Source organism: Carassius gibelio, chromosome B24 (genome assembly GCF_023724105.1).
Source record: "Carassius gibelio isolate Cgi1373 ecotype wild population from Czech Republic chromosome B24, carGib1.2-hapl.c, whole genome shotgun sequence".
Taxonomy (NCBI): domain Eukaryota; kingdom Metazoa; phylum Chordata; class Actinopteri; order Cypriniformes; family Cyprinidae; genus Carassius; species Carassius gibelio.
Genome location: NC_068419.1, coordinates 13,301,738 through 13,590,095, shown reverse-complemented (window position 1 = coordinate 13,590,095; position 288,358 = coordinate 13,301,738). Strand labels below are relative to the sequence as shown.

At 36.9% G+C, this 288,358-nt stretch overlaps 9 protein-coding genes and 1 long non-coding RNA gene across 23 annotated transcripts; 6 read left to right on the top strand and 4 right to left on the bottom strand.

Moving 5' to 3' along the window:
• Positions 1-58,100: 58,100 nt before the first annotated feature.
• Positions 58,101-64,184, bottom strand: LOC128013431 (XK-related protein 9). Of its 2 annotated transcripts, none has more exons than XM_052596418.1 (4): positions 63,975-64,184; positions 62,636-63,043; positions 61,797-61,984; positions 58,101-60,694 (listed from the first exon to the last, which is right to left on the bottom strand). In XM_052596418.1, the coding sequence occupies exons 2-4, from the start codon at positions 62,926-62,928 to the stop codon at positions 60,051-60,053; spliced, it is 1,125 nt and encodes a 374-aa protein (XP_052452378.1). In that variant the 5' UTR covers positions 62,929-63,043; positions 63,975-64,184; the 3' UTR covers positions 58,101-60,050. The 2 variants fall into 2 exon arrangements, with proteins under 2 accessions (XP_052452378.1, XP_052452379.1); XM_052596419.1 differs by lacking the exon at positions 63,975-64,184 and adding an exon at positions 63,759-63,968.
• Positions 64,185-65,189: 1,005 nt separating this feature from the next.
• LOC128013432 (translocating chain-associated membrane protein 1-like 1) lies at positions 65,190-75,270 on the top strand. Its single transcript, XM_052596420.1, has 11 exons — positions 65,190-65,418; positions 66,588-66,651; positions 66,971-67,092; positions 67,242-67,358; positions 67,454-67,512; positions 67,920-68,004; positions 68,245-68,315; positions 68,951-69,055; positions 69,183-69,326; positions 69,888-70,033; positions 74,109-75,270. Exons 1-11 carry the CDS (start codon positions 65,296-65,298, stop codon positions 74,180-74,182), a joined length of 1,110 nt encoding a protein of 369 aa, XP_052452380.1. The 5' UTR covers positions 65,190-65,295; the 3' UTR covers positions 74,183-75,270.
• Positions 75,271-75,761: 491 nt separating this feature from the next.
• ncoa2 (nuclear receptor coactivator 2) lies at positions 75,762-168,286 on the top strand. 4 transcript variants are annotated; one of them, XM_052596415.1, is made up of 22 exons: positions 75,762-76,174; positions 100,772-100,858; positions 119,732-119,836; positions 120,295-120,467; positions 125,295-125,398; positions 131,160-131,337; positions 132,765-132,947; positions 135,951-136,052; positions 137,539-137,679; positions 138,222-138,369; positions 142,083-143,346; positions 150,662-150,857; positions 151,859-152,059; positions 154,632-154,871; positions 154,972-155,101; positions 155,284-155,446; positions 156,413-156,709; positions 157,787-157,864; positions 157,938-158,406; positions 160,398-160,575; positions 161,980-162,163; positions 164,951-168,286. In XM_052596415.1, exons 3-22 carry the CDS (start codon positions 119,748-119,750, stop codon positions 164,960-164,962), a joined length of 4,530 nt encoding a protein of 1,509 aa, XP_052452375.1. In that variant the 5' UTR covers positions 75,762-76,174; positions 100,772-100,858; positions 119,732-119,747; the 3' UTR covers positions 164,963-168,286. The 4 variants fall into 4 exon arrangements, with proteins under 4 accessions (XP_052452375.1, XP_052452373.1, XP_052452377.1 ...); XM_052596413.1 differs by having other exon boundaries at positions 75,763-76,174; positions 164,948-168,286; XM_052596417.1 differs by having other exon boundaries at positions 75,768-76,174; positions 157,938-158,196; positions 164,948-168,286.
• A 1,275-nt stretch (positions 168,287-169,561) lies between these two features.
• prdm14 (PR domain containing 14) lies at positions 169,562-174,966 on the top strand. Of its 2 annotated transcripts, XM_052596382.1 has the most exons (9): positions 169,564-169,757; positions 170,520-171,100; positions 171,314-171,364; positions 171,509-171,669; positions 171,825-172,092; positions 172,227-172,429; positions 173,096-173,197; positions 173,934-174,153; positions 174,347-174,964. In XM_052596382.1, exons 2-9 carry the CDS (start codon positions 170,578-170,580, stop codon positions 174,496-174,498), a joined length of 1,680 nt encoding a protein of 559 aa, XP_052452342.1. In that variant the 5' UTR covers positions 169,564-169,757; positions 170,520-170,577; the 3' UTR covers positions 174,499-174,964. The 2 variants fall into 2 exon arrangements, with proteins under 2 accessions (XP_052452343.1, XP_052452342.1); XM_052596383.1 differs by lacking the exon at positions 173,096-173,197 and having other exon boundaries at positions 169,562-169,757; positions 174,347-174,966.
• Positions 174,967-203,673: 28,707 nt separating this feature from the next.
• Positions 203,674-204,241, top strand: LOC128012810 (uncharacterized). Its single transcript, XR_008183187.1, has 3 exons — positions 203,674-203,760; positions 203,830-203,882; positions 204,171-204,241. It is a non-coding gene; the product is annotated as an uncharacterized LOC128012810 (long non-coding RNA).
• A 2,295-nt stretch (positions 204,242-206,536) lies between these two features.
• On the bottom strand, positions 206,537-214,270 carry pabpn1 (poly(A) binding protein, nuclear 1). 3 transcript variants are annotated; one of them, XM_052596089.1, is made up of 7 exons: positions 213,782-214,270; positions 212,218-212,326; positions 211,875-211,942; positions 211,621-211,727; positions 210,863-210,950; positions 210,481-210,632; positions 206,537-208,129 (listed from the first exon to the last, which is right to left on the bottom strand). In XM_052596089.1, the coding sequence occupies exons 1-7, from the start codon at positions 213,914-213,916 to the stop codon at positions 208,090-208,092; spliced, it is 699 nt and encodes a 232-aa protein (XP_052452049.1). In that variant the 5' UTR covers positions 213,917-214,270; the 3' UTR covers positions 206,537-208,089. The 3 variants fall into 3 exon arrangements, with proteins under 3 accessions (XP_052452049.1, XP_052452048.1, XP_052452050.1); XM_052596088.1 differs by having other exon boundaries at positions 206,537-207,201; positions 213,782-214,263; XM_052596090.1 differs by lacking the exon at positions 213,782-214,270 and adding an exon at positions 213,374-213,530 and having other exon boundaries at positions 206,537-207,201.
• A 1,018-nt stretch (positions 214,271-215,288) lies between these two features.
• zfhx2 (zinc finger homeobox 2) lies at positions 215,289-226,953 on the bottom strand. Of its 4 annotated transcripts, XM_052595892.1 has the most exons (6): positions 226,803-226,899; positions 224,284-224,339; positions 223,997-224,155; positions 223,785-223,845; positions 218,938-222,989; positions 215,289-217,770 (listed from the first exon to the last, which is right to left on the bottom strand). In XM_052595892.1, the coding sequence occupies exons 3-6, from the start codon at positions 224,108-224,110 to the stop codon at positions 217,396-217,398; spliced, it is 4,602 nt and encodes a 1,533-aa protein (XP_052451852.1). In that variant the 5' UTR covers positions 224,111-224,155; positions 224,284-224,339; positions 226,803-226,899; the 3' UTR covers positions 215,289-217,395. The 4 variants fall into 4 exon arrangements, with proteins under 4 accessions (XP_052451852.1, XP_052451851.1, XP_052451853.1 ...); XM_052595891.1 differs by lacking the exon at positions 224,284-224,339 and having other exon boundaries at positions 226,803-226,953; XM_052595893.1 differs by lacking the exons at positions 224,284-224,339; positions 226,803-226,899 and adding an exon at positions 225,945-226,602.
• Positions 226,954-227,705: 752 nt separating this feature from the next.
• thtpa (thiamine triphosphatase) lies at positions 227,706-230,120 on the top strand. The gene is made up of 4 exons (XM_052595889.1): positions 227,706-227,797; positions 228,175-228,250; positions 228,775-229,314; positions 229,487-230,120. Exons 2-4 carry the CDS (start codon positions 228,181-228,183, stop codon positions 229,585-229,587), a joined length of 711 nt encoding a protein of 236 aa, XP_052451849.1. The 5' UTR covers positions 227,706-227,797; positions 228,175-228,180; the 3' UTR covers positions 229,588-230,120.
• Positions 230,121-236,937: 6,817 nt separating this feature from the next.
• Positions 236,938-277,691, bottom strand: jph1a (junctophilin 1a). Its single transcript, XM_052596232.1, has 6 exons — positions 277,050-277,691; positions 274,616-275,378; positions 251,342-251,460; positions 240,888-241,570; positions 240,710-240,806; positions 236,938-239,029 (listed from the first exon to the last, which is right to left on the bottom strand). The coding sequence occupies exons 1-5, from the start codon at positions 277,426-277,428 to the stop codon at positions 240,726-240,728; spliced, it is 2,025 nt and encodes a 674-aa protein (XP_052452192.1). The 5' UTR covers positions 277,429-277,691; the 3' UTR covers positions 236,938-239,029; positions 240,710-240,725.
• LOC128013324 (ganglioside-induced differentiation-associated protein 1-like) lies at positions 277,238-287,408 on the top strand. 4 transcript variants are annotated; one of them, XM_052596234.1, is made up of 7 exons: positions 277,238-277,386; positions 277,676-277,796; positions 282,287-282,479; positions 284,610-284,783; positions 285,776-285,870; positions 286,026-286,140; positions 286,675-287,408. In XM_052596234.1, exons 1-7 carry the CDS (start codon positions 277,346-277,348, stop codon positions 287,025-287,027), a joined length of 1,092 nt encoding a protein of 363 aa, XP_052452194.1. In that variant the 5' UTR covers positions 277,238-277,345; the 3' UTR covers positions 287,028-287,408. The 4 variants fall into 4 exon arrangements, with proteins under 4 accessions (XP_052452194.1, XP_052452196.1, XP_052452193.1 ...); XM_052596236.1 differs by lacking the exon at positions 277,676-277,796 and having other exon boundaries at positions 277,259-277,386; XM_052596233.1 differs by lacking the exons at positions 277,238-277,386; positions 277,676-277,796 and adding an exon at positions 281,157-281,955.
• Positions 287,409-288,358: the final 950 nt, after the last annotated feature.

Below are 288,358 nucleotides of genomic sequence, written 5' to 3'. Positions count from 1 at the left end.
CAGCGTATCTGTTTATTTTACCAAAAGGCCTATGTAGGATTGTTTAGGAAACTTGTTTGAAAACAGTCAGGAGAAAAGCATTTCGACTAGCTCAGCATAGCAACAGCTCAACCAATGGTGTGTGTTTGAGGTGGGGTTATGTATTTGTTTAACCAATGGTGTGCAGGGGAGGGGTTCTGGAAGCCTGTTTGAAAACAGTCTGGAGGAAATATAGTAGTGAGGAACTGTGCCTGCTGATAGCCTCGTTTGTATGCTGAATGTCTTGAAAGGAATTATGTAAATCAGTTAACTATAATTCATCATCACACACATGGCTTTAAAAAATTTAATTCTGTTTACTATTTATAATTATGGTAATTGAGTCAGACAAAAAGCACAAGGTCACACCATGTCATATATAACTTACATATAAATTTACTATTTATATAATTTATTTAAAAAGCAGTGGTAATGCCACTGACTGTTAGCTTGTGAGTGATTAAACTCATGATTAGGGACTAAAAAGAAGGTTTTGTTCTAATTTAATGAATCCAGCCCTCAGTATTTTTGCTTTATTTTACCCAAAAAAAAAACATGCATATACCTTTAAATACAATTGAAGAGGGTTTAGTGTACATTATGAGGCTGTCTGTGGCTATGTTGATGTCTCTGTTCCTCTGATTAAGGCTTTTTAATGGTTCCTGTCACACTGGGGTTTTAGAGTACAAACGTGCCTCCCTCAGACGGCAGTGGCAGCTGTTGCAAAGCTGAATAATTTGATTTGGTGTTTTATGCCGGAAAAGAGCCTTTCTTCACGAGTCACATTTGTGCTGGGCTTTGGCCATGAGTCTGCCTCCACTGAAAGACTTTACATGACATTAACACGTTTTCAGAGAGCATTACCATTCTCAGGGAGATTTGTCTAGACAAAGACATGGTTTATTTGGAGTTAAAGCTTCATTTCCTGTCTGGACCTTCACTTTCTCTCTTCCTCCATCCTTTATCCACCCATGCTCAAACACTCCTCCACACCGCCTGGCTGCCTGTCAGGTAAGAGGATTTCAATTAGTTTACGCTGTGAATATGCACACAAACGTGATAAATGAGAGCAATTAGTCTCTGTCATGTCTTCCCTCTCCGCTCAGTAAATCACCAGTCCGCCCCTCTTGCCGATGTTAAGAGCACATTACATCACCTTCAGCACTTCATATGGCTTTATGAGATTTCAGGCTCTTTAGAAAAGAGAGGTGAGGAAGAGAGACCAGAAACCCACTTTACTCTAAAACTGATTGGAAAGTTAGAGCCCCTCCATTACGTGTCAAAAGCCATAACTTGGATTACAAGGTAAAAATGTGATATTTCCAGGTCACGGAGGAGCCACGCTTTTTCATATAATTACTGGATGTGGTTTGGGGTGTTTTTAATATAGACGTGTTTGATTCGTTGCCAGGGTGTAAAACACTATGTTTGTTATTAGACTTTTAAAACAGTGGGGTACCAAACCATGTGGCGTGATTATTCCGACTCTGATAGAGAGCGTTAAATACAACCTACGCCAAACGTAGGTTTATATTCTCATGCGTTATATTGTACCCTGTGTTTTGAACCGACTGGAGATTTATAGGAACATTAGTCTAACTGGCGATACACGCTCTTATACAAAAGTACGTCTATAAATGTCAAGAAAATGAACAACAAAAGGAGCAATTTTCCCCAAACAACAGACGGATAGCTTTTGGACTTGCCAGAAGGTAATATTTGGGTGTAATTCCCCTTGAAATGTTCAAATAAAGCATAGTTTACGTATCCGCTGATATTGTTTGGCTCACTGTAAGGAAGATGGAACACTGCCAAACATAATCAAGCTCCAATATTACAGAGGGAACCCCTGCTGTAGCAAAATAATGCTCTTTAAACAACTCCTCCAAGTTCTCAACCTCTTCTCAGCCTTTTATAGCAAATATGGATCGCTAAATGCTTTTCAGATGATGTATCATCATTTCATATCTTGTTTATTGAGTGAATCAGTCATTTCACAGTTTGCTACTTAATTCTGTGAAAGAGATTGCACATCCAGTCAATACAATTACTCAAACCTCAAAGAATGTCTGATGTAAGAGTAAATCCATGAGTTCATGGTTAAATAAAAGCTGACTGCAAAAATGCTTGCAAAAACCTGTCAGAAGCCATGAGAGAATAAAGTGAGTTTAACGACTCCTGACAGTGATGTTTTAAAATACTTATTTTGTCAGCATTTTGTATTTTTCCATCTATCATTTATTTATTCCTTTATTTATCAAGAAAGGAATAAGTCATTCCCTGTACTCATTGTCGACTCTGGCCAAAACTATTAAAGGATTAGATTACACACACACACACACACACACACAAAACAATGCTGTCATTTACTTACTCATATGGATCCAAACCCATATGACTTTCTTCCATGACACACAAAAAGACACATTTTCAAGATTGAGATGGTCATTGACAATGTCAGTGAATGGAGACTGAAGTGTTCAAGCTCCAAAAAGCTTCAAGCTTCACCATAAAATCGTCATAAAAGGGGTTCATAAGATTCATGGACACTATTCCAACAATTTCGACACCATATTATAGCTTGGTAAATACCATATTTATCTGGTAAACATCCAATTAAGTCCAATGTAGTTCACATGATTCTGTAATCAAATCACTAGTTAAGAGCTTACTGGAGGGAAAATTATAGAGTTAGTGAGGAAGTACCTATGTTTTATTTGTTGTTCTGAGATTAATCTTTTCAATAAATAAATTGATCAGAACCTAAAAACGATTGTAAGACTTGGTATATAGTGGACAAGTGGTGATTTATGATAATTTAAGGAGTTTTGCATCTTAAAAAAAAAAAAAAAAAACATTGTAATTTTAAGAAAACCCGCAACCAGTATCCCTTACGAAAAATTATTTTATTCAAGTTCGCTATTAGCATACTTCTTTTAAACTAAAAAAAAAAAATAGGAATGTATACTTTCAGTCTACTTTTTATGTACTTCTCAGAAATGTGCTTTATATACTTCTCAGAAATGTGCTTTATGTACTTCTCTGAAATGTGCTTTATGTACTTCTCTGAAATGTGCTTTATGTACTTCTCTGAAATATACTTGAAATGACATTTAAGTATACTTGACTGACTTGATTTAAATTTGAGCTATCCTTGTGCTCCGGGAATCTATGTTTTCAGTTTTAAATGGTAGGGGCTGCTATTACACATCTTCTGTGCAAAATATCCAAAACACAAGTGAAGAAGAAACCCAAACAACAGATGCTCCCACATGTAATCCATCACGATCAGACATAAAACAGCATCAAAACTGTGTATCATAAAACTGTGACAGCATATTCTCACGTGATCCTATTTCTTCATTTCCTCTTTCTCTCCCTCGCTCACTTTTTCTCTCTTCTTCTCATTGCTTGTCAGCTTGTCAGATGGAAGATACCAATTTGACAGGCTCATTCCATGTGGAAATGGCTTGATTGGACGTTTTCGGCATTCCATTGTGTCTTTGTGCTGCAGAATGAGAGACACCGTCATCTGACAACAACAACAACAACAACAATAAATCTGAAAATCCCCATACTGATGTATGTGAGAGACCATGAGAGAGGGGGGAAAAGAATGTGGGGAACATACTGTATGGAGGGAGAGAAGGGGGGCTGACAAAAAAGAGTAAGGAGAGTCCAGACTTAATGTGCCAGAACTTGTGCGCTGCTCTGGTCCTCACTTCCTGAGAGAGAGTAAATGGAAGATCACTTGTCAAGCTGTCATGTAGCAGGAGAGCCTCACCTGAGGCTGCCGAGCCAGCGTCTCTCTCTCTGCTAAGAGCAGGCCATTCACATAACCCTGAAACAATCAAGTCAGGGCTTGAAACTGGAGAAATGCTGTGTGTGACGTGGGGAAATCAAGGACTGTAGGGAAAAGAAATGTCTCTCGCTCTCCTCTCCCTCGCTCTTTCTCTCTTGTTTTTGTCATCGGGCCAGTACCTAAGTGTTCAAAGCTCTGACAAGCTAACACTTTGATATTTTTCCCAGGCTTCAAAAGAGCACGGCAACAATGGACTTGTGACTGCAGGCTATGCAAAGGTAGCCAAGACAATATTAGTTGTCTCATCTTCTTTATGTTTTTGGCACCAGACTACGACTATTTTACTGGGTGGAGGTAGAGGTTTCGGAAGGAAGGTCGACCTGTTAGTGGTATCTCAGGCGGGTTGTTTAAGGCCCGAGGAAGTGCTCTGGTTTACATGGGTTTTGCTCTTTTGATACAGGTAAAGGTGAGGCCAGCGCTGAGTCATCTGTACAGGTGGTCTGCACTGAGACGAGCGAGCCGTGAGTCATGTAATGAAGTGTGCCAGAACAAAGTAAAAAGAAGTATGCATCACTTTGATCAATGTGTTTTTTTTTTTTTTTTTATGTGGTATAAATTCACTCATAATAAGTGTAGTATCTTTTCATTAATATTGTTTTTGGTAACGCCTGCTTTAATGACTCTCTATTTACAGTACTGTTTGGAATAATTATGATTTTTTTTTTTTTATGTTTATGAAACATGCATTTATTTGATAAAAACAGTAATATTGTGAAACATTACAATTCAGAAGAACTATGCGGTTTTCTGTTTTAAAGGGATAGTTCACCTAAAAGCTACTAATGTTAAACAAATAGGTTATACTAAAACAACATTTAATAATAAAAATAAACTACTGTGTCATATGGGATATCATTTTCAGAGATCGTGCAGGCACGAGAGAATAATGCGTGTTCATTTCTTCACTTGGTGAAACATAACTCTAACCAACACAGTGTACACAGCTGCAGCCCTGCTACATCTAATAGGCGCAGTCCTGATCTAATTTTGCAGGCTGTAGTTTTTTCTCACTGTAACATGTATTGTTTGAGGCAATGTTAGCCAGCGGCAGATTAGCACCTCCTTAACAAGGCAAATATGATCTGTGCGCACCTCCACAAAGGAAACACTGAGGTTCTCTATTTATAGATGCGGAAAGAAATGGACACTCTGTTGGAACCGATGAGTTATATAGAGCAGGTGAGTGAAGAAGAGTCTTCAGGTTTTCTTTTTAAGACAACACAGTGTCAGATGTGCATTCTGGGCTTTTTTCCCCCCAAAGGGCCTGTGACAGCTAATTAGGACACTTCGGAGGTAAATTTAGGCATTGGTTTACTCAATTTGAACAAAGGTTGATGTAAGTTTTCACAGTGGAAAATTACCCCTACAAAGCCTGAATAATGTATATTATTTTTCATTGAATTTTCAATTTCACTATGCCTACGAGACAACTGACCTGGTATTAAAAAATCTTCTAAAGTTACAGTTCAAACTTTTGATCAATATTAGTCCTTTTAATGTGTTTAAAAAAAAAAAATGTTTTATGACGATTTCAGGATCAACTTAGAAACAGTACATAGCCATTGCTCAAAGAAAAATATTTGTCTAACTGAACTCTTTCTAAAAACCTCAAAGTTCCTGAGCAACTAGCTCCGGTCTTTCCTATAGCAGTCGCTGCTCTATGTCAGTTTGGCTAAAACGCAACAAAACATCCATTCCTCTCAGCAGTACCACTGTAGGGTCAAAACAGTTTGAGGCAGCTGTCATTTATAATATACGCAAAGTAAAAAAATGTAGAATGGGAGTCGATGAAAGCCTTTAAAAACTTCCCATTAACACATGGGTCCACCTATAAAGACTTAACTGGGGTTGAGCTGCACAGGTTATCTTTGTTCCTGTCTTGAGCGCATTACATGAATCCAGCCCCCGACTGGCTGAATTCTTTAAGGCTCAGCTATAATTGTGCTAGATTTCCTCCATCGTCCTTCAGATTCCCGAGCCGCAGGAGAAACGATCTAACAATCTGGTATTTTTAATTTTGGAGCTGAAACAAGACATTTACTCTGAAGAAAATCGCACCTTCCTTTGGGAGGGCTCGGCCTTTGGCAGCCGACTTTAAAGCTCGACGGCGAGCGTGCGGTAGCTGAGTTCGGTCTCTCAACAGATGGAAATGATGGTGCTGTGATTATGGCTACAGACTGAAGTCAGACACAATTAGCCACCAACAGATGGAAGTCTTCATGCTAGAAACCTCCCTTGCCCCCCCACAAGCCCCCAAGAGAGTGTCTGGAGGGAAAAAAGGGCAAACATTGGCATGCAGAAGTCAAGTAGGCCATACATACTCTGTAATTTTTATGTAGTTTGGAAACATACACAACTGTAAATGTAGCCCTCTGATTTAAAGCGTGTTCAAGGCTGCTGAATGAAAAGAATGTAAATCATGTATGATTTAGGTTTCTGAGTCACATCATCCTGCATACAGCTCAACTAAACAGTGTAGTAATTAAAGGGATGATTCAAAAACAAAAATTCTGGCATCAGGCATTTACCTTCATCCCAATGCCACAAGACTTTGTAAGCTGTATTGGTTGCTTATGTTCATGCATTTACAATAGGCAGATATTTTTAAGTTGATCAGATTCAGTCTAAATGATTAATTTACACATCAAACTGATCCAGTTCTTTAGGTCAACTCACCGATTCATTTATCCAATCATTGTGATTAAAAGTTCACCGATCTGTTTGAAATGTCACCTAAATTTGTATTTATTTTATATATACTTATTATTTTATTATATATTATTCATGAGCCAGGGTAAAATTCATTTTATGAATTGCAATCCAGTAAAATTCCCATCCTGTGATTAAAATTCAACTTCCTTTGGTACATGGCCAATCCGAGTAAAGGCCCAGCTTATGAATCCAGAGAGACAATTTTGCTCAATACTGTAGCAAAGTCTTCAAAACAAAAAAAAAACTATTTTTTCTTTGCATGTGCAACACAAAAGGAGACATCCTTTTGTGATGCACATGCAAAGAAAATTTGTTTTTTTTTTTGTTTTGTTTACTTTTTTTGGGAGAAGTATTTTATGATGCATGGGAATATTGCATGAATCTGTGATTTCTACAACAACAAACTACAATTTCGAAACATTTTTCAGCATTTAGTTGGTTTTGCACTTGAACTGAACCGAAGCGCAAAGATATATTTTGGCAGATGATGAATTCACTGATTAAATATCAAATCCACTCCGCTCTCAAAACACAGTGAGCTAGTGTTTACACAACAGTCGGCATCTGAGATTCATTAGCATAAAATCAGAAGTACAGGAACAGGAAACAAAATCTTTCAGTACACCCCCCCCCCCCCACACACACACACACATACTGTCAAAACACATTACCCTTTCGTCCAAGGGGAGGTCCACTTATTTTTATGCATAGCCACTCATAGAAAGGAAACTGAAATGTTTTTGTTTTGTATTTGTTGTTTTTCGTTCTCAGCCATTCTCCCTTGTTTCTCTGTCTAGGCCGTGACTCTCTCATACACTCTCATATTTCAAAAACAAGGGGCCCGGTCTCACTCGGTAGTGATGAGAAACTCCTACGCGCTCGCCGTTTGCCTTTGATAAGCAATCAGAGCCTGTAACACACATTATGGGCTGAGACGTTGCTTCATAGTAGATTCACTCCCAAATCTGAAATGATGTTTTAAAATTGTCGCTGGAGGCTATGTAATGCTGGGAGAGTGTGCCAGACTCCTCACACTGTCTTTATCCTTCTTCTATTCTTCGCCATTCTGGCAAGAAAGCAGAGGCCAGAAGCCCAGACTGTGTGTGTGTGTGTGTGGCAGCACTGAAACATGTGCAGTCTGCTCCCCGTGCAGCCAGAGGTGACACGCGGGTCCGTGCCATATGCTGTCATTCCTCAGTGTCCCTCAGCCTTGACGCTGAATTAATTTATTAGAAGTTTTTTTCTCTGTGCCACTGCTACCTAAAAAGCCTTCTCCTCTTCACCGGAGGCTTGTCACACAGATGCTGATGTATTTTCCCTCTCCCGTTGCCAGGTTTTATGATGGAAACCGATACAACAGTGTGATAGAGTTTCGGGATAAATTATTCACGCTTTAAACGCACTCTGCCTGGCTTTCTTGGAGGACATCCATTTTACAAAAGCTTCTTCCCTCCACCCCCAACAAAACCGGTCCACAGTCCTTTTAATTGATCTACTCCTCCGATGACTCGCGTGCATGGGACTGCACAGGGACTTTTATTTTTGATGTATATCTGCATTTGGTCCAAGTTTAGAATTTAGAATGCAATTTAAGTTTCAAATAAACTCCTGAATTTGAATATTGAATTTGAAATGAGGAAGCAAACAAATGAACAAACTTTAAATGGCTTCAACAAACTTGTTTGAATGTTTTTATAATTTAAAAAGCTGAAAAAGTTTGACAGACAGATCTAGTTGATAGCAGACAGGATGCAATTCATTGGAATGTACTTACGTACAAATGTTTAATTTTGGGCAAACTTTGAATAGCTTGATAAAACCTTGTTTGAAAGTTGTGTGAAATGTAAAAAGCCTAAAAAGTTTAATTCAATATGCTCACTGCAGTTTAAAAGTTTGGGATGAGTAAGAATGTTACAGTCTCTTATGCTCATCAAGGCTACATTTATTTAATAATAATAAAAAAAAGAGACTGTAATAATGTGAAATATTGCAATTTAAAATAACAGGTTTATATATATACTTTATAATATATAATATACTTTAAAATATAATTTGCTCCTTTCATGCAAAGCTGGATTTTTATCAGCCATTACTGCAATCTTTCGTGTCACATGATACTTCAGAAATAATCCTAATATGCTTTGATACTCTGTTATTATCAATGTTGGAGACTACGGAGACCCGCACATGTCATGCAGGAAGAAATAGTAGGCTAAATCGTGTGCACAATTTATTAATTCATTCCCTCAATGTACTAAAACGTGCACACAATTACTATTGCATTACCTCGATTTACTATTTTGTTCACTCGATTTATAAATTGTGTGCACAATTTACTTATTTGTTCCCTCGATTTGCTAAATCATCGCATGATTTAGCAAATCGAGGGAACGCAATAGTAATCATGTGCACGTTTTAGTACATTGAGGGAACGAATTTGTAAATCGTGCGCACAATCTACTTATTTTTTCTTGCATTTCATGTGTGGGGCTCCATAGGAAACAGTTGCGGAATCTGTGGTATTTTTTAAGGATTCCTTGGTGATTAAAAGTTTATTTATTCAAAATAGAAGTCTTTTCTGACTTTACTTTACTTTAAAGTTACAGGTTATAGGACCTGCCACTAGAGGGCGCAATATTCAAATAATAACAATCGCGTGGTTTGATGACGCTAAGAAAGAGCGTGGAATGATGGGATTTAGTATCTTCTACCCAACCGCTGACGGCCATCAATCAGACGGAAAGATAAATCATGGATTTAACGCGAGTTCAACGATTTGCACGAGTAAATTACATACAAAGTCAATGCAAAGACGCAATCAGACTGGATCAGGTGCATCCTCGCATGGGTCTAGAGATGTGATGCCCCGCATTTGGAGTGTATGCCATATAATACTAATCTTGTTGATAGTTATAAAAGCATATGTTTTATGTAAAGATACATATAAAAACAACTCACCAGTCGAGTAAAACACAAGCGAGATCGGCATCTCTTTCTAGTTGAAATTTGTTGCGAAGCTACTTCCGCATTTGTCTACGACACTGTTGTCATGTGATTTCTACGTCAGTAAAGGTGGTAACAGAGGGTAACTAACGTCATTTACAGGTGACTGCACTGCCTCGTGTCACTGTTTAGAATTTTCTCATGATTTACAAGTAATTGAAAACATTAGAGATTTTGTTAGTAATCAGCTGGACAAAATATATAACACTAGCCTAGTGGTTTTGGATATTTTACTGCAAATATCTTACAAATTGTACCTTTAACACATACAAGTATTAATTTATTTAAAAAAATGTACTGACCTCAGATTGTTTGAACATTTATGTATTGATACAAAGGATTTATTTTCTGAATATATATATATATATATATATATATATATATATATATATATATATATATATATATATATATATATATATATATAGCAACAAAAAAAATGTTTTCAACATTGATAAATCACCCTATTAGAATGATTTAGGAAGGATCATGTGACTCTGAAGACTGAGGTAATGATGCTGAAAATTCAGCTTTGATCAAAAATAAAAATTCAGCTTTGATTGATTTTGAACAATCAATGTATTTAAAGTACAGTACATATGTACATACATACATAAGAGCTGAAAGGGAGCAAATTGTTCAATTCTGAATTTTGTAGACAGAACCCTGTCCTGGAGACACTACTCTACAGCACCATCTACTCAATGACATATTCTCTGAATGAATAAAGAAAGAAAGTACTGTTTATTGATAGTCTGGGACATTTTTCATCCTCAACTCTAATCCCAATACCATCTGCCTGGATGAATCCTTAATTGTAAAAAAATTTGGCCTTAGTAGTTGGACTTGCTCACGCTCCTTAGGACACTGAAAAAAAGCTTTTTATTCTTCTTAATACCTGTTGAAGCCATAAAGAAAAGCATGAGGTATAGTGAAATCATGGACTTAGCTATGGCGAGTGGGTGAGCGGCTTTCATATTACATCGAACATCTGCAAAGATGGTTTGCAGCAAGGAGGCCGATTGGATTTAATGTTATTGCCAGTCTGTTATTAGCTGTCCGGCCGGGAGCGTAAGGTGGCAGTTCATACAGCATTTTTTCTTGTCAGATGGCTTGGACGTAAAAGAGGAATTTGTACATTACTGTCAGTCGCGCCCCTCATTATATCCTTGCCCCAGAGTAAGAGATTTCTTTAAACAAACACTGGGGGAAAAGGTAAAGCAGACATTTTGGAGTCAAGGGAAGATAAGTGATGCGTCTACCAGTATGCAAGGAGAAATAACAGAGGGCTTTTTTAATGTGGTTACGCAGTAGGGAGAGCCAACCCTCATCCGCCAGAGATCTGTGTGAACCGCACATAAAAGAACATCAGATGGGAGTTTTTATGACTTAAATAAATCAGGAATTTGATTGTTGATGAATTTGGAGTAATGGCTCAACCTTGTGCATATTTTTGTCTGTTATTTGGTTCATGTGACCTCTTTCGGTGACGATGAAGTGAGAAGTTGATTGATTCTGTGAAGGAATATTGCCAAGAAGAAACCTGATTTCCGTGCAAGTAGGCAATATTAGTTTTGTATCATCATGGCGTTTAACAGTAGTACCAGTAACACTGACTTGGCTCTAGGTTTTTATTATTATTATTATTATCATTATGTGTTAGAGCTGGCAAACGCAAGCATGCAAACTACTCACAATTATTTTTAGCCAGCCACGTGGAGATGATTGTCTGGTTTCTGAGATGTCGTATTTGCTGCTGAACATTGTGACATTTTGACTTAGGTGGGCTCCTGTATTAATTTTGTGCTTTATATAATTTCTATTATTATTCTAATAATGTAGTATAATGCATTTATGAACATACAATCATTAGTTCTTCTTACACCAAGAAACTACATTTCAAACAATTTCTTGCTGTATTAGCTTTCTCTGCAATTCTATTTTGTCTATGAGTTCTGTTTCTGTGCATTATTTTTTAAAGTATAATTAAAGTATTTAAAGTTTTCCCCAAAAGAGTTCACAATTCAGCATTGACTCCTGTTCTATATATCAGCTGGTTCTTGATTTAATTGATCACAACCACACAGGAAGTTTAATCAGAATGACAGGAAACAGGGAAAATGGTCTGTAAAAACCATAAAATTAAAGACCTTTAAAAACTTTTTTTTTTTTTTGATTTTAAGGGCTTTCATGTTAACATTCAAAGTTTGTTTTGTCATACTTTCTCTTTTTATTATTTATTTATTTATTTTGTTCAAATGTACACTTAATGGAGTTACATTAATTTATTTGAACTCAAATTGTTTTGTTTTTTTTATGCATTGTTAATTTAAATCTAAATTCTAGTTTCTCTTGGCTACCTTAATTAAAATTCAGAAATCAAAAATAAATACAAATAAACTGTCTTAATGACATAATTATACTTTCAGCATGTGAATCTGTCAATGACAAATTGAACTCTTCTCTTTTTTTATCACTTTATCTTATGTTTTGTTATGTTTTCCAGTAGGGGATGGTCTTAAAATGTCATGATTTTGATGATTTTCATGGTAGATGTCTGTTCCGCGTTGCAAATGGCAGACGTGTTGAGAGCGGCCGGGGCCCCCTGCTGCAGAGTTGTATGTTTTGGCATGTTTTGGGTCTCATATGCATTGTTGCTGCACACACAGTTTGAAGGGGATCTGAAACCCCACATTTCCAATATACAGAATTTGAGGGATGGAAAATCCCTCTCTCTTCCTTTCTTTCTCTCAACCCTGTGGCAGGGTCTTCACACCACGGCTTCAGTAATAAGGCCACAAGAAATGATGCGGTTTAGCGGTAGACAAGAGGGGCCAGGCGAGATGCAGGAATCCCGGGGCACATTCATCACCATTCCTGCTCCAGTCCAAAATGCTCTGGCCTCACATCAAAGCCATAACTGGTTCAATTCAACTCACAAGCTGCGGATAAAAGCCACTCTTCATGTTGTCTGTCTCCGGATCTTAACATGACTGAACAAATAACCGTTACTTTTTTGGGGGGGGGGGGCAGCATAGATTTGTCTTGTGCAGATATCTGGACATTTTTGTTTTGTTTTACTGCGCTCAGTTTAATTTCGTACTAAGTTTTTACAGGAAGAGTTTATTGCTCATGGTTTGCAGTATCTGTGCGAGTGACTGAGTTGTGTACAATTTGTACTGCCATTACAAACTTGGAGAGGACATTTTCTTGAGTCATGGGCAGAGTGGTTATGAACAAAAATAAATACTCATCAATGTTAATGCACCACACGTTCAGGAAGGCATTTGCAAACATAGTTTATGGCACTTTCCAAGAATAAGGTCTGAAAGTCTGTTTAAAAAAAACTGAAATTTTTTTCTTGTTCAACGAATGTTTAGTGAAAGGGGGTAACCTTAATGTTTTATTTCCTATTAATTTTGTATGACGTTTAGAAAAAAAAAATACTAAAACTCACTAAATAAAGATGTTAAATACAGCATAAAATAATTATTGCCTCAAAGAAACAACAATGAAACAATTTCCAGAAATAGAGCATAGATGTCCTTTTGGAGAAAACCACAGGTCAGTATGTTACCAGTCAGTGATCTAATGACATTTCTTCATAATACTGAAATGTTCATGATGTTGCTATGGTACTAGCAGCCATGGATATGATGATTATTTTGAAACCCTTTCCAGCAGTGACTGTATGATTTTAAGATCCCACGCTGAGGACAACTGAGGGACTCCAACACAACTATTAAAAAAGGTTCAAACATTCACTGATGCTCCAGAAGGAAACACGATGCATTACAAGCCGGGGGGGGGGGGGGGGCTTGGGGGGGGTTTGAAAACTTTTGAACAGGATGTCAGATGTCAGAATTTTTTCTTATTTTGTAGAAATATTTAGATTTTCCCTTCGGAAGCAACAGAAGATGCTTGCATGTTTCCCGGAAGACAAATTGAGTACAATTTACCTTGATCTTCAAATTCCAAAAGTTTTCACCCCCAGCTCTTAATGCATCGTGTTTCCTTCTGGAGCATCAGTGAATGTTTGAACATTTTTAATAGTTGTGTTTGAGTCCCTCAGTTGTCCTCAGCATTAAAAGATGGACCTCAAAATCATACAGTCACTGAATAATGTTCAAATATGCAAAAGGTGCTGGAAAACTGCAGGATATGGAGGATTTGTCTGAAGAACGGTGCTCAGTTAACTGTTCAGAACAAACAAAGGACTCATGAATAACCATAAAATAAAAAAAATAAAATAAAAAACAGTCGTAGATCATCCAGGTAACCACACACAGCATTAAGAACCAAGGATTCCCAAACCATCAAAAATCAAAAGCTAATTTGTTGTCTTGTGGACTATATGTAAACATCTTTTATGTACAATATCTTACTCAGGACAGTGCTAAATAATAATAATAATAAAAATAACATGCATTTTGTATGATCTCTCTTATTTTGTAAAAAATATTCACATTTTCACAGATTCTGCAAGGGGTTCCCAAACTTACATATGCCACTGAATATAACATAGATGAAATCACCCCATAGATCTATACAGGTGGAGCTGGGGGAGGAGGAGGGTTTATGAAGAATGCTGCAACTGCTACAGCAAGAACCAGCCAAGTATTTGAATGTTGAGCAGCAAGCTCATTAACTGCTGGTGTGAAAACCTGAAAATCAGCTGCGCCATGTGAGTAATGGTGTGATTATATCAGATTGAGTTAGAACCCCACTATCAGCCCACATTATCTAGTCTAGTTTCATGACAGAACATTTTGATATTTCTTACATTTAATGTTGAAAAGAACAAAAAGCAGAATGTCTCAAATAATGACTGTATTCAAACAGGTTTCCCATTATTTTCAATCGTCAGCCAAAAACAGACAGCCCCCGCCTTATTCTTACACTATTGGTTGAGCCACTGTTGCTATGTGTGGCTGGCCAGAACTCTCAAACAAACAGAGGAGTGTTTTGATAACACCACAGAGTCGAATTCTACAACATATTCTTAAGTATAACTGACTTTTCCACACAGGCTCCGAACATGAGGCAGTAATGCCACTCTCACACCCTCCAGTACTTAAACCTCATTCCAACAGCCCACGTTCATAAGCCACTACACAGGCATGATAGACAGGATGGTGTATATGCAGAAAGAGGAGGGGGGCGGTAGGGGATAATGCTTAATCTGCAGTCTCTTGTGCCCCCAGCTCCAGCTGGCACTGCGCAGGGCTGGCATGACAGAATGTGACAGAAGATCCGGAGGTGAGGGACTGGGGGAATCCCGTAACAATAATGCGGATGGTGAGGCTAAGGCCCAGATTAAATCAGAGCCATCGCCCACCTGCCAATAGAAAATTACAGGGCATAGCCACAAACTCTCGCTCTCTTTTTCCATCTGGGCTTAAGTCCATGTGTTGCTAAACCCAGCTACGCTGCAACTTCCAGTCATAGGTGTTTAGTGCCTCTGGACTTGCCATCGGACAGCGTTCGAGTTTTTTGAGTTTGTTCATTCCTTGGGTGCCTATAAAGACGCTAAAAAGCAGCTGTTGTAGTGTCAGCCCAGGGGGCAAGAAAAGTACAATGCAGTTAGCATTGAAATATAACTGCCATTTGTTGAAAACAGTCGTACAAAAACCAGTTTCCCAGCAGCGTTTCACAGCCGCGAGCGTTTCAATTACACGCAATCAGCCCGTGATCAGAGATGTATTAACTATCTGATTTATTTTTCTGCGAACAAAGCTCTTGCCAAAGGGAATCTAGCATTTGTTTTCCTGCAGTGCTATGCTAACTCCAGAGGCATGCTGCAGTCTCTCTACATGATCTCTGATTTGCCTAAATGAGGTTTGTTGAGATTTACTGTGGGTGATTATAATGATGGTTTGTGTCATATTGCAGCAATCAGAAGGGGGAAGCTTGGCCTGGGAGTCGACGGTGTCAGAACAGGGCAGTGGATACGGCCTGATTTTAGCCAGAGCTCGAATGCACCAAGCGAGGCCCCTCTGCTAACTATGCACAATCAAAGAACGGGTTCCTTAAGCCAATCACCCTCCCCATGAGGCTGACGAGCAGGGTCGCTTTGTTTAGATAGAGACCGGCTATGTGAGAAGCTCAAATTAACATTTTATATCAAATCACTGGAGGCCCAGCCGTTTCCACACAATTGCTAAAATTCACATGTTCCAATCCGGCATCATGAACTGTGGGCAGGTTCTGATTCAATTTACACTGTCATTGCATTATGTTACATCATTTTTTGGTGAGTTTGTGAGGAGAAATTGAGATTTTTCATGTTTTAAGTAGCGCATATTTCTGCTTTCTATAGGTTGATGCTAAAGCCCTCCTGTTTTTCTCTGTTCCTGATGTTTGAAACATCAGTCTATGTCAATACACGCTGACGACTGGAATATTTACATGTTTATGCTCAGAATTTCCATCTGTTGTTTCTGGAACAATCTGAATCGCTCAGAGAGACAGAGGGAATTGCTGCAACTCGTGCTCAGCTTGGGTTTTGGTGATTGGAGACTGGTCTTGATTATCCGCAGCATATATACCAATGTTTTGGTTTTCTTCAAGGCCTTGTTGCTGTTGCGTTGGGCCCACTGGATCTGTGGTACCCTTCAAAGTGCCTGTTTTCCACTTTCTGTGGTCTGTTTTCACTGAGGTTCACGCAGCCTGGGCATATTAGCACAGTGAGGTCTACCCCATCCAACCCAACACAAAGATCCAGCAAGCCTGGCTGTAATAGTCATTTTTTAGGAGATGTTGCTAAAATGTTTCTGTTAACCTCTGTGAAGCTGCTTTGACACAATCTGTATTGTATACAGCTCTATAGAAATAAAAGTGATTTGACTTTTACATTTTTACCAAAGAGGCAACAGTATCAGTGAAATCTTGAGATAAAATTCTAGATGTAGAATACTATATATCAATAACAGAGCATTTTTAAAAGCTCATTTCCACCGCAGAGTTCTATAAAACACAATACATAATTTGAGATATAGTGCAAATTATCTTTATTTAAAAAAAAATGGCAGTTCTCCAGTGAAAAATGTGTTTTAAGAGAAGTCCGCAGGGCCAAAAGTAGCAATTATATACCACAGGACGCCCAAAGCTGCTTCTTTTGTCATCAATGAAAATGTCAAAGGCAAAAATATTTGCCACAAAAATCCCTCGAATTGCTTCCAGATAGATGAGGTGTCGTGAACATTACCTCAAGGTGTTACATAGTTCAAAAAAACACAGACGTTTTGGCGCACGTTCGCAGCTTGCAATGTATGTACCTTCAGGCAAGATACACTATATTATATGCAAGTGTTCCCAAAAAAATAACAAATGGACCCTGTCCCATTTAAGAACGGAATCAAAACATTAGTTTTTTTTTTTTCTTTGGTGGAAAGTAAAGAGTTGTCTCTGGGGGTCTGAATGGCTGCAGTAAGAGAGGTGATATTGATGGCTAAGAGGGGAGAGAGGCCAGATGAAAGTGCTGCCACGTTCCCTTAAGATGGAGCTTGAGACATGGACTGGAGCGGTCGGTTTTGTTGCGGCTTAGGTTTCCCTCTGTGCCGGAAGTAGTGCTTTTCCCCTGGCGAGAAGCTTTTCCTGCAAAATAAAGAAATCATTACTTAGATGACAGCTCCTCGACCAACCCAGACCTCTGGGGAAAACAGCTCCGAGAACTGCCACTACTGATTAGGTAGCTTTGCTTTGGGCCAACATCACATCTAGCCGAAAATAAACACCATAGTATGTCACTCACTCTATTTTTCCTCATTCTCCTCCTTGCGTTTTCCTCAAGCCCACCACACCACCATATCCAGGTGGGATATTGGAATGGATGACCTTACTTGGATTGACATCTGAACCCCAAATAATTAGGCAAAGGATCCGGGCTCAATGGCGTTGACCCTCTGCGATCATGGCGTGTGGCGTCCTACAGTCCTGCTGGGTCAGTTCCGACTGATTTCAGGCCAGCGTCACTCTCCAACATCTCCGTCCCAAATCATCTCCACTGTCTGCCAGACGACCACCGCCAAAGAGCCTGTGGACTTTAGAGAGCTTTGCGTCTCCTTTCTGAAAAACCATAAGAGTTTGGCCCGAGATCACAAGTTGACCCGAGAGTAATGATTACCATGGAGAATAGACAGTCTGAATCTGATCCCGGACTCCAGTCTGGGTTTAAAGGCTCCTGGAGAGATGAATTGTTGATGCCCTTCAAGACAATAATGTCATCCTTATATTTTTACCGTCTAAGAAGTGGATTCTCCTCAATCAAAAGGGCACATTGTTACAGATTGCTCTCTGATATCCTAGAAAAGGAGTTGCATATTTTTGGAATATTGGTGACTTTGGTTACTGAAGCAGTGTATCACTAAATTTTTACGATAATTTAAATGCTTACAGTCTACTGATTCTACAGACACACACACACACGCACACCCAGACATGTTGGTATATGCGTCAGATGTCAGAATTGTGAGACATAAATTCACATGTCTGAGTAAAAAAATCTGAATTGTGAGATACAAAGGATTTTCAATTACCATTTATTTATTATGTATGTGTTTATTTTTATTCATTGCAGAAACAAGCTTCCATAAAAATTATATTCAGGAGGTATGCACTTGAAGTCTAGAATTTTTTATTTTATTTTTTCATTCAGAAATTGCTAGTAAAACTCACAAACATTTCAAAAGAAATGCCAAGCAACACTGAATTAAACATGAAAGGTTGAAGTAGAAAGATTGATAGTAATAGTATTTTCTTGGGAAACATACTCCAGTAATCTTTGTTTTACTAACAACTTTGAAAAAGCCTTTTTTACATTTTATGCAAACACAGCCTCTGAAGTCATTGCTTGATGGAGGCAAACAGGCAACTGCCTAAGCTTTTAGACACAGACGATATATATAGGTGGAGAGAAAGAAAGAGCAACCCCAGAGGAACAGCCCCAGGTGTCACAGTCACGTCCAGGTGCAGGGACTCTGTTGTCATGTGATTAGCGTGAGCAGAAATTCCCACCTGCTGCTGCTGCTGCTTACTCACAGAGATTAATGTGCCAAACACAAATGAGCCATCAGAGGCCAGGCTGCTGTCCTCTCTAATGGACACTGATAAAAGACAGACTGCATCTTTCTCTCTCTCACACACACATGCACACACACACTCATCCAGCAGCCAGCAGGTCTCTAACGGTTTAAATGGCTCCATGTGCAGATGCATTTACACGTCTACTTCAATTAATGGTTCCTATCTCTACACAACCGCTAATGCTGATTTTTTTCTTATATATATATATATATATATATATATATATATATATATATATATATAGATTGTGTCACATGATTTGTCAGAAATCATACTAATATGTGACCATGGACCACAAAACCAGTCATTATTCAAATTAAAGCTGAATAAGCTTTCCATTGATGTATGGTTTGTTAGGATATGACAATATGTGGCTGAGATATATTTGAAAATCTGGAATCTGAGGGTGCAAAAAAAATAAATCACCTTTAAAGTTGTCTAAATTAAGTTCTTAGTAATGCATATTATAGGCAAAAGTTGTCATATATTTAGAGTATGAAATTTGCAAAAAATCTTCCTGGAACACAATCTTTACTTAATATCCCAATGATTTTTGGCATAAAAGAAAAATCTGTCATTATGACCCATACAGTGTATTGTTGGCTATTGCTACAAAAATACCTGTGCTACTTATTATTATCAGTGTTATAGTGTTTAACTTAATGTATTTATTGATTTATTTATTGAGATCATTATACACTACTATTTAAAAGTCTAGGATAAGCACATGCAGAAAAATAATCTACTTTTAATTCTGATTTAAAATGATCAAAAGTGATGGAAAATAAATTTATAAAGCTGCAAAAGATTTCCAATTCAGATAAATGTTGTTCTTCTGATTTTTCTATTCATCAAAGACTCCTGTTTTCAACATTGATAATAATAACCAGTAATAAAAATAGAGCACCCATAATAACAGATAATAACTGAGCTCCAAATAAGCATGTCAAAATGATTTCTGAAGGATCATGTGACACTAAATGCCTGCTGAAAATTAAGCTTTGCCATCACAAGAACAAATTAAAGTACATTTTAAAATATATTAAAATAGAAAGCTGTTTTTGTTGTTGTTGTTGTAAGTTTTTTACATTGCAATAATATTTCACAATATTTTTTTTTCACAATATCCAACCTTGGTGGGCATATAAAATACTTTTTTCAAAAACTTTCAAAAGTCATAGATGAATAGCTAAATATATAGAGACCATAACATTTACATTGTACTTTAAGATACTTTAGCCACGATAGTGCTAAAAACATGGTACAGTATTACCTTCCCATCATACCCAAATGACTAAATGAATAGGGGAAAGAATAGTGACCTCATGTTCTTAAGATAAATAATAAGGTGCATGTTCTCCCATTACTGGATCACTTAGACCCAAATACTCACATACACTCACTCAGACACATTTTTTCTTGAATAGACCCTCTTCTGATTTCTTGTGCCGCCCTGTATTGTTTAGTGGATGTTGAGAGTAACTGTCAGTAGATTGAGGTTACAGAGTTAGCATGTGCTCACATAAACTCATGTGTACGTCTGCGTTTGTGTCTTCACATCTTCTGCCCTACAAACCCTCCTAATTAAGGAGCAAAACCCAGTCAAGTTTGTTTGGCGTCGTGCACAACATTTAAATAGCTTAAAACAACACCGTCTGTTTGCTCACTCAACACATTTCCATGTTCATGCCATCGCTCTTGTTCCATTTTTCTGTGGATTTGACTGATTTACAAAAACACAAATGAGATTGTCATCTGTTGGTTCAGCGAGATTGCCCACAGCACTGTAGTCTGGTTTGATTCTTGTATATGGATGCGTTTTGGACTGTCTTGCATAACTTTGTAATGGATAACACATTGTTGCAGTGCATTAACTTGCCTGGATCCTAATTTTGAACTGTTGTACCAATTGCAGACGTCATCTTGCAAGTAACTCAAATGCTGTCGGATCTGATCAGCGATGAGCGAGGGAGGATTTACCACAAGACATCCAGAAACACAAACGGTTCACATGCCCCTCTGCCTTTCCATAAACAACCTCAGTTAAAAAGACACAATAAGTTAATTTGGTTATTAATTACTCACCCTCATATCGTTACAAATCTGCAGGACTTTCTGTAGGACAAAGGATGATAGTTTTATTTTTTTTATTTATTTATTTTTTTTTTTTTTCTCTCTTTTTCGTCAACAGTTGGGTCCAATGTTGTTGTTTTGGGCCCCATTGACTTTCATTGAATGAAAAAAACAAGTCTTTAATATCTTCATATTATATGTTGTCATAAAGTTTGGAACACAATTATTTAGTTCACGTAAAAATTGTCATAATTTACTCATTTACAATAATTATTTAAATGTCATATTTAATTCATTAAGTTTCTTTTTCTTTATAATTCCAAGGAAATTATTTGTGAAATTTGTAAAAAAAAAAAAAAAAAAAAAAAAAAAAGTAACAATTATTTGTAAAAAAAAAATATATATATATTGTAAATCCTATACTTTTTATTTTCTGTATACAATTTTAATAATCATGAAGTAAAACTTGTACAGGTATGCTAGCATGCTGATGTAATGTTCTAACACACACATCTGGTCCTAATCATCTCGATGCTGTTTATTTTGCCTGTTAGAGACTAAATCGTAATCTCCCCTCATTTTTCCAATAGCAACTGATATGCACTATTAGATGGTACCCACTGTGTAGTTTATGCTTACATACAAGCACGTCAGTGTTTACAGGACTTTAAGTGATTGGACTTCAGAGGCAGAATGTCATCACCGACCTCGCCTGAGCCAGTTGTGGATAAACCGTTTTAAGGAAAATGCATCAAGGAGACACTAAAACGCAGGCCAAAAAGAATCCATCTAAACCAGAGCTTAGCCAGCAACCCAGGCCTCCGAGCAATATCCACTTTATGAGCATTTTTACGTAAAGCGATGACCGATTTCATCTCATGTTGCTTAGAAATAATTGATATAGTCCAATTAGTGTCCAAAGAGCCTGAGATTAAGCAACATTTCAAGGGAGTCTTGATTGGAAAAGACCAATATTTCACCCTTCCAACATTATAATCAAAATCATGATGGCGCCCTTTTTTTTTTTTTTTTTTTTTTGAAGCGACAACTTTTTCATCATTCCTCTGTTCTTAACTATTCAAATGCATTCAAACAGAATGACAGTAATAATAATAAGATGACTTGTGATGACATTTTCCCTTGATTTCAAAAGGTCGTCACATGTTAACCATAGTTCAAGTGCAACATTTACTAATACAGTCAAAATGGACGATCTGTTTGTAATTATCCCACTGCTCCGAAACGTAATCCGAAATGTCTGTATTGTGAGCATTGTCACGCGAACGCGCTGCCACACAATGCCATCACTCGCTGTCCTTCATCATCCGCTTGTCCTCCGGGCTGCACACTTCTGCACATAATCGGCGACTCTCCAAAATATTTGCAATTGATCAGCGTGTCACCTATACGGGTGCGAAGGAAAGCTTGTAACAATGACGAGGGGTGTATGGGCGTCCGGAGGGCATGGGTCACATTGTGTTGAAGCATGGTGTGAAAAGGCTTGCTCTGGGAAAGGGCCCCCAGGTGAAAGGTGGAGATGCACTGTGGAACAATGGAGTGTCGGTGTCACCCACCTGAGGAGTAACCTCTGTGCTATCAGTGTCAGAGCTGCTCCAGGCATCAAGCAGCTGGGACCTCAACAAGCCCTCAGTGTTTATGAGGGTGACTGTGACCTTTCAACACACGTGTTGTTGTTATATAAGAAAGCCATTAGACATACCTCTGGCTGTCTGCTAGTGTTTGGGATAAGCTATAGAACTGACGGAATATCCATACGTTGTGCCTAAATATAAAGTGCATTTAAAACCTATTCATGTTACTTGCTTAAGATTAGCGTTACCTTAAAAGTCAGATGTGAAAATCCTGATATTTTACTAAATTATGCCTAATTACAAATAATGCATAAAATGGTGTTAGTTTTGGGGTGAGTAAATCCCAAACTAGTGCTGTCAATAATCGCGATTAATCGCATCCAAAAAAAAAACAGTTTTTTATCACATAGTATATGTGTGTGTACTGGGTATATTTGATATGTATGTATAAACACACACCCATGCATGTATATATTTAAGAACTATATGTTACGTTTATATATTAAATATATTTATATATAATATAAAGTGTATGAATATAAATATATACATGTAAATGCATGTAAATATTTTTTTAAATATATACTGTGTGTATTTATATATACATGTATAAATATACACCTTACACACAGATATATAATGTAAATAAAGACTTTTATTTTGGATGTGATTAATCATGATTAATCGTTTGACAGCCCTATCTATCTATCTATCTATCTATCTATCTATCTATCTATCTATCTATCTATCTATCTATCTATCTATCTATATATATATAATTTAAATTTGAATAGTAACATTAAACATATATATATATATATATATATATATATATATATATATATATATATATATATATATATATATATATATTTGTTTAATGTTACTATTCAAATTTAAATGAGCTGCAGATGCAAATGAGCTATCCTATATTTATGGACATTAAATTTCTTAAAACTGTTCCCTTCAAACCATACTTAAAGAGTTACAGGTATATTTTCCCCCAAGCACACTCCAAAAAAAGGAGAATAATTCATTAAGAAGGTTTATCTTATTTCACCCTTATTTTTATGGCATTTCCAATATGGACAGTCTCTGTAATCATGTGTGGTTCTGTAATCTGCATTTTCGTTCTTTCTCTATTCTGTTTGTAGTCGAATTACACACGGCTCCTTCTCTAGCCCAACTCTAGCATGCACTCACTCCAGCCTGACAGAAGAAACAACCATGAGTAATTGATTCATGTAATGGCAATATTCCTTAATGAGAGTAGGCCTAATTGAGAACCGCATTACTCCAGGACTTCAGAACCGATTAGGTCTGTAAGGAGTGAAGAAAGCGGGGGATATGCTTTCCATATGCTGAGAGAGTCTGCCATCTGCTATGATTCACAGGTTGAAGAATGTATGCATTCTAAAAACAGCCATCTTCCTTCTTGTCATTTCATATTTAGCTGCGCTACCATGAGCACTCGGCCGGCTGATATTACTTTCAAAGTTCTGCATCTACACGAGGAACAAATACAAATATTTATTTCATGTTATTGCATTTGCATGACCATCTACGATGCAAAAGTCAGGCATGTCACACTGCTGATGAATTTTCGGATACCCATACTGTCCAATGATTCTGTTTCCATTTCCCTTTCTTACATTATACTCCCTCTAATCACATAAAGTGTTGACCGGCGCTCAGGTCTGACGGTCTTCTGCACAGCCGAAAGGAACTGATTGACAGCTGACCTGACCTATAATCAGAGCAGGAAGGTCTCGTTATAAAAGTAGTGGAAATTTCTGCGGTCAACTATAATTAGGCCCAGCATCCCAGGTACGAAGAAACAGAGCCAGGAGCAAAGCATTATGGGGCAGCTTGTGGCTGTCACTCAGTATGAGTTGTTACTGTATGTGTCTGCACTTACTAACACAAATGCACACACACACACACACACACACTGTCCCAATCCCTCAGGCTGCTAAAATTGAATCTCAAGTTGTGTCCTATTTTAGTCGAAGAACAGGTGATCCGCTTGGCAAACACGCTTTCTCCTGCTTTCCTTCCCTCCTGTGGCAGTTCATGAATGTAGCGACAACATAGCTTTCCAAGAAAAGGAACGAGGGCTTGTGGCACAGATGGGAGAGCTACTTGATTAGCATTGTTTTTGCGGCGCACGTCTGGGTTAAATGAGAACGACGTGTTTTCCTCCTTTATTCAAGACATTTGTATTTGCTATTGTTTGCTGGCTTACTTCATCTGATCTGGCACGGATGCAGAGAGCTGGGGTAATTACGAGCGAGTTTTTGTTTACGGCCGCTCTGCGTATAGCCGAATGAATGCAAAGCTGTCCGTCTTGGGTGATTGGTATTGTTGAAAAACGCTTGGATGGTTCGAAATATCCACTCAAATTAGGCAAATCCTTTCACCTCTCTCGCTTGACTTGTTTGAAATGAGGGAAGCACGGAAAACTAAATAAAAATTAAATATAAGAGCTTTAAAATATTTAAAAACGGACACCGTGCGATAAACGTACACACAGACTCACAAAACAAACACAAATGCGTGTATTTTGCCTTAGTGCACGTGAACTGGGCACCTGTGAGTTTTTCTGTTGTGCATGAAGGGACATTTACATGGCCGTCTATTACTACGCAAATCAGTCTGGACTCGTATAGGCACGTAAAAAACTCTGAAAATCCCACAATGTGTTCTTTGTTTGTTCCTTCATTTGTTTATGTTCTTAATGGGGCCAATGAAGACTGTGTGTGGACAACACCGGTGATGTTACAAATGATACTCATATCATTAAAGCTCCAGTTTTCGTGCTTGAGTTACTTGCTTGTTTGACTAGAAACATTTATTATGTGTGTTGCCGTACTTTTGACGCAACGCCGCAAGTATTATTGTTGACCACAAACAAAATACTTTCCTTTCCAGTCATAAGAAAGCCGAGTTCCTGACTGACAACGTTATTATTGTCTTGGAAAAAGTCCTAAGTAAATACCTTCCAGCAATTTGTAAATTATTTCTATAATTGCATGGAGGCGGTCGATGTGTATGGACAAATTTCAGAGGCACTTATCATTAAATAAGAACATGTTTTACTATAAAGCCAAACTCTGGAAGAGAGTAATTACTTTTGGAAGAAAGCAGAGAGGAAGAGCAACACTATGCCAGTCCTTCAATTACAGCTCATAATCACAGCCGTCCCAGGGCCGTCAGACCAGCACTGGACAGCTGCTCAAGTGAAAGGGGAACACACACACGCACACTTCCTGCTAACGTTCCCATAACCCCTCGCTGACTGGCATTCCACTATTGACACTTATGATCAGTAAGGATAGATACAGCTGACATTTAAAAATAATGCTTTAATGTTCAAGTTAAAATACACTTGCCAAGAATTCTTACAAATTCTTACAAATGTACGCCTTGTCATGTTACTGTCATTTTAAAGTTTACATTTTTGTAATTTTTTAATATGACATTAAATATAAAAAAGTTACTATTTCAGTAATTATTAAATAATTATAACAATTAATAAATTACAAAAATATTTTAATAATGAATATGTATTATTAATTATTTCATTATGATTATTTAAATAATAGTAATAATTCACATTTTAACAACTAAATAAAAAAAATAATTAAATGATAGTAAATACATTTATAAAATACATTAATATATTTTTATTAAGATTATTATTAATAAAAACAATATACTTATACACATTATTATATACATTTGTATTATTTTCCTTAAAAATACTAATACCTTAATACTAAACATTACTCATTTTTTATTTTCTTTAAAAAAATATTTTTTTATAATTAATTAGTATGATTATTAAAATAGTTGTTCAAATAATTCACATTTTAAAATACTAAATTAAAATAAATTAATTAAATGAAAAGAAAAGAAAAGCATTTATGAAATATAATATATATACCTTCATACTAAACACTACTTAAGTTTTTCTTCAAATAATTGAATTGGTTTAATGAGGCTTTTTTATGCCTGATAATATCAAAAAATATTTTGAATTTTCAAAAAAAACTGTCATTATAGAAGAGTTATGTATATTCAAATTATTGTGACTAAGAATTGCATTTTTCTTTATATATTTTTTCTTCTTAATTTTCTTCTTTTTTTCATCACCACTGTTTTGCTGGTCATGTGTTAAAATACACATTTTCTGTATAATATAATATAAAATCTATATATATAAATTAAAGGTAAAACGTCTTGCCATAGAGGCGTACAATGCCCGAACGCCCTTTTACGCCATTTGAATAAGTGGCCACTCCAAGAGTCAGGGAAATTTCTCCGAGGCACTTGTGCATCCAGCGGACCAGAGTTGGTGGGCAAGGTGGAATCCATGCATGCAGCCCGCAACAAAGCTCTCTCTTACCTCCTCTCTCTCCAGCCCAGCGATTCCCGCAACGCTCCACAGATGTTATTGACCTCTGGGTTAACTCATGTCAGGTAAGCCTGGGAGATAATGGACAAAGAGCATTTTCTTTTACAGGTGGAATGACACGCCATATCCGCGGCCGGCCGCTCCCCCGCATTGACAGATTTTCTAATTCACTGCAGATTCTCATAAAACTGGGTGGCCAACCCCGGCCCAGGCCAACAGAGGGGCCATTCATACTGGGTGGGAAGGAGGCCTGGCCAAATTAACCTGGATTAATTTAAGAGAGCAAAAGGCTCTTCACATTCAAATAAAATGAAGACCAATAAATTCAATGTTAGAGGTCAGGATGTCAAGTTGCCTGGCGATGAGCGACCGCCGTGTGGAAAGATTTTCTCCAAGGGAAGAAAGGGGCTGTTAAATAGCTTTGTTCCACAAAAACTTCCATTCCTCTCTTTTTACATGCACGAGTTGCTTTCCTATAAACACGGCCTTGCCAGCGAAGAATGCTTATTACTTTTCTAATTTACGGGATTGGGTTCTTCAGAGCGCTCTCGCCATAATTACTGCCCAACTCTGTTTGTTTCTCCACTTCCAGAATTATTATCGCGAATGTTTGACATCTCTCTTTTTGTCTCGCTGGACTTTCCATTAGTACTAATGTCGATAGCCACACGAACAGATTATAGAGCTTTCTGAAGGCGTACGTTTTGTGCACGCTTCTCCTGGATCCCACGATAATAATAAACGCAGCGCAAACCTAAGAAATGATTCATGATTAGAAATGCAGGTGACGGTTCCAACTCAATCATTTAAGTGTTCTAGAGGCAAGTTCTGGTTCAGGAAAGCTTCCTATTTGGATATCGCCAAGTGACGCCATCCAAGCCTAAAACCTGAACCACTTCATGTGTCATTATGTGATCAATTATCCAGTAGAAGGGTTCTGAGGAGGCCTAGGTGCCATTAATAGCATTAATTCCTAAGCAGCAGCCTGAGATGACATATGGCACAATGGAAAGGGCCCTGAAAATGTCTGATGGGCTGTGGCACTAAAGTTGTTGCCTGTCATTGAAATAAAATGTTCTTATTCTTAAAAATTCTTAGATACACATCAAAAAAGTCATGTGGCTTAACAGTTCTCTCAGGTGATTGGCTACGATTACCTTCCAGAACTGTCTGACATGGCCACATATTGCTGACTGCTGGCAAACAAGAACTTTGCCAGAGCAGTTTGTCTGCTATAGCTCTAAACCTTTATTTAAATCTATTTTATTTTAGATAATTTTAATTTAGATAATTTTAATATGGAAACTACTTTAATTAAATATTTATTTTAGTTAAAGACAGTGACTGCTATTTCTGATAAACACAGCAATAATATACTACAATTTTTATTTATTTTTATAGTAAAAAATTATAATGCATATTTGCATATAATGCAATCATTTTTGTTATATATTTTCATATTACTGATTTTATAAAAAAAAAAGTTAACTATTTACCTATAGTTATTATTTTTTAATTATTTAATTAAATTATTTTAAACAATTAAATATATATATATAAGTTTAATTTTATAGTATAGAATAAGTATACATTAGTTATAAATATGCAAACAGAATACGATGAACATAAAAATTGCCATAGGACACTCTTAATCTGACACACAGGAAATGCCTACAGTCTTTAAATCATCTAATAGTTTCATTGACAGTGAGTAGAATAACATCTAACCCAGAGTGTTGCGGGGAAGCACGGGTAAAAAAGTGAGCCAGGCAGGAAGGACAAGCATCTAACTCCCCGCCAACCCTCACGTTGACACTGTTAATATCTCTCTTTCGGTTGTTTTCGCATGGCTTAGGAGTTCATCTCAGGTATGAGGTGCCCACAGGAAGCTACTGGTCTCAGGAAACTGCCCCTTTGACTCTTGGCCCTCTTTCAAGAATGAAAAACCCACTCTCTCTCACTGATACTCTGTCCTGTCTCTTAACACCCCCCTCCTTCTATCCAGTACGCACCGACAGGAGGCAACCAGGGAGCATTTACCGCAGTCTCGAGAGCCTACAGCTGGTGAGGCAGAGCAACATCTAACGTCAGCGACTAACAGCCAGGTGATCATGTGCTCTGGCCAGCTGGAGCTGCTATCCCCCACAGAAAGAGACTTGAGGACAAAAGGCAAAGATGCTCGCCACCTGTCTGTTAACAATACACACACTCATGTACGCAAACAGCCAGCTTGTCTCAGGCACAGACCTTCAACACACTCAGCAGAAATCCAAGTAATGACTCTCTATCTGGGTCAATAAAGTGATGCTACTTTTTATCAAATCTATTTATTCAGAAAATACATTAAATACGATATTCTTTCATACATTGACTTGAACACACATTTTGTCTGATAAGCAATTTTTTTATTTATTTCTGTATTATATATATATGTGTATCATATATTTTAACAGATCTGATTAATACTATTTATATTTAAAACAAGAAATGATGAGGACCCCTGCAGACATTTGTGACTGGATGTCAAGGTTAATAATACTCTAAATAATACAGAAAATTTTACACTTTTTCTGATTTGGACAGGTTAGATCAGACTGTAAAATGTAACGTTGAGCTCAAAAGTGTTCTATTATTGTGTATTATTTTAATTAGTAATGTTTCTATCTTTGTTTAAAAAAACATTTACATTGAAAATGTTTAAAACTCTATTTTTTTATTTGTCTTTTTTTATAAATAATTAACAAATACTCTTTCATATTCAAGGTATAAGGAAAAGGGCGTGTATTTTCACTCTACTGTCAAACCACATTAGACATAAAATGTAAACTTTTCTTGAAAATGGTTCAAATGTTTTTCAAAGCCATAAAAAAAACTAAACGAATACCAAAAGAATTTGAACTTGTTTATAAACTAAATCTTTCCTTCTATTTAACATATTTTTCCCATATAGTTCACTGACCCATCTGCCTTCCAATCAGACTTCTGGGTTCTGAGTTCTGACTGTTTGTATTTATCAGTAAAAGAATATTGGAGGATAATCGAATAGTTACTTGTGCTCAGTAACTCGGCAGACCTGGCCATGTGTCTTTGAAACCGTGTGTTTCGCTCAGTGAGAAGGATAAAGAGAGAATAACAGGTTTGTTGTGCTGGGCTTTGGATTGGTCTATTAGCTCTACTTTGTTTCTTCCCCATCTACCAGGAGCTAGACTGGCTTCCAGTGGGATTGGGCAACGGCAGCCAGTAGGACAATGAGTCTTTTTATCTCTCCAGCCTTGTCTGAGAGTTCAGCTTTCACAGGCTTATCAAGATCCTCAGCAAGTGTGCTGAAAAGTCAATCACAAATGTAAAAAAACACCCCTGGGATTCAACAACCCCCTCTCCTATTCTCTTTACATATAGAGCTCTCTCTTTGTCCATTAAGAGACATGCACTCTGCTGCCTCCAATGGAATTTCGATGTCGTTTCCCAGCAAAGAGGAAACAGTCTGTCGAAAAGGGTGTGAAACGGCTCCACTGACCAACGGTCAGTTCAGCTAACTGAAATGGTCACAAGCCCAGAAGCTTTTCCTGCGGATGACAATGCATGTCACGCTGCAAGTGATATCTATGAATTGCTTTTCTACTGTGACAACAGGAGCAGGTTGCTCCGACAAAATACAGCGTCTATTTAAAGGCCATAACAGCTAATGTAAACATTGTCACACTCCTATGGAATGACAATTGTCAGTGTAGACAATAGACTAATGCCGCAGTGAGCTGTGGCACATTCTCCTTAGATTCCCATCACTGGGTAGGGTTAAGAAGATGGTTCGGGGGTAAATCACTTGTGGAAAGGTGAAATGTGGCCAGCACGAGTCAACATAATCCACTCCAGACACATGTGTAACACAAGAGAAACAGGTGCAAACAATTGAAACAGCTGTCAATAAGCTAGAGTGATCTCTTTTGATATCTTAATTGTTTGGCAATCCCGGGCACAATTTTGGCTACATTGCTGTTGGCCCGGCTGAGTTGTCTCCATCTGTCAGAGGGTAGATACAGTGTGTGTTTTCAGTCATAATGGAAAAGGGTGTCTCTGGGATGTGTCCAGCCTTCAGCTTCGTGCTTTGAGGAAAATGGGGCCTGATTGCTGCCATTTCCACCTTCTCTCTTGGCATGGTCAGGGGTGACAGTAATACTCCTAATTGTAGTGGTCGGAAACTTCTACAAGGTGTCAAACTCTCCATGTGATTGTGAGAATTACTCCTTTTCGATGCATTACCTTTGCCAGCTGTGCTCAGTTTCTTTATAGCATACCAATTCAAGTGTAAGTTTTCATTCTGTTTCATATTTTTGTCTAATTAGACAGTAGTTTTTGGTGAGAGACAAGCAATAGGAACGAGATTGGGAAAGAACCTTAAGGTCCTATATAGTCCATATACATACATTATAAATCTTTTGAAAATTTGACAAATTTAAATGAACTATATTTCGTGCTATATTACCTTGGCATTAAATTACAGAAAACTAGTTAACACTGTGTGAGTGTTTCTAAAAGAATGCCCAAGGGAGGGACAGCAAATTCAAAATCTCTCAATATTCCTCAAAAGAATTCTTCTTCTTCTCATCTTACACTTCTGAAAACTGCAATATTGTATTTCACACTCCAGTCCAGTAGGTGGCAGAATGCACCTGTTATGTTGGTGCACAATAAATGACTGGTACTTTTTACCAAGGGGCAAGGAACTCGACCGGAAGTTGAAGTAGGGTGGGGGCTGCCATCTTTTAGCAGAACTTCACTTGCGTTAGCATTCCCATTGACTCCCATTCATTTTGGCGTCACTTTGACAGCGAATAACTTTACATCTGAGGCGTTTAAAGACTCTGTTATTTATTTCTAAAGATACACGACAATGTATAAAGGGCTCCATTACCTTCTATGTTACATTATGGCCCCGTATAAACAGTTTTTGTAAAAAATAGGCTAACGATTGCGTCATAACCACTCGGCTCTCTGACGCATTACCGTACAGACAGGAGGAAAAGCTCGCAGGCAATTCACTTAATATGGCGTACTGGCGTTACATTTTAAAATACTATACAAAATAATTAATCAGAATACTTACTCCTGCTCACTCACGACAAAGAACTCCCCGCTCAAGCTCGCCGTCTCTGCAAGATTAACGATGGCAGTTTGCACGCACAGCTACTAGAAGATTTACATCTGGCAGATAGGTTGCTAACGTCGTCAAGCTTCGTTTGAGTCTGCGCGTCAGAAACGGAAGTGCTAAAAAACGCTAAAAATGGGCTTCATTTGTCTCAATTGAGTTCCAATGGGGTCGCTGTGTCCATTTCTTTTACTGTCTATGCTTTTTACCAATTCTCTTGGGTAGTGTTGAGGAAGGTTACTCACTGCCTAAAAAAGTAACAAATTCTGTTACTTTTATGGAAAGTAATGCATTATGTTACATTTGCGTTACTTTTTAAATCTGGGCTGGGCTTGCTTGTTTGTCTGTTTTTTTTTTTTCAGAAAAAAAAAAGTTCTATTTTGGCAAGCGTAAAAGCCCTTTTACACCAAAAGGGAAATTAATAAGCCTCATGCTGAAGGAAATGTAAATTCACGTCTGTACAGTAGTGAACGCAGGTCAAACCATTTTAGATTAAATGCTTACACAGAATACACCTCTGTACTTACAATTTCTCTCAACATTGGGGACAGGAAAGCTGTCAGTCAATAAATAGGAAAACAAAGTGACTGGAGTTATTTGTACAAAAAGGTTCATCAGATATTTTCTTGTAAATTATAATGTATTACTTGACTAGTTATTTGAAAAAAGTCATCTGATTACATAAGTTAACACAGCTCTTGGGTGCTTGATTAAACATTTACAAAAATGAAAATTAGGCCATAAAGTCTCACCTGGAAGTCATCCTAGCCGTATATGACTTCTTCTTTCAGACGAATCCAGTCAGAGTTATTAAAAAAAAAAAAAAAATGTCTTTGATCCTTCAAGCTGTTTGATGCCACTACGTGTTACACTACGTCAGTCCAAAAGAGGTTTGATAAAAAGTGCATCTGTTAAAAAAAGTGACGGCTCCGGGAGGTGAACAAAGGCTTTCTGTAGCGAATCGATTCATTTTTGTAAGAAAAACATCCATATTCAAAATGTGATAATCACTTTAATATAGCTTGGGCTCACTGTTGTTAAATGAAAGCAGTTCCCGTATGGGGTCAGTATGGCGCATGTGCCGGTGAGTCTTGTAAAAACCAACGTTTGTTACTAGGAGTAAAGGAAGCAAAGTTTCCTTACTTTAGCAAAGGAAAACCAGTCTCCTCTTGGCTTTTAACAAAATCATCCAACATTCTTCTTTACAAATCCTCATTTTATACTTCTTATTAGTCACCGTTGTTTTGTTTTGATCTCTCTGCTGCATTTCCGCGTCCGTCACATCTGAGCAGCGCATGAGCAAAGCTGACCTCATACGTAATACCCCCAGAACTGCTTTGTTTACAGCTGTGAGCGCAAGCTATATTAAAATTATCCTTTTTTTTTTATTTACAAAAACACATTGATTCACTACAGGAAACCTTTGTTCACACCCCGGAGCTGTGTGAGACACTTTTTTTCTAATGGATACACTTTTTATTATAATTCTCAAGGACTGATGCAACGCAACACCCACTGAGTGGCATACTGTACAGAAGACAATTTTTTAAATAACTCCAACTGGATTCGTCTGAAATAAGAAGGTCATATACACCTAGGGTGACTTCAGGGTGATTAATTAATTGCTTAATTTTAATTTTGGGGTAAATTAACCCTTTAAAGTAAGTCACAATTTATTGCATTTGTACTGAATTTATCTTAAACTGTATATTCATAAAATTATCTCATTTTGTGTTCAAAGTCTTGGAAATTTTGGAACATTTCATGGGTGAGTAAATAATGACAGAATTTTCACTCCTTGGGGAACTTTTTCTTTACCTTGTCTACCTGGTCACATTTCTCCAAAAGCTAGCATAACCAGTACACCCCTACTGGGTTAGAAACAACCAGTGCTTAGCCTAAAGAAACAGCCAGTAGGCATCACAAGAGCCATTATTTACGATCGATAGACAGTGATGACCCTTAATAATAGAGTTTCTACATGAGGTTGATGTGCCGTCCTGTGGAACCCTCTTACCTTTTGATTTATTTGGGCCTGTGAGTTGATGCTATTTGAGGGCGGGGTGAGGAATGAAAGTGTTAATGCTGGGTGTTGGTGAGGTGAGGGCAAGAGGGGCCTGAGTGGGCCAGAGTTATGAGTTTTCTCAGCTGAGTGCTTTGCTTGGGTTACTGCCTCTTGTTTTGATCTGGCAGCAGAGAGGGAGAGGCTGCAAGCCTGCAGGCTTGAACCCCACAGCTGAACCACTGACCCCAACATCCATCAGACCCAGGCTGCCCTGACAGGGGAGCCAGTCGCAGACACCCGGGGGCGGAGCCTAAAAGTTGAGTGACAGATGAGAGGGATCCCACGCTTGTTCAGTGGAGTTCACTTCAATAATCTGTTTTGAAGTTAGATGAACTCAGGTTAGTAGATGGTTTAACACATTCTTAGGGCAATTTGTAGGTATTTACATTTGGCGAAATGTTGGTGGCTGATTCGTACAAACTCATTTATAGGTCTTCATACGATCTGCTAATGCTCCACTGACAATTTAGGGGTGGACCTTCAAGGTACTTCTTTTTTCCCCCATAAAAAAATAAATTATGTGTTTACCTCCAAATTACACTGTATACATTTTGACGAAATAGCAACTTTGTAAAATAGTTCAGTTTTATCATGAAATAGATTTGAATGGTTAGATGGTATAACGTTAGCATTAAAGTATGGCTATTCTACCAAGTTTATGTGAGCAAATTCTGGTCATCTATATAGAAATCCATGCAATTGGGAATATTGTGTGAGGGATGGATTTTCACATGCAGATATTATCGTGATTCAAGTCAGCCGAATCCTCTATGTTGACCAACAGAAAGCTGTGTGGTGTGAGCTGTGCTTCATACATCGCTACACTATTGACGACAGACAATGGAGCCAGCAATATTTCACAGATATTTTGTTAATATGTCTGCACCTTTAGCATGTAAAATCTTCCTCAGCTGTTCAGAAGGCCTCAGTTTAAATTAGAACACATACAGTACTGCTAGTTATTTTGTCCTGCGCTATCACTGCAAAAAAAAAAAAGTGGCACACAGCCAGATGGAGTTATCTAGGTTTCTTCATGTCTCATGCTCCACTGAGTCTTAGTGCTTAAAGTGAATTGGACAAACAAATATTCTATTGTGCTCTTACAATCTAGTGTGGCCTGAAATTCCATTAGCCGGAGAGCTTATTCACAAAGCTGGGAAAGAGACCTGTAGGAGGCCACAAAAGTGGTTAAAGGGGTGACAGTATTTGTCTCTTTGACACACTGTAAAAGGGGGTCGCAGCTTTACACAGCATTGGGGGATGGCGCTTCAGACTTAGAAAGAGAGTGCTAGAGAGAAAGAGAAAGAGAAAGAGAACAACAGCAGCAAATCCATGAGCAAGCGAAACCACTGTTTTTAAATAGCAGGTATCTGGTGTCAGCCAACTGAGGCCCGCTCCATCAGTATGTTACTTTGCCCTTGTCTGCTCCTGATATCTTTATCTTGTCAGGTCCTCTCCTGTATTTTCCACCTCAGTAGCTTCCGTCTGGGTTCACTAGATGTTGCACAGATGGGGAAGTTCTGGTTCTGGTGGAGACCTGCAAAGCCAGAGAGCCATATCAAACCAAGCGCTCTGTCAATCTCCGTTTCTCTAGGGCTTCATTATAAAGCCATCCCTTTTTTCTATGCACTTTTTTTTTTTTTGAGTAATTATGACCACTAGTTTGGTCAAAACAGTGAAACAGTTTTCTGAAGAGTATATATTTTCCTTACCTTTCATTTACTTTGAATGAGACTCAAGGTGTAAATTTGCCAACACAGCATTTATTTTTGCTCCACAAGCAAATTCAAGAGGCGGTTTGATGCTTGTTAGTGATGTCATCGAGAACCGAAAGAAACGTAACACTTAAAGCTGTTTGATCAACATTATGGCAAAGTTTTTAGTGCCTCAACTTAAGTAAAAAGCACAAGTGAGAGTAATTACAGTGGCATCTGGATATGTTTCTACAAGCGCCAAATGTTACACAGATGTTATGAAAAAGCCCATTTCACTTCAGCTTGTAACATTTTACTATATAATATTATAAAATATGTATATATTGTTAATAAAATATGATCATTTTATTTGTGTATATTGGAAAAATTGCCACACAAAGTTACATATTTCTAGTAAATGACACAAGGACAGAAAACAAGAACAGGGTTGTTAAAATCCTCTCTTTTTTGTTTAAAATAAACAGTGAACCAGCATGGGAAAGACTTTGTGTAATTGAACTTGACATGGGAAGCTTCCCCTCTTTCCTGTAATTTCAAGCTCTACACATGATGAAAATAGGACTCGGAGTTAGCATTGTGCAAATGACAGACGTGGCTTAGACGGAGCCGTTGATGGGGTCACGAGTCATCGTGAGGTCATCCTTACCGTTTGATGATTGGGAATTTTTTAAGGGCCACAACTTCTGCCACAGACACCTGTCAATCTCCATCACGCCTCTCTTTTTTTCGTCAGGCCTGTCTTTTGTGCGGTTGAGGTGCCTGCACTGACTAAATCCTTTTCTCCTCCCTTCCATGTCCAGTTCTTCTTTTAATCATGAGTGTGACTGGTGTAGTCACGAAGCAGACTGAGGTTTTAATAGCTGTCAGTTACCTGCCCGCACTCGATATCCCTCCAGCCTGCCTGAGCAGATGGCTATCCCTTTCCAGTTGTGAAAATCAAGCTTATACAAACACAAGGACTGGGACGCATTGCCTTTAATATCCTTTTTGATTGATTTGGTTTGTGGTGGAAGTGAGGGCAGATTTTTAAGCCAGCTGTCATGCTCCAGGAGTTCTGTTAAAATCATTAAATATGAGCATTAGTCCGTCTCTTCTGGGATGTGTGGCAGGTGAGAGCTCCTCCTGCACCTCAACAAGAGTTCACAAAAAAAAAAAAAAAAAAAAAAAAAAATTTAATACTGAAGCATTTAGTCAGATTTGTAGATTGGGTTAAAATTATTGTTAGCAAAAAATCTAGACTGTATAAACAGGGATTAGTGTGTAAAGGAGACTATGGAAGTGTTCTAACATCATTAGCTGATCTAAAATCACTATAATAAATGACCACCAACTTTCTGAGAAAAACAATAGATTTATATTTGTTTATATAAGGTATAGATTAATATAAAGAATGTATAATGTAAAACAAAAATAATAATTAATTCATTGTTTTTATTTGTTTAATGACAAAGTTTTTCCCATGTGTAAATCGTGTTGTGCTTTTTTTTTTCTTTTCTTTTTTTCTTTTTTTAAACAATGTGTTTTTTCTTTTGTGGTGTTGAAAATTAGCACGTGCTACAAAACTTTAAACAATGCATCTGGTTTGTCCAATGTTATTACTATGTCCATGTTAAATAAATAAATAAAATAAAATATTTAACATTCACTTAAGTGTTTCATTTTTACATGATTAAAAAAAGATTTTAAAATGCTATTGCTTTCTCGTGTTAAAACTGGTATTAGAGTAAACTACAACTCTCTATGTACTTGACATTGATTTACGCAGTTTGAAGATAAATTTTAGATGTCTAAACAACTTGTAACACTCTCTTGAACACTCTTCACAGAACGAAATGATGAGCAATTATGTTCTTATTACTAAAACAAATTGACAGGTAATTTAACATAAATAATAAAATAGGCCTAGTTTTATTTATTTTTTTATTTTATTTTTTTACTCCCGTTTGTTTAGAAATGCACATTTATATTAGTAAATTTTTTGCATATTTAGCCTATTTGCTTTAGTTTGGGTTGAAGTGTGTTTTCATTCAACATTTACTTATTTTATTTCTAGGATGTTTTTACATTCTCTTTTCGGGGGAAATTTAAACTAAGCTCAATCATGTTTATAGAAATTCAATATTCTCTTTACAGACGCAGATACTCTCGCGCTGTCTCTTCTGGATTTGCAACAGAGTTGTGCCACATGCGGCGCGCGCACAGTGTGTGTGGCGGTGACATGACGAGCCGCGCGGCCTCTAGACCACAAAGAACCACTTCCCTGTCATATAACCCCTATATTTCTGTTCCGACAGGGAAAGAGAAACACGACGATGCAGCGTTTATTAGGCGACACGTGTCGGACACGGAAATGTGATTTCAAGCGCAGTGATGGCACTATACAGTTATTTAGAATAGCTACATCTGAACATTAATAAAAAGAAAAAAAGAAAATAAAAGAAACCAAAATATAGCTACAACAAAATTAAATGCTAAATAAAATAAATACTAATCAAATAATTTAATGTATCAAATCATATTAAATACAAATCAGAATACGCTATTTATAGAATAGGCTATGTGTTGCCGGTGGTTGCGCTGAATTTAATAATATCCACAGAAACACCTAATTTCTTATTATAGTGGAATTAAAACATTGGCTATATTTTGTAAATGCGTGTGTATTTCCTGCAGGGTATTTAATTGTTCTGATGCACAGATGCGCATAGTTCAAAATGTGAAATGTAAAATGTTACATATAGGTTATACGCTTTCCTAATATTCATTCGTCTCACAGACAATAAGTTAAGGAATAGTTCAATACTAGGCTACATAAATAGCTACTGCAGATAATTCGAATGAAAGTGTATGTAGCTTAATATTTACATCACACATTAATGCTGACAATATAAACGAATTACTATTAGGCCTATTAAAACGAAATTCAACTTATTTTATTAACACTGCTTGTATAAGAACATATATTACAAATATGCTAAAAGAGCCGTGTGTGTTATTTAGGACAATGGTGGAACTCTGAAATCACAATTAAATTAAAGTGTATATTATATTATATACGTTCATAATTATGCCAATGATTTTACAACGCTTATTTTTCTGTACTAATGTTGTTGTAATCCCAAATATTACAGCAGCCATTCAAATACTTATTGTAAATTATTTATTTTACGTAGCAACTTTTTTTTTTTCATGTCACGTGTTTATTGATTAAAAGTAGATTCTAAAGAACTTCTGGCGTCGACAAAGCAGTAGGCCTAATTACTGCAGAGAAGTTATTATGATAATGAAGTCGGATCGTATTGCACTGTCTTTAAAAAACAAAGATGGCCTTAAATTTAGGGTATAGCTTCCATGAAGATTCACTGACATCTTCTGGATAAGAGTGGGAAATACCTGCATCTCGGATGTGTGTCAAAACCTGCTAAGCTGCCTATTTAAACACCATTTGGGGGCACATTCAGTTTCAGTTAAGAACATAGAAAGAGAAAATTTTGGGTGCAGTATTTTTTGAGAAATATGTTGCTATGCCCGAAAAACATGTCTTTGTAGACAGCTTACTAGGCTTTACTACACAGTGAGACATCTCGGTTTATCCCTGCTAATGTTAGGCCTACTGATGTTTTTTTTTTTTTTTTTTTTTTTTTTTTTTTTTATTACATTTAACTTTTTGTAATTATTATAAGAATATATTAATATTGTTTGACCAGGGAGTCACAAAAGCACTTTCTTGTAATGCTGAGATTATGTTTCACCGCATAACAAGCTTACACTGATACATTCTTTAAAAACCATTCCGGTGAAATCCATGCCTCAAAGGTGTCGCTGATCTGGGACCAGTTCTACTTTTGCTCTCTGGCTGGCTAAGATTAAGTATGACTGAGAACGCTGGTCCTCGAGTGGCAAAAGATTTAAAATTCTACCTTTGGCCTCAATCTACCCACAGGGCTGAAGTAATGTGACAGGGTCCTGTAAGCCACATAAATAACCACTAGGCTGTATACAGGTGCTATGGGACTGTCATTAATGACCCGGCAGGCAGGAAAGGGTCCAGTTACTGCGTTGGCCCTGAGGTCTCAGTCTCTAATATCGGGGAGCTAGGTCTTCATCGGGCCCAGAGTGGACCCAGGGGTGGTATTAGTGATGTTGTTCCTTCAGCAGGTCCATAAATGATAAATAATCACCATCAGTCATAGCTCAGTTGTGCTGTGGATGTCACATGGCAAGTTAATTTGTTAATGCTGGGGCCATAGAGAACCAGTTGGATACCCCTGAGTGCTATCAATAACAAGCTCTCCATCACTGTGTAGTATACCACAATTTTAACATTAAGTGTCAAACTTGATCAAGAAATAATTAAAGGTTTAGGTTTAGTACCAAAAAATGATTATTCACTCACCATCATGTTGTTTCTAATCAGAATAATTGTCTTTTGTCTATGGAAAACAAGGAATGTTTTAGGAATATACTGACTTTTTTCAATATAATGAAAGTGAAGTCTATCAAGCTCCAAAATGACAAAAAAACTTTTTTATTTTTATTTTTTATCTTTATGGATCCCTTGATCCTGTTCACAAAATGAATTAATGAATCAGAATCTGATTTCTTCAATCCAAATAGTCTTGGTTGGTTAACAGTTCACTAGAAGTGAATTAGTTTAATTGCATTATAAAAGAAAACATTTTGATTCTTAAAAATGCAAACAAATTGAGAATTCCTTGTCAGACCTTTTCAATGAAATACATGACCCCTTTTTACAACATTGATTCATTAATAGATCATAATCTGACTCTTCAGTTCAGATAGATCAGGGGTGCGTTTCCCAAAACCATAGTTGCTAACCTGTTAGCAACTTAGTTGGTTGGCAATGGGAAATTGCATTGCAACCAACAAAGTTGCCAACTTAGTTATGGTTTTGGGAAATGCACCCCTGATCAGTTAACAGCTTACTTTTGCAGTAATTTTATGGAATCAGATTCTTCTGGAAGTGAATCAGTGAATAGGAAAATCATATGGAGTAACTTTATGATACTTTTATGATGCCTTTTGGTGTTTCAAAGCTCCAGTGCTCATTGATTTTAAGTGCATGAAAAAGATTAAATGAAAACTATATTTATTTATTTTATTTAAATGCTAAACTATTTCTTTAAGTTCTGAAATTATGAGAGCGCAGAATAATGTCAAATGACTTTTCAGACACACTTCTGAATGCATTTGAATGTGCCCACCGATATTCTCTGCACACACGTTTCGTTTCAGTCATGTCCTGTTAGACACCATCAGCGTTGAGTGTAGCAATCCAAACATGAGAAACTCCACCATTCAGACTCCACAGAGTTTTCACCGTACTTTCCCCATGTTTCGTGGCTTTGTCCAGCATTAAACCATTTTTTCATTCAAATTATAGCTTGAGTCTTTTTGGCGAGTCCTGCACATGAGCAAAACCATTTAATTGAGGTGCTCCAACCGTCATTCTCTTTACTGGTATTTTACTTGGCTGCTGTTTGCCGGTGGTCTGAGCCCAATTGCCTGCTGTAGGAGACAGAAAACATTATTCACAATGCTTAGTACAGAATATATGCTAATAAGGGAACTGTTTGGATTTTTGAGGCTGGAGTGATGTCATGGTTGTGTTTTGTCTCACCATGGATCCATGCCACTACATTTCCTGGCAAATTCAGGGGGAAAAGACTTTAAGCCCAGTCTAAGTCTGAGTCGTGTGTGGACTGTTTGGGATGATTATGAGGGTTCTTTTGTTGTATTGCATTCCTGAATAGCAATGCCTTGAAGAAGTCCCACTGAGACCAGTCACTTACAACATCATCCGGTCCAAAGGTAGAGTGCATTCTGAGGTTTAAGAATGTGTTGGTATAAGAGAGAGCTTGCTGAAGAAAATGCAAGGACTAACTTTTATTGCAAAAAAGTTTGCTTTAGCTCTACTCCAAATAGACTAAAGATTTTTAATAGGCTTGAATTAAATCTGTACAAACTAAGCATCAACGTGATCTTCAGAACTTTACATTAACAGTTCTACGTTTATCTTTCAATTGTGAATTGCATTACATCTACTCATTTATTTATTCATTAGTGCTGTCAAAATTATTAATCGAGAATAATCGCATCTGAAATAAAAGTTTGTTTACATGTATATACGAAACACATACGTTTATTATTAACGTCAAACGATTAATTGCATCCAAAATAAAAGTTTTTGTGTACAGTATGTATATCACGTTTGTATATATATATATATATATATATATATATATATATATATATATATATATATATATATATATATATATATATATATAAACACAAACATATATATTTATATTAATTAAATGTATGTTATATAGAAATATATTTAATATATAAACATAACATTTTCTTAAATATATACATGCATATGTGTGTATTTATATATAGATAATAAACATACACAGTACACACACATATTATGTAAACAAAAACCTTTATTTTGGATGTGATAAATCATTTGACAGCACTAGTATTTATACATACATAAAAATTTAAACAGTACACACATTATCTAAACACAAACTTTTATTTTGTATACGATTAATCACAATTAATCGGTTTGACAGCACTATTATTTATTCATTTATTTCGCAGTACTCTCCCCATTGACTACTGGTTTGACAAAAATGATAGGCCCACCCCCAAACCTACACCATTGGCTGGAGTTGATGACTTTTGTGTAAAATAAAATTATTGTTGAGATGCTTCTTATGCCGAATTTCAAAATGTGTTTAAAATTATGTGATAAAATATACTTTAGTGTTTTATCACACAGTCAAGACAATCAAGAAAATCAAGGCTCATTTATTAGTTTGAACCAAGCAACACCATCTAGGTCATCACTATAAAGCAGAGTGAGAAGAAAGTGCATTCATTTGTTTCCTGACGCAGGACATTACAGCGAACTCGCTCCTCCTCCTTTTCACTGTGTTGTGAGTGTTCTTTTTTTTTAAGGGGATGTCCACTCCCTGGTGAGACAACAAGGGTTTATTTTTATTACTCGTGTGACGAGCTAATGGTCACGGTGCAGTCTGCTGTCTCATGCGTTTGCATGACTCCGGACAAGAGAGAATAACACATCCCATTTCTCACATCGCCCGGTTCCACGGCCCCGAGCGCATTTTATGTAGCTCTCCCCTCTAGTGCAGATGGGTTAAATATTACATCAAAGAGCCTTTAATGTTTCACAGTGCCTCTCGAGTTTCGCCCCTGTATCGAGTTCAAAACTAGTGCACGGTGCATTTTAACAGTAGACTTAATGGATCGCAGTCCATAATCAGATTATCACCGGCTTAATGTAGAACAAATCTCACTACACCCAGCATCAAAGAGGAGTCACACACTAGAAGTCAACACTGCATCTTTTTTTATAATTTAGTGTTCAGACCTGATCTAGACACAGAGAAAGAGAGACGGAGGAGGTATGACATGAGCTTGATAGAAGGCAGATACACAATGGACTTGTAAAGAATGAAAGACAACATCACTCACTAAACTAGTTGCATATGCGCTTTATGTCTTCTTCCAAATGTTTTTTTTATGTTTTACGTTTATGGCTCCTTCACTGTCAAAGTCATTTCCTTTCACTGTCATTCCTCAGGGTCATCCGCATTTCAACACGTCTGCACTCAAAATCTTCCCAAATGTTACAACAAATGAAGACAAATATGTGTTCCGGCTGTGTTCAGTGAAATGGTTTGTTTTATTAAACCCCAACAATGAGCACTCGTTTAACTCGGGACCACCTTTAAGCCTGAGTATCAATTCAGTTTTATACTTTTTTTACTTATTAAAAATCCTCGATTCTGATGGTCAATTGTGGCATTTCATGGTCAGATATTTCCTAACAGAGTGGTGCAGGTATGACGGCAGAACCCAGAAGTCTAAAGATTTGCCAAATGGGTTTTACAACTGCACACACAACCTTTTAAAAATGTATGTATCTTTATAAGTAGCTAGGTAAGGCAATTTGCAGTGCATTTGTGTTCAGTTTACGTTATAGAACAAAACCCCAAATAAGTTTCATCAAGTTATGTTTACCACATGCTATGTTTAACACAGGCTTTATTTCAAGATGAAAAACCCCATTACAAAATCTTGAAGAAACCAGCGGTGATTGAGTCTTCCAGGTTCTGACGTCATACCTGCACCATAGAGTGCATGAGTGTCCGCCCACTTTTTCAGCATTGTTGGTCCCAGAAGTATTTTTTCCGTTCATTTTTCCCATCGGGATTTCTTAGTTAAAACATAATAAGCCTTAAACCAAACAGCTATGAGGTGAATCCAAAAAAAAAGCAGAAGAAAAAAGGGAAATTAGACAAATTACCAAAAGTTCCAAGATTGTGTACTTAAAGACTTTTATGTGGAAAAGAACTACAGTCCCATGCAAATTACATTTCCAGGGGGAAAAAACATGACGGATTAGTATGATTTAAAGGTGATGAGGTTGAATATGCATATAAACAATACAGTTTATGTAATGTTATTGCAAAATATATGTATGTACAAATATTTCTATATTTTAACATCATAGCGAGACTCAGTGACATCATTTGCTGTGCTTTTATGGGAGTGGGTGTTTCCTCCAAGTTTTTTGTTGTTTGATTTGTTAGCTGCAGCGTTCTGATTGGTGGAATGTTCTGCACAGTATCATGTAATAAAGTTTTACCACAAATTCTATATTAATAACCTCAGTATTAACAACCACAAACTCACAGTAGGTCTGTCTTAAAGTTATTGTTGCAAATAAATTTTCCTATGGAGAAAATGAATGGAGTTGTCACTTCTGGAATGTGATTTTTGCACAACTTCCAAAATAAAGACAGACCTACTGTGAGCTATGAGGTTGTTATATACATTACCCATGGTTCTGCAAAGAAATCCCCACCAATAAGAGAAGCAAAGCAAGCAAATTGCTCCTAAAGAACTCTTTAACAACCACCCACTCCAAGGAAGCACTGCAAATTAATCTACCTACAATCTCAAGTATTTATATCAGCATTTTTAAGTCTATAGTTTTATATTAATGCGTCATTTTTTAATTATTTTATGATTCGCTATACGTTGTTTTCACATTAAAGCTATATGGGTGACTTTCTGTCTGATTTTCAAAAACTATGGTTTATATCTATTGAACAAAGACTTTTTAGAAGTTCCTATATGAAAAATGTATAGAAAAAAATACTTCTGGAACCAAAGCTGCTGAAAAAGTTAGCAGGCGCTGAAACTATTGACTGTTTTCATTTCTCTTGCATCTTGTGTCTTAGTTATGGCAGTAGTGAAAATGACCTCAGAGAACTTCAATATTAATATTAATGTATGTCTTGTTGTTAGGCCAATTGTGTTGTTTATTGTAATGTACTTTTTTATTATAGGAGCTTTGAGATAATACACAGGTTAAATCAATTCAACAATACTTAATCAATATTTAAAGCAATATTTAATGTAAACATTTATTGGTTGCACTTTATTTTACAGTACGTATACTTCCATGTACTTATAGTGTACTTACAGTGTATTTATCTAAGAAAGTTCTGGTAACACAAGGTAACTACATGGGTTAGGGGTAGGTTTAGGGTTAGTACCGATTTATTACTATGTATAATAAGTACATAGTATGTACATGGGGAACAGGACTGTAAAATAAAGTGCTACCCATTTATCTGCTGAGTAGCAGTCACTTCAAAATGATTTCATTCGTACTGTCCTTGACAACCTTTTTGGCTTCAGAGCCCGTCCTTGGACCTCGGTACAGTGCAGTAGTGAATGTTGGGAGTCACAGTTCTTGAAAGCTTAGAACAGAGAAATGGACCCCTGCTCTATTTTTAGATGAAAACGGACACTTACCACCCCAAGTCAGATCATCAGTCTTGCACTGGCTGTTTTAGACTTTCTTTGCACAAAGAGAAATATATTCCCTTTGCTCTCTCAATTCAGCATCGTTACACCCCGTAAATGGTCAGACTATGATATTAAGCATTCATCAACCCATGCTGGCCAGAAATCAAGTACAGGACTACAGCGCAAATTCAAAACAGAAAGCTTGCGATTGATGGCTTCCGTGGCCAGGCCGTTTTGAGTTGAGCTATGATGTAATAGAATAAACAAGACAGCCTGATGTAGTCATCCTAATCAAGACTAGATTCCTTTTCCGTATAGGCGCGCAATTCTGCTCTGCACTGGGCAATTTCTCTCTCCAGTTCATTCCTCGTTCCTAATTTGTAATCTTGTTTAGATGTTGATTGTATAGACGGACCAAATCAGAGGTCCTTGTGCATACAGCAACTCTTCCTCATGCCTTCAGACTACACAAATAAACAGGCACGACTATAACATCCATCTTGCTTATGTGCCGCAGGAGCCTGCTCAACAAAAACACGGCTTCTGTTTTCTATCTGTGCGCGAGGTGACTGGGACAGGGCCAGGAGACACAGGCCTCTGCCGTATGTTGCCCAGGCTGGCATCACTCTTGAAACACTAAACCAACATCACCTAAATTAGGATTATACCAATTGGCTTTCCTCTGACTCATTTCTTCCTCTTTTATGGTCAGTTTTTGAGTGCCTGCGGTGCAGCGCGCTTTATGATGTGTAGCGGCCAGGTAATTGCTCCAAAACCACCATGTTGCTTTCTGACAGTGCAACATGTTAAAGTTAATGTTGTGGATCATGACAACATCTTCCAGTGCTCGGTTCATCAAACTCACCATTTCCAAAACATAATTGACACTGTACTTAAGAGTTCCAGCACTGGACCTACTGTGATGCAATCATGCAGATCTAATTTACTTTACAGAAAATGTCAAGTTACTATATTTTGGAGTTTAATAAAAAAAAAAAAAAACATTTAAATTACTTTTTGTTTTGTTTTTTGCTGCAAAATATATACTAATATTGTTCAGCTCTTTATGTAAATGTGTATATAAATTAAATTAATGCATTAATCAGATGCTTTTATCCAAAGCAACTTACATTGCAATCAATTACAATTACAAATTATCATTACTTACCTATAAGGCCCTAAATGGTTTAGCTCCAGCGTACCTAACTAGCCTTCTACCACGTTACAACCCATCACGCACCCTAAGGTCACAAAACTTTTGGTCGTTCCTAGGATAGCAAAGTCCACTAAAGGAGGTAGAGCTTTCTCACATTTGGCTCCCAAACTCTGGAATAGCCTTCCTGATAATGTTCGGGGTTCAGACACACTCTCTCTGTTTAAATCTAGATTAAAAACACATCTCTTTCGCCAAGCATTCGAATAATGTATCTTTTTAATTGTGAGTGTAGTTGCATCTGTTCAAAGGTGCATTTTTATTCATTAGCTTGGGTTAAACTAATTTTACTTTGTTGGATCAGCAGCTATGCTAATGATGTCTGTATTTTGTTTCTATGTTTCGCCACGGGATTTACATCCCGTGGTAACTAGGATTTAAACAAGGATCCAGAACACCTGAGAAGAGATGATGCTGACCCTCAGAGGACCTCAGATGATGCTAACCTTGAATCAACAAACAGAACTAACAATTATTGCTTAATGTGTGACTGAATCATATAATAACTTAATTAATAATATTGATAGTTCATCGTCTAGCTGATTACGTCTTGTATTATTATTATTATTTTTATTTTTTCTAAAATCCTGTCAAATGTGCACAAACTACTAGCTACTACTAAATATTGTAGAAACATAATTTTCTGTAAAGTTGCTTTGTAACGATTTATTTTGTAAAAAGCGCTATACAAATAAACTTGAATTGAATCAGGCTAACAATTTTCTCCTAATGTGTTCCTTGGGATTCAAACCCCCAACCTTATGCTTGCCAACACAATGCTCTACCACTTGAGCTACAGGGTGATATATATTATATACATGTCTCAAATGTTTGATTGCTTGTATTGTCACAAAATAAACTATATTATTGCCCAGCTCTAAATGCGATAACACTCTTAAAAATAAAGGTTCCAAAAGTGGGTTTTCACAGCGATGCAATAGAAGAACCAGGTTTGGTTCCCCAAAGAACCTTTCAGTGAACAGTTCTTAAAAGAACCATTTTGTCTTAGTGGGAAGAACATTTTAATAATCTAACGGACCTTTTTCCACTATAAAGAACCTTTTTGTGGAGTTTAAAAATAAAGGTTCTTTGAAGAACCATTGATGCCAATATATAACCTTTATTTTTAAATGTATAAGGCATGAAGAGTTTAAAGGGATAGTTCACCCAGAAATGAAATTCTGTCATTAATTATTCACCCCCTTAATGTCATTCCAGACCCATGAAACTCATTCATCTTCGGGGGAGTTTAATCATAATGTTACATAGCCATGAGAATACTTTTTGTGTTCAAAGAAAACAAAAGTAACAACTTTGCTCAACAATTTCTTCTCTTTCTAAGTCTTCGATATGCATTCACAACAGTACCACAATGCATGTGCACGTCTTCTTCTGCTTGTAAACAAGTAAAGTTGGCCTTCAGCTTGTCAGTAGCGTTGATCTCTCTACAGGGTCAGAAAGCTCTTGGATTTCACTAACAATATCTTAATTTGCATACTGAAGATTAACATTGTGATTTTTTAGTAAAGATAATACTCAAAATGTGTACTTTGAAAATCGCTAAACAGCTAATCGGATTTAAGGAAGAACTGTTGTATAAAGAATGTTTTTGGACATCGGTGTGGACAGCAATAAGTCATAGTGAATGGGCTTTACCTATTTTAAATTCTATTAACTTCATAATCGTTTGAAACTCTATGAAACTAGTTGTTACTGTGGGGTAACATACCCTGTTCCAAAAAGACCAAGCCACATGTCAAATATTTAATTCACTCTGTTTCATTATTATAATTTTTTTTCTTACATTCATTTTAAACCGTATGTTGAAAGCCAGCTGATTTATAAGCTGAACAGTTTTTTGGAACGTCCCTGTTCTCTTTTTAAAAGCTGATCTCTGCCAACAGAATTAACCTGCAATAATACATGCATAGTTTAATTTGGCTCATGAAGCAAAAACACCAAAGTAATCATCAATTAATGCTGGTTCTAATGTAAACACACTCTATTGGCAACATTGTTCATTACCAAGAGCAAATAAACCTATTTAGAGGAATGTACATTTTTATTTTTCATTTACCATTTACGCAGCCAAGGGCAGACATTTGTTTTCATTTATTCCTTAATGAAAGGATCCTTTTGCCATTATACATAAAAGGCCCCCAAATGTTTTTCTTTTCAAAATGATTTTCAATTAATGAATGATCCCGATTTTCTTAGATCAAATCCAAATGTGATTGACAGAGCTGATGTAGTCATCTAGCACAAACATATTCCCTCATAATTCTCTCTAAAACTAGCTGCATGGTGTAGGAGCGCATGTGCTAGTTTACACGTGCACGTATATGTGCAACCCTGCCTGTGTGTGTTCCCGTTCCTACATGTATGTGATCTTTAACATCGGTGAATGAGTTCCAGGTGTGTGTATGTGTGGTGTGTGACACAGCCCACCTCGGCGCTCCATCTTGAACGCTGGGCTCTTTTGCCGTGCTTCTCCGGCGTATGAAAACAGGCAGTGTCAGGTCTCTGGTAATGACTGACCTCACCATAGCTACAATGCAGATTGCTTTTCCTCTCTCAACGGTCCCCTCACTGAACGCATGCCAAATGCAGCCCTGCTTTACAAAAAACTCCCCTTGCCAAATCCCAGAAGCCATTGGCGCAACAAACTATTGTTTAATGGTGAATTTTGAAAAACAGCACCAACACATGTGGACTTTATTTAAAGAACCTCCCGGAGAACTGTAGTGCCACTCTGTGATCAGAAAGCAAGGGATTGGACTTAATTAAACGTTCCTCTTTTGCCAATCTGTCACTGCCTGGCCTAATTTGTTAGCATGTGCGCCGTGATTAAAGGATCTGTGCCCTTTTGTACCACACTGATCGCTCCAGCCGTCCCATTCAAGTGAATTCTCCAGCTATGAGGCAAAACCTCCAGTGTCAGAATCCAGCCTGTGTCGACATTTACAGATTACTGTTGCTGCTAATGTATCTGTGCTTGCTGCCACAAGTCAAGTCATAATAATTAAAGACACGCTGCATCTCAAGCGCACATTAATCATGCTTTATATGGACTTTGAAGCTATAATGGGAAACAGCCATCCATACGACTGCCTCTCCACTTTTATTGTGCTTGGACAAATTGTGGTGAGTGTATGCTGTATGGTCCTTTTCTGACTGGCTTTTACAGGAAATGGCGATAAGTAAAGCAAAAATAAACTGGAGTGAATCAGGCAGACAGTCGGCGGTTATGTTGTCTTGATTGACTCCCCAGACAAAACAAAGCCTGATCTGTGTGAGTGCACCATAGCACTGCTATCTATGTAGATGAGAGATTTATTGTCAAGATATTACATTTAAATTAAGTTAATCCATTATATCGTCAGCTAAATTTAATTTGTTCACTAGGTTCCTTATAACTAGCCAATTATATGAAATTATCAAGTTAAAATACATTTAAGTCAGTTCAATTTTAATTGTTCACTGGGTAAGCTGATTTGCTTTATTACCAAGGTTTTGTGAAGCATATTAACAAATATGTGACAAATTATGTTTATTGGAAACACTGATGAACTATAAAAATGAGTTGAAAAGGCAATAAGTGTATTCATTCAAAAAGATGTGAATTTATAACAAAACATAATTTTTATAAATGTAAATTTTTTAAGCGAGGTAAAACCATTTAATATATGGTTTTACCTCGCTTATTAGAAAAACTGATAAACTATAAACATGAGCTCAACCTTCCTGAAATGTTTTCATTTAAGAACATTCAAATGTATAATAAAAAGAAATTAGTGAAAATTGTATAAAACAATGTTATTAAAAAAAATTATAATTATTGGGCTAATTATTGGGCTATAAATAAGACAAGCTTTAAGCATAGGTAACTTACAAACTGAAATGAATACTTGAATTTGTAAATCACAATTACATTTGTAAACTCACACCAGCGTGTGACACATGTCTACAATATCAAGACTTCTGCAGGTATGTGATTGTCTTCAGAAAGAAGAGACCATGACAGATGACAAAAGAGTCACCAACAAGTAAGATTTTTAATAACTAGTTTCTAATGTGCCACAGTCTGCTGGGCAGGACAGCAAACAATGCCCAACGGCATAACTCTGCGCATTACACATCTTGGCCACCGGGAAAATTTGGGATAAGCTGTCAGTTCACCCCAGGGGAAACAACTCAGGGAAACACTTGGAGTTAGGACTATGGTGTGTCCTGTAAGGTTGGGGTGGGTGGGAAGAAAAGAAAATCCCAATCAATTTGATAAAAATATGAATTTTAAATTAACTAAAGAAATTTTACAGAATTAGTTTCAAACAACAATAAAGAAATAAAAAATTAGTAAATAAATAATAAAATTGGTCTTTTTTGTCAGACTGGCTAGCTCTGGTGCAGAACTCTTGGCCGGACAGATCAGCTATATACCCATAGTTCAGTCTGTTATAGTCTGCATCCAGGAAACCTGTAAGCACATTTGTAATTGGGAAGAGGCCACCCTTACAGGGCAGGGAAGCTCAAGGCTGTCAGTTCACCCCACGGAAAACACTTGGAGTCAGGACTAAGATGTGTAAGGTCCTGTAAGGTCGTGGTGGGTCAGACATAGGGCACAGCCTAGGCTGCCCTCTAGACCCTGCTCTATCTGCCTCGCCCTCGCTCCTGCTTGGCCAGCTCTCCTTCAGGAGTACCCCTGGACATCCATGGCAAGACACCTGCCCATGCATCATGTGAACCTGGGCCTCCCACTGTTAAACCTGGGTTACTGGTTTAACCAATCGCAGCTTCCAGAGAACCATGCCACCGGTCCCCCAGAGCAATCCCTGTATTCACTTTTGTCGGCCTAGCCTCAGATTCCAGGGTCCACTGGGGGCCCTTCCACCCTTCCTCACCCACCTCAACCTGACAGGGCCACCTCTCCTCCACGGGCCCCAGTCCTCTCACCCTGTATCGAACCTTGACCCAGAATCAGGTAATCTGTAAGTCATTTAGCACCTGGTTATCCAAAAAATTTAAATCTAAATTGAAAAAGAAATGGGTCAATATCACCACAGAGTGCCTTTCAATACTCAAATTTAGTTTTTTCTTTAGATTTACCATTCACTTTATGTCATATCAAAAAATAGTAGACACTCAAGTACTATAGAAAAATATTAGCTGAGCTCCCACACATTTTTTTACATAATGATGGGCCATTATTCGAAGCATAAACCATACGATACAGTATGTCAACCCTTTCATGGACATATATTACTGTTAAATACGTTTTCGTTGGAAAAATAAAAAGGCAAATTATATTTTCCATTTCAAAACAGTGTCATAAAAAATATAATAATAATAATAATAAATAATATAATCAATTACATCCTCAATCACATTTTAGTTTTTAGCAATATTAACTACAAATGAATGCTATGTCCAACCTGTCGACAATGTTTATGTCCACTCTATTGAGGCTAAGTGGTCAACAGGGTGGACATTTTGAACTTCAATTAGCATATTAGCTTACAACAAACTGTGACTAGCTTTCTATTTACCTCAGCAGTGCCACAGGCTGATTTGCCTCCATGCCACGCCGCACTGAAGCAGTCATTTCTGCAAAAGGATTCCCGACCAAGTATTGAGTGCATAACTGAACATAATTATTAAGGTTGACTTTTTTTGTATTAAAAACACTTTTATTTTATTTGTCGGATGAAATATGCTAATTTTTTGAGATAGGAATTTTGGGTTTTCGTGAGCTGTATGGCAAAATCATCAGTATTAAAACAATAAAAGACCTGAAATATTTCAGTTGGTGTGCAATGAATCTAAAATATATTAAAGTTTATTTTTTATCATTACATTATGGAAAATAATGAACTTTTTCACAATATGCACATTTTTTGAGAAGGACCTGTATTATTTGCAGCTTGGACTGAATTTCATGCTGACTTTAAGTAGCTTCTGTATCCTAATAGCTGATCAGATATCTCAATATTTAAAAGAGTTTTACAAATAACCTGAAAATTAATAGCAAAGATAGCTACAAGCAGCAATCACAAATAGCTTGTGTGGACAACACAGTTCCCTTTCAGTCAGTCACTCTCAGCATCACGTCGCTTAGAGATATCAATCTACCTCGAGTGTAAACTAATGCCGCGTTCCAGGCAACCCGTTACCGGTGTTTTTCCAACCTTCTTCCCGTGGCAGTGCACTGGAACAGCATTCAAACCAGTGACTTCCCACACTTGAACTCGTACTAGATCGATGTACTCCCAGTTCCGAACTCTGACATCACATAGCCCGTGAAACAACAAGAGCAGCCCCTACAGATAATATTGTCTATGGATGCAGTGTTTATGCAAGTGGTACACATTGAAAAAACAATTTTAGGACAATATAATATTGCAATAACATTTATAATCTAGCTACAATTCCTTGTGCTCAGGAAATTTGGCATTACTTGCCTTGAACGGTACAAAGTCGTGAGTCGTGGTTTGAAGTCGTAACTTACGGGCTCAAAAACCTGCCTGGAACACAGCATAAACAAGCCAATGCACATTGGCATGCGATTATTGCATCCAGCAGCTGCTGATCACAGCATGAGTATAAGTAGGCAGCAGGTGCTGTGCATAAACTGGTTTTCGCTTCGGAGACTGGACGAGTTCAGCAAACTTTTTTAGATCTCTTCATGTTGACGGTACAGTGCTTCAGTGGTGATGGTTTCTGGCATCACAGACACAGTGCTAGATCAGGGAAGCAAAGGACCAGGCCTTGCTCGTGGAGCATTACTGGCCCACTCGGACTTGGTTCATGGAACTGAACCTTGTGACAGCCCCTCCTTGGCAGGTACCTCTGAGGAAGGATCTACTGACTCAGAGACGGGGCACCCTGATGCACCCATGTCCAGACCTCTAGAAACTTCATGTCTGTTCCCTGGACAGGACATGGAGGTTCTAGGTGACCTACCCCAAGAGGTAGTTGACACCATCACTTTGGTGAGAGCACCATCTACGAGACATGCTTACGCCTTGAAGGGGAACCTGTTCATCGTGTGATGTTCTTCTTACAGAGAAGACCCCCGGTAATGTCCAATCAGAGTCATGCTGTCCTTTCTACAGCAGAGGTTGGGGCGAAGGCTGTCTTCCTCCACCATTAAAGTCTATGGGGCTGTGATTGCTGCCAACCATGACCCCAGGGAAGGAAAGTCGGTGGGTAAGCATTACCTGATCATCAGGTTCCTTAGGGGGGCGAGAAGGCTATATCCTCAACTGCCTCCATCTATACTCTCTTGGGACCTGTCTCTGGCGCTCAAAGCACCAAGACAGGACTCATTTTAGTCTTTGCAGACAGTCGAGATGAAGTTTATGAGATGAAGTTCAATGAAAATTCTGCTCCTCCTTGCATTGGCCTCCATCAAGAGGGTAGGGGACCTGCACACATTTTAGGTAGACGATTTGTGTATAGAGTTCCGGCCGGCTGATGTGTCCAAGGTTCCCCCTACTCTCTTCAAGGATCAAGTGTTCAGCCTGCAAGTGCTGCCCCCAGTGGAGGCAGACCCAGCCCTAGCTTTGCTTTGTCCCGTACAGGCATTGAGATGCTACGCAGACAGGATGCAAATCTTTAGGACCTCAGCCCAGATTTTGTCTGTCACAGAAGCCAGCAGGAGACGAATGCCGTCTCTAAGCAGAGGATGGCCCACTGGATTATGGATGCTATCACCCTGGCTTATCAGGCACAGGGTGTGTCTTGCCCATTCACGTTGTGAGCTCACTCTACTAGAAGTGTTGCACCATCCTGGGCACTAACCCTCATTCCCTGAAGGAGTGAACAGAGAAGTCCCATCGCCACAGCTTCTGTACCACTGCTGAGTGGCCAGGTCACCAGCTTGGCTCCTCAGTGAAAACCTTAATATGCGCTGCACAGGCTACCTACTAGATGCTAGATGCAATAATCACATGCTCGTTTTGTTTACACCCAAAGTAGATTGGTCTCTCTAAATGAGATGCCAATTCGTTGGTCATCTGACATGACTTTTCAATTCCCTCTTTCAGGAAATGAGGGTTACATATGTTACCGAGAAATTTCTTTTTACAAATATAAATAAAAGTGTTTATAAGTCTTTGTAAGTTTTGTTTTATGAACTAGGCTACTATATTTCAAGCGACAAATAATAGTGTCTTCCTTTTATTAATTGCAATTAAGTCATGAAAACTTGACAAATGTTTTATTTTGGAGATCACAGATTTCTTTGCAAACTGATTTCATATAGATTAGACTTTATTAAACTTTGTTAAACTATAATGAATTGTATGCATTTTTACTACAAATCAGTCTATTAAAATGCATTACAATTTTATTTAATTACTTCTTTTAAAACTATGAGATCTAAAAGGATTTGTGACAAAAGTGTCTATATTGTCTATTTAAATCTACTCATTCAGTATCAATGATTACATTTACAACTTGCATGTGCAAGATAAATAAATCAATATAAAATGTAGTTGTTATCCTGCTTTTTACATATAGCTTAATATCATAACAACAATATTGGTCTTGTAAAATATCTAGACAAATGCCTATGGACGTAAACACTGATTTTAGTCAATTTTTCATTACCTGAAAAGAAAAGAACCTTCGGGTTTTCGATTTTTGCCACCTACTGGACTAATGTGAATCTTTCTCTCTTGCATGCTAAAAGGAACCCAACATAAATAAATAAATAAATAAATAATGTTAAAATGTTTTTTTTCATTTGCTCACCCTGAGGCCCTTCAAGATCTTCTTTCTTCAGTAACAAAGTAAATATAATTTTAACTGAAACCATGATGGTCTTGGTCTGTGTAAAAATTATCATTATTAGCCTGCCTGTAATCCATAGCCTCAGGCAAATGGTCCTGCGCACTCACGCTACTTTTTTATTTAATTATTTCTGTTTTTAATTGCAGAAAGTGAAAGAAAATGTAAAAATGTCTCAAGAACTTGCTATAATTTTCAAGTTTCACTGCCAGATTTCAAACGTGCGGTATGTAAGTTTTTGACTTTAAGTTAAAATATCTGAAAAACAGGACAACAGTCAGTTATTCTCTTTGAAAATGTGTGTTCCGGGCTGGAATGTCCCTCTCGGTTTTGGGCTGTGTCTGAAAGCCTAGGCAGCTGACTTGCTGCCTTGCTGCATTATGAAGCAATGACTTTGTAGGCAGCGTTTTTGCACGAAGACACCTCAATAAACGCACAGGCTTCTGAGGCAGCATAAAAGTTGAATAATCGACAGCGAATAGAATGAATTTTGGTGATAACTAATCAAATATTTAATTATATTTAATTACAATAATACTAATTTCTGGCTAGAAATAACATTTAAAAGTGAAAAGAAGTGAAAAGTTAGTCAGAAATATACATTTACACACAACTGACCTCCAAATGCAACTTCCAGACACCATCTTTATTTTTTAGCTCATCAGTCACGGAATGGAACGCACAGGATTGTGGGATATCAAAGGCAATGATACATCTATGCTGCCTGCAAAATTTTATCAGAAGAAGGTACCTCTGGAGACAGGAAGTAAAGCAGAATTTGGACCCTGTCGAGTCCACGAGGGAGCATTGAGAGAAATATCTGGGAAAGACTCGATTGTCACGCCAGAAATAACGGTCTGGTCTGGTTGCTTTTGCTTATGGCACCTGGGCATTAGACAATATTTACATGCTTATTTAAAATGTATACAGTTGTAATAATAAAGAATGTTCCATTTGAACTAAGATTACAATTTTAACACATAATAAAAATTTGCGTGAGTTTCAGATGAATTTACAGGTTTAAATATAAATACTAGGTTTACATATGACTCAGTAAAGCCCTGACGTTAAGCACTATTTATTTAATGAATCATAATGCGATCGTATTATTCAACAACTGGTCGATGACCATAATGCTTGTATAAACTGTAGGTAACAACTGGTAAAATGTGCACCTAGGTCATAAAAACCGTAATAATAGCTACACTTAAATATTTTCTTCTCAGACATGTCATCAATTGCTCTTGAGCGAAATGTCCTCCCATCCGTTGTCTGATTGGCATTTTGAAAGGATTCCTGGTTAAAGTGTACAGAGCCTGCATCTATGCGAGCTTTGTGGAAGGCCGCTTCAAGGGTACAAAGTGGGCACTGCTGAGCACACTTCATAGCATTAAAATGCTGAATGGGACGACCTATGGACTCAGTGAAAAAGTACCGCACCGAAAGTCCACATGAAGTGCGGCATTTGGGACAGGGCCTTGGATTCGGACGTGCCTTGATGCCTTTCTTTACCCAACTGAATTTCATACTGTAGCCAGTTGGCGGAAAACACAGTGTGTTTAATTTCATTCATCATCAAGTGAACCCGTTCCTGTTGGTGTCGTCAATCTGGCAACCTGCCTGCACATCTAGTGTGAGGAGGAGGGTTCGGGTGGAGAGAACGCTCTTCAATATTTTGAATTTGGAGTGCATTACCTAATTCAACCACTTGGTGTCAATCCTACATACAGCACCTTTCAACGATTGGTCGCAGATTTGTCAGTTCTGAAACTTTAGAATTAGCCAACATCAGTAATCATTATTGTTAAGATTTAAATAATATAAAAATAAAGACTAAAATAAAGGATTTTAATAATTTTAATAGACTAATGGGCTAAGATCATTTACATTATAAAACAGAACTTTATCACTGATTTCTTGCATGAGTATAAGCTCTCCCAGAAAGCTGCAGTTATAATCATAGAAGCTACTTACATTGTATAATAAATGGAACTCTTACTTCTCAGTCAGAATTCACAAGGCGTGTGCACTAAACCAAACTCTGATTGGCTAATTTCATTCATAAGCGCAACAGAATCATGAGTAATTGGCTATGATGTGCAACGCTGTACAAGCGCATGAAAAGAAATATGCCACATTTAATAAATGCTTGATAGACACTTTTCAGTTAATTTTCATTTGATTTGCGATAGATTTTAAAGTGAATTAAATCAGTTTATTTATACAAGGGCAAAACTTATGCTACAGAACACAATGTCCTTTTTTTTATGTTAGGCCTATAGCACCACCCAGTGTCCGGTGCACGTGAGGATGCCTGAGTAGTAGGGGTTTTAGAAACCATCACACCAATTTTGAGGTCTCTATAACTTTTAAATGACTTTTTAGACACTTTAAGAGCAAAACACGAGTCCCGTAAATGGCAGGACAGTACAAATACAATTAAATGTTTTATGTATGAATTACATTGGTTAAAACTAGAAGAAAGATAAGAATCAATGGTGAGAAAACGTCAAGCATCATTTGTTTGCAGATGCCAGTTATTGTCTTTTTATTTTTTTATTTTTTTGCCACTGTGTAAATTAAACGTCCGAAAAATGTCCAAATACCTGTCAGGGCCACTGTATGTGTGTATGTATACATGAGAAAATGAAAGAAGGCCTGTAGCCTGCAGAGCAGTACTCATGTTTGTTTGAAAGGCTACTACCGTTGAATAAATCTGCAGTCTGCATGGTGAGCTCACCGCCTCAGCACAGATGTCCGCTGAACAGCACACTGAGGAAATGCTGTGACCGCTTCTCTATCTGCCTCCTCTCTCTCTTTATATTAGCTCTTTTTTCTTCTTCTTTCAATCTCGCCTCACTCCACCAGCTTGCACAATATTTTGCTGGTATTCAAAACACAATTGGATTGGTTTATTATCTTTCAATTAGCTCTGAAACAGACAATCTGCATGATCTCTCAGCCTTTCTCGGTCCCTGTAGAGATTATGAGGGTCACAGTTCACATATCTTTATGCTTTAGTCAGACATACATATTAATGTGAAGGACATTTATAAACTAATGTTGCAATAAATTGCCAGTGTTAATTACAATCCCAGTATATGTAAAATGTATGCACAATTCAATGTTTTTGTTCCCAGCTGTTTTGTTTTTACCTGGTATCATAGAAGGCTGCCAAATAAAAAAGTAATTATTTTATTGCAAAAAAAATACACTTGTTAACTATTAACTATGTAATTTCTCTCAATAAATTCTTAATTTTCTGCTTATTAATAGTTAGTAAGGTAGTTGTTAGGTTTAGGTATTAGGTAAGATTAGAGATTTAGAATAAGGTCAAGTAGAATAAAGGCATTCATTTGTTCTTAATTAGCACTAATACATGGCTAATATTCTTGTAATATGCATGCTAATAAGCAACTAATAAGTGTTACCTATTCTAAAGTGTCAAAGTTTTAAATCTCAGCTCATGATTTAACAAGTCTCCATGAAGCAGATAAAATCTCCTGTTGGATAAGGCAGTAGTTACTTAATTCAAAAGATTTTTGTAGAACAACAGTGCCATCTCGTGTTATTTTTGTGCTAGTGATTGAACTACTAATAGAAAACTGACCAGAAGCAAGGATTTTTGTTTTGTAAGGAATTATTCTACCATTTAAAAGTTGTGGTTCAGTAAGATCCACAAAAACTATTATTTTCAACAATGATAATAATAAGAAGAAATGCTTCTTAAGCACAAATCAGCAAACTAGAATGATTTTTGAAAAATCATGTGGTACTGAAGACTGGAGTAATGATGCTTTGCAAGCACATTAATATAGTAGTTTAAAGTCCATAAAAACAACCAAAAATTTTTTTTTTTAATTAAATTGTATAAACATTTCACAAATTACTAATTTTACTATATTTGATATTTTTGATCGGATGATTGTGAGCAGCATGTATTAATTTTTATACTTAAAAAAGATTTCAAATCTTGTGACCCAAACAATTCATGTTCATTTACACATAAAAAAAAAACTTTCGGTAACCACAAACTTAAAGTAAGAGTGCATATTATAACTTAAAGCTAAACAATAGTGAACAGCTGCATTGACTTGAGGAGTTAACAAACATACTCCATTCGGGCCCTTTTGACAAAAATCACAAGTTCTGTAATTATTCGTCACTTTAGGACTGTAAACTGGACAGCTCTATTGGCAGTAGAAAGCTTATTTGTCATTTTTACAGATTCAATGAAACCTCAACATTTCATAAATCAGATATAACACCTTCCTTAGCAGCTTTCAGACATGTTATTACATTTAAACATACTGTAGTTTCTTCACACTTTATCAATTCCAACATAAATCTCTCTCTCTCACTCTCTCTCTCTCTCTCTCTCTCTCTCTCTCTCTCTCTCTCTCTATTTATATATATGTGTGTGTATGTGTGTGTGTGTGTGCACCTTTTTCTTAATCAAGTTCATTAGTTAATGAGCAAGACTATATTTGCAAAAAATTCTGTAAACGTGTTGTTTTTGTCTCATTTTTCATTCCATCTGTTTCGTCCATTCCTTCTGCTCTTTTTCCCTCTTTGCCAGGTTCACGGGGGTGCAGGAGGCTGTAATAGAGTCCCAGAAAACCCAGGCCCATTAAATTTGACACTAATATAAAAAATAAAATTGGCAGGAAGTAGTCGGTCCGTTCAGATTCTGGTTTGAGCAGAAACAACACAATAGGCGCCGAAAGGTTGTGACACACGCTGAAAGTGTAATACAGTGTCATGTGAACTCTGGTGTTCTGTCCTTTAATGTTAAAAAAGGTGAAAATGAGGATAACTCCAACAACGGCTCGATAAAGATGTTCAAGGGCTCGTGAAGTGCAGAAGCTGGTCTGCTCCAGGAATGCCCAGAGGGTTCCCAACAGCCAGATGCAGGCCATTGGTACAGTACTGAAGGGGGAGAGCATGATGAAGAGCGTGAGGCTGAGGATTCGAGGGGTTATGGTAAAGATTTTGTAGGACAGATATACGATTGTTGGGACTCCAGAAGGCATTTGCTTGAGGTAAGTAAGAGATTGCCGTAAACAGCGACGATAGTCTACCGTGGCCCAGGCTATGGAGAGAAAAGACAGGGCCATGCTGATGTCTAAATAAGAGAGAGAGAGAGAGAGAGAGAGAGAGAGAGATTTTTAAAATGACAAAATCAGTCTGATTATTGGTCAAACAATTAGTCTTTTACAATCTTGTTTACAAACTTATTTCATAAGACTTTTTTTACAGTACACTTTTACAGCATTTTTACAGTACACTTTAAAGCAATATATATATATATATATATATATATATATATGATTTTTTAATATGTTTTTCAAAGATGTCTCTGATGCTCACCAAGGCTGTTTATTTGTTTAGCAACAGATATGTTGTGAAATATATATACATTTTAAAATGTAAGTTATTCTGATAATAAGTTTAAAGTTGCGGTAGGGAACTTTTGACGCTCTAGCGGTTGATAAACAGAACTGCTTGCGTGTTGCGGAAGGACATTGTAGCCGGAACTACTTCTCTCTGTTTACGTCTATGAAGAATCACAAAGGTACTGGGTTACTCCGCCGCGGTGCCCCCGAAGAAGTCTAAAATAGTCCGAATATAAACACTTATTATAGGTGCACCCTAGTGATTCAGGACAAGCTAAAAACACGGTTTGGAAAATGGATTTATGGTGTACTCGCTTATTATATACATTTTGTAAATCTTGAACACAAAAAAAAAAGTTAGGGACCGCAGCTCTGATTGGTTGTTTTTTACCCGGAGCGGATGAATTCCTGCAAATGGCAATAGGACCACTGGGAGGAGATTATGTGATTTTTTCACAGATTATCTGTCTCATATTCTACTGTCAGGACATAATGACAGGTTTAACAAATATGTAAAAAAAAATACATTTTTACAAAAGTTACCTATTGCAGCATTAATGTTTTTGTGGAAAGCCTGATACTTTGTCAGCATTCTTTGATGAATTTGAATGTAGAAAATATTTTAAATTCTGATAAATGCCTTCAATGTCAGTTTTGCTCATTTTTAAGCTGAATACAACTATTAGTTTCTTTAAAAATAAAAAAAGTCGTTGTAACCCCAGACTTTTAAATGGAGGTGGTGTATTTGTCAAAATTGGTATTTTTCTGCTGAATCATGACTAGGTTTACGTGCAGGTGTGCATGTAGTGATCGTATCTGTGCAGGACTCACATTGCAGATTAGAGCGATGGTTGTGCTCCAGTATGATATAAGCCTGCAGAATGAGTTGAGGAATGCTCTCCAGGAATGTCTCAAACATGCGGAGCATGCTAAGATCGGCAGCAAGACCGAAAATCTGTAACTGCTCCTCCTGTCCCGAACGCAGGGCTTTAAAACTCTTCTTCAGGAGATGGATATACCTTAGAATAACAGATAGAAAAATAAATAAATACTAATAATGCCTTAATGAGTAGCCGAACCAAATGTGTGAATGTCATATTTGCATTGCTTCCTTCCTTATTTGAAAGCAGGGGTCTCAATGTCCACTTTCTGGTCAAATTTAACTTCAACCCTATTCGAACACACATGAGCAAGCTAATGGTCTTCAGGATCACTAGAAAGTTACAGGCAGGTGAGTTTGATCAAGACTGGAGCTAAACTCTGCAGGAGACTGGACCTCAAGGGCCTGAGTTGGGTATGCCTGTCTGCTTATAACACACATTTCTCACTTTGCAGTGTTTTTTTTTTTTTTTTTTTTCTCTAAACTTTGCCTCTTTTGTTCCAAACCGATGTGACTTTTTTTTCTGTGATAAACAAAAGCAGACAAAAATGCATCAGTTTTTTTTTTTTTATTTTTTTTTTTCATACAATACAAGTCAAATGTTTTGGACCTGGCTTTCATTATATTTTTTCCCCCCACAGAAAAAAGAAAGTCACACAGGTTTGAAATGACACAAGGGTGAGTTAATGATGACAGAATTTTTATTTTGGATGGACTATCATTTTAGCATTTGAAGTATTAGGTTCACTCATTTCAAATTGATTCAAATGATAAATTAGCATGACGTTACCTTGTAAAAATGCCTATCTGCAGTACATGTATCCCGATCAGATGGCAAGTGGACAGACCCTCGTCGTCTTTATAATTTTTCTTATCATCTTTGAACCATGCATAGCTGAATGCCTGTATGCATACAGATCCAGCCAGAACAAACACAAGAGTCAGTGTGGCCCAGATGAGATGTCCACTTCTGAAGTACTGCACAGATAACATGAAGTCTGATCCAGTGTCTCCTAAATGAAAAATGATTCCAAAAACTGTGGATAGCCACCGAAACCAGGTAAATTTCTCTCCAGACTTCATGATTATGATTTATGAACACTTCCGGCAGTATTGTCTTGTTAATGCTGAATAAGTACAGACATTTGGTTCCTTGAGAACAGCTGGTTTACTTGTTCTCCTCATGTCTTTATCCAACCTGTATTGAATGATAGAACATTTTCATTGATACATTTCTTTGTGTTCATTATCTTTTATGTTATCTGAATGTATTTCTACTATATATTAACGTTCTGGACCTTGTCCAGTACAATTCACTGCACAATTAATTATTAATGAATACGTAATGTGTACAAACTGTGTGTGTTTGTGTGTACTTGTTTATGTTATATTGTGGGGATCAAATGTCCCCACAAGGATAGTAAAACCTGACATTGTGCATGATTAAAAATAGTAAATGATGTTTATCTGAAAGTGTAACAATGCAAACAGGTTTTCTGTAAGGGGTGGGTTTAGGGTTAGGGGATAGAAAATATTGTTTGGTCAGTATAAAAGTAATAGAAGTCTTTGGAAATAAATTCACAGAAACGAACGTGTGTGTGACCCTGGACCACAAAACCAGCCATGAGGGTTCATTTTTCATGCTAAATAAATAACCTTTCCATCAATTTATGTTTGTTATGATAGAACAATATTTGGCTGAGACACAATTAATTGCTACAAATATACCTGTGCTACTTATGACTATTTTATTTTTATTATTTTTTTTGCTTAAGACACTGTCTTAACATAGAGGCTAAGTTTAGCCTATGCAAATGCCCCAGGTTTATGTGCAATTTACATAAAAAATGCAAAATGTTGTTATGTACTATTTTAACAAAAACATCCTCAAAGTACATAAATCAAGTACTTACTGTTTTCATGCTGTAAAGTAAATTTGACATCAGGACAAAATTAATTTGCTAACTTTCATTATCCAGCAGTGAGCGACGATCATACGGTATACTGTTGTTTTGAGATAAGCCCTAAACTTTCACTTTACAATGCTGCGAGTGTAATATTAACTTGCATTTACTCTCAGTTACAGTCAGGAAATGTTCAAATTGTGAGAAGTGCCATTCGTGACTTACCAGGGTTTCCTGTCTTCTGCTTGCTCATATCAGCAGTGACCACGAGTCTCTGGTTCAGACCATATGATTTCACATCATTCATATGACTGAACAAACCACTCCCTTTCTGTTAATGTGTGATATAATACACACCCAAATATTTCTTTAGACACTGTAAATGCAAGGGGTGGACCAATGAGTAAATAAAGCAATCATTCATTCCCTGACACTCTGAATACAGAAGAAATGTCTTACATTCTCACAGCTTTAATACTCACATTTTAATCTTCTCAGCTTTCCTAGGAAACAACTGCACATTCTGGTCATTGCTGAGATCCTAATCTGAAACTACCAATTTACTATCGTGTAACCACATCCTGGCAATGGCCTGTGTTTAAATGTGTTTGGCTGTTGTTAGTGTGAAAAAAAAAAATGAAACACAAGAAATGCCTGTTTTGGTATGCTGCTTTACGTGTTTTACAGAGTTTCACGCTACAAAGTGTTTGGGGTCATTGCAACTCCTTTCGTTGATTACATTTTCTTTTTAGCTTGTCATCAGTTTTCTAAATTTTTACTCATTTAAGCGACTTGTTTAAACACTTGATTCAGAGCACATTGCACAACACCATCTTCCATTAGCAGGGCATCCACAATTATTGTGTGATCTCAATTTGTGCACTCATTTTTATGAAAAGAATGAATAAAATATAGTCAGCCTATACAAATGCTTTCTGCGGGATCATAATAACTGCTGAACATTCAGCTTTTCATCACAGGAATACATTTTTTTTTTAATATATTAAAATAGAAAACAGTTTTTATTGTAATATTATTTGACAATACTACTGTTTATAATAATAATAATAATAATAATAATAATAATAATAATAATAATAATAATAATAATAATAATAAAATAAAATGCAGCATTGGTGAACAAAACCAAATTATTTAAAATAAAGTCTTAGCATAATAAATAAAATACATCATATATTCATATTATATAATATTATATTAGATAAAAGTGTGTGTAAATATTGTTTACTTTAACAAAAGCTAAAGTTAAGCAGCTCCATCTTACAAAATTATATTTATTAAATTAGTCATTACCATTTGTACACAAAATTATCCACTCACTAAGAAGGGCTCTTGACCTCAAAATGAATGAAACGTCTCCTTTCCTCCAGTCCAACGGATGGCGCTACTGCATCTGAAAAAAAGGGGGTGGAAGAAGAAAGACAGAAGTAGGCGTTAAGACTGACGTGCCTGCCAGATAACAATAGTGAAGACGTGTTCCTCACGCGTTCACGCTCACCAAAAGTTCTTTCAACAATCCACCAAGATGGGAATCCGAAAGAAGAACAACAAGAACCCTCCGGTGCTCAGCCACGAGTTTGTGATCCAGAACCACGCGGATATTGTGTCCTGCGTTGCTATGGTGTTTCTGCTGGGTCTTATGTTTGAGGTAAGAATCCACTTTTTAAATGAATGAATTCGCTCTTACAGATGTAAGACCAGTCTGGAGTCAAAGGTGACAAAATCAGCCTGATCGGTGTTTATATTTTGGCTTTTTTTCTTCTATGAGAAATCTAACGGATCTTTCGTGTTCTGTCATACAGTACCCTTTCACTTCCTTTAACTGCAGATAGAACTGTTACTTTTTGGTTTAACCTTTTAAAGTGCAGCATTTTTTTAATCCTCTTGTATATTTATGATTCATATAAATTAAACTTTTAGAGTAACGTTAGGTTTTACTGTCAGGCTTTGCATTCAAATAGCTGGGACTTTAGATTCACACAGACATGATGCGTGAGCGCGAGAGAGGAATTCCCTGTGAAGCGATTAAGGGAACTTTTAAACCCGCGAGCTAAAAATAAATAAAAATCACCCGCGCAAATTTATTATATTTAAATGAGTGTTGAACGGAAAATCTGAGTTGATTTGTAAAGATGATTACGTAACATTGTAGCTGCACTGATACTTTGACGCGCAAATGAAGTGTTACGTGGCAATCGGAGAAAGACCGCGCGCTGTCACCGGTGCACAGCGGCAGCACGGTCACGATTCTTGTTACTAAAACGATTTTACTGATAGTAACCTAATGATTTTACACTCTCAGCACTCGTTAGGAATGCGAGTATGCACAACCGTTAGATTTGAACGATAGTTTGCTACAATCAGCGCCAGTGCTGGTGCATCATGGGAAATGACGTTTACACTACTAGAACAGATTTTTTTGTACTTAAAGAGCATTTCTAAAGTAAATTATTGTATACTATACATTAGAATATCTTAGAAAATGTGTTTGATGAGAAACTGATTGTAATTAGTGTGTGTATATATATATATATATATATATATATATATATATATATATATATATATATATCTCTCATTCCCTTAGGGAAAATTGTACACAAAAATATAACTCATGTATTTACCCTCATGTTGCTTACAATCTGCATGACTTATTTTTTTAACACCATTCATTTGCATTGGAAACCTTATTTTACATACAATTGAAGTGAATGATGACAGTCTGGCTGCCGTTCTCTATTGACAGCGTTTTCATTTTGAGATTAACTATTACTTTATTTGTGTATTGACTGCATTTTTATATTTCCCTCCATGTAGATTACGTCAAAGGTAGCGGTTTTGTTCATAACTGTGCAATACAATGTAACAATTCCAGCAAATGGTAAGTATGCTCAAGAAGTTACCATACTTGGTGTGCAATCATGCAATTTAGCATTTAATAAGACTGCATTATGATAATTTTTACGCTTGTATTTTTTTTGATTGCAACACATGATTATTGCTGTTAAAAGTGTTCATCATCTGATTGATTACATCATCTGAATTTTAACTTGCCATATGTAACCTCAATTTGACAATCACCATTGATAAGCTACTACTCAATATATTATAGAAATGTAATTTTCCTTAAAGCTGCTTTGCAATGATTTATCGTGAATCGCGCTATAAAATAAACTTGAATTTTGTTTCATGGATTTTAGGAGGTCCAGAGGAAACAGCAGTGAATTACTTCCATTACGGTCTGAAAGATGTGGCCACTGTCTTCTTCTACATGCTGGTTGCCATCATTATGCACGCCATTATTCAGGAATATGTGCTAGATGTAAGTATCCTGTATAAACTGAATAACCTTGCGATGTTTTATCTGAAACAACTAACGTTTGTCCATAAATGTTCACGTGAATCTTAATAGCTAGTACTAATACATGTTTTGATTTGTGTGGCCATTTATTTGAATCCACGACTCTTCAGAAAATCAACAGGAAGATGCACTTCTCCAAAACCAAGCACAGCAAGTTCAATGAGTCGGGTCAGCTGAGTGCCTTCTACCTCTTCTCCTGCCTGTGGGGAGCCAGCATTCTTGTTTCTGTAAGAGCCTCACTACTCTGCTACATATAAATATGAGCTTGGTGTTTATAACGGTGTCTGGAAGATTCATCTGACTTGATCTGCTTCCTCTGAAGGAGAACCTCTTGTCCAATCCGGTCAGCCTTTGGGACGGTTACCCACACACTCTTATGGCGTAAGTACAGCTGTCTGTGTGGCTGGGAAGTGCAGATGAATTTAAATGCATAGCATGTTGAAATTGAAAATAATGGAATATGTTGATTAACAAAAGGGTGTTTCAATGTGGGCCATGGAATGGTGGAGGTTCATATTCTATCTAGCTTCACATCTGCTGCATGAGCACTCATAAAATACATCTTCTTTAGTAAACTGATCTCCCAGGCTGGTTCGAATCGAGAAGACAGTTTAAAAGATTTCTCAAGACTCCTGATCAAATTACCTTGCATTAGTCTACCTCTAATTCTCTCTTCTGATTTTTGTAGACCTACTGTATGGAACACACCGCTTGCAAATGCAGTTATCATTGATGTTTGACTTCCAGGAGTCGTGGAGATGTTAAAGTTGTTGCTTGTCTTGTTTCAGGTTCCAGCTGAAGTTCTACTACATCTGTCAGCTTGGTTACTGGCTTCATGCTATCCCTGAGCTCTACTTCCAGAAGACCAAGAAAGTAAGCAAGCAAAGGGTTTGAGGATGCGCAAACATGTATTGAAAACCATATCCATGCATCCTGCTATTGTGAACGGATTGATTTCTTTTTCCAGTGCCTTTGTGTTTACCAAACATTTACTTTATGGAAATTTAGTGAAGACATGACAATAGACCAACACTGTGGACATTTTCAGATGTGCATACAAGGAGTTAATTTATTTGGATGTTTTAGTAAATGTTGCTTTGTTTTATTTTTCAGGAGGACATTCCTCGTCAGCTTGTTTATATCAGTCTTTACCTGGTCCACATCACTGGGGCATATGTTCTGAAGTAAGCAATGTTTATTAATCATCATTAACGGTTGTCAGGGCACACGTTTTTTTTGCTACTTTTTTTTACTACAACATAAATTACCTGTTCACTTGAACATTAAATCTAATTGATCCAGAATCCTGCTCTAAATACTCGACCTCTCATAAAATGTAGAGAATAAGTCTCATGGTTTCCATAAAAAAATTAAGCAGCTCAGCTGTTTTCAACATTGATAACCAAATCAGCATATTAGAATGATTCTGAAGGACCATGTGACACTGAAGACTGGAGTAATGAAGCCGAGAAATCACCTTTGCCATCACAGTAATAAATAGTGTTTTAAAATTACATTAAAATCGTTTTAAATTGTAATGATATTTCAAAATATTACAGCTTTTACTGCATTTCTGATCAAATAAATGCAGCCTTTTTGAGCACCCCCCCCCCCCCCCCTCCCAAATATATATATATAACTTACTGACTGACTGACTGCAAACTTTTAGAAATCAGATATTTTTGATTGGCTGTTGTTGCACCTGATTATGACATGGTTTAAAATGAATTCCAAGGTCACAGGAAATTACACTTTTTAAAGACTCTTTAAAGTACAGCATTTTCACTTATGTTTAAACCATTAATGATGTGTTTTCCAGTCTGAACCGGTTGGGCCTGGTTTTGCTGGTTCTGCATTACTTTGTTGAGTTCCTCTTCCATGTATCCCGACTCATTTACTTCAGCAATGAAGACAGACAGACCGGGTCAGTGCTGTTCATTACAGACCAAGTCCAGTTAATAAACACCTCTACTGATTTTTACTGTGCACATTTCTGTGTTTGAAACTCAGGAAAGGATGGCCAATATGAAGCATGTTGTGTATGTTCACAGGTTTACAGTGTGGGCTGTTCTGTTTGTGCTGGGCCGGTTGTTGACTCTTTCCCTGTCTGTTCTCACTGTGGGCTTTGGGCTGGCCGGAGCAGAGAAACAGGGTCTGAACCTCGCAGAGGGAAACTTTAATATCCTGGTTGTTCGGTGAGCTGGGTGGTATTCATCTTGTTGTATTCCTTCATCTTTGCAAAGGAAAGGAAGGAAAATAATTAAGATCAATCATGCAAATGTCTTAAGGCATTTTGGATTGCTCTTCAGAAATTTTTCAAGAAGCAATTTTTAGCAACTTATTATAAAGCAAGTGCCTTGTTTTCTGTAGAGCTTTAAAGGAAGAAAATCTGTGTTAAAATCAAATGGTCTGTACCATGCCGGTTTTGTGGCATGTGCAAGGCTGTCCAAATCTGATTTGCACAGTTTTGTTTTGAAGTGTTTGGTTTTCAGTATAAAAGTGTAGAGTGAGAGTGCCAAAAAAAAACCTCTTGGCATCAAATATAAAAATTTGCTCTAGTGGCCCAAAATTTCCAGTCTGCCCTCAAAATAGTCTCAACTCATAATATGCATAATATATAATCAGATTATAAAAGCTTTTCTACTTAAAGTGAGAGCCTTTTGGATGGATATGATTCATTTAAATGCCAGATGATGGAAAAGCAATGACGACCTTTTGCCTTATTGTTGTTTGTAATGGCACTCTGTTGCTCTCAGGTTGACTGTCCTGGCTGCAATATGCACCTCTCAGGCTTTTATGATGTGGAAATTTATCAACTTCCAGCTGCGACGATGGAGAGAACACGCACAGACCCAGACCTTAAAGAAGAAATCATCCTCTTCTAAGAGCAAATCAAAGAAAGGTCAGTATTGCCAACTTAAGATCAGTTTACACGTTTATTAAAATACTACACACTATTCTAATGTTCCAGTTAGGGGCGGGTGATATGACTGATGATATGAGTCATTTTAGAGGATGCTGCCACTTTATTTTACCAATATACAGACATGCATCTGATTTCCTCCCAACGGTTTGCATTCACTAAAGACATAAACGTTTACATGAATACTTGCCGAAATGGCACTTTGACAATTTTGTGCGTATCTGACCACTGACATGCAGAAAGCAATAAAGAAAACTAGGTTTTGAGTTGTATGCTGTCTGAGAGATGTGCATGTTTTGGGTGTAAGCCAACGCAAGTACTGTACCGAGGTATATTTTGCGCCTTATTGCACAAAAATGAAAATTCTGTTTAGTTCATTACTCACCCTCATGTTGTTCCAAACCTGTAAGACTTTCGTTCATTTGTCACATAGACTATTTTAACAGTCCTTCCTACATTTTGTTACTGTTTTTGGAGGGTCAGAAAGCTCTCATATTTCATCAGAAATACCTTACAGGTTTGGAACGATATGACGGTTAGTAATCAATGACAGAATTATTTTTTTTGTGTGTTAACTATACCTTTAACATTCTTTAACAAAGAAGGGTTAGAATCTACATTTTAAGCTATAACGTACTTCAGACTGTACTGTTTTGTGAATATAGAGTTGTTTTAAAGCGTATTGCTCTTATTAAAGGGATAGTTCACCCAAAAAAAAAAAATTTTTTTTTTATCTGCTTACCCCCAGGGCATGCAAGATGTAAGTGATTTTGTTTCTTCAGTAGAACACAGAGATTTTTAGCTCAAACTGTTTTAGTCTATCAGTCTTATAATGTAAGTGGATGGTAATCACAAAAAAAAACATACACAGATAAAACCAAATTAAACCCTGTGGCTAGTCATGATACATTGATGTATAAAGACACAAAACGATACGCCTGTGCAAGAAACTGAACAGTATTTGTCTTGGACCATTGCCTCTATTTTCAATCTCAATTAGGAGTGTATGCAGAAGAATTTGTCCTCAACTTTGTGCGGTACACGTGCATACTGAACCGAAAGACCCGAACCAAAAATGTTTGGTAAAATTGTCATTTACTCATGCTCACAAGTTCTTCCAAGCCTGTACGAATTACTTTCAGCTATTTTGTTAACCAAACAGTTAATAGTAGCTGTTGACTTCCATGGTATGGGGAAAAAAATACTATGAAAATGGCAATCCTTCAAATCACCTATTACATTTGAACAATTTATTAGAGCTGCACGATAAATCAGATGTGATATTTAATGCACATCTTGTCAATAAAGCCGGTTCTGTTATCAGCGGTAAATCTCCATTATCTGGGCGATTTCACATGGAGCAGCATTAACTACACAGAGCCGTTGTTCACTGACAAGCTGGGCAAAACATGCCCAAAATATGATTGTGTTTTTGTGCAGCTTGTCAGTGAACAGCGGCTCTGTGTAGTTAATGATGCTTCATGTAAAAGTACGTAAGTGATGGAGATTTAGTGCTGATTACAGAACCGGCTTTACTGACAAGATGTGCATTAAATATTGGGTGTGATTTTTATCGTGCAGCCCTACCATTTATTATTGTCTCATCGTTAGTATATATATAAATAGTCATACTAAAGCCTGTTTTTCACTTAATTCTATTTGTATTACTCATTTGTCAAAATAATCAGTAGATAACATGATTTACCAAAACAATTATTAGTTGCAGTCCTAGAATAGTTAAAATATTTCAAAATACAATTGTATTGTTTTGATTTCTGTGATTTTTAAAAGACAAATATATTGTAATTTAATTTTTTTATTATTAAAATGTATTTAAACCTAGTGAACCAAGTATCTGCATACCTCGTGAGCTCATGAAGTGTATTTTCACACACCCTAGTTATCTAATTTCCCAAGTGTATGATACAGATTTCATTCTTCAGGTCAGTCATATTTATAAAAAAAAAAAAATCAGTTTGAAAAAGGAAAGCTACAACTTTGCCATAATATCCTTTCAAATGTTAAAGTTGCCACAGCCATTGCGTGGTCATATTTGTGCCATTTAGTTTATTTGAATTTGAAATATAATAACACAATATTTTGATAATTTCAATTTCGAACAAAATATTTCAATATATATATTTTTTTTTTTTAGTCCATGAAAACCAAAAAGTAGTGCTTAAAAATTCCTGTCCTGGAATTTAATTTTGCAGTTTCTGTACGAACCCTGTTGAAATATTTCCATGGCTTTCTAACATTTACAGATGGAGAATATATCTGTGAAATGTAAGTTATGCATTCAGGAACACAGCACATCTCGAACACATTAAACAGTGCGAGTAGCCTAGTGTCTCTGTCAGCAGCACAAGCTGACTTTCTGTCCGAGCATCTGACTGGCCGAGCCGCTTAAACTAATATAACAGCAAACTATAAACTGTCTTACCGTTTTTTTAAAGGCCTTAATATGAAGCTTGCCACACGATTAGAACAAATTGGATTATGCACTTTCTCCGCAGCAGCTCCGACAGTGTCCTTGGCAATATTCTCAGATGCGCTCATATCAAACTACTGTATATCGATATAAACTGTATTGGCTCATATTGAATCGCTTATAAAGAAAATAACAATATATCGTACAAACTCGATATACCGCCTAGCCCTACGATGTGCGCATCCGCAAAGTCACATCATGGGATGCGTGTATTTAGTAGGTCTATGCTGATCGTTATATTCATACTGATAGTTTTCTTTGAACACCCCGGATGTGAAAAGCAACTGTTTCTAATCATTTGAACAGTCTGTCATAAATAAAACGCGGGAGCAGTTTGCTGTCTGGGATTTGAGGTCACATTACATCTAGTGTGTATTCAGCATCACTGATTATATTGGATTGGGTTTCTACTAAATTTTGTTGTGTCGGGTCTAGTGGTCGACCAATATTGTTTTTTGTTTTTTTTGACTGCTGATATCTTGGAAAGCAGGGTGGCCGATAGCCAATATCATTTTTTTTTTTGTTAATTCGTATATAAGAAATTTGAATTCATTTGACAATGGATAAAAAAAATAATTAATATGTTAAATAAACATACTTTGGAAACAAGGTATTTTTCACAAATAAATATTTAATAAAAATATAATTAAAAAGGAAGTAATCTGTAACCAACAGGGGACTCGGTATTCTGGGAAGTTTGTGTGCATTGGGAATCCTATTTTTCAAATAAAGCCAGGGTAACACTCATTTTACATACAGCACACAGTGAAAATGACATAAATATGAAAGTGGGCAACTGCATAAAGTGCAGCATAATTTGAAATCACGAGTTTATAATTTAAAGCACTCAATTCACACTGACCAACCATCACACAGAGAACACGCGATCATGAATCATTGATTATTGTTTGGTTTTTTTATGTATACATCTTGCAGCCCTTAATGTGACTTCAAGTCCAAGTAATGGTAATCCATACTTAAAAATAATTTGTTTACAGTATTTAACCCATCCAAGTTTGTGCACACACATTAGGAGTAGTGAACACACACACACACACACCCATAGCACTGGTGCCTGAGGACCAAGGATTAAATGCCTTCCTTAAGGACACCTCAGATGTGGGTAATGAGTGTGGCAGAGCGCGCTGTTCATTCACTTCCCCCACCAACATTTCCTGCCATTTGAGACTCGAACCTGCAACCTTCAGGTTACAACTCTCTAACCATCAGGCCACAACTGCCCCTATTTAATAACCATTGTCAATGCTGGAGTAATGACTGGTGAAAATTCAGCGTTGCCACTACAAAAATAAATAAAAATTTGAAATGTATTAAAACAGAAGATCTTTTTCAATTTTCATTTTCTGTATATTTGTATTGCTTTTACTGTATTTTTGATCAAATAAATGCAGCCATGGTGAGTATAAGAGACTTTTTGAAAAAAACAAAAACAAAAAAAAAAACATTTATCTTAAACCTTTGAAAAATAGTAACCACACTTAAGGTATCCAAGTATCTACAAACTCACTTGTGTGAATCATCTTCTCATTTGTATTTTCACAGCCAATGGAGTAAACGGATCTGTTGGAGCCAGTGGAGCAGATTCCCCAAGAGCGAGGAAGGAGAAGTCATCATAAACTGCTCTTGATCCCAACTTCTGCCCTGGCTGAAATCAGCCTGATCATTCCTCTCCCTTCTCTCGTCCCACAGTTTATCTGTAGCCCCTTTTCCCTTTCCCCTCTTGTTTATCTGAAAAAAAAAAAAAAAAAAAACTTGCAATATGACATCCTCATCCTGCATCTTGATACTGTAGGATGCTGAATGCTGTATTTCATGAATCCATCCAACTATTATGTCTCTTTGCAAGAAGGGCTTAAGGAAAAGTGGCTTTGGGGAATTCTGGAGGGGGTCTTTTTATTCCCCCCTTACATTTGTTTCCTTATTGTGAAGGTCCATATGCTCTTTGCTTTATTTGCTTAATGCTGCAATCCCAAATCCAAATCTATGATCCAGCCATACCTACAAAGAAAACATGAAAGCTGTGGGGAAAATGTAACTTATTTTTACAAGTGCCTAACCATACATCATTTTGACAGATCAGAGAGGAATATCTCAGTATTTTAACTTGAGTTTGAAATCAGGGTTGTATTTAAAGTTCTCTGAAAGCTCACAGTTTTTGTTGACTCTATCATGCATTTAGAACCACGTCTAATGTCTTTTCATTTCTGTTGTATAAATGCATTGTCACATTTTTCATTAGAAAAAAAGATAAGCAAAAATGTTAATTTGATGCCTTTTTAATGAATTCCATTCAGTTGCACTGTACTGCATGACTGGTCAAGGTAAGCAAAAAGTGTAATGTTTCACAAACTGTTAAATTAGCAAAGGATGATGAACAAAATGAACAAAAGCTGTGTGCTTTTGATTTGTCAGTAGATTATACCTTTTATTCTTGAACTTGATAAATCTGACTTTGCGGTTTGATGTTGATTACACATGTCAAATCACAAGTGTCTTTCCAGTGAGAGTGTGAGACTGAAGTCAGGATCTAAGGCAAAGTTCTCAGAAATCATTTTCATTGATCGTTTTGATTTAAAAACAACAGTATATAGAGAATGACGTTCAATAATAATAAAAGCATTGTCATCTCACAATTATTTTACCCAAGTACAACCAATGAGAAAGACAACCAGTGAATGCATAAATAAAATGTTTGTTTTCACAGTGTTTGTCCCATAGCTCTGTATTGGTTATCAGTCTGTTTTACCACATTTTAGAAAACAACGGGCAAAACGTTTTCAAAAATATTATTTTTGTAATGAATTCGTGAAAAGCGGTTGAATTCACTGAACCGCTAAAAAACTGACTTTTTTCAAACAGCGTTTCGAGTCCGAGTTAGTCAGAGAGCGCCAAATAACACTCGTGAACAGTAACCATAGCAACAGTTGCTCGTGAATCTAACTGGCAGAGAAAAGGGATAGGCCTAATAATAATAATACATTTGGAGAAAAAAAGGGAAAATTATTTAATAAAGGGATACGTAATTCTCAAATGGAATACAGTAAAAAAAAAAACATTCTGAAAACTTGATTTTCATTTTGCTTTAAGAGGTCATTTTTCTTTCAAGTGTCGGTGTTGACCATGTGGTGGCGCTGTTCGCCAAGATGTTTCTTTATAGTAAGCACAGTGATATTCATTGGTTTTCACAAATCATTCTTCGCGTACGTTGTGGGTATTTTCCATTAGCAAAAGTAGAAAATATGAAACCAAAATAACATTTCTTTAAATGCTTTCCTGAACTGATAGGGCAGTCTCTTTCGGGACGTTTCGTTACTGCAACACCGCGCTGTTTCACAATTGTTGTCAAGCGCGTGCCAGTCCGAAAGAGTGTGAACAGCGAATATTGCATAAGTCACTGTTTGAAGATTTCCCTTTGAGAGAAGTTAGACTCGCTGTAGACCTTTGGTCGACACGCCGTACTATTCGTTTCGATTCGCCCGTGCTTCATCTCGCTCGCTGGCTGGCTTCACATGGAAGGATTCTTCTACAGGAAATCAACCTGTCGCCGTGTGGGGTTTGATCGGATACCTGACACAATTTGGGGTTTATCGCAGTGCTGAGTAATCACGGTAAGCGTTGGCTTTCTGCCCGTCAAACAGTCACTGAGCTCGTGGCCATTTGAGGCTTGTATTCTGGAAGAAAAGTAAGAAATGTTTGTGTATTTGATAACAACGCAGCTATGATACATGGTGGCGTACTAAGACTGTAAAAAAAACCTTATAGGGGCTTCTTCTCATGGTATTTCACAGATGTTCTTTACCTTTAAACGACGGATACAGATGTGGACTCATAACCGAGGAAATGTGTCGGATAAATGCAACAACAAAAAATAATTATTTTAATATTTTATTATTAAGCTATAATAACATTTCCTTCAGTGATGTGACAAAATCTTCATATATTGATTGTTTTTCAGGACAGACTCGCAAGACTTGAAACGTTTAGCTATAACAATTATTTAAACGTCTAGAAGATATAAGAAAAAAAAGACTAATGGCGGATAAAACTGGATTTAAAGGGACTATTTACTGTTCTCATACTCAAACGCTCTTGAATTTTCTCTTATATTGTCAGGGCCTTAACTTGGTGGACAATGTTCTGATGTCACGTTTGTACTTTGTTTTATTACAAAAGTTTTTATTTACTAACTCATGTAGGTTTAAATGTATATTAAGAGTCCTGAAGTAATAAACCATAACACGCAGGATGAGATGTATGGAGGTCTGGAAAGTAGTTTCATGTGGCTCAATCTAATGTGACTTCTAATTAAGCTGTTATGACATTGATAATAGAGTGCAGATTGCTTTGGGTTTGGGATAACAACAACACCGACTCGTAACCGGACCACTCTGGCACACTTTTTCCTCCCACGGCACCAGTTTAAAGGCGAAAGCTTTTGTAAACTGGCCTTTCAACACTGTTTTGATCACCTCCCGTAATATTATGAAACCCACAAAGACTCAGAGAATCCAATCCAGCGGGTGAGCAGTGTCCTTACGTTTGCTGTATCATCATTTTGCCTCGTTGCTCACTGCGAGGTTGCTATGCAGGCTAGAGTAAACGAGTAGATACTGGTGCCCAGAGTATGTGGGGGAGGTTTTGCTGGCGAGATAAACAAGCAGCCAGCCATCGTTAGGCATAAGGCAGCAGAAACATGGCGGCGGCAGTTAACTATAATGCTGTTTCACCAACCCGAAGGTCAGAGCTGGACGTAACGTACAGGATTTAAAAGGAAACAAAACACCGTAAGTCAGACGTGGTTGCAAATGTTGATTGTTTGCCAGTGAATGGCGGTTTGGGGTGGCTTTGTAACGCGATTTTTACACACTCGCTGCAGGATCCAATCACAGTTCCGCGGCGGCGGTATCCTGCATTAGCTTGCTAAACCAGCTACACTCGCTATTTCAGCCTGGCCACTTTGCAAAGTTAGAGAGTTGTGTTTTGCCTGTTGTCGTTGTGTAAACAAATCTCTTTGCGCGACCTTGAAGCGGATGCACGGCTGTTATTGTTTTAACATTTCAATTGTTTTGCTTATTTACTTAATTCGCCCGCGCTGCTCCCGTTTGAGCGATTAAGTTTAGCCAGCTCCCCCTCTTATTTGCCTGGCTAGCTTTAGCCTGCGAGCCTCCATTTGACTAGGCGAGGAAGGCAAGTCCAGCGATATTCAGTGGGGTTTTAACTTTAGCTGGCCGAGCGGTTACATCGTAACGGATGAATGGAGTTCCACTGGAATGCTTGTGTAGCCAGTCGGACTCTTACAGTTCTAAAGCGAGCCGCTAAAAGCAACAATGTAGCGTTCGCGGGGACGATCTATTGAAAGTAAACGCGCGTTGTTATTTGTCAGTCTCCGCGTGTCGTTTCTATGCGGGTCGAGATTAGTGAGTCAGCTCTTTGCTCAAACTACTGCACGCCACGGATCGGTTTTCTGGAGCTCGACTGATTGAAGAAAGGAAAAGTTGGGGCGCAAGTAGCTGGGAATGCTGCTAATTGGCATTTACCTCGTGATTTGTCTGAGCTGCACTATTTTCACAAGCGCTTATATGTGGAGCAAAGGCTGCTTTTGTCGTCCAGCTCTCCAGGAGATTTTTAGTTTGGTCGACAGAGTTCGTAGCCGCCGTGACGAGGGTTTACGGTGTATGACGTCACGCCGCCGGGTTGTTCATTGGGTCTAGGTCATGTTTAGACCTTAGCATTTAAGTCTCAACTCATCCTGTATACATTTGGACTTGAAAGTTTTTTTTTTGTCTACATTCTATTGTTGTTGTTTTTAACCCACTCTCCCTTTCATCTCACTCATTTAATTCTCATTAAAACTTGGCTATATTGCGAGAATTTGAGAATGGTTTAGGTTCTATTTCGATTCCTCTAAGGATTCCACTTCATTAACCAAGCCATAGACGATTTATTTTGATAACATTTCGCACTACAAGTTCCATTTGTTAACATTAGTTAACTACTTTGGTTAATATGTACGAACAAGGAAAATTACTTCTAAACTGACCTGAGTTAACATGAATTAACAATGGCAGACAGCTGTATTTGTGTTAACAAAGATTAATAAATACAAATTATTGCTCGTTGCTTAATGTCAGTAAATCCATCAACTAATGTCAAATAATATAAAAATATTTGTAAATAAGAAATACGATTTGCTTTTACAGCCCTTAGATTGTATCAAAAGTTACAATGAAGCAGAAATAAATTACAAACAAACACAAAATGTGACATGCTATTAAAATGTGTTAAAAATGCTTTTAAATATAATTATTGGTTAATTTCGAGTAACACGTGACAAAACACTTGTGATTCAGTAGGAGAGTCAACTTACTGATTTAAACTGAAGTGTTTTTGATTCACTATAAAGAATTGGTCCAATAACATATATGTTAATGTAATAATAATAATAATAATAATACAATTGTGTAATATAACTTGTTTGTTTGCTGGTTTTTATTGTATTTGTTATATATTTCTAAAATAGTTTTTGCCATGAAAATAGCCTAAGATGCAGACATGGCATTAAATAAAAAATATACTTTACTGGTCCATAAGAGTGATTGGTTTGGCAATGGTTGCTATATTTTTGCGATTCGGTACAGCAGCGTTGCACGCAACTAGCAAATGAAAGTAGTATTTAGTATCAATTTGTTGTTAACTGAAACGAATGTCATGACTGTTCTGTTTAACCTGTTTCTGTAAAAGAACAGGTTCTCAGCAACCAAACCCTATTGGTTTACTCCATTGGTGGTTTATAAGAAATTAACTGCTTGAATGCCCAAGCTTGGAGCATATGCACTGACAGCTGGTGTTCACCTCAGATTTGCATCAGTGCTGCAGTAGTGCGACTCAGCCTGTTGGACCAGTAGTTCAGTTCATGCAAGCTTTGTTACCCACCTCTTACATCATGCTGACACATTCCACAGTAGGGCTTGTGTGGTGAGCAAATGCTCCCACAGCCCAACATAAGAGTAATGTGTCCATTGCTTTAATTAGTTTGATTTGTGAACAATGCAGAGTATTGTTTGATAGTTTTATGTATATGCAAGCAAACTTGTAATTCTTAAAATTAAATTAGGGGTGTAACGATACGTGTATTCATATTGAACCGTTCGGTACGAGGCTTTCAGTTCGGTACGCATTATGTACCGAACGGTTCGTTGGACTAATTAATTATATTTGAAAAAAAAAAAAAAATTGTGAAATATGAGATGCGTTCAACAAGGTAGTCCAATAACCCAAACGACGTAACAGGCAACGCCCCTGACACTCCCGAAGAAGAAAAAAACTCCAACTTGTATGTTTATGTTAGGCTACTCAGTCAGGCGCTCGCTCACTCAGTACGCGCTGAGTGAGCGAGCAGTTCATGCACGGTACGCAGTGGCCAAAGCGTTTAACAGACCAGAAATAGAAGATCCTCCAATAACCAACAGGTCTGGTGTTTGGGTGCACTTTACCAATCGATTGGGGCATCCAAACAAGCATGGAAATCAATTACGATACAATTAACAGGCCTGCACGTTATTAGATAGAAGAACTGTTATAAATAGAACTTATGCACTGGCAGTTTTGAAAACTCCACCTACTTTGCTCTTGGCATAGTGCAGCGCAAATCGCGTTGTATCTGAAGGGCAACGGTTAGCCCAGGGTCCCGCGCCGCGCATACCGCGTCCTGTGTGAAAGACCCTTTAGCCATTTTGCAACGAGCCTTCAGCGTGTACTGAGTGAGCGAGCGTACTCTGTAGTGGAAAACACAGGTTTTAAGAACATGCTTAATGTAATTGAGCCCCGTTAGCCTACAATATTCCTTCACGAGCCCATTTCAGACAGACCGTAATTCCTGCTTTGTTCCAAAAAACATAAGCCCTATAGAGAACCAATTAAATAAAAACACGCTGAATATAAAGAGTTATAGAGTTCCATATAAAAAGTTACATCTTTGTATTTGTTCATAACTACTACAACAATATATTATTTTCATTTTTTTTTTTTTATAAGGAGCTGTTTTTGTTTTATACAGTATGCTGCTAAGAAAACACCATAGAAGATGGGTAAAGAATAGCTCCATCAGTTCAATGTAAAAAAAACCCCAAAAAACATACTTTGTTAGTTTTAATAAATAAAACATTTTTAAAAAATCAAGGAAATTTATCTGCCATTTTTTTCTTTTTGCTGTATCTAAAACGTACCGAACCGAACCGTGACACCAGTGAATCATATCGAACCGAACCGTGAATTTTGTGAACCGTTACACCCCTAATATATATATATATTTTCTAGCGATTTCTCAGTGAAATTTGTAAACTATGGAGCCGACTTTCCCCCGATCATGTTTACATGCCTGTATTTCTTAACAAGAACATGTAAAACAATAGAAAAAAAAAAGCAAAAAATAATTGCTGACAGTTTCAAAGTTACAAAGTTAACTGTTAGCTACGTTTTGTACAATAGCCTAATTGCTGCATGCTGCTTTACGTTTTTTCTTTGTTCACTTTTTTTTGCTTTTAATCTGTACTTTTGTTTGTTTGCATGCATTGTTAAACGTTTTCAGCTACAAAACACGATGTGTAATGTTCAAGCTTATTGTGTGTAAGCTTGTTCAAAAATGACGGAAACAATAAATGCTGCTGAAATATAACCTCTGTCTCATTAAACTTAATTTAAATAAACGAATATTCAAATATTCGTTTTTTGTGAGCTCAAATATTCGAATGTGATATTTGGGGAAAACGCCCATCCCTACCGAAAATACATATATAGGCCTGATGGCGCACCTGGCAGTGTTCAGCGTGCAGGTTTCACTCTCCTCGTCATTGCGTGGTTTGATACAATGCTCAATATTTCGCTCTATGAATGTTCTCGTGTGCATCCTCTACAAAAATACGAAGTCCGCTCAAATAACATGCTGACAGGAAACTAGTTTACTTGTTCCTGTTTGCAGTAGTGTTACTGTGCTGTAACATGTAGTACAGCTAATACAGTTGTTCATGTAAATTAAGAGCATATTAACTGTTAACAAGCATAACTGTTGATTTTAATAATGTATTAGTAAATGTTGAAATTAACATTAACTAAGATTAATAATTGCTGAAGAACTATTCTATACTATGAGAGATGACTGCACGGGCTGGTTTTGTCCCTGGCCATAATCTATTACATTGTTTGTATACACCACAATATGTAAGCAATACATTTCTATAATGAAGCGTAGATGCAGCTTGAAAACAACGTTCTAATGCACTGCATACGGCGAGGGGGCATCGCTCGTAACTTCAGTGCGAACTGAACCGTACTTCAAGTGCAAACTGTCAACAAACACTTCCTCATCCCCATAATGCACAGCGCAGCTGGTTTAGTCCAAAAATGATCAGTACTTCTTGCAGTTGGGTCTGTTCAAGGTCGGTTCACGTTCTCACCACAAACAAACCACTCCAGAGTTAGTTTGAAAGCGTACCGAGACCACTTCTTCAAGCAGGTCTCTGTACGATAGTTTGGTCCGCCTTTGGTGCGCACCCGAGTGCGATTTGCTGCTTTCACACATGCCCAAACGAACGGCACCAAAGGTGGAAACGAACTCTGGTACGATTCAACCGAACTAAATGAGGCAGGTGTGAAAGGATCCTTAGTTCATTTTAACTAATGAATCTTATTGTAAAGCGTTACCAATATTAATATAAATTCTGTCCAGTTTTATTGTTACTTTCAGTAAAAGTGTGGTTATTTTATTGGCTTGTGTTTTTTAATTTCATTATCATTAAAATTGAGTAAAATTAAAAAGTCTTACAAAATTACTTTATATTACTTAATAAAATAATAAATAATCATTACAAAGCAGTTTTGGTTTCCAGCCAAGTGCAACAAGAATTTTCTGTTTCGGCCCAAAATTTTTATTTCGGTGCATCCCTATCTAAAACTAAACTAAAAATATCCAAATGTCTTGTTTAATTCAATGTGTTATCTGCCATTTCTTTGTAATTATTTGAGAAATTTTATTTACTAATCATTTCTGCGAGAAATTTTCAAATGTACTCAAACTTTTCAAACACGTTTTTTACTAAGAAAAATGTCAAACCCCTGCGGTGTGTTATATAGAATCGTTCTAGTATCAGTATGCAGATTTAGTCAGGAAGCATGTACTTCCTTTTGTAGTAAAAGCTTTCCTGACATCCTGTAGTAGTAGCTGGCTTATTTAGGGATGTTTTCAGTCAGCCAACGCTGTCAGAATGCTATGATGTGGTAAGATGTATTCCCATACAAACTGCTGTGTGTGGGTGTGCCTATATACCGGCAGCACTCACCGACGAGCATGCGTGTATGTAGATGCCATCTAGGTCCCTGTGGCTTAGCGGCATTCATGCGTGGGAATCTAAATATGGCATATCCACCAGTGGATGCCGTGGTCACATGATGGTCCGTTCACATGCAACCAGCCAGCAGTCCAGACCCATGATTTCAAGCTGGATCAGCTGACCTTTGTCTCGCTCTATTGATTGAGGTATTCCATCACAGTGAATCGCAGGCTGATTGTTGAACTTTGATCTTCTGGCAAAGTGCATTCGCCACATTCGCATGCATGCAGCTCTGGGCAGCCTGGTCGCAACGCATGCTCAGCAGAAGGTTGAAAGGAACAGAAATTGGTCACGAGGCTGTTTGATTTTCACGCCACAGTGACAAGATGCAGTCTGTCAGTTAGAGGGATGATCATATGAGTCACTATCAAGTCAAATCAGTGTCAAACGGCATCAGATTGACAACACGAGCACTAAAATCATTGGCTGAGAAAATCAGAAAGATACAGAGGTAATACCCTAATTAATAAATGCATAACGTGGGAAGTGTGTTTTACCGGGACACGGTAGCTCTGTATATTAGGATTACTGTAACCAAATTAAACCTAATTAGAAGAAAGCTGGAAAATTATGACCTTGTCCAGCTTGATTAGGTTAGACCACGGCTGAATGTGTGAACATGCCCTCTCTCTCTCTCTCTCTCTCTCTCTCTCTCTCTCTCTCTACCTTTCATTGGGTTTTGTGTGCATGGGTCCTTTTTTCAGTCTTGTCTCAAATTACACTGGGAGCAAAGGGCAGGGAGGAAACCAGGTCTACCTAAATGACATTGCTGCTCACATTCAACAGTAATGTGCTTTTCTCAGGAAGCATATTTACAAAGCTTCAGCTGGAGTGTGTCCAAAAAATTGTAGTTAGAAACAATAAGCAGTGACTTAAGTCGGAAAATAGCACTGTATGTTGTCAGTATGACTGTCAGTTGAATAATTAATTGCAGTGTTTAATTAATAGATTAATTAATCTTTTTTTTTTCATGTTTTACTTTTTTCATAATTGTTTTTTTTAATAATTATTATTGTTATACACTAATTAGTTGCAATTTTTTTGTGAAATGTTTTTCTTCAATGTTTTATTTTTTAATTGTTTTAAAATAAAATGTATAGCCTCAACATTCTTTTTGCTTTGTATAATGGTTTACTTTTTTTTTAAAAATTTTTTTATTGAATTTAGTTGTTTTACTACCCTAATAACTTTTTTATCTTTTTGTATATATTCTTTTGTGCTTGCCTGAAACATTTAGTATCTTTTCCACATGCTTCACCCTTAATCAAATGAATTACAATTGTATACTAATTAATTGCATTTTTTTTCTTTTTTATTAATTAATTAATTTATTACTTTTTTTAAGTAGTTGTTTTAAAATTACATATACAGCGGTAATAACTTTATCATTTTGTATAATACTTTTTTCTTTCTTCCACACATACCTCACAGTTATTCAAATTAATTTAATTATATGCTAATCAACTACAAATTGTTTTCATTTTGTATTTTTATTTATTTAATTTATAGCTGTACACTTTTTCTTTTTATATATATATATATATTTTGCTGCTTCTCCACATGAATCACATTTAAAGCAAAACAAAATTAATTTCAGTAATTGTTTCTTGTAGTCCTGAAATGATACTGAATGTAAGTTTTGAAGCGTGTTGCCAGGGTAACAGCGGGTAGACGGGCCTGAGGCCTAACAGTGCCAGATGAGCTGAGTTATAATGGCTAGGTTCATTCCACTCACCGCTTCCTCTCACAGACATACTGTCCTTACTCAGAATCTGACCCAGGATTGCTACACACATCTCTCTTAACTCCCCACTTCTGCCTAACGAGCCTGCTGTGTGTGTGTCTGTCCATGATGGCTCTCTGTTCTAAATGTTCTGTCTCTCTGTTGCATACTGGTTTAGTCTCGATAGCTTGGAGTACTTTAAAATCTAGCCCATCCAAATATAAAAAAAATGTCTTGGATTGTTGTTTTTTTTTTTTTTTACTAATTTCTTAATGTGAACATTTTAAGTACTGATATGCTCATTGTTAAAGGGATAGTTCACCCAAAAATGAAAATTCTGTCATTCACTACTCACCCTCGTGTCATTCCAAACCCGTAAGACCTTCATTCATCTTGGGATCTTCATTTACGTCTCTATGCAGAATGCCGTTGTTGTGCCATACACTTAAACAACTGCTCAATGTCATTTGTTTTATCAGTGTACAGTACAATATTTAGAATTATTATTTTCTTGTGTATTGTTCTTCTTGTGTCTCACTTTTTCTTTGCGTTGTCTACCCCTGATATCGACAGAATGTTTCATAATCTCATTGTTTAACGTGTTCTGTAAAACAAAATAATTTTTATCTATAATTCATCTATATTTACACAACGCACACATACACTGCATATCAAATCTGTCGCAAAACCTCAACTGTGCGCATGCCTCAGTGGAACCAGACCATAGGCTTAAATGTTTCTTGGCTTGACTGTTAAAAGCAGATGATTGGCGATTTCCTTATTATATTTCTGTGCCTTGATCGTTGTAATATCCTTGCTGCCCTTGCAGAGAGCTTTCAGATTTAATAAAAAAAAATCTTAATTTGTGTTCCGAAGATGAACGAATGTCTTGTGGTTTTGGAATGACACAAGGGTTGGTAATTAATGAAGTTTTCATTTTTGGGTGAACTAACCACTTAAATACTTCTGAATACTTTGCTTGGGTAAATTTTGTTTAATATTGAAGCAGTTCACAAAACATCCTGATGCAGCCCACACTGCTTTGTGAACATGCAAATTTGTGCTGCATGCCTTCCTCTCAATAACAAAATAAACACACAACAAACTTGACAGCTTTGAGAAAACAGCAGTTAAGCAAGCATCTGAGTATAGCGATGTGGATGTCTGCAGCAGCACTGTACTTCCTTTGACATTTATTTATGTAGCAACTTATACAGTTAATTGCTTTAAAGCAAGCAGCTTTACGGCATCAAACATGAAAAATAGTGTAGTAGTGTACTGGAGAAGTAGTAAGGTGTTTACCAGCTTGAATGTTTATGTATTAAATAAGCTTGTGTGTAGTGTATGAGCTGTAGGAATGGATTGAGAAGCACATCACTAGACCTCAGCTGCGATTACATTTCCTTTTTATTCGAAGAAAGGTTTAAGGGCAGGCAGAAGGAGTGTTACTGATACGGGCACTGAATACGTCGCTTTGCACTTACAAGCGAGACGCTCTTTCTCCTCTCAAGTATGTATTGATTTGACTTTGGCTGGTGACATTGTTATTGCCACAGATATTTACTGTGAAGGTGGCCTTACACAAACTGGCTCACTGCTAAGATAATGGGGGTCATGTAAGCTCCACAAAGAGCAAATGTACCATAGTTGAAGGAATATTCCTAGTTGGGTTGAGTTCACACAATAGTATTTGTGTCACAACATTGATTAGAACAAAAAATGGACAAAAAATTACTCAATTTACTGGTAAGGCTACGTTTTGGAGGATGTAAAAGACGAAAGCTTTTACACACTTTTTTTTGTAATTCTAAATGTAAAATGTAGATCTTACGATCAGTTTCAATCATTTTTGCAGTTGCAGTTGTTTGGCAACAAGGTGTAAAACTACGGAGCCCCGCACATGACATTCAAGAAAAAATAAATAAATTGTGCATACAATTTACTAATTCGTTCCCTTTATGTACTAAAACATGCACATAAATAGTATTTTGTTCCCTCTATTTGCTAAATCATGCCCACAATGTACTAATTAGTTCTCTTGATTTCTCTTGCAAATCAAGGGAACTAATTAGTAAATTGTGTCTCCAATTTATCAATCGAGGGAACGAAATAGTGAATCGTGCACACGATGTAGCCTACTTTTTTTCCTGCATGCCATGAGCGGGGCTCCGTATAAAATTATGTAACCCAAAGTAAGCAATTTTATTGACACTAAAATTGTGTTTGTGTCTTGTGGATATACTATTGAACATTTACAAATCAATTCACTTTGTAAATTCCTCATTAGATATGTTTACATACACAAATTTTTTTGTCAGTAGAAATGAATCCAGTCCAATTTCAGATTCGTAAAGTCGTTTATTTTTGCCCTAAATGTTTAAATTCAATACACAGTCATTTCCGATCAATTTCTTAAGTTCACAATGACATTTCTTAGATTCAACCATTTTTGAGCATAGAACTACTCCAATGAGGGTTAGTTGGCATGTTGTTGCAAAGTGGCTTATAGTCGACAAATTAAGGGGACCATCAAAATAAAATGTAACCACATAAAACTGATTTTTTTTTTCAGTTGGAGTATTAAGCTCACATCAGTAAATCAACATTAGCGCCACAGGAAAGACTCAAATAACTCTCAACATTAAACCACTCACAAGTTGTAGTGAGATACTGTGCAGATCTTAAACAATGAGAGATATGAGACAGTCCATTATACTGTTAATAAAGTAGATTTAATTTGGTGTTCATTGTGTGTTATAAATAATCATACTCTTAAACTTATAACCACAAATATGTAACTATTATAATTGTTGTTATGATTATTCATTGATTCATTGAGTTGATATGTAACTATTATAATTGTTGTTATGATTATTCATTGATTCATTGAGTTGATATATTTTAAGTTTTTTTCTATAATGCATTATGCATTCATTATAATGCCTTAAGAATACCCTCATAATGTATTGTAACTACGGGCTATATAGAAAGTGTTACCAAAGTTTGTTGTCATTTGGAAGTGTGTAGGTCTTATTGCATTTTATGCTGTTACATTATGATTTTATACATTTAGTGGCATAAAATGGTCTTTAAAATGACTAATATCAATTATCACAATTATTTCTGGGGCAACATATCGCACAACAAAAAAGGCCTAGTGAGAATTGGTCGTTATACTAAAGTGTTAACGACTTTTCAGTCCGACTAAGCCATCAATCAACCAACCAGTCAATGTGATTATAAACAGATTAATTGAGTGCATGTAAACACAGCTACTGTAATATTTTTTCTAGGCTATTTTATTTTTTTAAATGGGCATGAGGAAAAGTTATTTAGGGAAGGAAAGTTAGTTCTGTAGACATTTCTGAAGAAAGAAGACTTAATTCAAGTTCAACAGTTGCTCCAGTTGTTCACCAGTGAATTGTGACCTACTTTGATTCTGTTTATGTCGGAAGGAAGGGTCTTTTACCACAAGAACAAAAATCAATCATGTAAAGGCTACCAACAAGTAAAGTTCACCCACTTTGTAGCACGTTCGTAGATGCCCAGCATGGTATCGCTGAGATCTGTGATTGAATGCAGCTGGGTTTTCCACGTTATCACCAGGGCTAACTGGTTACACGCTGCTGGGCGCTCTTAACCCAATTAATGAACCTGAAAAATTAAAGTTGGTAGAAAGATCAGCGCCTTCTTACCGGCACCCTCAGTGAAGTGGATCACAAGGATAATGAGGACGTGGTGTCAGAGGATATGAACTGCAGCTATGTGGAGAGGATGGTGTTCTTTTCACCGCTGTCTGGAGGTCTCTACACGCTGGAGCCCAGCGTGTGCCTGGCAGCAGACCCAGAGTGTAATCCTTGGCATTGAGTGTAGCCTGGCATCGGTTCAGAAAGCCACAGTTAGAGTGGTGAGGGGCCCCTACTTTAAGAAATGCCAAGTCTAAGGAAGGAAACAATGATCACAGGGCAGGTTAACCCAGGGTGGCCAAAAGTTGAGCTTGAGGTTGATGCTGCCAAGAGACGTGGTGCGGCTGTACTTTCGCTTCATTAAAGAGATCTATGCAAGGCTTTCCTGTCCACATTGTAATGTCGGTTCAAGCAGTGGCCAACTACACATTACTGTACTGTGTAAAGAGACCACCGAGACCCCTGCGCAGATTTGAAGCGCTTCAAGATTGCTTCCTGTTCACTGTCAGAGACCCTCGACTGAACTCGACCACACTGAGATCCAGTTCTTACTTGTATCTGGTTTTGCTTAATAAAAAAAAAAACTAAAAAAACTAAACGTTTTTCATAATGGTCAGTTCTGTAAACTGTTAATGAATTATCTTTCTTTATTGCGTCATTCATAATACAGTATTCATTGTCATGACTAGAGTTGGGCAATACAAGCAAAAGGTTAATCTACTAAATCAAAATATATACTGTCATTTAATTTGAAGTTGTTCTTTTTGAAAGAAGTCTCTTGTGCTGACCAAGTATTCATATGATGTTGCTAAAAACAACATTATTTTGTGTATTTGGTGTAAGACGATGTGTTTAAGTGGTTAAAAAAAAACACATTTTTCACTTATACCTGACATTATTGTTGCTCCTCTCTGCCCTGCCTTTCTGAAACGTGTCAGAGCTCATCGTTCTAAAAAGCACGGTGTGCTCTGATTGGCCTGCTATCCAGGGCATTGTGATTGGTCAAATACCTCAAGGGTGTGACAGAAATGTTCCGCCCCTTACCATATTTGGAAACGCACACCATCTCCAAGACATGGCAGCAGCAGTAACAATATTACAGCAAAAATAAATGTTACACCTTCTTTGCATATACATTTGGGTGGTGTTATGCAAATCTTACCACACAGTGACGTAAATATGTGGGGGCGTGTTTGAATGAGCCGTTTTAGGAAAGCATCTCCAAAATTGGAAGGAGATAAAGACTGATTTTGTTGGTCTATTCTGTGTTAAACTGACTCTGATTGAACAGTTTGGATTGCTTGGATTGTTCAAAGACCTGTCATTGAATGACGACTCTAATGTAGTCATCAACCGCTGACAGATACCTCAATAAATGCTTGCCTTGCTTTGGGTTCCAGCTCTGAACGGCCGATGATGAAAGAACCATAGTTGTCACATATACAGTCACCCAGTTGAAAGTATCTTCCAGCAGATCCTCCAGATGGCATAGCTGTAAAATCGTCTGGGTCTACTACCTATCGGCCAGCTCTACAAACTGGGCCACAGATCTAATTGCTCTTTCATGCAGTACGAATTCAGAGGGGAAAAGACTTCTGTGGATGCTTGCCTGCAGCATGCGGGAATGTACATGGTGGCAAAGATACAGCTTCCGCTTGCAAAACAAAAATGCAGCACTAGCAGAAGAACTCATCTTTACAAAAAACACAAAATGCATCGCTTGCTAAAGACCTGACACGGCTGTCCGCACTGTCCAGAAAGTGCAAGCCAGTGTCCGTGCACGGCTTGCAAAAGTCAAATCATCAACAGCAAAACGACTCGGGGACGAAAAAAAAGCAAAAGCCTGTTCATTGCAGTGTTAACAGTTGATATCCTACTCTGGACAATTGAGTTGTGTTCTTCCATTTTCTTCTCCTTGATCGGCCTTCTAATTCATCGTTGATAGCAGTAAACAACAGAACAGTTTTATATTTAAACCAATACTTGGTGCTATTACTAGTAAATGGCCTTAACTGAATCAATTGCTCCTTCAAATTAGCGCTAGTAAAGTTATCCATAATTCTCTCTTCAAGCAAGAGCGTTAGACAGAAGACTTTGGCAGCTATTATCACTGGAGGTTGCTAAGCAGCTTGGTACATTCACCAGCCAGCTCATCTGTCGTCAAAATACATTGCATTGGCTGTTATTTGTCTGCTACGAAACACGCACACACCTTCGTGGCTTGATGCTATTTCCGTACATGTACAGGCAAAGAATACAGAAGTCCTTAATCTGATTGAGCGTTGGCTCTCTCGAAGGAAATTTTTGTAGACCATTCACAAAGGTACCTGTTCTGATGTTTACATTTATGCTGGCTACTTTTAGCTTTGGGATGTCTGTATACAGAAGTAGTTAATTTACTCCTGCACTAAAGTAGCCCTTAAAGCCTCTATAATCAGTCTGCGTCTGTCTGTCATAGATATCTGTGGCTTTGGCACCTGGAATTGTGGGTTGTCAAAACAAATCCTCTCATGCTACACCTGAGGAGACAATTACACATAGACACCCACGTGCCATGCAGGCAGTGGAGGGAATGATTATCTTTATTATCCATGATTTCTCTTAAACGGTTAATGATTAGTATTGAGGAGATTTAATGCATGCTGAGCATATTTTAGAGTTTTAATTGTTGTTCACAACACATTTTACTTTAGGGATGCATAATACAAGTTCTGGTTAATTATCTGATAATTATTTGAACATAAATGCTAGAAAAGTTACTAAAATGTGTTAATATGAAGGAATTGTCCATATTAATTTTTCACAGAATGCATTTATAATTCTGCATCGCATTATGTCGTGTTTAGGGTTAAAGAAAATATTCATAAACTTAACGGAAAGTGTTCTGACAGAAAATTCCACAGTTATTCTCACAGTGGTGTTATTCATATAGATATGTAAATTCTAAACTATTTTCTCTATGAAATGGGACTTTTCCAACAGCACATGAATACATCAGAGAAGCGCTTTCTCAGTACAGTGGAGCGCGTTGTTTTGTTAACTTTGTGGTTTATTATTTTGATTAGTATGGGATGCAATAACACACGTCCCTCTCACAATATATCGTTTACACATCTATAGCTTTTTTCACTCAGAAATATTCACGCAATCATGCAGTACGTATCAGAAGATCTGCACTCCGGTGCGGTTAGCGCTCACACTCACTGATCTAGTGTATATAACTGAACCGCGCTCTTGTCCACCTCTTCCAATTGACCAAGGGACTGCTAAACGGAACGGCCACACTAGTCAAACAAACCAGACTTGATTGCCTAGTGTAAGCACATCCTAATTATTCTCCCGCATCCCGCACGCACAAGTCTCTACTTGCCAATCAATTGTTGTCCCGCGCCGCACTCTGCTGCGATGGGTCCCGCGATTGTAGATAATAGGAAGGTGCCTATTATAATGTTATTATCGAGGCTCTGGACTCTGAGCATAACTTGTTTTTCTATAACAAACTATAAAATATTTTCTATAAAAATTTTAATGTCCTGTCAGTAACATGGCTTGTTTTATATTTAATTTAATTAAATGAAATGGCTTGTTTTATATTTTATTTAATTAAATATAAATTAAAATATGGTTTGGATTGTAAAAAAAAAAAAGCAATGCTGCTATTTTTATTTAAAATACACAAGTTAATTTCATGCCACAGTTTCTAAGTCTTTTATACTTTCCAAGACAAGATTCATGTTTTCTTGTGATGTTTGTGAGATGTAAAACAGTTCAGCAAAAGAAGTGGAATTTTGTCATTTGGTTAGAATCAATCAGCCAATCGTAAAATTGAGCTGTAATGCATATATTTTATTGACTCCACTGAGTTAATTGTAGAGTAGCCTGTTTAAGTCTATCATAATTTATTTATTTATTTTTCCTCCGGACATGGTGCTGATGTTTTCTTTGACTCTCAAGCAGAAAAGTTATTTCATTGTAAATTGTCATCTGCAACAATGCATGCTTAGTCTTTACAGCCCAGTAAGTTACTCTGTTTATTTTAGTTTCTACAGTCATTTTACAGTAAATGGCCTGGAGTTGCAATCATGACATTATGGTTTATTTTAAAAGCCTTAAGCTTGAGTGGCCAAAGCACTAATTTTGGATAATCATGGTATTTGACAACCGGAAGCTGTAATGCAGTTTTACAGCCTTGATGTCGACTGGCAGAGCGATGTCTGCTGCGTTAGCCTTGTCCACAGAGGCAGTTTTCCACTGCAGTCTTTTACTTTTTCCCTGTCTATTCCAATTATGTGTCCTTCTGGAAATTCAGCAGTATATCTAATCAGGTAATGCAGGATTGTAGTTGCAGGATTTGCCTTCTTGCAGCTGAGAATGTGTATTTAATTGGGCAGAAAAGCCTTATCTTTAATCCAAGACAACATCAGAGCATCAGGTCCTTGGTAGCAAAAAATATTAGCTAATAATTTGTTCTAGAATAGCATTCTGAGTGGTTGGCTTTTCAAGTGTAGCCTAAATGAACTAAATAAAGAAATGTTTAATTTCACTATCTGTTGTGAAATTTGTTGGTTATTTACCATTACATGACATAAAGTTAAAAGACCTCAATGACATAGTTCAGACATCACTGGGGTTAACGGGAATGTAAACGGATAGCATAGCTTTCTTTAGGTATTCTAGATCTCCCTTGTCTCGCCACCCACTTCTGAGTCAGTGAAATGTTAAATAAAGCAGTTAGATTTACAGTACTCACAATTTAGAAACACACAAAGCCGCCTTAGTAAGTCTAGCCATTGTGGAGATGGCACATATCCAAAAAAAGGGTAAGCGTGGGCTCCCAGCTGCAGGGAAGAGAGAATGATAATTGCATGTGGAATTGGAGCTGACAACACATTCACTAAACAGAAACCGATCATTGATATGTGAGGTTTTCAGAGAGGCAGAGCAGGAGGAGTGTCAGGATGGATACCTCTAGAAATAGTCATACACTCAGATGGACTCATGAAAGTGATGTGCTTGATGTCTCAAAAGTAGCATTTGTCATCTGATTCATTAAGAGACTATTGTACCACTAAAGAATTTTATAAGGGATGAATGATATATTGGTATCAACTGGTATTTAATTTCTCCAATTTTACATTTAGATTACATTTCTTATTGTATAGCACTCATTTAAAGATCATCTTTGAAACAATTATTTCACAGTGTTAAAGGGATAGTTCACCCAAAAATGAAAATTCTGTCATTAATTACTTACCCTAGTGTCGTTCCAAACCCTTTAGACCTTTGTTCCTCTTTGGAATAAAAATGAAGATATTTTTGATGAAATCCGAGAGCTTTATTGACCTGCCAAAGACTACAACAAAACTACAACATTTAAGGCCCAGAAAGGTTGTAAGGACATCATTAAAATAGTCCATGTGACATCAGTGGTTCAAGTTTAATTTTATGAAGCTACAAGATTACTAATGCATTGTGGTGCTCTTATGAATGTGCATCAAAGACTGGCATAGTAGAGAAGAAATTGTTGAATAAAGTTATTTTTGTTTTCCTTGTGCATAAAAAGTATTCTCATAACTTTATGAAATTATGGTTGAACGATGTCACATGGACTAATTTAATGATGGCATTACTACTATTACTATGTCATTACATGATGTCATTGCTATGTCAGTGCTGTTGCTGTCTGCAGGTTCAGAAAGCTCTCGGATTTCATAAGAAATATATTAATTTGTGTTCCAAGAATGAACGTTAGTTTTGGGTGAACCAACCTTTTAAATGCAATCTTAACCAAACATTAAAATATAGATGTTTCATAATTCATAGTCTACATAATAGAGGTTTGCTACCGAACTTGCAACATTGAAAACATTTCAGTGTTTAATTTTAGGCTAAATATTATATATAAGTATGCAAAAGTTGTGCATTCAATATGCTAATAATAATCTTCATAGGATGCGAAGAGATTAAAAAGAAAATTTCTGTTTTCTGGGCTTTATAGCAATTTTGCTCTTGGTTCTAATATAGTATGAACTCTCCCATCCTTTAATAACTGTCCATTTGCAAAGCCTGCATTAATTTGTGATGGAACCTTGTGATGGAAGATTGCTATTTTGCTTGCGCACTAAAATGTAGAATGTAAATTCAGTTGCACAAAATTTTGAGTGACACATTCCAGTAGTCAATGTTCAACTCCTGTTACAATCATCCAAAATTCACTGAGACGAGGCCAACAGTGCTTTGATTTGTGACTGTACCTAAGTAACTGTGAACAATGCTGCCTCATGGGATGTCTGCTAATGTTGGCTTTTTCATACTTTTCACAGCTGAAAATGAAAATTTTGATTTGATTTGGTTTTGGATACACCTTTTAGAGCCAAAGTAGTTTTACTGGTTTCCCATTTGAGAGACATTATTCTCTCTTTACTCCTCAAAAATTAATCAAGGGTTCACATTTGAATATGGTTACAAGCTACTTCATTCAACATAAAGGAAAATGGGATGCACACTATTACATATATAATTTCAAAATGAGGTGTTGGAAAAGTTTCAGTCATGTTATAGGGAGAAATAATTACCTAATTATCTTAATACTGCAATACCTCGAAACATTAACACCTAGACTGGTGGTGCTGAGCTGCACGTTTACTGCTGGATTCATGCCTTTGGCTCAGCAGATAACACTGATTTCCTATATGACTTAACATAAGTCTGCAGAGCAAGAAAACATAGTTTAGTGGCCAGTATTTCATGATACAAGCATTGCTTTTACTATTGCTCATACTTGGGATTATGGACTCTAGCATGTGGCAGCAAGTGTTCTGCAAATAATTTTTTTTTTTTCTTCCTTTTTTCAGAAAATGTATTAGTCTGGTTAAGTGTGTATAATTTAATTAGCTCCAGTGACCTAGACAGTGTGGTGGTGTTATTAACTTAATTGAGGCTTTAAATCTTTGTCTGACAATTACAATCAAGAAAAATTGACGGATTGCCATTGAAAATGTTGACATGGACGGTTACATTTGTTTTTGGCCTCTGTGTCTGGCCCATTGTGGTCAGTTTTGAGTGAGTAAAAGAATCTGTGCGGCCAATCTAATCTTTAGCCCTTGAGTGGTACGATTAGCTGGCTGCTTTCCCCTGACATAAGCCTTTAGTGACATCCCCACTGAGATGACTTGCACCTGCTTCAGGCCAGGAGGAAACAGAGAGGATCATGGGGGAGAGAGCAGGATCACTTACCCTCAAACACAGGGTTTAGACTCTCCCGCTCAAATCTAGTCAAAGAGCTGCTAAGTGAACTTGACTGAAGACGTGAGACTTCTCTATCTGAGCTTCTGGACTTTTTTGAGCATGAATATTTTATGAATAGCATTCTTTTTTTGTTTTATGTCTTATTTGGGGTCTACATAATTTGAAAAGACTTTTGTCTTAAAGCGCTTTAGGTTTGCTCTTGGGTTCAATATAGTATGAACTCTCCCATTCTTTAATAACTGTCCCTTTGCAAAGCCTGCGTTAATTTGTGATGGAAGTTTGCTATTTTGCTATTGCACTAAATGTAAATTTAACTGCAAAATAATAAAAATAATAACTGCTTAAACCTTGTTTAAAAAAACTTATTTACAATTCAAAATTATACAAAATTAATATTTTGAATCCGCTTTTATTTACAGTTTTTAATTTAATTCTTAAATTTTGTCATTTAAAAACTGTCATTAATTTAAGATAAATATATTTATATTGCTATAATTTATTTTTATTTCAGTTTTTGTCATTTTGTTAAGTGCTTTTTTTTCTTCATTAATTTAAAAAATATTTTATGTAGCAGTTATAACTTTTTATTTCTGTTTTATTTTCAGTAATTTTGGTACTTCACCATAAAGTTCAACAAACTCGATATCATATTTTCACCTAATATTTATATTTTACTTAAGCTTTATTTCACTTACCAAAAATGAGTTTTAGTTAACGACAGCAACAATGAATTTAAGTTACTTCAGGTTTTACATTTCGAGATTTTAAGACCGATGTGCAGAGCTGTAGGTTCTACACACAACCGGGAACAGCACAGATCCTTTCCCACATCCCACAACTAGTACAGCCTACATCTTTAAAGATAAAGAATAATTTGATTTATTATGATACGCCCTGTCCTCTCAGTTTCTAATACATATGGCAAGATGTCTCTTTACTCATGTCCATTGGGAAATGTTTCTAAAGTGACATTATGAAGGAGAATGTGTGTTCAGTCAATCATTTCTTTGCTGTTGTAGTATTAAGCCTCACAGTGGCCGCTGGGTAAGAGTATGGGAAATATGGTCTGTGGTGTGACACATACAACTGTAACACTTACATGAACTTTTGACCCGGACTGTAGATGGAGAGAGATTGAGGGTTTTTATGGGAAGGGAATGCAGGATGTCCCACTCTGTCACAACATGTTCATTAGGAATAGATCCACAGAGTGTGTGTGGTCTGCTGTGTGTGTGTGTGTGTGTGTGTGTGTCCAAGCTGTCAGATCTTTTTGGCCCTTTGGTGTGGAGTGTTTATTGATTAGTAAAGACTTAATTTAGCTGCGGTTCTGAAACATGATTAGAAGTTTATCTGCAGTTGCTGTGACCGTTTGATTTCAGTTGAGATGCTATGATCATAAAAAGCTTGTGACTTTTTGGTATTTCAAAGCAATTTCCAAAAAAACAAAAAGGCTTTTTTGGTGTCTATATGACAGCAGAATCAACCGCTTGACTAATTTGCCATGGTTGAGGGACCCCATAACTGCAGTGACCAATCAGGTTAAAGATCTGCTGTGGGCTAGAACAAACATGTGACACAAGAAACTGAGGGAAATTCCTCTGGCCTCAGAAAAGACCTTTTTTTTTTTTTTTTTACTTCCTCCTGACCAGTAAAAGATAAATGAAGTCTTTCAGAATGCATCTGATGTGTCTCTCTCTATATAATTATGATTTATAGTGATTTGGATATGCTAGATTAATTTTAATGCCCTTTACTTTTCACACAGGCCACATGATTTCTGTTTCCCATTTAGATTGCTAAAGCCATTTACACGCTTGTGTAACTGTATAGTGATTTTTTTTTTTTTTTTTTTTATGATTATTTATAAAAACACATGCCCAGAGCGTTCTTATTATTTAATGTAGCCATCAGAATCCCAGCGCTAGGTCTTTTGTTCTCCCTTTGTGTTGTTGTCAGTGTGCGCATTGTGTTGTAGCAGGGCTCCTGTGAAACTACATGTAGCAATATCTGGTCAGCACATGCGCTGCGGATGGCCCGCTTCTCAGGTATTTGTTCACAAGCTCCCAGGAGAGATTCTGCAGGAGTCAACAACCCCTTTAAAGGCATTTGCTCACAATGGGAGAATTCTGGCTGTTTCTGCATGCGCTTTCAACTTTGTTGAATGATACTTACTGCACCAACTCTTTTTTTTTTTTTTTCTCAGAGGCTAATTCTGGGATCGGGGAGATGATTTAAACCCTTATTCCACTAATTACTTGCTGAACATAATTAAAAAGGCGTACTTCATGTTACTATCTAATAAGCTTGAAACGATTCCCTTGTGGAACCAGAGGCCCTGAAGACGTGTGTAACACTATTAAATCTTTACCAACCTGATGATGATTGTCATTTTTTCCCCTTCTCTTCCCGTGTTTTTTTTTCCTTCAATTTTTCCCCTTTCTAATGATGTTGAGCTCATTTTCCGTCCCTTAATAGTCTTCAAAAAAGTTTGTGATGATTGCTTTATGCCATTTTGGAGATTCTCGCACCATTTGGGTTTCTGAAAGTGTTGATGATGAAAAGAAATGTAGCCTAGGCAGCAAATCAGCAAATTAGAATGATTTCTAAAGGATCATGTGACACTGAATTATCAATTATGGCTGTTGGAAATTAAGCTTTGCCATAATAAATTGCATGTCGTCCCCTTGGAATTATAAGGTTGTATCTGACATTTTTGTCAATTTAGTTATTCCCATATTGTTATTCTGTGACAACGCATTTACATTTTGTGATAGATTTTGTTTATGTTGTATACATTATGGGATTTTTATTAAAAAAACAATAAGGTTCTATCTACACAGTCGAATGGAATGCAAAAACTTTGAAGCTGAATATCTCAAAACTACACGGAATGCAGATAGAACCTTATAATTCCAAGGGGACGATGTTAAAATAAAAAAATAAAAAAAACACTTAGGCCAACTTTAATAATGTTTCACAGTATTACTGTTCTTACTGTGTTTTTGATCAAATAAATGCAGAATTGGTTGGCATAAGAGGCTTCTTTACGAGATTTGTTTTTTGAATGATCAATTATTTTATATTTTTGCAAAACTTAAAAGCATCTAATGCTATATTTTTCCAATTTTTTTCTTCATTTCATGTCTTGAGCACACTTGATGTGTGCTGATTCAACTGTGCCGTATGTGTCCACTTGGTGTTCAACTTTCATAAACTTTTAAATGGATGGTATAAGAGTATAAAGAGTATTGTGGGAGCAGTTAGATCTTTCCCCTTGACATCATTGAGAAGGCCAGGATGGAGATGGCAGATTAAAACTTACATCCAACTTTTGATTTTTCAACTAGTTTGCAGAGATGGATTACTCTCATGTAGTAGTTCACTTAAGCTAATTGCCTGAAAACATGACTGCTCCAGGCAGTCTAATTGTGTTTTACTAGCTATAGCAGAGCTATCTATCTTCTTTCATTAAAAAAAAGAAAGAAAAATCCTTCATCAGAAAAATGTTAATTTGAAAAGTGTAAATTTGGCAAACCACTGTCAACCACCTATTTTGGAGGCAAACTATTCCCTTGCTATTATAATTGCCATTGATTTCCATTACCTGTTCCCATTTCTTTTTGGACAATTTATAAGCAGTTTTCTCCATATGGGTCCCAAAGACAAGCCATGAATGCTACCCGATCGTTGACCTCTGTGGGTCTTCTCGGTTGGTCCTCTTGGAGCCAGAGCTGGCAAGGTGTCTTTATTAAGAATAGCCACACTCTTCCTGACATGTCTGGGACTACTCTTCTGTCTCGTTGGTTGGCTGATAACTCTCTGATAGAGGACAGCTCAAGTGCTGTGCTCCCAGCTGACATGGCTCTGCTCTCTTTAAAACTCTTTAAAAACATATATAGTGGGCAAATCTCAAGAATATGGCCAAGTTGTATTTCACCCTAAATTCAAAAGGAAAAAAAAAGAGAGTTGTTTTGATAACATTCCAAACATTTTATTTTAAGACCAAAATATATATTTTGAGAGCCTCTATTCTCATTTTTTTTTTAATACAGTAAATCAAGAATACGAAAAATACAAAAGCAAAAGTAAATTAGTGTAAAATGCTTCTGTTAAATGACAAAATAGCATAGTTGCTCAAAATGGCGTGATATTTATTTTTGTTTTAATCAACAAGCATGGCCACTGTATCATCCTTTTTAAAAATGTGTATATATTAGGGCTGGGATAAACAATTATTTTTTAAACGATTAATCTAGCGATAATTTTTTCGATGCATCGATTAATCTAACGATTCATTTTTTCAGACCGATTCGATTTCGATTATCTCCCCATTAATTGACTACTAACAATTTATACATGTTGATTTACATATCTGAATGAAAAAAACATGAATTCCTTAACATTGCAATATATGTTTATTTCTCTTAAAATTACAAAATAAAAGACTGACTAAGAATGCATTACTTTGCACTTGTATAGAGATAGCATTCAATAAAACCTTGAAGCCTTGAAAACACATAGCTTACTGAAACAAGCTTACTGAACACATAGGGCCTAGCTTACTGAAAAAAAGTTATTCTTTCAGATGAAAATAACAACAACTTGATGTCTAGCATTCAATCAAAATACTTGTTTCGAGCAATTGAAAGAATACAGTAACCAATGTAGCCACCGATCAAATAAGGCTTTGACAGCCGAAAAAAAAAAAAAAAAGATCAATGCAGAAAAAACCCTGGATTGGTTATATAACGTTGGACCGAATGTTGATCCGGCCATCGCGTATATTCAGCGTACATAAGGTAAACGTTTTGCAAACATTTTTTAGAGAAATAAAAACAGGTCGACGAATCGATGCGCATATTTTGCGTCAACGTATTTTTTGCGTCGCCGTCATTGATGACCTCGACGCGTTGTCCCAGCCCTAATGTGTGTATATATATATATATATATATATATATATATATATATATATATATATATATATATATATATATATATATATATATATATATATATATATAAAAATTTAATTATAATATAAATAATTATATTAAATTGGACTCAATCAATATTAATAACGTTTTGATGTGTACTAGCCTATATTCCATTGGTTGTGTTGAGTCTTGTTTGAGATCTTAACTGGATGGATCCGCTCTTCCACAGATTGAAAGAAGTGAATAATGCCCAAAGATTTCCACTGGTCCCACTGCTGCAGAAATGCCCTGAGGCTAAATCTGGACTGAAGCCAAGGTAAGCTTAGTAACCCGCGATGAACACACAGTAACTTTCTTTTTAGACTTTCCCCTATCTTACTGTTGCTTAATTTATGACATTGAAGGTCTTATGTGTGTTTATGAAACTGGATAGTGAGAAGATGAAGAAAACACTTGTATGATATACTGCAAACAAATGAAAGTGTGAGTTGGTGTGGTTTGTGTGGGAGGCGTGACATCATTTCCTATCTGAATTTGTTTTGAGCAGAAAAAAGGAACCTTGTTTTCTGTTGTTTGCATCCTTGATTATTCCTTCTGTCTTTTATTCCTCTAAAACAGAGATTTTAAACATTTAGAGACCCAGACTCTCTGCTAAACAAACCAAGATTTTTGTCTCAGTAACACTTTATAATCACTTTCATTAAAAACTTTAACATGCGAAATAAAACCCTTAAAAGAACACACCCTCACGGTTTATTGACCCTTTAAGACCTAGAAAATTTTTGGGGGCACCTGACATACCTGAACTTTTCTTTATTTTAATGCTATTCTAGCAGTCAGCATCAAGTCTGATACATCATTATAAACGAGAGAACTGTTTCTGTCTAGCTTATTTAAAGTCCCAGTTTTCCTTTTGTTTTCTCTAAGAATAAATTAATTTTAAGAAAAACACAAACAACAATTGGGTGTTTTTTGCGGTGTTCTCAAACAGAAACTCCTGAAGTTTGGATTTTTTTCTTTAGGAAGTTGTATCTGGGTGTTTTACACTTCCAAATAAAATTGTCTACATATAGCTGTCACGATTTGTGATGGCGAGGAATGCCGAGCTTTCGCACTAAACACAGTCTTTAATCCAAGGAATTAGAGGAATCAACAAGTATGACATTCAAGGACTGACAAGCACATAATGGACTGGGGTTTTTAAACTCAGGATAATGAGGGAACTAAGGAAACACACCTGGAATCAAATTAACAATCAAACTAATCAGACTCTGGAGAAACTGGGACACTGAATACAACAAAACAGTCCAGGGGTGTGTGACATTACTCCCCCTCCTTTAAGGTGCATCCTCGCACCACAGAAACAACATGGGGAGGGGAGTGGGTGGGAGCTAGGGAGGAGGCTCATGAGTAGGGCAAATATCCTGGAGGAGGGTGACAGGTGGAGACCAGGGAGGAGACAATGGAGGGATGACACAGGAGGGACGCGGAGCAGGAGTCGTCCAGCTGGAGCCAGGGCACAGCCATGATTTCAACCGATGGAGGGAGGAGCAATGGAGGAGGAGCCTGAGGCAGAGATGGAGAGCCAACGAGCCAGGGGGATGCAACCGAGGTGGAGGCGGAGATCCGGGGCAGAGTCAGAGTGACTGAGGACCAAGGTGGAGATGGCGGGAAAAGAAGCCCAAAAGAGCCGGTGGCATGGAGTGACGAAGCACAGCCAGAGGTGAGGATTCCAGAGGCGATCAGCGGATGATGGTGGAGACCAGGGCGCTAGGCAATGCTGAAGGATGGCAGTCCCACACGGCTTGCACTGCAATGTTGCTGGGCTGAGGGCAAGCAAAGGGGCTGCCAGACAATAGCGGTGGAGGAGGGGAGCGGGCACTGGAGGATCAGAATCCCATCATGGCTGGATGGGGAAACCAAGGATGAAGAAGGTGTGGACAGGACCAGTGGAGGCGATGGAGAGCAGAGGGGTGAAGTTCAATCTCCATTTCAGACTCCCAGTCTATTGGATCCCCCTCCTGGTTATGGTACCAACACCGCTACATACTCCGCTCACCCTTAGCCGCGATGCAGGCGTGGAGCTCCTCTCTGCGCTCACACCATCCATAGTTCTGTAGGTGGTTCTCGCACCTGGTTTGATGGGTTGGACTCAACTTCCGGGGCGATCCTCTACTCAGTCGCTTGGCTCTCTCTGGCTCGTGGATCGCAGCGGGAAATGGCTCTCCATCATTGGTGGACTCGGGCTTATGCTCTCTACTGTGGGGAGATGGTGTGCTGGGCTCTGGGTCAGGAGTGGCACTGATGATAAGCTTCTGGGAACCAGCTGGGAAAGGAGATTCTCACCAGTGTCCACTCCACAAAGGTGGTGAAATTCACTCTGGGACCATCCTCATTCAAAATGGCATTGTAGGATGCACAGAGAACGTCGTCCGGGTAGTTGGTGAGGTGATGGCTCCAGCAGGAAGACGAGGTATTCCGGGCAAAGGAGGGGATCCATGGGAAAACACTGAGAGAAAAAAACAGAGGGTCGACACGGAGGTTACGGTTTCGGCCGGTCCTTCGCTCACGATTTGTGATGACAAGGAACGGGGAGACGCAGGAGATTTCACAGTAAAAACTGACTTTAATCCAAGGAGGCACAGAGGAATACACACAATCCAACAAATATGACATTAAATGACCGACGACACTAAAAGAATGGACTGGGGTTTTAAAACTCAGGATAACAAGGGAACTAAGGAGACACACCTGGAATCAAATTAACAATCAAACTAATCAGAATGGGGAGCAACTGGGACACAACAAGCTATTTAGTGAAAACAATTGCACAAATTGTCTTCTTTAACAAAAATACAAAAATTACCAATGATTTACAAACTACACACAAAATGAGTGAGAAATATACAGAGTGCAGAAGAAAAAAATGTGAAATTGATTTTTATAAACTATATAAGAATTATTTACATAATATAAATGATCAATCCGCTGGCTTTACTCTGCGTCATAATCGATTTTACCGGGACATCGCCTAGCGACACGAAGATATAAGCTACAGTGCTTTTATCCAATATGTACTGCTGTTTCATCCTTTGTTTTTGGTTTGTTTTATGTCAAAGTCGTTTTTTTTTTTTTTTTTTTTTGCTTTTCACAGAGTTCTTTTATGCAAAAGTGTTATTTAGTGTTTGTTTTCATGCACACACGACAGACTTTACTTTCATTTTGTGTTTTGTTTAAATTTTATAATGAAAAATCCTAAATGATGGTTCAAAAGACCTAAACGTAAAAGTAAACAAATATTATGGAAACATTTTTTTTTTATTTTGGATGCAATTAATCACAATTAATCATGTTTCACGACATATAATTTATTTGTTTATTTGTATGCCTGTATGTTAGTGTAAATATGTACATTTAAATGTTGTATACAAATCTGTTCAAACATTTATATTTCAAAATGTTTTCTATAGTTAATAACATTTACATTTTAATATTTTTACTTTATATGAATGGCATACATTCACAGATTCAGTCCGTAGTTTGATTGTACAACTCTATTAAGTGGCAGTCAGAATAGTAGCCACAAGTGAGCATGTGTTTGGCTGCACGTGGATGCCACAATCGCCACCTGCTCTGCTTGAACCAATGCTCTCTGTTGTCATGTGACTGGAGAGCAGGGTATTGTCCTGGTTTAAAAGAGCGCTCGCTTTGAGCAGACCATCAGAGAGGAGGAATTTTCGAGCATGGATCATTCTCTGTGTATGTAGCGGGGAGGTAGGGGTTGTTGGGGCTGGATTTTGCTGTACGGGGAGGGCAAGGGAAGCTGGGGGTGGGGCAACTGTAGCCGCTCAGATGGGATTTGCATTAGTAGTTTGTCAGCTGTCATTAGGAGCAGATGACTGTGAGGATAAGCTGTTTGCACACGGCTCTCTCTCCTCCCCTCCTCCATGAACTGACCGTTACGTACACCTCAGAAAAACCAAAGCCAAAGTGCTTCATTTTGTAGGGCATGAAATTTCTGATGACTGTTAATCGTCATCCAATTAATTGAGATCAACAGTTTAATTGTCTGTTTTGCTCTTGCTTGTATATTGTGATATTAATATGAATAATCTTCAGTAAAAAAAAAAAAAAATTCACAGTGAACTTGGAATATGTCTATAATGCTCACACTTCTCAAGCTGTGCTCTGAGCAGGTTTTGTGATTCACATAACACAATACAACACCAAAAAGAGAAATAAAATGTGGCATTTGATTTAAAATTTGGCTGGCAATATATAATTGGAATTTCAAGTGCACAATCATTGCATCCAGATGGTTATGTAATAATCATGAAAGATTTCAAGTGACTTGTTTTTTGTATGTGCATCTCAGCCTGTGTGTAAGGTTACGCTGAGTGTTGCATGCGGTGTCAACTCCTCAGCACTGTCCATATCTTGCAAAGATACTCTATAGCCTATATATTAATACAAGTTAACCATGTCATCCACTCATCTATAGCCCTCAAAGGAACATATACTTTATTTAGAAATCCAGATCTCTTAATAATGAGCCTTTAACAGTTAACCGTGCATCAAATAAACTATGTGCACATTGACTACAGTGTATTTACATATTTGAGCTGTCTGTCCAGTACATATTGATAAAGGTAAATGTATAGCTGTAGATGTTAAGCATGTAGCCTTAGTACATTATTTGCATTTTTGTGTTACTGTGACAAGAATAAATCTTATTCATGAATAAGGTGAAAGAATTAGCATCAAAAGTCTGTGCTAAACTTGATGTTATTATTCAGGTAACTAGCTGTAACCATATTTATAAGATATAACTTGCTCAGCAAGATTCTTTTCAAACTGTTCCTGCACCATTACAGTAGATAACCTCAAAAAGAAAACAAACAGTAAACAGTTAATGCTAAAGCTCAAATGTTATTGAGAGTGTTTTCTTATGCAGTATGTCTTAGTCATATTGGATATTTTTTAATCAAAATAAGTCAGGTTTTTGTGAGCCCTAAGGTACTGAAACAAGTTAGCGCTTTTGTGGCTGAAATATAACTAAAAATAAAGTTTGTGGTTAAAACTTTATCTAATCTTTTTCTATAATATGCAACATCATTAAAAATCAGTTGCTAAAAAGTGGCTAAATGGGACTACAAAGGTTGTCTGGGACAATGAATGTCACCACACTGTACAAACAAATCTACTTGTCATATTTCATAACCTTGTTGCATGTATATTTCCACTCTTGCAAACTACTCTAACTCAAACTTTCCAAATTATGGATTTTAAATGGAGATTGAAAGAGTTGTCAGCAACTCTGTGTAATGGACATTGAAATCATATGACTGTGGTGTAATTCATTTATAACTTTCGCTGTTTATTTTTGCTGACTGTATTTAGTCTTCAAAATTTGTGAAGATTATCTTGATGAACATGTAGGCTGAACCTGTTGGTCAAAGAGCCTATTTCCTATAATAACCCAAAGCCAATTGAAAAATCTTACTGCATTTTGTTGAGGGATAAAGAGTCATGCTAACTTCCAGGTTGGCTTACAGAAATGTGTCATCCATGCATCACCTATGCTATCCAGAACTAGTTTGGACTGGTTGACATTTGTGTTTCTAGAAACTTCTGAAAACTACTGCTAGCTTTCTGGATGTGGCAAAGACATATTGCTCAACTAATGTTCAATATTATTTAGTGTAGGTTAAGTTGTTGTATTGCAACATCAATGTGAGGTAGCGGTTTACAATACCCTAGTTCCGAATCCTTAAACACTTTCTTTTAATTAATTCTGAAAGGGGACACAAGTTCCAATTTTTTCGACAAATCCCCGGAGGTGGTATTTAAGCTTGTCAGCGATCTAATCTTCCGAGCTCGGTTTGTCAGCTGCACAATGTGGACCCTCCCACCTAGCATGCACTAGAGAAGTTTATTGATTTTTCTCACTGCATCTGTGCCTCTTGTAACCCAAAACCCATCAATACACATCAGACGTTTAACCCACTCTCCGTTACACTTTCAGTTATGGGAATACAGTCAACCCAGCGTTTCGAAATGTACCGACGGGCTCAATGCTAGAGCAAACAGTACACTTCTGATGGACAGATAAGGGAAATACATTCGCCTCCATGCCCGTGAGCCACTCCAGATCCGCTGTTTGCCTCTTAATGTGTTTATTATACAGTGCTCTCCCTGTGGCAACTTGAAGTGGCTGTCAGTTTAAAAGATTCATGAATATGATCAACATCGGTAAATGGACATTGGCTTTTTGGGCCTGCTTGATGCTGGTACTTTAAGACCATTACGTTCTCAGTAATTGTAGAGCTCATGAGTGGCAGGAACATCTCTCTTTCCCTCTCTCAGTCAAAGCCATCTGGGACAGTGGCTGGAGACCAGGCCTGCGGCTCTAGGGAGGAGAGAATGTCGATCTCCCCTCCTCCCCCCCCCCCCCTCTCTCTCTCTCTCTCTCTCTCTCTCTCTCTCTCTCTATCTCATCCCCACCCCCCTTCTCATCCACCACTTGTTTTTTTGCGTTTCCTTGCTGGGCTTCAAGTCTTTCACATATTCTCCAACAGCGCTGATTGGTTTCATTTCCTTCACTTCCTGTCTCCGCTCATTCTCACTTGCTGACGTTTCGTCTTCTGGCTCATTATCGTCAGCTGAAGAGGCTGTAAACAGAGAATCTCCTGCAAATCTCCCTCAGACACTCGCTGCTAATAAAGGCCCATCTGTTCTGCATAACCACGATCTCCATCGGCCTTAGGGATCTCTCCACACTGTAATCAGTAATGTTGGGTAATAGCTGTGGGTTGCTCCCAGCAGCTCAACACACTCTTGTGTGTTTTGGCTTTGCGAAAGACCCCCCCCCCCCCCCAACAACCCTAATATTTATGTAATTTCACCTTCGAGTTTGATTCGAGCTCGGTGCCATCAGATGAGCGCGAAGGTTAGATTTACGTGGCAGGGTTTAACGTATGATTATGATGCAATTCCATTCGGTTTGAATCCGGCTCCGGACCGTATAGGAGGGTCAAGCAAGGACATTGTTCTTTATGGCAAGGCTAGTTATTATGCAAACCCTTCAAAGACCCCTGAACCGATGCTGAAGCGGTGCCCTCGCCGTATTCGAGGGCCATACAAGCACAGGGTGTGTCACCAGTCTTGATCCCTCTGAGCTTTTCAAGCCACAAGATTACAGGGATGGCACATGAAGCTTTGATGCAAGCTGCCTCTTTGTCTACTCCAGGAGAATGATGGATTGAGTCTCCTTCCTCTGCTGCTCTCTTGAGATGTCTATTGGGCTTTGTTTGGCAAGTTTAGCTCTCTGTCTTTTGGTAGGCGCAGTGTTAACCTTCCACAGTATCCCGTCCCACAGTTGAAGCTGGAGGCTCAAGACTATAGTGTATCTTCTGCATTTTAAGATGCCAGTTTAGCAAGTACTTTAACTTAAATTACATAATGAATGCACTTATTCTATAATGAATTAAAATCATAACTAAAATCCATGTACTTTTTATTTTTCAAAACGTTTTTTTTTATTTATTATTATTGATACTGAAGAAGGCTTTTAGCCAAAACCTCTGGTATTAATATAAATATATGGTCTTATATCCGTTTATCCCCTGTATATTTTATATATATATATATATATGAATGTTTATTTTCCTTTTTATTAATGTTGTATTTGTAATTACATTTTTATGTTTATATATTTTGAAACATTACATATTTGAAAAACTTTGTGAAATAAAAGACCAGCAATTAGATCCTTTTCAAACCAGAATCCTTTTATGGCTATTAGGCTGTGATATGTCATGTGGTACAAATCACAAAAAATTTATTGATATTTATAAAATGATAGTTCATGACAATTAAAGGGGTGCTTGATTGCGATTTCCCTTTTTTAACGTTAGTTAGTTTGTAATGTTGCTGTTTGAGCATAAACAGTATCTGGAAAGTTGCAGCGCTGAAAGTTCAATACAAACAGAGATTGAACTCTTAAAATTCTGGCAGTTTATACCTACAAAAACAGCTAGTTAAGGGACTACAATGAGCTTCTTCCTGGGTCCATTTCGTCACAAACCCAGATAAACCCCAACCCCAGGAACACGCAACAAAGGAGGCGAGGTTGTGCTGCTTTGTTTTTTTTGTTTTTGTTTTTTTTGACTGCCGATGCTGATATCTTGGAAATCAGGGGGGCTGATAGCTAATATAAAGCCGATATGATTTTTTTTTTTTTATCGTTATTATTATTTAATTTTGAAATCATTTGACAATGGATTAAAAAATAAATGTGTAAAAGAAATTTTACAAATAATTTTTTTTTAATAAAAATATAATCAAAAAGAAAGTAAATACTGTAACCAGCAGGGGACTCCGTATTCTGGGAAGTTTGTGTGCACTAGGAATATTTTTCAAATAAAGTCAAATAAATGTTACAACTTTTTGGAAAAGTATAATGCATTCACATATATTCAATCTGTAAGGAAAATGTTGTTAATTTGAACTTTGTTGCTGCACCACATAGCATAAATCTTAACATTTTTGTTGAGAAATAGTTTTTCAAAACCAACATAAATACAAACATTGCACTTACATATACTCAGCATGTGTTTTAAACTAGATATTAAAGAGCTGTTTCTTTACCTTGTCTGGACACTTTTCTTTGTCTTTATCCCATCAAATCTTAAGATTTTCCCTTTGAATTCAGAGCTTTAGTTCAATTCGAACTTAAACTGGTGAATCACAGCTTGAAATCTGAACACGAACAGTTCATACTAATGATCTGTGGAGCGCTGTACTTGCTGCCTGCAAAAGTCTTAAGGTCTGAAGATTTTTAGTTCTCCTTTTCAATTCCAGCGTTGTCGTCTGTCATTTTGAAGAACCCAGACTTTCAGTCTCCTGTCAGGCAGGCGCTGTCTCTTCCACTGATATCCAACCCATCAGCGGATGCATACTGCACACCAAGGGCTTTCTGACAACTTCATCAATGGGGCAAAGTCAACTGATTTTTGGAATCATTACTTGTGTGGGTGTGTGTATGTATTTCCTTGCTTCTAAAAGGCATTTCTGCACAGGTTTGTGGTGGGGAAAATCCTAACAGGCTTACTGTACTTTGCAAAGATGGTACATAAAATAATATATGTAAAGGTATACATGTATACTCTCATCATCATCAGAGCAACTAAATGTCCAGCTTAATGTGATCCAAACATGACTTGATGATCTCATGAACTCCAGGCCCAAACAAGTAGAAATAAAATCTGTAACTAGGAGGTTTTTGCATGTCTTGGTTTGTGAGACATGTGATGCAGTCATGTCAATCCATCTAATAATGAGTATACACCAACAAGAAACACCTGTGCTTACAAAAGAGGAATAAGTGTCAGTTTTCCTCTGGGTGTCTACAAGAAAAAATAAGGCTTCAGGCTAATTAGCCTGGTTGTGATCTCCTTTTTTAAGTAAGTGTGAAATAATATTCGCATTGTTTGCCATCACACCTGTTGTCTAGCATGTCTATGTAGTGCGTCACATACAGTGAGTGAATCGCCATGACCCAGTTTTAAGATCTTCTTTTTTTTCTCTCTGTCAGCTATAGACAATCATATTTCATGTTCATCTAAATTTTAGTGTACTCTAGTGTTGTATGGAGGATGCATGGAGTGATGCCTATGCATTGTTCAATCATATGCAAAAGCTAAAAAACTGTAACTGAAAGGGGCGAATCATTTAAAGTTCCACACATATTTATGTTGTATTACAGTCGTAGACAGTGGTTTCAGCACAGCTTTGATGGACTATGTTAGCGTTGTTGGCATAATACCCAGCTTTAAACTCAGAATGTCTGTCAGTGGTTTAAGCGGTTTAGCATTATGAATGCATAATATGTATCGTAAATTGTATAAAAATCGTCTAAATAAACTTTAAACAGTTTGTCTACTGCTTATCAGAAGTCAAATTTGAATGTACAGTAGTATTGCTTTACAAAGCATGAAATGTCATAAATATTTAATCATCTTCGGTGTTAAAATAAATTTGGTGTATTAGTAAAGTGAGTTTTAACTTTCAAATATCGTCTTTCAATTTGCATTAGGTATAAATTCTGGGTACTTTTTATATGGTGCGGGTCCAGTTGACCCTAACTGGATTTAATACAATTTATTATGGGGGAAAAAAAGGATTACCGTAAATATTTTTCACAGTGGCAAGGGCCAATCAAAATTAAAGGGATAGTTCACCTTAAAAAATAAAATTTTGTCATTTAATTTTCGAATATATATTTGATGAATTCCGAGAGCTCTCTGACACTCCCATAGATAACACATAGATCCTAGAAACATAGCAAAGACATCATTAAAATAAATCCATGTGACATCAGTGGTTCAGCCATTATTTTACAAAGCTAGAGAATACTTTTTGTGCACAAAGAAAACAAAAATAACTTTATTTAACAATTCATCTCCTCAATGTATGTACGTGGATACATTGTTTACATTCAGATCAAAGTGTAAATAACCGCATACATGCATTCCATACATCGCTTATGTATGTGATGCTCTCCGAAATGGAATAAAAGTTGACGTAAAAAAAAGTTATAGTTTAATCGGTATTTTGACACCTCAAAAAAATCAGTGTGTCCAATTGATCCACAATATAATTTTATAATATAATAGTTTAGTAGCCAGGTTGAGACGCTGTTTGTCAGAACCGGAAACACAACACAAGCACTTTAACTTCTATCCCTCTTGTTGTTGCCTTCAGGGACTGAAGCGATCGACTGCGATTCTTTTCTGTTTGGATGAGTAAACCCTCCCGAACACGAGTCTTTAGATGTTCATTTGGTGTCAGTGATCAAACATGGTATTTTTAGTTCTGTTGAATCACAAACAAACAACTCTCCCTTTAACCCTCCAACTGTCCCAGATAGAGAGTCTCTTCTCAGTTGTGTCGATGGCAGCAAAGCTTTCCAGTAGGGAGTCATCCCTGCGGACTTTAAATGGTATCGCTGGAGGAGAGAACAGGAGGCTGTCAGACTCAGCGCTGTGGATGCTGGAGAGTGGAAGTTTTCTTCGCTGCCTCTTTCTCTTTTCCTCCTCCTCTGAGTGTCATAGGCTGGCATATCTGTGTATAGCAAGATACGATAGGCGGGGTAAAGAGATGGAGGTCTCTGTCTTTTCTCAAGAGAATGTAGTTCTTGAAAAAGTCGGAGCACAATTGCATGAGGCAGATAGCATGAGGAATGCTTCCATTTCCATTATGAATTGAAAGTGTACATTTCTAAGAATTTACCATGTTTCAAAGTAGATTCAAGTGTTTTTTAATTTTTATTTTAATGCTATTTATTTTTATCCTGGATACTCGTATGCAAGTTACCCACCTTGTTGTCAATCGTTCAACTGAGAAACTACTAAAATGTGTCTTCCCACAAATTGGCTGGATAATTGATAGCCTAATTTCCCTTCACATCAAATTATCTAGGCCATCTACCCTACTAAGGTCTATTACAGTGCATGGGGATGCGGTGGGGGTGGGGTATGATTTTAGAACCGCCCCCAATGTTCCGCCCACCAGTAAAAGCCTCCGATTGGTCATCCACTAACACTTATCATCTGCATCTTTAACATACTCTAGAGCTGCTAATAGGAGTGAATGATTGAGAAATGTGTCAGTGTTCCTCATTATCTCTCTGTGCCTCCGCAGTGCTGTTGATTAGTGGAGGTCTGACACGGCTCATGTTGAGCGTGGAACAGCAGCAGGCTGTTCAGAGTCTGACTGACTGGCCCTCTCCTTCCCTACTGCTGTAAATAATTAATGCTCCATATCAGAGCCTCCCCGGCCCCGTCGTGGGCTATGCCCTGTTTGCTGCACCAGCTGCGACCTGCTTAAAGCGCAGGGGCTTCCAGGAGCTGGTCATGCTACAGTCATGTTGAACTGTTTGTGTGGCTCTAATTAGCAAAACGTAACTAGGTTAAAGTAGCTGATTGTGGCCCACCTTTATGAATCATTTATTAATATTAAACAAGCCAAGCCTGTTTCATGATTTGACCCAGGTTTGAAAAGTAACAGATGCATTCTTGAATGGACTGTTGATAAATTTTTACTCTTTGTTTCTTTAAATGCCTTAATTCTCTAATAGCATTTAAAAGGATTGAAATTGTATAGTATTGTAGTATTCATGCAAACTAGTATACAATTTTAATCTGGCTTTCATCAATTATCAGTCATTACATGATTTATAATATCAGGGCATCCCTGATTTGTATTATTTATTATGCTGTCTAACACTACTGCTTTATTTCTCAGCAGATTGCACACATTTCTGTGCATGCATATATTTAGAGCAGCGAGGTTTATTAGACACATGTCTCTCACCAGGGGTTTTAACACAAGCCGGTCACCATACCACTAGTCATCATGGAGTTCTGTGTGGGGTATCTGGATATCAGACACCTCTGACTGTCTCCCCCTGCCTTAGGGGACACGAACATCTCTGACTCATTCTTCAGTGTATGTGGGTGATGCACGCAGCTTGTGGGACATCTGCTAACTGTAAACCTGTCAAGAGCAGTCTGACACCAGTTTACAGAGTACCGTACATTAACTATGTTTTACATTATTTTTACTTGCTTTATCAAAGAGAATTTGATCAACAACCCATTAAGAAAACATAATTGGTTCTAACTTAAGGGAGGAAAAGGAAGAAAGTGCCTCTTTCCTTTTCAAGCACGCCCACTCAGTAGAGATCTTATCGTCAGTCACTTCTAGCCTGTGGTTTCATTACTGTGTCCTCCTAGCCTGGCGGCTGCTGGCATCTCTGTAAAAACTCAATTCAGATAGACCACTTGAACAGTAGTGTAGCTATTTCAGATAATATAAACATATTAGAGTATCTGCAAATATCTCAAAGCGATTGTTATCAGCACAGTATTAAAAGGTGTTTCCGAGTGTGATTTATGACTGTGGATCTCAAATAGTGGGTCATTGCCCAGAAATGGCTTGCTGGTCTGATCCCAGACAACAGGACAAATGCAACTAACCATGTAACTTTGTACAAACAGGACAGCTGAATCAATTTGCATATAAATAAATTAAAGAAAATGCTTCATCGACTACATCAAAGGCCGTAAGTCCAATCTGGTGTTGTCACTTTTGTTTGTTTGTTTTCATTTCATTTCATTTATTTATTTGTGTTTAGCATAGTTTACATTTTAAGTTTTGTTTTAAATTGTTTTAGGTTCTTCTTTTTTTTTTTTACTTCATTTAATATTGTTTCATTTTGTTTTTGTTTTAATTAGTTTTGTTCAGAGTCTTATTTTAGCTATTTTTGTTTTAGTTTAGTATTTTCGGCAGCTATTTTGTTGTTGACATTAACAGCTGTAAGTTCAATCTAGTGTTGTCACTTTTTGTTTTTGTTTAATTTAATTTTGTTTTGTGTTAGTTTTAGTGTGTTTGTTTTGTTTTAATTTGTTTTTGTTAGTTTCATTTTTTTGTTTTTGTTTTTTAGTGTTTTGTTTACTTTTCAGTTTTTATTCTGTATTGGTTTAGTTTTATTGACATTTTAGTTTTTTTATATTTTTATTTTAATTAATTAATAATTTCTTGCCAGTTTTGCCATGTCATCATGTCTTTAATTGAATCACTGCTCTATAATACTGGTACCGCAGACTGATATCAAAACTGGTTTACCACCATACTTGCAAACTTTGATTTCATACATCTATCAAAAAGCTGCTTGGTGTTGCCTCTGCTGTATCAGATATTTGGTATTCTTAATCTTTTGCACTTTGGTCCCCTCCATCTGTGTTAAATCCTCTTCAGCCAATCGGATTGTGTCGGTTAGCAGTAAAAGCTGATAGCATTTCAAAGCCGCCTCTGTAATCACTAGCTACCACGTCTAACGCTCGACCCCTCTCATTACTTCGATTGTCCGTGGTTTCAGTCCAAAACACTTACCTTACTGCATGAAAGTCCCCTGCAGCCTCTGAGAAGCTGCTATTAACAATTGATTGAATTATATGTCACACGTCTGAGAGAGCTAGTTACATATACCGTACTAAGGTTGTAGAGGCTGAAGTGACTCCGCTGTCTTGGTATAATGAAAAAACTGTGCACCTGACAGCTGGACGCATGAGTGTTTCATATGGTTTGAGAGTGAAACTGCATGATTATCCATACCATGATGCAAAGATACTCAGTTTTCTATTCTAGCATCCGCTCATGCTGGGTTTACACTACTTGGTTTTCAAACTCATTGGATCGCTGTTCCTCTGAAACTTCTCTTGCCCTGTATCTTGCTCTCTCATCAACTATAGGTCATTGCTGATGTCATTTCCAGTGAAAACACACTTCACACTGCAAAACTCTGTTGTACAGCTATTTAGCTTGCTAATTATTTCTTCTTTCAGATTGTGTATTTGATAATACCAGGGCCGGCCCCCAACATTAATTAACAACAATAAGCTTAAAGGGATAGTTCACCCAAAAATAACAATTCTGTAATCATTTACTCAGCCTCAAATTATTCCAAACCTGTTTGAGGTATTTTTTTCTTTTGAACTCAAAGGAAGATATTTTGAAGAATATGGGTAACCTTATAGCCTTACAAAAAATACTTCATTTGATAGTATGCGGCCATGCGCAAACGCATCCGTTTTTATCGGGGAACCTCCTGGAAACGCGATTGGACTAGTTTTGAGAAGCAACTGGGCAGGATTTGTTGTGAAAACCTGGCAACCCTGATCTGAACGCACATGCTGGAGATATACTTCAAATTACAGGAGCATCTTTACTGATGTGATGCGCATGAAAATCGCATTTGATTTTTTTGCACCACCCTAATGCGGTCCACATATGCGCTCTAGAAAGTTTAATCTTTGTCCAGTGTCTGCTCCATATTTCTCCAGAAGTTATGACCTTCGTGTACACATAAATACCAAAGTATACTTTGGGCTATAGTCAGCCAAAACTTTAGCAGTCAGTTAGTCACAGAAACACAAAAACTGTCCATGATGGACAGATCCTAAACGTTTTTTCCTTGAGGTAATTACAGTATACCGAGCAGGAAATCCAATTACCATTCATTGACCTCAAATACGGCTTATCATTTGAAATAGATTTCAACATGTAGCAACTTTACACAGCCGCCCGCTCTAATGTTAACCTTGATAAATGTGTACGATTAGCCTCATGTCTGTGTTTGTGCGTAGTGTAAGCTATTAGTGCGCTACTGCATAACCTGGAGGCGCCAGTGATATCACTTTCATTTTTTCTTTTACTCATAACAGCGGAAACAACTTAAAATACTACATTTATATTCACACAAATAAGAACAATACATCATTAGAAACTGTAAAGTATCACTCACAAATAAAACATAGAATGCGCTTTCTACCATTTCAGTCTTCTACCATTTCTATATATCTATAGAAAGCTTGAAATGTCTACTTTTAATCTAACCCATTCAAATTAGGGGTGTCCATGGTTAACCGGTTAACCGATTAACAGTTAAAAATTGTGTAACCGAGTGAAACATTTTGCTCGGTTAAGTGACGTCAATGGCGTGCATTGAATTTAGTTGTAATACATTTTTGCACCACCAGAGACCGCCAGAGCGCTCCCAGACATTTGTAATATCCACAAGAAGTAGTCATTTTTCTAATATGAAGCGGGCTAATACGAGTGACGGGGCAAAATGCAAGTATTGCAATACAGTGCTTAGATATACTTCAAGTACAACCTCGTTGTTGTAATCTCAACAGCCAACACCCGGGCATCATTAGGCCGGACAGGACACACTGGATGCGTGGCGAAAGCATCTCAGCTGCGTGGCGTGTCTGTTTTTAATTCGGTTCCCATGTTAACAGGTTAGAGCTTGCCGACTGCCTGCGTGAGACGCGCGGCTCAGGCGCGGCTCGACGCGTGCATGCTAGAAATAGAACCGACGCCTTGCTGGAAGCGTTTCCAGGCAAAGTATAATAGGAAAATATGTTTATATGTCATTTTGTACAAAAATACATATTAATTCATGACATTTTGATATTTGAAAGTCTATAGGTTGACATAAATTCAGATATAAATGTAATTTAAATAAATAAATAAATAATTATCGATTTTCAAATATTGTACGTGTCAAACATAGTCATAGTCATAGCCTTAGCGAGGCGGCCGCGGAGTCTGCTTGTTACCTTTTGCCTTATACATTTTAGGCTTATTCTCAAATTCAGATTGTGTTAATGGGCGGCATTATTAGGCAGTTTTAATAGGACAATTTGACCGGAGAGATTAAATTTTGTCGGACATTCCTTTTTTTTTCGGCCAATGTCCGGAAATTACTATGGTTATGGTTACTATGGCACACTATGGTTAACCGAGTATTAACCGCTAAGGGCCTCGGTTAACGGTTAATGAAAAACTTGAGAACGTGCAGCCCTAATTCAAATACCTTCTGATTTTGGAATAAATCTACTATTAGTTGACAAAGATCTTTAGTTGGTGGCAGCCATAGATAATACACACTATGCGATTGTCACCCATGTCCCTTTCAGTGATCTCTAGAAAATTTTCTGCCAGTGAAAATTGGTGGCTCCAGTAAAAGTGTTTTTGACACATTTAATGCTTATGCAGGCTAATAATGTTAATGCTTATAAGGCAACAGTTATGACATTTGTCTAATTACATTCACAACTTCGGTGGTGTCTGTCTGTTGTCCAAGGGGGCACTGAAAACCTTCCAGACTGTGTCACAAGAAGCCGTTTGTCATCAAGATGAACAGAAGGGGCCCATGATTGACAAAGCATTTCGCAATGTTACGATTCAGATGTCTGGCTGATGAATGTCTCTCAGACCTAAAGGTTAACGCTGTCTGAAAGAATCTTTCTCTGTTTTTCCTCTAGTTAGCTGGTGTCCAGTGTCTGTAGCGTCAGCCTCATCCCTCAGAGCTGTTTGATTGGCCTCTCTGTCATTAGGTTTAAGTAGGGCACTGCAATCCAGCAGGGATTCAATACCAGCGCTCCATTCACTCCGGCTCTGACTCCCCCAGCCGGCCTACAGTGAGGCTGCAAATTACGTAAGGCAATGTGTGTGCGTCAGTTTGGCCTGAACGCAGCCCAATGTGTTGGCCTCGTGTGCTGGCCCGGGTGTCTCTCCGCCTGCTTCCCAAACACTGCAGATGAAGCCCTGAGAGAGATGAGAGAGGGGATGGATGGGGTTTTCATTAACCTCCACTGCCTGGTGTTTTAAATTAGCGCCAAATTCACCATAGTTCTCATCAACACACTGAAGAGCCTGTTTTTTTGTTGGCGTAATATATTAGTTTGTACTTTTCAATTAGCTTTTTTTTTTTTATTGTTTGGCTTCAGAAATGGAAATCTAGTAAATGATCTAACAATGCTTTTGAGTAGATAATGTTTAAATTGCAACGGACCATTATCATAATTCTACCTTTTTAAAATAGGTCTGCCATTTTCAATTGTGATAATTAGCCCACATAATGCTATTTATAAAATGTTTTTATTGGAACGCTGAATGCAATTTTCAACAAATTTACCCATGAGGCTGCAACCGTTTGAAAACATTTTCCATTACATTAACAGTCCTATTTATGTCAAGAAAATTCAGCACAAACTCTAATGGATCCCAAACTTTGCATGCAGTGTGTCTGTGTGTGTGTGTGTGTGTGTGTATGTATGCATGTATGTGCACAAATTTAGAATAAATTGTTATGTTATATTATAATAATTACACAAGAAATTAATAGTTTTATCCAGTAAGGATGCATAAAAATTAATTAAGATGAACAGTAAAAACATTTGTAAAGTTATAAATGATTTCTATGTCAAGCAAATGCTGTGGTTTTAATCTTTTTATTAAATTTGGTTTTGCAGATTCCATTTTATGTAGTATATATTATACAATATTATATGTAGTACTTAAAATATTATTGTTAGATAAAATAAAAAGGTAACGTTTCATATGTATGCATTTTTTAAAAAGTTGGATTTTTTGGGGGGGTTGATTTACAGCCATGTATGCCTTTAAAGTTGCACACTATGATTAAAAAGCCTCATTCAATAATTTATATTGCTTCATTTTCCCCTTGTGATGGGACACATTTCGCTCTCTTTCTTTCATCATATCGAGAACAGTACTAGATGATGAAATGTACTAGTTTTCTCTCTCTCGTGGGAATTCCATTTTTTGTTCAACCCTGGGTCTATATAAGGCACGCAAATATGAATAGAAAGTGAAACTACATATTGTAGGATGTGTTGGAAAGATAAATGGCTGTGCTTGTGTCTGTATTTGTTGAGACTTGTTAAATGAAAATTTGCATGCTCAACAGTCTTTTTGTGCTGTACAGTATATGGCACATTGTGTTCTCTTACTCGCTGACCCCTTACTCTCTATTTCTCACTACTCGCTTACTTTCGTGTTACTTCCACTTTTCTCTCGCTCGCTCTCAGGGGACACCCATTGTCGCACAATATAATTGAATCCCTTTTTCGTTCCATTTTCTCTCATTTTCATTTCCGGAGGCCTCCTTACGCCTTCCAGCATCAACCCACATCTTCAGTATATGACCTCTGAACACAACCCCTAAGCCTTCTCGCTTGTAATTATCTCTAATTAGTAATCACATTTTTCGGTCCCTGTAAAGAGCCATTTAAGACCGCATTAATTGATACGAATTAATTTTTGAGGTTTTTGAAAAGCAAGCTGCCGAGATGTTTTCAGGCACTCACAGCCGAACCAAAAAAAAAAAAAAAAAAAACGTTCCCCAAAATCCTCAGAAATCCCTTATAGAGTAATTTCAAACTCAAGTTCCTACATGACTGATAGATTCCACATGAAAATCTCTCAGAAGAGCCGTTTGGCTTGTTTGCAAATCATCAGGTGCTCAAATTTATTGCATTATGATGTTTAACTGGATCTGTTTGAACTGTTAAGCAGACCTATATCTAATGGCTTTTTTCGAAGCGCAGCAGAAATAGTTGGCACAGTGTGTTGTTATTCAGCCTATTTAGAAGATAATTTAATATAATGACTTTTTATTATTGGTGCACCTCTTTAAATGCTACAGTGAAGCTTAAATATAAGCTAAGTGTGTTCATGTTTGTCAAGCCTACCTACAGAGGATGAGTCCTTTGAGCATTTTCTGAATTGGTTACATTGACTTTCTCTCCAACAGGTGATAGGCATTGAGGATGAGTGCTGTCGGGGAAAACTCGTCGGACCCTGCCAGGTCAGAGGCTCAAAAGCGCAAGGAATGCCCTTCAGACCTCCTGGGTCCAAGGTACTTCACCGAGACACAGCAGCATGCAAACCAGTAGACAATGAACGGCAGGTTACAGTGAACTCTGACACTGCATTCGTTGCAGCGTACACGTTTTTTGTTTGTATGTATAGCGGAGTAAATTTCTCCGTCTATGCTATGAACTGCTGAACTGCAATAATCTTGAGCAGGCCTCCCACCGGTGGAGCTCAGCCTAGATAATACACGTTTCTATATAAAGCCCTTTTCCACTGAGTCAGGAAACATCAGTCTGTATAATTCGTTCACAGGAAGGAGCTATGCATGCCCTCTTTATTGACAAATTTTTCTGTGCAAGCTGCTGAAGATGCAGAGCAGCAAATTGAAAATACAACCTGTTTAAGGTTGTACAGAAGAAGCTCTGGAAACGTTTGTCTATTTCTGTTTTAAGTTTGCACTTCTGCTCATTAGCCTGATTCATTTTTGGTTTCTCTTCACAGTCCTAAACGAAGCACTGAGAAACGTAACCGGGAACATGAAAATAAATACATAGAGGAGCTCGCAGAGCTGATTTTCGCGAACTTCAGTGATATCGACAACTTCAATGTTAAGCCTGACAAATGTGCAATCCTAAAGGAAACTGTCAAACAGATTCGTCAAATTAAAGAGCAAGGTAAGAAAACCAATGCACTCTTCTTTGAACTTACATTTGTACTTGTCCTATTTATCTTCAATTCAAGTGTAAACCCTGAGGCTTGATGCTGAAAACGTACCCTCCACATAATGTTACTTTCAATGAGCTTTAGCATAGTCAGACATTTGCGTTAGGTTAGAAGTTATTAGCAGCTAACACAAGACACATGAAGGCGTTGCAGGTTGTTTAGGAAAATATTTGGCCTGTGTAGAGATCTTGAGAAAGAACTTATCAAATCAGCCATCGATTTTCAGATTGGCTTTTAGCAGGAGCCTATAGATTAGCATCATGCTAACTGCAAACATGTCACTGATGTACCATGTAATGTCTCACTGCGTTAATAAAAGAATACAGAGACCAAACACAAGATTTAATTAGGAGTCACAGCTTCATTACTTTTCTGCATTTGTGTTTTAAAGTTACATTGAGTTAGGGATGATTGACTTAAGACTCATTATTAGTGTTTCTTTGTTGCCAAAATCATTAGCCGCAAGATTTGGATTCAGGTGCAGTGCTTGTTAACATGTTATGATTTAAGTTACTTGGAAAAGTTATGCTGATAATTTTGGAAAAATTATACCAGATTATATCACAAATTTCTGAGAAGAAGCTTAATTGTACCCCGAGGTCCCTCCCCTATTGAGGGACATCATATATCTCACCCTTGCTCTTTCTGTGATGAGAAATTGCTTAGATAAACTTCTGGGAAATTCTTTTTATAGCACAATCATAAATATGGACTGGTATAGATTTATATAAATCATATTTGGATTGACTTGCTCCTGCAGTGTTTTTCTGCGTGCTGTTTTGACCTGTGTGTGTGTGTGTGTGTGTGTGTGTCTGCATTGATTCTGGCTGGGCTGTGATGGAGATTGTTTGTGATTGTACTGAGCTCTGAGTTATGTAATGCTGAGCAATGTGATACAAAGCTAACAGCCGTCTGCTGCGTCGTCCCCTCCTTCACTTCCCCTTCACTACGCTCGATGCCACACGGCCACAGCATCACACATAAGTGTTACAAAAGGACTGTCACGGATTATTGTTTTAAAGGTATAGTTCACCTAAAAATGATAGTTTTGATGAAATCTGAGAGCTTTATGATCCTGCATAGACAGCAACGCAACTGACACTTTAAGGGTCCAGAAAGGTAGTAAGGACATTGTTAAAATAGTCCATGTGACATCAGTGGTTCAACCATAATGTTATATTTTTGTGCACAAAGAGAATACATTTTTGAATAAAGTTGTTGTTTTTGTAGTAGTATTCTTGTAGCTTCATAAAATTAAGTTTGAACCACTGTCGTCACATGGACTATTTTAATGATGTCCTTACTACCTTTCTGGGCCTTGAACATGGTAGTTGCGTTGCGGTCTATGCAGGGTCAAAAAGCCCTTGGATTTAGTCAAAAATATCTTAATTTGTGTTCTGAAGATGAACAAAGGTCTTACAGGTTTGGAACGACATGAGGGTGAGTAATTATTGACAGCATTTTCATTTTTGGGCGAATTGTCCTTTTAATGCTCATCGAACCAATAATGATCAGTGCTAGCATTAAAAAGGTATACTCCACCAAAAAATGTTGCCAACTCCAAACCTGTATGACTTTTTCTAACACAAAAGATGTTGGGCAGAATAAAAAAATTTCAAAACCGTAAAAAGAAAATGATCAACTAAACGGTCTAAAATCTGCCTAAAATCTTTTTTGGGTTCCATAAAACACAGTTTTTATTTGAATGGTCCCTTTTTAAACATTGTTTACATTTTAGAAAAAGACTAATGAATGTGCAAAAATTGCCGCCATGACACTAAAGTGTAGCGATTGTTGTCAGGGTGTTGTTAAAGTGTTATGAGTAGTGTTTTTTTGCGCATTACTATGTGGTTACGCAAATGCTGTGTGGATATGATATTCCTTACTCTAGACATGACTCAGATCCTTCCTTCAGTGTGAATATATTATTATCTATCAGGTGAATATCCTAAATCCAACTGACTAGCAAAATATTAGCACAGCTTTCCTAAGTAAGTTGTGATTTGAGGTGTAGTTCACAGTAAAAATGGTGCAATATAAGTGTGAGCCCTAATAATAGTGATGCTAATATGCTAGCTACACTAGCAAGCACGACTATTAAACTGTGGTAGTTAACCAGTTTCCTTCCTCTTTGCATAGAAAACACAATTTGCTTGGACATTTACCTGTAAAGGTTATTTTTAGTCTCTAGTTGATCTACTACACATTTAAAACCCCAAACTGGAGTTTGAAAACTGGATTATGTTTAATTACATGTTTAATTTGTTCATTAGTGAGTCAGCGCCTTTAAATTTAGAGACTGAAGAACACCCAGTAATGACGAGATTTGGAATTCAATTCTCCCATGGAGAGTCTTGACCTAGTATCTATGATCAGACTGTGTACTGATTGGTTGAGAGCAGAGTTATTGGGCGGGGCTTTGAATTGTGACTGATTCTAAAGGCCTCAAGAAACTCCATCTGCTGTTGAAGTGAATGATATGGCCTGATTCACATTCTTTCTGGAGATAACACTGGCTTTTTCCTGTTTGATGGGGATTGGCTGACAGAAAGGAAACAGTTTTGAAATGAGAGAGGGAATGAGTTATCACCGGACCTCTGGTGCAGCTGTGCTGGTTTACCAGTCCCTGCTGGGCACCGCAAAGACCTGCTGACACACAACATGCTCACATCCACTCATCATCAGGAGTGTACGCATGCGTATGTCTCCCAGACACACATACACACACACACACATACGGGAAGAGCAGTGTTTGGAGCATCCCAGAACGGTCTGAGGGGGAGGCTGATGGATGGCCCTCTCTCTTTGCCATATGGCTACCCATCATGCCAGCACAGTTTGCCTCTCTATCGTGTCCTCTACGAGACCACTGCATCCACTGATGATCCCAACCACTCTCTTTAATGGATGGGAACAGACAGGAAGTTATAATGGTCTAGGGAATTGTGGGATTGAGGATGTTTCACTGTTGGCAGAAATTGTTAGTGTTATTTTAGTGTTGTCTGTAGTAATGTTTTTAATTAGCATTTATTTTATTCTCATTTATACTGATAAAATTTTGGTTGAAAAATCGTTATTATGTTCATTCATTATGTTAATCTGTTGAATTTTAGTACTTGCACTTATTTCAGTTGCAAAGGCAAAATACATTTTTTAAGTTTGTCATCTAGTATCTATATATTTTTTAACTTTATTTAAATTATTTTAAAATGTGTGTATATATATATATATATAATATTTTAATGACAGTTAAAGTTTTTTTTCTTCTTCTTTACAATAATAAAACAAAATGATTTGTGCTTACTTGTCATGAAAACAATTTTGTTTTATTTTTGGCATAATTTATTAGTTAAAGCATTGCAGAAATGCTACCCTAAAATAATGAAATAATAATATAGCATAAATTGTATTATTATTATTGTTGTTATTTGTTTTGAAATATGAGCCAGAGGTTCACCAGTATTCCTTCTAGATTTAGCTCCATCATAAGTGCTTTGTTTTGCAGGCGATGTTGTTTACAAATCTTGTCACTTTTTTTTGCAGAGAGTGATTTTCTCCAGTCTTTATATAATGGTTTGTTTGGAGTCTGTTTGTGAGCGCATGTGTGTATTGATGGTTCCATTCATGTCCGGGCTGTTGGCTGCATGGCTGTTCTGTGAGGCTTCACATGCACCCATTTAGCCTGACAGCTTCTGTCTCACGCGTTGCTAAGGTCCAGATGTGTTCCATAACAACATGTCTCAACAAGCGCACGGCAGAATGAGAGCGGGAGAATGGGGTTTAAAAAGGTGCATGTGTGCAGTATGAAATTAAACGCTTTAGTGTACAGAGAGAGAGAACTGCCTTTTAAAGAAATGCTAATACGCTCAAGCTAGCAGGACCACATGAAGTGTCTTTAATGTAATTAATTTGAAAATAAAACACTTAAACTCTGCAGGATCTAATGAAGGGTTTTAGATTCTTTTATGGAAATGTTGATGTTTCCAACCGAATTAACCGTATTCACTTAGTAGGGGAGAGAGGGTATGCAGTGCCAATTTTTTTACTCGTCCTTTATTCAAGGAGAAAGAAGAATGAGGTAAAAAAATAAAAAGTGCCTCATTATATTCCAGGATGTCTGTTATCAACTCAAATTAGAAGAAAGCATCTCTAACTAAAGCCAATAGAAATATGACCTTTTTAAAAAGGGTGAACAAGGGGTTAGTTGAATCATTTGGGAAACCATTTGAGAAATGTACATATTTAAATAATTTAAACGGAGAATTCGTTTTTAATAACATACTGTTGAATTTCAAAGTCTAATTTTACTTCACATTTTTAATAACATGTCCATAAATCAGACATTCTGGGAAGGTTTTCCCCCATTTGTCTTGCTTTTGTGCTTCCAAATGTATTCTGAGACCAATGTAATAGCGTTTTTCTGCATAGAAATCTACATTATGCGTTGAGTCACTTGATTCAAGGCAAATCTTTAGTCAAATAATTGATTTGATTTTATACACTGGCAATTCACCAACATTAATGATATTTTAGACTTGTTTTGAAAAGTGGAAAATGTATTCTGACATGCAATTACAGTTTTACATTTTTTAGTTTTTTTCATGTGTGTCATAATCACAGATAGCTGTATATGATCTCCCCTTTTCCAAAACATGATCCTAAATGATGTACAGTTTATTCACTCTTTGGTTTTCAACATAACATAGCAAAGTTATTGTGGACGGTGGTGTTGATGTTCTTTAATGGGTTCGGATCTCATTTCTTCTCTTCCTCTGCAGAAAAAGCTGCTGCAGCCAATGAGGATGAAGTGCAGAAGGCTGATGTGTCATCGACAGGCCAAAGTGTTATTGACAAAGATGCCCTTGGACCAATGATGCTGGAGGTGGGTCTGTTGTGCTCTGTTTACTAGGTTACACTGGCTCTACAGAACACGTACGAGGAAGAGCCAAGCGTGAACCATGGGAGACAGAGTAATAGTGAATGATTAAAAATGAGTTGTGTTAAGAATTTGGCTGTCATTTGATGTTTTAATCTCCACATTCCTCCAACTCATTGCTGAATATAGAGCTCATGAGCTGACAGTTGAGAAGATTTTTTGGCATGGAAAACATGCTCAAGTGTAATGATGTGTCTCTGTGGCTATGTTTTTACTGCAAGATTATTAGTGATTTTACTGTTCACGTAATATCAGATTCGAGCGTGAACTGATCACATTCGCAAAACTGACCTGCATGTGCAAAAGGAAGCCTGAAAATGTGTGCAAAAGGAAGCCTGAAAATGTGTGCACAGGATAAAGATTAGGAATTAGGACTAGTTTTCATAGTTTTCGTTCAAATTTTGTTTGTGTAGGGCTTTCACCGTATTTACACTTCACTGTCATACTTACATACTTACACTTCACTGTCTTCACCGTCTTCCATAATAACCAACAAGAACTACTTGTAAATGAAATCTGTGGATTGACTCCTGTCACGCGGAACTGTGACGAATGTCGATCTAGAGTGATGTGAAAGTCACATGGATTATGATACGACCACTTAAGACTGAGATTGCATTGCAAAACATCAACCTGTATTTAGTATATGGAAGTGGCCAAAACATTTATATATAATATTTCTGTAATGAATTAAACCTTCGTAATCATCGGGAAGAAGGAGGCGAGAACCGGCAGACAATCAAAATGAAACTTTAATAATCAAAATAAACACAAAACAGCGCAACAGCCCCTCACGGACGACTGTTGCGCACAAATAAAAAGCAAACACAAAATAAAGTCCAGGCATGGTCCTTTCTCATCCTTCACTGTCGTCGCTCCAGTTTTATATCCTTCCGTCTCCTCCATGGGACTCGAGACCAATGGGTCAAGCAGGTGTAGCTCATCTCCAATCACTCCACTGGCCTCGCTCCTGTTCCCACGGCCTTTGGCCCCGCCCCACTATATTTTATTAAAAATTTTGCTTTATTTCAAATGCTGACGATTGTTAAGAGTTTTAGTTGTAGAACAAATGAACGGTTAACAGTAACAGAGTAAATGTTAAAGCAGTTAAAATCCCTTAAAACATTAAAATTTTCTGTATAACTTCACATCCAACCTCAGATATGCCCCGATATAGCAGTTTTTCATTCATTGTGTGCAGAATCGTCACATTATGAAATGTTGTCTAAACCAGTGGCGTGAGTTTGGGGCATAACTGTCTGTTTTTCCAACCAAAGGCATCACAATCCAGTCATTATTTTTCCAATTGTGTTTGCTAACGGGTTGAGGGTGAGAAAGGGGTTTTTAAAAATACATTTATATTTTTGGGCGAACTATTTCTTTAAATAACAGCTCGACTCTCTCCAGTGCAAACGAACAACTTCCGTTGGTCGGCCGAGCAGGCAGGACGCCCAGCTCTGAATGAATCCACCCATCCAGTCGCTCCATCTTTCTCTCACACCCTCTCCTCTTTAGGGTATTTATAGCATCTGAGGTCCTCCGTCACCGAATCAACACGAAGCGGATGCCAAATATAGCCTACGTGCTTGTGCGCTTGATCTCCCATCTGTTTGAAACGGCCGAAGGAAGGGACAATTCACACCCGCACGCTATAATGCACCTAATTAAAAACCACTTGTGACAAAAGGCCAGAGTGGGGGAAACTCACCCTACTGGCCTTTTCCACCCGACACCCATAACAGCCCCTCCAGTGTCGCCCGGGCGCACACACTCGTGCACACAAACAGGCCTTGTGTAAAGCTTTCGCAGTTCTGCACGGTCCCCTGCCCCAGTCAAAAACCCCATTGTTTGGTGATAGAAGCTGAAGTGTGAGCAGCCATAGGATCCACTAAAGCAGCTTTGTGTTCTTCAGAGCAGCGTGTGTCCGTTTTCAGTGTCCGCACCTCGCGATGAGTTTGGACCCAGTGTCTCCTTTGTACAGGAAGTTATGCAACCTCCCATAGCGAGACAGCAAGGCCGGGCCCACCCAGCTCCATTCATGTTGCAATACATGTCCATCAGCACAATTTAAAGAGTTGCATAAGTTTGGCTAAATAAAGGTGGATTTGGCATTCCTCCGTGTTTACACTGCGATGTTTGCTGAATGTGCCCACCAGATGGCCACATCTAGAGCAGTGCACAAACAGAGGCTTGTGGACTTTTTTTTTTTTTTTTTTTTGCTCGCTCCTCTCTTTTTCCATCCCTCGTTTTATCTGCTCTCTAGAGTATATACGTTTGTTCTTAGCTTCTCTTGAGTGTTTTTTTTTTTTTTTTTTTCACGGCCGAGTGTTTGTGAACTAATTCTCTGTGTTAGGAAGAGGCGCTGTGTTTGTTTTGCTGATAAAAAGATTTAGAGCTTATTATGCTCCGCAGCAGATTAAAGAATGATTTCCGAGCTGCTGCTCCACATTCTAAAGCAAACAGCAGCTTTTATAGCGATCGCTGTAGGCCCTCAGGGGCCCGGCTGCATTCAGAGGCCTAATTGACACCATCTTGATAGGTAATGCTTGACTTCAGGCTGCGTTCTTTCAATTAAGACTCGTCAATATCATTTCTGTCGCACAGTATGAAGCGCTGAGATTCACAAAAGCTTGTTTATTGCCGGCACAAACAGGCAAGAAAGTTAATCTTTGTACAAAACGAATGCATTAAAGATCGCATGGATGCTTTCACCGCAAATTCTGTGAACTATGAATGTGTGTAACTGAAGACTCGGGATTAGACGTAGATTGATTTAGCAGTTTAACTGATATATTGTTTGTATTAAAGGACTAAGTACGAACCATTTTAATGTTCAAGTCATTAAGGTTCACTATTATATGAATCTTATACTGTTCACTATTATACTGTTTTAATATTATTCATTTTAAAAACTCTCATCAAACTCAGTTCACTCACTTCTTTCTCAGGTGTCAAAATGTTCATATTCTCTAATGGCTGATGAACAATAAATATCTGATATTAAAATTTTACCCTTTTTTTTTTATTTGAAATTCAAATAATTTTAATTTGTAAATTAAAATGCTGCAGGTTAATGTAGCAATCACATATAATATTAGTATAATATTTGGTATAAAATATAGATATTCATTTTGAGATTCAATGATTACATTTAACAGTTTTTTTTAGATCAACTTTAAATTATTTAAATTATAGTTTGAGTTTTAAAACTTGTATTCATTTCTTATTCATCTCATAGTATTCATCTTATTTTATTCCTTAAGGATGTATGACGTTGATCAGAAGTGAAAGTAAAGACTTTAACCATTTCTATAAAATAAACAGTTATTTGAACTTTCACTTCATCAAATAATCCTGAAACAAGTATCACAAAAGTATTTATCAGCACAACTATTTTCAACATTGATAATAAGAAGTGCTTTTTGAGCACCAAATCAGCATGTTATGATTTCTGAAGAAACATGTGACCGCAAAGACTGGAGTAATGATGCTGAAAATTCAGCTTGGCTATCACAGGAATAAATAGAATATAAATAGAATAAATAGAAAGCAAGTATTTTAAATTGTAATTATATTTCAAATTAATATTTTTACTGTGTTTTTGATCAAATAATGCAGCCTTGTTGAGCACAGGAGACCGACTTTTGAGCAGTAGTGTTTATCTAATATCGACATTGCTCATACATAAAAAAGCTCTAATATTGGCCAGTAACCAGTGTTTTATATGTATATGTATATAATATAAAACATATTCCTATTTATAAGAGACCTTCACTGCACCCTACAGGAGATGCAACATAAGCATGCACTTTAATAAAGCTGTAGCCTGTAATCTGCATTTAAAATGAGGAAAAAAAGTTTCTCCACTTCCCCTGTCCCTTCTGCCTGACTGTATCGCTTTGAGATGAAGCCTGCTAAAATAACCTCCTAGCTGCAACTGACTGCAATAGGGCTGAAACGATTCCTCGAGTAACTCGATTACAAAAAACTATCGAGGCAAATTCCTCACACTGACGCATGACGCTCGCGGTAATTTCAGCGCCTGCTGTCTCACTAAATAAGGATGTGAACACATGAACAACATCTCCAAAACTGCTCTGACAGTCACTTCATGAGCATTTGACCATTTGATTTAAGTAAAACTAGCGTCACATCACATACACAGAACTGTAAAGGTACGTCAACCCGTCTATATAAAAGTCCGGTGTCCTGTCAGATTTTCCTACCCGGGTTTACTGCGCATGCGCACATCAATATCTCGTCAATATAATTAAGCAAAAACATATTTTATCCGATTACTCGATTAATCGATGGAATTTTTGGTAGAATACTCGATTACTAAAATATTCGATAGCTACAGCCCTAGACTGCAATCTGCAGCTAATTACTTCATTAAAGGGGTCATTTTATTTTGTCTTTTTGGTGTAATGCAATGTGTTTTGCAGTTTAAGGTAAAAAAAAAAAAAAACATTTTCCACAATTGTACATTATTGCTGCTCCTCTATGCCCCGCCTATCTGAAATGTGTCTATTTTTTACAAAGCTCAACATTCTAAAAAGTGATGTGTGCTCTGATTGGCCAGTTATCCAGCATGATTGGCTGAATGCCTCAAGAAAAGAAAAAAATATTACACCTCTTGCCATACTGTCAGGCCGTGTCCTGGGCAGAACACCGGCGCGACAAGGCAAAAACAATAAAACCCATTACAAACGAGGCATTTGTTGCATCCAGTGGGGACATAATTACTGATTATAATTACTTATACTGTCTTTTTACGTGTTGTGATGCATATCGCGCCGCGTAAACATAAAACCATATCTGCATTTGTGATCAGAAAAACTACAAACAACAACACTACTCTACACTGCTCAAAACTCATGTTTGAGTCATCAGGAAAATTCTATAAATATGTAAACGTACTTACAGACTGTGAGTCAGAAGCAGTCCTCATCTTCCATAAAATGTGCTGCACACATCTGAATATTCGTGTCGAACTGTTCTGGAACAGTGTTGTAAATACAACTTAACCACTGATGGAAGCACAAACAAAGTTGTTTCACTTTCACAACAAAACACACAGTGTGTCCACAACATGGAGACGACGGCAACAGAGAGAATAAAAGTTACGCCTTTTTTCTTTGCGTGAACATTTGGGCGGCATTATGCAAATCCTTCCCACATCATGACATAGACATGTAGGGGCGTGCTAGAATGAGCTGTTTTAAGAGGTTGTGGTTGACTCATAACTTTTATAAAGAATATCTCTTTGGATTTGAGACTTTAGTCTTTGCAACTTTACAGATCTTCTTTGTGCACCAAGATCTTGTAACACTCCAAAGAGAAAGGAAGAATTTTAATCGCATCATATGACCCCTTTAAGGCTTACCTGAATTGAGAAACAAAAAAAACTATCAGATCATTACATTTAACCTGTTGTTGCTCAAAAACCACTCGAACAATCCATGGCCATGAATTCAGACTCATGCCGTAATCCCCTTGACTTCTCTTGATCTGTCTACATGGACTTTCTGGACAGCATTTTTGTTTTGTTTCTGCTGGATATCGAATCTTCCCTATTGTATGGTTCTGCTTTAGAGGGAGCAAGGATGTGTACTTTAGCCTTTGTGCTCTTCATATAATAATAATATTGGTGTTAGCTGCGCATGTGTGCTCACAGTACTAATCAGGCTCTGTATTTCTCCTCCAGGCCTTAGATGGGTTCTTCTTTGTGGTGAACATGGAGGGGAACATCGTGTTTGTGTCAGAGAATGTGACGCAGTACCTGCGGTATAATCAGGAAGAGCTGATGAACACCAGTGTTTACAGCATCCTGCATGTAGGAGACCATAACGAGTTCATCAAAAACCTCCTGCCCAAGTCACATGGTGAGACTCTATGTTCCATTCATGGTTTCCTTCACATTTAGAAATGTTAATTTTGTTTGCACTTCTAGCACCTCTTCTTTTCAGGAACGACTTGTTCCTCAATACTCAAGTGTGAGCAGTTACATTTTCCAGCCTGCGATTATATTAATCAGATTGAGCATTAAGAACTGGGATTTACAGAGAGGAATATCAGAATCTCCTCCTCCCTCAGTTGCAGCAGATGGGAAGCTCACCCACAGAAGTGATAGAGAGGAAGGTTTCAGGCTTAGAAACCAAATCATTATTGGTGTAAATGATACATCCAGCCAGAAAAAAAAACCTCATCGGTTATGGATCCCATTCATAGTGAAATCCAATTCTATTTCACATAGATGCAAACATCAAATAAGTTTGGATTGACTGTCACATTTGTTGTTCCACTCAGCATTTGTCTCATATATATATATATATATATATATATATATATATATATATATATATATATATATATATATATAAATGCGACATCTAAAAGTTTAAAGGAATAATTCTCCCTAAAAACATGAAAATTCTGTTATTAATTACTCGCCCTGCAAACATAATTGAGGTGTATGACATTTTTTATTTAGTTAAGAAGACATTTGTGTAAACTAATATGGAAACATGTTTCCGAAATAAATTCCTAGATTTGCCAAAAAAGTTCATTATTTTACAGTGATAGTTAGTAATGTAAAGCACCATTAGAGTCTGTTGGCAATGAGATCAAATTTATATAAAAAATATAAAAATATGCACTAATTTATTTTGTTTTCTTGAAGTTGTGATGAAACCGAAGTAGTGACGAATCTTTTCTTCTATGTTGCGATGTGTCTAAGTGTAACGAATTATTAAAAAATGCAAAACATTTTAAGATATGATCATTGAAGTTGAGCTTGCAGTGAAATATGGAGAGATTAAGTGATTTGAAATGCCCTGTATCAAGTCCTGTTTCATCATAATATTGAGTTATAACATTAATTACCATTACAATGTCAAAAAAAGTAAATGTTATAAAATATGTAATTTTGAATTGGTTTTAATTTATTTTAGTAATTGGTTTACAAAAAGATCTTTGACATGCACATGGGATGGAAACGCTGTTATATACACAAATTGTTTTTGTTGCTAATTTCTTATTTTTTGCATAAATGCGACATGAATGCCAGGCGGATCATGTGCACACTCCCATTGCACTTTTTTTATATATAAACGTAAATTTTTGTCTCATTGTCAACCGTCTCTCATGTCGCTTCACATCGCCAACTCTCATTGAAAATGAATAACTTCCAGTCCTTTGTCGCTGTAAATCACCGTCAGTGTGAAAATCCCTTTATTCAGTAAGGAAAAGTTAGGGAATACTGGTTCAGATGAGTGACCGAGAGTGATGTCTCTTCTCCTCCCTCCCACAGTGAACGGAGTGCCGTGGTCCAGCGAGAATCCTCGGCGGAACAGCCACACCTTCAACTGCCGCATGCTCGTGAACCCTCACAGCGAGGCCGAAGAGACGCAGGATCACGAGGCACAGCAGAAATATGAGACTATGCAGTGTTTTGCTGTGTCTGAACCAAAGTCCATCAAGGAGGAGGGAGAAGGTGAGCCACGGTTTCTTAAAACACACTTAAGCCACATGACCGGTACTGAAACTCTAGATTTAATGCTTCAAAGCCAAGCAGGAGGCTTCGGCCAAACAAAGTGACTGCTCCCCTTTCATAGAGCCGGGTGTTCATTTGTCAAGCGTCCCACAAACAAGCAGATTTGAACCTATTGTTTTCAATAGACTTTTGTATCCAGTGGATGAGAAATTATGTCTTTATCTACAGTTGTCATTTGTTACCACCATTCAAAAGTTTGGGATCGGTAAGATTTTTTAAAATGTTTTTGAAGGAAGTCTTTTATACTCATCAATGCTGCATTTATTTGATTTAAAACAGTAAATTATTAATAATTGTATTTATTATTATAAATATTTAAAACAGCTGTGCTGCTTTATATTTTGTGGGAGCATTAGGACCCCACAGAAAATAGACAAATTCAATGAAAGAAACTTCATAAATAGGGATGCAATTGAGCTTGGGCCTGACGATACAATATTACTTTGGTAATTACTATTGGCTATATCAATAAGTATTTTAATGTCTTTTTTTGTAACTTTGTTCTTTTGCACAGCGGGTGCTGAGTATACATAATGCGGCTGATTATCAAAGTCATAATATCACTAAAAAACCCTTGCAGTTTACCACACTGTACAGTGAATGTCCTTTATGGACTTACACATAACTTATTCAGAATTTGTCACCAAATAACAATTATTTGAATGTGTGTTGAACTTGCTCATGAATGGCGTTCCAAAGATTCTAGGTAGTCTTGTTTGTTTGCAATTAGGTATTGAAGCCTGTTTTTGCCATTTGAATAAAAATAAAATGTAAAGGGTAATACAAACTCGCATTTGCGAAAAAAAAACTTTTTTCTTGCAGTTGCGAGTTAACATCTTTCTATTCTGACATTTTTTCTCAGAATTGCATAATATAAACTTAAAATTTTGTATATCGCAATTCACTATTTCTGAGAAAACCAGAATTGTGAGATATAAACAGAGTGATTTTTTTTTTCTTAAGTTGAAAAGTCTTTTTTTTTTACGTTTGTATCATTTAATACTGACTTTATATCTCACAACTGTGATTTTCTATCACGCAATTCTGAGGAAAAAAGGCAGAACTGTAAGTTTATTTTTCACAATTCTGTCTTTATAACTTGCAATTGCGATAAAAAAAAAATTGTGAGATAAAGTTGTTTTTTTATTATTATTTAGTGGCAAAAACAGGCTTCCATACATTACGATATTAATTCTGTGTTGTAAAATATACCAAAGTCTTTTCATTTGTTCACCTCGAATCTTAAGGTGTGATCCATATGAGGACAACTGTAAGTATTCATAGTCTCTTTAAGTTTCTCTTCTAATGTGGAAGCAACACTTAGTGTTGACAGTTGTTCATGACGTGAGAAAAATTAGTCTTTCATTTACTGTAAAATAAGGCGAAAAGGCGACAGCAGAGCCCGTGGAACGTGCCTCTGCGTCCTGCCAGAGAAATGTTTCGTTCTGTGATTCATTTGCTCTTTTCTCTCCTCCTCTTCCACCTCTCGGAGTCACACAGAGTTCAGGGTGCATTTGAGACCCACTTCTCTACTGGATCGTGTAGGCTTTGGTTTTGGCCCTGGCTGGGGTTTAGGAGTGTGTGTGTGTGTGTGTGTGTGTGTGTAACAGCGAGTGTAAGGTAATGAGAGATGTTTAATGTTGGTCTTCCCCTCTCTCTCGCTCTCTCTCTCTCTCCCTCACATGCACACACATAATGTTTAATTTTTGCTGGGTACTGCTGGTGTGTTGAGTGATGGAGCGTCTCTCTTTATGGCCTATCGTGTTAGCTGTGTGCCAGCTGCTCTTTCAGGAAGCCAGCTCAACCTGGCGCTGGATACAGAGGAGATGTGTATGAGGAGAGGGGTATCAGAGAGAGTTAATTGCAGAGACAGTGAAGCTTGGGTCTTTATGCAGATTAAAGTGAAGACCACCCAAGGGGGCGTGTGTTTGCATGTAAAGGCCTGTTCACATCAATTTGATGTAAACATCAAAAAGTAGAACATGTTAGCAACACAAGAATGCATTCATGAACTGTAGTCAGATTCACAAGAACTCAGTTGACACAATAAGGAGACATCATAAAAAAAAAACAAAAAAAAAAAAACTCTTAAACAGAAGTTACAGTTTTGAATCAGTCTGACAGATCCTTCACTGAATCAGTCAAGAGTGGTTGCTGAATGAATGGCCAGCTTTGACCTTGTGGTGTCCATCTTGAAATGAAGCAAGTACTAAAATGTTTCCGTTTCAGTGTTTTTTAAAAATGTAGTATATTCCTACGATGGCAAAGCTGAATTTTCACCAGCCATTACTCCAGTGTTTAATGTTACACGTTTCTTCAGAAAACATTTGAATACGCTGATTTACTGCTCAAGAAAAGTTTGTTGTTGTTGTTGTTATTATTATCAATGTTGAAAACAGTCGATGCACCTTAATATTTCTATAAAGTTCATGATGCATTTTTCCAAGATTTTTAATTAACAGAAATCAACAATAAAAAACTAAACAAATAGAGATATTTGAAAATTATGATAAACTTTGAGTCTTCGTTAAATTAAAGTATTAATATCTGTAAACAAAAAAATGCATCCTCATGTATCCTTGGACGTATCATGCGTGTTATTACTAGTGGTATTCTTGTTAATTGTGTCTTGTTTATCACGTTTGCGTCTGATGTGTCAGACTGTCGGAGACATTACGATTCTCTTCTGATCTTTTTGTGGGTGGGTGAGGGATGACTTTTCTAACTTGGTCTCCATGTGAGCAGCACAGCAGGGTCAGCCTCCACAATGACACACAAACGAAAGGTCACATTCCATCATATCACCCCACGCTCCACTCCGCACCGCCCCCTCAACACACACAAACACACAGAACCTATGCTTCATCGTTCAGAAGCATCCTTCGAAACGCTTTATTAATCTGTTATGACTGATCTGATCTTTCTCTCTCTTTCTGAATGTAGATTTCCAGTCGTGTCTGATCTGCGTAGCGCGGAGAGTTCCCATGAAAGAGAGACCCATGCTCCCCACGCACGAAAGCTTCACCACCCGCCAAGACCTCCAAGGTAACCATGCCAACGCCACCCCTCTCTACACTTATACTCTTCAAAGGGTGTTCACATCACGGTTAACACTCATCTCAATGCACAGCCCCTCGTTTAAAACACCAGTTACTGACTTAAACCCGGAAAGACTGTGTTAATGACATGAATATGACTTGGCACCCAGGGCTTCCGCATGATTCATGTGGTTCCATTTTTATTGTTGAAATATAAGGCTGGGTACTAGTAACTGATCACATGCTATCTGAATTACAAAAAATCTTTTTCCAAAAATTAAGCACTTGTACTTAGATTAAACTAAAATATTACATATTTAGTCGCTCAAACGCATTAAAATGCACAAATTCACGTTATTTCTTATTTACATGTAATGCAGGCATTCCCGAAAACTCGATTTTTAATCTACACTGAGATTTTAAAATAAATATTTACATTTTGATGTTATTTTAAAACGGCTTATTTTAATTTGACTTTTTAATGATTTAATGAATTATTCGCTTTTCATTAAACACACAAACCCCGTTCAGTTCGTTTAAACAAGTTCGGTCAGAAGGAATCCAAAAATAGTCTGGTTATAGTACCTAAAATGTGTAATGTTATGGATTATGTTACTAATTACAATTGTTGTCTTGTAATTTGGAATCAGTAACAGACTATATATCAGACATAAAGTTGTAGTTAGTTACGTATTCGTTATATAATCTACTTTTTGGTTACTTTTGACCGAGCTTGTTTAAACAAACTGCAGGCGGTTTGTGAGTTTAATGAAAAGCTAATACTATAGGGTATATAGTGGATGTGAATAATAGTAATAATATATTGCTATTATTTAATATTTATTTAAATTAACATGCATACATTGCAGTCATCTCAACTTTTCTTTTCAGCATCTGAATAAGAGAATATTATTAGTATAGATTTTATTACGATTGTATATCAGATAACTATAATTTTTAGTTATTTATTTATTCTTTTCTTCAGAATCTCTTGGTTTAAATTCTGCCCCCTTCATTTGATTAGTAATTTTTTTTTAGGTTTATGTGCCGTTCTAGTCATTCGTGAACAGGGTAACGCGAGGCCTTTCACAGTGCAACTGTAACTCTGTCTGTCCTCCGAATTATGAGTATGTTAATCTTACTATAGGCATTTATACAGTCAGGTCTCACAATGGGAACATCAAGGGTTTTTTTACCGTCACACCAACCACACCTTTTGTTAAGTTCTGATGTGGCTCGCTACTTGATGGAAACTCCCAGTTTGCCATTTATTGTAATTGAGTGATTACAGTGCTGAAATGGTTCTGTCATTTTTTTTTTTTTGTCGTTTTTTTTTTTTTTTTTTTTTTGGTTCTTACAAAGTAGCATTCAGTATTCCTCAGTCATGCTGCATAGGGGTTTGCTCTAAATCCATAACCCTAAGTATTAAACTTTACAGCTTGCAGCAGACAAAAACAAGCTATATTGTTTATTGCTGTACTGTGTGTTTGTAGGTAAGATCACCTCCCTGGACACCAGTCTGTTACGAGCCTCTATGAAACCAGGCTGGGAAGACTTGGTGAGGAGATGCATTCAGCGCTTTCACCTCCAGAACGATGGAGACATGTCATTCGCCAAGAGGCATCAGCAAGAAGGTACTGAGCGCATGAATCCACTTCAAACATGCTGTCATTCTGGCTACTGTATTGTGCAAACAAGGACAAGGTTTTTTTTTTTTTTTTTTTTTTTTCCTTTCAGTAGCTACCTATATTCTGAATTCCATAATGATTTTAACACGCCTTGTTTTTGGCTTCCATCGGCAAACCAGTTTTACACACTACTTGTGTCATGATGTCATGGATCTATAGTGGGTATTGTCATACATATGTATAAAAGACATTACTATTAAATACATCAAGGTTTTTCGTATTGTAACAAAAATACAGAATACTTGGGTTGTGTGAAAACAGGAAAGTTATTGTTAGTAATGCATGCGGTATCTTTACTGGAAAGGTTAATCTTTTTTTTTAGGAATTTTATGGGTTTATATTTAGAAGAGACTCTTGTCAAGACATGTCTGACTAAAAATCTTAGTATTCTTGTGAATGCAATTTAGATGTTTGTTTGTTCCTCAGGGTACATATGTATTTTTATTTATTTTTATCAAAATTTTGATCATGTGGGTGCTGTTTTGCAGTGCTAAGGAATGGGCAGGCGTTCAGTCCCATCTACCGGTTTTCCCTGTCCGACGGGACCATCGTCTCCGCTCACACCAAGAGCAAACTGGTTCGGTCACCTGCTACCAACGAGCCACAGCTCTACATGTCACTGCACATTTTACAAAGGTACCCACTACCCAGCCGCACAGCTCACTACGAGTGTCTGCACTTGAGTTGTTTTGTCTCTGATTATGTCTGAATCGGTGTTTTTCATGTAAATGCAATGATGTATTTTATCAGCTACTCACATGAGTAAATGTCTGAGTCATTTTTGACCCTCTTCTCACTGTTTCCTGTTCGATTCGGCTCTGTGTGTGAGCATTCAGTCGAAACGCACACTTTCTAGTTCTGACTAGCCCAGTTAATGACCATATACTGAAATCTCACTGTCATGTGAGAACATCCGACCGTGTTTTCCCAGAGGCCGATGCTGGTCTCTAAACATTCCATCAGAACCCAGAATAACACGACTCCCTCGACTCCCACAGCTACACATTGGCAAACAAGCTTTTTCACCCTTGATAATTCCTCAGAATTTGATTGCTGGTTTAACTAAGTAGAGAGTAATTGGAAGAGCAATAAAGAATAGTTCACCCAAAAATGAAAATGTTGTTCCAAATATTTTTTATTGTTGTAGGAAATTAAAACATTTTTTCATTTTTTTTAATATAGTTATTTTCCATGCAATTACAGTGCGTCTGGAGCTGCAAGCTTCACAAATAATACAGAAGAATCAAGTGTTCTGAAGCCATACAATAGGTCTGAGTAAGAAACCGACCAAAAAATTTTTAGGGATAGTTCACGCAAAAATTTAAATTGTCATTGAAAATTGAAAAATGTACTCACTCTCATGTCATTCTAAACTTGTATGAGTTTCTTTCTTATGTTGAACATAAAATAGATATTTTGAAGAATGCTGTAAATCACCCCTCATTTTTCATGAGAGTACATGGGAGGTATAACAATATCCAATTTGTGAACCAGTCATTCTTTGAGGTGAATCATTGGTTTATAGATATCATATGACTCCATAAAACTTATGACAGCACTCATAATTTATATAGAACACTTGTATGATGCTTTACATATTTTTTGAACCTTTAAAGCATCAGTCCCTATTCATTGTCTTTGCACGGAAAAGAGCAGCTAGGATATTCTTCAGAATTTCTCCTTTTCTGTTCCACAAAATAAATTCATGCAAGTTTGGAACAAAATAAATATGAATAAATTACAGGTAAGTATTTTTTTTGTCACCGTTTCAAATAAAATCAAATCATTTGGAGTGTATGGCTTAGTAAAGCATGGATCCACAGCAGGCAGTTGTGAACACAGTTTCATGTGTTAGCTGCAGAGTTTCTATCTCTCTCACAGCATGTGAAGCAGGAACACTGGTTTGCTTTCTGAGACAATAGCAGCAGTGTTAGGCTGTGGTGTCGAGCACAGATAAACATTAAATCCAGAGTGAGCTCACAGCGGGAGGGGGGCTGCTGTCTTAAAGCACAGTAACACACAGTATAGCTTGACCATTGATTCATCCTGCATGCTCAAAACAAAGGCATGTCTATGCATTTATTAGCTCAGAGCTAGTTTTTAGTATGTAGCTTGCTTAAAGCTTTAAACCCAAAGGTGATTACTACATTACAGGGGGATATGACAGCAAAACCTCTGGTTTTCTCTGTCCCGTGGCTTGTTTTGAAGGATGAGCACTGCTGTTTTTCTTTGATACCAATGCCTTCCTTTCTTTTAACCTTCTCTGTTGAAACATACTTTAGTTAATTAAGCCATTCCTGAAATTCAGCTTAAGCTCTTTTCTCTGATTCCTTGTTTGGAGCGCTAGAAGCCCCGCTTCCTGACTATGAGATTAATTTAACAAATGACTGCACTGGATAAATGTAATGTAATAGTTTTTACATTTAAATTTTTTTAGAATTTACTTGGAAATCAATATTAATTCCTTGGATCACAATTAAAACCCCATTGTCAACAATAGCACGTGTCAGCCTGGTGAGACCAGAATGCCATGCCTAAACTGAGGCATTGTTTTCGGTTTCAGTTTTTTCTTCTCACTTTTTATGTCTATTTCTTTGTTACAATAATAAAAAATTTTGCATTGTATTAAAGCTGTGCCAGGGAATTGTCGCCAGGACATTGATATGCGGTTGCTTAGTGTTTTTTAGCATATTTGATAAATGGTTGCTTAGGCCTTAGTGTTCTGGGTGATCGCTTGGTGATTTCTTAATGGGCCCCTTGGGTCCCTCTTTCAGTGTTAGTTTGAAGGATTTTTTTGTGCACTAAATGGTGTAGGATAGGATATACACCAAATTTTTAAACTTAGTGTTAAGGGGTTACTCTAATGGCTAATTCTAATTGCTTAATTTTTATTTTAATATAGTATTTATTAATAATTTAAATCTTTTTATATTTTTATGACATTTTTATTTTAATATTTGTTGTTTATTGATTTCTTTAAGATTTATTTTTATTGCAGTTTTAATCATTTAGTACTTAAATTTAGTAAGTACTTACATTTCAGTTAGTCGCCAAGGCAACATGTCTAATAAAATATAAAATTAATTTTTTATCATATATTTAGATTTTTTTTTCTGATTTCAGTTACAAAATTTTCAATTAAATATTTTTAATGGTTCTAGATCGTAACAATCATTACTATATTACAACTTTTGTGATAATAAACTACTGTATTTTTCGGACTATAAGTCGCACCTGAGTATAAGTCGCATCAGTCCAAAAATACGTCATGATGAGGAAACAAACATGTATAAGTCGCACTGGACTGCAAGTCGCATTTATTTAGAACCATGAACTAAGAGAAAACATTACCAACTACAGCCGCGAGAGGGTGCTCTACGCTCTCTACAGCGCCCTCTCGCAGCTGTAGACGGTAATGTTTTCTCTTAGTTCATTTCTCTTGGTTCATGTCAAATTAATTTTTATAAATCGGTCGCACCTGACTATAAGTCACAGGACCAGCCAAACTATGAAAAAAAAGTGCGACTTATAGTCCAGAAAATGGGGTAAATGTTGTCGATAAAAAAAACATTGCGAAATGACAGTGTTTCCAATAACCAATGTTATACAACTAATGTGTGATGTTATGTGTAATTTTTTTTTCTTCTCGCAAAATGTCATGGTGATGGATGTTGGTAGGTTTTATCAAATAGCCCATCGCAGCCACCGCTCCAGGCATTATTTTTAATCGAAGTACGTGTGTATCTTTAGCAAAGCAGTGCGGAGAGCCGCTTCTGAAATTTCATTCTGCGTGTCTGGTATAAACACAAGTATTGACTGGAGTGGCCATGTCGGGGCCATAATGCAGTTCAGACATGTGCAGTGTAAACAATCCAAGCATTAATAGCAAGGAAAGCCTCTTAAACTTGACGGTGGCCATTTATGAGGTGTTTCTTGGAGGTTATAGTACATTAAAGAATGAACATGTGATATTTACGTACGCCAGGTGACCTATAAATGGTTAAAAAAAAAAAACTGTTTCCATTGCAGTTTTGCGAAATTGTCAAAAAATTGCCAAAAAACCACCTCATGTTAGCGTAAAAACTTGTTTTTCTATATATTTGAGCTTGTGCGAAATTGAAATGTTTCCGTTGATTGTATATTCAGTTCGCATTTTCAGTTTGCACAGTTTAAAGGGTAATGGAAACATGTTCACTAATTTTGAATTTTTTTGTATAATTGTTAAATTCACCTTTTTCTATAAAACTACTGTATGTTTGTGCTGTGTGTGGCATGTATGGTATGTATGCATTATTTGCTCTTTAAATAATCTGTTAGCGACTATAAACATCTATTTTTTTCTGTTTTAGGGAGCAGCCCATCTGCGGCATGACCCCTGATCTTGGAAATGCTCCGAATATGGGCAGAACCATGAATCCCATGAGTTCTCCCAATACAGCATGTTCCTCCGGTGCCCCCCAGGGACAGGATGCCACCATCAGTAGCAACACATCCACTTTCCCCTCTCCTGGTGGCCAGAAGGAGCCCGGCGCCATCGGCCCGGTACAGGGCCACCGTTTTGGGTGCCCGGGAACTATGAGCCATTCGGCAACCATGCAGGCGGCCACACCTCAGGGCAGTGGCTATCCACTGAAGTTGAGCAGCCCTTCTCAGGGCAGTCCGGGCATGCTTTCTCCACGCCACCGAGCCAGTCCCGGAATGGTAGGATCTCCACGCTTGCCCCCGCCGCAGTTCTCCCCAGCAGGCAGCTTACATTCACCTGCGAGCATGTGCACTAGCAGTACAGGTGGCAATGGGGGAGCAGGCGCGAATCATGGTTACACAAGCAGTTCCCTGAATGCCCTCCAGGCACTTAGCGAGTGCCATGTTGTGAGCCACGGCCAATCACTGGGCTCGCCCGACAGGAAGTTGGGGTCACCAGCCGCAGTGGGCGGCAGTCTTCACATGCTGAACAAAATGGGTGCCTCAGAATCATTCGGAGAGCAGAACCAATCAGAGCAGGGTAACGGTGGGCAGGATGATGGCATCGAACAGCCAAGAGACGAAAAGGGCAACCTTGGCCAGTTTAACAACCCGGATGCCAGTGATCCGCAGAACCGGCTACGTGACAACAAAGGCCATACTAAACTCCTGCAGCTCCTCACCACTAAAACGGAGCCTATCGAGTCCACCTCACCCCCTCCAATGGCTGGTGGAGAGCCCGGGTGTAAGGACCCCAATGGCGGCCCAGGGAATGGTGGCATAGGCGCTCAAACCGGAGCCGGGACGCATGGCACTTCCCTGAAGGAGAAACACAAGATCCTTCATAGACTTCTCCAGAACAGCTCGTCACCCGTCGACCTGGCCAAACTCACAGCCGAGGCCACGGGGAAGGAGCTATGTCAGGATACTGCAGGTGGGGTGGCCGGTGGGGCTGAATTAGCCATTAAACAAGAACCCGTCAGTCCCAAGAAGAAGGACAACGCCCTGCTGCGCTACCTACTGGATAAAGATGATAATGTACTTAAGGATAAAGGCATCAAAATGGAACCTGGTGAAATAAAGGTGGAGGGCAGTAAGATGCCAGGAATTAAGATGGAGAAAAATGATGGCGGCTATGACCGTGTGGAGTCGGTAAGTGATGTCACCAACCCGGCAATAAACCAAGAAATATTTAATACAAGTTAAGCTCCATATTACCACAAAATAATTTTGACTCATACCTCATTGGTATCATGCACAGGGTTTTTATTGGTTTTGTTTGTTTGTTTGTTTTTTACTTTGAAAATTAAAAAATAATAGTCTTATAGGAGATTGGACATGACCTAATTTTTTAATATATATATTTTTATTATTTTTATTATTATTACTATTGTTATATTTGTTTTTATTACTATTATTATCGTTATTATTTTCATGATTAATTATTTTATTTTATTTTGGAGGGTTCACCATTTCGAGATAATCCAAGTCTAAAAAAATTAAGCCTAAATGCATTGCAATATTTTCTGTGGTGACTGATAGCATGCTGTCAATGGAGCTTAACTGAACAGAAAGTACTGAGAGTTTATATATGCAAAACACCACCTGAATCGCTTCTGCTGGTTTTGAATTTGATTATTTTTTAAATACGTTGAATCGTAATGTGTCTGTGGTGAAATGCAGGCAAGAGTTATCATTAGTGGGTGTGGGTAAGGATCGTTTTGGTTAAATATGAGAAGTATTGCACGTTGGAAAGGTCGTGAGCCAGTGTTGTGGATTCTCATGAAGAAATAACCGAGATGACAGCTGATACCGACGCGTTCAAACGCTCTTATCGCCTTTTTTCAGTTTCATTGCTGTATTGTTAAGAGTGTGTGCATCCTTTCCTTTCCTCCTTATCTCTTTTTGTATTTCTCTCTATTTGGGTGTGAAAGTAGAGCAAACAACAGATTTTTAAACCGGCCAATGACGCCCCAGATCGAGGCAGTATGGTAACAGCAGGGATATAAATGACTCAGCCAGCTGGAGAGAGAGAAAGAGAGAGAGCGCGAGAGAGAGAAAAGGAAAGTGAGAGCTCTGTCACAGGAAGTCGATTCTGTGGGAAACTGGCAGGACTTTCTCAGAAGCAGCTCTGTGACATTTGAAAAAAGGTGTCTCGGTGGTGCTCCATGCATCTCATCTGGCACAGCGGTTGGCACATGCCCTACAGAGCTGGCACCGTGCACCAATCACGCCTGGCACAGCGGCGGTAAAGTTAGAGAAGCGTCTGGGGCCAGGCATCAGAATAGAGAGATGATCCTGTTTGTGTGTGTTTGTGCTCATTGGGCCTTCCGGGCCTCTTTTAAAAGTTGTTGATTGAGCCACAAATTGAGTCATAGTTGTCAAATCAAAGCAGTGGTCTCAGGAAGCTGCTGCTGTTAGCCTGTTAGCAGAATGACCTCACAGCCCCTCGGTTACCAGGAAAAGACCCAGAGTTCCACTAGTGAGGAACCTCTGACCCTCATGCTCTCCACGACAGCGCCATTGAGAACATGAAGTACAGTGATTTACCGAGCAGAGAGGCCACAGCCAGACAGGAAGAGCCATGGTCAAGCAGACGCACGGAAAAAAATTAAACAGTTGAATTAGTGAGGATGCAGGAGAAATGAGGATGAAATGTGGCAGGCGTGGAGAGGGAGGACCAAGCCCTAGTGAGCTGCCTGCCTAGACAACACCTGCACTGTGCACTTCAAAAGTTTAGGGTCGATACAATTTATTTTTTATGTTTATGAAGAAAGTCGCTACGAAAAATAGTCGTTGACCATGGCTGGATTTATTTATTTAAATATACAATAAAAGAACAACATACCGAAATATTATTACAGTTTTGCAGAACTGTTTTCTGTTTTAATACATTTTCAAATTTTCAAATTTCATCAGTCATTTCTCCAGTTTTCGTTCATAAATCATACTGATATGCTGCTCAAGGAATGTTTCTTATTATTTTTCTGGAAACAGCGATGCGTTGTTGTTTTTTTCAGGATTCTTTGAAAAGAATATTCAAAAGAGCAGCATTGATTTGAAATAGAAATCTTTTGTAACAAATCTTTTGCTGCTAATTTTGATCAATTGAATGCACCTTGTATAATAAAAGTATTCATATCTTTAAAAAAAACAAACAAAAAAAAACAATCCTACTGGTACCAAACTTTAAAAAAAAAAAAATCACAGAAGGGACAATCCCAGAATGCACTGTGATGGTCTTGGTTAATGACTGCTAATGAATATTTGGAATGGAATACTAGCATACTGTATACTATATAATGCTTTTTCTTTTCTTTTCTTTTTTGGGGTCACGTGACCTCATGTTTAATTTGATCCAGTTATTATTTCATAAAAATATATATATTTTTTTTTTAAATGTACCAAAAAAGGCAACATTCCATTAGCAAATTTATTTGGGTTATACGCTATAGTGCAGAATAGTGCAGAAGTAACCCTAACCATGTCAAATGTAACTATATTTTATTTAGTACTACGTATGCATTTGAAGAAGAGAAAAAGTCATTCAAAATGTTATTAAAAATAAAAAACAAATGAAAATGTTTTGAAAAGCATAGGAGTGTTCTGTATTTTAAGTCATTAGTTTAGCAACATGCTGACACCGGACTCGATTGTAATCAGTTTAAAGCATTCGAGTCTCTTGTGAGTAATCCGATGTAGCTGCCCGTGCAGACAGTGAGGTGTCTCACTAGGGTTTGGAACAGAGCCACTCATCTCTCTCTTTCTCCTGCGGCTGGTGTGATAGAGCTGCAGCTGAGACTGAAGAGAAGCAGGGATCTGTAGGAAAGGTCATGATGGCAGAGAGCAAGACTCAAGGAGACTTCACTGACTCGTGCCTCCTGACCTCCACCAGCGTCGTTCACTGCTCAAGCTTATTTTCACAGTTGGCTTGCAGTTAAATGCTTTTGGTGACTCAAAAATGCACTTTTTATGGCAGACGGTAGAAATGATCCAGATGCACATATTGTTGTCACCCAGGCAGCTATGGTGGCTTCAGTCGCTCCGTTCACTGATGCATCAATCCCTCTTTTTCTCTCTCTTTCACTCTCGCTCAACCTATTGATCATTCAATCTCTCACAGTCTCTTTTACATCCTGTATGTCCCAGTTTGCATCTCTCTTGCTCCGTTTCAAAGCAGCTGTGTAGCTCGACAGCATTTTACAGCATCAGAAGCACAGTTAAGATCCAAACGCTGTTCTAAAACGTAGACAGTGACATTACAATGTCTTATAAGACAGCCTGTTTTGGCCAGATTTGCCTCTCATGCATACTTCATGGAAAAGGCAAACCCATAATGCATTGCAACAAGCTCAGTGAAAGGAATGGAATGTTCGAAATGGAATGCCCAGTATATAACATATTGTATGATTCATGGTTGATTTTTGTTATTGTACAAGATGACTGACGGAGACAAAAAAGTATTGATAAATAAAATCAATATTATAAATGATCCAGTAAGATTAAAAAAAAATAGGTAAAAACAAATTCATATAATTATAAGTTGACTCTTTTTTTTTACACTTTTTTTTTTTATTTTTTTTTTAATTATAATTAGTACTTTTAATTATAATTAACTATTTTTGATTATAATTAAATACGGTTTTGTAGGTAGAGTGTTCCAAATCACTAAATTTACTACGTTCACTTTTAGTTAGCATGAATAAGCAGACAGCTTAGCAACTCGCCGGGAACATTGCTAGGTCTTCTGTGCTATTGTGTCTCTACATACCCATACAGAGAAGGATTTTAGTGTTTCTATTTGTGGCAGCGATGGTTTGTCTTTCCCTGAGTGTGCTTCGATAGCGTTGTGTGTGTTACAGTCTGAGGCGCTTGCGGAGGTGTATGTGTGTGTCTCTGCAGCAGGAAGTGTGACTCAGGATAGGGTGTCACTCCTGTGCCCTTCCCAACCTCTCACAGAGCTCTAATCGGCACCCTGACACCATTCCTCGGTTGAACACACACACACACACACACACACACAAGCAGTGCAGACAGCTGTCCCCACCCTGACACTGTCGCTTTATTGGTGGTTCCTCTGTGTACCAATTAACCCTGTAACCCCTCTTACCCCCTCGGTCCTGCTCCTGTCTACACAACTAACTCCCTCCGCCCAATCAAACCAGCACTGAGATCTTATTTCGTACTTGGATTAACGGTGGAAGTTTTGTATTCATAGTATTTCTTTAGGGCTCTTCAACAGGGGGTCCACAACCACAGGGGTCCTCTGCAGTACTGCATAGCAGCAGTTATTGTGCCATATTATTTTTCTGAAAAAATTGCATTGAAACAATGTTATATGAAATTTAGCTAAAGCTAAGAAAGCTAAAGTTATGCTAAGATGCCTACATTCAAATGTACGAAGTTACAATGTAATACACAAGATTCTGACACATTAAAATAAGTGTTTAAATATATTTATATGATGTTATTACATTCCAAGCATATAATGCAACACTAAATGTTAGACCGTACTTATTGGTGGTCCTTCATTATAGTCATTTATAATGTTACAAATTATTTCTATTTCAAATATTTGAAATGCTTTTGAACAGTATATTCATCACAGAGTCCTGGAATTTTTTTTTTTTTTTTTTTTAATCTCAGTTTCCACAAAAACATAATAAGCAGTTCAACACAATAGTCAACATATTAGAATGATTTCTGAAGATCATCTGATGTTAAAGACTGCAGTAATCTTCACAATAGTAAAGTAAACTTTCACAGCAGTCATTTACATTTGAAAATATATAAAAATAATAGTATTTCACAAGTCACTGTTTTTACTCAAATAAATGCAGCTTTGGTGAGCAAAAGAGACTTCTTTTAAAAATATGAAATCATCTTTTGAATGATACTTTATCTGCAGTTCCTTTGACTTAATAATAATAACAATACATTTCTTTTCTCATGCCCTTAAGACTGTTAAAGTGAACTGCAAAAAAATGATTTAAAATGTTTTAAAAAAGAAATTCCTGCCAGTCACAGAACCTCTAATTATACACTTTCTCTTGTATGTTCATATGCAGTTTGACTTCAGATTGTGATGTTAACAGTAAAAGTTCATGGACATGTCATTTATCAACTACCCACATCCAAAAGTGTAAATGATAGTGGAATATGTCAGATAGTTCTACTGATAGCCGAAGAGAACCACAGCTCTCATACATCTCCACTATTGGCTCAACATCACACTGACGTCAGCGCTCCCACTGGCGAGAAAGTCATCCATGAAGGTGCAGCTCAGTACGATATAAAGAATCCATGCTAATGCACAGGCACCTTCCTGTCTGGACTGAGCGAGTGCACACAGATAATACACAGGAGAGAGAGCAGGGAGTGATAATTGGAAAGAAGAGGAGAGAAAGGCTGAAACAAGCAGCCTGTGAGATGCATGGACAGTGAATAATCAGCAGCAGGTTTGATTCAAGAGGGCAGCCAGGGACAGGTGGTGCTCACACAAGTGTGTGTGTGTCTGTGTGTATGAGATGAGAGAGAGAGATTGGGAAAAGAGCTTCCGAGCGCTACACAAGGAGAGTGACCTCATTAAGCAGTTCCTCCTCTCCGCTCACATCCTGTTTGTGCAGCGCTTTTCCTCCACACTGCACACCGAGTCGCAAATCAATGGCAAGGAGAAGCCGACGGTTTCATTAGGCTGCATGAAGGCAAACTTTCAGCTTACAGAACAATATATACAACATGTGATCTTTGACCTTTGACATTAACTACTCTCCACAACAACCCCTAAGCACACACACACACACTCACATAAAATCTCTTCCACTGCACCTCACTGCCCTGAAATGAAAGTTACTAGACATATATATATATATAATATAAGGGCTCAGTTTAATGCATTAACTTAATGAATTAGTTATGAAAAATAACACGTTTAAAATATTTTAATGCAGTTAACAAACTGGCCCCGTCTCCAGACCTGTACGTCATCTTACATTTCATATTGCTGTTGACAAATATGATGCAGGGCAAAAACTCCATGAATGCCCTAAAATTCAAGATATTGGGGCAAAATGCTCCTGTATCAGTTTTTGTCTCATATTTATATCAAATGGTAAGCGATTTCACACGAGCACCGAGCGCATATCACACAAGTGCTGTTTATGTCAGAATACCATGAGTGCAAATGTGATTTTATACAACAATTTAGGAATTAAGAAGTTAATATTGTGTTTGATTTTAAACACAATGTTGTCTGTTTTTACTCCATTTTACCTCATTTGTAAAATTACGTTTTATGTGTATAGTTTTCTATAATGAAATTGTTAATCTGGTTTTCGTTTTGATTTTTATAAATAAATTGATTTATTTAAAATTGGCAGAGAATGAAAATCTATGCATATTTAGTCATTTCATATATATCTATATAATTTATATAAATTATTTATAAGAAATGGAAGTATGCAAACTATAGATAGATCCTGATAGTAATATAGATGTCACGTGTGCTGCCCCCTTGTGGTTGCTTAGGGACTTTAATGCATGATTATTAAAAGCTCCAGAACTGGCGTTCTCTTAAGATCAGTAATATTAACAAGCATAAATGTTTATATCTCCAGATGTAGAGTGCTTGTGTATGGCACACTTGATTTAGCATTTATTTAATGTCATTTAGTAGAACTTTATAGTAGTCTTTTCTGATAGACGACGACAGCCTTGGATAAACAAAAGTACAGTTCTGAATCTTCGAGTCGACATTGTTTATCTGAAATGCACTGCTGTATAAGGTTTCTTTATCTCAACAGGCCGAGTTGGACTTTTTTTCAAACTCGAGCCAGAATAAAAAAAAGTTGCAATGCATTAGGGGCCTGTGTTTCAAATGCATCATAGATACATCAGGACTGTAGTGCACTACAGCCAAGTGTGCATTTAGATTTCTAAGGTAATAAATATTTTTAAAAGCTTATGATTGATGATGTCTTTTAAAAGTCAGATCAGTGATGTATTTAAAGTCAAGCTGCGTTCCAGCCCATGCAAAGTGTGTGCATTTAGAAGATCTTGCTCTGAGGGCGAAGCAATCTAGGGTTTAAAGATGGTAACCAAACCATGGCAAATGGAGTAGTGTTCGCCTAGCCTGCTTTAACTCGATGTGAAGTGTGTCCTAGATTCCAGCCCTGTGTGTGTGTGTGTGTACATGTGAGAGGGAGAGGGGTGTGTTTCAGCAGGCAGACTTCGAACTCTCCAGCATTTCCCTGCTGAGGTCGAAATCCACAAGACTGAGATACCAAACCTTGTAACTATGTTGTTATGTATGATAAGATGCATTGGAATGTTATGTACAAGAGGATATTTTCATGTGCATACAAACCCACCAGAAATGTGACCTTGACAAACACATTTTAATTAGACTACAAGCTGATTAAACCACATTAAAATACTAAGCTAAAGGAATTCCCTTCTGTGTTTGCAGTCGAGTGAGTTGGATGATATTCTGGATGATCTGCAAAACAGTCAGCCGGGCCTGTTCTCAGATTCCCGGCCTGTGTCTTTGCCTGCTGCTGTGGACAAGCAGTCAATCATCAATGACATCCTGCAGATGACTGGAGAGGGTGGAGCCAGCCTGGGTCCCCAGCAACAGAGAGCACTGCAGGCTGTGGGCCAACAGAGTGAGTAACACACACACATTCTCCTGCAGTTTTCACCCAATGGCTGGAATAAAGTACATGACTTGTGAAATCTGAACAGATTTTAAAACGCTTGGCGTTCTGTACTTGCCAAATTGGTAAACAGTTGCAAAGAAAAAATAAATGACTGAGGGTACGTTCACACATTATTGATCGGCCTAATACACAAATTCTCATTTCTGTAGCTTACACATAGATGGCAAACAATTTAAATGATATCATTTTTAAAAACTTGCACTTTAAAACCAATTTACAAAAGTTTGCATTTTCATTTTCACTTTGTAAATGACTGGCTAAAATGCATACAAATTTTCAGTTTTTAGTTGAAAATTGTGTCATGTAAATGCCCTGGGAGGTTCACACACTACCGACTTACAAGGAGGTTCACTGAGTAGTCTTGGATTTTATTTGCAGTTGTTTACAAGATGGCAGCAGGAGGAAAATCACTGTGTCCACGAACAGCATCCCAATGCATTTGCAAAAACATATTTGGAATTACACAAGCTTGAAAATGAAGAGTACCCAGAGTGCTTTACGTTTACTTGTCATATTTTGTGCGAAACACCCTGAAACTATTCGAGTGTGCCCAGAGGCTGACTGAAACTCTGAGCTGGTGGAACATGAGTTTCTCATGACGCGTTTGTTTCTCACCTGCATCACTTCAGCTGTGATTATTCTGTCACACACAGTCATCGAAGACTTGCCAAAAATTGCATAGACCACTAATGCTACACACAGTTTGTGTGCGTTTAGTCATTTGCATGACAATTGTCGACTATTAGTACAAAAAGTGATCCTACATTCCTTAGTGTTCACACACAAACCATGTTATGATGTTTATAATACAAAACTTTGGTGTGCATAAGAGAATAAAGAGCATGAGTCTTCAACTCCAAGGTTTTGAAAGTTTGTGTATTTTTTGTCAACCGTTAATACCACGGTTATTTTTGCAATTTATTGTTATTTGCTGTTTGTGTTCATAGTTTTCAGTGCGCAGCGACCGGGTCAGCCCGGCAGAGCTCCTCCGGTCAGAAGCGTGTCGTTGGATATGAACATGCCTGCTAAAGGAGCTCAGGGTCAGTACCCTCAGATGAGGAACAACAGCCCCTACTCGCTCATGCAGCAGCAAGGCATGATGGGAAACCACAGTGTCATGCCTAATCAGCCCAACATGGTCAATGCAGGTGAGTTTAGCTGGGGTCCGAAATGAAGCGCACTGCAGTGCTACCGATGCAATAACAAAAAATAAAGGCCAGGAGTGAAGTTTGTCTGTGCATGTGCTGCAGAACAAAGGGCTTCCCCCACACTTACACCTACAGTGAGAGGAAAGTTCCAGTGCCGCACCGACCATGTACAAACCAAGTAATGCACAGTCAAGCATGACGTTGTTGGCTGAGAAGAAGACAAATGTGTAAAACGGCACAAAACTGTTGAGTCAGATCAAAAGCAAGCCCCTCTGTGTGGCTTTTGTTTGTGTGTTTGTGTTTAGGGGGTTGCATTCGCTTGCAACTGAATGTGCGCATAAGGTGAGACTGTGAGCGGTTAGATATGAATGACTCATAACCTTAGGAAAGAATAGCAGGGCTTCTGCTGTGATCATGTCAACGTTTTTCAGGTGGTCGGATTTTTAAATATCACATTTCTGCGCATGAAATGATATATACCACTATTTTCTTTTCTATATCTAATTTTTGTCAGTTGACCCTTAGCTTAGGTCTTTGATACTCTGGCTAAGTCAGACAAGCCTTATAAAACATACAGACATGTTGCAAAACATACATCACTATGCCTTATTTTTAGACAATTTGATAACACATGGATAAAGGGACCAATTCTCACTATTAACTAGTTTCTTATTAGCATGTCTATTATTAACATATTGGCTGTTTATTAGTACTTATAAAAAACATATTCTGCATGACCATATTGTATATCCCTAATCCTAACCAATACATAAACTCAAGAACCATCTTACTAACTATTAATAAGCAGCTAATTAGGAGTTTATTAAGGCAAGAAATTAATAGTGACGCATTTTCTTTTACAAAAAAAAATGTTTGTGGTGTTATTATGCACCATTTATAAGTGCATGTTTTTATAAAAGAAAAAAAATTTAAATACCTTTCATTAAAAAAAAACAACAACAACCTTTTCTCCACTAATGATATAATGTTGTTTTTCCACTGAATAATATTATTAACAAACGTCTGTGACTTTTGCCTCAATAAACTCCTTATTTGCCAAATTTCACAACCCAATTAAATAAACCAGTATTACTCTAATATAATATTCTTGAAATAATCCTTTTGGCCACACTTTATTTTAAAGGGGGGGTGAAATGCTCGTTTTCACTCAATATCCTGTTAATCTTGAGTACATATAGAGTAGTACTGCATCCTCCATAAATCCAAAAAGTCTTTAGTTTTATTATATTCATAAGAGAAAGATAGTCTGTACCGATTTTTCCCGGAAAAACACGAGGGCCTGGAGGCGTGACGTGTGGGCGGAGCTAAAGAATCACAAGCGCGAGTAGGCTTTTGCGTTGAGAGCATGTGGAAGCTGTGACATTACCGTGAGGGAAAACCCATCATCCAAAACAAACCATGGCTTACAGTCAGATTTAGCCGTTTATTTATGATCCAGAATCAGATCCAGAGGCTGAAACTGAACGAAAGCAGCAGCAGCAACGACTCGCTCCGAGCGGGGCTCGAACCCGGGTCTCTGGCATGGGAGGGGACGCACTAACAAGGAGGCAGAGATATTTGAAGCAGTTTTACTCACCGCCTGCGGTTCCAACACACGATCGTGGCCCTTTTTCCTTGGGATTGCATCATCCTTAAGAAATAAACGATACGCAAATCCGTCGTCAAACTGGGCCTTGTGAACAAGCATCTTCGAAATGCAGGGAACAAACAAAAACACTTGCACAACTCCGTTGATTCTCTGTAAAAATAAACTCCATCCACTGGTCCCTTAATGCTGTTTTTTTTTTTGGTAATCTGTGCAGGGTTGTCTGTGCAGGGTTGTCGCGATGCTCTCGCTCTGATCAGTGAATCGCTCTGATCAGTGAAGTCTGTTGTGCTCTCAGTGCTCTGCTATACGGGTCGGGAGCGCGCGCTCTTCCGGCAGAAGTGCCTTAGGACCCATATAAGGAAATTCCGCTCCATCTAACGTCACACAGAACCATACTCGAAAAAAACTTTCCGAAACTTGTGACAAACCGGAAGGAGTATTTTGGGAACAAAAATACTCCTTCAAACGTACAACTTAATTTTTGAAACTTTGTCCATGTTTAGCATGGGAATCCAACTCTTTAACAGTGTAAAAAACTCAGTATGCATGAAATAGCATTTCAACCCCCTTTAAGGTCCAATTCTCGTTATTAACAAACCATTAACTAGTAAGGTTTAGTTCAGGTATTGGTTAGGATTAGGGATGTAGAATATGTGCTTTATAAGTACTAATAAACAGTCAATATGTTATTAATAGGCATGCTAATAAGCAACTAGTTAATAGAAAGAACTGATCCCTATACTAAAGGTTTGCCTTCCTTTTTAACATGTCTATATTGACACTTTTGATCAATTTTATTCATTCTAGTTGAATAAAAGTGTTCATTACTTTTTAAAAGAGGTGTCACTGTCCACAAACTTTTGAACAGTAGTGTAAATTCTTACTATAAAAAAAGATTGCATTATTTGTATTTAATAAACGTTACCTTCAAATTAAAAGGCCTTCTCTTTCTCATTCTTAAAGGAGTGATGGGTAATAACGGTCCCCGTGTAGGTATGCAACAGGAAGGTTGGGGCGCACAGGGTCCCGGTCCCGTCGGAAACGCGGCTTCACCCGTCACAACTGCTCCCGCCGGCCAGCACTCTCTCCCGCAGGGGGCGCTCCACTCTCGCATGGTGCCCAACTCTGGCGCAGGCATGCCCATGAGACCCAACAGCCAGCCTGGACCCAGACAGATGCTTCAGTCCCAGATGATGTCCAATGGTAAAAAGACATAGAGCAGGAAGAGTAGACTTTTTAGTGGGCGATTTATTTACAATTAAAAGTTTAAATCATGTTTTATCATCTGCTGTTTCTCCCTCAGCCCAGTCAAACATGGACATGGGCATGGCTGGCCACCAGTTTCCCCAGCAACAAGCACCGCCCAATCAGACGGCTCCATGGCCAGACAGTGTGATGCCTATAGAGCCGGTGCCATTTGGGAACCAGAACAGGTAAACAGCATTTATTAGTGTCACTATTGTTAGGTCCTCTACTTTATTGGAGGTGTGTGCTGTGTACACTTGTTGGTGTTGTCCTATAAATAACTAGACAGATACACTCAGATGTAATATGTGATGGGATATCCCATTATTCATATCTCAGTTCTTTAATGAAAGCGTCTCGTCTCTGTAAGCTCTATGTATAGCGGTTCTCAGGAGGATGTTCTGTGCCCTCCTGCCCCTGAGGGTCCGGCCGATGAGGGTGCTTTGCTCAGCCAGCTCTACACAGTTCTCAAAGATTTTGACGGCCTAGAGGAGATCGACCGTGCTCTAGGCATCCCGGCTTTAGTGGGACAGGTAGGTTGAACACTTTTGTCTCCTTTTTTCTTTAACCATATTGACCAATCAAAATACTAGTGATGCACGGAAATTATTTTTTTACCAAACCCCAGAACCAAAATTTTACTTTATTTAAATATCTATTAATTAATCAAATGTACTTACAACTTACTATCAAAAAATGAGTTATTTATTAATCAGCTAATTGATCAGATTTATGAACACTCTCTTTAATGATATAATTATGTTTCTACTCATTTAAACGGTGATTGTAATAAAAACTTGTTTTCATGAGAGTTTGTTTAAACTTGCATTTAATAATGAAAACAAATGTTTTTCTCTTTCACATTATTGACTAATCAGAATACTTAGTGATGCACCAAAACAGTTTTACCGAAACACGGAAGCCGTGGAGTTAATCAGTTATTAATATTAATTAATCAAATGTACTTAGAATAATTAACACTTAAATAACAAGTTATATATAAACATTTTCATTTCATTTAAGACAGGTTTAAATTAACTTTTTTAATATAATCATCTTTTACTCCAACTTGTTGTTGAAATATGTACATTCAAAATTTAAACAAACTTGCTTTCATGTCAGATTTTGTGCAAACATAAATAATGGAGAGAAAAAAGGTTAAGTAAAAATATAATAAATATACAATATAGTAGATTAGCTAAATTCTCCTCTCTAGAGATATACAAACTAAAAACTATAGACACTGAAAGGTAAATGTAAGGAAGGTAAATGTAACTTCATATGACATTATTTACAAGCTGTTTTGTTGCCATCTTTCTAGAGTTGAGACACTGATTGAATGGTTATATTACACAAGATTTCTTTTTCAGTTGCTGAAATTTCAGTGCATCAATACAATATCCAGTACCAGAACAATCTGATTTATGATGTGCACCAGCTATTAATACCACACACAAGAGAAAAATACGCCGTTACTAAGTTTAAATTTAATGGTTCAGTCTCAGCCGGTGGAGCAGGATCAGTTCCCCGGTCAGGACCCCAGTATGATGATGGATCAGAAGCCTCCCATGTACGGCCAGCAGCAGTACGCCGCCTCCCAGGCCCACATGCAGCAGGGCGGCTACACACCCATGCAGGACCCCAGCTTCCACGGCATGACGGCACAGATGGGGCAGAGGCCGGGCTACCCCATGCTCCGCATGCAGGCCAGACCAGGACTCAGGCCCACCGGGGGCGTCCCCACCCAACCCAATACACTCAGACTGCAGCTGCAGCACAGGCTACAAGCACAGCAGGTACAGTTTATACTCTCATACCTGAGATGAAACAACAGTCCTGCCATTAGTTTTAAGCACATAATCATTTACTTAAAGAGAGAGTTTTCACAAAAATCATTTACTCACTTCAATACCATGTCACCTCTCGTGCCTTTAAACACAGTGGAAGATATTTGAAAGAACATTAGTAACCAAACAGTTTTGGTGACACTTAATTGGTGACACTTAGCTTTGTTAATCCAAAGACTTAAATGCATGAACTTTTTTTATTCTATTCATATACATTACATGCATTGTAAAGCAAAAAGTGTAATTGAATCTGAATCAGACTGGTGAAATAGTATCGTCTGTGGTTAGCTGCCCCCTGCTGGTCATTACAGGAATCAATCCTTGACCTCATTTTGGGTTTATTTAGGGGTCACGCCTCATAACTTTTAGCTACAATTTGAAAATTATATCGAATTATATATAATCACTATGTAATTAAGATGAACATATTATATATATATATATATATATATATATATATATATATATATATCACAAATAAACGCATGATACACAATTTTACTATTATATACAGTATTTATAATTATTTTTATTATATAGTAACTGTGTATTTTTAATATACTATATTGCACAATGGCTGATTTCAATGCCATTCGAAGACAATATTTTTAATACAGCTCTAGATTATATTGTATTATATACATACGTGTATATATTTAAGAAATATATGTATTATATATTTATATTTATAACATAAATCATAAATAATCAAATATACACACACACAGACAGACACACGCACACACATGTAAAGATTTCTAAAATATTATATACATGTATGTGTGTGTATTCATATATAAATATACACAGTATACACTAGATACATAATCTGTTTATTTTGGATGCGATTAATCGATTTTGAAAGCACTATTACATTCATGTTCATCATTTTTTTTTATGTAAAGTCAGTATACTATAAACAAGAGTGCTGTTGTATTGAACAGATCAGTTGTTTAGATGTATCACTTATGTATTGAATGATAGAATAATACTACAGTTTACCACTTCTGTTTGTGTCTGCTCCAGAATCGTCAGCCTATGATGAATCAGATGACTGGAGTGTCAAATATGAACCTACCTCTAAGACCCAACGTTCCTAATCAGGTACACCAAATCCCTTCCTGCATTCTCCTTTGTGCTCCAATCTCGAGCTTGCCTAAACTCTCTGTCTTCCCAGGGGACAATCAATGCTCAGATGCTGGCCCAGCGGCAGAGAGAGCTGCTGAGTAATCACTTGCGCCAGCGTCAGCTGGACCAACAACGTCAGCAGCAGCAGCAACAACAGCAGCAGCAGCAGCGCAGCATGGTCATGCGAGCCCAGGGCCTCAACCTGCCACCCAACATGGCAGCGGCCGCAGCAGGCATGCCCGGAGCCATGAGCAACCCACGGATCCCCCAGGCCAACCCCCAGCAGTTCCCCTATCCGCCCAACTACGGTACAGGACTGGCCTCGCCGCCCCCCTCCAGCAGCCCTTTCTCCCCCGGTTCTCCCAACCTCCCCGCCCCCCAGCTCCTCTCCCACAGCGCCATGCATGGCTCTCAGATGAGTCTAGCTAACCAGGGGATGCTGGGCAGTCTGAGCGGACAGTTTGGGGCTGTTATGAGCCCTCAAATGCAGCACAGTGCCTTTCAGTTCCCCAGCTCAGGTACTGCCTGCCCTTTCTCTAAGTCTGTGTGTCATGCGCTTCCACACACACGCACAAACACCTGCGACCAGCAACACGACAGGCTGAGCTTGTGTGATAAATCAGTGACGTCCAGGGCCAATCGACATGGTTTAATTAGAAATGCATTAGTCCAGATACTGTCAGCTGGGTTAAAATACTAGTCCAGCAACTTCAGTCAAATACAGTCTTAAAAAAATGTCTTTAATCCTAAAATAATTAAATACTTATTTTGATGCAAAAAGTTTCATTTTGTCACTATTTGCTATCCCCCATGTTCTTGGGTTTTAACTTTTTTCATTTGTGGGATGCAAAAGATGATTTTAACATTCCAGGAAGCTTTTTGTAAAATATACAAAAGTGAATGAAGACTAAACGTCAACTGTAAAGCAGCTTTGACACAATCTGCATTCTAAATAGCGCTATATTATTAATGGTGACTTGACTTGATTTGACTAAACTCAAAAATGACAAAAAAAAGCACCATAATCGTGTTAAAAATATAAATAGCCAAGATATTCTTAAAAGATTGTCTTTTGTGTTCCATGGAAATAGGAGAGACATGTTGTTATTCTTAATTAAAACTATCAAAAAGCTTTTCGATAATTTAATTAAACCTAAATTAAAACATTTAATGAAAAACCTGAATCTTAAAAGCTTGCCTTGGCAAATAATGGAATTAAGTTCTAAAATAACTAAAACCCAAAAATTAAAACTAAAAATGTAAATAGTGACTGTGTGTGTGTGTAGTAAATAACTAAATTGATGAGATTTATATTTTCTGGATTAGATTATCATTATGAGATTAGATGCTGCCATAAAATTAAAGACCAAAATTCATTAGTATCTGATAATGTATGTAATTTTCATTGAGTATTTGGGTTTATAAATATCTGTCTGTAGTTGTCAAGTCAAGTACTGTGTGCCAATAGGTTATTTAAGCAATGTTGAAAGATCATAATGGTTGTGGTAGAATGTGGCACTAGAGGGCAGAAGAGTCACTTTAATCTAATGAATATATTGCAGCAATATTTCAGGTTCCTTCCAACTTAATTTCTATAAAAAGCATGCTATCTATTACCACAAAATTGTGATTCACAGCTCAGTTTGTAAAAACAAATAGTGTGATAATTTGCATATTTAAAATTGTGCTACCCCCTCAATGACCCTGTCGGGTTTCCATTGAAATGACATGCTTATTGCATTTCGCTCTCTTTTTTGAATAACTGAAGTACAGATCGGAAACATTAAGACTTTACTTTTTTATTTGTTATAATCCAGAACATCCACCTTTGTACTTTGGCACAGTAGATCTATTTGTAACACATTAGCTACTGATGCAGTCAAAGCCAGTATCATTTAAGCCAAGCTTACATTGTGTTAAACTGTTGACAATCGTGCCTATGTCTACGCCTGTGCTGTGTCGTGTGTCAGTGTCTGTCCTGCCTAGACTAATTGGCTGATGGTGATCAGTGGAGGCGGAGCAGTTGATTTTTAAACCAATTATGCGGTGACCCAGACCCCACCCCCAATCCCGCCCATTACTCTCCCACCCCTTTTCTCTGGCTGTCTCAGCCACTAACACTAACCTGCATGCGTAACTCTGCCTTACTGCCTGCTCATAACACCTCTAAACCCCTCTAGTATACTCTTGATTCCTCACTTTTGATTATGGGGAAGGGCTGAAATATTCTCAATTTGATTTCTGCTTTGACATTTCTAAAAATGATGATCAGCTAATCTAAACCACAAATGTGTTCAGACTTTGATGTTGTGATTTTTAATCATTGTTCTTGTCATAGTTGCAATTATAATACATTTCTAGGTGCTAAATGTGGATGTTGTTTGACAGCGTAATGTGAAAAGTGCTATAAAATAATGATTTCTTAATTTGTGTTCAATATTTCCTTGATGTATGCTTATTTCGAACCAGAATTTGTCTCCTCATGTCTGGGTGTGCATGTGTGTGTTAGGTATGAGTCAGCAGTCGGACGGCGGGTTCGGAGGCGCCGCCACCCCTCAGAGCCCCCTCATGTCTCCCAGGATGGGCCACGCCCAGAGTCCCATGATGCAACAGGCGCAGGGCAACACCTCTTTCCAGTCCTCCCCTGACATGAATGGTTGGACACAGGGCAACATGAATGCCAACAGGTGCAGTTTTACATCTTTCATGCAATCTTTTGCAATTGAATACATATTTCTCCATTTTGTGTGTGTGTATATACAGTGGTGGCCAGAATTATTAGAACACTAGTATTTTCACCAGCTAAAAATGGTTTTAGGTCAGTTATTTCTATCTTTTGCTGTAGTGTGTCATTAAGAAATATCAGTTTACATTTGCAAACATAAATTTTGCCATTCATTGTAATAATCCAGCGAGGTTTTTGTTCACATGAGGAGTCTGACTGACAGCAGCCAGTGCTCCACACAGAGATCTGATCTCATCATCATCCAGTCCGTCTGGAATAACATAAAGAAACAGAACAAATCCAGAAGAACTGTGGCAACATCTCCGAGATGCTTCAAGAGACCTACCTGCAAAGCTACCTGAAAAAATACGCACAAGTGCACCGAGGGCAAAAGCTGCTTTAAAGGGGGGGGGGGGGTGAAATGCTCGTTTTCACTCAATATCCTGTTAATCTTGAGTACCTATAGAGTAGTACTGCATCCTTCATAACTCCAAAAAGTCTTTAGTTTTATTATATTCATAAGAGAAAGATAGTCTGTACCGATTTTTCCCAGAAAAACACGACCGGCTGGAGGCGTGACGTGTGGGCGGAGCTAAAGAATCACGAGCGCCAGTAAGCTTTTGCGTTGAGAGCGTTTGGAAGCTGTGACACCGTGAGGAACAAACCAACCAAAACAAACCATGGCTAACAGTCAGATTCAGCGTATATTTATGATCCAGAATCAGATCCAGAGGCTGAAACTGAACGAGAGCAGCAGCAGCAACGACTCGCTCTGAGTGGGGCTCGAACCCGGGTCTCCTTAGGACCCATATAAGGAAATTCCGCTCCATCTAACGTCACACAGAGCCATACTCGAAAAAAACTTTCCGAAACTTGTGACAAACCGGAAGGAGTATTTTTGGAACAGAAATACTCCTTCAAACGTACAACTTAATTTTTGAAACTTTGTCCATGTTTAGCATGGGAATCCAACTCTTTACCAGTGTAAAAAACTCAGTATGCATGAAATAGCATTTCACCCCCCCTTTAAACGCAAAGACGCATGACATTTTTTTGACAGCATCCTCATTTTACAGCTTTTTTACCCAAGTGCCTAAAACTTTTAACAATACTGTAGCTTTGCAGGTCGCTCTCTTGAAGCATATAGGTGACGTTGCCAAAGTTCTGGATTTGGTCTGTCTCAGTTTGTTCTGTTTCTTCATGTTATTCCACACAGGCCCGATGACGATGAGATCAGAACAGCACTTGCAGTATTTCTTTTTATGAGTAATACTTTTTATGTATCACGAAAAAAAAAGAAATTAAATGAAAAGAAATGTTTTTACAACCTGAAGGGTCTTATGCATTTATCTGCTTCCCTCCACAGTATGTTCACTCAGCAGTCGCCGCCTCAGTTCGGCCAGCAGGCCAGTAACAACATGTACAATAGTAACGGCATGAACCTCAACGTGTCCATGGCCACCAACTCAAGCAACATGGGCCAAATGGGCAACCAGATGAGCATGAACCCTGGACCTGGGGGCGGCATGGCCAACATGGCCCCTGAACAGGTTAGAAACACACTCACACACACACATCAGTTTCTGAGTCATGTGACACCTTTGTCTATGAAAAGTGTAAACGTTTATTGCCTTTTGGGAACCCATTTGAGCACCGCTGTTCCCAACAGTCAACTAAACGAAATGATTTAAAAGCTCAAGCTACTTTAAAAACACATCTTTAGAGTGAAACTGCTTTACAGCACTTGTCAGACTCTCAAACTTTTGATCGCTAATGAAGCTCGTTTAAACTCCTCAATGTTCCACCCAGGAGTTTAGTAAAAAGCGATGTGCCGTAGATTTATTGGATGCATTAATATGCTCAAACCATTAGATGTAGAATGTCTAATGGTCAGACTTTAAGTGTCTGAGGTCACCAAATAGCATCGTCATCTCTGCAACTAGCTCGTTAATAATTTACTCTAATTATCCTGGGTAATTTTGCAGATGAGAGGGATGATGCAGAACTAGACATAATAGGAGAGTGATGTGATTAGTTGCTGGCAATTAGTGCCTGTTTGAGGTGGATAAAGAGATCATGTATGCAGACATGACAGAGTTTGAGTGCTAAAAATCAGACATGATGTCTATAAGTCAGCTAGAGTTTGACCAAGCATACCCACACACATTCCTGCACTCCCTGAACTTCATTTTAACTAAATATTAATATCTTATATTGTGGTTTCAATCATATCAATAATACTTTTTAAATGCATTATTTATTTTGTGTTATATTAGTGTGTTATATAAGTTATAAATACATTTGTATTTGGTATGTTTAATGTTAAAAGGTTGAATTTTATTTTGTTTTAAAAGAAATTGATACTTTTATTCAGCAAGTGCATTAAATTGCTGAAAAGTGTCAGTAAAGAGATTTAGAATGTTCCAAAATCAATGCTGTTCTTTTGAAATTTCTATTCATGCAAATTCAGAAAAATTTTCAAAATAATATTACAAAAAAATATGAATCAATTTATTTCAACACTGATGACAATCAGAATGTTTTCTTAAGCACATAATCATCATATAAAAGGATTTCTAAAGGATCACGTGACACTGAAGACTGGAGTAAAAATGCTGATACAGATTTATCATTTCAAATATATTAAAATAGACATCAGTTATTTACAATTTTAAATAAATATATTTTATATTTTAAATGTTTTTCTGTTTTTGTTTTATCAAATAAATGCAGACTCTTCCTAAAACTTTGTATCTTTTTTTTTTAATAGTTCTTTAATATATTTTCTTAAGTGATGCTCTCTCGGCAGTAACAACGGTTTTTATGCTTTACACAGTCCGCTGCAGCTTTTAAGCTTCATTAAATAGTATGAATATTTAACCAAGTTGCATCAGTTTGATCATGTGCACTTCGTGTTTTTATAAGTCCATGGGCCTTGAAATCTCAGTCTGCTGATTTATTCCCAAGATGTGTGTATATTCACTAGTCTTTTAATAATTTAGCGTTTTGCCATTAGTGGAGGTTTAATGAATTATTACTCTCTGTTTCTTAGCTGTAATTATCTCTTCATGACAACACAAAGTTTGGCATTACAACACATTTCAGTGAGGGGTGCATGAAACTGGGTTACAAGGGCTTTTAAAAATTACTTTACCTGTCCTGATTTATTACAGTATTTCTTTGGCTCATGCTCCACCCAGTCAAAGCTGCCAGAACAGACAAATATTGTATAACAAAATCATGCAAAATAATATTCCACAATCATATTCTTATAATTTTTTTGTTGTTTGTGTATATATTTTAAAATATGTATTTGTATTTAAAAAATGAATGTGTAAAATACGAAAAACAGACAAACCACTTTGACAGTGGCAACAACCACATATTTAAGAAAAAGATATGCGGTTAACACCTCAAGACCAAGTAGCTTAAAGGAAAAACAAAAACACCACTAAATAGCCCAGTAAACATTGAAACTGTAGTATATTCATGCCATGCTGCATACTGGGAACTGTAGTCAAAAACGCCATTTGAAACTAAACGCAGAAGTTTAAACGGACAGACTAACAAATGAAACCTGCTATGATTACTCTACTTTTAAAGCCTAAATTTGATTTAAACAACTGGTCTAAATAATATTCACATATGCCGTTCATTTGGGAACCTACAACATTTGCCCTACAGTTACAGCATGAAATACTATATAAACCTGTAACATTTTACATTTAGCGTTACCTATTTTGTCTCACAATTCTCTTTTGAGACTTTTTTTCTCACAAATGCAGCTTTACTTTTCGTATTTTGGACTTTATAACTTGATTTAACTCCAGATTAGCGAGTTTGTCCATTCATGTCTGGGGGAAAAACGCCAGAAGTGTGGGATATCAGGCCTAAACTCAAAAGAGAGAATGAGTTGATTTTTCTTATCAGAATTGTGAGAGATAATCTCAGAATTGCGAGAATAAAGTCGGAAAAAAAATGTCTCTGCCAGAAAAAAAATTAAAATCAATGACGACAGCTGTTGTTAAACGCGATAAACCGAGCAGACAGAAACAATCGTCAAAAATGCTTGCGTCTGCAGCACATAATTCTTACCAAAAAAAGGTTAAATAAAGTAATGGCCTTTGTTGTTATGTGTGCATCTAAAGATTTCTTAAGAATCTCACTACTTTGTCATGTGTGAAGTAATGTCTGTGTGCATGTGTAAAACAACAAACTGATGATCTATGTACTTATAATTTTAGCTGAAAAAATAGTAAAATATGCTTCTATGGTTTTGAATTGATTCTATGGTGTTTAGTCTAAGACCTGATTTCTTTTTCTCTTTCCCACAGCAGAAGTATTGTTGACCTGGGGCAGACGACATCCCAATGCAGTAAATGGAGTTTAATGAAGATGTTTCATGAGTGATTTTCAGCCGCAGCATGATCACGGAGAGTTTGGAGTGATGCTGTGCTATTTAAGCTGCTATCGGGCCTTACGGGTCTTTAGAGAGCCTGTCTACTGCCCCCTACCGGACATCTCTAGAGGATGCATCAGGGGTAATGGAGCTCAGAGGGGATGGACACTCTCCCTCACACACATACACTCACACACACACTGACACTTTGATCTTCTGGACCTAGAACCCCCCCACCCCCACCCCCCTTCAGTCGAGGACGGCCTTCTGTCTGGTACTTACACTGCAAGCCCTTTCCGTCAGTCTGCTCCATTGCATTCACCGTAGTGTGACTTAGGTCTCCCCTGAAAAGACTCTGTGACAGTGGCATCGGAATCCTTGTCTCCCATGAATGTATTCCTCCCTCTCTTTTTCCCTGTCTTTCTTCCTCTGGACTTCAGGCTCTTCTTAAGACGACGTTCTTTTTGCCCAACCATCTTTCTCTCGGACTCCTTTCCAATCTGACGTTCCAAAACAGGCAAGAGGACTGCATTTGAAATCCACACTCAAAATTCAGCCATTTTGCCTTTTTGTTTTCTTTTCTGTTTTGTTTCAGAGTGCAAATAAAGATAGAATGATGTTGAAATGGCATCGACATATAGATTATAAGACTTCAGATGATGGTTTGTAAAACTAGACTTAATTTAGACAAGAGGTTTATTGTGTATTAAATTAAGTTTTATTCTAATGTATAGTTTCTTTTTTAAAATAAAACTGTAGATTTCTTTATAAAGCATCGGTTAGAAAGAGAAAAATCACTCAGAGTGCATATGAATTGCCTCAGATTAAGAAAAACGTTCAACATACCTATGGATTGTGTTTTCCTTGGTCCAGTAGTTTCAGAAAGAACGTGAGTTTTGTGGTTAGTAAAATGAAATGCTGGTAGATTGTAAATACCAATAATGGGAAGGGGGAAATCTGTTTCATATTATATTTATTTTTTGATTTTGTTTTTCAATGTATTCTCCCTTCCTCCCCTCAAAGTCCGGTCTTAACTGTTTCTGGAACTGAGTTTCCCGCGACGAGCGTACGTTTGGCGGGAAGATGAGGATGCGCTGATTCCTATGGTAGCCTACTAAGAAAGGGGAGCTGGGGTGAGGTGGTCCTTCTTTCCTGTGTGGGGGTCTGGGAGGGTGCTGTGTGTACAGTGTACAGATACTCGCTTGCTTCTAAGCTTTTAGCCGGGAGCCCCACCGGAGGAACCCAACACAGCCATAAACTCAACACTGAAGCGTGCTTTCTTTGTTGTGTGGAGTGAAGTGCTTCATGCCAGATGCTGTAGGTACAAGGTGTGTGTAAGAAAAGACAACAAGCAATAAATATTACTTGAGGTTTTGTTTTGTTTTGTAATTTTTGTACAGGACTTTTCAGGAGACACATTTTTGCTCCCCGGTTCAAGCAAACTCAGTATTAAATACTTTTTTTTTTTTTTTCGTGGTTTCTATTTTGAGAAATACAACAACGAGATGTCCAAAACTAATTGTTCCTCAGTGAAACGCAGTTTTAAGTTCTGGTGTAGCCAAAAAATAATAATAAATAAATAGCATCATTTCTGTTTTGCGTGGCTATATTACTACATTCACACTTAACGCTCGCCGTCTTGAAATGTCGGATCAATGATACAGATTTGGATCACTACAGGCACGTGAATTCTTTTAACGCTGTAATGTACGCAATAGCCTACAGTTCGTGTTTTCTAGCCTATTTGAGGACGAAGCCAAATTTCCTATCCTTTGAATTGATCGGTAGACTTACACATAAGTTACCACTTTCGTTTTGTTTTTGTCTCCTGTCTCTGCACACAGTTTGTATCGGGGTTAAATTGTCAGCTTTTAGCTTCCGCTGAAAATATCGCCATGTCATCTGTGTTTAATCTGGTTTGTTAAAAAAAAAAAAACTAAAATGTACGATACTACATGTTTTTATTAAGTATTTACTGTATGTACCAGCAGCAACTGAGGTTTGCGACGACCAGCTCTGTCATTATGCGCTGAAGGTGTCGTGGTTGTGTACGAATATAGGCCTACCTGGTGTTCTGGTATAGTTTAGCTTTTCCTTTTAAACACTGTACATATGAATTCGTTTGGGTGAAACGTCACTCTGCCCACCATTCAAAACTTTCAGTATCCTTTGAGAATCGCATTCTCATGCGAGTTAAACACTCGCTTGAGTCTTAATAATCGATTTCCGTGCTAGCGTTCGTAAAGCACTCATTTATTCCGAGCTTTTTTGATCACAATTTCGATGAATGTTGGATGCCTTGAACAAGGACTGCCATCCAGACTCATCTATCATTGGAGAATAGCCAGTTTCGAGGTCGCACATGCACCACAGCCCTCTCTGCAAAGTCCAAAGATTGTCAAGATTTTGAAATAAATAATAAGCCATGACGTGACGGTGGGGCAGAGTTTTCTAGTCTTTTTATCAGTGCTAGTGCAAAAAGAGCCATTTGTCCTAAAATAAATAAATCAACGGAATTGTAACGGCTATTGAATTTCCTAAATATTTACCTTACCTTTTGGGGGTTTTTTCTGAGACTTTAAATGTCTTTTTGTATAGTCTGCCAATTTCTTAGAGCTAAATGCAACAACCTTAAAATGCTAAAACTTAGCATATTGCCTTAGATCTGTTTTACTGTCTTGTATATTACAAAAGTTGTCTGTATTATATTTGTATAGTGAATCATTGACAGGATCAACCCAGTTCAATACTGCTCATCTATTGCTGGATTCCTATAGGCCTACCTGTCTGTCTCTCTCTCTCTTTCTCCCTCACTGTCTCTCTCTCTCTCTCTCTCTCTTTCTCTCCTTCTCTCCTTCTCTCTCCTTTGTCTCAATATTGCTCATTTTCCATGCTTTGTTTGTGATCAGTTGTGGGTTTTATTATTTGTACAGTCTTGATTTTGCCCTCTCAGCTATGTGTGAAAATGAAGATGATGCAATGGGAAATCGAAGCAATATGTAATTTATAAGGACTTTTTGGAGAAAGCTTACAGTGTTGCGCTCCTGAGATGTATTTTTTTCCCCTTGCAGTTGTTGTCACATAAACATCTCTGTTCATCCGCATCGATGTGTGTAATCTTAGTGTGAGCCTTTTATGCAAAGTTAGATATACCGAGAGAAATTTAAATACAGTTATGCAAGTTGTCAACTAATATTGCTTTGCTGATGCTATTTGATGTTGAATCAAATTGAATTGTAAATAAAGAATTCTGTTATTGCAACATTTATAATCATCTCACGGCTCATGTTTTCTTTTTTAAACAAAGGTTTTGGATATTTAAAAAGGTGGGAAACCTTGTAATGGGATAGTATTGAATCAATAATGCTATTTTGGCCGGTTTTGCCAGTACGGGTTAATGGATGAAACGCCAAAAACGAATGCAACAAAACGTGTTTATTCCTATGTACATTTGGCAAATATAAATAATAGAAGAGTTCAAATGCAATTTGCCTTCGAGTTCCGTCTGAAATGTTCTTCTCAAATTAGTATTTTATCAGGCTTCCATGCGTTTACGTTCTGTTATTTCACTTAAAATAAAATAAAATAACCTATTCTTTGCCATTAAAGTGTAATTACTAAAACCTACACATCGGAGCGGATCAGAATGTTCATTTTAGAAGAACATTCCAAATGGCACTTAAAGGCTTTTGCATCTGAACTCTTCAAATACACTTACGCCTTGTTTAATAGAATGCCAGAAAACACTGACAATATAGATATTTTGTTGAATTTGTCTCCGCAAATTTGTGGTAAGTTGTTTGGTGAAATAATAATTTAAAAGTATGCAAAATATGCCTTAAACCCACAAAAAATTCTGTAATTTGTACATAATTTATAAATAAAATTAATTTGCATATTAGGCCTATTAATTAAATTATATAAGTTTATTAGTATAGTAGCCGGTGCTAATAATGACAGTAATACATTTATTTTGTTGTTGTAATTTGTGGTAATCTATATTAAGTTTACTTATTAGCTAGCCTATATTTTGCTAAACTAAAACAAAAAATACGATGCAGTCAAGATTGTGACGCACAACAAAACTAGCTAATGAATATAATTTATTCATAACAGTTATAGTTATTGTGCTATTATTTAGAACAACTAGGCCTATGTCTTTAGTTCAAAATGTGTAATCGTGCATAAGTTTTAAATCCTGCACCTTCTTAACAATTGTATGCAATTTAAGTTGTTCTTGTTTTGTTTTTTTTCGTAATAAAGCATCTGGCTGAGAGTAGTGGTAGTGCTGTGATACTTGAGCAGATGCTTCGTCTGTGATGAAACTCCACGCTCATGCACGCAGTTAATTCCCATTATTAAACTAATGCTGCCGATGACTTTCGTTTTCACAGAGAGACTCTAAACTGAGCTCGTGCCGTTCACACCGTCGCCCGGTTAGGAGCGGTTAACAGTGCGCCTGCAGTAGTTAACACATTAGAGACTGTGCTGCATATGAAAGAGAGCTGTGAGAGGAGGCTCAGCGCTGCTACAACGTGTTAAAGTGCAATTCCCAGAGGATGTACAGGACTGACCAATGACAGCACAGATCCGGGAAAGGCATCCCCTCTCTAGTAGCTTTCCTACACTCAACCATATGTCTTCAGACCTGTCTCAAGCTTCACACACGCAAGACCTCAGTCCATCGCTCCTGAGTCAAAGCTTTCCCAAACACAAGAAGGAGGATCTCTGGACTTGCACAAGTGGTAAGGACATTTGTAAACAAGTTCACTAAACAATATTGTGTAGCTTTGATGACAGCAATAACTTATTTGTGTTTTATATTGCATTGCCATTATGGATTTAAGCCCACACTTCATGTGCAATAACCAGCTGAGGTCAGGATCCAATGGAGCATGACACGTTTAATGCTTTTTAAAAGAGTTGGATAGGCTTCATTAATGGTGACCTTTCTTGCTGACCCTCTGTTCTTCAATTGTAGTGTCATGACCCTCATTAGTCTCTGTTAGTGGCGCGATTTGCAGTTAGTGATCTGTTTAGAAAATGGCCAATTGGAAAAAGTAGGGCAATACTGGAAAACTTTTGATTTTGAAATCTCTGCAGTTAATTCTAAGGGGTTAATTCTGTTTTAGGTAACTTTACAAAGCATTTCGCACTGTGTTTAACGTTTTCTTTATACTGGCTTTCTGTAGGCAACATTTGTGTATTTAGAAAGAAAGTCGCCTTTTTGTTTTTTTGTTTGTGTTGCAGAATTTTACTTGCTCAGTAGAGACACACTCCTGAAAATCGAGATTATTAAGTAATAAATTGTTCTTGGTCTTCCCTGAACATTTGCAAAAAAAAAAATATATATATATATATCGTTGTCTAAAAAGTCTAATCCAAGTTGTGCCAAACTACGAGATTTAAAGCTACAGATGGAGAAAATCTAAATGAAATTCTAAAAAAAAAAAAAAAAAGGTGGACGGAAACAGAGATATTTTTATAATGCTGAAAATATTTTACAGTCTACAGACTACAACTTTCAAGTGAAGTTCTCGGATCCCTCTCGGATCAGCTGTGGCGATGTCGGTGTCTCTCTCCAGTCACCCCGCAGTGAGGGACAGGAGTCTGGCTGTCTACCCGTCTCTGCCCGGCGCGCACAGCATCTTCCATCCGCTCAAGTCTCTGGGCCGCATGGTGACCGACGCACAGTCAATCATGCCGTTTAACTTCGCCGGGACTCCGTCTTTTTTCAGCCACAGCAGCCACCAGACCGCGGTGTTCCACGAACAGATCCTCAACATGTCCAGCATGCCGTATTTCCAGCACATGCAGCCGTCACAAAGCATGTACCCCAGACAAGACGAGCAGAGCACCGGCTCTCCGTCCGAGTTTAGCAGCCCGTCCAGCAGAAAATCATCTTCTGCTTCGTCGTCTCCGGTTAAAGCCAGTTTCAGCTGCCTGCAGGCCGCAGATCCATCGCCAGACACGCACACCTACAGTTTTACAGAGGAAGACCTCTTCACTGTCCTGTACGGATATTCCAAAAAACAAGGGCAAAATGTTGGACATGCCATCTCGGGACTATCATTTCCTCCCAGTACAGGTAGGAGTAGGCCTATATAATAATCGTTGGATTTTTTAGTTAGAAGAATGTTATTGTGCTGAAAAAATCTGACAATGTGTCTTACGTTGCACACACTGATAATGTGACTTAAATATTTTACGCATGTTACGTTGTTTCAATTAATATACTTATCATTATACTTTAATGTCACATTCTTCTAACATTTTAACTCATGTTTCTGCAATTAATTAGCTGATCGTCATCTTCTGCCTGTGGATACCCAAGGATTTGAACTTCCAGAAGGTAAATTAACTCTTTCTTTCTTTCTTTCTTTCTTTCTTTCTTTCTTTCTTTCTTTCTTTCTTTCTTTCTTTCTTTCTTTCCTGAACATTTCTCATTTGAAGTTTACAGCTGGCAATTTTATGGAGTGTGTCTTGAATGTTTCAGGTTTATCGATTCTCCAGACTAATTGTGGAAGCCTTTCCCATTATGGAATATTTGCTGATAAAAGCACAATTCCAAAAGGCACCAGGTTTGGACCGTTTCAGGGCAAACTTGTAAACACGAGTGAGATCAAAACCTATGACGACAACACTCTCATGTGGGAGGTAAATAATAAATGCTAAATTAAATGATAATTTAAATGCAGATTTTGTATAAAACGTCTGCATGGAACACTTGATTATCCAGTGACATAATCCATACAGGTACTTACTGATATGAAATAGTTGTATTAAATTCAAAATCTTCTTCTCATGCTAAGATCTTTGAGAACGGCCGTTTGAGTCACTTTGTGGATGGAAGAGGCGCTCCAGGGAATTGGATGTCCTTGGTGAAGTGCGCGCGCTTCCCCGAGGAGCAGAACCTAATTGCGGTCCAGTGTGAAGGCCAGATATACTATGAGGCCTGCAAAGAGATCCGAGCCGGCCAGGAACTCCTGGTTTGGTACGGAGACTGCTATGTGCAATTTCTGGGTATTCCTCTCACCCTCAAAGATTTTACTGATGGAACTGACCCGCTCTCGACCGAAGGTATGTGCGTAATGCAAATATCACCTCACAGAATTCTTTAGATAGAGATTTATAGTTCAATAGCGTCTGTTATTTAAGGTTATAACGTGTCAGTATTTGCAAATTGTTCACGTCTCCATGTGTCTTCGTTTCAGATTCTGGAGAGGGTTTCAAGTGTGATCGCTGTGGTAAAGTGTTTGCTTACAAGTACTACAGAGACAAACACTTGAAATACACGCGCTGCGTGGATCAGGGCGACAGAAAGTTCCCCTGCCACCTCTGCAACAGGTCTTTCGAGAAAAGAGACCGGCTCCGAATCCACATTCTCCATGTGCATGAAAAACACAGACCACATAAGGTAAATATATCTTCCTCCGTCTGAATCATCGGAGACTTAACGAAATAACATCTATGGTGCTGAAAGGACAGCTCCCCAGAAGCTGCACATAACCGAAGCCTAAACGAGAAAATATTCAAACATTGACATTTAGGCTATATTCTCACACTCAGCGTATTTTAAATTGTTTGGTTAAGAATAAGTTTGGGTTTATATGCATCTATAAGGGTCTTTCAACGAAACTGATGCCTTTTCGATTTTGGAACGCTAATTTAACTCAGATTTTTATTTAAGATTACACGGATTATGATTTTGTCATTTATCTATATAATTATAGCATAGCATAGGGGGTTGAAATGACAGCAACTGACTAGGACGGGAACACTGTTTTTGTAAGACGTATTTAAATCTAAACGATTTTAGCTTTTATTTCCATTATTTAATCAAATTATAATTTATTGCTAGGATATATCGAAAGCAAACAAATATGATTATTTTATTGTCATTTTTATAGGTTAATTTTGATTGGCATAACACTGATGTTAGTAGCTTTTTTACACATAATGAGGGACGCAAAGGACCCTTTTCAAGGAATGACCTGGATGCGTTAATGTTTTGGTAAAACTTGTTGCTGTTTCAGTACATCGTCTTGGATGTAATCGGTGTACACTTTTCCCCCCTCCATAGTGTTCCGTGTGCGGCAAAAGTTTCTCGCAGTCCTCCAGTCTTAACAAACACATGCGCGTGCACTCAGGAGAGCGGCCTTACAAATGTGTTTACTGTAACAAGGTGAGAAATGCTCGGTGCTTTTACACGTTCATTTTGAGAATTCGACTAATTGTATGCTGTATCTGAGTGCTTATTAGCGCTGGACGCACTTTTAGAAGACACTTGCACGTTAATTAATGACAGATGCACCTCCAGTGCTTTGTGCATGAGGATTAGGCCTATGCTTTAATTTATGACACTAAGAGACAAAAGTTTATCCGTGGCTTTGTTGCAACTCATCTCCTTCTATTCTTGAAGGGTGACTTACGCGTGAGTTAAGAGCCTTTCAATGGTCATGTCGTGCTGTTTGTGGACTGCAAGAGACAGTTTTATTTCTAGTAGCCTATAGACCGGAATAAACACGTAATAATGGCTATAAAAATGTAATTTTGGAAAAATGTTTATATGATGGCTGTGGTGATAATTATTTAAATATTATTATTATTGTTGTAGCCTACAATATTAATCATGTTAATAAAAATACACTCTAAAAAATACCTGGTTAAACAGGGACAAACCCTGGTTGTGATTAGGTTGTTTTAAATGTTTAAAATTCCCCATTTTACCCAGCGCTAGGTGGGTTGTGTGTAACCCAGCATTTTTTTAGAGTGATAAAAAATATAGGCCTAGTAAACAATTTAAGTCAACTTTTAAATCATAAACAGTTAAATAATAAAGTTGTGTGTAGTGTGTGTAGGCTTTATTAGCTTCCATTATTCAGTATGATTCATGAACACGTGTTTTTCCATTGTCCCAGGCGTTCACGGCCTCCAGCATCCTCCGCACGCACATCCGCCAGCACTCCGGCGAGCGGCCGTTCAAGTGCAAACACTGCGGGAAAGCGTTCGCCTCTCACGCGGCCCACGACAGCCACGTCCGACGGACACACGCCAAAGACAAGCCCTTCTCCTGCGACGTCTGTGGAACAACTTTCCAAGAAGCACAAGAGTTGAAATATCACATGACGACGCATAAAAGTACGAAGACATATTAAGGTTTTCATTTAGGTAGCTATAGACGACTTGGAAATTTGGAAAGGACTGAATTATCGACAAGAATATATAACAAATGCTATATATATATATTTGTTGGATTCATATGAGCCATTTATTAATATAATAGGCTATATATTTATGTAGGATATAATAAAACTTAACTCTCTCCCATCAGAACGACCACTTTCGGACAGCACTGTTGTTCTTCCTGGAGAAGACTCGCTCTTCCTCACCAAAGATTCTTTACATGCACAGAAACAGCTGGGAGACAGTTTCTCTTGTCCCGGGATGACCAGCATCACCTCCGAGTACAGACCCTGGAACTAATGCTGCAACACTCTTTCTGTTTGTTAGTCCGTCTTGACTTGCGTCTGTGTTGTTTGGTATTGTGTATTTTATTTAATAGTTACCTGTCCCCTGAGAAAATATTTTCGCTTTAATTTTATTATTTTAAATTTTGCTGCTATTTATTATATGTATTTGTCAAGAGAAATGCGTGTTTTTGTAGGCCTACTTTTTAAAGTTAGCTCAAAGCAAATATATCGTCGTGTAATAATGAGCTGCACAACCAAAGCCAGTTAATAAAACCAAAGCCGAAATTATTATTATTATTATTATTATTATTAATAGTACTGATTGTCCTGTATCTGTCGTTCTTTTCTATTTGTACAGTCTTTATCATGAGCTGTAACTGCTGTTCAGATATGTCAGTGTGTGTCGTCTGCAAACAAAAAAATAAAATGAATGATTTGAAAAATATCTGTTATAATTTCAATATTTTGGTTTTCCCTGTAGCTTTCTGAAAATTGATAAAGGAGTTTGAGGGTTTGCGCTGATGTGAAAATAATTGTCAGTGCGTAATTTTTTAAAATTCAAATCGATCGAAATATTCGACTAAAACATTCTGTTTTTAATATTTATTCAACTTTAATTTCAATATTGTTTTGTTATTAGCATGAATTAAGACTATGCAACGAAATCCAATACATTTCCACATTAAAAAAAAGAAATCACATCAGTTGTAGATACATTGATTCACAAGTCTATTTCAGATTTCTCTCCTTTTCTCTCTTTTACACAGAATTAGCATTGTATAAATGGAGTGGCCAAGGCTATTTCAGGGGGTCCATAGACCATGACATAAAATCATTGTATAACTCCAACCTGGCATAAAAATGCATGAATATATACTGCTCATTACTTCACATTACCCCACATTAGCATTCCTACCATAACTTTAAATGTTAGTCTGTTAAAACCTATTTCTCTTACTTCTATCAGCGCATTTGGAGCAAAATCTAAAATTAACTTGCAGGCTACAGTGCATTTTGTAAATGTTGTTCAGGGAACCTAAAAATTCAACTCCCTTCAAACAGCTGCCAGCTTTTGAGTTCAGCTGGAGTAAGAATTATTCAGGAATAATTAACAATCCTGCGATTAACTTTGAACATTAAGATTTTGAATGTTTTTAAAGAATACTCCCTGCTCACCAAACGTGCATTTACTTGATCCTAAATAGCCTACAGCAAAAGCAGTAATCTTGTGAAATATTTGTACTATTTAAAATAAATGCTTTCTATTTGAATATATTTTAAAATTTAACTTATTTCTGTGATTTCAAAGCTGTATTTTAAGCACCATTAGCTACTTTAGTCTTCAGTGTCACACGATTCCTCAGAAATCATTCTAATATGCTTATTTTTTATTACTAAAAGGCCTAATAAAAAAAGAACAATTATGAGTAAATATATAGCTAAAGGTAATTTTTGGGAAATTCTCTCTCAGCAAAGAAAATAAAAAACAGCTTATGAATTATTGTGGTGGCCGATCAGATGCCCATTGCCACCCTGGACACCCCTCTGTAGCAGAAGAGGAGGAGTGTGAACATCCCCCAACAGCAAATTAATGACAATGGACTACTGCAATGAGGTGGTCCAGTGTGGAGAGAATGGAAACAAAGGCGGTCTCACTGACATCTGCTGCCCCCTGATTGTGTCTTCATGCTACCAACTGTCTATGATGGTGAAGGAAAGAGAGAAAAAGGCTTTCTGACAGATTACTCCTTCCACATTCTCTTGAAACCCACAAGGACAACAAGGGGTCAAAGGGCGTAGCTAAATGTTGCAATCATTTGTCATGCAGTTTGTTGTGATGAAGTCATATCCTTTCCGCTAAGGCCTGAAACTTTTTATAAGTGTGTATTAAGTTAAGTTTAATGCATGTTATATCCTCAGTCATTAACTGTAAAATATACCTGAAATAACATCAGGGATCAAGCACATGTGGCTTTCTTAGCATCACTCTCAGAAATCATTTAAAGGTGTTGAGCTCATATCCATAGTCTTTGTTTTGAAGGATTCCCCGGCTTGGCTTCTCATTTGACTGGATTGCCTGCAGAGCTTCAATGGTCCCCTGCCATCAGATTCACCTGGTGCTGGCACAGGGAGCTGCCATGGATTCCTATTATTAATTTCACCCTCACTGGTTACATACCAAACTGGCCGGGTCATAGGTCAAGCTTCGGAAGACAATTCAATTACCCTCTCATACTTCAGCCGGGAGAGATGCAGGCTTTTCCATTCTGTGTGCAGCTTTTGAAGTTCCCTGGGGCTTCTGGTAGTACACATGTACATCAGAGCTCATGGTGAGTTAACAGAGCTTGGAGGAATAATAAAATCACATAGAAGCCCTCAGGGTCAGTGATAAAAAACATCCTAGATGATGGCATTTTTGTGAAAAAGAAGCTTAACTGTATTGAATTGTATACTTGTAGTGTATTTAAATGGACTTGCAGATTACATAATATTAGATAATATATCCTTTCATGACAGATTGCATAATATTAGATAATATATCTTTTCATGACTGTTTTAACACACGCAGAGTACTTTTGAAAAGTGCACTTTGTAAAAATGTTGATCATGTAATAGTGTCAAATCATTTAGTTTCAATAATGCTTTAAAGAAGTCAGTGTTATTTTAGTATAACTGAAATGCTATTAGAATTTGAGCAATATTTTGGATTTGTTTTAATTTTTATATTTGAGTTTTGAGTTTTATTTATTTTATTGAGCTTTTGTAATTTTTATTAGTTCGGTATTACAAATAAAGAGTTTATTTGCAAAAACAGAACTGAAAATCATGTTTTTTAATGATGTTATCATGCTTTTATTGTGTTAGTTGGCTGTTGTTGTTTTTAGTGTGTGTGTGTGTGTGTCTGTGTGTTATTTCTACTTTATCAAAATAACCCACTTGATTAAGATTAATTGGAATGCACAATGAAAAAACATGAGTTTGTAAAAAAACAAAAACACAAAGAGTTATCTGTTTTTGCAAATGAACTCTTCAAATTTTCGTTTTATTAAGTACACCGTTAACTTAAATAAAAATGAGAAATGTCGGTTTGGCAATTAGCTGTTTGTAAAATGTTTCATTTTTTTTTTTAAATGTTCTTTAATTAACTTGTGTTTTAATTTAACTGCATAGTGTGTAGCTATTCAGTAAGCCCATTGCATTTAATGTAAATATAATTCAGATGTAAGTTACAACTTCATCTTAACAAATGTGTAATTACAAATACAGAGCCATCTTTAGCTGATGCGGGGCCCGGTGCGGGGCCCCCTCAAGCAACTGCACCAGTTGCACCCCCCTAAGTATGGCCCTGTACAAATATGTTTAAATATGCGTTTCAATATTTTTTTTTTTTACTTAATTCACCATTTTTCCCCCCTGAAGAGCATTTTAGTTTATTTGCAAATGACATGCAGTTCAGTAGCGTACCTAAAACATTACATTCAGTTCACACTTTAGTATATGTAGGCTATATTATTTCCATAATAAGTTCTCTTCTATAGCTCTTTACACCACTGTAATGTGGTTCATAATGCAGAGCCCATAATGAGCTGGTAAAAATGGCCGTCTTGATGCACTCGGTAAAAGCTCTGTGGCATTAAAAGCGTGACTCGACAATCATGCTCTGTGGGAAACTGATTTAGATGCTGCGCTCGCTCACTGTTTCTCTCCTTTCACTCCCCTGCACTTTTATACGCTCATTTATAAGCATTGATTTCACACTTAACCTTTGGTGCTTTAAAATGCCTCCCCGTCCACTGTGGACATCCATAATTTATTTTGATTTCTTTATTAATATGAGATTAATGATCTCCCCCCCGGTGGCGTTTGGATGATACGGCTACACCGAGGTCAACCTCTCATGATGGCGGTGCAGTAATTCATTTTAAATGAGGGCTGTAATAACTGCAATCACAAGCAGTAGATTTAATATAAATAAAAGGACTGTTTAGCGAGTGTCTGTATTGGTTACAGAGGAAAAGCGGCTCAAGATGTCCTCATGTTTGGCCCACACTGTCTCTCTTTAAGTGGTTACCTGTCAGTTCCTATTTCAGCTCTACGTCTAGTAGCCACCAACAGTCGAGCTAAACCACAATCTGATCAATTAGCTCCATTGATCCTCTAATAGCAGTCAGCACACATCACTAGACTTGTCTAAAACTAGCCCGGGGCTCTTTGCTGAGTGAAACCATAACCTCCACCCAGGACATTTTGACCTGAAACAACTTTTTTCATAATTACATGAAGAATAAACATTCACAATCTACAGAATGTCAAGTTATTGTTTTAAGGAATTGGTAAAGTGTAAATAACTGATCCCTGGTCAGGTGCTTGAGTCTCTTGAGCAGCTTGGAAGCAGAAGGTACAGGCTGGGCTGGTGTTGTCATTGTGCTGGTATGGTTCCTCTGGGACAGTACGTAATCCTCTGCAAAAGGCCGGCTAAAGGCTCGGCATGCTGCTTACTGGATGAATGACAGATCAAACACAGTGAAGCCGCTCTATACTGGTAGAGAGAGAAATGAGAAGCTAGAGAATAAGAGAGAGAAACATACAGAGGGGGAAAGAGGAAAGAGAGATTGTCCAGATGACAGTATAGCAATGGGGCAGATGGTCCTGGTTGCTTGGATGAAGCTTCAGTGAGCCTTTACTGACGGTCAGTCCCATGGGACAACACACACACACACACACACACACACACACAATGTCTACTATAGATATATGAGGTAATATCAAGTCTCCTGCTGACAGCTATATCTTGAGGAACTGGTAAAAGTGTGCATGTATACAAACATTTTTATTCATAATTGTAAATAAAACAAAGATTATTGGAAAAGGTTTAAGAAGAAAACCTCAGTCTTTCTTCAGTTACTTTACTTAGAAATGAATTGTAGTTCTGTGAAACGATTAATCGCGATTAATCGCATCGAAAATAAAAGTTTTCGTTTACATAATATATGTATGTGTGGTTTGTAAATTTATTATGTATAAATGAATACATATACATACAGTAAATGTATTTTGAAAATGTATTATATTGTATTATATATGTATTATATATTGTGTAAACAAAAACTTTTATTTTCGATGCGATTAATCACGATTAATTTTGACTGCATTAATTAACTGTGAAATTTACTTGCAGTGATCTAAGTAATAGTTGTTTCAAAGTAACCCCATACACCATTTTTTTCCCAATATACTAATAATGAGTAAATAATTATTATAATGTCTAATAATAATTATTGAATATCAGTACAGATTGTATATAGTGTGCACACAAAGTGTGATCCATTTTAAGCAATGGCTCTATGAACTATCTTTACTCTTAATTTTATTCATAATATTTTCACGAGCTTAAAATCAGAAAATTTGAATAAAACAGTAGATGTTAAGTGCATTAAAATGATAAATCAAGATGGTAAAATAAATGGTCACTAAGTTGTTTACCAATTCTAATCATTATTTAGTCTTTGTTGGTTCATTTAAATTGTTATTTAAACTGTTTATTCAAAAATTTCCATTGAAAAACTGAAACTAAATGTTGTATAGTTACAACTGATATAAATTAAATGTACACAGTTGTCTATGTTACTTGATAAACTTGAAAAAAAAAAATCTGCGAAAGGCAAATTTTTACATAAGTCTGATATTAAACTTAACGTGACATTAAATGAAATTATGACAGGCAATAGTGAATCGTGAATATTTTATGAGGTCCTCAAATAAATGTAGCATGTTTCACCAGCAGGCCTGAACATTGTCATTCACATTTGCGAGTGCTGAGCTTTCTCTCACCATGCATCATGTTAAACAATGGCCCGAGAGGAGTGTGTGTATGCATATGTGTAAATGTGTGTGTTTGATGTGCTTTTGTCTCTTTTTCGCAGTTATTTCTCCTGACTCTAACAGAGCAGCAGGAGACGAGTGAGATAAAGAGAGCCAGTGAACGGCAGAATGATTGAAAGAGAGAGAAAGAGAGAGTGAAATAGTTAGGGACAGAGACACATCTGAGGTGCTCCTGGCGCTTTGTAATCGGAGATGACCTTTCAAGTTTTACATGAACATTACTAATGATAGGTGTGAGGAAATACTTATAAAAAATATGTTTTAATAAAAAAAATTATTTTATTATTCATGCTACTTTTGAGCATTTCTGCTTGCCTTTTGCCTCTAGTAACTATTTCAATAATTTTATCATCGGTTTCTCAGTTCTTTGTACTAAATTATAACAAATCATCATTTATACAACTGGAATTTAAATTATTAATGTATAATATATATATATATATTTTATGGATTTTCTGCACAAAAAAAGTCAATTCCATTCTCCTGTTGTGTTTTGGGCACAAAGCTCTGCATGCTGGAAGCAGTGTATGTCCCTGCACTCTCTGTTAGTTTACTGTCATCCTTCCTGATCCCCTTTGTCTCAGTATAACACTAGCACTCCTCAGAATACAGTGTGTGCACATGTATCTGTATGTGTGTGTGTGTGTGTGCGTGCGTGTGCTCTTGTTTTTGTGACATATCAGGACACAACTCTGTATAATGACATGGGTATGACACAGGTATTACAAGGAGAAAGTGACTTATGAGGACATAACCCATGTCCCCATTTTTCAAAACACTTATAAATCATACAGAATGAGTTGTTTTGAGAAAGTAAAAATGCAAAGTTTCCTGTGAGGGTTAGGGCTAGGTGTAGGGTTGGTGTAGGGAAAATACAGTGTGTACAGTATAAAAACCATTACACCTATGGGATGTCCCCACTTTCACGAAAACAAACTTGTGTGTGTGTGTGTGTGTGTGTGTGTGTGTGTGTGTGTTTAATGTGCTAAGGAAATCAGTAAATGTTTTTTTTAACCACACATTTATCCTTACAGATCAATAAGCCACAACAATGTATTATCATACTGTATAAATATATAAATACTAAATACTGTTTTTTCAGTGTGAGATTTCCTGCACGGATTTCTTGTCACATGACAACAAAATGACTTCCTTCAGGTAGTTAGGCCACACATTTTTTGAAAGATAATATCAATATTTTTAAATAAAGCTGGTTATTTTTAATATTAATAAATTATATTAAAAGATTTTGCTATAGTTGTAGTGTTTTTATACTCATGAATTTCAGCCTTTGACAATAAACAGTGAATGTTACGTTACTGAACGACTTTGGTTTTCCTTTTTACCTTTTATAAAACATTTCTTGTATCTGTATGTTGTCAAAAAATAGTGTAAAAAAAATATTTTTATCCAGAATTTTTTTTGCATTTATTTACAAAGAAAAGGCAAGCAACATACTAAATTAAACATAACATTCTTAAGCAGAAATACTAAAATCATATTTTCTTGTTCTCTACTAATCTAGAATCTAATAGACATTTGCAGTGTATTTAATTTAGATCAAAATAAATTCCCTGTGTGAGTGTGTGAGCACACTTTACCAATAAAGCTGTTTCTGCAATATGTGTGCATGTCTAAATGATGATGATGACCTTGTCTTTCTCAGGATAGTCTATTAATGTGTTTAATGAGTGGGATGATTGAAGAATCTGTGACGGTCTTTCTTTCGCCCTGTCTCTCAAAAGCAATGTTCTGCCCTCTCTTTTGTGAATAGGACAATTGGCAGTGACCCCTTCCAGCTCCCAAAGGTACTCAGAGGTCAGGAGGAGGAACTGCAAAGATAAATACACACTCCCAAACACTGGCTGGAGTGGGATGTGACGGCTGGCCGAGGGCTGCTCTGTCTGTTTAAATGAGCCTCTAAAGAGAAAGAGAGAAATGTAAGCTGTCGCCTTCACACTCCTGTAATATATTTAGCTTTCAGGACTTTGTAGGTTTCTGTTTCAGATGAGATAGAACTTGACAAATAGAATTTTTCAATCAGACAATAACCAGTCGAGCCCCCTTTAAACCATAAACAATCACAGAAGCCTGAGTTCTAATGGAAAAGGTAGCCTACGTTTTATTGCCCTGTTAAACCCATGCATACATGACAAAGGTGAACTAAGAATGTGCTTTCTTTTAACCCAGAAATGCTCACACACACACACACACACACAGTCTCTCTTTCTCTACTCTATGGAGTCAGCGACTGCTTGCAAAGCCACAGATCTCTCCCATGGAGAGCCGCCACAGGACATCGTCCCTGAGTATGTCTGAAACATTTATGAAGCCTTATAATCCCCTCTCTGCCTAATGTACCCTAACAAGCCTTTACTGCCTCTCTAGCCCTGCTCTAGTGTTCCCGGCATCTAACCCCTTTAACACCCTACTTTCAGTGCTTTCACGTGGTTTTTGCACTTTTAAAACTTACAGCATGGTCAGCTAGAGATGAGCATCCTAACAGATTCAAAACATACTTAAATATTCAGTATAGCGCAGTATAATGCATATGCATAATGTGTGTTTCATATTAATGTTTTATATGATTCTTTCCCACAAAATATATGATTTGTGTATCCCTCCCGACATAATATGAATACTTAATAATGTATTATGATATATAATTATATTTTTTTAAGTACTCAGGTTTACACAAATTTTATTTATGCTATTTAATTGGATTTATTTGTACTATTTGTACATGTGTGTGTCCGTGTGTATGAATGTATTTCCTGAATGTTTTTTTTTCTTCATATATATATATATATATATATATATATATATATATATATATATATATATATATATATATATATATATATATATAAAACTCAGAATTAAACTGAGTATTTCAATATAAAATTTTTTTAACTCTTTTTAATCTACTTAATGAAAAATACTATATTAATACTAATAACAACAACTACAGCAATGATAATAATAATAATAAAAATAGTAATAATACAGACTTAATAATAATATAAAATATTACATATATAATTTTTAAAAAATCAATATTAATTATAAATCTAAACGTGTATGTAAACCTAGTATCAGTAAAAATATGACAATATGGAAGGGAAGTCAAATAACAGCTGATTCAGATGCTGGGTGGGTGGGCAAATGTTTGAGGGCGAAAGGTCTGTGTGGACAAAGTGATATGACCTCAGGTTGTCATTGTGCTAAAAGGGCTCTGACTGGACATCAGGAAGCCTCCATTACTGCATGTGTGTGAGTGTGTGCTCTGTGTGTGTTAAAAACGGGGTCTTTGGGGACCTGACCCCAGGAGACTGTTCTACTGCAGCCTCTGCCCTGTGCCGATGTTTACATGTTGAGAATGCCATATGCTAAATGGCTAGTGTTACTGCTCAGATTTCCTTTAGCTGCTCTTCCACACTCACGGCTAAATGAGGAGTTATCAGAGAGCAGTTCCCATTTAAAGCAAAGTGATATTGAGCTGTTGGGGTTATTGATAAAGAACTTTACACCTGAGAGTCTTCATGAGCATTTTATGACATTGTGATGTCATTTTGGGCTTTTTCCCCCTCTTATTTCCATATGATGGTAAAGAAAAAAGTGACTCACAGCCACAAAAAAAGAGCAAGTCCAACCAAAAATAAAACAGTAAAATAAATTATACATACATACATACATATATATATATTCTAAAGTATAGAATTTTATAAATTCCATTGCTATGGGTCTCCAAATATGATGACCCCCTATGGGGGATCCCTTTTCTAAAACATAAAATATATATATTTTCATTTGTAAAGACCTGATTTATTCAGAAAAATATACATGTAAATACATGTAGTATATAATATCTGTAAAATATTTTGTTGATATTAAGGTGACACACTTTTTAATTATTTATTAGTTTGTTTGTCTATCTATCTAAAATTGTATATGTCCTAAATCTACTATTTACAAAATGTTGAATAGTAGTTTAACATGGTTTCCAAAAACAAAATATATATATATTAAAGAGCAGAAACTATTTTCAACATAGCACATTAGAATTATTTTTGATGAATCATGTGACACTGAAGACATGGAGTAATGAAGCAAAAATTTTTACAAAATTCCAAAATTCAAAAGAACATTTCTTAGTAGATTTAAATAAAAAAACAGTTATTTTAAATCATAATAATACTTACAATATCTCAATAATACTTTATTTTTGATCAAATAAATGCAGCCTCTGTGAGCATACCAGACTTCTTTCAAAACATTCAAACATTTCCCCAAACCTTGACCAGTAATGTCAATATATTACATAATATTGTATGTTTACTGGTTTAAACCCCCCACATTTTTGACATTTTGACACTTGGAAGTTTGTATTTTTAAATGTGCTAATTAGTACTCTTTCTGAAATGAATGAGTGTTGATTTGGGGATTAGTGTAGTAATAGTTTATATCAATAACTTAATAAATGAATAACAAACAAACTTGGAGCAAGCTCTTCAGGAAGCTACGGTCTTCAGAACGCCTGGAGCTGGAATGAGCTTGTTTTCTGGATCAATGCAGCTGCAACAGAGAATGCTTTTCATTCACAGTAGTCAAGCTAATGGTTCAGAACATCATCCAAAGGCATCCCATCAGCGCTGAACAGTCATAACACACACACACACACACACACACTCGCAGGGGGAAGGTGACACAGAGGTCAATACAGCCGGTCAAGAGGAAGCTTGTGGTGTCCATTACACGCAATCTTCATTAGTAGCATGTTGAATACAAGAGCACAGTAAAGCGTCTCTGAGAGTGGCCTCATACCATACAGAGAGCTTCCAGAAAGCTGCTTTTTACGTAAAAATACACCTCGTGAGATCCTTCAAGTCCCTCGTGTGAGATAACCGGCCCCTTTCTACATCCGTGTTGCCACTTCCTGACACAAAATATCCTGTCTGGATGATATCAGCTAGTGTTAGTGATCAATGAGAAGAAAACCATATTTAATTCCCTGAAACATGTGTTCTGCTCTCCATCGCTGGATGTTGTGGTTACAGGAAGGCTGCGATATTCTCTTGCCGATGAGGGACATTTGGTCAGTTCAGATCGGCTTTAGAGGAACCTCTCATGGGACAATAGATGTTTCACACAGGGAGGTCATACATGGGGAGAGCATTCTAAGCCCACCCAGATTGACAGCATGTGTGTGTGTGTGTGTGTGTGTGTGTGTTCTACAGATGCTCAGTTTGTGAGTCAAAAAGTTTCATTAAGGCTTCATTTGTTGATACTAGTTAACATAAACTAATCTTAGCTAATGTTAATCACAACATTCTTTTTAGGATCAGAAGTCGTACCTGTCAAAATGATCATGAAGACTTTTATTAAGTAACAGTAACAAAGGTTAATAACTGCTTTGGAGTAAATTGCTTATTGTAACAATAAGGTTTCATTTGTTTACGTCAGTTATCTACATTAGCATTGAACAAAACTGCAGCATTTATTAACTGATGTATTAATCTCAAGATACACATAAATACTTAAAAGTTGGACATTAGTTAATGTACTGTGAATTAACATTAATATTTGTATAGAGTAATAATGACAAAGGTTATAAATGCTGAAAAAAATATATGGCTCATCATTAGTTAGTGTTATAAACAATATGGTAAAATTTTAAAATATACAATAATTTGGTAATGTTTTTGCTAACATTAACTACATTAGATAACATATACAAACAACTGAACAATACTTCTACAGCATTTATTAATTGCTATATTAATCTCAATATTTAGGAACAAAAGTTGTATCTGTTAACATTTAATGCACTGTGAACTAACATGAACATGAATTTTTTTTATAAGTAACAGTAACAGCAGACTAATAAAGGTTAATAAATGCTGTAAAAATACAGTTCATTGTTAATGTTAGTTAACTAATTAACGAGTGTTAACAAATGAAACTTTATTGCAAAGTGTTACCAAAAGTTCAGTATTTGAACATCATTTGGTAACATTTTACATTTCATTTGTTAACATTATAGTTAACATGAACTATGAACAATACATAATACGGTAGCACTTTATTTTACAGTCCTGTTCCTCATGTATATATTATGGACTTATTATAGTAATTACAATAACTATGTAATAACTAGGTACTAAACCTGAACCTACCCCTAAACCTAACCTTACCCCATGTAGTTACCTTGTATTACCAGAACTTTCTTAGATAAATACACTGTAAGCACACTATAAGTTAATACACGTACTGTAAAATAAAGTGCAACCAATAATACTGATGCTTAGTACAATACAGCATTTATTCATCTAATGTTGCTTTTCATATTTAATAATACATTTGTAATATTTTAAGAAAGTTCATGTTAGTTAATGGATTAACAAATGAGAACTTACTGCAGTGTTACTCATACTTGTTGGACTTGTTTTTTTTAAATTACTAGTAATAAGATTAATGTTCATCTGTGTGTATTCCTCCAATGAAAAATCAGCCTATCAATACCTTCTGTTCTCAGTTAGCCTATAATTGTGCTGCTTTAATTACCTTTTCCCAGTGTGTAGTAGTAGACAGCATTTTTTCCTTTTGTACTGGCAATGTTCAGCACCGGCGGTTTATTGATCAGAATAAGTCAGTTAATAAGCTTGAGACTAATTCATCACAGGGCTAGAGACTGGAACAGCAAAGCCTAGCTTAATCAACTCATCAGAGCTCTCGGCGCATGAAGACGGTAATTAAAGGCAAAGCGGATTGTGTGTTAGATAGATAGTAACAGGAGTCTAGGCCCGAGCAAGACTAAGATAGAGAACTTTCATTCTCTTTGGCCTGTTCAGTGTGTGTAAATCTGTTTTGGCCCGCTGAACGCTGGCCAAACAAGGTCTTTTGGATGATTATAAACTCCAAATGGATAATGGTGTAAATGAAAGAAGAGTACAACTTCATCTGCAACATAAGATTTACATTTCGCTGGTATGATTTTCTGATTTAACCTAATGTAGTCAGGCTGATGCTAATTTTTTTTTTTCTTTTTACAGTTTTATTGTTATTATTTAAATAAATGTAAGATATTCAAAACTTTTCTATTATAATTTTGGTTTTAGTTATTTTTGTTCATGAAGTTAAAGTTAAAATGAGAAATGTTGCCTAAATTGACAAACTATGGTTTGTTAGGATTGGACAATATTTGGCCGAGATTATTTGAAAATCTGGAATCTGAGGGTGTAAAAAAATCTAAATACTGAGAAAATCACCTTTAAAGTTGTCCAAAAGAAGTTCTTAGCAATGCATGTTCCTAATCAAAAATTATGTTCTGATATATTTACGGTAGTCATCTTTACTTAAGATCCTAATAATTTTTGGCATAAAGAAAAATAAATCGATAATGTTGACAGATATAATGTATTTTTGGCTATTGCTATAAATATATCTGTGCAACTTAAGACTTAAGGTTTTGTGGTCCAGGATCACAAACACACACACACACACACACACACACACATGTATGTACATGTATGTGATTTACAAATAAGAACAAAATAGCAAGATTTTATTTATTATTATATAATAAATATAAATAAAACGAATAGAATAGAAAAAGAATTGAGCAAGCTGGTGTTCATACCTGTAAACTCACAAGAGGTCAAAAAAGCAACATAGTTGGCAATATGACTATATATATATATATATATATATATATATATATATATATATATATATATATATATACAGCCAACATTGTACAATAATGTCCTATTAGTTGCCATTATTTAATGTATTAACTAACAATGAGCAGTATACAGTGTTTGTTACAGTATTTATTAATCTTTGTTAATGTTAATCAATAAAAATACAACTGTTGCTTGTTAGTTCATGTTAGCTCAGGTGCACTAAATCATTTTAACAGACACTTTTTATTTAACTATTTCAATGTATTAGTAAATCATGAAATGGTTGCACTTTATTTTACAGTACGTGTACTTGCATGAAAAAGTGTACTTACTGTATTTATCTAAGAAAGTTCTGGTAATACAAGGTAACTACATGGGTTAGGGTTAGGTTTAGGGGTAAGTTTAGGGTTAGTACCTGGTTATTACATAGTTACTGTAATTACTATAAAAAGAACATAGTATGAACATGAGGAACAGGACTGTAAAATAAAGTGCTACCCATGAAATGTTAATTTACCTAATGTAGTAAACTAATGCTAACAAACGGAAAGTTTAAAGTGTTGCCAAAGTATGTTTTTGCGCACCATTATGTCTTCAGATGTATGGTCACCTCTTGTGACTCCCAAGTGACTTAACAGTTTGAACAGTGAAAATCTGGCCAATAATCAGCAAGCTGCTTCTGAGGACGATCGTCGGTCTTTCCTTGGTTTAGAAGATGATACAGTCCTGCCAAATGACAGATAGGGCCTGGGAAAATCCCCAATAATTACCACCATCCTCATTCGCAATATTTCACTTTACCCTGAGAGCGGCTATTGAGAGCTGCACACAGAGAGCAATGAGCTCATTTGGACAAGAACACAAACAGTTCATGGAATCTTGATTTACAGCTTGACGCTGAAGTAATGGCTGCTTTCCAGTACAATAACTTCTCTCCTAACAGGCAAGAGGAAAGAAGTGCAGACATTTAATGAGTTTTGAGCCTCATTCTGAACATTGTGAGATATGTTTTCATTCATGTGATAGAAAAAAAAAGAAACATGGAGTGAGAATGTGCTAACAAACCGTAAAAAGCACTTAGCTTGTGAAAGTAATGTAAAAAGTGCTTATTAATTTTCATATTTATAAAAGAAAATAAGAAAGATAGATACAAGTAATGTCATTATATTGATGTTTTCTATAATGCATTTAATCAAAAATCATCAGGTGGTCTGTAGTGGTGCATGTAGTGATTGTTTTCTGAAATTAACACAATTGCTGACAATCAAAAAGTCATTTTGTAACATGATCAGCAGTTCTGCAGTTATGAACCTGTAGCGCAGAGTTTGCTCTCTCTAAAACTTTCGTTTCTTTCCCTCTGTTCACTTTACCTCATTGTAATTTGTGGATTCATCAGTCCTTGTGTCATAATTGCAGTGTATCTGTCTCCAATTCATGGCCTTTAACCACAATAATAAGGTCCCCAGGTGAGTCCATGTCCACCAAAAGAGAGTTGAGACATTATTAAGAAGTCTTTGTCTGTTGCTTTTGAACCTTTGTGACCAGTGGATCCATGTGAACTGTCCGTGATGACCATCCTCTCACGCAGGAGATATACCCCAGTGACCTATTAGATGATTTACCGTCCGGTGAAGTACCTGTTCACAGTCCTCACCTCAATAACACCCTAATGAAGGAGACCTGATGATGGGTAATTGCTCCTGTTGTTGCCCTTGAAGCCTTTCTGCAGGTGTGACAAGTAGCCAAATGAGGTTTCACATCAGAGTTAGTTAGCGCTGCTGTGAGGCTTTAGCCCTTAGCGGTGGGAAAGACTGACAAGGGACATTGTTATCAGCAGTGGTCAGTAGGTGTGAAAGAGTTAACTTAACCACTTTAGGACAGCCTATTCAGATATATGATCAGATATACACATCTACAAAACATGCAGGCACATATTTCAGCTGCAGCAACACTACAAAACACTACAAAAATCTACATTCATCATCAGAATTAGTTGGCAATAATAGTTGATTAATTTATTAAAGTAATAAGGATTATCATAAAATTGCACATAGTGTGTGTAATACAATACAATACAATATAAAATATAATAGTCAGCAAGCAGACTCAGGACTCAGAGGTAAGTGAACTCAACAGCAGCTTTATTAAAAAGAAAAGGAAAGAGGATGGAAGTTAGGGGAGTAGACTTGAGATGGTATAATATTAGAGTCTCTTTGTTGGTAATTATTGACAGATGTCTAGTTCAGGTTTTCCAGAGGAACGGAGGAGCGGTGGAGTATTGGAGAATTGGAGCATCTTAGAGGTAGGTATCACCTGCAGGTAAGGAACCAGGAATAACAGCCATGTAGACTGTAGACCAGACGATGAGGATGTGAAAGGAGTGCAGGGATATGGGGAGCTTAATGAGAGGTGACAGGTGCGAGCGATTAGAATTTTGGTGATTGGGATCTGGTGTGCGTTGGAGCTGATGACAGCGGTGACTGTGGTGACAGAGTTTCTCTGACGTTACCCCCTCCTCAAGGGGTGGCTCCTGACGCCCTACTGTGTCGACCGGGGCAGCCACGGCCTCTGGGTGTGGGGCACTCAGGGTGGTTTTGGTAGAAATCCTCCAGCAGTGAAGGGTCTTGAACAGGGGTAGGCAACGTCGGTCCTGGAGTGCCAATGTCCTGCAGAGTTTAGCTCCAACCCTGAAAAAACTTAATTTAATTGTAGCCTTGGTATTCCTGAAGACCTTGATTAGCTTGTTCAGGTGTGTTTGATTAGGGTTAGAGCGAAACTCTGCAGGACAGCGTCACTCCAGGACCTGGTCTTGAATGTCATCCCAAGCCACCCAGGACCTCTCCTCCGGCCCATATCCTTCCCAGTTGACGAAGTACTCCAGCCTGCAGCCCCATCGCCGTGAACTCAGAATTTCCTTGACTTGGTAGATGGAGGGGTTTTTCTAGGATTTCAGGAGGAGGAGGAGGAAAGTCTGGTGCAGAATGAGAAAAGGGTTTAAGGAGTGAAACGTGGAATGCGGGATGACTATGATACCTTGCAGGGAGCTCAAGTAGGAAAGTAACCTTGTTGCTCTGCCTCTGTATCATAAAGGGACTGATGTAGTGGGGACTCAGCTTTCTGCAGGGCAGGCGGAGATGCAGATCCCTGGTGGACAACCAGACGTTGTTTCTGGGCTGATAGGCTGGTGAAATGGAACATCTGTGGAGGTCTTATGTCTTTGCATATGTATTATGTCTTCAAGTATACAGGTGTAGCCATCTGAATTAGGAAGATCAGTAACAAAATCTACCCCCATATGGGACCATGGCCTTTGTAGAATGGGTAGGGGAACCAGCTTGCCGGTAGAGAGATGGTAAGGAATTTTGGACATGGCACAGACTGAGCAGCTATGAATGTACCAGATGATGTCCCAGTCATACTGGGCCACCAGTACCCAGCTTGGAGGAGCGAGAGAGTTCGCTGGCTGCCTGGGTGTCCAGAGCCCAGTGAATCATGAACTGAGCCCAGAAGGGATAGACGTTGTGAGGTGGGAACATAAATCTTCCCTTTTGGGCCTTCCAGCAGAACTGGTGCATTGGCGGCATGGATATGTTCAGTGATTTCCCACTGAATAGGGATGATTATCATGGCTGGAGGGAGGATGGGCCCGGTTTTTGCAGGTGAATCTAGGGAATGGACTGGTGACAGGGCATCTGCCTTCCCATTACGGCCTCCTGGGCAATAGGTGATGGAGAAGTAAAATCATTTTAAGAATAGAGCCCAGCATGCTTGATTTGTGTTTAGTCTATTTTTTTTTTGGTCTGTGATAACGGTGAATGAAAGCTGTGCCCCCTCCAGCCAGTGGGGCCACTCCTCTAAAGCCAACTTGATTGCCAGCAATTCCCGGTTACCGATGTCATAATTTTGGTCCGCCAGGGTGAGTTTCTGGGAATAGAAAGTGCAAGGGTCAAGGCGATGAGGCTCTCTGTGATATTGAGAAAACACAGCCTCTACTCGGGTGGTTGAAGTGTCTACTTCAACTACAAACAAACTACAGACCATCCCCTGGTCCATCTGGGTTCCCTTCAGAGCTGATGTCATAGCTGAGGAACTGCACAGTGGAACTCACACTTTATTTTTTAATATAATATAATATAATATAATATAATATGATAATGTCATTATTTTCAAAGTCCGTTGCAATCATTAAAAAAAAAATTCTGTTTAAAACAAACTTCAAACCTGTATTGTGCATAAAAACCAGGCTACCTTTAACCAAAACTACCTTTTGAGTTTAATAGGTATTTTCCTCATTAGAAGTTGTCTACTTTTTGACAGCTTTGTCCTATAGAGTGTTATCATGTCTTCATTTTATAGCATCGTGGCCCTGGTGATGATCAGCTATTGATTAGGATGAGTGTTGAAGCCAAATTGAACCTCCCTCTAATCATGAGCTGACCCAGTGGATTCCAAACCCCTCTCCCCTGAGAGCCCACCAAGGTCCCGCAGTCCTGCCATTCTTCCCAATCCACGTCACTAAAGCGTGAATCATGGAAGGGTCTGGTTTACAGTACATGTTTATTTACTGAGATCTGTGACATTTTATTCTTTATAACCCTTAATGGCTCTGTTTATATTACAGTAATCAATGTGCCTTATTAGAGTATCCCCACTCAGTAGTTTTTTTTTTATGTTGTTTTTCTTTTTTACTTTTTTACCTAGTGCTTGCTCCTCCATTTCTCCATTGCTTTTCCATTCTGTAAATGTGGATACACAGTTAAGCATATTAGCCCACAATCTCCAAACAGAGTTCTCTTGTATCTCTTGTAAGAAACACTTAAAACCAGAGTAATTGGATATTTTCTCTATTTTGCTTTAGATTCGTCTTAATCTGTCAGATTATCCAGACCATGCAACTGAAAGGAGCTTGGATGTCCATGCATAACCAGAGAGGCTGATCAGACCGGGACGGGGCTCAGGTACACCCTCCATCCATTACCTCTCATAGATCTGTTAGTTTGTCTGATCACTTGATCAATACCACATAACCTCACAAGGTTTATTTAGGTATGCCTCTCTGGTGTTAGTAATATAAACAGAGCAAAAAGAAACGTGTTGATTTGTTTTATTAGGGCTCAGGAACAGATGCAGGGGCAGCTAATCATCGGCCCATTGGCCCGCCAAAGGGAGAGAAGCAGAATCCCCACATGGGCCTTTTACAAGCCTAAACCCAGACATCAGGTCAGATCAATAAGATCAGTGCTTACCATGCTTCTTCTTTCACTCGCTCATCTTACACACGCACACACTCACACACATGCATGCATCTTGAGTTCATTGAATTCTTCCACTGTTTGGAAAACAGATACTACAGCACTGTAAATATAGCCTTATACATGATGAGATACCAATAACACATCGAGTTGAGTTGTCACGCTCAAAAGATGAATGAGACCATTAGAAGCTGTTAATGGTGTGTGGGCAAGGAAAAAACAAATCTAACTGAGCTTCACGCTTTGTGGTGATCTCAATGAGTTAAGCAGAATTAGTTTCTTATACTACATGGAAGCATCCAGATAGAATGTCCACAGTTTTAATTTGAAAATGCACACTGTATGGAAATTCTGTTATGTACTCACCCTCAATTTGTTCCAAATTTGTTTGACTGTCTTTCTTCCACAGAGCATAAAAGAAGACATTTTGAAGAATGTTGGGAACCAAACAGTTTTGGTGACCCTTGATAAAAAATAAACAACTTCAACTTCGACCATGTGGACTATAGAAGCCAGACCTTCGTAAAATTACATTTTTCACACTCTAACTGGGTTGTTTATTTTGTTCACTAACAATATCCAACAGAAAAATATACATAACTTAATTAAAAACATAATTAAAGGCATTCTATGCTTTTTCATAGCTATAGCATTTTGCAGCCTAAATACATACATTGTCATTAAACATTTTGCATAATATGAAACGCTTACATATAGATACTTAGATAAGATACTTAAAATTTTTGTCCTATTGGTACACAGTAAAAATGATTTTTCAAAATTGTAAACAACATTGGAGTACAGTATGTTTTACAAGAAAATACTATTTCAGTCTTTTTTATTTTTAAAATGAAGTTTAATACAATTTGTAATTATTTGTGAAATTTACAAAATTTACAAAACATTTGACGATTTCTTTTTAAAAGTTTTAAACGTTTTTTTTTTCCACTATAAAAGTAAAACGTTATTTATTTATTTGGAGCAAAATTGTTGGCAAAGGTGGAAATGAACTGTGGGACAAACAATTTGAATAAAATCTATAATTCAGTTGTTGATAATATTTATTTAAATAATTTCATATTTTATGTTAACTGAGATGTCACAAAAAGAACATAAAACAGTATAGAGGAAAAACTAATTATAATAAATCAAGGAAATAAAATAGATAAATAATAAAAGAAGAGACCAATAATATTCGATTATTTTACACTTTGTAGTCTCTTACTCCTTGTTTAGATTTTCATAGTTTTGTGGTTAAAAAAATTCACTTATGCGTACATCAAAGTTGTCATATGACAAGAACACATTTTGGTTTTATGTTTAGGACAAATTTAATGGAAGGTTTTGTTCCACTTGTTGACTAGTGTATATATAAAGATGGACAATGGTAACAACAACAAAATAATAATAATAATTATTTTATTTTTATTTTTAATGTGTCCTTCATAAAACAGAAAAAAAGTTGAAAACTTCATACAAAAGGCTGAAGAAGACTGACCAAACATTTCTTTAGGTTTGATGGATTTGTCCAGTGAGGACCCAGTATTATTTGTTGGTCTAACTTTGGTGTGGCCTGCTAATCATTTGTCTTTCCATTGATCCTCATACAATCATTGACAGGGAGCTTGGAGTGCTCAATCAGGAACTGCAGCTGAATGACAGTTTAACTTCTTCACATCCACTTTGTTAAGCAGCATTTCCAGCTCATACTACTCATGCTACTCACATCATTGGCAAAGTGTGCTCTCCAAAAAAAACACGAATCACAATAGCCAGCCGTGACAATAGCCACAAATGACAGCGGTTGTGTTTTGCGGGCGGCACATGGCTCTGGGTTTTTAGAGTGCCGTATAGAAGTCCAAGCCATTGTGCTGGGGTTTCCTCTGTTTCTCCTCACACTAGCTGTCAGCTTGCTAATTGTGTCCTTTTCAGGGCTTTGTAGATCAGCACACTTCTGGACCCCGGTTTGAAAAGAAGAAGGGGTGGGGTGGGCGAGGGGGACCCGGGTCGGGTAAACTCTGGCCCCCTGAACGAGGGTCGGGCACGTGAGCTCCACAATACAGCCTCCAGATTAGGGGCTGAACAAAAGCCTGGTGAAATGTAATTACACAGCAAACAGCTCCGAGGGTGAATGGGGGGACTGACACTGCTCCATTGGCAGCTGTGCTTCAAGCAGCCACTTACTGTAAGCAGGGAGGAGAGGAGGTGGAGTGGACACACGCCGATCAGAGCTGCCCGCTCCATATGCCTCCCTTCCCCCTGCACAAACACAAACACTGCAGTGCACGGGCTCCAAACGGCTCAGTTTTACATTATTTTAGCATTTAATGCAATTTGTTTGAAGTGAAAAGTGGACTTCAGAATGTCTTAGTTGTTGGTTTGTCCCTCTTTGGCTTTAGTGACAACAGCTTTTGTGCTGCACGAACTTTGCAAATTTGAGTACAACCTGGAGCATGCTCTCCAGGATGATTTGATGATATAAAGAGCATCTTGAGCTTGGTGGAAGCATCTGACTATCAAAAAAAGAAAATAAAAAAGACACAAATTCAAATTACACAAATTCAAAGTTTTTAAATAAATAAATTAACAAACTTTTAATTAATTAATAATTTTTTTAAACATGTTCAATGGTCAAAATCTTAAAAAAATAAAATTTTCTTCGGAATTAACACACACACACACACACATATACACATACAAAAGTATATATATATATATATATATATATATATATATATATATATATATATATATATATATATGTGTGTGTGTGTGTGTGTGTGTGTGTGTGTGTGTGTGTTTAGAATTTAGGGAATTTTATACTATAAATGTAATTGTAATAAATGTAATTTTTCAAAACTTTAAAATTTCACAACTGTAATCCTGTATTTTGTATGTACAGGTTTACAGTGTAAATTGTATATACAGATTTAAATCCACCTTTTTGTTTTCTTATGTTTTTTCCTTTTTCCCTTTCCTTTAAATCCTAAAACATATAAATACACTTTTTTAAAATATTTTGTTTTTTTACTTTTTTTACATAGAAAAATATGTATGTCTTTTATTTGTTGATTCATTCATTTAATAATTCATCCATCCATAATTTTATTTCTCTTAGATCCTAGAATCCCTTTTTTAAATCATATATTTTGTATTCATATTTATATTCAAATAAACAAATCATTTTGAATCCTACTGTATTCCTTTCTTATGCATATCACAACTATATTTAAAAACACAAGACATATGCAAAAAGCATATTGCTGCAAAACAGAGCATAGCATGGACTTTGACAATCATAGTATTGACTACAGAGTTGGTTTTTAACCAACTGTGCACAACAAAACGCCAATTTTATTTTTCCTGCCGTGCAGGAAACTCATACAATGTTAGCCTGTGAAAAAAAACACACACACAAAAAACCATAATGTGATCAGTGACAGCTTTCTGTAACAGATTGTAAGCTCCAGTTTTAATAGGTGTGACTAATGATGGCCTAATATTTCCTACTCAGTGCTAATTTGTGGAGGGTCTTAAGCCAGCACTAGAATCTGCTTGGGCTGGTAAAATAAGGGATAAAGTTGCAGAGAGGTTAAAGACTAGAGATGAGGCAGCATGTTGGTTAGACTGCACTGAAGCACACTAGGGGAGCTATTGAAATGCAGCATGACTGGCCGAGGCTAATTAACAGTATAGGGTCCAATTTACAGTACAGGTGGAGCAATTAGAGAGATGGAGCCTGTAAGCAGAAACAGTGGTTTTAGAGCTCACAATAAGTCAGTATGGGGCAAATAAAACAGTGGACACATGACGGTGTCATTTATGTAGATTGGTAATGCTGGTTTCTCTGACAGACTGCAAACACTATAAACCAAATGAGCAGCTGTACAGCAGTGAGTCAAACGCAAAGCCTGTAAAGACGATGTTTTTATTTAAACATCTGCCTAGATGTTGCAAATCACATTTTATTTGGCTATGGAGATTCTTTATTTATAAAACATGATATTTCAAATGTATAAAATTGTTGTATAAATGTTATAATCATTTGACGCTTTGTTTCATGATATATATACACATATATAGGCTACAGTATTTATAACACAAATACATAACATAAAACAAGCATTTTTTATGCCTTCGGGCAGTCCTTATCAAGTCCTGATATGTGAGTTTGAATGAGAATGCACACGATGGCATAGAAGTGGCAAATAAAGGTGCTTATTTATACTACATTTATACTACAGATATTGATATTTATGCGTGGCATTGATACATTGTCTCATCAGACAGTAGATATATGTATACAGTCAGGTCCATATGTATTTGGATACAGGCACAATTCTTTTTATTTTAGCTGCTGACCAAAGCATATTCAAGTTCAGTTTTATAATGGATATGGGCTTAAAGTGCACACTTTAAGCTTTCATTTGAGGGTGCTTATATCAAAGTTGGAGGAGAGGTTAAGGAATTACAGCTCTTTAATAAGTACCTCCCCCTGTTTTCCAGTAATTGGACACTTGACTCAAAAGCTGTTTCATGGACCGATGTGGGCTATTCCTTCATTATTTCTACATCAATTAAGCAATGCAATATCTGGAGTTGATTCTAAGTGTGCCATTTGCATTAGGAAGCTGTTGCTGTGGACCCACATCATGAGTTCAGAGGAGCTCTCCATGCAAGTGAAACAAAACACATCCACCAGAGAGATAGCAGGAAGATTTGCAGTGGCCAAATCAACAGTTTGGTATATTCTGAGAAATAAAAAAACGTAAGAGTGTCCCTGTCAAAGTCTCCAGTTAAGAGAAAAACAAACAAGGCCAGCTTATAGTGGCAAAAGCTAAATGAATAAATAGAATATATATATATATATATATATATATATATATATATATATATATATATATATATATATATATGGCTCTGTATGCCATCAGAATAGAATTAAAATGAAACAATCAAGATGAAATTGTAATGCAGCTTAAACTCAAACAAAACTTAAACAAAAACTCCACTAGCTTTTTTTCTTTCTTTAAAAAAAGAAAAACAAAGAAAAAACTAGAATAGATTGTTTAACCCTAACTTTGGGTTAAAGATTAAAACCAATCGTTATTAATGATTTATTAGGAATAATATGTATATATGTTACATTTTGTGTTATTTCCTTATAGAGTGACAAGGGAAGTCCCTCATTCATTTTCATTAAGCTCAGCTTTGGGTTTGACGATCAGATCAGCCCACACCCATCTCTCACATTGTCCAAAGTTCCTCAGGAGATGGACTTAAAGCCCAGCCTTCCCACCTGAAGCTGATCACCACGGCCTGAAGGCTTCATTGAAATAACTAGGGCTTTTAGACTTGCTGCTTTAAGCTCCTCTAGAGTAATTATGCATTCATGTGCACGTAATTGGCATCCACGAATATGAAATGTTTGGTGGGCCCTTAAACACTGTTAGGATCTTTGAATGTCGCCCTTGTCAGACAAAGCCTGGAGGTGTTACCCCATTTCCATCTATTTAGAGTGCTGGGAAGAGGTTGAAACAGCCCTGTGTTTACAGTAAACTTTAGGGAAAAATGCTGAGTGCTACTGAACTGCTCTTCACCCACTTATTAGTATCTCCCACCCCCACCCCCCACCAGCCATCAATAGCTGGAGTCTTAATTAAACAAGCAGATGCAGGAGTGTCAATCATACGCTGGACAAGATTGTAACAGTCTGATATGTAATGTTCTGCTGGGCATTTCATTCCCCTGACATTACTGTAAGTTCTGGAGGAGAAATCACGTGAAAGAAATGTAGACTCAAAGAAATCCAAATAATACCACTTTATTTGCATTTGTATTATTTCCATCTCTCTCTCTCTCTCTCTCTCTCTCTCTCTCTCTCTCTCTCTCTCTCTATATATATATATATATATATTCTTTCTTTATTAAATGAACCTTTTCTGTTTGTTTGTTCATTCACCCTTTCAATCATCCATCCATTCACCCTTCCATTCATCCATCCATCCACTTATTCATTCATTCATTTACCCACCCATCCATCCATCCATCCATTCATTCACCCTTTCATTCATCCATCCATCCATCCACTTATTCATCCATTAATTTACCCATCCATCTATCTATCTATCTATCTATCTATCTATCTATCTATCTATCTATCTATCTATCTATCTATCTATCTATCTATCTATCTATCTATCTATCTATCTATCTATAATTTATTTATTTATATTTGGAAACATTCAATATTGGAGTCAAAACTCATTATAGCCTGCTTGTGAAGGAACTTTATTAAATTTAAAGTGAAACTTTTAGACACTTAAAAATAATACACATGAAGAAAAGAAATGTATATATAACTAAAATAAAAATTATTAATATATCCATAAATAAATAAAAACTGTAAAATGTGTGGACAAAAAAAGGAAAATGAAGTAGTTTGTCTAGTTTATAACTTTTTTAATACTTTTTTTTTTTTTAGCTATATACTGTATTTCATATACTAAAATAGCTGGAAAAAGGACAAAATAACAAACAAATATTAACTCTCTGCTCTTTATCATTTATATGGGAAAGTTAAAGAAGCCAGAATTATGCATGAATTTCAGGCCTTAAATCAAAAGCCTCTTGTCAAAAAGAGAGAGGCCAATTCCCACTCTCCGCAGGATTTTGCTTTGCCTGCATGGTGTCTTTGTGGAAAGCAGTTGTATGTTATCTGAGTAACAGAAACAGCCCTGGTAATCCTTTACATGGCAGGACGCATAACTGTTAAAACTCCCCTGATAGGGGGTGTGGGGGTCTGCAGCGCTCCATTGTCATTGAGCAGCAGCTCACACTGTTACCATCGGATTCTTTGTAATGTGCCCTGGGTTTTTTTTTTGCATGACCATGAGGCCAATCTGCTTGGATTGCTCCGCTTGGTAAGGGGCCTATAGGTTTTCAATGAGGTCTGTATTCCACTCACTTTCAACTGTTATGCTCCCTGCTTCTCTTTGCACTCTGTGTTAGTGTGTCAAGGGGAGCTGAAGGTGTGATGTTATTTTATTTAGAGTTCGACTAATTAGACCACATCTCTAAGAGTTTCATCCAGCTAATGATATTAGCAGCCAAGACTAATTTAAGTGGGAGCCTTCATTAAACGACACTATAAAGAACATCCAATCAGAGAGCAGAAAAGCTTCAGAATGCACTAAAGCCATTTACTGATGAGAGAGGGAGAATGGGTGAACTTTTTATGGCTTTTTACCCTCTAATCCATAAGAACGGGGGGGGAAAACATGGCAGCTCTTTAAGAGACGGATAATAATTACATTTTACAAGTGTTCTTACAGCCACAAACATAGACTTATCCTCTGTGGCCATAGCAAGAAAGAGAGTGTATGTTCGGGAAAGGCTCTGTCAGAAACACGTATGATTTCCTTTAATAGTTACAGAAGCCCAGACACGGATTCATTAGTGATTCCTGTAAGGTCCATCATGTCAGGAGGGTTAACAGGAAGAGCGTCGGCCCTTAGGTACAGCAGCAGCTGCTCAAGGACACACTGCTTTTCTCACACTGACACACATCTGTCTCTATCTGTTCTCACTTTGCACCTCTGTAAGCCTGTTTCTCATCTCATATCATTATCAACACCTTTATGCCTGTATTTATGCCTCTCTCTTCCTCTTTTTGGATGTAATTCTACATTTGCATCCTACATTTAGAATTCTGACACTTTTATTCAGCGTGACTTACAAATGGTGACAATAGAAATGATCAAAAGCAACAAAAGAGCGATAATATGCCTAACGCAGTACACTTAGCAAGTTTTATATACATGTTTATGACAAAAAGAAAAGAAGATAGAATAGAAAAAGTATAGGGAAAGCTAGTGAAAGCTGATTCTTTCAAGCACACACTCACAGTATTTATCTTAGCATCTGAAACCAGCATATACAGTATGTGAATGTATGATTCTTTGGTAACACTATTCGTATGTAGCTGGTTGCTTCACATTCATACTGGGCGTTTATTAGTACTTATAAAGCACATATTAATGCCTTATTCTGCATAACTCTGCCTGACTACTACACTTTACTTACTATAAATAAAAAAGTTAGTTAACTCTAAGTTAATAGTGAATTTGTGTTTAGTGTTATTGATTCTTCCATTAGGATCATTTTTTTACTGTCTGCTTTTTCCTAATACAAATACATTCTATTCATATAATCTCAAATGCTTATAAAAAGATTCGGTGTGAATTTAGTTGTCATTACCATCACAGATACTGTATAGAATTGAACATTTCCAGTTGTAGTTTTACCATTAAAAACACAGGAACCTCCTTTTTGTAATCAGGAATCATTTGGCAAGTCATAAAAAAAAAGCAGATGCAGTGAAATCAATCATCAATCAGCTTTAAGAAAAAAATTCCTTTCATTACACCACTGTAAAAAGATCATACAGCAGATGAAAAACTCTAGAAAAGAAAAGATTAAATGGCAAAGAATTGAATACGTCCTCAACCAAACTGTATGACAAAAGACTTTTCTCTACTTCCCCTAAACAGTCATCTCTCAATTATGCAAAAATGCAGTACACGTAAGAAGTATTTGGCTACAAATCAATTCAGTAAATACAAGTTGAAAGGTGTAGAATATTTACAGGACACATCTAAAGTTTTGTTTCTCATCTACTATATTGTAATATTATTGTATGCGTAGGTCTAATAGTATAAAAACCCTGTAGATGAACCTGTAGGTCGACTTCTAAGGTACTCTTGTTTCAAACAAGTTATTATTTGAGACTTTAAGATCACAAACAGCTAATTTAACTTTATCTGCATACATTATTGAGTTAGGTTATTCCAAACTAAATAATTATCTCCATCGGTAGGCTAAGTAGGCTACAAATGTGATTAACGTTCATAATGTAAAAATCATATCAATATGTAATGCACAGACTGCACTGATTCACATATTCTTACTCCTGTGCTTCTCTCTTCCCCCGCAGACGTCCATGCTTCTGGTGAAAGGCAAAACAGCAGAAAGCTCAGGAAAGTCGAAAATCACAGATTATATTTTAGAATTATGAATTCACTACAAACAAATGGACAGCTGCAATTTGATCATGTTGTATTTATATTTGGTTAGTTAAGACCTGAAAAAAATGCTCCCATAACCCTTACAAACCAGCCAACATATCAACCTAAACCCAGCAAGATTAGAGAACCACTTTATGTTGGATTATGAATTCTAGCAAGAATGGTCAACAAAAATAGTGTTCCTGTTTAAAATTTGTAGTGGGCCATATTCTGTCTTACTTGACGTATCCTATGTTTTTATTTGACTTTTAAAGGCTCAAATATCGGCGTTCTCGGTCATTTTTATCTTGGTGTATGTAATACTCTATATAATAAATCAAGCACATTTGAATACGAAATACGCCAGTTAATGATTTTTAGTCAATTTGTCTCGAGACGATTTTTGAATTGCGTTCTGTGAGTTTTGTCCCTACGTGGCATCCGTATCAACTTGGTTACTCCGTGAGTTGTTTTTTAACTAAATAATTTTGTCCTTAATTGAACCTAAACATAGATGTGTGGTGATGTAACTGGTAGATTATAGTGTTATTATCATGTTCCATGTTATAGAATTCTCTATTATTTCGCGGATAACTGACAAAATATGGCAAAACTGTTCGTTGGCTAACCTGATATCGTTTATGATCTGTATTCTATGAGAAAACTTAAATTACCTATTGTAATTATATTTTGCAGGATCTTGTAGACAATGATCTTTCCACTGCTGTGATGGTGATTGACACCGTCTTATTTTTAGGTTGCTTCAGTAACAAGATATGTCCTACCTCTAAGGTAGAAGTAGGCTATATTTATGATATTGATTAAATATTAAATACCTCCAAATTCTTCTTCCTCAAAAAAAAAAAAAGAAGAAGAAAAGAATATCTCCACTATTTTTCGCTCTAGGGTTTGTCTTTTTTGGACTTTAAATATCATCTATTACTGTTTTACCTTCAAGACATCACTCATTTGGTCAGTTTGAAGACAGAAGGAGAAAGTCTGAAGGACAACAGCGCCATCCACAGGCTATTCATTTAGTCAAAACAAAACAAAGTGTGTCATCCTTTTTTTCTTCAAATTCCTCAGCGGAGTCAATTCATTCTCTAAACGTATTTTTTTAATACCTAAAACACATAGTATTAAAAAAACCCGAATCCTGTCTTTCCTGGTAATTTCTGACTTCCATATAAAGTGTAAATGCAATTAAATGTATTATAAAACAGTATATACTTGTCACAGCAGAATACTTTAATTGCTGTGCCTGGTTTTAAGGATAATTTTCCTCTTTTTGTTTTCGTTTTATAAGTTTTAGAGAAGATGCGTTCCCTAGATCAAAAGCTGAAATATCAGATTGATAAATTAGTGCGGACCGCAGTAACCGGCAGCCTTGGTAAGTCTTCATTCTTACACTTTTTGTCATTGAACAATCATCCACCTTGATTGATGGTGTTTCTTCCAGCTGAGAATGACCCGCTATGCTTTCGCCCTAACCCTCAGAATCTGGTCAGCAAGGTAATGTTCCTTTTAATTAAATTGTGTGCATATTTTTTTATAAAAGTATTTTTTATTCCAGAATCAGAGCTAGGTAGATTACTTACAAATTGTAACCTGGTTTACCTGATTCCAAATGTCATGATAACAATTGCAGCTAGTATCATAATCAATATAATCAGAGTACATTTAGATTACTTTTGATTTAAATAGGATCAACAAGTACTTAATTTTTGATCCAGATTCAATGTAATCAGTCATTACCCAGCTCTCTCTAGAAGTATATATGTGCATTTATTTCACACATAGCTGAGTGAATCTGAGAACTCAGATGAGGACGACGGAGGAAACTCAAAGGGGCGAGAAGATCCCTCAGCCAGCAGGAAATACGCACCTCCTTGTATTTGCGCTAGTGCTTTATGGTAAGTCTTCTGATTTTGTAGCAGTTCACGGTGGTTACCTAACTTGAGGATTTAAATATAGAGACATACAATAGCGTTGATAGTCAGTTCTCATCCCAAACCCTGCCCTTGTCCATACACAGACGGAGACATGACAGAAGCAGAAGGAGCAGATCAATAAACAGAAGAGAGCTCTGTGATCCAGGAGCTCCGACAGCAGTGCAGCGATGTTCCCGAGCAGATCAGAGACCACAGAGACTTCCAGACCGAACGGCTTCACAGGTAAATCATATGAAAGTTTAATTCTAGACATTAAATACAGTCGATACGGTAAACAAACAGTTGATGATCCTTCCCCCTTTTCATTTTGGAAAAATATTCATAAAAGGAAAAACTATGAGGAGTCCATGATGGTGCATCTCGTGAGCATAGACTCAGAAAGAGAGGAATGGTGGGAATGACATCACAGATGAGTAACATCACATGATTCAGTGACATCAGCGCTCTGGCGAAGCACAGGTGAGCTGGCCCATGGCATCATGGGTAGTATTATATCTTGTAAAAGTTCTAGTGATCATTGTAGTATTTCTACAACGGTAAAATGCATTTTAGGTAAGGTATTTGTTTTGTATATGAATGATTAAAAAAAATACTATATATTAATACGTTTTAGCTTTTCAGTTTTTCAGTAGGAAGCACAAGTAAACCACTGATGCCAAGGAGAAATTTAAAGATGAATTAAACAAAAATCTATATTATTTTCATGTTTAAAGGGTGCTGTATGTATGTTTTTGACTCTACTAAAGCATAAAAATACCATGATATGTTTGCAGGTTTTTAAAAGGCATGTTAAGTTAACAAACTTGTTTATTTGAAAAACAATGCTACAGTCAGTTATTATCTCTTGAAAATGTGTTTTCCGGGCCAGAATGTAGGTGTTTGTGAAAGCCATCCACTCCCAGCTAACCCAATTGAATGCCATCACCCGGGTTGCCAGTTAGAAGAAAACACAGCGTATTTCATTTAATTCATTATCAAGTGAGCTCGTTCCTGTTCTTAATATGGTTACACTAATTTCATATTTAATCGGATCAATTCAAAAATTGTGTTTGATCTGGTTAAAAAAAATGCCCCAATTCTTGATAACTATGTTGAAATAAACGAAGGCGAACTAAAATTATCATGATCAGGAGATAAAATATGTATTATATTATTTGTTCCTGTGCAGAGCCTGCATGCATTACAAAGGCCGTCACTTGTGTCTGGTGTTCTTTTAATGGTTTTAGTTCCATTTCTAATCATACAAATATGTTTACTTAGCCTTTTAATAATGCTGTTTTTTGGAAGTACTTTTGTATTTGTTTACTAAACAATTCATCAACTACACTAGTAGTTTGCATGTGAAATATTAAATTCTTATTTAATTTAAGTTGTTTCTGGATATTGATCTAGGTGTTAGGTGTAGAATTCTGTTATCTGTTGTTTAGAGAAAAATTTAAACTTAATAGTGTAGTGACCATATATATCCAGCAGAGGTCCATAGAGATCCATTCATTTTTCTGGATGTGGCCAACTGCTCCGCACACTACTATTCTGATATATAGCTTGTAAACATATATTGAAACATTAAAAAATACATGAAAGAACAAAAACAAAACAGGTTAGAATTTGTTTTTGTCGTTTGAGGTATTTTGGAGTGCCTGCTTTTGCAATGATGCCACACAAGTTCACACTAAAACTTGATTATAGGCACATTTTATTTAAATTTATAAAGTAAAATAAAAACGGTTTTATTTTACTTAAATGTAAATACAACCATTACCAAAACAACAAAAACTGCAATAAGCAGAAATGAATTGTATGTGAATGTGAGTATGCTTGTTCCACATTGCATTTGTGCTCTAGCATCAGACCTTTGCTTTTGTGGACATTTCCAGATTTATGCAAGATTTACCTTTTTGACAAATGCAAAAAATAAAAATTATATATTCACATTTCCCATTTGTCATATTGATCCCATTTTTTTTTTTTTACATATATCAAGTTAGCATGAAACCAACAAAAGCATAATCACTATGGTGAGTTTGGACTGAGTGACAACTTTGGCCAAACCATCTGATAGAATTACCTTACAGCCAAATAATAAAAATATATTTTTTGGGGGGGTTGTTTGCACTTGAGGATTTTACACACACACTTATGTTCTACACTTTACCAACAACCATGGAAACCTAGCATGATGCCCCGAAATAAAGACCAAACAGACACTTCAAATACTTTTTACACAATGTCTTTTATTTTTTTTCTAATTACAGACTCATGGGTTAAAAATAAAATAAAAAAAGGAAAACATCTTTTCTCTTTTCGTCCACACCCACTCCCCCATCTGAAAAAGGAAAATGAACAGAAACGAGAAACCCCTCTCCACACAAACCCCCCTCCCTCCCCCCGAAATAAAAGCTCAGAAGCCCTCCTCATTTAACCGATACCTGTAGCCCACGCGTTAGTGCTCCATCGTGCCCTAACTGCACTGTGCACTGAGAAAGACAAGGCCCTAGAAGAACCCTCCCCTTCAAGCTCTTTCTAGTCCTGCCTCTCTCACTCACTCGCAATTTAAGCAGCCATTGCTCTATCATGGCTCGGCCTTCACGATATATAAATGTGTGTGTTGGATGTGTGCGGTGTCTGTATGTCTGTGTTAACATGGGCCTGGTGCATCTCAGTATATTCATGTTGGTAAAGCTCAGCGCTTGTTATTGTAATAAATGCCTCCCGCAGTGGGCCGGTGGTCACCCTGTCCCCCTCCCCCTCCCCCCCACATGGAGAGGATGGGGTGAGTGTGCATAGCGGGTGCAGAAAGAGACAGAGACGCCGCCGAGACAGTAGGGGGCGCCGCGGCCACGGAGGGAGGGGTAGTCAGTCTCCACTGGTCCTGAAACCTGAAACGACAAGAAGTGGTCTAATATACAAAGAGAGAGAGTGAGAGAGAGAGAGCGAGCGAGAGAGAGACAGAAGGGGAGAGGAGAAGCAGCACAGGAACAGGGAAATGGTCGGGAATGGTGTATGGCAGCATGGGACAAAAAAAGAAACTTTTATAACACAAAAGAAAAGATCTCAGAGCTCAGGCCATGCCATCTTACAATAGTCGTATGGTGTGGAAGATGGTTCAAGAACAGTAAAACGTAAAAACAACGCCCAACTCTAAACCACTGTCGGAATAACACAGGTGGAGGAAGTAATCCGAGTGGGATGAACAGGAAAGAAACCAGTGCTAGGGGGAAAAGGGATTCCAGAGAGCACAGACCAAATAATAGAGAATATGATCTCATATAGAACAACTTTGTGAAAACAACATCAACAACATTCTTGCTATTAAATTGTTCACATATTCACGTTACAATCATAAAAAAAAAAAAAAAGTTAACATTTTTTTTCTGTTTGCCTTTCTCGAGTGCAAACATAAGAGGGGCTGTTTGCTGAGAGAAAAAAAATCACAGCCAGACAAAGGACACACATCTGCAGCCTGAGATTACATCATCATCTTCTCAAATTTAAACAAATGCCACCAAATCTCCCCGACGGCCATATTGTACCTTACCAGGGTGATCGCAACACCTCCTCACACGCACGCGCACACACAATCGCACACTGCTGCCAGTCAGTCTGTCTTTCCAGGAGATGCTTTTCTTTTTTTTTCTTTTTCCTTTTTTTTTGTCTTTTTTTCTTCTTTTTTTTCTTCCTTTTTTTTTTGAGAGGGTTTTTTTTTCTTTTCTATAGGGATATGGGATGATAGTAAGGGGGGGATTTCGTAGGGGGGTGGGGAGGTATTAGTAAGGGGAGTACCACGATGTTGTTCGCCCTCGGCCCCTGGAAAAGAGAGAGAAAAAGAGGGTGAGTTCTTTTTTGTGGTTGGTGTAAGAAGACGGACACCAATTCAGTTTTTGGGGAGGTGTGAGTGTTTGTATATCAGTAATATGCATTTTAAAGGGCCTTAGGAGGTAAACGTTTGTGTACTCATGTTTCAGGTATACACATAATTCATAATATGAAATGCAATGTATACCCCTCTTCATCTGATAAATAGTGATTAATGCAATCATGTATAAAAGAATCCAGTAAAAGTAGTTAAATATAAAGGAAAGCTGAGGAAGATTATCCAACAGCAAAATGTGCGTGCGTGTGTGTGTGTTATATTCAGGGTTTAGAAATGATCTAGTGTCCAGTGTAGGGGACAGTGAAAGCACGCTCTCCCTCTTTCTCTCTCTCTGAACGGGGCGGCTCCTGTGGTCTCTGTAAAGGAGAGATCCTGGGGACATGAACCCTCCAACACATGCACACACAGTTACAGTTAACGACACACAGCTCTCCACATATGGCCACACACACACACACACACACTCATATACATCAATAAATGCAGGGGCATCCATTCAGGCAGCCAGAGACGCTCTTCATTCACACAAACCCCCTCCAGGAACAGCCTGTGAGCTTTATGGCACAGAATCCTCTGTGTTATTGGTTGGATACTAAAACAGTCAATATCAGGCTGCAGGAATGAACCCTCCATTCTGGAAGTGAACATATTGTTCATCATGCGAGGAGGGGGGGGAAGTGAACCAAAATGGGCTTTTCTGAACCAAATGTGCCTGAGGTCAAACACACACTTGCCTTCAAGTTATTTAGAGCTGAGCTTGACATCAGCTACATACTTGATATAGATTATCTTGTTTTACAGTATAATCCCACTGGCTATCTGTAAAATGTAAAAATATACGACAACCTACTTAATTCAAATCTGGGTATCAAGTTGGGTGTGGGATAAAATAAATATTTAAGCTAGTGCTGTCAATCGCTTAAATCGCATTCAAAATAAAAGTTTAGTTTACGTAATTTGTGTGTACTCTGTATATTACGCAGAGATAAATACTCAAGCATTTGTATACATCTAAGAAAAATCTTATGTATATATAACAAATTCTATGAACAAATATATACTATATATACACACACACGTGTAAATATTTGCAAAACATATGGGGTTTGTGTGTGTGTGTGTGTGTATATATATATATATATATATAAAAATAAAAGGGCTGAGCGATATATCGCTTGCGATTGTCACGCACATTTAGTCATTGAAGCCGGTTCCCTGATTAGCGGTAAATCGGCATCACCTGCTTTCAAATGGAACAGCATTTAATAGACAGCCATAGTTCACTGACAAGCTACGCTATATCGCGTTCATTATCGGAGGCGATTCATCTGCGATAATGAACGCGATTTAGCGTAGTTTTTTCAGGAAATTACGGCTCAGTCTATAAAATGCCGCTCCATTTGAAAGCAAGGTGATGCCGATTTACTGCTAATCAGGGAACCGGCTTCAATGACTAAATATAATTAACCCATTAACCCAAGCTCCACAAAAAAAAAAAAAAAAAAAAAAAAAAAAAGTCAAAGTGTGGCAGTGCATGTACAAGAGTTTCCCAACAAACTGATGTACAAGATTCTGATTCATAAAATGCTTTCACCCTACCAGATCTTTCAATATAAAATCTTCTATTTCCATCTCTTCCTTGCTGAAACTATTAATTGAGTGCTAAATCCTTTCAGAGGGGCTATCAGGATTTGGGTTGTCTCCCAAAACCTTGTGAAGTGTGTGTCTAGAGAGGACCACTGTTAAGCAGCTCACTCTATTTTAAGACACAATGCAGGAATCATCTTCACATTGGGAAGCAGTCTGACTTTCGAACCTCTGGCGATCGTGAAGGCTCATTTCATGCTCAGAATCTTACACTGCAGGAGGGAAACGGACAGCGATGATGACGATGGCTGTGCGTGAGTGTTTAATGGTTTGTAATTCTTCCTCAGTTTTCCTTTAAACATGACGACACACAGGAGTTTGTACAGAGAGTGCAAACTACAAATAAGAGTGGTGCTGCTCCTCCTCTCCTCACACCCAGAGGCATTAAACAGGGGCATGCATACATACAGAAGCAGATTGTTATAAAATTACAGATTAGAACAGAAAGGTAACAAACAAACAAAAAATAATAACAATAATAAATAAATAACAAAATGAAGCATCAACATTTAGAGACACTTATTTTAGATAGTCCCCCCATCCCGATGCACACACACTTTCCCAGCAGCACTCTCTTGTCAGGATGGAGCCTGTGTGTCAGTCACTGTCAAACGAGTAAGGATGGCATGGAGCTCACCTGAAGGCCCTTCCCCTGCCTCTGGGGGGTGTGTAGCCACTGTAGTAGCGCGCCCGGGATGAAAAGTTTCCTCCCCGTGAGCGGAAGCGGGCCCGAGGGAAACCGCGGTCTGTGGTACTAATGCCAGGACGATTTGTTCTCTTGGCACCAACCTGTAAAAACAGTTGGGAAATTTATGATTAAAGTTTCAAAAGTCTCCAAAAAATGTTAAATACATTTTGTACAAACCCTATTTTTTTTATATAAAATGACAATATTAAAATAGGTAAAAAAAACAATAACAATATTTGTTTCTGAAACAGAACAATGATTTTTATGTTGACTTTAAATGTCAAAATGTATTAGCAGCATTAGTTGGCAAGCTTGTAATGCCTCATCTCACCTTAATCTGCCTTCCTCTGAATAAAGACTCATCCAGTGCCATGGCTGTCCTAACAGACTCCTTGTCTGCGAACTCTATATACGCAAACCTGAAACATGAAGAGAGTAAATGATCAAATGAGGGCAGGTGAGGTCCATTAAAATAAACAAAAAAAACAAGAAAGCATACACTGAAACTACTATGAATTATTTATTGTTGTAAGCATATATACACAGATGCATGGACCAAAACACTAAATATACATATTGTTAAAATTGTATTAAGATATGAACAGTGTTCAAAGTAGCTGTGATTATAGCACTGCATCAAAAGTTACCCCATGCAATGATTCAAATTATTAATGGGGGCAGCTTGAAAATACTGTGCACCGGAATAGCACAAACGCCAGATAACAATCTCACACTTCACAGTCTCAAGTCCATATATAAATAGTGTAAAATCATGCCATGTAACAAAAGGCCATACTAATTACTGCGATGTGGCCATTCAAAAAAATTAATCAATTATGTTCCAAACCGATTCTGGAGAAAAGTTATTTTAAGGTAAAATAATTTGTGTTTAACAGTTTGCTTAAATTTACAAACTTTCAGAATAATATTTCAGTGGCTTCTGTTAATTTTGTGGGTTGAGGTGATGCATCAATGCCTACTGTAAACCTACAGTGCCTATCTGGAGCAGATGCTGTAAAACGGAAGGAAATAAGATGCCGAATGTTGTAGGTTAAGAGAGAAAACCCAACAGAAGAACACATGAATTACCCTTTGGGGTGTCCTGTAAACTTGTCACACAAGATGGTGACTCTGTTTACGGAACCACAGCCATGGAAATGCGCCTCCAACTCCTCTGCTGTCGCACCATAATCCACCTGCAAGAGACCAACTCGAATCAACATCACTTCCAAAATGTCATTAAATCAATCATGCTAAGAAAAATATTACATGCGACATATAAATGCAACAAAATACATGAATGTAGCTTGTTGTTAAGTAGGTATAAAGATAATTGCCCATACATTTCCAACGTAAATAGATCTCCCATCTGCTTCCATCTTCTCTTCAATGGACATAATGACAGGACCAGCTGCAAAGAGAAAACACTCATGCATTTGTGATTTAGCACAGAAACTAGTGTCTGCAAGCTTACCGCATAGCTTCACGGTTGAAATCTAGGTTACGTTCTGTTTCTAGTAATATCTCAATTGACCTCAAATGGTCCAGAGCTAGTTATTCTTCTCCCTCGGATGCGGTCCTGTTCATCAGTACTGTCTGTTCTGCAGTACTCTCCTTAGAGCTCAATCTTCCCCAGACTTGCCCGTTCACCCTCCCTCATTCATTCATTCGTTTAGTCTCACTTACCAGGTGGAGGACTGAGATTCATCTGTTTCTCCACCTCGTTCTGTAGCTCCTTCAGTTTCTCTGCCTCCTCCTCCATCTCTCTCACCCGGGCTTTAATTGCCTCCAGCTCCTGAAAAGGCAAAGTAATGCACATATATTGACTTCAACCATCAAAAAACAGACTGTTAGAGATTTAACAAAATTGAAATGGAATATTTAGCATAGCTACATCCTGAATAAATGATTTGGGCTCCCTCATAGACGGCCACATTGGATCTATACTGCATCAATATCATGTGTTGCTGCTAAACCCATTTTGAAATCCACAGCCGATTTCTTTCCCAGATTGCATACTCATTCATTATTCTCACCAGTGATCGTGGACAACAGCATGCACATGCACTTTCACACGTGATTGTGCACCGACTGAGCTCTTTCAAACGACCATTTATTATTTGTCCAGTCAGCAAGACGCCCTAAGCATGATGCCATCCGTGCACGCATTGTTGTGCGTGAGCAAACACTCTTTTGGTGTGTGTTCACACGCACGCACACAAGTTTGAGCAGTGCTGCATTGCAGGGCAGTCGCACTGGATCGCGAGTAAAGTAACCCTGCATGTATGTGATGGCCTCATTCACCCAGTTAAAACAAGATTGCACATGATACGAGCTAGCGTTCACAACCGATAACAAGCGCAATCAACAGTGACTAACGTAATTGTTTAAATACTACACATCCTCCTTGCATGATGAAATAAAGTAGACATGCATTCAGCATGCAAATGGCATGACCTCCAATAATGTTAATGTGCATGGAGAGAAACGCACCAGCCCAGCCCTAATGCACCATCTCCATCACAAAATCACCCACAAATGATGCAATACATCACGAGCTGCATTTAATCTTTAGCGCACATCGAATAAAATGATCGCGGCAATACTGTTGTGCATTACATACAGTGCGCTTTGCCCACCGACAACTCCGTAGTTTTCATTAATGTTACCAATTCGACGCAAAATCTGAAAAGAAAAGCATCTCACGCCTCTTTTAACATGTCACACTCGTCGCCTAAAGATTTATTCCATTGTAGAGGCCAACAACAATCACGCGCAGTTACCAACGCGACTTACTTTGGCACGCCACAAATATCACTGATCAGAAAAGAGGCGTGTTTACCGTGAGCCGTCTGCTTCTTTGCGGATGGACCCACAATGCTGCGGCTAATGGCGGCCTGTCCTACCCTCGCCCCTGTCTCTTACATCTCCCGTCTTGCATTTTTGCGATGAAGATTTTTTTTCCCCCGCTAGGTCGACAGATCTGGCGCAGAGGAACCCAGACCAATGTTGCGCCAACATGGCGGCCAGCAGCACGCATGTCATTCACTAATTCTACTGCACTGCGTGAGCCACAATGGCGGACAGACCGACCTGGCAAAACCGGTTTCGCGTAAACATGAGTATTTGGTTTTCGCATGAAATTCACTTATTTCTTTTAAATATGAGGCCGGGGGAGGATTTAGGGTGAAGACCTTTAGAAAATGTTTTAACTTGTTGTTAAAGTAAGGAAAATGCGTCCTTCACTCACCGGATCATCAATAGCGGCCTCTCCCTCGTCTAATCCCGGTTCTTCATCGCCGACGCCTGGGTCTTCAAGTTCTGAGTGTCCCGGGTCTGAGTCCAGCAGAGATTCCTCTGCCAGTCCGTTACCAAACTCCGCCATCGCCTGATTCCCGGTGGTCCGACGCGCCTCGTGGCTGCACTACAGGCCGCGACTCTCACGGGGGGGAGCGAGAGAGAGGGGGAGGAGGGGGTCAATAAAAAAAAAAACGGCGGAAAATGCCGCTCACTAAAGTTAAAATGGGGAATAAAAGCCCGCCTCGCTTCTTCTGGAGCTCAAACGTGTCCGTAAGCGGAAAAAAACAACAACACTATTTATCCAAATACAAATAAGTTTAAATTCGTCAATATGTCGCACTAATTACTCTATTTACATTAGAAGACAAATTCAGAAAAGCAAATGTGTATTCTTCGCGAGGTCTTGTGTGTGTTCCAGAACAGAAATGGAAGCCGTAGGCGGGGATTCTGAGCACTGCAGGCGCACCATCGACGGGGGATTGGACAATTCCTCACATTAGACACGCCCTCTTAACATATCCAGGACGGGTATTGGTGTTCTACTGGGTTATTTCTCTGTACTCGCCGCTTAGACTTTATAACAGCTACTGTGATTGGATAAAAGCAGCGTCAATCAATACTCACAGACCACCTTTAGGTTGAGCTACTATGCTATGTTGCCATGTACGCACAATATAATCCACGTGGACTTGTATTTTACAAAAAGTTTTATAGATAATATAATATATTTAACCTTACTTCCAGAATACAGGCCCATATTTAGGTTTCCTAGTACTTTCCCTAAATAGCACAAGTATAACCAGCCACTTAAATCAGTTCAGTTGACACATGTCAGGAATAAGATTGTGATTTTTCTTTTTTTTTTTCTCCTTCCTTCTCAGGTTGTCATATTCATTAAAAAATAAAATAACAAATGAAGTAAATTAAGCATGACCACTTAAATATATCCTCACCTACTGTCAGTTTTTAATTTTTCCATACTGTAGAATTTATGATGTTTCTCCCTTTTCCATTCCCTGTGTGTATGTTTGCACAAAATATATTAATTTTGATTATCAGTAGTTTTATATGGCGTCTTATGCGATATATTTAAATTAATGTACATATTTAAAGTACATTTTCAAAATGCAACGTACTCTTAAGACATTGTTTATTAAAGTCACTTATTTTGGGCCGTTTTATCTGGCAACAAAGCACAGTGAAATTCCTAAATCTTCAACATAACTTGTTAACTATGTTAATATCTATAACAATTAAGCCTACTTTTTCAGCATTTTTCCATTTCGCCTACCACATCAAGCATCATATGAAACTCAAGCAGTGTTAGGCAACATAAGATTTATATGCTTAAAATATTGTGCTTGTTTTATGGACAAGATGTCTTCCAACACACAACTTAAAATATTAATGTATCTACATCAATTCTGGGTAATGCACATAATGAAGAGAAACAGCAATACGTGAACTTCAGTTTATTTGTTTTCTGCATAAGAAAAAAGAACCAACACAAAAAGAAGGTACAAGTGATGGGAAAACAAGCTTAATCAATACTCAAATTTTTCATAACAAGACTGCCACCATTATCGTTTAAATTCATATCAATGACATCTTAAGTCTGAAATGCCATTAAAACTGTTATGAATCAATATAATAATCAAAAGTGATGAAAGTACTGAAAAATAGTAAGTAGTACAGTTATAACAAGTGATAATCAAGTGTCAATGAAAAAGTGAAAAGATAATATAAAAGCATTTCTCCATATTCTACCGATATACTCTGAACAGTGCAACACCGTGTGTTTCCACGTCTTGTAGCACTGCACTAAAACCCAGTCCATGTTCATTTCATATGAGCTACACCTTGAAAAACAACTTGTATTTGCTGGGATATATACTGAAAACAAAACTTTTCTATGAACTTCAAGTGTTTCAAGCAGAGTTTTCTGAAATGCATTTCTCTGTAGCTCATGCTTAAACCCTGGACTAGTTCAAAGTGTCAAGGCATGGGAGCTCCATTTGCGGTTTGCATTCCGAACACTTCCAATCAAGATTGCTTTTTGGTTTCTTTAATGAGACAAAGCAAGAAGAATAACAACTTTGGAATATCATTTTCTTAATATAGTTCATTAAAAAATCTTTTTTATTTTTGCATTTTGTTAAAAGTATTAATAGTATCAATAATATTATACAAAATAAACCAAAAAGGAAAATCGTCTTTAGTATTTCATGTCCTTCAAATCACACCTACTGTTGCCCTGATGAGTAGTTTCCAGGTTCACTAAAGCACCCTGTCTTCTCTCCTGATGGGTTTTAAGAAAAATACTTGAATCTACTCAGTATGAGCACTCGGTTCGCAACAACACAAAACGCTTAATGAAAGAACAAGAAAAAAGGATGACAACTCTCTCCCATAATTCTAAAACGCTTTTGCTCTTACCATAAATAGATGACTTTTGTGTTTAATTTATATCGACAAGCTTGGGTTACTCCCTAAAAATTAAAACCAAATTAAATGGTTTATCGGAGGGTGTAAGGTATATAATTTCAATGTTCCACAAATCCATATAAAATAGTGTAAGTACAGACTTGACTTTGGCTTCGTGCACAGCGGCTAGGTCTGATCCATATTTTTTTGTCTGTGTTTAACTATGTGCAATGCAAACCCTTTAAAAATAACATTAAAAGCTGATTAATACTTCATTATAGTTTGACATACAGTAAGATTTCACCATACAACAAAATTATATTTTGCGGAACACGAAAACCTTAAAAAAACAAAAAAAAAAAACGTCAAAGTGCTGTATGATGACCATCTGACATCTTGAAATTTCAACGAGAGCTTTGCTGAGGACTACGGGATTGTCATGATGGTTGTTCAAAAATAGCTATCGTATTGTGAACAATGTCCTCGTTTTAATGCGTCTGGATTCAAAACACTCTCCCAAATTCTCCATAGAAGACGTTTTCTACTTATCATTTCATTACCATCTACCATTAGCGTAGTCTAGTTATTTCTTTCTGTTTCTTTGAATTAACAAGACAATTGGAGATAAATCAGCTTCTATATAGGCTGAAGACCACCCTGGCTCAAGCAAAAGCAGTACCACAAACATAATTGAGAACCCAGAGCACTTTGGTTGAGTTTTTGGGTGCTTCATTACCATAGATTCTCCCAATCAAACAAAGTGTTTTGTGTAAACGCAAGTAGAAATATTACCCAACATATAGGAGTTTAAATCGGGATGGAGTTGTGAAGACGGACCATAATCACATAAGCATTAGCATGTCCATGATTACCATTTCAGTAGATTATTTATAGTAAAATGATGCTGTGGCAATAGGTCAATTAAAAGGAGCCCTGTAAGCAAAGACTCTATATCATAATAATAACAATGTCTCGCTGATATCCAAGGAGAGAGTGTGAAGAGGGCCAGTGTCAACTGGGCCTGCTCCAATTTTAGAGCCTTAAAAGAACATTAGCTTAAAAGACCAGCACCCATCTTCTGTCTATTGAAAGCCAATAAGTTTAGTGGGTCCGTAGACTATACCAGTTTCAATTCATTGTTTAGCTGGAGCTGCTAGCTGGTGATGGGGTAGAAGACTGGCTGGCAACACCAGTAGACCCCGTACCAGATCCATTGCTGACCAATGATGCTTGCTGACCAAAGTTAGTGGTTCTCAGAGTGGCAAGATGTCGAGCTGAGAAGACATGGTCACGTGCTGCAGCCCTGGATTCGAATTCAACCCCACAGGCCTCGCACTTGCCTCTCAGAGTCTCACGGCCTGTTGTCTGGCCGATGGTATATGAAAGAGTTGGATCCATAACTGTCAGTTGTACAGGTTTGGGCAGGATGGGGCGGTTGGCTCGGAGAGCATTATATTGTAGGTAGCTTCCCGAGCTGATGTCTACCTTCTTAGAAGGGTCATTGGGATTAGGAGACTTCGTGAGGATGTAAAAAAAAACAAACATTTTTGTTAGTTTTATTTAAAAATAATATATATATATATATATATATATAAAAAAAACGAATGCCAAGCAATAACAACAAAAATACTGAAAAGTTAAACATTCTATGAAAATCCCTGTTTTAAAGGGGGGAAAAAAAGGTAATTTATTTACCTGAGGACACTCGGTAACCATGTGCTATTTGTACCAAGATGAATAAGAAAATCTATTCTTACGATCTTTTTACTTAAATGGATAGTTTACCCAAAAAGGAGTAATCTGTTTAATTGCTCACCCTCATGTTGTTCCAAACCCCTTAAGACCTTCGGTTATACAAAATTGGTTCATCCTTGGAACACAAATTAAAATATTTCTATAAAACTCTCAATAGACAGCAACTACAGATTTCAATCCCAGAAAGGTAGTAAGGACATAAATAAAATAGTCCATGTGACATCAGTGGTTCAATCACAATGTTATAAAGCTATCTTCATTCAACAATGTCTTCGTCTTCCGTGTTAGTCTTTGATGCACATTCGACACATGCGTGTGGTGCTGCTGACGCAAGGAACGAGCGCACTGATGTAGAAATCGGAAGTGTTGCGTCTTGCTTGCATGCAGAGGAAGAGACACAATGTACATAAAGCAGTCTTTGTAAACATGTTTGAAGATTTTGTGAGAATGACTTGCAATTTCTTGCCCAGCTTTCCTTATCTGAACCAGAATATAGATGATGAACTAAGAGAGTTGTAGGTTCTACGTCATGCTTTCTCTCGGATCTCAGAATCTTAATTTGTGCTCCAAAAATGAATAAAGGTCTTACAGGTTTGGAACGACATGAGGGTGAATAATTAAATGACAGAATTTTTGGGTGAACTATCGATTTAAGCAATTAATGTAAAAAACTAATAATAATAATAATAATAATAATATTTTGTTTTTATGCTTTTTACACCACTATGTTAAAGGGAATAATATAATTTAAATTAAAGGTTACACTTTATTAGTGCCATTTTATCTTATTTAATGCATCTGGCACATATCTTTTGTTGCTATGATGAGAAAACATCTGAAGACCTTGAAGCCCTGTCACACTGTAGCAAAATACAAAAATTTGACGTGAAAATGGCTGCTTTGCAATATTTTATAAAAGGTCCTCACCATTTTCTCCTGCTGAAGCCTCCAGCGTTTCTCCTTGGCACGTGTATTTTGGAACCAGATTTGCACAACCTTTAGTGGAAGCCCAAGCTCTGTGCCCACCGCCTCACACTCCAGTGCATTAGGATGAGCACATGTCTCGTAGCACGACTGCAGGATGGACAGCTGAAGAGAGTTCAGGTGAGTTCGAGGTCGTCTTGGGGTGGAGTTCTGCTGCATGTAACTGGTTTCTTTTTGGCTTAGACCAGAGGATGCTGTAACCTTCACAGCAGATGGTGTGGTAGGGGTGGTGGTGGCCGTGGTCGTGGGCGTAGGTCGCTGGGAGCTCAGGCCTAACTGTTCTCTTGACAGGGTGTTGATCTTGAATGGTCCTTTCTGAGACCAATATTTGAGCCCATTGTGTTTCTGAGATACCAAGGTAGAAGACTTGCTTATTGGCGTAGTGGACAATTTTGGCACCATATGGCTGGTAGTCCCAGACTCGACCACTGCTTGATAATCATCATCCTCATCCTCGGTATGGTCTGACTCAGCTTGTACCTCTTCAACCTTCCTTTTTGGAGCAGATCGAGTTGCAGGAATCCCACTAACAAGCAGAGGGACTGCAACTGGTGTGGCCAGTGTCTTAGGAGCTATTTTAACCATTGTGATGGGAGTTGCATCTGCTTTGGTCTTGTGAACTAATGAAGGACCAGTGGACACAACAGTGAAAGTGGGTGTCTGATTTGGTCTACTTGGACCTTGAGTGGGAGTTTTCAAGGGCTCCTTGACCTCTTTCACCTTATCTGTCTTTGGGGGAACATTTCCAGTTTGGGGTTTTGCAGAGGCCCAGCCAGCAGAGGGACTTGTGTTAGTTTTAGGAGGGGTTGAGAATATGGGCTTCGAGAGTGGCCAGGTGAACTTAATGAGTGGTTTCCCAACAGCTGCCAAAGTGCCATCACTGATAAAACGGACCTCTCCCTTTCGCTCCCTGGCCCTCATATTCTGGAACCAGATCTGAACCACTTTCTTTGGAAGGTTCACCCACTCAGATATTTGCTCAAATTCATGCTTTCCAGGGTTTGGATCTTTGAAATAACACCCATAGAGAATATCAAGCTGGTCAGCATGGATGATGGTCCTGGACCGTCTCATGTCCCTGAACCGTCTGACTTTTGGCCTCTTTTGTTCCTGCTCTTTTTCTCGTTCCTTCTCTTTTTCCCTTTCAATGAGTGATGTGTTAACTTTTTCTGCTGCCCTCATGTACACAGTGCTAGTCTTAGCCAAATTATTGCGATTAGTTAGAGTACTGTTATTGGGAGATGGGATAGCAATGGCAGAATCTGGCTTCACCTGAACAACAATAAGGCTTCCATCTGTAGGAACCCCAACAGTTGCTGGTCTCAGTCCCAGACCATCAAGCAAATGAGTTTTCTGTATAGAGGGCTTGTTAGCTGCGGAGACAAATGATGATGTTGATGATACTGTCGAGCTGTGATTTTTCCCCATGCTTAGATCCAAAGCAGACTCACAATCATTACCATTAGATAAAAAGGAGTGTGTAAGAGAGGTGCCTGTGGGTGCATTAAGGGGGTCTGAAAGTGCAGCTGGACTTCGAGTAATTGCTTGAGTGTTTGAAAAGGCCATTTTACCCCTATCACCTTCAGAAACACCAACCCCAATAACTGATGAAGGAAGTGAGAGTACATATGGACTGTATAACTGGGTGGAAAGAGGAGTCAAAGACAGGGAAAGGGGCAGTGACTGCAAGATGCCAGCTGGAACACCCTGATGATCAAGTGCAACTGAAAGAGGAGTAGGGGGGTCTGCTTGTGCCTCCAGCTGAAGATCAAGATCTACATCTTGCTTCTCCCGCTTGATCTCCACCTCTTCCTTATCAATCTCACTCTTTCTCTTTTTCCTCTTCATACTTTGTTCATCATCATATTCATCCTCTGCATCCGATAGGAAGACTGTGGTAGAGCGAAGAACCTTTCCACCACCACTTGACCTTTCAGCTGTTGGCTCTACCTGTGAAGACTGTTTGACTGGGCTACCGGACTCTTCCCTCATAGAGCTGCTTTGACTTTCTTCATCAGTAACAATAACAGATGTGTAGAACTCTTCATTTTCAGAGTCAGATGTCAACAGCAGTTCTCTTGGGCTTCCCTTACCAATCCTGTGTCTTTCCGCACTACTGGACAAGTCAATGGCATGACTACCTGTCGCTGATGGACTATGTCCATCTTCACCCTCATCTATCATTAAATTACCTTCTTCTTCATCCATACTTCTGTCTCTTTCATCATGGAAGCTGTCTAATCTCTCCCTATCTTTGGATTGCCAGGCATCTAAGAACCACTTGCGTACCTCTTCTCCACTTAGCCCTACCTCCCTGCCAAGGGCTTCGCAGTCCTCCCGCTGAGGACTAGATATCTCAGCATCATCTCGTGACTCTAAAAAGGCCCACAGAACCTGAGACTGGAACTCAGTGAGCACAGGCCTTCCTGAAGACAAGAGCAGTTGATCTTTTGCACTTCTATGGCCTGAAGATTTTAAGGCAAAATTAGTGTTACGAAAGTTACAATTAGCAGCAGCAGAGCTGTTAACAGTGTGTGTATGGCTGAGACCTTGGTTTGGATCCAAAGCACATGAAAACGGACTATCACCCTGAAGGACCAGGGCTGGTGTGGATTTAGTTACTTTGGAGTTTGCATCTTTCTCTTCACACACTGTTTCACCCGTCCCCTCAACTTCCATTTCACTTTCTTCTTTCTCTTTTTTATCACATGTTGTGCTGTTGCCCACTATTTTCTCACTTTGCTCCTGTGTATTCTCAGCCTTAATACACATCTCTTTTTTTACACCAATTTTCCAGTCCTCTTCTGATTTTAGTGACATTTGATGATCAGATGGCTCGACTTTTATCTCATTGCATACTCTCATGTCGGCACCTTTGTCCGGCATCTTGTTGGTCTCCTCTAAACTCACTTGAGTGTTGGTTGGGAGGCCAAATGCAGCCCACTGACTTTGTAAGCCACTGAGTCTTTGGGCCAAGAGAGCCTGTTGCGCAGCACTGAGACCAAGGACTGGCACTGCTTGCTGCAAAAGCTGGTTTGGAGACTCTGGATTCTGGCCCTGGATTTGGGTTTGGAGTCCATTCAACACCAGGGGCATGAGCATCTGAGGCTGGGGTATAAGCTGCGGGGCAGCTGCGCCTGGTGTTGCAGACGTTCCAGTTGTGAAGAGAGAAGGAAGAATGGAGTGTGGGAGAGAATTAGGGTTGGAAGTCAGGAGAGTGAGAATAGCAGACATGGCTTGTGCAGAGGCCACCGGAGAAGAAAGTAATGAGGGAGCTAGCTGAGGCTGCACCTGCTCTCCGTCTTTGGTCATTACTGCTGATGCAGTCAGGTTTGCTTGGGTGACACAATTGCTGGTGGAGGTGTTAACTAACTGTGTGGTGCTTCCAACAGTAGTCGGAGCCAAGTTTGTAACCATGGATCCAGTTCCTGTATTTGCACTGGAACTGGGAGTAGCATTCCCAGCACTCCTGCTGCGACTCTGGTGCAACACAGATTTTAAATGACTTTCCAGGGTGATGGCATGATTGTAGGAGACACGACAGACGGCACACTGGTATGGTTTGTTGGAGATGTAAGGTCGAGCCAGGAAAGGGGTTGATTCACTGTCTTTCAATGTCCCGGTTCTCATCCTTTGAATATGGGTGGTTGAATTATAATGAACGCTCAAAGCTGTTCTAGTGGGAAATGACTCCAAACATGCATTACACTTGAATGGACGGTTGTCACCTTCAGAGGCTACACTGTTTTTACAGATAGATCTGCCATTGCTGACAGAAGCCTCTGATGTTTTTATAGCTTGCTCTGCATCGTCCTGATCTAACTCCAGCCCCACTGCATCACTTTCTGCATTTCTCCCTCCCTCCATCTCTTCATCCAGCTCTTTTTCCTGAGAAGAACCACCCTTGTCACCTGCGTCTGTAGATTCGGTCTCATTTTGGGAAGCCATTGAGGGGGATTTTGTGTATTCTAAATGTTTCAGCTGAGATGCGTCATCTGATGAATTAAATACAAATGAAATATTAGTGAGTCTCTAAAAAAAAAAGTCCAAAATAAGTAGTATAACAGTAAACAATTGGCTAATATTATGAAGAATATGCAAGCCAGGTCTTGCACAATTTCAAATATTATCTAACTAATTGTTTTATCTTTTTTTGATAAAAAAATAAAGGGTTTAATGTATTAAGCAACAATGCTTAATACATTAAGTAACGTTTAACCAAAGCGGAAGTTTTCCATAAATATATTTTAAAGTAATATTAATTGTAATGTATATGAATCCATAAATCAAAAATATTTTTTTTTATGATTTTGCAACATTGTATCATAGGTAAATAAATGTATATAAAATTACACACGTTACTATAGATCATGCTTAAAACAAAACACTCAGTTTATGCAGTATTTAAAAGGAGTCCCTGGTCCATTCCGGAGTCTAGAAGCTTTTGAAACCCCTGATATCCAACATCAGAATTTCAAGCTTTAAAAGCAGAATATTTAATTAAATATGTATTTTCTTAGTTTCAATCATCACGTCCAGGAGTCAGCACAAAAACGGAATACTTGTGGGGGCCCACACTTATTAGGCTACAACCTACAGGTGTTTCATTGCCATGGAAACTATTGAAGCTAGGTGGTCACCAACACAGCCAATTGTGCATCCAGTGGTGCATAACCTATGCTGGGTATCAGTAACACTGGAACCCTGGATCTCAGTGCTGGGATAGTGTTGAAACACTGTTGCACAAACACAAACACTTGAGAATAACTTCATAGATTATCAAAAGTCACCTGCATCATTTTGGGCTTTGGATTCCTCTTCTTCAGCGATGGAACGGTGCTTAGGAGCAGCCTTATGAAAAGAGGAAAACCAATTACTTACTTGAAAAACAAAACACTTCTATACACTTTATATTACTTTTGTTTATATACAAAACCTGCACCATCAAAAAATACATAATAATGTTAAACACTATATATGTGCTCTTTGTAAATATACTCACAATATCCAGTAACTTATCAAGGCAAGCAGGGAGGACACTGTGTTTGCCTGTAAGGTGAAGAGAGAGATTCTCACGGTCTGGTTGACTTTCCTGACATAGAGGGCATAACCACATTGACCCCCTGTTATTGGCACCTCTCAGAGTTTCTCCTGGCTCCTCCTGAAACCAAAAAGTCACATTATTATATGTAATAGTATTTAATCATATCTAAAAAGGGCAAATATTTCTTTACTCATTCATTTTCAGAATTATTTGATTATATTTTACAGTATTTTTGTTTAAAGTACCCTCACGCTGCATACTGTGTATTTGAATTGGTCCTTTTTTTTAACACGTCAGTGATCTGAAAGAAATCCGATATAAACAAATACATATAATAAATGCAGAACTTTCTAAAGCTAAAGTCTTAATGAGCTAGTTCAACTTAAAATTTAATTATGCCATCATTTACTCATCCTCATGTCATTCCTAACTTGTATGACTATAGTTGCAGAACATCAGTGCCTAAACAACATCGGACCACACTAAGACTTTATTTTATTTTTTATCATTTTTGTTTTAGAGACGAAACAGTCATACAAGTTTGGAATGACGATAATTTTTGGGTGAATTAGCCCTTTCTTAATCAACATGAAAAGTATTACAGTAAATACAAACTGGACATACTTTATAGACAGCATCTAATGCAATACAATTCTTTCTGACAGTTCATGTCTAAAATACAATCAGCACTAAATAGTTCTTCAGATCAAATGAGCTAAATCAAATTTATACTAAAAAAAATAAAAAATAAAATACACCAGTCGTGTCAATTAGATGAATTTGCTTTGATGTAAGCTAACACTAACAAATCAAAACAAAAACACTATACATTATAATGTTAGGACATATCACCATATATCAAACCACCCCTTTCGTCTATTTAGAGCACCTTTACAATAATTCTAACATTTTGATTTCTTTATAAAGGCCATACAATCTGTGCCATGCACTTTATAACAATACTTCAAATTGATTTCACAGATGTGGTTATGTTCTTTTTGCTAGACACAACATAAATCTGTACAACCAATACCTTGCGGCTTGTTTATAATTCATGCATTTGAAAATACATCACATCATATGAGGCATCCCATATTAATCAGATCTGATAACACCCAGAATTATGCATACATTCATCACTTCTGCAATAACTAGGCTAGAGGAGGCCTAAATGTTGACCTTGACTGGTCTTATAATATGCTGATGTGAGTGAAATCATTGTGTGGATCTGTCAACATGTTGCCCCCTTGCGAATAAGGTGACATAGCTGTAAATAACTGAAAATGGGTCCAAATCCCCTGGGATGATAATGGCAGTAATGTCTCTTTAAAACAATAACCCAAATAAATAAATAACACATACACCCAGAACAGAGACATAAACATCTTAATTTACATCTAAACGACTTAATTTGACGTATACATGCAAAATAATTTAAATGATACTGTTTCTGGCTTCGTTTTTACATGCCACTGTCAAGGAACGAACAGACATCAAATGCCAACAGTGCTACAATGCCACGCCAATTAGCTTCCCTGCTAGACTGAAAACATGCACTGAATCCTCAACACAAGTACTATTAACTTCTCCTAAAAGTCAAAGACAGACGAACCCACACGCCGCGGGACACCGCCGTTCGACAGCGAGCTCATATGGCCGCCATAACTCTTGATGATTTCGTTAATTAACCCACAGTCTAATTAGCAAGACCCGTGTGCGTTGAATCAATTGGAAACGGAGTGCTTTAGCCTGCCTGGCTAACACACACATACATACACACACACTCACTCTGGTGTAATCATGACAAATACCCCATTAAAGTGGATCGCACTGCAGTCTGCTGCCCTAATTACCCCATTTTCTAACTTTAATCGCTGCAAAGCGACTGATTTTAGTGATTTCTTACTTGAAGGGTGATGTTAAAACAAAAGAATCCGTTTTCTCATAAACATTCGTGGCACTTCACATGGCTAACGCAGCTAACAACACACTCAACAAATTGGTCAACTAATTACGTATCGCACATCAAGCCGCAAATCGCCCACAAACTTCCCAAAGACGCAGAATTAGAGCTGCGAGAATAAATTAAGAGCTAAAACAATCGCGACGCTCGACATGCTACAGTACAAGTCTGTTTTAACGCACTAATTGAATTGTGTAAATAGGCTTTCGGCTCTCAGATGTAAAACCTCGGGCTTGATTAGTTCCTCGCCCCCCTGATTGTGGCCTGTTGGTCGGGCACTGAGACATCCCCCGCCCGCCGTCCGCTCCACAGCGGATACCGCGGCCTACTTCGACTAAGCTATTTAATTAATGAATTTGGGTTGCTTCATACAGAGGTGTTAAAAACAACCCGTTCGCCGTCACCCTTCAGCGTTTATCTAGCCCAGTCCCTTGCTGTTGGCGGTTTAAGTTCGCCGTTTAGTATATAATGTTGTTATTGAGCATTATAAGTGCGTTTTAATAATTGCAGAACGCAGTAATTAACGACGGATGAAGCGCATTGCTGCTCGAAAAGAGCGACGTGCAACACAACGAGAAGCGAAAGAGGGTGGCGGGGCCAAAACGAGATACCGAGGCAGAAAAGTTGGGATTTTAACACTCGAAATGTAACTAAATATTCGCAGTGAAATGGCATGCATCTAATTATTAGTCGTGCTGGGGACGCGATGGGATCCGCATCGCCCCCTTGATCGCAACTTCTTGATCAATTCGGCGTCAACATCGTTTAATTAACACTAAAGCAATTAGCTAAGTCTTTTACCTGCATGGTGGGACTCCAGCACACGCTTCCTCTCGCTCTTTAAAACTGAAAAGTTTTCTCTCTCTCTCTCTCTCTCTCTCTCTCCCTCACTCACTCACTCCCTCCGTCAATCTCTCTCTCTCTCTGTCTCTCTCTCTCTCTCCTAGTAAACACACGACAGCTCCCCCAGAAGCTGACTGCTCACTCTCTCCAAGAATGTTCATCTTCCCTCAAACGGTTTATTAAATGATTCAAGACATCTAAAAAGCATGTTGGAGCAATGTTGTTATACTGACATTAATTCAGTTAATACATTATACTACTTTATACTATATAATATAATAATACTATATGATATAATATATATAATAATACTTTATTTTAGTCTTTTAGCTGAAGAGGCAAAGTATTTAAAAAACCACATGACAAAACAAATTTTTTTACATTTAGGTGATTGTTTAGGTTAAGTAATTAAGGTTTTTCTCTTGATTTTTTTTATATATATATATATATATATATATATATATATATATATATATATATATATATATATATATATATATATATATATATATATATATAATTCATTTGTAAGTTTCTTCTTCTTCTTCTTCTTCTTCTTCTTATTATATATCCATTTCTAGTGCTGTTCCACTTTCTTTTCAGCTTGTTTTTATTTGTAACAACTGGATAGTTGCGCAGTCTCATTGTCCTAATGTGAATATAGTATATATTTGAATGGTATATATATGGCAATTTGGCAATGCTGCTGAACATGTTATTAGTTTTTATTAAATTTTGCTGTCTAAATATTTAATAAAAAAACACATTGGATAAAGTAGCAATATGTGTTATGCAATAACATATATGTAAAATATCTAATCTTTATAGAAATACAATATTTGTCCGGAAGTAATCATTCTGCAGATATTAGGCTGTTCGCAAATATGCCTGAACGGAAAAGCTTCACAGGACCCCTAATCCGCGTCTGTCCTCATTACAATACTGCTTGATCAGTAAGTTTACTTGTTTAGTTTTTTTTGTTTCTGTTTGATAGTTTGTTTTCATTGACTGTCTCAACCGGATTTTATTGTAGTTACAGTATAATTACCACTGTGTGAGCTAACAATTAATGAACCTGTTACCAGGTTCCGGGTCATATTTACTGTTGCCTGTGTCTCGAAACATAATGATCTGGAACTTACCTAGACAACATTTTTTCCCGAAAGCGGAACACTACTTATTAAGCAACTTTCTTGGTTTTGAATACAGCTGATCTGATTTAATTTGCTACTACAACATTACAGACCGTCCATTACTGCAGTCTTTAATTAATATCATGAATATGCCAATATTCAGCTGTCTTTCTCGTTTTGATTTGTATGTCTCATAGAACAAAATGACTGTAGAAGTTGAGAGAAAATTCGTTTGTGATGCAGAAATTATGGGGAAACTACAAGATATCGGAGGTGAGTTCACAACTTCTCTTTATCCAAATGAATAATTTAACGTTATATCATATTCAAACACACACACACACACACACACACACACTTTTTTTATATAGTTACCTAATAGGGAAATTGCATAGACATAATTGTTTTTATACTGTACAAACTGTATATTCTGTATACTACACCAACCCACCCCTTACAGAAAACTTTATGTATTTTTACAATTAAAAAAAAAATCTGTTTACTTTATTTTTAAACCCATTTTACAAACGAGGACGTCCCCAAAGGGAGGTTTTTTGAGATTTTGTCTGGTTTAGCTCACTTTTGGGTACAAATTAGTACCCAAAATAATGTTAACATGCACGCACACACACACACACACACACACACACACACACACACACACACACACACACACACACACACACACACACACACTTTATACTTAGTTTTATTCAGAATCCTAAAGTAACAAGCAACAGTATCAACTTCCCTTTCATTTTATGTCTTTTTTTTTATATTTTCATATCTCTGTACAGCTAAATGCATTGGTCAGCGGCAGTTCAGAGACCAGTACTTTGACTCCCCAGATTTCATCCTCACGCTAAAAGATTTCTGGCTGAGATGCCGAGAGGGATTGTGGGAGTTGAAATGCCCTGCAGTTTCAGGAACTACAGCTGGCAATGACACCGATGCCCTTTGCACACGATACAGAGAGATAACCAGTCTCCCTCTGATTCAATCAGAAGTCAGCAGGATAATCAGGGAATGCGCCGCTGAAGGGAGGGAATCAGATTCCTCACAAAGGGAACAAATTGACAAAGTCGCAGAAAATGAGGACACCGAGATCTGTTCAGCAGATGACACAAAGTGGCTGGATGACCTCAATCTGGTCTGTTTTGCCGAGTTCAAGACCGAGCGACGCTCTTACACGCTAGAGAGGGAGGCCAGTGTGGTGCGGGTGGATCTGGACCAGGCTGATTTCGGATATTGTGTGGGAGAGATTGAGGTTCTGGTGCCTGAAGGAGTTGACATGAATGCAGCTCTGCAGAGGATCGCAGGCATTGCTGAAGAACTGGGTAAGCTCACGTTTGTGAACACGCATATCATATATAGACCAGTGTTACTTTGGTATGATTGAGATTCTATTACAGTTTTTATTAATTTTTAGTTAATAATATGACTAATTAATGCTAATAAATACTAATCACTTAATAATATATACTGTATTAATCTTGTTTGTCTCCACAGGTTTAAGCTCTGAGAAGAAAGTTAATGGGAAAATGCATGTTTACCTTCAAAGATATCGGCCTGAACACTATGCAGAGCTTCTTAGTGCTCGCATCTTATAAGGAATCATTAGTGTAACATATCATTTGTAGTTTTGAAATTCTGTTTCATTTATGATTCATCCTTAATGCTCATATTTTAATGAGAAAATAAGCACTGGTGACATAATTTATAGTGTCTTATTGTGATTAACAAATATATTACTTGTGTTTTATGCGAGGTACAGAAGTCAATCAATTACACAGTAGTCAATAAAAAAAATGTATGGTATATAGGTAGTTATATATCATGGCAATTTGGGTTAGTTAAACAGCTATCTGATTAAAAATATGAATATGTTACAAGTTTCTGTGATTTTTTTTTTTTTTTTTTTTTTTAAATATAAACAAGAGTTCATTTTTTTCTGTTTCTGTTATAGAAATTTGAGGTTTTGATTTATATGATTTCTCTCTTTCTAACAAAATGACATGTGTCATGGACATTAGGGAACAGCAAGCTCTTCAATTAAGTGTGCAATATTTTAATGAGTTGTATGTAAGTTTGATGTGTTAGATTGTCTGACCAATAAAATCACGTCCTATATGAAAATATTAAATATCACAGATACTTTTATTTTGAAAGTCTGCTTTGACCTAAATAGATTACCGTATGATTGTAAAAGTCATCGTGTGCCCAGCAGAGGGCGCTGCTATCTTTGTTTTTGCCAGCAGTTGGCGCAACGTTCACGGAAAATTCAGGAAAGTTCAGAAGAAAATAATTGATCTGAAAAAAAACCTTTGAAATAATGACTTTGGATCTTTGTATTCTTCAAATAATCCTGAAAATAAATGTCCTCACCTGCTTCACATATTGAAAATCATGATGATGATGACAATAATGATAATATAAATGCTTCTTGAACCGCAAATCAGTATATCTGAATGATTTCTAAAGTATTATGTGACACTGAAGACCGGAGTAAAGAAGCTGAACATCCAGCTTTCATCACAGGAATAAATTAACTTTTAAAATATATTCAAATAGAAAGCAGTTTCAACCAGTCAAAGTAAAACGTGACAGGGAAGGTCATGAAGGTTACAAGCTCACGTGCAAGGCTGAAATAAAAGAGAGCTGGAATGGAAGAGGGATGCACAAGCTATTTATTTAAGTCTGAGACTTCAGCTTTTATGAGGAAATATTAGGAGAGGTGAAATATAATGCTGTGTACTCACTTTAAAGTGCGAGTCGCCTTTCTCTAGGCTTCTTCTCCCCAAGACAAGGTTATTTTACATTGATATCCCTGAGGAAATGACTCTAGATATTTGCTTTTGGTCGACCAACTCTCTTCTTTGTTTTTGTGTTTTTATAGTAATGAAAGGAAGCTATTGTTCAAGGTTGGACAAGATACAATTAAAGTGCCATTATTTCAGATGGGAACCAGAGGGAGACAGAGGTGTATTTTTCACATCAAAACCATTGGAGGCCTTGTAATGTTTGCTAATAAATGCTTTAGTTTATCTTCTTACCATCCCACATGAATTCATTCACATTCAAGTTTTCACAGTCTCACAGACCCCCCTTTCTCTCTTTCTCTCTTTCCAAACAATCGGTGACCTTCCTGTCATCTATTACACTTACACAGGTGATCAAATGAAGCCACATGGCGCTGTTGCTTTGGAAGTTCTCACATTTGACTCCTCTCACAGCAGCTGCTTCACACTATTTTGGTTCGGCTTTGGCAGAGCCTGTGACTACAGCCCCTTTACACCCACACACACACAGAGAGAGAGAGAGATTTAGTTTACATCATCTCCAATGAGAAAAAAAAAACTAATCTAAAACACATCTTCATTGTGTATCTTTAAGAGAGCATTATTTAACCCTAACCCTAACCCTTTTTCCACAGGTGGGATTCAGTTTACGGCAATTCTCATTCATTCCTGTGGTATCCGTAAATGGTGGTTAGGTGTCGGACAACTGAAATTCAATGACGTCAAGGCTGTAATATGATTGGTTATTAAGGCACACGTGATGTTACACTTTCGTTCACAGCAAACATGATAACTATACAGATAATGGTAAAGATATAGTTTAAAAATCTCAATATTATTTCTCAATATTAAAGAACAGCAGAGTCCACACCACAGCTATAACAATAAAGGCACAGATAAATTATATCATTGGATTCAAAGACTGTGTTTACGAACAAATTAATAAACAAATTATTTACCTTATTCTGAATAAGACAATATTTTGATTAAAGTGTTTACATGAGTTTCTTTATAAATATTCCTTTCATATTCCCATGTTACATGCTATAGTACATAGAACGATTAATGGCACACATTACGTCACCACCCAACGCTTTCCGATGTCCCCTCCAGAATTTCATGTATAAATGTAAAGTTTGTCTTCATTATGATGCCATATAGCTACAATTTTGGGTGTTTCATTTTTAATTTACTGAAAGCTTCAAGTGCAGTTAATTATTTGTAATGCTATAAATGCAAAAAGACAACGGCATTGTTGAAGCCGTGCTGTTTTTTTTTTTTTTGGCATCAAATGGTTGGCTTGTGTATCCATACACAGAAAGCATCAGAAATTCCTACACAGCGATAATAGTGTGATTAAGTTGTGTACTGTACATGCCAGAATTTTTTTTCAGCTGATGAATGAGAAAAACTTTGCCAGCCAATCAGAGTCAATCCTGCTGTAAAAAGCTCGAGAATTCAAAGGGGTCATCGGATGCCAAATGCACTTTTACAAGCTGTTTGAATTAAAATTTGTGTTGGCAATGTGTTTACACAACCACCCTATAATGCTAAAGATCCACCCAGGTATTTTTATTTTTTTCTCGTTAAATCATTTCCCCTTTCTCAAATGGTGGAATGTAACGATGTAAAAATACTTTGTTACAGTACTTAAGTATTTTGTAGGAGAATCTGTACTTTACTTTAATTTTTCAAAAAGATGCTTTTATATTTTAGCCATCTTTTACTTTTACTCAACTACATTTCCTAATTAAAATGTATACTTTTACTCCGATACATTTCCCCTAAGTATATTCGTTACTTACTACAAAATAGTCAGAAGAACACAAGACTAGAGGAAACAGGTTTAACGAATCAGTGGTCTGGCGTCTGCAAGTTAAGACTCCTCAAAAAACATCTTTGCTTAGCTACTAACAAGTGACTGCCACGCACAACCGTGGATGATTTTATTTCCCACTCAAGCCAAATCAGGGGTACGCAATATACCGCCTCGTCTGCGATAATATGGTAAGTGTTGTTGTAATGATTTGCAATCTGACGTTATCTAGTAGGCTATATCACCAAATCACACACAGAGTGCACGCACATTGATTTATTGGTTTATTAAAACTCAGTATTCCAGGCATTCTAAATTGCAGATGACAAAAATGCTTCTGTATGCTTTTTATATAATTTTATGTAGGCCTAGTTAACTTAATCTAACTTAAACACACAAAGACTACTGTTTTTCTGCAGATGCATGAACACATTAAATAATCATTTTATACAAGTTCAGTAGAGCAATAAATGACTTTCATTTTAGACATAATATTGCTTGTCTTTGTTCAATTTTGTCAACAAAAGTAGTCCCAAACAAATATCACAACACTGTTTTGCATCTCTGAGCAATGGATGGTGTTCACTTATCGAATGAATCAGCTTTTTGAAAGAATTGGTTGAATGAATGATTAATAAATGAAAATGCGCATCCGGTGACCCCTTTAAAGCAGCAGAGGAGCGTGCGCTTATACAGACCATATTGTCTGCTGGTGTGGACGCTAATATCCATATCTTTTTGTAGTCATCTTTAAGTTATAGTTCTTGGTGTGAACAGGGCTTTGCATACAAGCTCTGAACTTGTTGTAGGCAATGCATTTGTTGCTGCCATAAAGCAATCTGCCCTTTCCGCAGAATTATGTCGCCAAACTTACAAACTCCTAAAACAGACATGGGAAAGAAATATATTATTAGTCAGTGTGCTGTCAGAATGAATTTGAACTGATATGGCAAGATAAAAAAATTAAATAAAAAAAATAGTTTCTTTAAAGGTCCCGTTTTACGCGCTTTTTTGACGTTTTGATTGTGTTTACAATGTGCAATATAACATGTGTTCATGTTTCGCGTGTAAAAAAAACAGTATTTTTCACACAATTCACCTATCTATATACCGTTGTTTTCACTGTCACAAAAACGGGCTGATGACTTCCTTGTTCTATGAAGCCTCTCCTTCAGAAATACGTAACGAGTTCTGATTGGGCCAGCGGTACCTGTGTTGTGATTGGACAGCAGCTGAGAGCAGGCTGCCCTCTTGGTAACTTGATTGGGCTAGAACGCACGTACAGGAGCATTTTTACTGACAAGATGTGCATGAAAACCGCATTTGTTTTTTTTGCACAGCCCTAACATCTAGTTAACAAAGCTAAACAGCGTTGCCCTTTGTGTAATAAGTTACAGAAACTGTTAAACGCACCAACTTAAATAATAAAATACACTTACCGGTTTTGGTCCATAAACAACGCCTTCTCCAGACAAAGAGGGAACTGCTCCATCTTTCAAGAATAATCTTTGTGCGAATCCGGCATTAAACTGATTGAGATTCAGGAAGTTGTCCTCAGCAAGCTGTCCTCAGCAAAATGAGCTGCACATAGTTTTACATGTGGATTATAATTTTCGGGAACCGAGGTAAACATAAATTGTAACCATTAATCTCCAAGTGCAGCATCCCTGGGAAGCCCAAACAAAGATGATTGGACTCCAAGATAAAAAAAACAGCGTTTCAGCGACATGGCGACAAACACAAACAGCTCTTCCTTCTTCTCCGTCGAAGCACAACAAGGCCACGCCCCCTGTTTGTGAATTAATGTGGGCGGTGGTTAGTCAAAAAAACTGTTTTAGTGACGTCATTACGGCAGGAACTAGAGGGCTGTAGTCCAAATGGGTCGTTTTTTGTAGGCGAATTCTGTTAAATCAAATATCTTGCTTGGCATTGTACTTTGAGCTTTAGAATTTACAGATATTATTTATACTCTAACAACAACATTACACACTAACTAAAGTTTAAAACATGGGATCACGAAGAAGGAGACCTTTAAGTATGTTTTTGAATTATTAAGGGTTAAAGTGCGTATGTCAGTGCAAGATGACATGTTGTGGAATAGTTTTATTAAATAAGTGTGACAGAAATAGTTCATGCATTTGATAATATGATACAAGGTCAATTAATCATATGAGAAAATGTTTACATGCAGCTGTTGTGGCTTACCCAAGATAAATAAATAAATTGATGAATCAAATTGGAAATAAAGCAGTTGAATACTTCGATGCATTGCAATGGGTCATGTTCAGAGGTATATATATATATATATATATATATATATATATATACCTCATAAGGATCCATTTAAGAAAAAAAAAACTAGATTTATACATCCTTTCCATTGATATGTGGTTTGATAAGACAATATTTGGCTGAGATACAAAAAAATAAATACTGAGAAAACCGCATATAAAGTTGTCCAAATGAAGTCCTTAGCAATGCATATTACTAATCCAAAATTATGTTTTTATATATTTATGGACCGTTTATTTCAGGACTGTATATGCATGCAGCTGTTTTAACATATATGTATATATTAATCTGTTTAGGACTTAATAAATTAAGGACAGTGGGTTTCAGATATAAGAGAGAATTGTGGGTTTTCTCTTTAAAAATAAAAGCAAAATCATATCTAATTTATCATCACACTCCTCTGAGGCTATAAAGCCACATCCGAGCTGCTGTAACAGTTCTGTCACTTCTCATTTCACATGTGTGCATATCTAAAGGAACCAGTGACCCAGGGACTTGAGCTCTCGTCTCTTATCCTTAGGTATCAACAGGAAACCAAAGGTTAAGCCATAATTCATTTGTCACAAACTGAAGATTCACCCATGCATCCCTTAACTATTAATGTCATATGTAACCGTTTTATTAAGTTTGTTTTGATGACAAATATTGTAAATGTACTGTAAATTCAGGGGCCCAAAATATAGGCAATACAATATAAAACCACTGCGAGCAATTCCCTGTTTTAATTAACAGTGGCTTATGGCAAATTCCTAAAATGTATTAGACCAAACCACATCCAGGCATTACAAAATAAACACAGAAATGCTAGTGTCGGAGATCCATACATTGCAATTTCTTCGGTGTAATCAAATTTGTAATCTAAGCTGAATGTGGAATGCTGTTTATTATATGAAACATCTAGATAATACGTATTTCAATTATGACAGCTGTTTATGACAGGAAAGCAGAGACCAGGTTTGTTTAGACTACCAGTATGTGAGTCATTTGCCAAGTACGCTAAACTCAGACGTTGGTTGTATTAGAGTGCTTACAACTAAGGGAACAAGGGTGATTCACTACATATACTACATTTTAATGTCTACTAAGTGGACACCAGTTATTCCGATGGTGCTTAGCTAAACACAGAATTATAATTTTGCTTATGTTAACGTCTTAGCGACATCAACAGCGATATCCCTTCAGTGCTTACTAGTCTTAATCCAATTTCAGTAACACTTTACATTCACTTTTTAGAAGCTGGTAGAGCTTTGGCCTCTAAAGACGTTTAAGATTACACATGTGAAACTGATTCTTTAGTGTGGAGCACAGTGTTCACGCTATGCATATCTACATTTAGTCATGCAAACGTGAACCGCTGAAAGTATTTTAAACGGTCAGAGGGTACAGAGCAACATGCTCTGTATTATAACTATACTGTACTTCTGCCTAAAACAAAACAAAACAATCCAACAAAAGTGATCAAATGTGTATTAAAATAGTGCTATGCGATACCATATTGGTTATCGGTCAATTTTTAATTGAACCGATTATCGGGTGTTATTGGATATTTGATTGTTCCTCAATTTCTCTATTTTTACATTTAATGTTTATATTAAAGAAAGAAAAAAAAAATAAAGACAATAGTTTTTATTTTAGATCTATCAAAATAAATATATGTTTTTCATACTGGATATTATATTGTATATATAGTATATAAATATATATAAATATATATATATATATATATATATATATATATATATATATATATATATATATATATAGTGATACCTAAATTCACTTTTATCATTTAAAATGATTACACTATTTTATTTTAATGTAATTTTTTTGACAGGATTGCATAGAATTTAAATATCATCCATGTATCATGTATCTAATCTAATAGGTTTTTCATACAAAACATTAACATAATTGTAAGTATCGGCCAGAATTTCCAAATAAATTAAGGAAAAATAGAATCAACACAATTTGATTCACTGATTCAACACTGTACTCGAATCAATACATAGATGTGTTAAATTTAGCATAATAAAAAAAAAAAGGAAAAATCAGACTTACAAGGCATAACTTTTTATTATACAGATAAATACCATAACTTTTCAAATTAGTGAAATACGTGGGCTTGAAATGAAACAGAGATGATTTTTGCATTCATGGGTTCAAAAAGAATTCCTGCATCCTCAGCATTTATAATCACATTGAATCATACAAGGCTTAGAGTCTTCATTCTGATTTGTGAGATGCAATGCTTGATATAAAGGAGCTATACTGCTTTAGACAAAATACAATTGAGCATTTCTATAGAAAAATATCTTAGGATTCATATTGTAATGGCTGTGCTCTGTAAAAATGCTTATAAATAGGATAAACCTTATATAGTATATAAATGTTTTTTTTGTTTGTGCAACATTTGTTTTTAGAAAAATAACTCCATGTCCTGCCTTGTTAGCATAAGAGCTCACAACTCTCCTTCAGAAAACATAATATGTTCTAAAAAGAGCCCGTACACATTGCACTGCATTGTTGCACAGAACTGAAATCCAACCAAAGGAAACATATCCTTCAAGAGTAAAGTTTTATGCCTTACACATATTTTACCTTAGTTGTTTTGAATCAAATATACAGGCGTCAATGCATTTAAAGACCCCATGCAAACATAAACTAAAAGCAAATGAGGGTTTGAAGAAGAAAAACTGAGTTTTCCAAGCCCTTGTACACTCACCAAACACCAGAAACGATATCTAGAATGGTATATATATAATAAATACACCTTCTGAAGAGGGAAACTGCCCATAAATATAAGAATAACAAATAGGAGGTTCCAAAACACTAATTTAACAATTTAGTGGCACATTTAAAATGAATTCCCAATGACTCTGCCAGTCAGAATTTGCCTACTACAGTTTTAAGACAAAGACGAGGCATTTATTTCCTTTTCTGTGTTTTTTGAGGTAAACTGAAGTACTATTAAAGACTCTTCAAGGCAATGTCCTACTTCCTCTAGCGCCACCCGACTGTGACACTACCTGACTTTTGATATCCAAAGCATCCAAGGTCACAAACATGCAAGCATGCCCTTAACATTGCCCCCCCCCCCAAAAAAAACCATCTCACCTGCTGTCACATGTCAGATTGGACATCTGAGCACAATAACTCTTGCACAACATTGCATGCGCGATGGCATAGGCTTAATTTACATACCACAACAAACAGTAAATTCCCAGAATTAAAAAAAAACACTTTATAAGACTTTTTGATTGGTTTTGCCATGATCTAAACAGACGTGTTCAACAAATTGCGGGAAACCTGTAACTCTAAGCTTTTCTTATATTTCCATCTCTTAAATACTGGGACAGAATTACAATGCCCTTATTTGGTGAACAGTTAAACTATGCAAGTGTAAAAATAAATCATATTGCACATTTTTTTTTCTAATAAATAATATCATATTTTCCTTTGTCTGGTTTAGAAATACTCCCAAAAAAGGTGGGAGTGATTTCGCTTTGCATTAAATTCAAACATGATTTTCAGTGAGGTGTTTACAAACATAAAGTTACATGAAAACAAAAACGAAACGTGAGGAGTACAGAAGGGAGCATCAATTCAAGAGCTTCCGAGAAGAACATAGTAGATGCTAGAAAAAAACTGCAGTGGGTCGGTAAAGGGTGTAAGACGGATGAGTGACGCTGGTGTGCGCGTTCGGTTTCCTCGCCCGCTGCAGCATAGCCCCCTGAATGCATTCCTTTGGCACTGCGAGCACATCTCCCAGTTACGCGTCAGATGGTAAATGAGTAAGGCAGCTGCTCCTGCCCATCACGCAAAAGTGCATCATCAAACATTTCCAGTTAAGGCTCTGCCAGAGACCTATGGAGTGGCTGATATTAAGGCTTTCCATCAGCAGATAAGAGTCACATTGCACTGCATTCTCTTCTTCGGTTTCCATTTTAATGGTAATTATTCCCCCCAAATATTTTGATCTCTTTTGCCAGAGCCACATGATATTAGACCACGGCGTTCTCAGGGATGATGCTCTGGGTTTCGAACTCCCATATGTTGATTCTTCAGCTCCCTCTGCCCTCTGGAGACTGCCTGGTGCCATCTGGATTTCAGAAAGATTATTGACACTGTCTGGGTCGCCATCCAACACTAAAAGAATAATGAAATACGGGGTTAAAAGTTACAGTACATCCGTAACAAACGCAGATGGGGCTAGTAGTCTCAGAGGCTCTAGATAGCAGGTGTTTTGGATGTTGGCTTCAAACAAAACTGTAAAGAACTCTATTAAGAAGGGTGAACGATCTATGGAATGTAGAAAGTAGACAGAAATAGACAAACAATTAAGGTCAACTTATAGGTCATTTATTATGAGCAAGACATTATAAATGGCAAGGTTTGTGGTGAGGGGTCAGCTAACAGGTTGCAGAGCTGCTCAGTTTGATCTCTGTTGATGCAAGTTTGGAGACTCGTTATGACAAATATTTGCTATTCAGAATTAATAGATGTTTTAGCTCTGTGAAGTGATTCTGTTTTGTTGTAAATGTATGTATATATATATACATATAACTTTTCAGTGTCTAGAAGTTGATACAACCATTTTTTTGTGAAATATATTCTCAAATCACTATTTGGAGCAAGGTTTAATTTTATATGTATGTACTTTATTTACTTTCTGTAGGTAAAATCAACTATATTGTGGTGAATTCTAAATTAGCTTTTTTGCTTATTTTTTTTTACTATTATCATTTTGCTGAAAAGCATATAATGAGCTGTTTGACGGTAGGCTCTGACAGCTTACCTCATACAATGTGATGACATGCCTCACTATCAGATGGGATGAATGGTCTAAATTTTGACCAAAGGCAATATTACATGCAATGATGAATCAGTGGCAGAATGCACTGCAATGCACTTAGTGTAAAATGTCATAAAAAAATCCACACAGAGATTATTAAGGAAGTTGTTGAGTATATTGATGTCAATACTCAAACAATTCCAGCTAAACACATTATTCCATCCAATAATTATATGTTTTGTGTGAATATTAGCAATATCAGATTTAAATCCCATCCTATTTTTTTTCTTGGTTGAATATCCTGTTATACTCAGAAATATGTCAAATTATGGAGTTGAAATATTTTGCCAATGACGATTCAATATTGATTATAACATATTTTACCTAAACCACCATTCAAAAGTTTGGGTTGGTAAGTCTCTTAAGCACAGCAAGCCTGCATTTTTTTCAATCAAAAATACAGTAAAAACAGTAATATTGTGAAATATTATAACATTTTAAAATGACTGTTTTCTATTTGAATATATAAAAAATTATATTTATTTTTGTGATGGCAAGGCTGAATATTCAGCATCATTACTTCAGTCTTCAGTGTCACATGATCCTTCAGAAATCATTGGAATATGCTGATTTGGTGCTCAAGAATCATTTCCTATTATTTTCAGTGTTGTGCTACTTAATATTTTTGTGGAAGTTTTTTTCCGGCACTTTTTGATGAATAGAAATGTAAAATATTTTGTAACATTACAAATGTTTTGTCATTTAACATTAACATGATAAAAAAAACTGACCTGACTTTAAATGTCATGTTAAAAATAAAATTGGTGTAGAAACAATTTTCACTCAGTAAACGCTTTTTTTCACAATTTCACAAACAATTACAAAAGAAACAGGAAATAACAGGCTGAATTAAACTTGATATTTTGAAGTGAAAAAACTGAAATAGTGTTATCTTATAAAATCTATGTCAATAATCTTTGTGTCATTTACAATTTTGGAAAATCAAGTATAATGTATACAAATAAAAAGTTTACCTGAGATGGTAGTGTTTCATGTAAGGAAATGGACAAAAATGATTGCCAATCCAATATTCAAAAGCATCACCATGGCAACCAAAATTGAGTTAGGACCCTGGGTAAAAAGACACATGGTGTAACAATTCCAGCAACAATCCATAAAACACACATCTGTCAGTATAAACAAGACACTTACGGATTCTTCTGCTAGGGTTTCCTCTGCCATATCTATGCTGGCTTTCTTGGTTTCAGCTAAGCTCTTTGGTTTGATAGATTCTTGTTTCCTGATCTTGGGCTCTGGTTTGGGACTGGGCGTCCTGACCATTTTGGGTGGTGGAGGCATCCTGGCCAGGCTAGATTGCGTCATCTCAGGCTCTTCATCTTCTGGTTCCTCTGGTGGAGGCAGCTTCATCACCGGCTTCACGTAGTAACTGTGATAAGCAGAATGAACCTGGCCATTACCTGTGCTGGCAGGTTTGGGCAGGGGTTCAGGGGCCTTGGAGGGCTTTGGTGGGGGGACATCCTGTAGCTTGATGGCTGGTACAGGAGGAGGAGCGGATACTTTGGTGATCTCTGCCACAATGGAGGCTCTCTCTTCTTTGCTTATCTTGCGAGCTACACTACTACTGTCCTTGCTTATCTTATGGGCTACGCTGCTGTTGTCCTTGCTTATCTTGCGGCTGGCGCTGGGGTTGGGTGCTTGGCTCTGTTGAGGGGAGTGAGGAGGTGATGGGGTTGGGCTCTGGACAGGAGAGTGGCTTGGAGTCGTGCCGCGCCGATAGAAAGGGCTGCCAGAAGGCTTCTCCTTCTCCTCTTTAGGTGCTTCCTCCTTGATCTCCTCCACCGGCTCACTGAACTGTTGTTTGATGTAGTCAAGTCCTGAAAGGGAGGCATAAAATGTTGGACAAAGTCAGGAAAATTGCAATACAGGCCAATACAAGTTAACCAGCAATTTGAAATAATTTATGGCATAATTACAGAAAACAAAGTTTGACTGGTCACCAAACTTCACACACATTTGTAAAGTTATAGGTCAACATGGCCCAGGATTAAAAAAAAAATATTATTATTATACATCATAAAACAATGTTCTATCAAAATTATATATATAATAAATTATATATATAATAAATTATAAATATTATAAATTATATATATATATATATATATATATATATATATATATATATATATATATATATATATATATATATATATATATATATATATATATATATTATTTTATATTTTTATATTAAATATTTTTAAAAGGTACAACAAACATTGTAGCCATATCCAAGGACATTGGGGCGCTAGATTAAAATATAAACTTTTGTTTGTCTATAAAACACAATGTATATATAAATATAAAATAATATACAGTAAATATAATAAATATATACATACATTCAAATATATAACAAATTAATATAAAATTAATATATAACCAATAAACCTAATCATATATTTATATTATTTGTGTAAAATATAACTTATATATATATAATTATCAAACTATACTAAGTATATATATATATATATATATATATATATATATATATAATTAACTTTATATGTGTGTGTGTATAAATAAATAAACACATTTTAACATCTTCGGAACACAAATTAAGATATTTCTGATGAAATCTGAGAGCTCTCATACCCCGTTCAAGACCCAGAAACGTACTAATGACATCATTCAAATAGTCTATGTGACTTCAGTGGTTCATCCTTAATTGTATGAAGCTACCAGAATACTTTTTGTGATCAAAGAAAACAAAAATAATGACTTTATTTAACAATTTCTTCTCTTCCGTGTCAGTTTTTAACACGGTATTCTCGTAGCTTCATATCACATGAACTATTTTAACATATTTAAATATGTCCTTAATACCTTTCTGTGCTTTGAACGTGTCAGTTGCGTTGCTGTCTATACAGGATTTCATCAAAAATATCTTAATTTGTGCTCCAAAGATGAACAAAGGTCTTATGGGTTTGGAACGGCATAATCGCAAGTAATTAATGACAACTTTCATTTTTGTGTGAACTATCCCTTTAATGCAACTTCAGGTGTTTGATGGAAACCTTCTCGAGTATATTCTGTAAAATAAAAGACACTTTTTGTAATGTGTGTGTCACCCTGTAAATGAAACTCTCCGTCCAATCTAGATCAATTAACTGGTGAAACTGCTTAGAGGACAGCGGCAAAACTATAAATGCTGCAGTGCTGAGTTTGCATGAAAGAGCTTTCCAGAAAATCATACGGCTCCAACTAGCTTAAGCCCAAACAATTTAACTGCAGTTTATTTCACTTGACATCTCTGGCATCCATGATGATCAGCTTCAAAGAGTGCGAGGGCATTCTTAATGTTTAAAAGGCTTAAAATATCCTCTGAAGATAATTTCTCACAATAACTTGATAAGAGCTCATGCTTTATGGAGGGTCCATTCTGTTCCCTTTCAATCAGTCATTCTCAACATCACGCCGGTGACCAAACGAACCGAGATATCGCTTCGATAGACCAATCTACTTTGAGTGTAAACCAAATGAGCCAATGCAATTTGTCGGTCACCAATGTAACGTCTCTTGTCCCTCCTTCAGGGAACTAGGAGGGACATATATAAAGACATTGTGTAGAGTGTTGTTTTCTAACCAACACCAAGAACTGTTAATCTTGTAGTTACAGAGCAACTTAAAAATAAAGTCCACATAATGCTCTAAGATTGCTTTGATCTCTCTTTAATCCTCAAGCAATACTCTGCAAGTGGAAGTCTGCTTCACTGGGATGGCACTATAGTGAAATACTGTATTTGATAAACAAAAAAATAAATACAATGTACTTTTTTTTATTACTCAATTTTATTCCAAAAATTTTTAATATTAAATCACTCAGAAATTGCTAGAAAATTAGTAAATTACAAAGAAATAGCAAAAGTAACAATGAATTAAAATATTTTAAGTAGAAAATATAAATGCATTTCTCTTCTTACAACTTAAAATACCAACTTATTTAAAGCATTCATTCATTTAAAGCATTTTTAGAACAGTGAAAATATTAAATAAATCTAACAAATAAGTTAATACATTTAAATAAGTATTTGAGCTAAACAAATATAAAATATTGAACTTTATTCTTTATTTATTTTATATAAATAAATATTTTGGTGCAATATCTATTCTTATTCTTCTTGATCTAAGAGCCGCGTTTGATATTGTGTATTACAGTCTGTTAATTACTCATCTTGAAAAAGTGATTGGTCTGTCTGGGACTGCCTTAAGTTGGTTGAGGTCTTATTTTACTGACTACTCCCAGTTTGTTTCTATGGGTGGTTATAGGTCTGAGATAAGCTATGTCTCAACTGGTGATCCTCAGGGGTCTGTTTTAGGTCCTTTACTTTTTAACATTTATCTGTCACCTTTAGGCCACCTTTTAAAATCGCTCGGACTTCATTACCATTTGTATGTAGACGACGCGCACATTCATATATATATGCATAAGTTGCTTATTTTTCTGACTGCATAACTTAGATTAAAATATGGATGGATGATAATTTATTGTGTTTGAACGGTGGGAAAAATTGAGCACAGAGTTCAGTCAGGTCACGGAGGCATAGGATATGACAAGCTGATGCAGTCAGCTGTCAAATCCCACCAATCACTACCACTCTGCTATTAGACACGGGACATATATACGTGGCACCACTGCTCGGTAAGTATGCCCAAAGGCTTGCAACCCTCCCTCCTTCCCTACCATAAGCATGAGCATATTACTGTGCACCCTCTGGTTGTCGTCTTTTTTGTTTCAGATCAATAAGGCTTTAAACCTTCCAGGGGATTAATGTTAAAGCTCTTGTATGTTCAGTTATTCTGGAAGCAAGAACCCCCATAAGGAACCATATCTCCAAAGATAAATTGTATTCAATAAACCCAAGAAAACTTGCCAAAGTGGTTCCTGTCTGAAATGAAGTTATGCTCAATGGCTCCTGTTATCAAATTTCTAAAGCTGGTTGTCTGTCCCTGACTCTTGATGGCTCTGTCTTGGAAATCCAGAGTCAAGTGAGGAACCTTGGAGTTATCCTTGATGCAACTATGTCTTTTGAGCCTTTTGTCCAGAGCACTGTTAAAACCTCTTTTTTCCACCTCAGAAATATTGTAAGATTACGTCCAATGCTAAATTTTACAGTCATTGTTGTCTCACAGTTAGTCTATTGTAACACTCGTTTAGCCTGAGCATCTTAATCTACACTTAGTAAATTGCAATATGTACAAAATTCAGCTGCCAGGACCTTAACTGGGACTAGGATTGGCAGTCATATTACACCAGTGTTAGAATCTCTGCACTGGCTCCCGGTTAGGTTTAGAGTGGATTTCAAAACTTGATTCATACTTTTAAAGCACTACATTGTCTGACACTACATTACCTTAAAGAATTGTTACATCCATACACTCCTAGTCGTAGATTGCGTTCCTCTAAGTCAAACTTGTTGGTTATTCCTCAAACACATATAAGATCTATTGGTGATAAGCCTTTCTCTTTTTATGCTCCTTTCCTTTGGAATTATCTGCCTCTTGAATTTACGGAAGTTCAGAATTATGGTGTTTTTAAAGTTAAAATTAAGACATTTTTTTTAAAACTTGAATTTGCTTGTTGATTTTGTATTGTTTTTTATTGTATTGATTATATTGTGTTCAGCACTTTGAGAATTTGCTTTTAAAGGCGCTTTATAAAATAAAGTTTATTATTATTATTATTAAGTTTATTTATTATTATTATTATTATTATATGTGTAAGCATATGGGTTATGATAGGGCTGGACAATATATCAAACGATATGATCATACGCATCTCATAAGTAAAACCGGTTCTGTGATTAGCGGTAAATCCTCATCACCTGCTTTCAAATGGAGCGGCAGTTAATACACAGAGCCGTAGTTCACTGACAAGCTACAATATAGAGATTTCATTTTTGAATATGAATCGCCTTCAATAATGAACTCGATATAGCGTAGCTTGTCAGTGACCATTTAATAGGCTTGTCAATATTCATTTAATAGTCGATGGGACAGAAAGGCTTCATCTTCTAAGGTTTCGTTGAAGAATCCGCTGCCTCTGTGCTTACTTAATCAAATTTTCAATAATAATAATAAAACAATCTTAAAGTCATTAAATAAGACTTGTTTTCAAAGAATACATCCTAAATTAAGTTCTCTAACATCATTTTTTTTAACTAAGTTTATGCTTAAAAAGCAACTCTGAATACAAGTATATCTGCAAGTATTTGTTACTAAAGACAAAGACAAAAAAATGTTTAAAATTATTTTTATATTCTAACAACAAACAAATAAAACAATGCAACTTAGTTATTAAAAAAGAAAATACCGGAAAGTACTTGTTACCTTAAAAGAAGATCTCACAACATGATGAGGCATCAAGATATATAATGAGAACTGTCATGCTGTCATGTGAAATTCAACTCCAAAAATAATAGAACCTCACAGGCTGAAAATCTGCATAAGGCATTTGACAAAGATCCAAAGGCCTCTCTTATGACATGAGAAGGATTATGAAATCTTTTCACCCACAGTTAAGAGACACAATCAATTAGCCCTGACACGAGGGCAGATGGCACTGAAGCGGTACCATTGTCTCAACATACAATCGATCAAATTCAGAGACGCTACAACACAGCACAAACAAACCAATCGGGGCATGACAAACATAAAGATCCAGTCTGTGCAATCAACCTTAACCTTTTGTTTATTATCTACTGTACATTGTGAAGAACATTAATAGGCTCCCCAACCTTATAAAAGGAGCCTGTGATATGGGGGTTTTGAATTTATTAAGCACTTCATAAATTCATGCCAGTGGATGGAGACTTGTGTGTATTTATGAAACATGCCATAATGTATTTCATACAGAGATTTGATTGAAAAATAATGACTGATTTATAGTCAATATATGTATACAGGTGCATCTAAAAAAAATTGAATATCATGGAGAAGTTCTTTATTTTTTGTAATTTAATTAAAAAATCTAACTTTCTTATATTTTAGAAATTATTTTTACACAAACATAAATATTTCAAGAGTTTTTTTTGTTTTTTTTTATTCTTATGGTTACGACTTACATCTTAGGAAAATTAAAAATTCAGTATCTCAAAAATTTTAGAAAGATAAAAACTGTAAGGTAAATGAATACATTATACATGTAAAAATCGAAGCCATCAAGGTTGTACTGAAACGGCATAAATAAATAGAGAAAACAATATATGAATTGTTGGGGGTCATAAGGTCAGGGCAGCACCTGGCTTCTGTACACCTTGCATTGAGGGGATTAGGCGGAGCAGGCCAGATCATATCAGAAAGCCACTTTGTTTCCATACGACAACTACTTCGTATTGAAGTAGGTTTGTTTCTACTATGAAAAAATCATTATATAAAACAAACAAACAATAAAATAACAGTTTTCCATTTTAATATATTTTAAATGTAATTTATTCCTATTATGGCAAAGCTGAATTTTGAGCAACATTACTCCATATTGCCGTCGTTAAACAATAAAAGTAAAGTCTAAGCATTGCAAATGAGCAAACAGGACCAGGAAACGACCAGGAATTTCTAATTGACATGGAAACATATGGGCAGCATATTGCATGTGAGTCCTGTAAAAGAAACCTCCCCTAAATAAATACACAGAGAAGTGCTAACACTCGCAACTCTTGAAATGTGAATGTTTGGCCAGTTTTAGCACGCAGGGTATGTACTGGAAACGTATCGTATTAAATAAACACATGGCAGTTGTGACTTCAAGTGTGCTAGTAATTAAATATAGCGGCACTTATTATAGGCTCATTAACAAATTATATCCTCCCTATAAAATTTACTATTATTTTACAAATTTTACATACTGTATACTACTATTCAAAATTTTGGGATAATTACATTTTTTAACCAATGATGCATTTTATTACCAGTTAACATTTATAATGTTACAAAATATTTTAAATCAATGATGTTCTTTAGAACTTTTTATTCAGCACCAACTCAGTATATTATAATGATTTTGAAAGTTCATGTTGCTGCTGAAAATTCAGCTTTGCCATTACAGAAATAATTTACATTTTAAAATATAGAAAACAGTTATTTTAAATTGTCATTGTAATATTACTATTTTACTGTATTGCTGATTACGAATGCAGAATTGATAACCGACCCCAAACCTTTAACGGTAATGTGTAGGGGTGGGTATATATTTTTGATACCATAGAAATTTCACAATTCTTGTCACCAGTGTCAATTTCACAAAAAACAAATACTAGCCTAAATAATAATAATAAAAAATCTCACTGGAGACAAGAAAAGAGTGGGAATATATATAACAATAAAAAAACTAATTACACGCAATAGTAGAATTATTATTATACACAAGGGCACTTGCAAAGATGGGCATTTTGACACAAATGTGTGTATTTAACCATTCAAGACCTATAAAGTGGCAAAAATAACTCTCGTCTTCACGTGCATATGGTGAAATCAGTTATCTTTTGATGCTGATTGGATTTCAACAACTTTAAATCTCAGTGCTTAATGCATGCAAATGATCGTTTTCATGACCACGTAGCACGTAGCGTAATGTGAGTGTGTACCCACGATACAGACGACAGTCCAAAATCTCTACCGGTTTTATAATTTTCTTCCGGTTAATCGTGTCTGCAACTATATCACCCACCCCTAGTAATGTATGTATTTTTGATGCTTATGTCCAGTTACTTTGTGTATTTCCTGTGCAGTTCATCTTAAATAGGTACAATCTCACATTACAAATTCATACAAAGCCAGTTTCGCTTCTTCAGTAAACAAGCTGGAATCACATTCTGGCATTAGATTTCACAAATAATGGTTTGTAGTTTAGACAAAAGGGTAAATCAGGTCACTAAGAGAGTAAAAATAAATGGTAGAACAAAAAAGTGAGCAATTCTGAGCAACAGCTGTTCTCCTGAAGCAGCTCAGTTTAATTAAGATTTTATCCCCTGGCGGCTCTTGCAAAGATTTCTCAAGAATCTGTAAGACATGATTCATTTGCACAGTTATATCCTGTCCAACATGGGCGTCTCCTTGTGAAGGTGATTCCCAGTTATAGATCTGCAAGGTTATGTACCAGGCCCCTTGTGAGTTTGACCTTTCTCCCTTGACCTCCCTGTGCTCAACTGGAAGGAGTTTGGGTTGGGTTTGCTTCTGAAAACTGAGAAGTGTTTCTGAAACCTTTCCATGAGAGGTGAGCGGTAACTTCTTATCTAAATCCACTTACTGATAGCAATGTGCCGTACGCACGACACACTCAACAAGCCTTACATTCCTCATCCAGAGGACATTCTCCGCTTGATATGGACGACATTCCTGTCAGAGGTATTTCCAAAGGGAACAGGAACAATCAGAGAGGAACAGTCTACTAATATCAGTGCTCTGTAAAGCTGAGTAATAAACTTCATGTGTTTGGAAACTGCAAAAAATTATTTTCTAAACAAAGTAAAATATCTAAACATTCGTAAATTGTTAGGTAACATTATGCTTCAAGCAATAAATAATATCTACCAATGGGGTAAGACAAATAAAAACAATTGTTTTTCCATTTTTCTTACCGCACTTAAATAAATTATATATGTTAAGTAAGTATAAACTTACTTAAAGCTGCGGTGGGAACTTTTGACACTCTAGCGGTTAATAAACAGAACTGCTTGCGTCTTGCGGAAGAACTACTTTTCTCTGTTTATGTCTATGAAGAATCACAAAGGTACTGGGTTACTACGCCGCGGTACCCCCGAAGCAATCTAAAATAGTCCGAATATAAACACTTATTATAGGTGCACCCTAGTGATTCAGGACAAGCTAAAAACACGGTTTGGAAAATGGATTAATGGTGTACTCGCTTATTATATACATTTTTCTACATTTTGAACACAAACAAAGTTACGGACCGCAGCTCTGATTGGTTGTTTCTTACCGGGAGCGATGGAGTTTCTGCAAATGGCAATAGGACCACTGGGAGGAGCCAGAGGAGCTTGATTTTTTTCACAGATTATCTGTCTCATATTGTATTGTCAGGACATAATGACAGGTTTAATAAATATGTAAAACATATTTTTTTTACAAAAGTTCCCTACAGCACCTTTAATTTTGGTCATTTGTTTAGAAAACCAAACTTAAGTACTTTTATTTCTCAAGTATCTTCTCATGTGTCTTGATTTAAGAATGTTTAACTATTTGTAGTGTAAAACCAAAAAAAAAAAAAAAAAAAAAAAAATTATTCCCACTAATGAAAGGACAAAATTGAAGTTCCTTTAGATAAAATTTATTGACAAATGCATAAATGTAATAAAAATGTATTTTGTAGAGATATTCTGATATTTACCATTACTTCCCAGTACCAGTACATTTAAGAAAACTATAGCTTGAAAAACTGTAGTTTCCAAAAAAAAAATTTTAAGCATTTAAATGCCATTTATAGATAAATATTATAGACACATAGCATGCCATTTATCTTTATTTTAATTATAATATTTTATATTAAATATATATATATTTTATATAATACTCTTATTTAAATATTTACATTACAAACACTGTTGTACACACTTGTATTTAAACAATATTTTGACATTAAACTACTAAAATAAATAAATCATATTCTTTTGTTATTTTTCTTGAGTACCATGGGTACATAAAAATAAAATAAAAAATCTACTAATCTTTACATATGCATGTTATGAAAAATTAAAGTGTGAACTACACTGCCATGCAAAGGTCAGACAATCATAACAGGTCTGAAATCCTAAAGGTACAGCAGCATAACATCCTGATAATCTGAGAAATAGGGCCCGGAAAATGTCTTATCATTGTCAAAAACCTGGTAACACTTTAGTATAAAGACCAATTCTCACTATTAAATAGTTGCTTATTAGCATGCCTATTTACATATTGGTTGTTTATAAGAACGTATAAAGCACATATTCTGCAGGACCACATTCTACATCCCTAATCCTACCCAATATATAAATTTAACATCTAATCAGAATCAGAATCAGCTTTATTCGCCAGGAGTGCGCAAACACACGAGGAATTTGTTGTGTTTTTTTTAAGGTGCTCCTGGTATATACAAACATCTGACATGAGACCAAAAAAATGTAAAATACATTTAGCAAGACTTAGCCATAAATAATGCGAAAGAATCTGGAACAATATTTTGATTTATGTACAGATTTGTGCATTTTACTCTATATAGAACTGTATAAATAATAGAGATATGCATATGTATTTACATAATGCATATGTATTTACATAAGAAGCAGTAAATTGCTGGTTTATTGATACAAAGTAATAGTTAAAGGTTTGTTAATAGCGAGAAACCTTAAAATAAAATGTGACCAAAAACCTTGATCAACTTGATTAGCAAGGGAAAAATTCCTGTCTTTCTGTACTGTTCCCTCAGCAGAGCTCCACTGATCTAGGTTTATGTGAAGCTAAGTATCTGTTGCGAGGAATGTAAGTGAAGATGTGTGGTTATAATCTGGTGGCTTTCATCAGGAGTATTTAAGTCTTATATTAAGGGTGTGTATTGGGGAAAGTAAAACTTTTCTTCTGTATCTTACCTGGTTGATGGAAGCTTGGAGATAATTCACGAGCCACAGCTCTGGCTAAGTCTGATTCCTGACATGATGCAAGTGCGGCCTGGTCTGCTGCTTCACTCTTAGTCCTTGCGTGGGATGTCCTGTACACACAATACAGAGAAAGTTATAGCATACATAATATTTTTTTTTACAGCAATTGAGGATGCATTAATGTATATATTGATGTGGGCTGCCTTTAATGTAGGGAGGGGAAGGAGGAAGAGGGGATCTGTGTGTATCTGCACAATAGTCTGTATAAAACACATGTGTGTTCAATGCATGTATCTATATTTAGAATGGAGGATTCCTCTGCCTAAATAGTACTATGGGGTGTTCTGATCTCCTGTTTTTGTCAAATCCAAATCCTGATTTTACAAATGGATGGGGACAAAGCATTTAATCCAGTCAGAGAGCACAGAGCAGAAAAAACATCCCACATACATGGCAAGAAAGCAAAGACATAAAAAAAAAAAAAGAAAAACGAAAAAACATTTTTAATAATACAATTTTTTTTTCTTTAATGCTGTAGGACTGGGAAGTGATGGTATATATATATATATATATATATATATATATATATATATATATGTGTGTGTGTGTGTGTGTGTGTGTGCGTGTGTGTGTGTGTGTGTGTGTATTTAGTGTCACTTCCCAGTCCTACAACATTTAAGAAAACTATGCTGTACTGGAAAAATGTAAGGTCTGCATTTTAATCTTATATATACATATAAATATTAGATAAAAATATAATATTTAACTTATTTGAATTTTAACTGAAATACTGTAAAATAACAAATATTTACGATACAAAAAGCTACACATTTTAAATATTTTAAATATCAGTAATATAAAATACTAATACACACACACACACACATATTACTTTTTAATATAATTATTTTAATTATTTACAGTACAAAGTACATTTTCAAATACAAAAATATTACAACATTAAACCAGTAAAGCATTTTTTTGCATACAATATTTATAACATTTTGTATTTATACCATATTTAATTAATTGTATTAATTTTTATATTTCCATAATGCACTTATTCAAATAATATTAAATATAAAATGTTAATACAATAAAATTTGAAAATTAATCAATACAATTAATCATGTCTTGTTATGCTTGGTAGGGACATGCCTAAGGAAGTAAAAAATGGGGAAAAAATAGTTTATTGCTGTGCACAGCATGTGACTTTGTTGATATTTGAAACTCTGGAAACAAATAAGATTAGTAAGGTCTATTTTTCAAGAGCAAAAGCAAAAGACTGATTCTAAAGGGTGTGAATCTAAAGTAAACTGGCCTCTGGGTCGCCTTAATGAAGCCTGCATCATACTGAAACACAAGCTTATGGACAGGAATCAAGAGTCGACCTGCTTCTCAAATCCCTTTAAAACCCCCGACGTGATGCAAGATTGAGTCTATGCAGCGTATGCATTAGGCATCAGGATTTTTCCCATCAGTTCAGGGATATTACTATAACTATTATGCAACCTAGCATCAAAAGCACAAGATAAACAGTCTAAAATGCAGCGGATTATTCCAAATTGGTGCTTCAGCTAGACCGACCTCCAAATACGCGTCAAAACAAGACGCATCAACAGAATCTCTAAGTGCTTTGCATAGAAATTAAAGCTTTTAGCTCCCTATAAAGTATCAATCAGCTATTTCCTGTAGCCATGATGAATTAAGATGTTTATAGCTTCGTTAAACCATTCTTAGACAAAGTGGACGTCTGTTTAAATCATTAACCATATTTGAAATGCAAGAGGCCAGATGCTTTGGGACAGTCTGGCTGCCAGTGCAAAAAATAGCAAAAAGACAAAGAGGAACTTTCTGCCCAGCTTCAGATTCTGACACATATGGGCCTCTATTCCAATAGTCACATAATAAAGATCATTGTAGAATCCTCACACAGAAGCGTGCAAAGATGTGATGAAGTGTGAGGTTATGAGTTCTAGACGCATCTATTTGGGGAATAAGACAGACTAAGGTTATGGAGGCCAGTCTTTGAGCTCCTTTTATAACCTCAAAACCCACCATAAGACTATATGAACAAATAATTAATACTTCCATTCAGCAAGGATGCATTGAACTGATCAAAAAAAAAAAAAAAAAAGATTAAATATAAAAATATAAGTATAAAGTAGCACAACTGGTTTGAACATTAAGTTAATAATAAGAAATGTTGACTGAGGAGCAAATCAGCATATTAGAATGATTTCTGAAGGATCAAGTGAAAACTGACAATGATGTTTTTTTTATTGACAGTTATTTCCTTGCATTTATAATTTGATGTGCTGCATTATTTAGCTCATTGCATCCTCCTGTGGCCTTGGAAAATAAGCCAAAATTTTAACCTATTTAATATTTATATAAAACATTAGAAATTAGATATTTGTAAAACAAATTATTTTGTTTAAATGTAAAAAAAAAAAATATATATATATATATATATATATATATATATATATATATATATATATATATATATATATATATATATATAGACACACACACACACAATAAATACAGATTTTTGTTAAAAATACAAAAACGAAAATACCTAGATATATAGGGTTTAGGGTTTGTTTAAGGGTTTATAGGGTTTAGGGTTATTTTAAGGACACCTTAAAATAAAGTGTTACCAAATTTTAAACTGTAAACACATTTCACTAAATTACTGTATTTTTACTGTATTTTTGATCAAATAAATGCAGCATCGATGAACATAAGAAACAAATTAAGGGGAAAAATATATACGTTTGAATGGTAGTTTAAAGTGGAGTCCAAAAGTCTGACACCACTACACTGTAAACCCTGATAAGTTCACAGAACTCAAAAAATATTTTGTAACAGATTACACAAAAACATTTAAGTGATGTTTTTAAATGTTTAAGTTTACATAAACTTAAAAAATTTAATTCCAGTTGCCTTAAATTATCTCAGAGTTATCTTAAATAATTATATTTCTGAACTTATAATTAGGGAGTAATTCACTCATAATTTTATCTATTTTTCAACTCCTATAATGTGGGAAATACACTCAAAATTAGGCTTTTGCTGTCCATCCTCAGTCTAACCACAGGCTCTACTCTTCACCACAACGGTAACACTACAAATCCAACATAACATAAACCTTTGTAAAATCTAATATAACACAACATTTATGTATTAACTTATGTCCCTCTATGTTAATCTTGTGTAAAAACACACAAAATAACACTTAATTTCTAAATTTATTTTCCTTGTTTTCTGATGCAAAGCATGCTGGGAACTAGAAAACACAATCATTTTAAGTTCACCTCACTACAACAAATTTTTGAGTTATCAGAACTTATTTAACTTAAGTCCAATGAACTTTCTTTATTATTTGAGTGCAATTAACTAATTTCATTTGATTAATTTCACTGTTCGGTTTTACAGTGTAGTAAAAATGCTTCTGTATCATATTTTCCTCATCAACATATATTAATATATTCATTTCAGAATGCTTTTGTATATGTTATTAAGAAACTTAATGCTTGTCTGTTTTACATTTTATAAAAAAATATACAAAATTCATTATTGTTTATAATTAATATTGCTTATATTATTTACTATATTTTATTATTTGCCAATTTAAATCCCATATTTTCAGTGTGGTCTCAGAGGTTTAGACTCAGTTGCACATTAACTGTACTAAAGCATGCAAAGCATTATAAAATAAAAGAGAATAACAATTTAAAATCTCTATCTGTTTCTTATACTGCATCTCTTCAAAATGCATCGGTCTCTCTGTGTACCTACTTCAAGACCTCGGGTATTTAAAACCCCATCTTTGCACCCCTCTAATTTTAATGGTGCACTTGAATTTCACCCCCTCTCTGTGACCTCCTTTCAGGCCAGGCCCAAGACAAATGTTTTACTATGTGCCTGCGGGATTGGCTGGTCCCCCCTCAGGCCATTGGCCCACATTGAGAAGAGCTAGCATGGCTGATCTGAGATCAGTTTTGCAAGTTTTCATATGATGGTTAAGAAGAGGATTCTGGTAGCAAAGGCTGCCTCCAGATCACAGCAAAAGGTCCATTTCCACCCAGAGCTATTTGTGGAATCTCTGATACATTTGCTGACACCGTTTTGCTGTGAGCCGGTGCTGGCAATTGGTATGTGCCTGCCTCTCTCTCTCTCTCTCTCTGTGACCTTCTCCCTCCCACATTTCCTCAGTTATACAGAAGATATTTGCATTTTATTCAACAAGCCAAAATCTTCCCTCCAAGATGTTTACATGCTACACAGACATAAATCAAACTCTAGTTCTTAGTGATGAATCATAACAAAGACCTGTATTGAGTATTGAGCATTTGAATAACTAATAAGAGGGAGATTTTGGTTAACAAATCCCTTTAGGCTATGAAAAGGGCTGATGAAGCACTGGATAAACAGTACCTAAAAGGGATAGTTCACCCAAATATAAAAAACATGCAATTACTTACTCATCCTCCTCAAGTAGTTCCAAACCTGTATGATTTTTGTCTTCTATGTAAAACAAAATGACAAACTGAAGTCTTCACACATGTCTTTTCCATACAGTATATTGTGCACACATCTGATACTTTTGCCACGAAGGACAAAAGGGCTCAATAAAAGTATCCTAACTATGCTCTATTGTTCAAAAGTATAGGGCCAATAAGATACAGCAAAGACTAATATAAAAAATAAATATATATAAATATATATATTAGGGCTGGGCGATATGGCTTAAAAAAAATCTCAGATTTTTTCACACCAAACCCGATTTTAGATTTTAATCGATTTTTTTTTTTCTATTTAAAAACAAACTACAACCGACAAAGAAATTGCTCAAAACAAATGTACTCTTTATTTTATTCTGATTTTCACGTATGCAGTTTAATCTAAATTTCCCCTTTGTGCATAAGTGTAACAGGAAACAAGCCTCAAAACATGCTTGTAAACGAGATGGCAGGCACTGCCATTGTAAACAGTGAAAATGTAGCTTATCATTTTTTTAATAACTTACAGTGACACAATCACCTTCAAAATAAATTAAAATATAAATAAAAAATAAAATTGTGTGTCCCTCTTTGATCAAAAAAAACTTTTGGTTAGATAAATGTAACCAAAATGACAAAATTAGATCGATTACAAAAATACATACTTGTCACAGTGGTATTCATAAAGTGCTAACAAAACTTTAAACTCATTAGCGTTAACATTACAGAAAGGTCTGATTTACGCACTGTTACAACAGTCATTGTTTTTTTCTTTTTACATTTGACATTTGAGTTCATGATTTTAATGTTGTTGTTTTTTGTGGCACACTAGACAGACTGTTGGTCTTTGAATAATCTCATCTGGTCTCCCTAACGCTAGTGAAGTATAACCACACCTAGAACGTTTTGCTCTCTCCGCCATCGTCACTCTTTATTATTTAGCGGGAGTTTTCGTTCTGTTATTCGTGTGTGTGCGCCGCGCTCGTTCTTGTTGTGTGTGTGTGTGTGTGTGTGTGTGACTGACAGACAGCCTCTGCAGCGCGCATGACAGATTTCGCAGATCTCACAGACAAATGACTTAATATGATCGCACATTAGAAATGTTTGGTGAGATAAAATGTGCACGATAACATTATTAAGGAAAATACAGAGTACATATTTTTTTCCCCCTCCAGTACAGAAAGCAGAACCGATAGCGTCAGATCTTACTGATACTACGGTCTTTCATAATTTAGCCCCGGGGCCAGTTTAATACAGGTGTCCTGACATTTTACGCGCACATCAATATCGCTTCCTTTGTCTCATGCTAAACAACGATATTTAATGTATCTGCATTACTGTAAGGGTAGGTTTAGGGTTGGGGTAGGTGTAGACTAAAAACGCAATCTAAGTGGTAGAAAATAATATTTATTGTTGGTTTCCTGTGACTGTATCCCTTTTAGCTACAACCGCGAATACAACACATAATTACTGTATTTGCAGTACTGTAAAGGGGGTCGCACACCGGACGAGAAGCGCAGCGCCGCGTCGCGTCGCGCCACGTCTTTAAAATTCGAACACATTATTCTCTATGTGAGTACACACACCGGCGGCGCCATTCGGCGTCTGTCCGCGGCGCCCAGCTACGACTCAGAACGCTGTTCAAATTTCTGCTGCGCCACAGAGCGCCATCCGCATAGTTTTATATTAAAAAACCCAGATGTTATAAACTGAAACTGAAATTAAAGTACAGCACACTTGTTTCATTCAAATAAAACATTACAAAGTGTTTGGTTACGTTTTCAGCAGCACAGTTGCCTAGACAACAGATACAACAAAACAATAACAGACTTATTATAATAACACAGATTCTTTTCATTAATTAACGTTAAAAACTCAGCTTTTATCAATTAAAATCATATATTTAAAATTAAAATAATAGATGAAGTTAAAACTCTCCCATCTTGCTGCGAAATTGAGCTCACGGATATAGAATGTGCGCGTCCAGTGTGCGATACCTCGAGTTGTCCTACATGTGGCGCGACGCGACGCGGCGCTTCTCGTCCGGTGTGCGACCGCCTTAAGGGTATGATTAGGGTTGTGGTAGGTGTAGACGTTAATTAGAGTTGGGGTACTCGAACTTGGACTCGGACTCGAGTCCAATTTTGAATGAACTCGTACTTGTCACGCTCTCGGGTGAATTTGTACTCGGACTTGACACGAACTTGAACATTTTGGACTCGGAAAATATTCTGAGTACAGTCGAGTCCGCGTCATTTGTAACAATAAAACCAGCATAAAATTGAAATGAGAAATTAGATTAGATTCAATAAACTGGTTGAAAGAAAAAAAAGGGTTCACTGGTTCTTTTACGCTCGTCATTGGTGATGACGTAATGGCGTCAAGTCTATCAAACATTCAAATATATAAAGTCAGAAATCATAACTTCAGTCAGTTAAAAACATCATAATCATGAAAAGTAGACAATTAAGTTTTGCAACAACGCACCCAAATACAGTAACAGCAATAATGTGCATATGAGGATTTAAGTCTTGAAGATATAAAGTAAATAAATTAGGTGTAATCAGTGCAGAAACCATGATCCACTTACTATACGTAATCCATTGCGATGTATTTGTTATTAAATGAACTTACGTTTCACCAGATTGCCCTTCATTCAAGCCCTCGGTTTACCCGCGCTCATTAGCACAGAATCAGTTCAGAATCAATCACCAAAAGAATCAGTTCGGCTCAGATGCTCTGTGAGTCCGTCGGCTTCACGCTGAATAACGCATTGCAGTAGCTCCCATAGTCAGCTGCTCGGTTCTCGAATTGGACGCGTCCGAAAGAAACGGTTTTCGGTTCAGTGTACTGATGATCTGAAAACCAATGCAACCGGATCTTGACTCGAGAACGAGAATCACTCTAACCGGCACGTGCTGTAGTTCAGTTTCATCAGCTGCTCTACTCGTGTTCATGTTCTGTTTACTACAAACTCAATTTGTGAATGTGTCATCATTAACTATAAATACAGTACAGATATTTCATATATCATCCCTTATTCCTATTAAACAGAGTCTTTTGAGTCTTAATTATTGTCCAACTTCCCTGAAAACCCCTTTGGCCTATACATAATCTACAATATACAGATTAGAAACATGCAAAAAAAAAAAAGATAGATAGATATAGATATAGTTATTTTAATCACACTTTCCGATGTACTGGAGGACAATATAGTGTGATACAATAATAAAACAGGTTCATTTGTATTTTCATGCATTTGTAATACAATAAAACCTTTGAAAGATAGATATAGATATAGTTATTTTAATCACACTTTCCGATGTACTGGAGGACAATATAGTGTGATACAATAATAAAACAGGTTCATTTGTATTTTCATGCATTTGTAATACAATAAAACCTTTGAAACCTTTTTTGATAGGAAATTGGTTCTGTTGACATAAAATAAAAATGTTCAATGGCAATGACTAGATGGTAACAGTGGTATTTTTTAATACATTTTTATATTTCCACTGGTTTAATGGGTTGAAAGGTTAAAATGTTAATAGAATGTAAAAATTTACAATACCAATTTATAATCTTTTTTAATTTGATTACTTTCTGGACTCGGGCGGACTCGACTCAGACTCGGCCTTTAAGAACTTGGACTTGAGTCCAACTCGGCCCCTTTTGGACTCGGACTCGGACTTGATGTTTAAGGACTTGGTCTTGACTCGTACTCGACAAAGGTGGACTCGGACCCAACTCAAACGTTAACCATAACTTTACAGTAGCATTTTTCGTTGTGGAATTGTACTACCCACTGTTTTAGTGGGAGGTAGGAAAATCTGACAGCGTAGGACAAATCGACAGAACACCGGGTTTCGGTACCCATCCCTACTGTTTAAGATGCTGGAATAAATTTGTTGTGCTGCTACCTTTTGTAGCAACGGCTTTTAAACACACTTTGCAATGTGGCTTTATTTGTTCTGTGTCTAACACTAAAAAAGCAAACCAATTCCGAACAACGGATGAAACGGTGCTTTTCTTTGGAACGAGCTCTGCGCTGTTAACTGTCATGTTGTCTGTGTGCGGCTGTAAGGAAAGCGGGGAGAGGGCAAGCCCACTCTGAACTACGGAAGCCTAAGGGGAGAGCCGGTGGTGGAAGTTAAAGAGAAAACCGATTTTCTTTAAAACAAACCAAAGTGTTTGGAATGAACTTAGGTTGAGTAAATGATGAAATAATTATTATTGCTATCAGAGAACTTTTAGCATTTTGAAACTGCATTACAATACAAGAAAAATGCATTAAGCACATAGAGAGGAATACACTACAAATAATCAGTCAGATATTTAAATGTGGTGTTTAGCATGGTTTAAATCGTATACAATTAGCACAATGCTTTTACATACATGCAATGTCTAATGCCAGACTGCCAGCAGGTGGGAATGTGGTATTACGCAGACATAATTAATGCCTTGCTAAAATAAACAACAAAACATAATCATTTATCCAAGCTGTGTTGATTTGCAAATGAGTTAAGGAACTAAATGGTATGCTGAGCATAGGCACGTCAATGCACATAAACATTGATGACAAAAATAGAGTTGGCAGTTGTAATCACTAAGATCTTAATGCTTTGATATTCTGTTAGTCTTACTGATTTTAGGTTAAAGGGATATTTCACCCAAAAATCAAAATTATGTCATTAATAACTTCCTCATGACGTTCCAAACCCGTAAGACCTGTTTATCTTCGGAACACAGTTTAAGATATTTTAGATTTAGTCCGAGAGCTCTCAGTCCCTCCATTGAAACTGTGTGTACGGTCTACTGTCCATGCCCAGAAAGGTAAGAAAAACATCATCAAAGTATGTGACATCAGAGGGTCAGTTAGAATTTTTTGAAGCATTGAAAATACATTTTGGTCCAAAAATAGCAAAAACTACTAACTGACCCTGGACTGAACTGGACTACTTTGATGATGTTTTTCTTACCTTTCTGGACATGGACAGTATACCGTACACACAGCTTCAATGGAGGGACTGAGATCTCTCGGACTAAATCTAAAATATCTTAAACTGTGTTCCGAAGATAAACGGAGGTCAAACGGGTTTGGAACGACATGAGGGTGAGTTATTAATGACATAATTTAGATTTTTGGGTGAACTAACCCTTTAAGTTGCAAGTTGCTAAATTCAATCTAGATAAAGCAGACCCTAAATTTCTCTAGTATAAAATGAGAAAAGACTTGGGAAGAAATGCAGGCACTAGCATTGAAAAATAAATAAAAAACAAAGCTGTGCTTTACACTTGAAAAAAAAACAGATAGTTGGCACAACAAAAGAAAAAACACACTCTTGACATCACCGCATGGATGTACTCCAAGGTTTTTCTATATTGATCATCTTTCAACATTTGCAGTGGGTTTAGTATAATAATTTATGCCAATAAACTTTCTTGGTGTAGGCATACTTTGGTGAGCAAAAATAGGATAAAAAAAGTGTGATCAGCCTAAAGAATCACACATTCCACCTCATCCAACTTGTCACTCAAATTCTGATACAGGGGTGGAATAAATTTGCACATTTCAGAATTTCTGTCAAGGCTGAAATAAAAAAAGAAACCTGATTTTCAATACTCAGGTTATTGAGATGTTCAATGCATCAATAAACCAAAAAGTCTAAGGAGACACCATCCTTTTAGCATCCATTACTTAAACACAGACAGATGCTTGGCAGAATCAGCTTTGATTAAATAGAAAATACCCAGTCCATTGGCATTTCTGCCTGGATTTGCTTTTTTATCTCTTTTTGACATAGTTTGAGTCGAAGAGTCATTGACTATTTCAAGTATTCCAGATATCACCTGCTCACAATCATCCTGGATTCTTGTGTGATATCAAAGCCAAAGAGCCACATTTACTCAAAGCAAACCTCATCTGATATTCTGTGTGTTAATATGAGAAAGCAGAAGTAGCTTACGGTTATAATTTTTGACATCTTTAGAATCTTTAGAACATGTAGTCTTTGAAAACACTGCCCATAACAAATATTCACATGCCAAAATCAAAGGAACTGCACGACAGATCTCAGATCAGTGTGAAAAGTATTGCTTTCATGCCTCACAGGCTGCTGTCCTGAGTCGACCCAAGGCATTTCAGCACATCGCTTTACAAAATGCCTCCACTAAACTGAGCATTACTTGAGCTCCATTTTTTGATAAATACTTAATACTCTTCAGTTTCATCACAAACATAATGCATGAGCTATGTTCTGAATAGCAAAATACCATACTGTGCTTTTGCTACTGCAGTGTATAGTATGTATACTTTACATAGTTTGCAAATTTCCTGTATGGACAGAATAACCCAGATGAGCTACAATATTTGCCAAAAGGAGCATAGTTTGCTGGTTGGAATACTGTACTGCACAATGCAGTGAGCTTGACTTGACCTTCCATTTCAATGTGATGAACCAGAAGTAATGTCAGTCACAACATGAATATCTTTCCTTCATCTTGACTCATTCTGTTGGACTGCAGACCACGGCAAAAGCCAACACAGATCAACACCGTTTGTCACGCACAACTACTGATGTATAATGCTGTGTAGTATAATAAATAAAAAGACACTTGTTCTTTGCCTTTTTTTATTTTATATAAGAAAGTATAACATTAAAATATATTAAAGTGCACATAAACACAAAATTCGAGTACACATGGAGGTATTGGTTCTAGCAGACCAATAATTGCGCTTGCGGTACTGGTCCACGTAAAACTGAGGCGTTGTTAGATTTTTAGAGAGGAGCACGTCAGACTATGGTGTAGGCTACAGTTTAGGATATGTATCAATGCGTAGGCTACGGCATAGGTTCAACGTTAGGTTATTTAGAGAGTTAAATGACTTGGTACCAGCTGATTGGTTCTTGCTGCATATGCAGCAAATAAGTGAAGTGAAAGTGACATACAGCCAAGTATGGTGACCCATACTCAGAATTCGTACTCTGCGATTAACTCATCCAAAGTGCGCACACAAACACGCAGCGAACACACACACACACACACACACACACACACACTCACACACTGTGTATACACACCCAGAGCAGTGGGCAGCCATTTATGCTGTGGCACCTGTGGAGCAGTTGGGGATTTGCTCAAAGGGCACCTAAGTCATGGTATTGCCAGCACGAGACTCGAACCCACAACCCTAGGGTCATTACTGCCTTACCGCCTTACATTTATATGGCTGGCTAGCATTCACTTGAGATTTCTGCAGCACGCTTTCAGAGTTTCTCTGAAACTCAACAGCTAGATAAGTAAACGGTCCTTAATCTGATTTCAGTGCATTATTGCGTTCGTCAGATTTACATTTTTAAACTAGAAAACATACGAGTTTTAAAACTATGTGCAGGTTGTAAAACCATGTGCAAATTAAAATTCTGGATGCCGAAACTGAAAATGCTTTGTAATGATTATTTATTATTTTATTAAATAATACAAAGTAATTTTGTAAGACTTTTTAATTTAACAAAATTTCAATGATACTGAATAAAAAAAAAAAACAACAACAACAAAAAAAAAACACATCTTACTTTTTTATAGGGCTGTAGCTTTCGAATATTTTAGTAATCGAGTATTCTACCAAAATATTATGTCGATTAATCGAGTATTCGGATAAAATGTGTTTTTGCTTAATTCAAGTGCAATATTAATATGCAAGAGAAAATAAGACTCCTGGGTCTCTTAAAATGAACAACTAAGTTTCCTTTATTAGAATTTTTTTTATTTATTTTTTAAATGCATAGAATGCAATGCATACATCAAAAATAAACAATTAATTATTACCCACTGTTTCTCTGTCTGTACTTGTACTGTGAACAATGACAATAAAGTTGACAGATGAATTAAGTACATTTAAGTGCCATTCAGTTGGGGTTTTAAATAAAGCATTTTCTGAGATGCACATTAAACATTAAAAACATAAAACATTCATTTAATTTATCTTTTAATCATTGAAAATTAATCACAAAATCTTTTTGTTAAACAAAGGGGATTTACTATTAAAAATAAAACATGGAAGACATTTTCTGTGATTAAACCTTAAAAATAATATTTAAAAAAACAATGTTTGATTTTCTTTAGTAGTAGGCTATGTACATTCTGCTGAACAATAGTAATACATCTCTGGCAAATACTTGTCTAAAACAGGACTTTTATTTTGACGGGTTGACGTACCTTTACAGTTCTGTGTATGTGATGTGACGCTAGTTTTACTCAAATCAAACAGTCAAATGCTCATGAAGTGACTGTCAGAGCAGTTCTGGAGATGTTGTTAATGTGTTCACATCCTTTAGTGAGACAGCAGATGCTGAAATCACCGGAGCGTCACGCACACTTCAGTGTGTGTGATTAAGGAAATTCCGTGCCATTCTGCGTTAAACTGTAAATTCAGTTTTTATGACTGGATTCCGCGATTCCCTCCACATTTTCTATTATGAATCTCGGAAATCATAGGGCCCTAGTTGTGGTATGCAGGCTCTATCTTGCAATGGACACACGCCACGACGTTCTCTTTACGTTTGCCCGCATCCTCAAATCAAAACACTGCTGACTCCTTGCAGTATGAGATTTCGGACGCAGGGCTTGTGTCTCCTTCCACTTGGGTGGGTGACTTAAACACGTTGTGTCACATTAAAACAATCATTGCGAAAGAACCTGACGTGAGATTTAAAATAAATTAAAAGAGGCTTATACTTTTTAATGAAAGTAACACAATAAAATTGGACAGAATTTATATTAAAGGGTTAGTTCACCGAAAAATGTAAATTATGTCATTAAAGGGGGGGTGAAATGCTCCTTTTCACTCAATATCCTGTTAATCTTGAGTACCTATAGAGTAGTACTGCATCCTTCATAACTCCAAAAAGTCTTTATTTTTATTATATTTATAAGAGAAAGATAGTCTGTACTGATTTTTACCGGAAAAACACGAGCGCCTAGAGGTGTGACGTGTGGGCGGAGCTAAAGAATCACGAACACGAGTAGGCTTTTGAGTTGAGAGTAAACAACATGCGATGTTGTCATCAAACTGCACTTTCCACATGTACAGCTTAAAAAAAAAAAAAAGAAAAAAGACGACATAAAGTGGAACTTAGTCATTTTCCAAAACCGCTAAGCAAATATATACAGTTTCAGTACATACCACATAGAGACGTCGTTGCTGATGCTGCTCTTGTTAAATTTCAGCCTCTGGATCTGATTCTGGATCATAAATATACGCTGAATCTGACTGTTAGCCATGGTTTGTTTTGGATGTTTTTTTCCTCACGGTAATGACACAGCTTCCAAAGCTCTCAACACAAAAGCCTACTGGCGCTCGTGATTCTTTAGCTCCGCCCACACGCCACGCCTCCAGGCGCTCATGTATTTCCGGGGAAAATCGGTACAGACTATCTTTCTCTTATGAATATAATAAAACTAAAGACTTTTTGGAGTTATGAAGGATGCAGTACTACTCTATAGGTACTCAAGATTAACAGGATATTGAGTGAAAACAAGCATTTCACCCCCCCTTTAAATATTGTCATTATTAAGAGGATTTGGCATTTCCAATTAATGTAGGCATGTTATTTTCTGGCTATTATTATGAAGTTACTTTTATTATTAAATTAATATTACAATTAATATGCTTCACAACAATTTCATAGCACACCACCAAAAAACTGACACGCTGTGACTCACAGCCTGTGAGGAAAACACACACAAAAAAATAGGCTATTAGCTTAGGCTACTCCTCACTGAAAATGTTTTAAAAATGTATTTTAAAACCATTCTATTATTGCCTATAATTAATTATAGGCCTATAGCCTAAATAAAATTGTTACACTTCAGTAACACTTTATCAATGAAGCAAAAGAGCAGCTTTATTTTATGCACCAATTTCCAAAAACAACCTGTTCAACATGAAATACGTTTCTTCTCATTGTTTTCACTATGTTCGGGCCATAAGAGAGACATAATAAATTAAACCAGTTATATATACCACATATTAGGAGATTCATCTCTCGTTGTCTCTGACATCTCTGATGTCATCAGATGCCGAAATCACAGTTCGTTTTTACTTCCACTATCATAGTGAAAGACGTTCAGTGGCATAAGTTTGACTTGCACAAAGTTTGCACATTGCTTTTATGATATCCACTTAACGGTTTAAAACAGAAGTAGCCTATTTCCAATATTGCAATGTAAAACCCGCATTACAACCCGAATACTCGTAGAAAACTCTTCCTGTAATAACACGCTGAAACATGGCAAATAAACTTTTTTATTACGGTAATATTCTCTTTATAATATTATGTTTATGACATTCCCAATCCCAGTTATACTGTAGTTATTAATGTTGTGCATTGCTATTGTGCAGCTGCATGTGCTGAAACTGAAGAGTTGAATGAACACCGGTAAACATAATATAATAAAGTGCTCCCAGCTTATACAACACAGGGAAATGCATCATATATTCAGATATTTATACAACATAAATATTACAACTTATATATGTAAAAAAAGACCAAATGCACAAATGAACTCGAACTAAGTTATGTACTAATAAGAATGTGTAACTTCTCTTGTGGATGCGCTCTTGGCTTTTCCCGGAACAACGCGCTGAAACACGGAAACCAAACTGAAAAAATCATAACGTTTTATAATAATGTTAACTGTGCTAGTCGTGTGGATCTGTTGTGGATGCACTTTTCCCTTAACAACGCGCTAAAACACGGGCGAACAAAGATTCCATTACATTATTTTACGGTAACTAATAATCTCATTATAATATGACAGTCTTGCCCTGCACGTTGCAGTTTGTTGTATTTTCCTTTTCAAAGTGTTTCCAATTATATTTCAAGCAATTAAAAATCATCATGTTGAACAGTCTGAAGTGTCTCTGCAGAAAATAATGTATTATTTATCGGCTCTAAGATATCGGCCAAATTCTCTTATTGGTTTGATAACGATAACAGAAAAATGAACATTTATCGGCCAATATCGATATGGTGGCCGATATATCGTGCATCCCTAATTTTAATTTCATGGCATCTTTAAGGTTGAGAATATACATGTATCACTGATTATCAAAGATATCACTAGTTCATCCATTAGTGAACCTTATTTATATCTGCCATGAGCTTGTGATCTTTGCATCCGTTCAGTGAGATCTGCATTCTGTTTTTTTAGCTTGTGATCAGTACACAGTGGTCATGCTGCTATCGCTTTCTAATTTTCACTCTTTATTAAATTAATTAATTAAATAAACAGGAAGTAGGAGCAAACCATCTGCCTCCCTCACAGTAACACTTCTACTGCAGAAAAAGCAGTGCATGGCTGATAGGATGACGGGATGCAATCGCCATGGCAACGCTACAGCACTCTGGCAGGTGCTTCAAGACATCATCTGGCCCTGTGTTAACAAATAGCAAGAGCTTTATAAAGCCAAGCGGAATAAAGACTTTATGGCTATGGCACGCATTCAGGATCGCATATACTCACTTAACACTGGCATATACAAACACGCATTTTCCAGCAGAGTGGGACAGTACGTGTCGCGCATCCAAGCGAAAGCTTTGGGAGCTTAAACACACACAATCATGCACGTCGTTGAGAAATTTGATGTCTCTTGTACAGCATTCGCAGCACTCTGTTAGAGAAAACTTCACATTGCCTGGCAACTGACTGCATTGAGCCTGCAGTTTTAATTAGGGTAAAACTGTTTCCTGCCCTCTGCTTCCTCTACTTCTGTTCACAAGCATGCGGTCGATACAAGCAGGTGAAGTGGGCAGTGTCTTCCACTTTACTGCTTTGATTCACATGCAAACAAATCCATATGGCCCTAATGGTCAACTCCTGCACACATCTTTCATTATAATATAGGTGAAAGGGGAACAGGACATTTCACTTCTTAATACTACTAGTATTAGGTCTTAATACTATTATATTGTTTACTTATGCATTATTGATATACATTTTCAGCAAGGATGCATTAAACTGATTAAAAGTGGCAGAAAAAAATGAATAAATGCTGCATAAATAAAATAAATGCTATTTTTAATAAATGCTGAAAAAAAAGTCATGGTTTTAACTAAAATACAAAATAGCACAACATTTCTCAACATTCATAATAAAAAAAAAAATTGAGCACCAGATCAGCATAATAATATGGTTTTGTAGCATCATGTGACTCTTAACACTGAAGTAACGGCTGCTGAAAATTCAGTTTTGCCATCACAGGAATAAATCACCTTGTAAGCCTACGCTAAAATAGAAGCAGTGATTTTAAATAGTATTTCATACTTTGCAATATTTTACTGAATTATGATCAAATAAATGCAGCCTAGGTGAGCTTAAGAGACTTTTTTCACTGAAAAATCTTACCAACCACAAACGTTTGAATGGTGGTCAAAAATATATATTTATCATACAGCAAAATTATTTTATAATATCAATCCAGAATTTAATTTAATTTTTATTTTCTTACCCCACTACCATTTGTTTGTCCTTCTTTAAGGTTACATTTTAATGATTTTATGCACTATAGTATAAATGAATTATAAATATAATTTAAATATAAAAACTTTTTAAAATCATTTATATCTTGTTTTAAGGTCCCTGAAATAGTTTTACTGCCATGTAAATAATTTTTGTACAGTGTGGCAATATATCAGTTCTTATATCCATATTGGGTCATAGACTTCCATAAGCTATGATAAGCGCGTAGGATTTAAAGTCCTCTGAATTATATAATGAGCTTAGGAAATGGTGGTGGCATTGAACAAAGGCCAGAGATATAGCACTGGGAATTGAATAAGATATATATTATAATTAGTTAATACCCAGAGATTTTGAAGGCTGTTCCACATGGGTTTGGTCTGACCCGAGGTGTGGATCAGAGCAGTTTTACATGCCAATGCTTTGCCGTTCCTACTATTTACTGTACACAGAGATGTTTCTGTAATTAATACCATGTGATGGTCCGAAAAGAAGGGTGAGGCCGCATTACAAAGCTGGTACAATAATTTTGGCTTTAAACGCAATTACTAATATCAATCACTATAGCTGTGCATCATTAGATATTAACATAAATTATGCAAGCATTTCAAAAATCGCATTTTGCATCCATTTGACAAATCTGCCTAATTTAAATCAGAACGGTCATCCTACTTATCCAGTAATGGACTTCTCAACTGTACAAACTAATTATGGCAGCATTCTGAGTGAAACTGAGATGTGATTGAGCGTGCTTTCCATTTTCACCACAGCTTTAATTTATGTGTCCTCATTCCAGAACGCATTCATAAAAAATACGATGGTTGCGTCTATCAGTCTTTTTATGTGTTGCTCATATTAAGCTCTAGTCAGGGGACTTGTCTGGAGTTCGGCATCAGCATGTTTAATTTTAGTGGTCTGTGCACTGTGCTGGAGGGTACGGTGGCTCTCACGTGGGCCCGCGTTGAGCTGGATGTGGAAAGGCTCTTCACTCATAACCTGTCAACATGAAGTAATCCCTCGCTGCATTTCGACCACAGCGATACACAGATGAGAAGGATTGAGTGGCTCAGGTAACGAATGGCTTTTTGAACCAATCAGAGTTTGTTCTTTCCTGTAAGTGGATTTTTCACACACTTTAACACAATGTGCTTTCAGAGATGGTTTTCTAAAAGTACACCTTAAAATGAATTCTCTAATTATGTATACATTCATTAAATATTTTATTCAGGACACATGTAATTTATCCAAAGTGACAGTAAAGACATTTATAATGTTACAAAAGATTTCGGTCCCACTTTATATTAAGTGGCCTTAATGTACCTACATGAAAAAAATGATTAATTTAAATGTAAGTACATATTAGTTAAGGCCACTTAATATAAAGAGGGACCAAGATTTCTATTTCATATAATTGCTGTTCTTTTGAACTTTTTATTCATCCAATAATCCCAATGAACGACAGTTTACAAAACAATATTAAACAGCCCAACTGTTTACAACATTGATAATAATATAATGTTTATTGTGCAACAAATCAGTATATTAAAATGATCTCTGAAGGATCATGTGACACTGAAGATGGAGTAATGCTGATAATTCAGCTTTTCCATCAAAGGAATCAATTACATTTTGAAATTATTAAAACAGAAAACAGGGATTTTACACTGATAATAATTACTACACTAGTAATAATATTTTACAATAATTTATTTTTTACTTTTTACTGTCTTTTTGATCAAATAATTGCAGCATAGGTGAGAATAAGAGGCATTTTTTTAAAAACACTGAAATACAAAAAAAAAAAACACTTTTTAACCAACCATTATTTTTTTAACACTAGTAATATGATATGATAACCGATATTAAGAATTTATTTTTAAATGTATTTATATTAGATTTTTGACAATTATAAAACAATAAAAAACAACAAACAAAAAATATATATTATGTAATATACTATACTATATCTATCTATGCATGTTCAACAAAATGATCTGTACATTATGTCATTATTATAATCATAATTACTGTTATCTTTTGCTCTTTCCTTGCTTAACTTATTGGTTCAAAGTGTGTGTGTGTGTGTGTGTCACTGAGTTTATGTCTGTGTGCTTGCATGTGGGTAAGAGACTAATGCAGATGAAGTCATTGTTACGACTGACGATAAACATTTGTGAAGTCTATTGGCACGTAGGGCAGATGACAGCCAGGCAGTGATGGGCTGCTGTATCAACTGCTACTGGCTTATGTATTTCTGTCCAGAGCTGATAAGTTGACTCCATCCTTGCCATATTTAGTCAGCCTGAGTTCTGTGCTGCTGACACACCAGTGAGCGTAAGAGATAAAGAGAGCGACACAGAGAGAGCACAAAGCATTAGGTTGGCTGAACAATTAAATGCTCCTCTACTCCCTCCTTTTTATGGTGAATGACTAATATCAAATGGAGCTGAGTGTGAAGAGGGTGAGAAAAGGTGGGAGGAAAAATTGAAGGGCTCTTTTAAATCTCTCAGTCTCTCATTCATAATCACGAGCATAACCAGGGGCAAAGCTGTCATTATAAATTGGGGACGAGGGGTTTGTTCATGATTCTGGCACATTTAGAAATTTATATGAATATGTTCATGCCATACAACACCCAAAAGTTAATAAATATTCATGCCTTACAGAGACCCTCACATTTTTCAAATCGTTGCTAAGGTCATATTTTATGTCAAAACAAAAACAAACTGAAATTGTTGAATAAAGTCATTATTTTTCTCTCTTTTTTGTACACAAAAAGTATTCTAGTAGCTTCATAAAATAATGGTTCAACCACTGATGGCACATGGACTATTTTTAACGATGAACATGTAAGTATCGAGAGTCAGAAAGCTCTCGGATTTCATCAAAAATATCTTAATTTGTTTTCCAGAGATGAACGACATGAGGGTGAGTAATTAATGACAGAATTTCCATTTTTAGGTGAACTATCCCTTTAAGAAGTTATAACAAGGAAATGCTATTAATTTGTCTATTAATACGAGATTCAGCCTAATAGTAGGTCCACTCCTCACTAATGACTTTCTTTGCTAACACCTGAAGTGAACCTGTTATATTCTGTAGTTGTCCTGACACTGGATCTGTCACGTTTCCTTTCACAGTGAGGCCAAGTACGCCAGTTAACCTTTCACACTACCTCCTAAAACAGCAGATTCTGTTGACCGAAGCAAGAGCCCTGCCTCTGAAGGAAAGAAGAGGGGGGCTGTGGGATTATATTTATGGCCCTTTGAAGGGAATATACTCTGGGGTGGATTGGAGATAGTGAGGAGTATAGCTATAGCAATATTTAAAGTAGTGCTAGCCAACCAAGACTCTTGCTCAGCTATAACTGAATGCAAGTAATGCATAGTAAAATGGCTTTACTTTAATTTCATAGCACTGGTAATGTCCCTGGAGCGTAAGTCTTGTAACCCTGACCCACTGCTCACTGAGGGAGAGGTAACCACAGAAGACAGGCCACTCCTAAAAGGGACAAATGCCAGATACTTGGCTATCGGTGCCCATTACGTGCTATGTGGCTTATTCGATGTTAAGATAAATACAGAAACTGTAAATAGCCTGAAAGTGGCACTCAAACCAACTGTTAACCTGTTTGACCCCTCTGAACACTAGCAACACAAATGCTGCCTTTACTGTATTCTGTGTCATTTTATTTAGGGGCTACCAGGGCTGAAATTTTATGGTTTACATACAGGTTCAATCCTAACTTGAAAAAAGTGTCCTTAAAATGTCACATTCTGACTGAAAAGATGGAAATTATTTGCACTGTACCGTTCAAAAGTTTGGGATCACTAAGATTTTTAATGTCTTTAGAAAAGACATCTTTTGCCAAAGGCTCTATTTGTTTGATAAATATTATCTATTTGAAATATTACTATTTCAAGTAAATATTTTTATATATGTGACCCTGGACCACAAAACCAGTTTTAAGTCGCCGGGGTATATTTTTAGTAATAGCCAAAAAAAACATTATATGGGTAAAAACTATAGATTTTTATTTTATGCCAAAAATCATTAGGATATTAAGTAAATATCATGTTCCATGAAGATATTTTGTAAATTTCCTACAATAAATATAGCAAAACGTAATTTTTGATTCGTAATATGCATTGCTAAGAACTTCTTTTGGATAACTTTAAAGGTGATTTTCTCAGTATTTTATTTATTTTTTTTGCACCCTCAGATTTCAGATATTAAAATAGTTGTATCTTAGCCAAATATTTAAATTTATGCATTTAACGGATGCTTTTAATCCCTGGGATTCGAACCCCAAACCTTGTGATTGCTAACGCAATGCTCCACCACTTGAGCTACAGGAACACTTGTAAATACACTTACATTCAAGAACTTACATACATCTATGACAAGTCTTGATATCTTTTTCATTGTTGTTTCTTATGGATCTTCTTATTTCTAGTGTTAAATTGAAGAACAATTTAACTAATTTGTGAACCAAGGGTTTTGCACATCCACAGGGTTCAAGAACAGCTTGTTTAAGGACAGCTTTCACTATATTAAAATGTTTGTTTGTATATGAATCACTGACTGGGATAATCCATCATTGCAAGTAACTTTTCTAATCCATGCAGTATGTTCATAAAGTGTGTGTATACATTCACACATAACTTATACTTGAATATTGTCTAGATGTTGGCGAAGTATCTGTTTGGTTGGTCAATGGAAGGATCATGAGCATGTGAGTTTCCCAAGACCTGTCTAGGATGGTATGAATTCGTGTGCCTTGAATAATTGGTTCACACAACACATCCATTAAAAGGTCTGTCTAGTATGGCTTTTGGCAAGGGAACAGACATCATAATAGTGTATACATGAGAAGTATGACCTCATGACTGCTCCCTGTGCATCTGAGCTATGGACAAATAATAGACACCAATCCTAAAAAAAGGCTGTTTGCACAACCTTTCAAAACTCAGACTTCCTAACCATTTGAGAAGCACGAACAAAGGATATCTTTTAAAAACACCTGAGCTTTGCTGAGCATTGTTGGTGTGTGAAGCAACATCTTAAAATAGGTCTATGACATATGGTTAATGAATGACATCTAAATAAATGCCCCATATGCCATACGTCTGAACCATGCAGACATCACAGCTTAACAGTACAAGTAGTAACAATCTGGGGAATGTTACAGAAGCTGGTGCACTTGATCAGAGCAGTTTTAAGTCCACCTGTCATGACTGAAATGATATATTACTCAATTGTGATGACTCTACAGTTGTGAGAGTCATATATTCTTGTTATATCGTCTGTCATCGTTTACTCACCTTTATTTAGTTCACACACCTTTATTTAGTTTGTTTTAGTTCAACACACATTTGGCTTTATTACATGGACTACAAAAAGGATTATAATGAACTGGCCACATGGGATCCATGCTGTTGAATTCCAGAAGGTCAAAAACACGCCAGCAAAGTATTACAAAAACAGTCGATACATCTGTGCTATTTAAGATTGACAAACAGACCAAAGTTTGACCGAAAACTTTTCTGTACTGAATATGAAAGTGTAAATGCAACTAAGACATAAAAGCTACAGTGGAGCAGTTTTAATTTTTATATAGTATTAGCTTTTATTTTGATGTTTTCAGGTTTGATTAGTTTAAGTGGTAGTCATTTTGTTATGTGTTTTAGAGAGTTTTTAATTCATTGTTTTTATTTTCCAAAATGTATTTTTTAGCTTTTATTCATTTTTATTTCAGTTGTTTTTTTTTTGGGGGGGGGGGGATTTTAACCTAATTTTATTTTATTTTAGTCAGTTGCAAAGGCAAGATTTTTCATTGACTACTTATGTATCTATCTATCTAAATGTGTGTCTGTATTATTTAAGCCTAATTTGAATTAACATTTTTTTATTTTTTATTTTTTTATTTTGCGGTTATTTATATAACTTTTTTTATATAAATAAATAAATGTATGCATTTAGCAGATGCTTTTATCCAAACCGACTTACAGTGCATTCAGGCTATTATTTTTTACCTAATGTGTTCCCTGGGAATTGAACACACAACCTACAGTATTGCCTTGCTAACGCAATGCTCTACTGGAACAAGGAACAAGAGTGGGTATTACATTAGCCACACAAGTTCAGAACCACACCAGAATTTGTAAATAATCCCAGAATTTCCATTTTTCGCTTTACAAAAAGATTTTCAGCAAAGGAGGTGCCTTACCTTGACACTGCTATTTCCACTTTAGTCCTGGCGATAGCTGCCGCCCTCCGAGCCCCCTCCACGGCCCTGTCAACTTTTTCTTTAGTTTTATTGTTTTTAAGAGGAATAAGCTGCTTCCTTATCCCACGAACCAACACATTATTTTTATACTTCCCCTCCTCTTTGGTTCCATCTGGGAATATTGTGCATCCGTATCCATGCCTCTTGTTGTTCATCCATTCCCCTTCGTACTTCAGCCCGTTGGATCGCTCGCTGACTCCGAACCCATTGCGTTTGTCATTCTTCCACTCACCCATGTAGGACTCTGTGGTGGTGGCATCCACATGGTCCTCCATGGGGGTGTATTCATCGGGCACCTCTCCATCTCCATAGCTGATGGTGGAATTGGCGTCGCTGGAGCTGATGCGGCTCATGGTGGCGTCGCTACGTGCCGAGCTACGTTTGCTAGAGATGGATGTTTTGGAGTCGGATTTACGTAGCTGACGGAGGCTGCCGAAGAGAGACCCGCGGCGGAACAGGCCCTTCTTCTTCCCGGTGACGACTTCAGTGTCACTGTGAAAATTCAGCACGAAACCACCACGGCTTCCAACTGGTGTGTCAGGTATTGCGTCCTGCAGAACGGCACCATTGCTTTGCACACTTCTTAGAGAGGCCAGGGAGGTGCGAAGCGGAGAGCGGATAATGGTGGCCATTCCATAAGGCACGCTCTGACGCACACCGTAGCCATGTCTCATGCCCCCCATCCACTGGCCTTGATATGTGCCTTATGAAACAGAAAAGAACATTAAACTCATGTAGATCAAGTAAGCAAACAGTGCATGAAGTGTCATACCTTTCTTAATTTGGTTCAAATCGTATTCAGTGGTAATATTAAATAATGATAAAAAGCATGCACTTTAGGCACATTAGCATATCAAATATCAATTAATGTTTGTTAACAACTCATAACTCATGAACCGTAAGAGTGTAACTAATGAAAATTAGATAATTAAAATCTCTTGTGATGCATGACAAATGTGTTTTATGTTCACAGTGTTCATCACTCAGCCTAATCTAAAATCAGTGACACAAATTACACAGATCCCAAAACTAATTCAGAAACTAATGTATGCTCCGAAAAAGCAAATTTATGTCAAAGAATAAAAATATTCAACCTCATGTCACCAGCATTACTTCAGTGTACTTTGAAAATATGGCAATGTCTGTGGCTTCACAGTTGGCAAAAACAGAATCAGGAACCTTGAATCACTTCTTTTTCATGTTGTTCTATTATGTTAAAGATTCTCAACATTTAATTTCATCCTAGTATTCAGCTGGAAGACCTTTACTGAATCTCTAGCTCAAAACATACATCGATCAGTGCAGTCTGAATGATTCTCGCCAGCCGATTCCTATTAATGAACCAAAAACATACAGCTAGATCAGTGTGTTCACAGTTCCTGAGTAAATGACTCTCATGATGAGGCTGTTTTTAGAGAATATATAACCAATATATTAAAAACTACCCATGTGTACACAGTCTATTACATTATCTTTTGATATATGCTTATAATATATGTACAGATAAATTGTATTGTTATTTAATCTTATTTTATTAATTTCTTATCACTTTATTTTAATATTATTTTTGTTGTAATATTATTGCAATAATATAAATGTCAATGCATGGCAACATTGCATGTAAAAACAATGCCACTAATGTACTTTAAAGGAAATTAATTAAAATAAATAAACAAACAAACAAACAAATAAATAAATAAAATGCGACAAGTTTAAGTCAGCAGGCCAGAAAGCTCTCGGAGATTTATTTAAGAGAAAACAAATGTTCAAACGAATGACTCGTTTGATCCGATTCTTTTTAGTGAATCAAAAACATTCAGCTTTATCACTGTGTGTTCGACCCTCGAACGAATGACTCTTATAAACCGGTTCTTTTAGTGAATCAAAAACGATTAAGATTCAGCCGGAGCGGTTACTGGATTTAATCTGACTCACTTTCTGAACCGCAAATTATTCCTTTCGTCATGTCCGAATCGAAATGAAGCAACAGCTGTCACAGTGTTATGTTGTACTTAAGACTCCTAAGCATAAATCAGCGTCGTAACTGACTGGTTGTTCATATGACAAATTGTAGTAAAATATATGAGTTTTGCTGTAATTAATTAATGAAATACATTATTCTATTTTGGTATGTTTAGGCCTTCGATTTTGATATATGGGTAGGACTATTTGTCTTTGTAAACATAATACAATGTAGGCTATCCCTGTTTTGTTATATGATCATTCAACAGTCTCCTTTAGATCAAAGCATGTCTTCTTTATTTCTCAAAAGTAGCTACTGAAAGAATAATTAATGAGACATCGACAAGATGAATCGTTTAGCTGCTTATGATTCTCATCCCTAAAGATAAATGACATTAGCAGTGGGACTCACCACCATCCCCATAGGTTTCGACTCCATAGCCGTCCTGTAGTCCATTACTCCACGTCCCGTCGTATCTAGCAGGTGTATTGGTGCTCTGCCGAACTCCATAGCGACCCTTGAACCCGTGACTCCACTCCCCACGATAAACCCACTTCCCCTTGGTCTCAACACCCAGTCCGTGGCGTTTGCCCTGCGACCAGTAGCCCTGGTACGTATTCCCGCTGGGCCAGGTGTAGACCCCGACTATCTCGAAACCGTGGGACCAGGACCCGGCGTACTCGCCTTGACCCTTGGGTCCCGTGCAGATGCCGTGTCCGTGGGCTTTCCCGTCCTCCCATCCGCCACAGTAAGTGCCTCCATCGTCGAAGTCGAACCGTCCGCCCGTCATTCAGAAAGGGATAAAAATAAAAACAGTCGTAACGTTGCCGTGCGCTTCTTCTTGTCTTTCTCTTTCATTAAACCTTCTTTTCTAAGCCGAGTTCAGCAGCAACGATTAAACCGGGGGGAACGAATCACAATGGAGATGTTGTTGTTTATTATTTCTGCTTGGGTTGTGAGAGTATAAATGAAGAGGCAGGTTCAGTGCATCGTTGCTGGAACCGCCGCTGCGTTTCACCGACTCCCTCCGTTCGCAGGCGCTGCGCAGAGCAGACACAGCGAGACCGCGCCGCGCGGCGAATCCAGCTGCCAATCCTTCCGCGTCATCACCGCGGCCCCGCCCACTTCACCCTCACCGGGCTGAACAAGAGGGCGCAGGTTCAGAGCTTGTTAGAAATGTTCTTAATTGTTTTGTCTCTTTTCTTTTCCTAGAGCCGGATTTTTCTTTCTTTCTTTCTTTCTTTCTTTCTTTCTTTCTTTTTTTAAAAGTCTTCTAAAGTTTGTATAATTAACAAAATTAAAGAAGTATTCTACAAAATACTGCACATGTCTTTGAAAGTTTTAAGCTGAATTTTAAACCGGTAAATTTTGTGGCCTGGAAAAAAGAAACATTTTGCATTTATAATAATTCTATTTACTCAAGATTATTCATGGATGATTTGGAAACCTATATTCACATGAAGCTGGGATGTATGCACTGATCTACATATATGTTCTATATTATAGATCAGTAGATAAAAATCTTTGTTTTTGCTGTGCTTTGTAACATGAAGTAATAATTTATTTATTAGGAAAAGTGTATATACATATTTTAAAAATGTCTGTGTATGTGTGTGTATATATGTGAGTGTGTGTGTATATATATATATATATATATACATACACATGAAGTGTTCAGATACAAATATATGTATATATATAATAACTCTCCAGACTAACTATCATTACTAGGAGCACTGTAGACCCTGGCTGAACATTTTTAGGAGCACAAGCAGAAAATTTAGGAGCACTCCTTGAAATGCAGTGCAATCTTTCACATATTTTCCCCATTTTAACTGTATTACTGACAATTGCTTTGATAAAAATAGACTTAGCTCATAGATTAAAATGTGCAGTATTCTTTTAATTTCAGAGTGATATAACAAATATATCATATGATAAAATTACTATTGATGTGCATTAATAAGTACAGTTAGTAATAATATTATATGTTCAGTTCTTGTTTATTTCATGTTTATACACATTTGACAGTAAAGACTTGGGAAGCTTTCAAATATGTATTTTATTAACAACAGTAACGTGCTCTTATTAAACATATTCTTCTGTAGTCTTGTATGAAACTGCAACTTCAATGATCATGTGATTTAGTTGCAAATTGAAGAAAAGTTCGCTTTCAAAACACACTTTTTACTAAAAAACTGACAAAATCTGATTTCTTGATGATTTGATATTTTATAATATTGATGTTATAATTGTTATTTTATAATTTCAAAATATAAAGGCAAAAGTATAAAGGAATGACTAATAATCCATTAAGTGTTTATCTGCTCCCATCTACAAGTTATAATAGTGATTTGATGTATCATTTTATATAAGCGTTTCTTCACGACAGTATATTTTGGTTATCCCATTGAAAATAAGATTCAAATTGGATCATTTGGTAGCTTTAAAGTGCTGGAAACAGTGAAATGCTTGTAAGTCATTGAAAAATTATGATTTTGAATGTTTCGAACTTAATGCACAACAAAAGTAGTTAAGAAAATTCTGTGTTCATTTCTTCTGTAATTATTTGTGAAATTTATTAGCAGTTTAGGTAGGCTAATTTAAATAAGGCTTTTAGCAAGCCGTTTTAAATTTACATTTTATAAATGACTCACATTAACCTTTTGGAATAAAAATAAAAAAATAAAAAATACAATAAAAAACCTTGGAAAGTAATACTTTAATACCCAGTTTTTTTTTTTATTAATTTTTTAATTATGTTAATACTGTGACTAATTATTACTGCTTGCTCTTGTGGCATTGGATTTAAAAATGGTCAGGTGGTTCGGGGTAATTCTGTAAGTTCATAATGTCATGCACAGATGATCTGCAGGGTGTTGAAAAAGATAAATGCATATTAGAGTAGAACTGTAGACATAGGTCTGGATTTGTTGAAATCTCCCAACTGTCTGCCAACTAGCAAAATCCACTCTTTTTCTTCTAGAAAGGTCTTTCATTTTTATGGGACCAGGGTCCTGGGAGCCACTAGGGGGCCTCAGAATAGTTCAGAGTGTCATTTTTTTATAATGCATTATAATAATCTAAGTGAATTAAAACACTACAAACTGCCATGAGGTATATGCTACAACATTACATCACGTTTCTTAATTTAATCTTTCCCAATTTTAATTTGTGGTTAATTATTTTAATAGTTTTGAATATTGTCTTGAACAGTGAGGGCCTTTAAGACCATTAAACGATACAATATATTATGAATTAATTTATATTTTTATTTCAGGTTCAACTATTTGGTTGATATGCTGGCTGCCATCCTTTTATGGTTTTATAAAATCTCTGTGATTTGGATAGATGAATCACCCTATTCAATCAATCAATTTATGCTGGTAATAGTTTATTTTTATTGTGTGAAAGGTTTTTATTAGGAGAATACTGCAAATTATAAATTATGAAAAATAAACTAGCCTACATTTTTTATCTTCTCAACAGAATTTTAAAAATACAGGTCCTTCTCAAAAAATTAGCATATTGTGATAAAAGTTCATTATTTTCCATAATGTAATGATAAAAATTAAACTTTCATACATTTTAGATTCATTGCACACCAACTGAAATATTTCAGGTCTTTTATTGTTTTAATACTGATGATTTTGGCATACAGCTCATGAAAACCCAAAATTCCTATCTCAAAAAATTAGCATATCATGAAAAGGTTCTCTAAAAGAGCTCATCTGAATCAACTAATTAACTCAAAACACCTGCAAAAGATTCCTGAGGCTTTTAAAAACTGCCAGCCTGGTTTATTACTCAAAACTGCAATCATGGGTAAGACTGCCGACCTGACTGCTGTCCAGAAGGCCATCATTGACACCCTCAAGCGAGAGGGTAAGACACAGAAATAAATTTCTGAACAAATAGGCTGTTCCCAGAGTGCTTTATCAAGGAACCTCAGTGGGAAGTCTGTGGGAAGGAAAAAGTGTGGCAAAAAACGCTGCACAACGAGAAGAGGTGACCGGACCCTGAGTAAGATTATGGAAAAGGACCGATTCCAGACCTTGGGGGACCTGCGGAAGCAGTGGACTGAGTCTGGAGTAGAAACATCCAGAGCCACCGTGCACAGGCGTGTGCAGGAAATGGGCTACAGAGAAGCAGCACTGGACTGTTGCTCAGTGGTTTAAAGTACTTTATTCGGATGAAAGCAAATTTTGCATGTCATTCGGAAATCAAGGTGCCAGAGTCTGGAGGAAGACTGGGGAGAAGGAAATGCCTGAAGTCCAGTGTCAAGTGAATAACTGAGTGAATAACTGAACATAATTATTTGAAGGTTGACTTTTTTTGTATTAAAAACACTTTTCTTGTATTGGTCGGTCGAAATATGCTAATTTTTTTAGATAGGAATTTTGGGTTTTCATGAGCTGTATGCCAAAATCATCAGTATTAAAACAATAAAAGACCTGAAATATTTCAGTTGGTGTGCAATGAATCTAAAATATATGAAAGTTTAATTTTTTTATTACATTATGGAAAATAATGAACTTTTATCACAATACGCTAATTGTTTTAGAAGGACCTGTAAATAAATACAAATCTCAACATGGTATAGCAGTGAGTTTGTAATAAACAGCTTAATGTAATTTGATGGGGAAGATAGTCTACAGAGACATCTGTTGGTTCATTTAAAAAGTGCGCTTGATTCATGATCTTCAAACATGAAAACGCATTATATGTAAATATTCACAAAAAAAGATGTTAAATCTTTTTATTTTAAATCACTATAAAAAATTAGATTTTAACTTGATTTAAAAAAAATAGTAAAAAACATAAATATCTGCTTTATATTATGCTTATTTTATACATTTCGTGATTGTGAATGTGAAAGTGAGTCCTTTAAGATGTTAGGTACCACCAGTACCACCACTGGAGGCTGCGCCGTTAGACTTACTGGCTGTGTCTCAAAACCTAGTGTGCTGACTACCTAGACAGCATTTCTGGGAATCATAGACGCGTGTAGATATCAGTTTCAAGGCTCCGTGAAATATAGCCTACGAGTACGCGTCTTTATTTTAAATAAACACTGCAGAATGCTGCACGCGCGTAAGATGCACAGAAATGCCTTTTTAGGCAACTAGATTTTGGAACACAGCCAATGTCTGATATGATGGCGGTGGAAAACATCGGTGAATCTCAGGATGAGAAGGAAATCCTTTTAAAGAAGGATGCAATGTCACAAGACAGCGGTGAGGTTGTCGAGAAAACAAAAAACAAAGAGTCTAAACTGATTTTGTATCATTGGACTCAGTCATTCAGCTCTCAGAAGGTGAGTGGTTACATTACTAGCGCAAGAAGGACAGGAGCATCAGGGCGGATGCAGCATCTGATCTGCTGTTTTGATTGTGATATTCACTTATTTATTTATTTTGACATTATTTTGATTATTCCTAATCATGTGGCTGTCTCAATAAACAATTGCTGATTGACAGGCAGCATACATGTTAATTATTCATAAATTATATATTATTAAATGAAGTGTGTTGATGCAAGTGTGTAGGCTGTGTTGAATTACTGTAATCATAACACAGACACCTGAATTACAACTGTATTGTAAAATTGTAAAAGAAGAGATAGTGATCACACTGTTTCTATCATAGGTGAGACTGGCAATAGCGGAGAAAGGTCTTCAGTGTGAGGAGACTGATGTGAGTCTGCCTCTGAGTGAACACAATGAGCCCTGGTTTATGCGTCTGAACCCCACTGGAGAGGTTCCTGTGCTGGTTCATAATGACAGTGTCATCTGTGACCCCACACAAATCATGGACTATTTGGAGCAGAACTTATGTGATGGTAAATGCTCAGGATTTTGGGTTAATGCAATGTATGAAACAGTATTTACATTACAGATTGCATGATTTGCAGTAGAGCTGCACGATTAATCGTTAAAAGATCGCAATCTCGATTCAGACACACTCTCAATTTCATTTCTAAATGACAACAATTCCCAGAGTCTATTAAACCTTTGACAAAGATCATTCAAATCTGTGCTCGCACTGCCGCTGACACAGAGAGAGCAGTTGCCATGTTTGGTTAAGAAACATCTTCACAAACTGTCTTTTCAACTACACAGTATTATTTCTGTCTTACAGTCATTTATATTAATCACAGAAATACTGGGATAAAGTTTATAGTTCAGATATAAACATTGATGTCTACAGTATATGACAGCAATCACAATAGAGCAAATATTTGTACAATTTAAAATAATTGCTTTCTACTTGAATGTATTTTAAAATGTAATTTATTCCTGCGATGCAAAGTTGAATTTTCAGCATCATTACTCCAGTATTCAGTGACACATGAACCTTCAGAAATTATTTTAATATTCTGATTTGCTGTTCAAAAAACATTTATTATTATTATGAAGGATCATGTGACACTGAAGACTGGAGTAATGATGCTGAAATACAGCTTTGACCACAGAAATAAACGACCTTTTAAGGTAACACTTTCGAATAGATAACACTTGTAAACTATTAACTACAACATTTCTCTCAATAAATTCTTAATTTGCTGCTTATTAATAGTTAGTAAGGTAGTTTTTAGATTTAGGTCCTGGGTAAGTTAAAGGATGTAGTATAATGTCAAGTAGAATAAATAGCATTAAGTAGCATTAATATGTTCTTAATTAGCACTAATACATGGCTAATATTTTAGTAATATGCATGCTAATATGCAACTAATTAGTGTTACCTGTTCTAAAGTGTTACTCATTTAAAATATATATTTCAATAGAAAGCAGTTATTTTAAATTGTACAAATATTTCACAATATTACTACTTTTGCTGTATTTTGGATAAAATAAATGTAGGCTTGGTGAGCAGAAGATAATTATATATACAAAGAAAATCTTACCGTTGAAAAACTTTTGGACTTAAAGTGTATATTAAAATGTTTACTAATTCATTCATATTAATTAGACACTTTTAAATAGAATGCAGCAGTAATATTTTGTCACACATTTTATTTAGTTCAGAATCGTGGGAGAATCGTGGTCTCTATATGAGACCAAAACAATTGTGATTCTCAGTTTATCCAGAATCGTGCAGCTCTAATTTGCAGTGTAAAATGCTGCAAACACAAGAGTACTGAAGGGCATATAGTGCTGTTGAACCCTCTGATGCATGCCATCAACCACACTTCTTTAAAATCCTTTTAATAATTCAGGATGTTATGTCGCATACAAATAATGATAATAATAATAATAATAACAATTCTTTTATAATTCAATAAATCAAGTTAACTGTATGCAATTATTTATTTATTTAATTCAACACTGCTAACCAAGCATCTCTAGACTAACAGTCTAAAGTTTGACATAATTATTATTATTATTATTTTTATGTTTGTGAAAATGTCTCACCAGGTTGCATTTATTTGATCAAAATACAGTAAACAGTAATATTGTCAAATATTATAATTGAAAATAATTGTTTTCTTTTGGTTAATTGCCAATATTCCAGTATTCAGTGTCACATGATCTTTTAGAAATTATATTAATATGCTGATTTGCTGCAAAAAAAAAAAAAAAAAAAAAAATATCATCAAGGATGCATCAAACTATAATTACTAAATTATCTAAAAAAAGTGATAATAATATGAACCATTTGAGCACCAATAATAATTGATAATAATTGCATAGCAAATCAGTAGATTAAAATGATTTCTGATTTTTTTTTTTTTTCAACTGTGTTTACTGTGTTCAGTGCATTTGTTATCTTCTTTTCATTTGGTTGCATTTATGTTTGCATGTACTGTCACATTCAGCATGCCTTTGCAGAAATTTGGATTAAATGAGAGGCACTGAACGGTGAGTCAAAAAAAGATATTTGCCCTGGAGAGCAGCTCATGTAGATTGCAGCCAAATTTTTGGGTCGTAATGCATACTGTATATCTGCTTTGTACACTTCAATGAATCAGAGCACACCCCAAAGCTGATCCCAGAAGAAGGAAGCACGTATTATCATCGAGTTCAGCATTACAGAGAACTGCTGGACTCCCTGCAGATGGATGCATACACCCATGGCTGCATCCTCCACCCAGAGATCACAGTAGACTCCCAAATCCCAGCTTATGCCACCACCCACATTCGCAGTAAGAAGGGAACTGAGCATAATAATTTAATATGAGCCTTCAATTATTGTGAATACTGTGAATTAAATCAATAGTTAATCCTAAACAAAACTGAAAATGTACCTTCCCTGAGGCCATCCAAGATGTAGATGAGCTTTTTCTTCATCAGAACAGAATTGGAGAAATATAGCTTTACATCAGATCACTTACTTAACAGTGGATCCTCTGCAGTGAATGGGTGCCATCAGATTGAGTCCAAACTGCTGGTATAAACATCACAATAATCCACACGAGTCTAAGACCATCAATTAACATCTTATGAAGAAAAATACAGTAGCTGCGTGTTTATGAGAGACAAATAAGGTATTTTAACTTTAAAACATTGCTTCTGGCCAAAAAACAGTCCATAATCCATAATATAACTTCCTCTAGTGAAAAAGTTCAAACCCTATAGTCCTATCAAGACAAAACCTACTGACATATTGGTTAAGAACTGCTTTGGAGTGTTTTGGCTTGTAAACAGTGCTTGATCTGTGCATATTTCCCTCAAATCAAATGGGACAGGTTTTTTTTCACTGGAGAAAGCAATATTATGGATAGAGGATTTGTATTTTAGGTAGAGGCAATGGTTTGAAAACGTAAACATGTCTTTGTTTATGGATAAAAATATGCAGCTTTTTGCCTCAGAAGGGGTTAATCGATAAACTGGAGTCGTTTTGATTACTTGTGGATCATTTTGATGTTTTTATCAGCTGTTTGGACTCTCATTTTGATGGCACCCATTCCATTGGTGAGGAAGTGATGTAATGCTACATTTCTCCCAATCTGTTACAATGAAGTAAAACTCATTTTGGATGACCTGAGGGTGGGAGTGTCCACACCCGATCTGGAGGACTAATCTCTGCAGGACAGTGGCCCTCCAGAAGCAAGATTGGACACCCCTGGTCTAAGAGGCAGTAAATTCCGAAATTTTTGGCTGAACTATTCCTTTAACAACAATTTCTGTATTATAGCACAGATTTTAAACACAGAATCCGAGCTTAAGAAACTAGCAGCTGAGAATCCCGATCTTAAAGATGCTTATTTGGCAAAACAGAGACGTATAAAAGTAAGTAACTTTGCACAGTACCCAAGACCTCAGATGATCTCAATGAAATTATTCCTATGTAGTATGTGCACTTCATTTTGATTACAATCTTGTATACAACGCCAAGAATGTGATTGCTGTATTTCGCTAAACACTATTTGTTTGAATCTCTCTAGAGTAAATTGTTTGACCATGATAATATGAAACACCTAAAGAAACTCCTGGATGAACTGGAGAATGTTCTGGATCAAGTTGAGACAGTGCTGCAGAGGAGGATTGAGGAGACACCAGGTGGAAGAATTTTTTTTAATTGAAAACTCAAAAACTTTTTAAAATGTTTAACGCCTGTTCACACCAATGATAATGATAACTATACATTTTTTTAAATGATCTTGAATTTTTTTTATTTAGTTAACTCAAGCTCCAACATATGTCATCAGCAAGAAGTCTGTTGTTTCACCAGAAGATAGAGTTATGATATTTTTGATTAAGAATTGTGAATAATTGTTGGCGCTGTGGGCTGTGCACGACACGATGTTGTTGCGTTACAGGGATCCCAAGTTTGAATCCTACCTCGAGAACCATTTTCGATCCCGCCCTTCTCTTTCTCCCACTTCACTTACTGTCAATAAGAAGAAATTGTGAATAATCAAATAAATAAATAAAATATGCATGGATGAATTGTTTACATTAAAATTATTAAGATGCATTTAAGTAGCAGTTTTCATTTATACATTTCCTTTTCATATGACTTCTATTTTTTTTTTTCATGCCAAGCATTTAAAAAAATCTGACTTCTTAACCTGTCATTTATCATCTTTCCAGAAGAGGGCAGTCAGCAGACTTGGCTCTGTGGCAACTTCTTCAGCATTGCTGACGTCTCCCTTGCTGTCACCCTTCACCGCCTCAAGTTCCTGGGTCTGTCCCGCCGGTACTGGGGAAATGGGGCCCAGGTCAACCTGGAGACGTATTATGAAAGTGTCCTGAACCGTCCGGCTTTCCGCAGAGTGCTTGGACATGTCAACAACATCCTCATATCTGCTGTGCTGCCCACCGCATTCAGGGTGGCAAAGAAAAAGGCTCCAGCCTTTGTTTGTGGCACTTTATTGGTTGGTTTGATAGGGGGTGCCACTTATCTAGCTTTCACTTATTTTAAAAGGAGACCACTCATGTCTTGAGACAGCTATTGGGACTCATTCAGCTTTACTCTGTCCTAACTTTTGTATGTAAATTTGGCTTATATATACTGTAACAGTTTGATGATTGTTGCACAAGAAGCACTTTTTTTGCCATAATAAGAAGCAAAGCAGTTTAAAAATAGACACAATTCATATTTTCATTGATAGGTTCATTAAACAGACTTAAATGGTTGCAGTTCATGCTGTAGGTCCCTTGTGGACATTGTTTAAATGTTTGTATTAATGTCTGGTCACAAATACAGTAGAAGCAATTACAGAAACAACACTTCCTGATTTTGTCTTAAGAATTTGTCTGTTCTGCAATAGTATGTTTCATGAGTTCAGTCATGCTTTTCACATAATAAAGGATATATAACACTACTGTATATGAACAGTAATTTCTCTGCACAGAAAAGTCAAATATAATAAAGAATATTTCTCAGCTTTGAAAGTGTAGTTTTACAGTATAGTTGTGTGAGTGTGTGTATTTCTCATATCTTTTTAGATAACTGATATCAGTTTAAGACAGGTTTGTTAAATAGTTTGACAGTTCTTTTTAGGTGAAGTTCACGAAAAAAAAAAGAAAATTAACCTGTTTTACTCACCCTAAATGCATCCTAGTCATGTCTGACATTCCTCTTTCAGACGAACATGTTCAGAGTAACATTAAAAATGGTCTTGTCTGTTTCAATCTGTATAATTGCAGTGAATGGTACCCCTGTTTCTGTATCTGAAAAAAGTATCCATCCATCATGAAACTACTCCACATGGCTCTGGGGTTTATAAAGGCCTTCTGTAGCGAAACAAAGCATTACTTTAAGAAAATTTTCAATTTCTTAATTTTTTTTAAATTATAATGTCCAGCTTCCAGTCACTCAAGCAGGCACATTCATGACAAAGTGGTCTAGCTTATGACGTAGGGGTAACAAAAGGTGCAACGAATAGATTTGGGGAAAGAGTGACAAACACGGATGCACAGTGGAGAATCAAAACACCTGCAAGAAACTAATTTAAAAATCCTGGAAATTTTTAATTTCATAGATCTTGAGGAAATAGGAAGAGGGAATTAAAGTGATGTCATCAGCGTGATTGTTATTTCAAAATAAATTATTTTTGTTAAATGGTAACACCAGTGACACAACTGCAGGGGGCCACTACTTTCATTAAATATTTTAAAATATTTATTTGGCTTTTTTATGTCATTTACATCATATACTTGATAGTTATGAATACATTTTTGTATTTTAAATGGTAGAAAAACCTGTTTTTAACCTCAAAATAAAGCACTTTCCCTCTGTACATTTCTGTAAAGGCTAGGGACAGAAATGGAC

What these genes read in the sequence shown, in the direction of transcription:
- LOC128013431 (XM_052596418.1), bottom strand. Translation starts at nt 62,928, where the DNA reads ATGAAGTCTGGAGAGAAATTTACCTGGTTTCGGTGGCTATCCACAGTT. An exon ending in CAGATAGGCATTTTTACAAG is followed by an intron (nt 61,985 to 62,635) that starts GTAACGTCATGC and finishes TGTTATTCTAAG; the next exon opens with GTATATCCATCTCCTGAAGA. An exon ending in CCATCGCTCTAATCTGCAAT is followed by an intron (nt 60,695 to 61,796) that starts GTGAGTCCTGCA and finishes TCTCTTATTTAG; the next exon opens with ACATCAGCATGGCCCTGTCT.
- LOC128013432 (XM_052596420.1), top strand. Translation starts at nt 65,296, where the DNA reads ATGGGAATCCGAAAGAAGAACAACAAGAACCCTCCGGTGCTCAGCCAC. An exon ending in GAGCCAGCATTCTTGTTTCT is followed by an intron (nt 67,359 to 67,453) that starts GTAAGAGCCTCA and finishes CTTCCTCTGAAG; the next exon opens with GAGAACCTCTTGTCCAATCC. An exon ending in TTTAATATCCTGGTTGTTCG is followed by an intron (nt 69,327 to 69,887) that starts GTGAGCTGGGTG and finishes TGTTGCTCTCAG; the next exon opens with GTTGACTGTCCTGGCTGCAA.
- ncoa2 (XM_052596413.1), top strand. Translation starts at nt 119,748, where the DNA reads ATGAGTGCTGTCGGGGAAAACTCGTCGGACCCTGCCAGGTCAGAGGCT. An exon ending in CAAGAGGCATCAGCAAGAAG is followed by an intron (nt 137,680 to 138,221) that starts GTACTGAGCGCA and finishes GCTGTTTTGCAG; the next exon opens with TGCTAAGGAATGGGCAGGCG. An exon ending in GCAGGCTGTGGGCCAACAGA is followed by an intron (nt 150,858 to 151,858) that starts GTGAGTAACACA and finishes TTGTGTTCATAG; the next exon opens with TTTTCAGTGCGCAGCGACCG.
- prdm14 (XM_052596382.1), top strand. Translation starts at nt 170,578, where the DNA reads ATGTCGGTGTCTCTCTCCAGTCACCCCGCAGTGAGGGACAGGAGTCTG. An exon ending in AGGATTTGAACTTCCAGAAG is followed by an intron (nt 171,365 to 171,508) that starts GTAAATTAACTC and finishes TGAATGTTTCAG; the next exon opens with GTTTATCGATTCTCCAGACT. An exon ending in AATGTGTTTACTGTAACAAG is followed by an intron (nt 173,198 to 173,933) that starts GTGAGAAATGCT and finishes CCATTGTCCCAG; the next exon opens with GCGTTCACGGCCTCCAGCAT.
- pabpn1 (XM_052596088.1), bottom strand. Translation starts at nt 213,916, where the DNA reads ATGGCGGAGTTTGGTAACGGACTGGCAGAGGAATCTCTGCTGGACTCA. An exon ending in AGGCCGCTATTGATGATCCG is followed by an intron (nt 212,327 to 213,781) that starts GTGAGTGAAGGA and finishes TTGCCTTTTCAG; the next exon opens with GAGCTGGAGGCAATTAAAGC. An exon ending in GAATCTCAGTCCTCCACCTG is followed by an intron (nt 211,943 to 212,217) that starts GTAAGTGAGACT and finishes TTCTCTTTGCAG; the next exon opens with CTGGTCCTGTCATTATGTCC.
- zfhx2 (XM_052595891.1), bottom strand. An exon ending in TTGATAAGTTACTGGATATT is followed by an intron (nt 223,846 to 223,996) that starts GTGAGTATATTT and finishes TCTTTTCATAAG; the next exon opens with GCTGCTCCTAAGCACCGTTC. An exon ending in GGCTTCAGCAGGAGAAAATG is followed by an intron (nt 217,771 to 218,937) that starts GTGAGGACCTTT and finishes ATCCTCACGAAG; the next exon opens with TCTCCTAATCCCAATGACCC.
- thtpa (XM_052595889.1), top strand. Translation starts at nt 228,181, where the DNA reads ATGACTGTAGAAGTTGAGAGAAAATTCGTTTGTGATGCAGAAATTATG. An exon ending in GAAACTACAAGATATCGGAG is followed by an intron (nt 228,251 to 228,774) that starts GTGAGTTCACAA and finishes ATCTCTGTACAG; the next exon opens with CTAAATGCATTGGTCAGCGG. An exon ending in AGGCATTGCTGAAGAACTGG is followed by an intron (nt 229,315 to 229,486) that starts GTAAGCTCACGT and finishes TTGTCTCCACAG; the next exon opens with GTTTAAGCTCTGAGAAGAAA.
- jph1a (XM_052596232.1), bottom strand. Translation starts at nt 277,428, where the DNA reads ATGACGGGCGGACGGTTCGACTTCGACGATGGAGGCACTTACTGTGGC. An exon ending in GTGGAAATAGCAGTGTCAAG is followed by an intron (nt 251,461 to 274,615) that starts GTAAGGCACCTC and finishes TTGTGTGTACAG; the next exon opens with GACATCCCACGCAAGGACTA. An exon ending in TCCAAGCTTCCATCAACCAG is followed by an intron (nt 241,571 to 251,341) that starts GTAAGATACAGA and finishes CCTCCCTTTCAG; the next exon opens with GACTTGACTACATCAAACAA.
- LOC128013324 (XM_052596233.1), top strand. Translation starts at nt 281,785, where the DNA reads ATGTCTGATATGATGGCGGTGGAAAACATCGGTGAATCTCAGGATGAG. An exon ending in GGAGCAGAACTTATGTGATG is followed by an intron (nt 282,480 to 284,609) that starts GTAAATGCTCAG and finishes TCAATGAATCAG; the next exon opens with AGCACACCCCAAAGCTGATC. An exon ending in GAGGATTGAGGAGACACCAG is followed by an intron (nt 286,141 to 286,674) that starts GTGGAAGAATTT and finishes TCATCTTTCCAG; the next exon opens with AAGAGGGCAGTCAGCAGACT.